The sequence below is a fragment of the Canis lupus genome, chromosome 21 (genome assembly GCF_003254725.2).
Source record: "Canis lupus dingo isolate Sandy chromosome 21, ASM325472v2, whole genome shotgun sequence".
In the NCBI taxonomy this organism is placed as follows: domain Eukaryota; kingdom Metazoa; phylum Chordata; class Mammalia; order Carnivora; family Canidae; genus Canis; species Canis lupus.
This window is the reverse complement of record NC_064263.1, coordinates 42,804,916-43,048,708: the sequence shown is the minus strand read 5'-3', so window position 1 is coordinate 43,048,708 and position 243,793 is coordinate 42,804,916. Positions and strand designations below refer to the sequence as shown.

At 38.0% G+C, this 243,793-nt stretch overlaps 2 protein-coding genes, 1 long non-coding RNA gene and 1 pseudogene across 6 annotated transcripts; all 4 read right to left on the bottom strand.

Annotated features, from left to right (window-relative positions):
- Nucleotides 1-680: 680 nt before the first annotated feature.
- PRMT3 (protein arginine methyltransferase 3) lies at nucleotides 681-124,585 on the bottom strand. Of its 3 annotated transcripts, XM_025459763.2 has the most exons (16): nucleotides 124,466-124,585; nucleotides 124,132-124,291; nucleotides 122,859-122,941; nucleotides 121,463-121,512; nucleotides 120,363-120,465; nucleotides 113,129-113,288; nucleotides 111,436-111,580; nucleotides 107,220-107,285; nucleotides 98,600-98,721; nucleotides 82,686-82,785; nucleotides 58,709-58,787; nucleotides 45,965-46,152; nucleotides 43,624-43,710; nucleotides 16,601-16,651; nucleotides 16,317-16,404; nucleotides 681-2,961 (listed from the first exon to the last, which is right to left on the bottom strand). In XM_025459763.2, the coding sequence occupies exons 1-16, from the start codon at nucleotides 124,491-124,493 to the stop codon at nucleotides 2,852-2,854; spliced, it is 1,620 nt and encodes a 539-aa protein (XP_025315548.1). In that variant the 5' UTR covers nucleotides 124,494-124,585; the 3' UTR covers nucleotides 681-2,851. The 3 variants fall into 3 exon arrangements, with proteins under 3 accessions (XP_025315548.1, XP_025315549.1, XP_025315550.1); XM_025459764.3 differs by lacking the exon at nucleotides 124,132-124,291 and having other exon boundaries at nucleotides 124,466-124,562; XM_025459765.3 differs by lacking the exons at nucleotides 121,463-121,512; nucleotides 124,132-124,291 and having other exon boundaries at nucleotides 124,466-124,508.
- A 2,580-nt stretch (nucleotides 124,586-127,165) lies between these two features.
- HTATIP2 (HIV-1 Tat interactive protein 2) lies at nucleotides 127,166-143,540 on the bottom strand. Of its 2 annotated transcripts, none has more exons than XM_025459762.3 (6): nucleotides 143,474-143,540; nucleotides 142,812-143,007; nucleotides 139,691-139,798; nucleotides 130,749-130,886; nucleotides 128,671-128,732; nucleotides 127,166-127,977 (listed from the first exon to the last, which is right to left on the bottom strand). In XM_025459762.3, the coding sequence occupies exons 2-6, from the start codon at nucleotides 143,004-143,006 to the stop codon at nucleotides 127,752-127,754; spliced, it is 729 nt and encodes a 242-aa protein (XP_025315547.1). In that variant the 5' UTR covers nucleotide 143,007; nucleotides 143,474-143,540; the 3' UTR covers nucleotides 127,166-127,751. The 2 variants fall into 2 exon arrangements, with proteins under 2 accessions (XP_025315547.1, XP_025315546.1); XM_025459761.3 differs by lacking the exon at nucleotides 143,474-143,540 and adding an exon at nucleotides 143,251-143,393.
- On the bottom strand, nucleotides 141,766-142,804 carry LOC125753253 (uncharacterized). The gene is made up of 2 exons (XR_007404614.1): nucleotides 142,411-142,804; nucleotides 141,766-142,233 (listed from the first exon to the last, which is right to left on the bottom strand). It is a non-coding gene; the product is annotated as an uncharacterized LOC125753253 (long non-coding RNA).
- Nucleotides 143,541-198,454: 54,914 nt separating the features above from the next.
- On the bottom strand, nucleotides 198,455-198,548 carry LOC112668009 (U6 spliceosomal RNA; annotated as a pseudogene).
- Between the last annotated feature and the right edge of the window lie 45,245 nt (nucleotides 198,549-243,793).

The following is a 243,793-nucleotide window of genomic DNA, read 5'->3' as shown; positions in this document are numbered from 1 at the left end:
TGCTTGACCTCAGCTATCTCACTGAACTTGCCTTTCATCACAGATTCAAATTCTTGACAGTACTGTATATTTAATATGTCTTTGAGATACTCTTCACAGAAAAATCTGAAACCCTAGATGTTTTGGATCTATGCTATAGCCAAGCAGCTTAAATGACCATTTCTGGCATGACTGGAAGTAGCTTAAGTGATGTATCATCTTGTTTTAATCTTTCCTATTCAAAGTTCTTAGCAGTACTATAAGCACACTTGCTCCACTTGAGAGCTGATTGATGGTATTACTATGAGCTGATTTCTAGTCGGTAACTTCACAGAATACAGTTTAGATATTCCACTTTAAAAAGAGAGAAGGGTAGAATAATGAAAAACACAGGTGGACCACATTGGTTAGTCTAGATTAAGTGGTAAGAAAGCAAATAACTCTGTAGGACCAGAATTACTTGCCCTCCCTCTCAAACAGGGATTATTTCAAAGTGAAATGACAGCTCCCTCATTTATTTCACAGTGTTCTAGCAGCTGAGGTTCCTTGTTGGACCACTTTGTCCCACGCGGTATCCCCTCAAGAGTTGTTGAAACACTCCTTCAAAAATGCTCTGTTTGGAAAATACTGTTCTAGTGAATAGAGAGGACTGTTTGGATAAATCCCACACATTACAAAAGAACAATTATCACAAAGAAAAATAGGAGGAAAAATGTATTCTTTTAATGGAAATGAAATAAAATCCTTGGAACAGAGTAGTTTGCTCTCCATATATGTGTATATGCCACAGCATGAAAGGATAGTGTATTTATCATTGTCAAGGGCTAGGAAGTTTTTAATTATTTGTAGCAGTTTAACAGCTGAAATTCTAATTGAAGAGCTAACATTTGGACTCTCCTATTCTCATAAAATGTTTAGGCACACACATTAGGATGTTTTAGCCTAGGAAGGCAAATGGAAAAGAACAGAGATCTACCAACTATAGTTGGGTTATTTATAACCAGGAGAAAATCAAAGGAGCCATTGGGTGAAAATCCTATACAAATCAAACAAGAGTTTTCAAAAATATCAGTTTGGGAAATACTTTTTTAAATAGTAAAAAATATTTGGTATGCACTTACATGAAATAAAAACAAAACAAAATAGATGGTTTTTGGTTACTTTAAATAGTCATGAAATCTTTTTATGGAAATCTTCCTTATTCTTATCGCCTTACCATACTCGAATTTGTACATGAAATCATTCCAGACAAAATTTAAAGTACTTTGAGGTATATTATCAGCACCACACATTTCTAGTAATATTCTAAATTCAAATACAAGCTGGTTGGTTTTAACTCCGTGAAAACAAATCATGCTTATAGAAGAAGACTTAAGAGACTATGGTCTAAAACACATCATTTGAAGGGGTTAATTTTCCCATTGCTACAAGTCCAGTTCTGTAAGACCAAAAGACAATTTTTGAATAGTTTTTGCTATATTAATTTCCTTGAAATCTCCCCACACATTCATGTACTTAAGGGTAGTATTTGATGAGGGAACAATTCCCAAAAAATCTAATGTAGATACCACATATTCCATGAAAGGGATCCTTGACTGCATGATGACGATACCATCACCTTACTAAGTGTCTTCTAGGTGTCTGGCACCGGTTGAAGTAGTTGAAATGTATTAACTCATAAACTGGCACATTCATAGAGGGAGAGAGAGGTTAAGGAACAGGACTAAGGCCAGACAGCAAGTATGAGCTGTCACCAGAGCCTGCACCTAGAAACGGACTCCAGAGCTTGTACTGCTCAACACTATGCTATGTATGTCTTGTGTATGTCTTATTTTGAAAAAGAACTAGCTGTTGAACTGAAAACTATATGACCCAGCTGTCCTTAAATCCTTATTTTCTTAAAGATGATTCCTTTAAGACTTGTTTTAAATGCTTCTGATTTTATAAAAGACTTTATATGTTAAAAATACCATTTTATAATGCTAATGGTTGTACACATTTTATTGAATATTTTCTATTCTGCATTTCAAATTGAGTCAACAACTATAAATAACACAACTATAAGTATATTATCAGTTACATGTTTAACTCTGCACATAAATTTGGTGTGAAAAAGATGTCATATTAGTAAATAAGTACTTATTTTTCCCTTTAAAAACTTGTATGAAACCTAGGATAAATGTATTGAAGTTAGATTTCCTGGATAGTACTAGAAAACTATATAGCAAAAGAATATTCGCAAAGAGGAAAGAAGCTACAAAATGAAACATTCAGAACTAGAGCATGATCAACTAAGCTGTCTTTCAAATATTATTTGTGTGATGCTCTTTTCCATATTTTAGTCTCTCCCACTTGCTCTTTAATTATATTGATATTCTAGCAAATAATACAATGAAAAACTACTCTTCAGGGTAGAAATCTGCAATAAAATGTATAATAGCTTGTGTATAGTTACTAATTGAATAAAACATTATCCAAGTAACTGATCAGTTACTGGTGTTTAAAATTTATAGTAAGAAACATTAAAAATAACAGAAGACTATCTCTGTTTCATATTTAGGCCTATTTAAATGGTTTCCAATATAGCTAACCTCAATGTAGGGGTTACATTTAGTAAAATCTTGCTGACTAGACTTCGAAGACTGATTATGTAGGTGGTCCACTAGGATCAGTTGGTTCCCTTTCTAAACTGAATTTTATCAGATTCCTACCATGTGTCTCTGAGGAGGCACATTAGAGGAGGCTCCTATTGAGGAGGCTCATTCGAAGGATCCAGCATCCATATGTTCACCAAAAAACTCTCTTTCCACCCCCTATCCATATCCCACCCTCACAGTAAGAACCGAAAGTTAGTTGTGCTTTTGTAGCTTTTTCACTGGAGACCGTAAGTTTGAGTTGAATTATTCAATGTGAGAGTCACAATGAGAGAACGTGGATCTTTCTTATTCTTGTGGACTGTGATCTTTCCTTTCAAGGCTTCACCTATAGAAGAAAGGCAAAAGATGTGTTTAAAAACTCAAGGAATATAGTCTAGCAGAAATGTAATAATGTACCCTTAATATTTTTCTTTTTTTGATGTGAGATGTTTCACTAACTCAAAAAAATTAATAGGATTAATTTTTAGGGCAATTTTATGTCATTTTTGAACAAAGTAGATTAAAAAATGAACAATTTTAACTTATAATTGAATATTTAAAGCAAAAATAACAATGTATTGGAGAACAATACATGTACAACACCATGTGGGGAAGTGAAATTTTTTATTATAACAATAGCTCAAAGAAACAGAGGGGGTAAATGGAAGTAAATTACTGAAAGAGTCTTAAAAGTATAAATGAAATGGTATACTATTGTTTAATGGTAATCTGTGGCAAAGCTAAAAATACATGCTGGAACTCTAGAGCAACAGTTATAAAAACAAATCCAACACATGTAGTTAATTAGCCAAGGGTGGAGATATATCAATCCAAAAAAAAAAAAAAAAAAAAAAAAAGGTAAGAGGAGGAATAAATGATAGACGGGATACAGCAAAAACAAAACAGCAAATGATAGAATTAAATTTAGTATCACGATAATAACATTAACTGTAATATGTTTAATATTCTTTGAATATAAAGACAGGGCCAAAGTAAAAGGAAGGAGAAATATTCTATATAATGTAATTTTGTACTAATAATAGAGAGTCTGAAATGGCAGTATTAATTTCAGGCAAAGGTCAGTTCAGGAAAAAAATATATAATCAGAGGTAAAGAGACACATTCCAAAATGACCATTCAATTAGTAAAGAGACATAATGACTTTTATGTATGTATGACTGTGTGATTACAGAGTTTCAAAACGCATGATGCAAATCTGAGAGAACCATAGGAAGTCACAGACAATCTGCAATTACCACTGGAAATTTCACCTAACAACTACATACAAAACCAGAAAGAATATGGAAGACTTAACACACTATTAACCAATTGGACCTGGTTGACATCTACAGAACCAAGACAGATTACATCTACATATGCTGGGTCATAAAACAAATTTTAATATATTTATTTATTTTTAAAAATTTATTTAGTTAAGGTGGTTTTTTTTTTTAAAGATTTTATTTATTTATTCATGATAGACAGAGAGAGAGAGAGAGAGAGAGAGAGAGAGGCAGAGACACAGGCAGAGGGAGAAGCAGGCTCCATGCCGGGAGCCCGATGCGGGACTTGATCCCGGGACTCCAGGATCGCGCCCTGGGCCAAAAAGGCAGGCGCTAAACCACTGAGCCACCCAGGGATCCCCCAATTTTAATATATTTAAACATTAAGAAATCATATAGATTATGTTCTCTGACCAAAACTGAATAAAATTAAAAGTTAAAGATACTTGAATAATCCCCATTTAGGAATTAAACAAAGACTTCTAAATTATTCCATAAATCAAAATAAAAATCACAAAGTTAGGCAGCATTTTGATCTGAATAATAATGAATCACGACATATAAAAATATGTGGCCTATAATTCAAACAGTGCTTAGAGGAAAAGTTTATAACTTTAAATGCTTACATTAGAAAACAAAGAAAACAGGCACAGAGGTCTTAACTGGTGAAGTCTATCAAATGTTTAAGGAAAAATAATACCAAATATAAATTCTTAAAAAAATAAAGGAAGGAATACTCCCCAACACATCTTTTCTGGACAGCACTACCCTGATACCAAAACAAGATAAATTCATTAAAAGAAAACTGCAGATGAATATCCCTCATAAACAAAGATTCAAAAATCCTTTGACTAAAGGGAAAAAAATATTACCGTCTCATAAAATACAGAAAAAACATCTGACAAAATTAATTTATAGCAACTTTCAGCAAGCTAGCAATAGAAGGAATCTTCTTCAAGCTGATAAAGGGAATCTATGAGAGACTCTAGATTACAGTCTTCAAAAAGAAAGAAAAATGATTTATTTATTTATTTTAGAGAGAAAGAGAGCGAGCGAGCATGTGGGAGGAAGGGCAAAGGGAGGGGGAGAAAGAGAATCTCCAGCAGACTCCCCACTGGGCTTGATTCCAGGATCCTGAGATCATAACCTGAGCCAAAACCAAGAGACTGCTGCTTAAACGACTGAGCCACCCAGCACCCCACAGATAACATTCTTAATGTTACAAGATTGAATGTGTTCTTCCTAAGATTGGGACTGAGGGAAGGATGATCATTCTGACCAACTCTAATTCATATTCCACCAGATGTACTAGTCAGGCATGAATGTGTGGGGAAGGAAGAAAAAAGGATATAGCTTGGGGGGAAGGGGCAGGTAAAAAGAAGCAAAACAGTCTTTATTTGCAGACCACATGGTCTTACACACAGAAAATTCTAATATGCAAAAAAAGCAACCAGAACTGTAGGACGGTTTGCAATCTTAGGATCTAAAGTTAATATAAAAATTTCATTTCTATATACTAGCAATATGGAATTAGAAATTGAAATAAAAGCCCACGAGCTTTTACAACAGCATCAAAAAAAGCATGTAACATTTGAGATACATGTAACATATGTATAATATTTAGTCACATAAAACTACAAAACAGTGCTAAAGATAATCAAAGTGCAGTAGACCCCTGAATGACACAGACTTGAACTGCATGGGTCCACTTACACGTGGATTTTTTACATGTACTACTGTAAATGCATTTTCTCTTATGTTTTTAACATTTTCTCTAGCTTGCTTTATTGTAAGAATACACTATATAATAGATATATATACAAAATAAGTATTAACCAACTGCTTGTGGGAGGTTTTGGTCAACAGGAGGCTATCAGTAGTTCAGACTTTGGGGAGTCCGAAATTACATGTAGATTTTTGACTGTGTGGGAGGTTGGCCATGTTGTTCAATGGTCAACTGTAAATGGGGAGATACATTCTGCTTGTGGATGAAAGGCACAAACAATACTGTTAAGATGAAAGTTCTCCCCAAGGTAATCTACAGATTCAAAACAGTTCCAATCAAAATCTTAGCAAGCTTTTTTTTTTTGCAGAAATTAACAATTTGATTTTAAAATTTATATGGAAATTTAATTCATCTAGAATAATGAAAACAATTTTGAAAAAGAACAAAGTCTGAGGACTTATATCACCTTATAAAGACAGTGTCTAACTGGCATAAGGACAGATACACGGATCAATGGAACAAACAGGTCAGAAATAGACCTATACATATATGGTCAATTAGTTTTTGACTAAGGAGCCAAATAATTAAATTGGAAAAGGATAGACTTTTCAAGAAATGATGAAGAAACAGCCTAATGTACATTTGGGAACAAATGAACTATTACTCTTAAAATTAACAGGAAACACATTATTGACCTATATGTACAAGGCAAAACTATAACATTTTTAGAAAGAACATATATGAAAAATTTCATGATATTAGGGTAGCAAAGATTTATTTTTTTTAATTTTTATTTTTTTTAAGATTTATTTTTTTATAAGTGCTGACAAGGATGTGGAGCAGCTGAACTCACCATGGTGGTAGGAACATTGAATAATGCAGTAATTTTGAAAAAATTTGCTTGTTTCTTATAAAGTTAAATATATACTTACCATAAGACCTAATAATTTTACTCCTAAGTATCTAGGAGAAATGAAAATGTATGTCCAAACAGAGACATGTTTTTATATGAATGTTTGTAGCAACTTCATTCATAATGGCCCCTATTTGGAAACAACCCAAAGTCTAGCAGCAAGTGAATGCTTTAAGTAAACTGTGGTATGCTCATATAAATATTATTTAAGAATAAAAAGAACTACTGATACACAGATGAACCTCAAAAATATGTTAAGCAAAGAAGCCAGAGTACAATTCTATATGATAACTTTGATATAAAATTTTAAAAGAATACTAATACCTTAGTATTAGTAATGTGAATATACTGATAGAAAGCAGATCAATGGTTGTCTTGGTCTGGGGACTGGAGCTGGAAATGACTAACCACTTAGGGGATCAAGGAGGAAACTTTTTACAATGATGTAAATATTCTTTATCTTGATTAGGATCGTGCATACATTTGTCAAAACTCATCAAAATATACAATGAAGATATGTGAATTTTTATTGTATGCATATTACAGAAGAAAACTGTTTAATAAATGTGGTAGCTTAGGAATAAACTAACTCATAAATAAATGAAATATAGTAGAGAAACCGGAAGATCTATTATGGTGATTTAATACACGGTAAGGGGGGCATTTTAAGTCATTAAGGAAAGAATTCAATAGAATAGTAATACAATTTTTTTTTTTCAGTATGAAACTAAAGTCAGAAACCAAAAGGTAAGGTTTTAAGGCTTGATTGTACAAAAATGAAAGCAAAATTCTACAAAGCAAGATAATCTAAAGAAAGAAAAGTAACTTGGGGCGCCTTTTTGTTATTTAGATAAACCACCACCAGAATCTGACGGCTTTGATTGAATTTTAGTGATTATCAGTGGTAATGAGTATTACTTCCAAAGTTTAACCATCTAAAAAAAAATCCTGTGTGCATATATGTTAGTGATTTTGTTGATGTATATGAGGTATTGCTGCAAATGTTTCTTTTTAGTGCATGTCCTCTAATAGTGGCTGCTGTTTGATTTAGGTGCCTTGGAGTTATTAAAAATGTAAATTGGCTTGTTTGTAAATGTTCTATTCAATCCTTGGTATAAGGATCAAAATGGAAATGTTCTATGTAGCTTATGAGGCAGGTCATCAAATTCTTCAAGTTTAAAGGATACCAAAAAAAAAAAAAAAAAGAGTTTAAAGGATACAATTTAAGACTTTTTTTTTTTTTTTCAATTTAAGACTTCTATGTAGACATCAACTTAGAAATATGGCACAAGTCAAGATGAACTAGTAATGGATTTTTGTTAAATTTCATTGAAGAAAAAAATTTAAGCATCAATATTAAATAAAACATCTGAATAATTCAAGTCATAATAGTAATTACCTTATAAGCTAATATGGTAATTTTCATGTCTTAAAAAAAGAAATATAAGCAAAGTAATTAGTTCTATAAAAATCTTAATTTCAAAATGAGGGTGCAAACAACACTTATTTAAGTTAAATTAAATAGCAGAAAGGGTCACAGTAATAAATACATAATTCACACTGCTGAACTCTTGTCAATTGTTTAGGCCTGACAAAAGTGCCAAGGCAGTGGCGGTAATACCAGAATGGATCGCAGTAATTAATCAGTGTCAAATAGATATAAAATGACTGATGCCGTTAAGCATGTATACTGTGGTGAGAGCTGCAAAGGACACTCTCTGTGGAGCTGAGCTGTATCACCTTGTTTTTATCGTCAGCAGACGGCCATTAGTACCACAAAGCAGTACTGCAGTTCAATCAAGAACAAAATTGATTTCATTTCAATTCTGTTCTAGTGGCTTTTTAAAATTAATTTCTTCCAGAGCAATGAAATTTCATTTTCCCAGAAGGGGGAAAAATTTAAAAATCATTATTATCACTATTACAGCTTAGAGTTAAAGAATGAAAGAGAAAAGAGAAATGGATTTTCCATCATATAGAAGCTTACTAGATACATATAGAGAAAGAGAAATAAATAGCCTGATTTTAGTCACATTTTTAAAGCCAAATTACATGAAAAAGATCTGGATTTTTAAAGTAAACACGGCCATCCACATATGTTTGTACAATAAAATTGTACATTAAAAGAGAGGGGAAAAACACACTGAATTTAAAATTTAAAGGAGGTTAACTACTTTAAAAATATTCACTTTGGGAGGGTGGTTTGTTACTCCCAGAATGCTGGAAGTGCTCAAATGTTGACAGCATTTCTTCTGAAATATTTTTTGATCTAGGTTGTGAATAAAATAAAATAAAAAAACCAAACACCAAAACAAAACAAACTCAGGCTCATTATTTTATAGTTCCATTTTGCTTTTGGCCAAATGTACAATTCTTAGACTGAGAAATTCCCTATTCACAATGTCTTTCTTACTTTCTAAATATCAAGTCTATGCAGAAGTGTAGAAAAAGAGATTTACCATTATTGAAGATATTCACACGCATGCCCCTATATCCCACACTCTAGGCAGCATAATGAAAGGCATATTTATAATATCTTATTTAAAAAATCTTATCAGATTACTTTCTGGAACCAAGATGGGTTTATATACACAGTAAATTATTCTGATTAGACACTCTTGGCTTTAATTTTATCTAATAATTTTAGATTCTGATAAGTCAAAAACTACTTTTAGTTTTAATTAAACCCAATTACAGAGAACTCTTCAACCATGCCAAGATAAATTTGAATACCAATCTATTCAAGTTCAATAGCATGACAAAATTTTTGAGAACACTGGAGTTGACAAAATGGGACAACCAAATAAAACAGCTAGTAAATGCCTATGGCATGATGTCACCCAAGGTGGTAAGAGGAAATTAGATTTCAATGACAATGCATATTACTATACTTATTTGTATATTCAACAAAATATTTACAATATGGCAAATATTATATCAAAAAGGAGTGAGAAAGACAAGTCATCATTTCTTAGAAGCCTTTATCACAGTATACTGAGATGTGATAACACAGATGTATGCATGAACTGACTGAGGAGAACAAAGACAGCAATTAATTTTCTAAGGTGAGGAAAGATTACAGAAATCAGCTGGACAATAAAGAGAAAATTGAAATTTATCAAGTGAAAGAGGTCAAAAAAGTTTTCTAAGTAGACTATCTTAGACAAACCAAGGAATAAGAAAAGATAGGAGAGTTAGCTAAAAAATGAGTAGTCTGTATAAGTCCATATGAACTGGAGCGTATGATGGGGTTATTATGTGTGGGGTATAACAGAGTGGGAATGGAAATGATGAAAAATGGTCACATTGTAAAGGGCCATCGTAAGGAATTTGGATTTTATCCTGGAAATATGGACAGTCCCAGGAGGGTTTTTTGTTTTTTTAATTAACTTTAGTAAGGCATAATTTACAAAGAGTAAAATGTGCACACTTTTATGTGCAGTTCCAATGAGTTTTACCATTATCTAACCTTTGTAAATTTCTGCCTACCATTAAGTCTCAAAGATTATCTCTTATGTTACCTTTTTCTAGAAGTTTTGCAGTTTTACACTTTTATATTTAGGTTTATGACCCATTTAGAGTGGTTTTTGTATAGCGTATAAGGTAAGCATTGAGATTATTTTCTGTACAAAATTTAGATGTTCTAAGCACCATTTCTTGAAAAGATTATCATTTTCCCACTGAATTACACTGCCCCTTTGAAAAATATAATTAATTAACTATACAAAAGTGGGTCTATTTCTGGATTCTCTATTTGTTATATTAATAATATTTGTTATATTAATCTCTATGTCTATCTATGGCATAATATTTTACTATCTAAAGTTTAGAAACCACCTAGTGTAAGGATTCCAAAATGACTCTTGGGAAAATTCTAGGTCTTTCTCATTGGCATACAAATTTTTGAATCAGCTTGTCAATTTCTATCTTGCTAAATACTCATTGGTTCTGTAGTTTTTGTGTAGATTCCTTAGAATTTTCTCTGTACACAATCATGTTATCTGTAAATAATGAGTTTTATTTCTTCCTTTACAATGACTTTTACTTTTTCCATTTCTTATCACACTGGCTAACACTTCCAATATATGAGAATAGGAGTGGTGAACGCAAACATTCTTGCCTTGTGCCAAACAGAAGGAAAGTATTATTTTGCTCCATTCATTATGATGCTAGCTGTGGACTTTGTGCGGATGCTTTTTTTTAAAACAATATTTTATTTACTTATTCATGAGAGACACAGGCAGAGTTCTCAGAAGCAGGCTCCCTGTGGGGAGCCCAATGCAGGACTTGAACCCAGGACCCTGGGATCATGCCCTGAGAAAAAGGCAGAGCTTAATCACTGAGCCATCCAGGCATCCCTGTGTGATGCCTTCTATCAGGTTCAAGAAATTCTCTTTTATTTCTAGTATGCTATCAGTATTTATCGTGATTAGATATTGAATTTTGTTCAATGCTTTTTTTTCTTTGCATCCATTGATGTGACCACGTGGTTTTTCTTCTTTAGATTGTTAACATGGTTGATTGCATTAAACGATTCTAAAATATTTTAAAATTTTAAACTACTGAATCAGTCTTGGATTCCTGAACTAAACCCTACTTGGTCATAGTATGTTGTTTTTTTTCAAATATTGCTAGATTCAATTTGCTAGTCTTTTGTTGAGAATTTGTGGCTTAATTTAAACTTTTAAAAATCTGTTCCTCTGGTGTTTACAATGTATATATTTAATTTATCATAAGTTACCATTAAAAATTGCTTCATGATGTGGTTTATGTATACAATGGAATATTACTCAGCTATTAGAAATGACAAATACCCACCATTTGCTTCAACGTGGATGGAACTGGAGGGTATTATGCTGAGTGAAGTAAGTCAGTCGGAGAAGGACAAACATTATATGTTCTCATTCATTTGGGGAATATAAATAATAGTGAAAGGGAAAATAAGGGAAGGGAGAAGAAATGTGTGGGAAATATCAGAAAGGGAGACAGAACATAAAGACTGCTAACTCTGGGAAACGAACTAGGGGTGGTAGAAGGGGAGGAGGGCGGGGGGTGGGAGTGAATGGGTGACGGGCACTGGGTGTTATTCTGTATGATAGTAAATTGAACACCAATAAAAAAATAAATTAAAAAAAAAAAAAAGAAATTCAAAAAAAAAAAAATTGCTTCATGTACAGTGTAGGAACTTAATGTATTTCCATCTTCTCATTAATTTTGATCACTGCCATATATTTTATGTTTCCATATGTTTTGAAATACCAAAAAAGCATTATTTTTTGCTTTAAATAGTCGATTATCTTTTACAAAATAAAAAAAATGGGAAAACGTCTTTTTCATGAACTCATTTACTATTTCTTTTTTTAAAATCTTTTATTTATTTATTTATTTTTATTTATTCATTTATGATAGAGAGAGAGAGAGACACACACACACACAGGAGGGAGAAGCAGGCTCCATGCCGGGAGCCTGATGTGGGACTCGATCTTGGGGCTCCAGGATCACGCCCTGGGCCAAAGGCAGGTGCTAAACTGCTGAGCCACCCAGGGATTCCCTCATTTACTATCTCTGACATTTCCCATTCCTTTGTTTAGATTCAAGTTTCCACTTGGTGATATTTTCCTTTCACTCAAGGAACTTACCTTACTATATCTTATATTGATGGTCTGTTGGAGATGAATTCTTGCAGTGTTTTTCTTCTGGCAAAGTTTTATTTAGCCTTGATTTTTGAAATATATTTATTCTAAATATAGAATCTGGGTTGATGGTTTCTTTTAGTGCTTTGAAAATGTCATTTGATTATCATCTGGTTTACACAGTTTCTGAAGAATATTCTGAAGTTATTCTTTGTTCCTCAGTTTCATTTTTCTCTGGTTAAGACTTTTTTTTATTATTATTATCACTATTTATTGGCAATGTGTTTGTAATATGTCATGGTGTTATGTTCTTTGTATTGATCTTACCTAGGGTTCACGGAGTTTCTTCAATCTATGGGTTATAGTTTTTATCAAATATAAGAAAAATTTGGCCATTATTGTATTTTCACATATAGTTTTTCTGCCCCTGCTTCTTCTTTTTTTTTTTTTTTTTTTGCCCCTGCTTCTTTCAGGGACTTCTTTTATCACATTTAGAGTGCTTCATATTTTCCCTCAGGTAACTGAGAATATGTTCATTTCTTTAAAACATCTTTTTTCTTTCTGTTTCATTTTGGAAACATTTTATGCTGCATCTTCAAGAACACTGATCTTTTCTTCTGCTAATTACACTGAACAATATTTTCACTTCATATATTATAAATTTCCATCTCTAGAAGTTACATTTGGATTTTAAATATCTTCTCGTATTCTCATTATGTTCATATAAAAGCAGTTATAGTATGTTTTAGCATGCTTGTGTGCTAATTAATCTCATTTCTGGGTCTGTTTCTATCAACTGACATTTTCTATCTTGCTAAATACTCATTGGTTCTGTAGTTTTTGTGAAGATTCCTTAGAATTTTCTCTGTACACAATCATGTTATCTGTAAATAATGACAGTTTTATTTCTTCCTTTACAATGACTTTTACTTTTTCCATTTGTTCAATGTCTTTTGTTCTCCTTTGTTGTCACTAAAGTTACTTGGGTATGGTTTTGTTTTGTTTTCTTTAAGGCTTGTTTTTAAGCTTTGTTAAGGAGCACGCAGGTTAGCCTTTACTCTTGGGATAGTTTATTCCCACTATGAAGCTAAGGTCCTTCTGGATTCTCTTCAGTCCCCCACTCTAGCAGGCTGAAACTCAAAACATCCCACAGCCCCAGGTAAAAACTCTGAGAACTATTTGTTCACAGCAGCCCAAAATGCTTTGCTTGACCTCAGGCATTTCATCCCACAACATCTATATATCTTAGTACTCATCTAAAACTCAAAGGGACATTGTGTATAGATTTCTGGAGCGCTTTTTCTGATTAGCATGTCTTTAGTTACTCTGCCCCCCAACTTCTGGCTTCTATTCATAGTACTACCATCAGAAGCTTATTAGCAGGGTTAAAAAAAAAGTGTTATATTTCCTTATGTAATCTCTTTTTAGAGTATCATAGCTGAGAATGACCACATTTTCCTTACTTTGAAATTTTCCTTTCAAGTCTTTCCTGGTTATATTTTAGGGGATTCCAAATTTTGTGATGTACTTGTCTTACTATTAAAATACAAGTACATATACAATATCAGGGAAAGAAATATAGAATGTAGATGGTATCGGAAAGCAATGTTAAAAATCACACACCTCCTTCATAGTATTCTAAAAAAGCTGAATCAGTTAGTCTAAGGATTGCTAGGTAACAAACAGGATTTCAAAATTTCACTATATATAGAATAATATTTTGTTGTAATTAGGTAGTATAAAATTCAAATGCTACCTTAAATCTCCCTCAAGATTAAAACATGAATGAAAGAGCACTACCTTTACAATTCTTCCATTGGGATGCCTGGGTGGCTCAGTGGTTGAGCGTCTACCTTCGGCTCAGGGCGTCATCCCGGAGTCCTGGGATCCCATATAGGGCTCCTTGCACGGAGCCTGCTTCTCCCTCTACCTATGTCTGTGCCTCTCCCTGTGTCTCTCATGAGTATATAAATAAAATCTTAATAAATAAATAAAATTCTACCATTAAGACTGTTAAATGATTATAGTAAGAAGAAAGCAACATTTCAAGTTTCTAAATATCAATCCAAATACCAAAGCTATACAAAAAACAACTAAACAAACAAAAATGAAAATGTAGTAAAATTTCATTTGTGCTTGCTGCACTTCAGTTTTGCTATGCTCAAGCTTTTTGGAGAAAGAGAAAATGACACCATCAAGGTTTTATTTCCACAGCATTGCAATCTTAAAGTGAAAATGTGACAACAAGGTGCGGCTTTACTCTAGAGTTTTTAATTTGCATCTACTAAATTCCATTTATGCATCAACAGTGAAATCAAACTATAACTGAATTTTATGAAATATTTTAAACATATAGAGAATATAATAACCCCCTGGACCCACCACTCAGTTTTGTCAAATCTTAACATTTTCCCACAGTTCCTTCAATTTCTAAAAGGAATAATTCAGATATATAGCACCAAATCCACTTGAAAGCCTTTCCTGCTACTAGTTCTATCCTTTCGCAAGGGTAGCCACTATACTAAATTCTGTAGTTATAACTTTTAAGTATTGCTTACTTTTAAGTATTGGTGGGTGTATATGTAATTGTTTCATGTCTTTAAACTCCATATAAACAGTGTACTGTAGGAATCATATTGCCATTTTTTTTTTTTGCTTAATGTTGCTTCTGATATTCACAAATATATGATTTATCTGTTACAGAGATTTTACTGTATTCAACTACCATATTCATCTATCTTCTGTTCATGGACATTCAGGTTGCCTCCAACTTTTCACTTCTACAAACCATACTGTTGTTAAGATTGTTGTACACAGGCTGCAGGGGAGATTGTCCAGAATATATGTCCAGGAAAATAACTGTGTGGTTTTAGTGATATATATATACATATATTCATAGTAGCAAACTGTTCCCTAAAGTTGTACCAATAATGACTATCAGGAGAAGAGTATGAAAATTCCATGTGGCTACATGATTACAGGCATAAGTGCCTTGATAAATTTTGTTTTTTCTTGTACTGATGGCTAAGAAACAGTCTCTTACAGAATTTTAATTGGTCTCTCTCCCTGAGTTACTTTTGATGTTGAGAATCTTTTTATTGAAGTTTGTGTATATTCAGGTTTCATACAGTCTAAAGGTTTCAGTGAAGGTGAAGCAAGACAACTTCTACATAATAAGTTATCTAAATAAAAAGATTCCATAATCAAATTCTAACTTCTGGAGCTAACTGTGTGTGTACATAAGAACTGTAGGTGCTGGGAACCCTGGGTGATGTAGCGGTTTAGCGCCTGCCTTTGGCCCAGGGCGCGATCCTGGAGACCCGGGATCAAATCCCACGTCGGGCTCCCGGTGCATGGAGCCTGCTTCTCCCTCTGCCTGTGTCTCTGCCTCTCTCTCTCTCTCTGTGACTATTATAAATAAATAAAAATTAAAAAAAAAATTAAAAAAAAAGAACTGTAGGTGCTCATCAGAGTGAGCAATCACAGAGGAATGCAGAGTTGGGCCAGTCCTTGAGCACCGTGTAGGATGTGAGCAGTGGAGACAGTGCAGAGTACTCTATACACATACACTGAGCACCAGAATTACTTAATTTACTCTTCACCTCTATGAGTGATATTTCTCCTCAGTTATGTTTGCAACTTAGTATATACTAGTTACTGTTTAAAGTAAAGTTTTTGGATTATTTTGTGTTACTCAAAATAAAAGCTATATACTATGGCACATTTTAATGGGCAGGGATTCTTTTTTTTTTTTTTTTTAAAGGTTTTATTTATCTATTTATGAGAGACCAAGAGAGAGAGAGGCAGAGGGAGACGCAGGCTCCCTACAAGGAGCCTGATGCAGTACTCAATCCCGGACCCTGGGATCACATCCTGAGCCGAAGGCAGAAGCAAACCACTGAGCCACCCAGGGGTCCCAACAGGCAGGAATTCTAAATCTAATCTAAATAAGAGTTTTCTTTAAATCACTACTTTAATAAAATGATATTCCATCTAAAATTTATGTAGCTCTAAGAACATCTTATCTTAGCTCCTGTTATACTGCTTCAAATACACTGGGCACACAAAAAGTCACTGTAGAATGAAGGAATATTGTTTACTTCAAAATGAGTAAGACATTTCTCCCCCTTTACTTTTCTTTCTCACCTGCTTTAACCGAAAATGGCTTTTCCAATAGAAATATTGTTTGTTTCCAGTGTGTTCTGGCACTCTGGGGGCCCGTGGAGAACACGACCTGCATCGGTAGAGTTCAAAAGTATCTGATGAAGTACAAGATTTTTAATATCATGCTACATTAATCTACTACATCAAATACAAGCTCCAATTGCTTACAACAGCAAAATGCTTATGATTAAACACCTTGGGGCACAAAAATAAAATACAATGTATTTCACATAATTAATTCTTATGAGAAAACTCATGATACTTACCCTGCTGTGACAATTCTTCTCAAAATATATATCAAAGTAGCCAGCAATTGCCTAAGAAAAAAAAAAGGAATATAATTATTAAACTAATTCTATGATATAACAATAAATTATTCAGTTTTTCAAGACATGGCAAAGTACAATGAATATTTTTGTGATGAGATCAATGGAATTTTTAAATGTCATATATTTTTTTCCTGAAGATAAAATAAAAATATTTAATAGTACTTAAATAAAACTTATGTTTAAACATATAACCAAAGGAGAACCTCTGAAATAACACAGGTTACTGTGATAATACAAAAAGGTCTCTAAAATATGAATATTCACATGAATAAATTTTTCATTTCTTTTTAAGATTTAAATTATACCATTCTTTTTTCTTTTACTAATTGAACTAATTTAATCTATTTTTAAAACTGGCATTAAGGGATCCCTGGGTGGCTCAACGGTTTAGTGCCTGCCTTCAGCCCAGAGCATGATCCTGGGGTCCTGGGATCGGGTCCCATATCGGGCTCCCTGCATGGAGCCTGCTCCTCCCTCTGCCTGTGTCTCTGCCTTTCTCTCTCTCTGTGTCTCTCATGAATAAATAAATAAAATCTTTAAAAAAAAATAAAAAAATAAAACTGGCATTAAAAAAAGCTTATAAAGTGTTAAAAACAGGACACCGATTATTGAAAAATCACTATAAAGCTAATTTGTGTACTCTGCTGCTTTTGTTGAGAATATGAAGTTTTATTGATCTGTAAGGTTAATATGGATTAGGCCCAAAACAAGTTCAATACTGAACACCGAGGTTCATTTATATTTTAGGTACCAAGAGAGAATCGAAATACTGTGTATAATTCTGTCAAATAGACAAATATAAAGCAACACAGTACTCAGATACAGATTATTATAGGAAACCATATAGTTAATCAGAACATTTCTAAAATATGACTTTTTTTCAGTTGATTTCCTGGTATTCCTCTGCAGACTAATTCAACTGTTTTCTTAGAGTTCTCCCTGAGTGCCAGTCTTCTTCACCCCTGTAACCTTAGTGTTCTAAGCAGTGCCTGGCCCACAGTACGTAAGTATTTGCTGAGAAAATGTACTTATTCTATACAATTCTATCACAGTATCCACCATACTATCTTATAATTAGTTGCCCTACCAGATTGCAAGGTTTTTTTAAGAGCAGGTTCTCAATAAATGTTAGTTAAAATTTTCAGTCTTCAGTTTCCTAAATTCAGCTAGTCTTATTATGTGGTCAGGATACTTTATGAAATCGGTGAATAATTAACTTAGAGGAGAAAAACCCTAACTCTTTGTATGAATCCGCAGTGTCTCAGCCTGACCCCTGAACTATACAGGTTAGATCCAAATCAATGTAACAAAGGCTGAGAGAATGAAACTAAAATCTGAATTACTGGCACAGCTCTCAAAAACCTAAACCAACAAGTATAGATCTCAAGAACAAAACAGAGATTTGAAAAACCTGTACAAGTCAGACTAATCATTAAACAGCATATGTGCATGAGAGACCCAAAACACTATAGCAAATATCAGAGAATGAAACTGAGATGTGAACCATGTCTGCCCAGACACCCATGACAGAACTTTATGTTTTGGCTTTAACCGCCCACACCAAACATCAACAACATTCTCCAGATTATAATAATACAACTGAGAGTACATACAAAATAACATGCACAACACCCAGAACACAGTCCAAAATTATTCAACATACAAAGAACCAGGAAAACATTGCTAGCTTTCAAGAGAATAATCCACAGATGACAACTCTAAGATAACCTGGAAGCTGGTACTATGAGACAAAGACTTTAAAACAGGAATTATAACTATGCTGTTATGAAGTTATAGAAAATACACTGAAATTAAGTGAAAGATAGGAATTCTTGTAGAGAAATAGAAACCACAACAAAAAAACTAATGGAAATTTTAGATTAAAAAATACAACAACTGAAACAAAAAACTGCGGGCTGAAGTGCAGAATGGATATGACAGAGAGAAAAAAAATCAGTGAATGTGAAAATAGAGCAATAGAAAGTGTCTAATTTGAAAAACCAGGGGAAAAACACAAGTAAAATGCAAAAGCCTCAAGGACCTGTGCATCTAACATATATGTAACTGGAGGTCCAGATAGAAAAGGAAAAAATACTGAAGCAGGAAAAACTTTTCAAAATTCTATATCCAGCAAAAATATCCTTCAGAAATGATGGCAAAATAAAGACATTTTCAAATAAAGGAAAGCTAAAAGAATTCATTGCCAAAAGACTATTTAGAAGAAATGTTAAGGGCAGTTCTTCAGGCTGATGAGCAATAATACTAAGAGGAAACCTGAAACATCAAAATATTAAAACAACAGAAATGATTAATAGTTTGGTAAACACAAAAGATCATCTTTTCCCTTTGAATTCCTTTAAAATACTTATGATTAAGGCAAAAATTATAACATCATTTGGTCGGGTTTTCCATGTATGCACATGTAATCACAAAGATCAGTGCAGGGGGTTGGAGAGTGGTTAGGAGGAGGAAGAGTAAAATCCCAACATATACAAGTGTTTATAAAGTTGGGAAGTGGAGAAGACTTTCTAAGCATCACACACAACAGAAAGTTAATATTAGAGAGTTAATAATTTTAGTATCAAAACCACAATGAGATAATTGTTAGACTCAAAGAGGCAAGAAATAAGTGTTGACGAGGATGTGAAGAAAAAGGAACATTTGGGCTCTACTGATGGGAATGTAAATTGGTGTAGCCACTGTGGAAAAGGAAAACAGTATGGAAGTTCCTCAAAAAGTTAAAAATAGAAATACTATGTGGTCCAGTAATTCCATTACTGGGTATTTACCCAAGAAAACAAAACCACTAATTTGAAAAGATATTTGCACCTGTGTTTATTGTAGCATTATTTACAATAGCCAAGATATGGAAGAAACCTAAGTACCCATTGATAGATGAATGGATAAAGAAGATGTGGTTATACACACACACAATAAATATTAGTCATAAAAAAGAATGAAATCTTGCCATTCACAACAACACGGATGGATCTAGAGGGTATTACGCTAAGTGAAATAAGTTAGAGAAACACAAATACCACATGACTTCACTTACATGTGGAGTCTAAAAAACAAAGAAACAGAGACAAACAAGAAACCCAAGACTCTTAAATAGAGAATAAACTGGCAGTTGTCTCAAGGGAGGTGGGAAGGTATGGATAAAACAGATAATGGGATTAAATGGTACAAACTTCCAGTCATAAAATAAGTAAGTCACGGAGATGAAAAGTATGACATAGAGAATATAGTCAATAATATTGTAATAATGCTGTATGCTGACAGATGGTAACTACATTTATCATAGTAAGCACTGAGTGATGTATAGAATCATTATGTTGTACATCCAAAACTAATATGACATTGTACATTAATTATACTTCAATAAAAAAATAATATAATTCTAGTATCAAAAGATGAAGAAATCTGAGGGTATTTGCTATATATATATATATATATATATATATATATATATATATATATGACAAAACATTTGTATTTTTAAAAAGTCACACAGAAAATAGTACACGGGCTATGATTCTATCCACATACAGAAAATTCAGGGGTGCCTCGGTGGCTCAGTTGGTTAAGCGTCTGCCTTTGGCTTAGGTCATGATCCTAGGGTTCTGTGGCTGAGCCCCACATTGGGGTCCCTGCTCAGTGAGGAGCCTGCTTCTCCCTCTCCTCCCTGTTCCTGCTCTGTGTCACTATCTCAATCTCTGTCTCTGAAATAAATAATCTTAAAAAAAAAAAAAAGGAAAATTCAAAAACAGCACAACTAACTTACAGTGTTATAAGTCAGGATAGTAGTTACCCTTCAATAGTGGCAGAAACTGGAAAGGGTTACATGGAGGGCTACTGGACTCCTAGTAATATTCTCTTTCTTCACCTGAGTGATATATACATGGTAGGTATTCGCTTTGTACAATTTTATAAAATTACACTTAAGATCTGTGCAATTTTCTGTTGTATATGTTTACTGACTCAATCAAAATATTTATATAATACATATACTCACTGACCCAGTAATTCTAAACTTTCAAAAAAATATTTCATGAAAATTTATCAAGTATATTTGTAAAAATTAGCCATATATATACACATAAATATAAAATGGGCACTTATATGTTATGCAAATGTGAATATATACGTACATATCTGAAAAGATATTCACCGAGCTACTGAAAGTGGATGATAGATCTAGAATGTTCATATTCTTTACCCTTACTTATAATTTATATTTCCCATAAATATGAACAGCTTCTGTGATAATAAATTATTTTTAATACTTGAACTAAATGAGCTATAGTATTACATGGAGAGGCATTCAATTCAACTATTATCTTTGTATCAGTTCCCTTAGCAACACCCAAAAATCACTTATCTCTGTACCCCCAAGGGCAAGGGCGGTATCTAATATGTAATAGGAACTAAATGAATTTGAAAAAAAAATGCCAAGTTTTCCCAATTATAATATAATAATATTACTATAACAATTGACATTATCAGAAAATATGATCTAAGTCTGAAGCGTATAAACTACACAAAGTAAAACATCATATATTTAACTCTAGTAAAAGAGACTGGCAATATTATTAGGTAGTATAGGTGTAATTATAATAGAGTACATGTCTTAATGAAGAGGGGAGGCTGATGCATGAGTTTACAACAAAATTAAAAAATCAAAATATTTGAGAATACAAAGGTATTTTGGAATTGTCTTCCAATCCCCAAATTGAACTATTTATGATATTTAGTTAAAAATCAAAGAAGAAACTCATTTTCTCCCAAGCCCTCAAAAATACAGTGAAAAAAAATACTGTTCAGTTTGGGTCAATAAGAAAACAGTTTGTAAGCCTCAAGATGAATAAATAAAAATGAAAGATATAATTCACTTTGGTTTTAAGAATTTGGCAGCGACATATGACAAAGATAAATCTGAAGACACATCTACTTTATAGTTCGCTCTGAAATGCATCATAGTTTCTTCAACTCAAACAGATTTACCTCCCTAATTAGGTCTGGTGGAGGGTAATATCAAAATCAGTTCTATAGCACACATGAAGCAGAAGCATGAGACATTGAGAAGAAATTCACCTGCAGTAAAAAATTATGTGCAGATAATCTATTCATCAGGCAATTAGGATTCATATAACTGGGGCGCCTGGGTGGTGCAGTAGGTTAAGTGACCAACTCTTGGTTCTGGCGGGGGTTGTGAACTCAGGGTTGTGAGATCAAGCCCCACATGGGGCTCTGTGCTCAGTGTGGAGTCTGCCTGAGATTCTCTCTCCCTTTCCCTCTGCCCCTCCTGCTCATGTTCTCTCTCTAAAATAAATAAATAAATCTTTAAAAAAAAAAAACCAACTTGCCCACTCCTAAACCCGAAAAGAATCACATAACTGAGCAAGTAGAAAACTCTTGCTCTGAAAAAAACCAAAGGGAATTTCTAGTTTTTAAATGGGTATTAATCCTCAAACAGAATGCTACTGAAAGGGAAAGGGATAGAGTTCCACCCACCCCTGCCCTGTGTATATAAGTGGTCCTTAATAATTAAGATACTAGGAAAAAAGAGGAAAAAACTTTAAACTTGAAACATAGTCTATAAAACCCAACTGAACTACAGTTAGTGTTTTTATTTCTGCAAAGCCATTATAACCAATTATATGTCAGCTGATTTGGGGACAAAGCTATTTATTCTGAACATAAACATGCCACTATTTTTTCAATTAGTTTCACCATCTTGTTACCAATACTTTGACAGCCTATCTCTAGGTCTTTCAAATGTTAATTTCAATGAACTTACTCTCTCTGAGAAGTCATTCAAATGTAAGAATAAATAACAATCACAGGAAATTGAAAATAATGACTAATAGGCAATGGTAATAAATAATTGGAGCACAGCTTGACGTGTGCTTGAAAAAGATCAGATAGGTTAGAAGGCTGGAGCACAGAATAAATTTCTCTTTTGTTCCACGTGTGTATCTTGTCAGGGGCAAAGGGAACTGCTGAGGGGAAAATAAGCATTAAAATAAAATATCTGTAGGAGCTGGGTTAATATGCAAAGGCAAGGGCACAGTTAAATAAATAAAATTTCACTGACTTACACCACTGTCAGAAAAAATTTAGTTAAAAAGTCCTTAGACTGAGAAAAGAGAGAATCTGTGGTGATTAAGAACGCTTATAATAGAAGAAAAGCGAATAAAAGGAAAATACACGCACATTTAGCAAACTTCTGGGACAGTTTGATCACATTTGTAATTTGGTAGGAAACCTCCACAATTACTTTGAAGTATATATAGGAAAATAATTCAGGCATGTAGCTTTGTTGTGCATCTTAAATATTCCTAAACATCAGAATACAGTCTTTCAAAATGAGCTGTTTCTTCTTTGTGGATTGCACAAAAAGGAAGAAAAGACCTCACAGTATGTGAAAACTGAATATTTAAAAATCTGTTTTAAGCCACATTTTGCTTGTTTATCCCAGACACACAAAGGTAGATGCAGTTCATTACACGCTTATTTGAAGAACAATGACTTGGAATAAAAATAATTTTCTCATGTATTTTGGAGTGATGAGTATTTCTTTAAAGAAAATGCATCATGTGTGTATGTAACAGGATGGCAGCCAATGAAATAAGATCAGACTAGACCTTATGAGAAAGAAGGAAATTAAAAATTATCATTATCACTATCACCTGCAGGGAGTAATTTATCATTTCTGTTCTTCATTGGTATCATGTTCCAACAGCGTGTGGTTACAGCAGATACAATTAGGCAGCTGGCCACAGAAGTAGGAGGATAATGTGCTTTTGATGGAGTTTACCCAAGCATGGAGATAGAGTGTTTGTAATCCATGCAGCAGAATCACTATGACAAAAATACAATTCATTTTTTTGTTGGAGTATTTCTTTCAAAATCTTTTTTTTCTCTTTCAAAATCTTAATACAGAATTCAAAAGCCAACTGATGATGAGTCTGAAGCAAGTAAAGAAAGCATAAGAAGAAAATGCATAAAAACGATTACTATAGCTTAATTCATTGTGTATAAACAAGATGATACAAACATAAGCCATGCAAGCTGCTGCATAGACTATGAACTTTGCTAGTAATAACTGGTATTTAAACTAAGAAGATATAATCAATAAATATGAAAATTATGTAAGATTTTCTCCCAATAATTAACTATACCTTAAATTATAGACTCTTTTTTTCTTCAATTAATTTTCTTTTATCACAAGAGAAAATTTGCATCTTTCCTTTCTTTTATGATTCCTCTAGGGAACAATACACATTAAGTGCCATATACTCCTCGAGGGATATTGTCAAATTGGGTAGTGTTCAGAAATAGACCAAGCAATATGGGAAGCAGCAAAACAGACAACAGATCTAAAAATATTTTTTTTAAAGGTTCTTGTACTGAAAAATTCAATATAATTAATTTTTGACCTATTTAAAATATTCCCAGATTATAACTAAAATTTCTTGAAATTTACTTAGTCTGGGTGCCTTATAATTTCAAAATTGCTTATTAAAGTGATTTTAGGGAGGAGAAGGGGCCATGTCTTCAGAGCTTACAACAGAAGTACTTTAATTCTGACATTTCATAAAATGATAGCTTATATGCCCTAACTGCTCCACATTTCTTAACTATGAACATGAGATACTGTCTCACACACTCAATATTCATTGATATTTACTAATAGTGTCACTTCTAAAAATCTTTTAAAGTATAATGTATATGCAGAAAAGAGCGCTTAAGTGTACATGATAAATTCTGAATCAGAATATAGCTATGAAAAAAAAAGAAAAAAAGAAAAAAAAAAGAAAATAGCTATGAAACCCACACTCAGATCAAGAAATAGAACATTCCAGCACCTTAATAATCTGCTCTGTGCACCTAGCCAATCCTAGGCACCTCCACCCCTGCAGGGTAACTACTATTCTGATTTTCCCCAACTTTATTGAGATATAATTGACATATAACAATTATAAATTTAAGATATGCAATGTGTTCATTTGATCAACTTATATATTGCAAACTGATTACCACCACAGCATTAGTGAATAGCTTCATCGTGTCAAATACTTACCATTTCTTTTTTGTGGTGAGAATACTTAAGATCTACACTCTTAACAACACAGTATTATTAACCATAAGTAAGCATCATGAGGTACACTGGATCCCTAGAACTTACTCAGTTTGTATCCTCTGATCAACATCTCCCCATTTCTCCCACCCTCTGACACGCACTAATAACCATTTTACGCTGTTCTGGGAGTTTGGCTTTTTTAGATTGAACATATAAGTGACAGTATGCAGTATTTATCTTTGACTTATTTTACTTAGCATACTCCCCTTGAGGTCTATCCATGTTGTTGAAAATGTCAAGATTTCCTTCTTTTTAAGGCTGAATAATCCACTGTGTATGTATCTTCTTTATCCACTCATTACTGATAGCCACTTACGTCGCTCCCATATTTTGGCTGCTATGAATAACACTGCAAAGAATATAGCAGGGCAGTTGTCTCCTTGAGATCCTGTTTTCCTTTCCTTTACATATACTCAGAAGTGGGATTGTTGGATATGTTAGTTCTATTTTTAGTTTTTTGAGGAACCTCCACACTGTTTTTCACAGTGGCTGCACCAATTTACATTCCGACCAACAGTGCACAGGGTCCCTTTTCTCCACATCCTCAACAGAGCTTATGTCACTACTATCCTGATTTCTAAGATCAGAGATTCATTTTCCCTATCATATACTTCAACATAAATGGAATCATGTAATATTTTGTGGACTGGCTACTTTCCTTGTTATTGTTTTTTAGATTCAGGTATACTGTAGGGCTTAAACTGTTATATGGCAGTAAGGCATATTTGACCAAAGAGTTTATTTATTCAGTCTATGACTGACAGGACACTAGTAGTTTTAAGTCGAGGCTTATATGACTAGTGCCATGAACATTTTTTTTTTTTAGATTTATTTATTTTAGAGAGAGGGAGACTGAGCATGAGTGGGGGGAGGGGCAGAGGGAGAAAAGCATACTGCCCACTGAGTGGATCCTGACCAGGGGATCAATCCCAGGACCCTGAGGTCATAACCTGAGCCAAAATCAGGAGTCAGACAGACATTCAACTGACTGAGCCACACAGGCACCCCTCAACATTCTTTTATGACCGTGTCTTTTGGTGAACAATATGTATTAATTGTTGCTGGGTATATGCCCAGCAGTGAGAACTACTGGTATGGGCATGTTTACCACTTCTGTTAATCTTTACTTTTTCCTGTATTCTGGCCTTCCATAGGGGACATTTTCTGTTTGCCTGAATATCTGTTAGTAGCTCCTTCAGTATAGGTTTACTGGAACAAACTGTCTTCTTCTGTTTTTATTTGTTCATCTGAAATATTTTTATTTCAGCTTCCTTCTTAAAAGATATTTCAGTTGGGTAAAATTCAGCGTTGGCAGTTATTTTTAGTACATTGAGAATGTCATCATTGTATTATCTTTTCAATTCTACTGTCTCTGTTGCGAAATAATTTACCAGTCTATTTATACCTTCTTGCAGGTAATTCCAGTGCTCCAGTCATAGCCACCCCCTGACTGCTCTTAAGATTTTCTTCTTGATTTCTGTAGTTTTAATAGGATGTTCTAGGTGATTTCGTCTCCCTCTTTTTGAGATAAAATTCACATACCATTTTCCTATTTAAATAGACTGCATAATTTTTTAAAAAGATTTTATTTATTTATTCACGAGAGACAGAGAGAGAGAGAGAGAGGGGCAGAGACACAGGCAGAGGGGAGAAGTAGGCTTTCTGCAGGAGTCCAATGTGGGCCTCGATCCCAGACCCCGGGATCACGCCCTGAGTCAAAGGCAGATGCTCTACCACTGAGCCACCCAGGTGTCCCCGTGTAATTTAATTTTTAAAAGAATATTCAGGGATCCCTGGGTGGCGCAGCGGTTTGGCGCCTGCCTTTGGCCCAGGGCGTGATCCTGGAGACCCAGGATCGAATCCCACGTCAGGCTCCCGGTGCACGGAGCCTGCTTCTCCCTCTGCCTATGTCTCTGCCTCTCTCTCTCTCTCCCTGTGTGACTATCATAAATAAATAAAAGTTTAAAAAAAAAAAAAAGAATATTCAGAGTTACACAACCATCACCACCACAATCTAATTTTAGAACATTTTTGTTACCCCAAAAAGAAATTTTGTATCCATTCCCCCTTTAATCCCAGACCTGTCTAGAGATTTGCCTAGTTTGAACATTTCATATAAATGGAGCCCTATAAATGCAACTCTTTTGTGATTAGCTACTTGTACTTAGCATAACCTTTTCAAGGTTCTTCCATGTTATAGCACATACCAGTATGTATTTTGTTTTATGGCCAGATATTGCTTCACTGTATGGATCTACATTTTGCTTATTCATTCACCAGGTGATGGACATCTGGTTTGTTTCCACTTCTTAGCTATTATGAGTAATGCTGGTATGAGCATTCATGTATGGACATATGTCCAAAACATATGTTTTGGTTTCTCTTGGGTATATACCTAGAAGTGGGTATTTAAAACTAATCTTATTGATTAACTCAAAATGGATTGAAGACCCACACGTGAGACCTGAAACCATAAAATTCTTACAAGAAAACATAGTCAGCAATTTCTTTGATTCAGCCATAGAAACATTTTTTGTTGAGATGTCTCCTCTGGCGAGGAAAACAAAAGCAAAATTAAACTACAAAATAAAAAGCTTTGCACAATGAAGGAAACCATCAGCAAAACAAAAAGACAACCTGCTTAATGGGAGAAGATATTCACAAATGATATATCTGACCAAGGCTTAATATCCAAAATATATAAAGAGCTTACGCAACTCCAAAAAACCCACAAATAATCTGATTAAAAATGTGCAGAAGACCTGAATACACATTTTTCCAAAGATGACATACAGATGGCCAACTAAAGATATGCATCACTAATCATCAGGGAAAAGCAAATTAAATCCATAACCAGATATCACTTTACACCTATCAGAATGGCTACAATAAAAACCACAAGGAACAACAAGTGTTGGTGAGGATGTGTAGAAAAAGGAATCCCCATGCACTGTTGGTGAGAATGTAACTGGTGCAGCCACTGTGGAAAACAGTATGGAGGTTAAAATTAAGAAAAGAATTACCATATTATCCAGTAATTCCACTACTGGATATTTACCCAAGAGTATGAAAACACTAATTTGAAAACATGCACCCCTATGTTCACTGTAGCATTATCTACAACAGCCAAGATAAGGAAGCAACCAAGGTGTCCATCTACAGATGAATGAATAAAAAAGATATGGAAAAAAAAAAAGATATGGGGTACATATACATATGTATATATAAAAATATACAATGGAATACTGCTCAGCCATAAAAAAGAATGAAATATTGTCATTTGCAACAGTATGGATGGACACAGAGGGGACAATATTAAGTAAAACAGTCAGAGAAAGACAAATAACATATGACTTCACTCACATGTGGAATTTAAGAAACAAAACAAAGAAAAAAAGAGACTAACAAAGCCAGACTCCTAAATCCAGAGAATAAACTGGTGGTTGTCAGAAGGGAGGTGACTGGGGGGATGGGAAATAAAAGGGATTAAGAGCACACTTATCTTGATGATCATTGAGTAATGTATAGAATTCCTGAATCATTATATTGTACACCTGAAATTAATGTAACACTACATTAATTATATTTGAATAAAAACAAAATTGGAGAAAAAAGAATCTTATTCAGGTATGTTGTGCTTCTTGAATTGTAGCTCATTGTCTTTTGTCTGTTGTGGAAAATCCTTAGCTGTTATCTCTTCAAATACTGTTTGAAATATTCTCACCTCCTTTCCTTTGGTACTCTATTTCTTATATCCTCTGTATCTCTTGCCCTTCCCCAGCCTTCATCCTTCTATCTCTCAGTGCTTCCTTTTGGATATTTCCTCCTGACCGAAAATCTAGTTCAATAAACTTCTCTATACCACTGTGCTAAGATCTGCTGCTAAACTCAATTTTAGTTTAGTTTCAGAATATGTTGAACTCTTTTTAAATCTGCTAGAATTTTTTTAATGTTTTCAAATGCTTGAAATTTATAATTTCTTTTGTCCTTCAACTTAGTATGCATAGTTACTTTATTTTTTAATTTTTTGCTCAACATGGAGCTTGACATCACAACCCTGAGATCATCGAGGGTTGAATGCTCTAAAGACTGAGCCAGCCAGGTGCCCTGCAATAGTTATTTTTAGAGTCCATATCTGACATATCAAATACCTGAAGCACCTGAAGCTCTGTTTTGTTTTTTTTTTTTTTATAAATTTTTATTTATTTATGATAGTCACCAGAGAGAGAGAGAGAGAGAGAGAGAGAGGGACACAGGCAGAGGGAGAAGCAGGCTCCATGCACGGAGAGCCCGACGTGGGAGTCGATCCAGGGTCTCCAGGATCACGCCCCCGGCCAAAGGCAGGCGCCAAACTGCTGCGCCACCCGGGGATCCCTGAAGCTCTGTTTTTATTGCTTACTATTTCAGCTGGTTACTGATTTATGCTGTCTTGTGTCCTTGTGTGACTGATTACCTTTGATTATGCTCTGAACATTGTATTTGAAAAACTATAGAAATTATTTAAGACCGATGATGATAATTTCCTAGAAAGAATCTTTGTGCAAGGAATCTGGGGATGCTAGCAAACACTAAGATCATCTTACTCTAATAATGAGGTCTGAGAATGTCCTGGGCTACCCAGATAAGTTGAAGCTAGCCTGCAGTCCATGCAAAGGTTAATTTATCTTTAATTTTACCCTATTCTTGGATTTAGTCTTTCATGGTCGCAATGCAAAGCACTGGGGAATCACAAAGGCCCTATTTTTGTATTCCTATCCGCGTGAGGCTATCAAAGGGCTACACAAGTCTTTTAGCTGTTACTTCTGAATTGGTAAATGCCTATTGGGCAAAAGCAGTCCCAAATGTCAAGTCTCCTTTCCTTGGATTTTCTTCTTTTCTGAGTTTTGCTTGGTAATGCTTTACTAACTTATCTGATACTTCAAACAGACAGTATTTTATATTTTCTTTAGCTTTTGTAGTTGTTCTCAGCAAAAGGATCACTCCATTGTACATAATCCACCATTACAGAAGGCAGATTCATTACTGCATTTTTTCTTCCTACTTAAGGCTCCCTGTCTGTAAAACCCCCATTCCCTAAACTAGCTTTTCACTTACTAAGTGTCCGTTTAAATGTTACTTCCTCTGTGCAGTCTTCCCTAATCCACAGAGTAGATGCTTCCACACTTTCCCACTAATAACACTTTCCATGCCCATAGTGTTTTTTGTTTAATTACAGACCCCCAACAGGCCCTTAAGGGCAGTCTCACTACGTCTGTGCTCTCCTCCGTATCCTCACTGCCCAGAACAACACCTGGACGGTCCACCTCAACAGTGAAGACCACTGTGCAGTTACAAAGGCATGAAAGAGCCTGGGAAGTGCAGGGACCAGAGGAAATTAATAAAGCTTCATTAATTGAGAGAACCAATAAACAAACAATGAAGTGACAAAATATGCTCAACTCCTTTCAGGCTTTGGGAAAAGAAAATTATGCTTTATTTCTAACTTCCGATTTTTTTAATTCAAAACTGATATCAGATGTGGATTACTTTAGAAAAACATTCCCTTAAGTCTGTACCAACAACAATTACTTGCTCTCCATTCATCTAATGCATACAGTATTAGCAAGGCTTTCTGGAAGAATCCATGCCTAAGGTAAAATTTTAAATATATGTAGGATTATTGAGTAAAAGTAGGTAAGAGTGTGCCAGGCCAAAGGTATCTTTTATATGCCTCTATTATTAGATTCTCTTGTAAAATACCATATTACAACAGCCTATGTATATGCTGGCCTCTCCTACTAACCTAAGATCTTGGGGGTCAGAGATTATATTGTGTTGTACTCTCAGGGCCTAACGCAGAAGCCAGAACTAGCATCCTAGTATCAGTACTAATACACATAGTACTAGTATTCAATACATGTTGCCTAAATGAAAAGCTATCTTGAAAAGTATTTGTGTGTGTGCTTGCCACAAAAAATTCGCAGCCCACTGCTTCTCTAGATTTCTATCTTCTACCTGCTTCCTCACATATCATCAGTTTCTCACTGTTTTATATTAATGCTTATTGTATCCTTATATTCCATTTTTCATGCTGCTTTTCAATGTTCCCTAAAAACTATCCACCTAAATGTTCCATGGCCCATTCCTAGTTCCTGAAATGGCAGAAAATATTATCAATAGTAAGTAAACATTATAAATTTTAAGAACAAAATAGCAGATACACTGAATTTAAAAATCAATGCAGAACAAAAAAAATACTAGTTTTGTGTTGGCTGAAGAGGTTTAAAACCGAAAACTATTAAATCCCATTTTTGTGACTTAGGTGATCAAGGTCTACCAAATGCTACTTGTCTTTATGAGCCTTTGGGAGTATAGATTAAGTGAAGGAATGCTGAAAGAAACTGGCAGACGGGAAAAAGAGGGCAGGTACAAGATGCAGTGCACTTTACTTTCCAGAAACGAACAGGATTATTTTCTCTTTTGAAAAGTGAGGTGGGGTGCCTGGGTGGCTCAGTCAGTTGAGCATCTGACTTGTTTTTAGCGCAGGGCAGGACCTCTGGGTCCTGGGATCCAGCAACGATTTGGGCTCTGCAGTGGGTGGGGAGTCTGCTTGAGGATTCTCTCCCTCTCCCTCCCTGCTCCTTGTGCACTCACTCTCAAATCAATCAATCGATCTGAAAACAAAAGTGAGGTAAAAACATGGTTTCTATCTCATCTGAGCTCTACTAAAAAAGTATCTGACATTTGAAGAACTAAAAGCCTGGTAGCATTCATTTACATTTGTCCTTTAAAGGCTGTAATTTTTCAAAGAAGGTTATTACACCAGTTGTCAAAAGTTTTGGCTTTGTAGTTGCAATTTAAGTGTTTTTTTGACTGCTATCTCTGCACACTGCGGGGTAAGATAAATGACTGACATTTCTGGGGTGAAGCCCAGTGCAAGGCCTGATATCAAGACCTGAGCTGAGATCAAGAGTCAGATACTCAGCCACCCATGCATCCCTAAAGCTGAAGCTATTAACCACAGTGTTATATTAACACTATTTAAACTTTTCACTTTGATTTTAATCATTTTTAGAAAACTCCCTACTATTTCTGGATTGGCCCTTTTATCATTTAGTCTCCTAGAAAAAAGAAAGATGGACTGATTTTGGTAACTAATAAGTTTTGAGCCATCTGATTGATATATGTAACAAAAATTTATTTTTCCAGTTATTGACTCATCTTCCTTTTTTTTTTTTTTTGACTCATCTTCCAATAAAGACTGACCCTTCCTGTGAATACATACATATACATCACATGGCTGGAAACATCAGGTAGAATTTCTGAATGCCAATACTCACGATGCTTCTGCCAGAATGTAAGTCAAAGGAAATCTGAACTGAGAAGATTACTTTCTTATAGGTCATTACTCTGGGGATAACTGCCTGACTCAGAGAGGAAAATTCCTGGTCAAACTCATTTATTATCACAACCTAATAATGCTAATTGGCAGCCTCTGAGAGAAGTCTAGAGAGAACTCCCCTGACATGTCTAATCAAGAGTTCACTATTATTGATTATTTGATAAATAAACCATTTTTAAGCTTATTGCTGTGCTTGAGATAAGTATTTCAGTCCTGCTTGCGTGTGATTATTTTTCTCAAATTTATTCTGACCTTTGGCACTGATGATTTCAAGCATGACTCTATTCCTATCTAGAATTATGAATATAATATAGCATAAGAACCTCAACAATTCACTCAAATTGTATTTTAGAACAATATGATTTTCAAATCCTTTTATAACTCAACAGGAGGCTTTAAGATCACTCTTAATGAACTTTTAAAAATGCAGATTCTGAGGCATTATTTACAGCACGGCTTTCTTTCTTTTTTAAAAGGATTTTATTTATTTATTCATGAGAGACACAGAGAGGCAGAGACACAGGCAGAGGGAGAAGCAGGCTCCATGCAAGAAGCCCGATGTAGGACTCGATCCCGGGACTCTGGGACCATGCCCTGGGCCAAAGGCAGACACTCAACCACTGAGCCACTCAGGTGCCCCTACAGCATGGTTTTCAAAGAAGGATTAAGGAATCTTTATTCATTCTGAGGACAAATTATTTTAATCAACTTCAGAGTTTCTCATTTTGTGGACTTCTCCATTCTCTCTGAGCAGGTTTAAAATTGCAGGTGATTCCTTCCATTACCATACTCAATGAATATATACTTCAAAGTTAACAGGAAGTGGGAAACATGTCTTTTTAAAAATTAAATTATTTTTTAAAGCTTTTATTTATTCATGAGACACACACACACAGAGGTAGAGACACAGGCAGAGGGAGAAGCAGGCTCCATGCAGGGAGCCTGAAGTGGGACTCGATCCCAGGACCCCAGGATCACGCCCTGAGCTGAAGGCAGGTGCTAAACCACTGAGCCATCCAGGTATCCCCTAAAAATTAAATTCTTAATGGTATGTTTCCAAGGAGAGAGTACAAAAAGTAGATAGGAAGGGGGTGACTGAGTGGTTCAGTCAGTTAACCGTTTGCCTTCAGCTCAGGTCGTGATCTCCAGGTCTTGGGATCCAGCCCCGCATCAAGCTCCCTGCTCAGCAGGAAGTCTGCCTCTTTCTCTCCTCTTTGCCCCTGCCCACTGTTTGTTCTCTCTCTCTCAAATAAATAAATAAAATCTTAAAAAAAAAAAAAAAAAAAAAAAGATAGGAAGGCAACTAAACACAGAAAATGAGTTGAAAAAATCCCAATTTTAAAAAGGCTAAAATCTTCTGGGGTTTAGCTCAGAAGGCTAGATTCTGTGGTTGGGAAAAATGAAAGATTTGGGGAGGGTCAAGTGAAAGTATCCAAGATTTTGTAGGGAATGCATAGGGTATACCTGGACTTTAATCAAATCTAAACAATATCAGAATTAGGATCCCTCTGAATATGAGACAAAAAGCTTCCTTTCACAGCAGTCACATGTTATATAAAGAATTAGTCACATAATGGGAATATCAGGTAATCAAAATTACTCCGGAAAAATCCCTCAATAAAGTTTTACATTAGAGACTAACATATAAACCATCCCTCAATAAGTTCAATGCAACCAGTTCTGGCAATGGCACAAATCATCATTTCTTTGGCCCGGCTCCAGATGAAGTAGATGGCTTGTAGCAAAGAGCCACGTTGTACTAAAAATATATACTTTTATTTATTTTTTAAAAAGATCCATTTATTTACTTATTTGAGTGAGAGTGAGCAAGCATGCATGCGTGATGGGGGAGGGAGAGAACTAGTGTGTGTGTGTGGGAAAATCCTCAAGCAGACTCCCCGCTGAGCACGGAGCCCAACTTGGGGCTAGATCACAGGACCCTGAGATCATGATCAGAGCCAAAATCAAGAACTGGCTGCTCACCAAGTGAGCCACCCAGGTGCCTCATGGTATGTTTTTAAACTTTCTAGATTTTTTTTTTCTGTTCATGAAGAATTCATCCATGTTGTAGTATACAGTGAAGATCATCTTTTTTCATTGATGTATACTCCAAAATATGCCATATTTATCCATCTACTGCTGATAAATGTTCAGCTTGTTTCTAGTTTGAGATTATAATGAAGTATGCTGCAGTGGACACTTGTGTGCATGTCTTTTGGCAAACATGAACACACCTCTGTTGTGTAAAGACCTAAAAGTGAAATGGTTAAGCCACAGAATAAGCATATGTTCAGCTCTGGTAGCTATAGCAGGTAGGTGAGTTGTATGGAAAAAACTTAGCACAATACATTTGCCTCATCACTCTTACACATTTCTTAAAATGTTGTCATTAGCATTATTGTTTTTTAAAAAAAATCAATGTACGAAAAATTTCAAGCATATACACAATTACAAGACCTCTGAGTACCTATCACCTGTATTCAACAGTTACCACTTTTATTTCATCTATTCATCCTCTACTCCCTTTTTTGCTGAACTGTTTGGTAGCAAATACCTGATATGTCATTTCTCTCCTATGTACTTTAGTTTACATCTCTTAAAAAAAAAAAAGACATTTTCTTATATAACTAGAATGCCTTTATCACTTGTAACCATCAAGTGAATTTAAATATTTGTCTCCCTCATTTATGCTTTGTGAACAGAAGTACTGTTTTGGCTTGTTATTATATTCCCAATGCCTTGCAGCTCTTAGCACATACTACTACTCAAAAACAGTTTCTGGAGATAATTGAAGAGATTTAAGTATTCACACTACCCTCTAAGCCTAACTACAAAGGTTCAGGTTTCAGAGAAGAGTACAGAGTTATGGACTGTACTCTAGATCACATGGTCATTTTATAGATAAGGAGAAACCTAAAACTGTAGAGGTGGAATCACATAATTAGAAATGTCCTCCCTCAACACATAAAATTTACTTAATGAAGCCTATTAAAATATATACCAGATGTACCACTAAAATCTATGGTGCAAGTTCAAAACAAATCTTACGATTTCTAAGCAGCACAGATGTGTTTTAATAATTAGTTTCTTTAGCCGATTAGCTTTGCAAGGTCAAAATTAGGTTAATTTACACCTAAAAGTACTAAGAACTGATTTAGTACTCAAGAAATGAGTTTGGAATTATCAGGTTTCTATTGTCAGAGATTTTTCAAATGCCTTGAAAGAAGATTTAAGTACACAATTACAAAGAAATAGGCTCATTTGAAGTTTTTTTGTAAGCCATTAGAAAAATTTAAAGCTTAATTAAAAAGTAAAATAAAAACAAAGACTACTATGAATAAGGAATCATTAAAGTTTGAATTTTAAACATTTTAAAGTTTCATTTAATAACACTTCCATTACCCTTAAAAATGTAAACCAAAGACTTGCTTTTTACTCCATCAAAAGCTAAACATCAGCACCTCTTAAATATATCTTTCTATAATTTACCAAGTATGTCATTAAAATGAGAAAAAAATGAGAATTGGGAGGTAACATACAATTTAGTTTTAGTTCATGGACTAAATTTGTTTTCCTAACTTTAAAAAATCCTCAATATGTAAGCCCAGACTTTCCAGATTGTCTTTTTAAAAACAACGTATGCAGGGACTTCTGTTTCTAGTTAGGATGTAGAGGTTTGCAAAAGATACTATGATACAACAAGAAAAACAACAAAAAATCCCTAAACAATCATATTTTTCATTAAAACCATCGAACAACCTTGGAGGCAAAGAAGTCTAGATGAACTATTTCCAGCCAGCCCTCCCCACTTGAGCAGAGAAACAGTGGCTTTCATACATGAGGCCATTTACCCAATGCTGAGGCCCGGGGTGGGAAAAAGAGCAAAAATGCCATAGGCACAGAAACCTAGTTGGATCTAGAACTTGGCCAATTTTTATGCACAGGTCTGAGCCGGTATGATGTACTAGAATCTGGAGAAACGTGACAGGCAGAGCTAGCAAACCTAAAAGGTGGATGAAGCTGGCGGTTGTGCGGCAAAGCAGGCAGAGGTTTTCTTGCAATGCTTAGGTCCCAAAGCCAAAATCTTCTACAACTACACTGTTCACGGTCACCATTAACATGACATTTCTATTCAACTCTCTCTGCTATTCCAGAAACTTGCCCAGGAAGATGAAGTTATTTGTTTTAGGCACCTAAGAAATCTATTTATAAAACAGACCTTTCAACTAATCCTGAGAATAAATACCCTCTTCTTAAGAGAGATGACTCACTCAACTAGACTGTTTACTCTTCTAGATTGACTTTGAAACTCACACTCTCATTGTATCTACCAATTCTCAACTAGATCATGACCCATGCCAAATCTGCATCATAACCCTTCCTTCCCCTGCAAACCTCCTGCTCTGCACTGAAAGATCCACGAAGATCAGATTTCCTAACCTCAAAATATCCTGACTTTTTCCTTCTCCCTAAACTTAGCTACATTTTGATGTCTTCTCAGGAAACTAAAGAAAGGGAGGGGCCTGATCCGTGTCAAAGACACTGGAAATTAACTGCAGTGGTACCCAGCCCTGACCAAGCTCAATTCCAGATTAAATAAAAGGGATCAGCCCTTCAATCCTAGTTGCCAGAGGTAAGTGGAAGCCCTTCTAGGGGAAAATATTACTTATTTTAGTTTGTATTAGCTTTTCATATAATGGCTAGCACAAAATATAAAATTATGAAATATGAGAACAGGAAAATGTGACTCAAAATCAAAAGAAAAAAAGCAACAGGGACGCCTGGCTGGCTCAGTCAGGGGAGTGCACAACTCTTGGGTCTTGGAGTTGTGATTTGAACCCCACACTGGGTATAGAGATTACTTAAATAAATAAAACTTAAAAAAAAAAAAAAAAGGTAACAGAAGTAGAATCACAGTTGGCTTAGGGAAGTAGCAACAGACCTTAAAAGAACAATTAAAAACATGTTAAGAAATTTAGATAAAAATATTGACCAATTTGGTTAAAATAAAAAAGAATGATAGCTCAAAAAATGAAAATAGAAATTCTGTAACTGAAAAACATGTTATTTAACATGAAAGTATTAAGGGGCTATCTTAACAGTAAAAGGAAGACAGATGAAGAAAAGACCAGTGAATTAAAAAATAGGTAAATAGAAATTATCCCAAAGTGAACTTTTTAAATGGCTACTATACTTCAGTCTTTTCCTTCAACTTTTTCATCCTTGGAAACAGGTTTCCTTATTTGTTTTCTTTTTAAAACAATTTTTAAAGATTTTATTTATTTATTCATGAGAGACACAAAGAGAGAGAGAGAGAGAAAGAGAGAGAGAGGCAGAGACACAGGCAGAGGGAGAAGCAGGCTCCATGCAGGGAGCCCGATGTGGGACTTGATCCCAGGACTCTAGGATCATGCCCTGGGCCGAAGGCAGGTGCTAAGCTGCTAAGCCACCTAGGGATCCCAGGTTTCCCCATTTAAAATAAAATCTTTCTGAGGGGCAAACTGTTTTTTTCTTCCTCAGAGGATCTTGGCTATAAAATTTAATTACCAACTACAATTTTCCTCCAGAAAATACCTCTTTTGTGCTCCTGTTCCCACACCTCTGTATGTGTATCTATAGTCATAATTTTATATTCATACTGAAATCTTCTTAGCACCTGTCTCCTCTCACTTGAGTGCCTTTTCAGGACAGAGAATGGGTTTTTTGTGTCATGTGTGTGCACATTTGTGCACAGATTTCAGACAAATGCCTGGGACATAGTCAGTATTTAATATTTGTTTAACAAACTGAAGTATCTATTGATACAAATTCTTATATTAATGATTTTAAAAGTTATGAGAAAAAATTAAATACCTCTCAATGCCACTGTACTCATATTAATGTATTTTGATAAAATCCAAAAGATTTTATTGTAAAAAGTTTTTAAATACAAATATAAAGAAAAAAATGAAAAAAATCTGTTTTTTATTTACTCCATTGGCTCATATTTAATTTAGCAACTGTAATAAAATGAAAATCTCTGGGAAAAATAACACTCTTTGTTAAATGAGGTTTAAAAATATATTAAGGAAAGTTTATACAAACTGAACATTGTTGTACCAGTCATTGTTTCAGCACATGCTAACAGAGATGTAGAATAAAAGAAAAAATGATGAAATTAATATATAAAAATGATTGCTCTAAGAGTTAATGTATCAAATAAAATTCTTTACCTGTCACAGACTTTTTTGAGTATATAATCTGATAAAATCATCTTAAATATTTTCACAGTAAACAACTCATTTCTTATATAAAAGTATGAAAAGTCATTTAAAGTATATGTAGGGTTATGAAAAAGGATGCCTGACTGTATCATTAAGCATGACAGATGACAATATAAATGCTGCTGGAACATGGAGGGGGAATATTACACAATTTCATAAAGAACATTAAAAATAAACTAAAACTCACAAAATAAAATGTATTAGATCTAAATTATATGGCTTTAAACCACCTGCTTTTGAACTCTTATAAACTCTCCATATAATAATAGACTGTATTGCTCATTTACTGCAAGGTTAGGCAGGCTGTTATGATAGGTGCCAACTAAACTTCATATCCCATCATAAAAACAAAGGCAATTTGACCTAAACTGTCAATATATCATGACACATAAAAAATGCTCAGAAAATAACTATGTATGTGCTACTAGTATTCACTGGAAAATAATCCTTTAACCAAGATCTAAGACACTTATGTGTGATTATCGTATCATGTTTAACACAAAAAAGTTTGTTAATGCAAAACACTACATTAAAAATTCTATCAAATTTCTTCTGTGGTGTGTGTATGTGCCGTGTTGGTAGTGAAGATTGCAAAGAAAAGATGTTTTCTAATAACGGTTCTAAGAAACTTGAGAAAGCCAACTAAAAACACTATCAGTCTACAGCACACATGCTTTTGAAATTAAATGCAAAGGGGGTGTCCTTAGCATCTTGTTACTTTGAAAAATCCAATTTCCTCTAATATTTTAATTAGGCTACAAATTAGGCTAGAATCTCATTAGAAATAAATTGTTATGCATATATTTAAAATGGGCTTAACTACTCAGAGAAATCATCCATCTTACTTTTTGGCTGTGTGTTCAAGTTCAAGGAAAAAAGTATTTAATATATTTGAAGGTCTGCACTCAGCAGGACAAAAGTAGATATTTTTCTTTATCTAAAAAAGCCATACCTCTTCCTCCCCAAAGTAACTTTTCCATCTCTTTGGCAGGCATTGTATTTTTTTCTTTTTTCTTTTTTTTAGTATTTTCACTAATTCTTCTTACAACATAAAGGAGAAACAAAGTTCCAATTAGGCACTCATCCTTTTTAATACCTTTGTTGTGGATTATTCCCAAGTAACCAGGCGAATAATCTATCTATTCAAAAGTAGCCTTAGAGACTAGGCTTGCATAATAGCTCCAGATGGTTGGTAGGAGAAAATAGTTTAAGAAGTTGGCACCATCTCAAAGAGCAAAAGATAGTTGGAGTAGATACGGATGGGTAGTTGGGACTCACAGATAATGAAAATGTAATAAAGGCATTATAGACCACAGAACCTTATGTCAGTCTCCTGTTAGGTAAGCATGCCGGGAAGGAAAGTTCCTAAGACATGTAGGTGCTTGACCAAATAATAAATTTGCTCTGAACATGTGAAGAAAAAAAAATTGGAGATCTTTTTCTCTGCAGCAAAGAGGATGGGATATGCGACATGTTATCACATAAATCTGTCAGCCCTATCTCAGAGGAAGAGTGCATTTTGATTAACTCTCTTTCTCTCTCCCTACCAACAACTGCTACACTATGGGCCAAGAATCCCATTTTTTAGATCTATTTCAAATGTAACATGCTACCTCCTTTCTTCCACACCTGGAATATCTCATTTGTAAGCTTCTTTTATCTTCCTTTAATAGTGCGTACAATCCCACTAAAGGGATTTTTAGGGGGTCAGGATATTTCACAAGTAAGACATAGTATTTTATTTTTCTTTACCCATAAAATGGGAAGATTAGCACTTTCTTCAAATAGTTAAGAAGAGTAAATGAAATGACTTTAAAGTGATTAGTACATTATGTGACTTCCAAGTGTTCAATGACTGAGACATTATCGCCAAGACAATTTATATTGGCAAATTATTTTACAGAATAATCTCAGAAGGGTTAACATTGAATAAGTACTAAAATCTGTATGTTTGGTACCAGGCACACATTCAATAAATATGGTCTGAGACTATATATTCCTCTCAAAGGTAAGTTACAGAAGTATGTTTATCAGCAGTGATCAGACACTGCAAGTCCACTTCAACCTTCTGTCACTTTCTTCCTAAACCCCGGAACTATTTCATTTTCAGACTTTTATAATTAAAATCATTCAGGCAAGTTGGGAATAAAAATACAAATTTAAAAGGCTCTTTACAGATATCAAGTAATATAACAGTTTCTTTTTGATTCATTTTTATTATGGAACTCTGACTATACAGGAACAAATGAAGCAAGTACCTATTTGATACGTTCTTTAATACAAAAATCCTGATTACATTCTTTGTGTTAAACAGACTTTATCACTTTTTTTGGTGTTTTATTTCTTTTTTTTTTTTTTTAAGATTTTTATTTATTTTTTCATGATAGAGAGAGGCAGAGATATAGGCAGAGGGAGAAGCAGGCTCCATGCACGGAGCCCGATGTGGGACTCGATCCCAGGACTCCAGGATCACACTCTAGCAGACACCCAACCGCTGAGCCAACCAGGCGTCCCTATTTTATTTTTTTAAATATACAGAATAAAACCAAAATCATTAAAGGATAAGTATAATGTCTTTCAACATAAAGCTTTTTATACTCTATGGCAAATAACAGGAATAGAAAATAATTCTATATATGCATTATGAAACTCTGTGGCCTAACACAATAGCTGAAATTACTTCCTAAGACTTTTTTTTTTAAAGATTTTATTTATTTACTCATGAGAGACACAGAGAGAAAGAGAGGCAGAGACACAGGCAGAGGGAGAAGCAGGCTCCATGCAAGGAGCCCGATGTGGGACTCGTTCCCAGGACTCCAGGATCACACCCTAGGCCAAAGGCAAGCTCTAAACTGCTAAGCCAACCAGAGATCCCCTTCCTAAGACTTTTTAATTGCTAGGGCCAACATGATCTATGTGCAGCCAAATAGAAGTGATGAATGAAGATCTATAAGGAAGAACTGAACAGCATGACCTGGGAAGGAAGGATAGGAACAGGATGGTAGTGAAGAGTTCTGTTCATCTGGGGTTATCAGTGGTGCCTACCACTTACTTAAGAGGACCAAGGGCATTAGGATTTCCAGGGCCTGCAGTGGTACAGGCAGCTTTGTAGGAGGCTAGTTCTAGGATGTGGTTTAAGAATGTTTTGTAGAAGTTCAAAATATAGTCTATTCCTTTAGTTCTCCCAATGTGTCTGGAATTATGTTATTTAATTCTTTAGTAAATCACCTTTTGCTTTTAACAAGCTGATTTGGGCTTTGCTGTCTGAAACTAAGAACCCTGACCAATAACCCAAAAAATAAAGAACATTTCAAAAAAACTCAGTAAACCCATTTGTCTACCTAAAGTTAAAAAAATATGCATAATTAAAAACAAAGAGCTTTTGAGGTCTTCACTACAGTTTTATATTGGCTTTACTCTGATTCATGTGAAAGACAATGAACGAAGATTTGAAATAATAATTAATAATACTGGTAATATGGTAATTTCTGTCTAAGAATTCCCTTATAGATCGATCAACTGTCATTAATCAAGAGGTCTTTTTTTTTTTTTTAACTCTCAAGGATTACTAACATCAAACACAGAATAAATCTAAGAGTTAAAGTCTTTAGCCTATAATTTCAATTGACCAAATCATTTCAATTACTAAAAAGTACAACTCGAAAATCTGGGAGAAATGAATGGGAAGAATGAAATTTTGTTTTTGATCAGTTAAACAAATATAATGTCTTGGATATCAAATAACAACTGGGTCAAAATAAATGGAAACTTTTTTTAAATGGAAACAATTTTTAAGAAGTCATAAAATCTTTTGTATGTCAATCTTTTAAAAAATCAGGTTCAAGAGTCAAAGTTAACATGACTGGGGATCCCTGGATGGCTCAGCGGTTGAGCGCCTGCCTTCAGCCCGGGGCGTGATCCTGGGGTCCTGGGATCAAGTCCCACATCGGGCTCCCTGCATGGAGCTTGCTTCTCCCTCTGCCTCTCTCTCTTTCTCTCGCTCTCTGTGTCTCTTATGAATAAATGAATAAAATCTTTAAAAAAAATTAACATGACTATAATCTGTTTCACACAGTTCTTGACTATATAGTTTTCAGTAAAATTTTAGTATTTTAAGGTATAATTAATATTTCAAAAACTATATAGTTAATTTTTAAAATATATCAGTACCACCTATGTAACTTCATACTTTAAGGTCCACATTTTTTTAACATTCTGAGTCTTCTATGTTAGTATTAACATACATTTAGAAATTATTTAAGAAAACATTTAAATACATTTTATTTTTTATTTTTTTAAAGATTCGATTTACTTATTCATGAGAGACAGAGAGAGAGAGAGAGAGAGAGAAGCAGAGGCACAGGCAAAGGGAGAAGCAGGCTCCATGCAGGGAGCCTGATGTGGGACTTGATCCCAGGACCCCAGGATCACACCCTGGGCGGAAGGCAGGCGCTAAACCGCTCAGCCACCCGGAGATCCCCAAATACATTTTAATAACCTAACATTTCTGGCTACTTTGTAGGTGCATCCACATATTTTAACTAATTAATGTGTGTAATACAAGACAGAAATTATTACCATTTTTCTTAAAGAGCTGATTAGCCTGAAGTACAGATTACCTAGGCAACTTGAGCAAATAATTTCAGACTAGAGAGTGGCAGAACCAAATGTGAATCCAGATTTGTTGAACTTTTCTAATACCCATACTTTTCCTATTACATCGGGATGCTTCTTTAAAGAAAGGTAAATGATCAGTTTCTTTACTATGTTTTACACAGGAATATAAAATATTACACCAAGTAGACATATTTTACTTCCACCTACACTGAGTGAGTGTAGAGTTATTAGGAGGGGCAGGACATGAACTTCTCTGTGAAGATAAAGATGAGTGCTCTCAATTGGTTACATGAGAGGCAATAAGGAAGACTCTATAAAGAAAAATCATTTTGCAAATATGGTATCTTAATACTTTCTCCTCCGAACTAAACTAACTTTTTTGAAGTCTACTGACCTGTCAAAACCGATCTGTTCAATAGTCTAACAAAGGCAAAGATAGACTGTCACAGGCAATCGTCTTTTTCATTTATCACAAGTCTGGTAATTAATTCATTAGCCTGCCAATCAACTGCACTGCTAGTGAGATTTGTGAAAGGTGAATGAAACAGCTTACCGTGCACATGGATGTCTTTGTAATTTGCAGGGTAAAATCTGAAGAAAACTCCAAAGCTGAGACAGATGTTGTATGGCAATCTATTTGCTACCCATTAAAAAAGAGTGAAGGAAGAATTTAGTAAAAATAGCAAAAACAGAACCCAAAGCAAACAGATAAATATTACTTCTTTTTTATGCAAAAAGAATTACTGTTTAATCATTCAAACCCCACTTCTGGGGTTGTTTCCAAATTTAAAGGCTACTAATATTATCATTTAGTTGATTTCTGTTTAAACCAAATTAGTAGTTTTTTACTTAGGCTTCTTGTAAGAATATTATATATCAAATCATGGCTCTGATGTGCTAAAGTTCTAAGATACATTAAGATACTTTTTTTTTTTTTTAATTTTTTTTATTTATTTATGATAGTCACAGAGAGAGAGAGAGAGAGGCAGAGACACAGGCAGAGGGAGAAGCAGGCTCCATGCACCAGGGAGCCCGACGTGGGATTCGATCCCGGGTCTCCAGGATCGCGCCCTGGGCCAAAGGCAGGCGCCAAACCGCTGCGCCACCCAGGGATCCCATTAAGATACTTTCAAATAAAATTCTTGTTTTCCAACTAAAATTATATTGTATACCACTGGTGGTACATATTTGTTATAAATTATGCAAGGATAAGAGTCAACATTTTTTTTTTTAAGAGTCAAAATTTTTGTAGGAAATTCCAACTTGAAAACATAAACTAATGAAAAGGGTAAGGTATTTTAGAATTCCTTTCTGTAATTGCATTCAAAGTAAGTTTGTTAGATATTAGGAAAAATCCTAACAGTTAAAATCAAAGAGCCAAACCAATGAAAAAGATTCAACTCAGGAAGACAATGGCCAAAGAGCTTTATTTTCCTGTTCTATCCTGGTTCACATCCTCCTTAACTTCACTATGGAGAGCAGATGGATACCAACCATGGCAGTTGGAACAGGACCAGAAAGAAGGCCATGAAGGCCTGACTTGCCATGAGTAGATTATGATACAGCATACACAATCCATAGGACTATATACCAGGGGCATTATCCTCTTTTAAATAGCTTGAGAAAAATTTAAAGAAGTTACAATGTGGTTGCCTTTTATTTGTAGAGGATTGTGGAACATGGAACAAAATATATTTACCTAAACAAACAAATAAATAATTGATTAATGTTTAAAAAAACCAGAAGGTTATGTGTACTTTTTAAACACCTTTGTTTTCAGTCTAAAATTTTCTATTTCAACTATTTATTCATAGCAGTTTTTAACATTAAACGAAGAGAGCACCAGAGAGAAAAATTAGCCCCTCCCTCCCTCTTTTTTGTACAGCCTTGAGGCTGAGGTTATAACTGTACACTCCTACCCAGAATCAAAAGAATACAAATAAATCTCTTACTATCAGTGTACCAGAGCACTCTATATAGTCCTATAATCATTAACCAGGCTATAGTTTTTTTCTTAAAGGCTGATGCAATTTTAATCAGCTTGCTCTTGTTGAGAAACATTTATGTTTATTATTCTATGCCAACTTTAAATATTTTATCTTTTAAGAACATTAACAAATATTTTATTGAATATTTTATGTAGAGGATAATTATTGATGCTATGAAAGTAACAGGATGACTATAAAAATGAGACAATGTTCTGAACCTAAAACTGAACAAACTATATTTATCTAATTGAAACAAATTAAGACATTTTTAAGAAAGGCAATGACTTTTCACTGCAAAGTTATTTAACCTATCCCATGTAAATCTGACACAACAAAATTCACAATAAAACTAGACTGACGTGGTGAACAGTAAGATTTTAAAATATAAAAGGAATTAATTTAGAAATCTGAAAAGAGTAGGGCTTTAGTTGCATAGGCAAATTCACTGTAATTACTTAATCTAAAAAGGCAGAAGAAACTTGAATGTGAGACTTTAAACTGTGCAGAATATATGATATGACTGAATAATCTGGCTATAAATGGCTATAAATGAGAAACTAGAATAAGGCCAGGTAAGTGGTGATGAAGCAGGATTTTTTTTTTTGCCTTCAAACCTCTCAGTATAAGGAACTTTGATATACAAAGAGAAGTGATTCCAAAAAAAAAAAAAAAAAAAGAAGTGATTCCAAAGGATGATATAGTCAACTGGTAAATATTGTAACCTTAAGGTACATTAGATTGGTTAATATAGGAAGACTAATCACTGTTTTGAAGGCAATATAATCAATAATATCAATATATTAATATTAATATATAATATCAATATATTAATTTCAAATACTGAATTCATACATGAAAACTAACAAAAAATGGCAATTCTGTGAAAATAAAAGTAAAAACCCCTACCTTAATACTACAAGCATCTGAAATCAGAGTCTTCGGATCTAAAACTTCCACAACAGCTTCTGGAATAACTGCTTTCTTCATACAAGACATGTTGAAGCCATAGACATTATCCCAAAACGCAATTCGATCAGCATGTTTATTCATATCACTTACTGCCACAAGGCTGATAGTACAAATATCAGGGTAGACTGTAACAGATAAAATACCCAACAATTTACCATTATCTCCCTTTGTGGCAAAATATATTTCTTTAAAGGCTAAATATAAATACCAGAGTCATCAGTATCAATTACTAGCTAAATATAAGTACCAATATCATTGGTAAGAATTACTAGCAGTGAAAGATTAACAGAGGTGTAGATGAGGGAAAATAACCTAGCTCCTATGTTTTAAATAGCCTCTTAAAAAAAAAATTTCTGTTACAGTAATGGCAAGATTCAAATAAGGATTTCAATGATAGGTTTGAATTACAATAATTAAAACAAGATGGCACAATTAAAAAACCTGAAATGAACATATTTATTCGTATTAAACTTAAAAATGTTGACATTAAAAAGATAGATAAATCTTTGTACATTATTCTGTAACATGTAGAAAGAGACAAATCACTTAAAAAGGTATGTGACATGTAAAAACATCATGATGGAATTTTATGGTTCCTTATTTATTAAAAAGGAAATGCTTATCATAGCATCAAGTATGTACTAGGTAAGTTCTTCTGATGTATAGACTGTGGATTCATGTCCATGTCCCTATTCTCAGGAAACTTATATTTAGACAATTCTGACAAATAAATGGGCAATTATTTGTGATACAATATATACTAAGAAAAGGGGAGGTAAAAGGTACTGGGGGAGCTCACAGCAAAAATAGCTAATTCATATGTGGCTATAGCAGGGGTGTTGGGGTATTTTATAAGAACTGAAGACGACATAAATTAGGAGTGGGGAGGGAGTGTTCTAGGCAGAGCAAGCAGTGTGCTTATAGGGTCACAGTTGTATACACTTTAATTTGAGAGAAAGAGATATAAGACTAGAAAGGTAAGAAGGGAGCAGAGAAACCTTGGCTGGGTAAATCATGTTAGTAAACTGGATTTTATTCTAATAATGACAAGGCTGTGAACAATTTCACATAGGGTTACAACTCAATCAGATTTTGGTTTGGAAAAGCCAGATGGAGTAAAAGTGAAGAATGAATGGGAAGATGCAAGATTAAGACAAAGACAAAATAAGATATAGTTGTAATAACCTAGGCGACCTGAAGTAGAACAACGGCTGTGGGAATGGAAAGGGGGAGATATACATACAGCTGACCCTTGAGCAACACAGGTTTGAACTGCGCGGGTTCACTTATACATGGAATTTTTTTGGATAAATACAGTACTGTAAATGTATTTTCTCTTTCTTATGATTTTATTAATAACATTTTCTTTTCTCTAGCTTACTTTATTGTAAGACTACAGTATATAATACATACAACATACAAAACGTGTTAATCGATTGTTGAGGTTACTGGTAAGGCTTCCAGTCAACAGTAGGCTATTAGTAGTTAAGTTTTTGGGGAGTCAAAAGTTATAGACTTTTGACCACACAGGAGGTGGGGCAGTTGATGTCCCTAACTCCCACATTGTTCAAGGGATATTTAAGGAGGAAAAACTCAGAGGACTGGCTGGCTGTGGAGGTGATGAAGAGGAAAGAGTCAAGGACAACAGTTTTAGCAGCTGAGAAGATTGTGGTACTAACCATTACATTAGGGAATAAATAAGGGCAGATTAAAGAGGAACGTAAGAATTCAGTGCTTATAGGACAAATGCGTAAAAATATCCAATAAGCAGCTGAATAGATGGGACTGAAATTTAAGATATGATCTGGGTTCAAGATATAAACTTGGGACCATGATCATATGAATGGAAATGTAAGTTACTGGAGCTCATCAAATCATCTAGGGAGAGTACATGATGAGTACCAGGATTTAAGGGATGTATAGAAGAAAAGAAGGCTGATAATAAATGGCTGAGAAGCTGGGGCCACCAAAGCAAGAATACCAACAGAGTAAGTGTTAAGAGAGGCGAGAGGAAAAGAGTGATTCAGGAAGAAACAACTCTAATAATAAGGGTACAAAGTCTGTATAGCACCAAAATAAAAAAATATTGATTTTTTTTCTCTGACAAATAACAAAATTAACTTTGTCCCTCAAATAAGATTCAGGGGATTCATGAATTAAAATATAAGTCACATTTTCTTATATCACTAAACTGAAAGTAAGTATATATGTACCAAAGAAATGCACAAAAGATTAACTAGCCTTCAGACTTAAACTGTAGAAAATAAGCCTCCCTTTCCCCCAAACTTTATTTCTATCCACAGCCTTAGGAATTTATTATTCAATGACAGCAGCACTAAATGATCTTCCAAATAAAAAATAAAGCCCATGATAAAATCTATTGGCATCAAAGCTATTGCTCCTTTCAAGCCTGACGTGTGAGATACCCAGAAAAAGTACTTGGTGCTATGTCACTGATAAGAAGTTTCTCAAGTCCTCCCAAAGGGGGTAGGTGAGGCAGATGTGATAGCTGCACCATGCTAGAGTTGGCTGCCATGTACCATGAGTCACTTCTACTCTCCTCCTCTTCCACAGCCATGGTGAGCCTCTTGACTGTATTTTAATTCCTATTATCAATTCTTCAAAGCATTTATTTTGTTGACTATGCTGATCCAGCAAGAGTATCAGCTATAGGAAAGCATGTTTAGTTTCTTGAACCAAATCCTTAGATGAGAAATACTGAAGAAGAAACAGAATTCTAAAGCAACTTTAGATATCTGGCAACTTCTTTAGATATCCTTTGTTGGACTTAATATGACAATCATTCAAGTTTCCCACATTTTCCCCTGGAACTTCATCCTTAAAAAGGAATATAGTAAGGGTACAGATCAGGGATCAGCACACCTTTTCTATAAAGTAACTATTTCAGGTTTTGTGGGCCATATGGTCTTTGTTGAAACTACTTATCTTTGCCCCTGTAACTGTGAAAGCAGCTACAGACAATAAGTAAATAAATGAGCTTGGCTATGTTCCAATAAAACTTTATCTACAAAAACAGGCAGCAGGCCAGATATGGATACCCTTGATAGAGATGTGGGAGAAACGGATGAGGGAGGTCATTATCAGAGCCACCATATTGTACTACTTCAGGGAGTGCCAGTCACACTGTAGTCTATGGGAAACTGAATATCCTTCAGAGTTACAATGTGCACAGACATACAAATCACTTAACATAGCTCAGAGTTCTTCTATTTCAATTATGAAAAATCTTAGTGAAAAATTAAAAAAAAATAATTATTCTCTATATCAGGGGCTGGCAAACAAGGTCCATGGGTCAAATTCAGTCCCCTGCCTGTTTCTGTAAACAGTTTAACTGGAACACTGCCACCCTCACTTACTTACCTATGGTCTAGGGCTGCACTGTGTTCCAGTGGCAAAGTTGAGTAGTTCGGACAGAGACCGGATGGCTTATAAAACTGAAAATACTATTGTCCGGCATTTTGTAGAAAAAGTTTTCTGATCTCTGGCTCTGTATTCAAGCACTATGATATACTAGTACTACTACTAAGAAATAAGGATGATTTTTCTTTTTTTTTTCTTTTTAAAGATTTTATTTATTTATTCATGACAGAGAGAGAGAGAGAGAGAGAGGCAGAGACACAGGCAGAGGGAGAAGCAGGCTTCATGCCGGGAGCCCGACGTGGAACTCGATCCCGGGACTCCAGGATCACACCCTGGGCCAAAGGCAGGCGCCAAACCGCTGAGCCACCCAGGGATCCCCTGGGATAATTTTTCATAACGAAAAGCTACTACTAAAATAAACTTTAAAAAGTTTAAAAATATTTTTGTAATAAGCAACTGGAAGAAGTATGATTTTACTTTTTCTAGCGTTGAGGTATATTTTTCAAGGTAATTATATTTCACAAAGATACAGAAAATGTTTTTTGTTAACATTTAAAAACGAAATTAATTCTATCTTTGTTAGAGCTATGAATATTCATAAAGGACCTGTAATCAGTGTTATAGGTCAGTTTAGTTCCATATCCACCTCCTCACAGCTGGCTAAAATTTTGGGCCACCTGCCAGAATCTTGACTAACCCTTTACCTTCACATTGTGACACATTTGTCATTTGGTTTTTGCCAGATAGAAGCAAAACTGAGTAATTATTCCTTCTTGTAGGTGAAATTAACAAAGCGCTGATTGGACAAAGCACCCTCTTAACAGACCATTTATAAATTCATGGCTTTGACATCTGTGTCCTTCTCGATTCACTGCCCAGAATTCATTTGTCACTAGAACAGCTCACATGGTGAATAGATAAAGATGGGAAATCCTTTATCCCTTAGAAATGCCTCGCAAACTTTTGGACACTAAAGGGTAAGACTGAGATGCATAAAGAAACAATTCCTTGTAAGCAATGGCATCACTGCATGTATATAAATAACCAGAGAATAAAAAGGTTTTAGAACAAAAGGAGATGATAAGTCAAAATAAACTATTCTACTCACTCACAATATACATCAATGATATGGAGAAAGATTTTAGTAAACTAACAGTCAATGACAAAATGATTGATATATATATATATAAAGGGAAGTATACTATCAAGTTACAAAGTCAGTAAATATCTAAAGTTGGATAAGCTTAAAAATCAATTTCCAACTTATATAATAAGAATATCTTAACAAAATTAATTCTGATTTGGAAATTGGAAACACTGTCCTATCATTAGCTTATAAATAAATAGTGACTAGACCCAGCTTAGCTAGGCTAAAATATAGCTACAGTTTTTACTGAGAAATTATGTATTGAAAAAAAGTAGAAAATGATACTACTGCAAGATCACCGAACCAAACAAAAATAACAAATGTGAAAAATGCAGATCTGAAAATGAGGAAGTAGACAGTGAATTATAGAAATACTAAAGGAAACCTTCAAGCACTATGAACCATGATCAGTGGCTGATTATACGAAGATAAATTATGTGAAAGTCAAGTCTTCATAGCACAATGTTTAAATTCATTTCAAAATTTTTATACGGTATAAACCTAATACTAATCTCATTTTACTAGCTATAGCTCATTATACTGTAAATCTACAGTTTATCAGATGTAACTCAGGAGGGGGATTAACCTTTATTGAGCAACTACTTCATTTCGAGCATCTCATTTAGATTTTTGTTTGATTCTATTAAGCTAGATTATAATCCTCATTTTACAGATAAGAAAACTGACATTAGTAGCGGTAAAGTAACTTGCTCACGTTACCAGTCTTAATCAGCTAAGTGGGTAACTATAACTGTATCTGACAAAGGGATTCAACAAAAAGTCTAATTGCAAAATCTATATGCTTTCCATTATGCATGAAGCTACATTTTATGGTTTTCAAATGGAAGAAAGGGAAAGAGGAACTCCATTTTCCTAAGGTAAATGAGCACTTGTTCAAGGAGAAAGAGGAAGGAGAAAAGGGTTGAGAAAGATTGGAGATTAATAACACTTCAGGGCAAAGTGAGGAAAATGGAAACATTCAGCTTTACTTATTCCAGCTGAGTTATGGAAGTACATGGTGCGAAAAGAAACACTAAAAAGGAAAGCAACCAAGTAGAAATGAAGGAGCAGTGAGTAAGCTGTACAATTCAGGTTTCCACATAGAGAAGGAAATAGCTAGGAAGGTACAGAAACAAATAGGGACGTTACAACAGAGGCTATTTCTTAGTAGCAGAGATCAGGTTTCCAATGCAAAACTGTGGAGAGACAGATCTATTGGTGAAGAATGTATCCTATATATCGCCCACTCTATTTTGCTGCCCCCTTCTGAACTACTTGTAGAAATTCTCTGTTACAAGGCAGGGCTTGCTTCCCTCTACAGAAGTTGAAAATGACAGAAGCTTGCTTCCCCTCTCTCGCTTGTAGGTTAGGCATGCACACATGACCTAGGTTCACCAATGATAAGCACCTAAAATTCTGGCTACTTCTCAGAGGCAGCAATGTTTACTGTTTGTTAAGATCAGCAATGTGACATGTCAGTGCCCTGTATTAGGATAGTGGTATTACATCTAAACCAGTCCTGTAAAAAACAAAACAAAACAAAACAAAACAAAACAACAGTCCTGTAACATAATTCTGAACATTATTCCTGGCTGTATACCTCCAGCCTGGTTTTCTAGCTCTCACAAGAACTTAATCTATCCTATCTATCCTTTTAATAATCTACCCTATCTGTCCTTTTAATAAAGTTCTACTCTGTTAAATAGCCAAGGTAGATTTCTATTTTTTTTCCAACAGTAACTTTGGGTGATACAAAGGAAAATGTATATTTTATTTTATTTTATTTTATTTTATTTTTTTTTTTGGAAAATGTATATTTTAAATAAATTCTTAAAAAAACCCAACCCAAATAAATGAATAAATAAATAAACAAGTTCTTAAAATAAGGCTTTCCCCCTACATTTTGGTTCAAAAGGATCAGATATGGGGCCTGAACATCCATATTTTTAACAAAAGGCCCGTTTGAGATCAGAAAACAAGGAGTTAGGAACTGACTGCCTTCGTAACTATGCGTTGTATGGATGCAGTCTCCAGAATCACTCCTCCCCAGGCCGAAGGCAGCGCTAAACCACTGAGCCACCCGGGCTGCCCGGCAGTATGGTATTGATGAAGAGAGACTTACAGATCAAATGAGCAGAATACAAAAACACATCCACACATACATGGCCAATTAATTTTCAACAATGATGCCAAGCAATTTATGGGAAAGGAAATCATTTCAACAAAGAGTGCTAGAAAATAGTAGTATCGGGATCCCTGGGTGGCTCAGTGGTTTAGCGCCTGACTTCAGCCCAGGGCGTGATCCTGGAGACCCGGGATCGAGTCCCACATCGGGCTCCCTGCATGGAGCCTGCTTCTCCCTCTGCCTCTCATGAATGAATAAATAAAATCTTAAAAAAAAAAAAAAAGAAAGAAAAGAAAATAATAGTATCTATGTTTACCTCACGCTATACACATAAATTTGAAATGAACCACAGATCTAAATGTCAAAGTTATGACTTCAAGAAAAACACAGGAGTATTCTGTGCAACCTTGAGTAGGACAAAGAGTCCTCAAATTGGACATTTTTCTTAATAGAACAGAGACTGAGCACATTTTTATGAGTCACTGGTATTCCTTTTCTGTGAGATTCCGTTCAATTCCTTGCCCAATTTTCTACTGGGTTTGTGGTCTTTTTACTTGTAGGATCCACTTATGTGTTAAGGAGATTAGATTTATGTCAGTGACAGAAACTAAATTTTTCAGTCAGTACTTCTTATATGACTTTGCATATGGCATATGCTGCCATTTAGAAATTTATTTAAATATAGTAAAATTTATCAATCTTTCAATTCAATTGTATCAATCAATAAAGGCATCTGAATCCAAGTTCTTATTTAGACAGCCGCACTCCTCAAGTTTATAAGGAAATACACCTATGTCTCCTTTCAGTTTTTTTATCCTTTTTGTTGTTGGTTGTTGCATTTAACCTTGCCTCATTTAATATTTATGGTGTGTGGATTTTTTACCTTATAGTTTATTGTGTTTTCTTTTTTTTAACACAGAGGGCTATATACCATACACATAATTTACTGTCTCAACATAATTTACTACAATAAATTATTTCCTTAATTATATTAGATGCCATGTATTATTTGGCTTGTAACAGGATTCTCAATTCTGTTCAATTTATCTGTCCATTCAAGAACACCATTTTAATTATTGAGGCTCAATATGTGTTTTAATATTTGGTAGTACTAGTCTTCCTGTCCCTGGCTCTCTCACCCTGGTACCCTTCTATCTCAATTTTCCTTGCCATTACAACTAAAATTTTAAAATTCTAATTAAAAAAAAAACCCAACCAAACTGTTGGTTAGAATTATACAATTTTGTAAAATTTATCCCATAAAAATATCAAATACACAAAAAACAAAAAAACATAATTAACTCTCATGTACTTGTCATCTATTGTCAACAAATGTCAATGTTTTTGGATTACACTAAATTTTAAATTAATTTTGGGAAAACTGATTTCCTTATCGCACTGTTTCTTTTTATAAGAACATGGTCTATCTTTCCTTTTATTTCATCTTCCTTCTGTCTTTTAGCAGCAAAGCTGTTTGCATATAAGTTTTGCTTATTTCTAATTGTTATTTTATAGCTCAATAATGTACTGAATTCTTTTATTATTTATCACTTTTCAGTTGATTCACTTGAGGTGCCTAGATTTGAATCATAGAATCTACCAATAGAATTCGTTTTATCTCCTTTTTAATTTATCTTCTACGTTCTTTCTCTTTTTTAATAGCACTGACCAGTACCTCTGGTAAAATATTAAATAATGGTATAATAGTGGTCATCCAAATCTTGTTTTGCCTACAGAGGAAATGTTTTTAGTATTTCTCCATTAAACGTGATACAAACTTCCAGTTGAGATAAATATACTTTATTATATAAGTTAGTGTCTATTTGTATCTTCTCATTGAAAAAAATCAAGAATGTAAACTGTATTTTGTCAAAAACTTTTGAGCATCCATATGAAGATGAGCATGATTTTATGCCTTAGCTCTAAGCCCTACTCATATGATTATTGATTATATAACATTTTGCTCCAATTCCCTCTTGTCTGGTGTCAATACTATGACTGCTACTTTCATTTTGGGGGATGTACTTAACTATCTTTTTTTATCCTTTTAATATTTCCAAATAATTTTGTTTTAGATGTGCCTCTATAGAGTATACAGAATTAGGGTTTTTTTTTGGTGATCCAAACTCAAATTCTTTTTTTCTCTGAGTAGGTGAGTTTAACCTATTCACATTTGTGGATACTACAAACTTTTTGGTCATACTCTACCATTTTATGTTATCTTTTCTGTATCTGTAGTTTTTGTTTTGTGTTTAAGTATTTCACTACATGGTCATTTTGACTTTTTCTAAGTATTAGTTCTATATTTAGGAAGTTTTGTGTTTTTGTTTTAGTAGCTAACTTTGTAATTACATTATAGAATACCTTTAGTTCTCTATTTTCAACACTATTTATTAATCTCCTATCATGTCTAATGATAAAATTAGTATATTTATTTATTCCTCCCCTTCCCTTTTCTCGTATTTTTTTTAAATTCAAATATGTATTGATAATATGTGCAGCAAACATTGAGGTGGTCACAGAGTTAGTACACAGCTTTAATATATTTTTTGGAAAAGTTAGAAATCAAACCCTGTCATAGTTCAATGGCCTTGAAGGTAGGAAATGGCACTTCACTTTTTTAAAATGTCACTGTTATTAAGGTTTAATTTATATGCAATAATAAAATTCACCCTTTTTGGCCTTTTCAGTGTATAATTCTATGTGATTTGACAAACACATATGCCATGTAATCACCACCACAATCAAGATATAGACAGAATTTATCACCACAAGCCTCACCACTAAATTTTAGTCAAAAATATTATTTTAATATTAACTTTGTAGTGCTAAATGTGCTTATAATTCTATTACTTGACTTGTCAGCTTTAAATGAGATTCCATGTATTCCTGCTATTAAAGATAATGCAACTCAAGTATATACACTTCTTCTCATTTGCCTTCTGCATTTTCTTTCCAAGTTTTGTAAGATGTATTATTTGACATTGTTAGGGTGTAAAGTATTTACATTCTATGTAGTCATCCTAAAACATAATTTGTTTTTGTCTTAATTTTAGTTATAAAAATATGTATAGGTCACAGAACATCATTCTTTTATGATGTTCTATTCCCTCCAATTTTTAACTTAAATTCCAGCTAGTTAACATACAATGCAATATTAGTTTTAGGTATAGAAATTTGTGATTATCACTTACTTACAACATCCCAGTGGTCATCACAAGTGCCCCTCCTTATACCCACTACTTATTTAACCCATTTGCCCACCCACAGCAAATCCTTTTCTTAGTTTTCCTCTTCATCTATAGGCTAGCTGAATGTAAAACAATATAATTACTGAACACAACTAGTGCTTAGAAAATCTAAGCTAAACATAGTAGAAGCAATCTTTAGTATATACATTTTCAGTAACTTTATAAAACTATTTTTATTAGTAGTAATAGGAGTAAATGAATACCTCCAAAATACTGCAAATATGCTTGGTGAAAACAGGGAGAACAAATATTTTGGCTATGTTTTATGAAGGACTTCCTCCATACCATTGTACATATAGTGAGACATAAATTGAACCTAAATTCACATAAAAATATCAACTGTGGTTCTTTCATGCTTCTATATGAATCTTCAATATTTTCCCTCTCTCATATTTCAGTCATTCTTTCTAAAATCTTTGCACTACTAACTACTTAAATCTTTGTCTCAGAAAAACAAAGAAAACTTTGCAACAGAAAAAACGAGCCTCTAGATGACTGATTAATATTCAATGATTAGCACTGCTTAGGCAGTTAAATGCTGACCTCTCCTCAATACACCTCCAGATTACCTCAGTGCTAGTACTAGCTTTGTAAAAATATGAAAAGAACTAGACTTAGGAGTTTCCACTTCATCCCTGGTGAGGCGAAATACTCTGCTACTCTTCCATCAACTGTAACCTCATTATGTTCATGCTGTAAGTTCTTTTTTTTTAAAGAAGATTTTATTTATTTATTCATGAGAAACACAGAGATGTGTGAGAGAGAGGCAGAGACACAGGCAGAGGGAGAAGCAGGCTCCATGCAGGGAGCCCCATGTGGGACTTGATCCCGGGATTCCAGGATCATACCCTGGGCCAAAGGCAGGGGCTAAACCGCTGAGCCACCCAGGGATCCCCCATGCTTTAAGTTCTTGATGAATTTCATCGAGAATTCAATTTAAATGTATTAAGTTGCTGTCAGTCCTTCAGTAAGATCAACGAATAGCATTCAGGGAGGTATGGAAACAGTTACCTGAATCTTCCTTAGAACTTCAAGGCAAGAATCAGACTCAATAAAGTGCACTTTAGTAGGGAAACAAAAAAAAGGAGTACAGAAAAGAAAACAAATACTGGAATTGGCAGATCTCAGTTAAAAAAAAAAACAAAACAGTCAAGGCTTGATCACTTAATATGTGTCCTCTAGGACGCCTTTGTTTCTCAAATTTAAAGGGCTGTTGTGAGGATTACAGACGTAATAATGTAAATAAAAGTATAGTATTTGGCAGCTAGTAGACAATCAACAAATGGTAGATAATATTAGTTTCAGTCATTAAGTAGAACAGTCATTTAAAAAAAACACTGCAATTATAGAAAAATATAGCCAACTTCTACAGGGTAAAGTATATTTATCTAAATTCTAGCCAGGTTCATGTCAGAGATCAGGAACACATCGTGAGATGCTTGCAAAAAATGTAGTGATAAAACAAATGAGTTATTTTGCAAAAGAAAGGCAAACCATTTAAAAGCTATTACAGAGGAATTCTATTATACTGGAGAATTTTCTGTGCTTTATGTTTTGGCCTCACTGATTTTTACCGTACCATAATTGCCAAAGTGATTTCACAGAATATGGATGGGCAGGAGGCACAACTGTGATCAAGTGCTTTATATCAGTAGTTCAAAATGTCTCATTTTCACCTACTTTTTTTACATAACAATTTTATTTTAAAGATTTTATTTATCTGTTTGAGACAGGGAGAGAGAGAACATGAGCGGAGGGGAGGAGCAGACAGAGAGGGAGAAGCCAACTCCCCACTGAGCAGGGAGCCCACTGTGGGCTGGATCCCAGGACCTGAGCTGAAGGCACTCAACTGCTCAATCGACTGAGCCACCCAGGCCCCCCCTTTACATAACAATTTTATCAACTCTACTCTGACTACAGAAACTATTTATTGATCTTGAAGCTTTGAGAAAGTGAAAGTGCAGGGAGAGGTGAATGAAGGGAGACAGATGCTATTCAATTCAGTTTTAATGATTTGATTCAATAATCTTACATGATGCTCTATGTTCCAGGAGCAGTAGAGCTTGTTGAAGAGTCAAAGATGGACAAAACATAATCCCTGCCCTGAAACTGTTTGTAGCAGATGGGTTATAAAAACACCATCTTACTCCGATATACAGAATTAACATGAGAAAGCTTTTTTATTTTTGGTGTATTTCATTTTATTGGTATCCAATAAAAATACTGATAATCCAGTATAAAAATACTGATTGGGTATGCTGCACTTTATAAACTTAGTAGAAATCAGTCACTTTTTAAAGGCTCTTATTAAATCACAGAGATGACAGATTTATATATGTAGTGAAGTCATGGAAAATTTTCCAGTGAAGTAGGTCATTTCCAACCTAGTATGAGATAACTCTACTGAACAATTAAAAAAAAAAAAAAAGGAAAAAGAAAAAAAAAATAGAGAGCTAAATGTCATAAGGATTAAAAATCAAAAGGAGTTTGTTAGATTTTGATTTCAACATCAAATAGCTTCCAAAGCTAGTACTACCATTAGTATTTTTATACAAAGCATTCTTGAAAATACCATTAACTTGGAGTCTGGCATATCTTCTATAATGTTCTACTATCAACAATATAGTAAACAACTGTCTTCAAGCTTCATCTAATGGAAACATCTTTCATTTCTATTGGGAACTTTCTCAGTCATGCATAGTTTATTTGAAATCCAAAGGTTCACTTGGTTCTGCCAGACTAAAATTACATTATTAAAACTAGAATTTTATACTCACCCGATCCTCCTTTTGCCAAGTACTTGTTCTTTGCATAAAGGACAGAATCTAACATAGATTCAAAAAGAAGAAAATAGCCCTGCATAAAAAAAAACATAAAAAAGTATTTTAGAAATATAGAATCAATATCCTCATAAGTACACCAATGTAAATATCTGGGCTACTCTTTTTATAAAAGGTGTGGTTTTTTTTGTCTCTGCCATATAATTTTCTGCAAAGTCTGAAATTACTCTTTGCATTAAATTTTCCAAGTACCCTTAAAAAATCAGGCCAGGGTATAAAATGGACCCAGAAAGTTTATTACAGTCAAATGTACTAAACCTTCTTAATCTGTACTTCCACTTTCTAGACAATTGTTTCTTCCTTATTAAAAGGAAAACTGGAGACAGAAATTGCTAATGTATCCTATAACTCCCTGGAATATTGCAATATTAATCTAGACATTGGTTCTCAACCAGATTTTGCCCCCTGGAGGACATCTGGCTATATCTAATGTCATTTTTGACTGTCACAACTCAGGGGGGAGGGGGAAGGAAGGGTGCTATCCGCATCTAGTAAGGTAAAGCCAAGAGATGCTGATAAACATCCTACAAATGCACAGAAAGCTCCAAAAAAGAACTGTCCAGCCCCCAATGTTGATAGGGCTAAGGTTAAGAAACCTTAGACTAGAACATTTCTCAAAGAGCTTCCTGCCCAATGACTTTCTTTTTTGTTAAAACAAAACTAAACAAAACAAGGAAAGGAGGGAATCTTTAAGAAACACCGGATGCTTTACCCTTGTCTTGAGATTCATAACGCACATTAGCACATTAATAGTTCTGGCAAGTGTTATGGTAGAGAGGACTATGGTAAAGAGGACTAGTGAATAAATCTTAACTATATGCCACCCACTTTTTGACTATAAACCTCCTTCCCCCCCTATTTTATACCTATCAATGTCTTGCACAACTAGTGTTCTATGTTCATGAAATACACCCCTGGAGTACTCCAGATTTTAGAGACCAGTAATGAATCCTCTACCAAGAAAAGATAATCATAGCACAGGTGAAAAGAAAATTTACCACTACCGCTATCGTGAGTGAGAGCTCAATGACAGCTTGAGTCAATCTTTTTCCTTCTAGAGCCTACCCCTCAACTACCCAGAGCAGCAGGAAAAGTCAAGTACTCAGCACAGTGCTTAGCACATAAAACACTTTCTTAAAGCTTAGAGTGAACCAACACGAATTCTGCCCTAATGACTGCATTCTAAATAAAAACTGTTCTCATTTACTCATTTGTTCTGTGTACAATAAACTGTTTTTACAGGATAAATAGAATACTCTATAACCACATGAACAAAGACTTTTTAAAGGGGTCTCTAGGAGAAGAAAAACCTACAAACCTGGGATGCATAATTTTCAAGAAAGATTAACAGATTTATTTTTTTTTAATTTTTTTTATTTTTGATTTTTTAAATTTATTTATGATAGTCACACACACACACACACACAGAGAGAGAGAGAGAGAGAGAGAGAGAGAGAGAGGCAGAGACATAGGCAGAGGGAGAAGCAGGCTCCATGCACCGGGAGCCCGATGTGGGATTCGATCCCGGGTCTCCAGGATCGCGCCCTGGGCCAAAGGCAGGCGCCAAACCGCTGCGCCACCCAGGGATCCCAACAGTAGATTTAAATGTATAGACAATTACAGCTCACAAGCTTCAATCACTTTAAAAAACCTAATTAAACTACCACTAGCAAGTCTACACTGATGTTTACCCATTCCCAGCAACACAGCAATTCAGTGAGAAGAAAATACTTGTCTACAAAAGAAAGATTTAGCAACAAAGCCCTTTTATTAATTTGTTTATAGTAGGAAAATTAAGGATTTGGTGGAAACTGTTCTTCTGGTTAGAGTATCTTAGTAGTATGTGTACTCTTACAAGTTTGTTCACTATTAATATCATCTGTATATTGAAACAACAAGGAACTTTGGAAGTCAGTAAGAAATCTTTAGCAATCTGACCTAATTCATTTAGATCTCTGCACACTACTACTTATAAATAAGCATTCATCTGTTGATTAAAGTGTATTTTAATTGATCCCAAGCAATTATTAAAAGAGAAATCTTTTTTTTTTTTTAAGATTTTTATTTATTTATTCATGAGAGACAGAGAGAGAGGCAGAGACATAGAGGGAGAAGCAGGCTCCTCACAGGGAGCCTGATGTGGGACTCGATCCCTGGACCTGGGATCAAGCCCTGAGTGGAAGGCAGATGCTCACTCGCTGAGCTACCCAGGCGTCCCAAAAGAGAAGTCTTCTATCTTTTCTCAGACTAGCCAAAACTATGTATATGTGTGCACACACAAAGAAAAAAAGATCAGCTGGTAAAACATGTTAATAGATTGGGGAAAAAACAGTCCCTATTTGCAAGATTACCGCATGTTAAAACATTAAAATAAAGTTAAATTAATTCATATTTTGATACACACTAAGAATTCATTATAGTCCAGTCTTCTTTGGAAGGAGGCAAAAAAAAAATTAGTTTGTCACTGACTTGGCACTGTGTCAACAGTTTCTAATATTAACTTTCACAGCAGTTGGCAAAAAATCTAAGTGTCTTACTTCCATGTACTACAAATAAACTAAAAGCCTTTCCATCAGTAATTAAAAGTAGCTCCTTCTTGGGCGGGCCGGGTGGCTCAGCAGTTTGGCACCGCTTTTGGTCTGGGGCATGATCCTGGAGACCTGGGATGGAGTCTCACCCATGTCAGGGTTCCCTGCAAGGAGCCTGCTTCTTCCTCTGCCTGTGTCTCTGCCTCTCTCTGTCTCTCATGAATAAATAAAATCTGTAAAAAAATTTTTTTAAAAGTAGCTCCTTCTAACAACATGCTTATTTACTGTATTTATGATAGTTATTATTAGCCACCCAGAGATTAAATTGCTACATATTTTATTTTTATTTTTTATTTTTTAAAATTTTATTTTATTTTTATTTATTTATGATAGTCACACACAGAGAGAGAGAGAGAGAGAGGCAGAGATATAGGCAGAGGGAGAAGCAGGCTCCATGCACCGGGAGCCCGATGTGGGATTTGATCCCAGGTCTCCAGGATCACGCCCTGGGCCAAAGGCAGGCACTAAACAGCTGCGCCACCCGGGGTTCCCTGCAACATATTTTAAACTGGTGCTATGGTCAGTACTAATAGTATAGTGATGAAAAAGGTGCACTCCTGTATTTAAGTCTCAGAGGAGTGCCTTTCTTTTTAAAGATTTTATTTATTTGAGAGAAAGCATGAACATGGGGGGGGGGGAGGAGTGGAGAGTGGGGAGGAGCAGAGTATGAGGAAGAAGCAGGAACTTATTAAGAAATTTCTGAATGAATACAAGAATAAGAGTTACTAATATCACACATCATCATATTTGTTAAAATCAAACAGCACCTGCCTTTTGTTATTTTTTTGGGACAAAATAAAGCTGGTTATTTTAAGAACCTCTCCCCCTCTTATTTAAAATAGGCTCCATGGAGCCCAATGTGGGTCCTGAACTCACAACCATGAGAAGAAGATCTGCCCAGATGAGATCCAGAGTTGGACACTTACCCTACTGAACCACCCAGATGCCCCTAAAACTTATTTTTAAATGCTGTTTTGTTTTTTAAAAAGTAGTGATAATTGTTGAGTTTTATTGTATTAAGTATCTTTACAAGGATTAACTTTTATTTCTTCTCTAAAGCACTTTGTTATTTCCATTTAACTGATAAGGAAATTAAGGTTTACAAACGTTAATTTCTTTAAAATTTATTTATGACAGTCACACACACACACACACACACAGAGAGAGAGAGAGAGAGAGAGAGAGGCAGAGACACAGGCAGAGGGAGAAGCAGGCTCCATGCACCGGGAGCCTGACGTGGGGTTCAATCCCAGGTCTCCAGGATCGCGCCCTGGGCCAAAGGCAGGCGCCAAACCACTGTGCCACCCAGAGATCCCTACAAAAGTTAAATAGCTTAAAACCATAGGATTTAAAAAAACAGCTCATAATCACAAAAATAGTTGAATGACTTAGAATCTGAACCTTGGTCTTATGTATAACTACAGTCATGTTCTGAATAACTATACTATGTTGCTTCTTAAATTGATTTACCTAATTGAAAATAAGATTTAGTATTTGTATTATACCACCTTTGGAATTAAGGACTCAAATGTTCTGAAATGAAAAATTTCTCATAAAGCATATTAAACAAGATTAGAATTTATAATAGGCATATGATTCATAATATTTCAGAGTGATAGCTTAGTTTCCAACTGGCTCTTAGCCACCATCCATTATGAAAATTATCAGTTTAGAAAAAAAATGCAAATATTAGAATATATGTAGAATCAATATATGACATCTGTGAGATAAATTAATACATCTAGCTTAAAATATGAGCAGATGAAGAGATTCACATATGTATTGCTGTTGTCCTTTCTCTCAACTTTCCACTTTGCTAAACTTCATTTTACTATAGGCTCCCTAAGAGATAGAATAGCCTTTCATTTCCTGGGAACTGTCCTTGGTTCTGAACCAAGTCATTTATTACTGATATCAGAAGGCGATGCTCCAAATGCCCAGCTCATCTGCAGTGTAATTCAGACTGTAATTTCACAGGCTGCTGCCTCACCTGTAGGGGTGCCATCTGGAAGAGAATTATACCCAATATTTTCTCCCATGATGCTCATGGGGCACTCTTCTTTCCAAAGTGACATTTACTTTTTAAAATTAAAATTTTCATTTATACTTCAAAAATTAATTACTACAAAAGAACACATTGGATCAAATCAGGGACAGAGACATTAACATTACTCATTGAAATGGGAACCTTATTTTTAAAATGTCTTCTCATATCTTCTTGGACTAAATTAATGATAAAAGATTAATGATAAATGATACCTTCAGTATAAGGTTTTCCCTATTTTTTATTTTTATTTATTTTTAATTTTTAAAATTTTTTTTTTAAATTTATGATAGTCATACAGAGAGAGAGAGAAAGAGAGAGAGGCAGAGACACAGGCAGAGGGAGAAGCAGGCTCCATGCACCGGGAGCCCGATGTGGGATTCGATCCTGGGTCTCCAGGATCACGCCCTGGGCCAAAGGTAGGCGCCAAACCGCTGCACCACCCAGGGATTCCTATTTTTTTTTAGTATGAATAAGTGAGTTACTGATATACTCTCAGGCAGAATTAATGAGTCAAAAAAGAGGCAGAAGAGAGTTACAAATAAAAAGAGTGACAAATACTCGATAATTGAATTTATATAAAGATAAAAATAAAAGATTACTTCTAACAAATAAGCAAGGCTACAAAATCTAAACCCAATTTTTAGTATATTTCTGAAGCATAAGTATTTCATGATAGTTTTTTCCAATACTACTCTCAATTCTGTAAAATTTACTGTAGATATAACTGATCAGGACTACTAGTTAGTAGTTAGTTGTTAGTTGAAAACAATACGTTTTAAGAAAAAAATACAAATAAATGTAGATTTGTTTACTAATACCCTTTAAGAGTGAATCTATGAATTAAGATCTTCACAATCTTCCTTGTAGAAATCATACTCAACGAATTCCATGTAATTTCCAGTTTTGGTTATTTTAAAAAAGAATCTAAAGGTATCTTGCCAAGTGGAGAATCTCTGAATTCTTTAATCCTCTGCTTCCCACTTCTAGTCTGTCACGAATGTTTTACTCACTACTTTATTCAACAAGTATCTTTTTTATGATCTTGTTCAACAGTCTATGTTAATATTAACTGATAATATATAAAGAAGCAGGGAAACAAACACAATAAGCTCTTGGTAAACATATAACTATTAGGAGCAAAAGAGGAGCAGCACACCAAAGGTAATTTATCAGCTTTAAGTGTTTAGTCATTGAATCCTGCACATTATAAAGAAAGAATGCAGAACATCATCAATTCGATGAATTAAATGCAGACTGGTTAAGGAAGTATCTATTGTATATATCTATTGTATATCTGTGTGACAAAACATATTTTCAATGATGACATCTTCTAAGGAAAATCTTCCTTGATGTCTCATACTAGGTCAGGGGTCCTTTATAATATGACCTTATTTAGAAGTTATTATCAATGCATATAAATAAGAACTTTAAAGCAGGGTTTCTCAACCATGGCACTACTGATATTTGGGCCAGATAGTATTTTATTGTAGAGGCAATCCTGTTCATTGTATGATGTTCAGCACTACCCCTGGCTTCTACCTACCAAAGGCCACCAGCACTCTTTCTCATCCCTAATTCATCCCTAACTGCCTGCTGTAGAAACCTAAAATGTTTCCAGACATTTCCCAATGCCCAAATATCCCTAAGGTGGGCGAAACTGGATGCCCTTCGCCACTGAAAACCACTGCTCTAGAGATATCAAAAAAGTACTTAGATAAGCATTTTCTCCTAATCTACAGTGCTCTTCGCTAAAAATGTACAAAACTTTAGTTTTTACAGGATATCATGTAACCTCTATTTTACCATTATATTTATTATAGCCGTATACGCTGAAAACCTGAACTGTATAGTTTTCTCAATGATTCCCCAGTCTATCCCTTGACTCTTTCAACTTAAAATGTGCCAGTACTAATGAATGTGATAATGAAGTTACTGAGATTTTAAAAACTGTAAAATCCTTTTGGGTAAGGTACTTTCTTACTGACAGTTCTACAATGACTGAGACATATTACAATTACATACTTGGTAAGGTGCTTGAGATATCAAGCAACAAGAATACCTGTATACTTTGCATTTATTTACTATAGACTGGGTAAGAAAAAAATACATGTAAATGTACACACACAAAGACATCTTTTCAATGTTTCACATTTTTGGCTAAGATAAATTTCTTTAAAGCAGGATTTCTGGATTAAAGGACATGCACATTTAAGATTTTGATCCGTTATCATTAAACTGCCTTAGAACGACTGACAATTTTTATTCCCACAACTGTCTAAGGAAATTAAAATTCAGAACCTCTGCTCATCTAAAAACATAAAAAGAATTAAAAAGTCAGAGTCTGGGGATCCCTGGGTGGCGCAGCGGTTTGGCGCCTGCCTTTGGCCCAGGGCACGATCCTGGAGACCCGGGATCGAATCCCACATCGGGCTCCCGGTGCATGGAGCCTGCTTCTCCCTCTGCCTGTGTCTCTGCGCCTCTCTCTCTCTCTCTGTGACTATCATAAATAAATAAAAATTAAAAAAAAAAATAAAAAATAAAAAAAATAAAAAATAAAAAGTCAGAGTCTGAAAAGATATCAAACACACACCTATCTTTACCTCCCAGAAAGAATAGTCATTAAGAAAACACAGGCAATCCAAAGGAAAATGGACAAAGAATTATACAGAATTACTTCACAAATCAGGAAATCCAAAGAGCCAATAATCACATATAGAGATGGTGAACTTCACTAGTAATTCAAACACAAATAGAAAGTACTACTGACTAGTGGAGTGGCTAGTCATACAATGTCCAGCGCTGACAAGTCTATGGAACAATAAAGAAAAATTTTACTACTTTGGAGAAGTTTGGCATTATCTAGTAAAGCACAAGAGCAGCACACCTTGTTATCTGGCAATTCTAATTCTAAATACAGATGTAGAAAAGCATGCTTAAGTGTAACAGTATACATGTACCTGTATATGACAGCACTATTATTTGTCATGGTAAAAGAACTAGAAATGATCCAGTGTCCACCAAGTACAGAATAATCAACACAACAGAATATACAGAAATGAACAGAATCTACACAATAGAATATACAGAAATGAAGATGAACAAATTATCCACACTGGCAATATTGATGAATGTTATAAACATGACTTAGTGAAGTATGCAAAAAGTTATTTCTTTACACAAAAAGATACTTAGGTTTTGATTACATTTATATAAATATCAAAAACTGGAAAATACAAACTATACTGGTTTGGAATGTAAATTTAAGTGGCAAAAACATACAGAAAGCATGTGAATGATTACTACAGAGGTCAGAAGAGTGGTAACCTCTCTGTGGTCAGAAAGAAGTTCTAATAGAATAAAAAGATGTTAAGAGATATTTGAAAAGATATATAAGAAAGACATTTGAAGGCGAAGGTAGTATATACAGATATCTGAGAAAGTTGAAAAGATACTTGACAGCTGCTTTCTATATTTTGATACAGGTGTTCATTATATAACTATTTCTTACACTGTGTCTATAAGTTTATGCAATCTTCTGTGCATGTTATATTTCATAACTTATTAAAGGAAGATTTACATTAATTATTATGTAACATGCAATAGTCTAGGGGAAGGCAAAAGGAACACACACTCCAATCTGTTTATAAATGTTTAGAACATGTCTGGAATAGTACAGAATTAATTAGAAAAATGGTAAAGTAAAGGACCAAAAATAGTATCAGGGACAAAGAACAATAATGATAAAGAAGCCAAACTATCAGTAACATGTAACAATTCTAATGTGCATGCACCTAACAACCACATAAAACTATCTGAAGCAAAAACTGACAGAATGAAATGAGAAACAACTCCCGAACTATAGGTAGAAACTGCATTATTCTTCTTTTAATAGTTAATAGAACAGGTAGACTTAAAGTAATAAACACTTAAAAGATCTGAGTCATATTATCAACCAATTTGACTCAATTGACAATTATGTGACAGCAATTCAACAATAGCAGAATATACATTCATTTATATGATGAATGTGGAACATTTCAACAGAACAGAACCATATTCTGGACCATGAAACAAATGTGAACAAATTTAATGTAGTGACAACATATACAGTATGTCCTATGATATCAATCAAATTAAACCATAAATCAGTAACAGAAAGATACCAAAAAAAATTCCAAATGCTTAGAAATTAAACACACTTCTAAATAATTCACTCATCAAAGCAGAGATTACAGAGTAATATTTGGAGTTCAACGAAAAATTTGTGGGATGCACCTACAGTAGTCCTAACAGGAATTAAAAGAGATGAAAAAAGCAAGACGCAGAATACACAAAATATGCGCTTACCCTACATTAAATACAAGGGAGGGGCTTGTCATCTACGTTGTTCACTGCTTATCCTGCCTAGAATAGCATCAGGAACACAGCAGCCACACTATATTTGTTAAATAAATGAATGAATGTTGTAAGGGTTAGAGATACATAACTTATAATGTTTCAGAGGAAGGATACACTAGAAATGGGTAACAGATTTTGTTGGAAATTCAGTGTAGGGTAAGGTAAAGACAAGATGAAATTTGCAATCCTGTGTATTATTATATAGTCAAAAAGCAATTAATAAAACTTTACGTGTATATAATAAATATTTGTTAGAACAGCTCCTATTTCATTATTATTTCACTTGATCATTACCTTCCATGTAAGAAGAATGAAAATAATAGTAGTAGCTACCATATATTAAGCAACTATTATGTGCTTGCTACTCCTGCAAAACTATTTCCTCTTCTTTTAAGATTTTATTTATTTCTTCATGAAAGACACAGATAGAGAGAGAGGCAGAGACATAGGCAGAGGAGAAGCTGGCTCCATGAAGGAAGCCTGATGTGGGACTCGATCCCGGGGCCCCAGGATCACACGCCCTGAGCCAAAGGCAGATGCTCAACCACTGAGCCACTCAGGTGTCCCCTTCCTTCTTATATCTTACAACAAGTTCTCACTTTTTTTAGAAAATTATTTTTTTAAGATATTATTTATTTATTCATGAGAGACAGAGACAGAGAGAGAGAGAGAGAGGGGCAGAGACACAGGCAGAGGGAGAAGCAGGCTCCATGCCGGGCGCCCAATGCAGGACTGGATCCTGGGACTCCAGGATCGCGCCCTGGGCCAAAGGCAGGCGCTAAACTGCAGAGCTACCCAGGGATCCCCAAGTTCTCACTTTTTAATGCCATGGACTTTTGGAGAACTTAACAGCACAGGAGAGAATTCCTTCTGCAAATTCTTCTAAAGTCTGAAAAACTTCTATCAGTTTAAAAGTCTATCCTCCACTAGATGGCACTCTCACTTAATGAACAGAAGACTGACAGTCAAATTGGTTCTTTTCTTCAAACTGCAACAAACGGTCCAATAAGGAAGCCTATCAAAGCTCAGTTGGCTGAGTGTCTGATTCTTTGTTTCATCTCAGGTCAAGATCTCAGGGCTGTGAGATGGAGCCCCACAGCAGGCTTCAGACTCACTGGGGAGTCTGTTTGAGATTCCTTCCCTCTCCCTCTTCCTTTGCTCCTCCCTCTGCTTATGCACCCCCGCCCCTCAATAAATACATAAATCTTAAAAAAAAAAAAAAAAAAGGCAACTGAATCATCTCAAGATCTTTCCAAATGTATATACAGGTCTTACTCCAGAGTTACAGAACAGGTTCCAAGGATAAGGGCATGAAATGCAATATTAATTTTTTACTTTTTAAAAAGACTTTATCCAACATGTGGCTCAAACTCACAACCCTGAGATTGAGTTGCATGCTCTACAAACTAAGCCAGCCAAGTTCTCAATGAATATTAATTTTTAAAACCGTGTTCCCAATCTCCAGTTGAAAAAAATCATTAATTGTAATTAGTCTACTTTAAAAATTACAACTAAAGCATTAGCTAGCACTTTTGTTTAAGAGAATTATATTAGAGTACATACACACACACATATATCAATGTATAAAGTATGCTAACCGTTGTGTAACATAAGAGTGAAAATATAAATACATATATATCTAATATTTTTAGATAAAAGCTTAAAAAAAGGTGATCTATTCAACTAAGGAACAAAAGAAATGGAATCACATCATTTCTTCAAAATTATAACACAAAATTAAACAAATAAAAAAGCAATATCCCTTTAAGAACAAGGAAATAAATCTGATTGAATGTCAAATTGGTTACCTAACCAGTGAAAAGAATTACTCCAAAAATGAATTTCAAACACAGTATTTAGACTGTGCATTTCCCATGAGATATATTCTAGAACAATAAAAACTACAAAGAAATCTTCAACTGCATTTAGAAGCCTTATTGTTAGTAGTAAAGGTGGTATAAAATTTGGGAAACTACCTTAAGGAACTACATGATAAAGCAAATAAGTAATTAGCATTATCTTAGGATAATGCTATAAAGAAATACAAATATAAAATTAAAAACTTTAAGTAAAAATTCCATAATCTTAATTTGGAAAAATCAGTATAAGCTCATAATTTTTCATATTAAAAAATAGCTACATTTGTCCACTAAAAAAAAAAATACATACAAGCAATGACATTCCAATGACAATTCATTACTCTGAAAATGGCAATAGAAAATATTGAGATTTTATTCTATTTTTCCTATTCAAACTATAGTTCATAACCAAATATTTGATGAGAGAAAGTATTTCTGGAATAATTTCAGCTAATGAATAGAGAATAAATGGTACATGTAGAATATCACAATTTTGCAACTTTTAATGAAATAATGAATCCAAGAAATTATTTTCAATGGCTTCTAAAACCTTCGGGTAGGTTTTTTTGTTTTTTTTTTTTTTAAGATTTTATTTATTTGAGAGACAGCAAGATCAGGAGGGAGTTGGGGGAGGGAGAGGGAGAAGCAGATTCCCCACTGACCAGGGAACTCAATGTGGGCCTCGATCCCAGGGCCCTGGGATCATGACCTGAGCCAAAAGCAGATGCTTAACCAAACTGAGCCACTCAGGTGCCCCTAAAACCATTGAGTAGGTTTACAATAAATAGATTAGGCTGACAACTCCAGAAGCCACTGATCAACCTTAACATAAAAGAAAGACAACCAGACACCCGAGTCCGTTGATTCAATGCAACAGAAAATAACCACCACTGCCCCCCATGAAGTATTCTGAGGGGAAAAACAACTTTAATTTGTTAAACCTCTATTTGTGGACCCTAGACTTCTGGTTTACAAAAAGTATAGGGGATAGAAAAACAAGTTAAATGACACCATGAGAATGCCATCATTAAAATCTAGAATGTAGAAAATTCTACAGGACAACTGACCCAGTTCCTTCAAAGAATGGTACAAAGAAAAAAAAAAAAGGAGGTGAACCTACAGACGATAGATTTTAGACTAGATAGCAAAGCATGATCCATAACAACAAAAATTGATAAATTGGACTTGATTAAAACTAAAAACTTTCACCTTGTGAAAGACCTTGTTAAGGGGACTGGCTATAGCTTGGAAAAAATATCTGCAAACCACATATCCAATACAGAACTAGTAAAAAAGAACTATCAAACTCAGCAGTAAATAAACCAATTAGAAACTGAGCAAAGAACACAGACATTTTACCGAAGATACAGAAGGAAAATATACATATGAAAAGATATTTAACATCATTATCCATTAGGAAAATGCAAATTAAAATCACAATGAGATATCACTGCACACTTATCAGGATAGAATCAATAAAAAATAGTGACAATATACAACGGTGGCAAGAATGTAGATGGATGTTGCCAGTGGAACAGTTACACACGGCTGTAAGAATATAAAATACTACAGCCCCTCTGGAAAGAGTATGCCAGTTCCTTATGGAACTAAACATGCAATTACCATATGACTAACTACGGGGCTATGTATATCTGAGAGAAATGAAAACTGATGTTTACACAAAATTATACACACAAATGTTCATATAGCTTTATTTGTAATAGCTCCAAACTGGATATTCTTCAAAAGTGAAATGGTTAAAATAACTTTGGTATATCCATCCCATGGAATACTACTGAGAAATAAGGGAGAGACTATTAATATGTACAATAATTTGGATGAATCTCCAGGGAAAGTGAAAAAAGTCAATCCAAAAAGGTCACACACTGTACAATTCCATCTCATTCTTGAAATGACAAAATTATACAAATTGAAAAAAGATTAGCGGTTGCCAGAAGTCAAGGCTGGGGACTAAAAGAGAGAGTGTGTGGCCATAGAAGGATAAAAGGAGGGCTCCTTGTACTGATGAAACTGTTGTATATCCCATGGTACCAGTATCAACATCCTGGTTGCACTTTTTTGCACCATAGTTTTTAAAGATATTATCATTGAGAGAAACTGTTAAGAGTACAAGGCATCTCTGTATTATTTCTTACCACTGCACGTGATATAATCTAAAATAATCTCAAAATAAAGCTTAAAAAATTTATGAAACAAATTAATCAAATGCAACATGCAGACATAACTCAGATCCTGATTCAAAGAAATCAAATGTAAAAAATATATATATAAAATTCATGAAGCAATCAGGGTAGTGTGAATAGACTGATTGTTAGGATTTTTTTTTATACCATGGAATTGCAGCTATATCAGTAATTCTGTTAGTCTCAACGACATAACGAATAAAGGTATAATAAATATACAAACATTTTTAAAGGTTCTTATCAGTTAAATATAGCCAAAAAATACAACAGTGCAATGATAAACAAAAATGGTAAAATATTGATAATTGTTGAAGCTAGGTGATAGGTGCAAAAAGTTCACTGAAACATTCATTCTAAATTTTTTACATTAGAAATTTTCCCTAATAAAATGTTTTTAAAAATTAAGAACAATAAATAATAGTGGTCTGCATCTATAAATGTCACAGCTACACAGCAAAATCAAATGCCAAATTATTTGGGGGTAAAACCCAAGCACCAAAGAATTTTCCACAGATAGAGTTCCTTAGAAAATATACAGCGGAATATCAAATAGTACTAAGCACTCAAATAAACAAGCACCAAGCACTAGGAATGAAGGCCAGTAGGAACAACAGTCAGCAAAAGCAGACCTGCAAAACTTTGAATATTGTTTATGATTCAGGAGATTAAAAGAAGCTTAAAAAAATAAAAAATAAAAAATAAAAAAATAAAAAATAAAAAATAAAAGAAGCTTGAAGATAATAGTAGCAAGCAAGCAAAATTCTGAAAGAACAAAAGGAATTCCTAGAAGTAGGAAAAAAAAAAAAACATTTGAAATAAAACTCAGTAGATGGGTTAGTTTAACAGATAATTCGAAAAAGCTTCAGAAAAAATTAGTGAATTGGTAAACTGAACTGAAGAAATTACCCAGAATACAGCCCCAAAAGTGAAAACAATAGAAAATATGAAGGAGTGTAAGAGGCATAGAAAATAGGGAAGCCTAATAAATATGTAATGGCAATTCTGTAAGATTTATTAAACAAGATACAAAAACTCAAAAGAATTCTGATAAACTTAATACATTAAATATTAAGAATGTCAATTCATCAAATCACACCAAAAAATAATGCAATGACAAGCCATGTACTGCTAACAAACATAACTGATAGATTATGTATTCATCAGGACAAGCTACATTATCCTACATTAACAAACAGTATCCAAATCATGACTGAAAACAAAAAAAGATTTATTTTGCACGTTATCATCTGACAAGAATCATTGCTTATTAATATTACTCTGGAGTCAGTCTGACAGAGGGTTCATATTATTACAAGCTTCCACAGTAACTGATGCATAGAAAGGGGTATGGCAGGCTGTGGAATGGACGTTCAACATTCTGTCTGGATGTGACTTTCACCAGCCAAAGTCACAGGACCATATCTGACTTCAAGGGGGACAGAGTTAAATTCTATTAATGTGCCCAGAAACCAGAGATGTAGAAAATATAAGAAGAGCCCTAACAAGGCTGGCAAACAAATAAATAAGGAAGAATAAATAAGGAAGTCTCTCAGAAAAATAAAAAGATAAAAATCCCCAACAGGAAGATAACCAAAAGAAATTAACTGAAATTTCACAGAATGCCAAAATGAGCCATAAGCACACTGAATGTCAGAACTGTTAGTTCTTAAACACTGTTAAGTATTTGAATTATGTGCTGCCTCTCAAACTGTTAGACAATTGCACTCTAGAATTTCCTTCTCTGGTTATGTAGCAATATGGAAACAAACTAGCAATTAAAAAGTCACAATATTTATTATTTTTTATCTTGGGAACATGCTTATAATGGGTTGTAACTGTTGTCTATATAAAAGAATGTGATTTCTTTCCGTCTTTGGAATCTCTTAATGATTGCGTATGCACACATCATATTCTGGCTTACTGCTTATCTAATAATAAAACCGTGTTCTTTCTCTTCTAAAAAACAGTAGTCACAATAGAACTGAACAAGGAAAGAGAAAATAACGTCAAAACTGGTGTCCATTAAGAAAAAAATACAAAACGTAGTCTCTTCAAAGTTTACTGTTCTGCAATGAGGGTTCCTTAGAAGACCTCATCAGCTCATGTGGAGAGCCAGAACGCAGTGCCTTTGTTTTATTAATGGTAGATTATCTCTCAAATATGATAATACTTGTTTTTTCTTTTAATAACAGCATGAAGGATAATAATTCAGGAAAAAATAATACTCAGGACAATTTTCAAAAACCACTTGAATGTGGGCTTCAGCTAAATCAGTACTTAGAAATACTAGTCTCAAATGCCAAATACGAGGGAAAAAAAAAAGCTGGACAATGATCTAAGCTTCAATTTCAAGAAGCTAGAAAAAGAGCAGCAAATCAAACTGAAATAATAGAGATTGAAATGGAAATCAATACAATAAAACCACAGAAAAATCAGACAAAGGCATAATTTGGGTTCTTTGAAAAGAGCATAAGTGACAAACCTTTAGCAAAACTGATCAAGACAAATTACATGTCATTTCCTAATAATAGGGACTAGATTAAGCCCTGGGTTTGTTTCTGGTCACTTACTTTTATTGGATAGAAACACAAATTAATAGAAGTAAGGCTAAAGACTGAATTCCTGAGAAGGTCAGCTAGCCTCACATTCATTCAACTGCAAGTTACTTTAAATTGGGTATTCCCAAATAAATATTCTAGTATTTAAAACTGTATAAATGAGAAGGAATAGAAAATGGAACAGACCAAACTGATATATCACTACTACTAAAAAATTTACTCAAATTACAAAATCTAATAAAAAAAGGTCAAAAAAAATTCTTTCATAAGAACCAATCAACATTTACTCTAACTCCTGCCCCAAAATCTTTGCTTCACCTAACTAAACAATGACTTCATAGTTCTGCCATCTAAATTCTGTCAATTTGGAGACTCTATTAAAGAAAATATAACATGTGAAAGATCTGTACCCCAAGAGAAGAAACCCTCAGAGGACAATTATCTTCATCAAGTCCATTTAAATCAGTCTCTTTTTTTTAAAATTTTTTTTAAATTTATTTATGATAGAGAGAGAGAGAGAGAGAGAGAGAGAGAGAGAGAGAGAGGCAGAGACACAGGCAGAGGGAGAAGCAGGCTCCATGCACCGGGAGCCCGACGCGGGACTCGATCCCGGGTCTCCAGGATCGCGCCCTGGGCCAAAGGCAGGCGCTAAACCACTGCACCACCCAGGGATCCCTTAAAATCAGTTTCAAAAAGCAGTGTAAGTAATGGCTTCTTAAACCTGTCCCTTAAAGAATCTCTGAAAGCAAGAGAATGAATTGTAACTCCCAAGGGAATAGGAAGGATTTACTAAAATTAGCCCTGTGAGGGCTCAAAAAGCTATGAAGGCTAATGTTTTATCTTCAAAATTTGTGAGAATTTTGCATTCCACTTAAAAAAAAAAAAAACACAAATAATGCCTTTTCCCTCCCAAATCTTCACACCATATCTAATCTGTTATTTCTCAAACATATGATTGGCAGGTTCTCAAATCCAGGTTGAGGTATATAGGGTAAGTTTTTTCTTTATTACAAATTGGTGGCATATATCTACTCAATTTTTGTGAATCAAATATCTGTTCATGAACAATTTTTAACAGAATCACTTCACATTAATTATTCTAGTAATTACAATTGTGTCAACTCAGTTACATAGGATAATCTAATGGTATTTATATTAAATGCCCAATGTCTGAAAATGCAAACTATAAATTTTAGGAGATTTCACTTTTAGGTAGAAGTAAACAGCATTACTGAAAAATTTACAAATTGCTACAGAATTTTATTTTCTTTTAAAGAATTTCTTTTATTATTTATTTGAGAGAGAGAGAGCGCGCGCACACGTGCGTGCACAAGAAGGCAGAGCGGCAGGCAGAGGGAGAGCTGATGTGGGGATCAATCCTAGCACTCAGGGATTATGACCCTAGCTGAAGGTAGCTACTTAACCGACTGAGCCACCCAGGTGCCCCTAAATTGCTACAGAATTTTAGAGTTTGAAATTAAAATTAAGTATTTCATGTTCTCTGACTAGCTTAAGTGAAAAAAATTTTAAGGGCAATTGATTTATATTCCGGAATAACTTATCCTCAGAATAATATACTTACTGAAAAAAAGATTTATTAAAAAAGCAATTCATATAGGACATAATAGAAGCACATTAAAACGGAATATGGCAAAGGGCCAAGAAGCAAATAGTATAAGCAAATCAATCATACATAATACACTGAATCTCCTGGCAAAGGCAATCTCCAGAAATTTAATGAAAAAGATATTAAACACCTAAAATATTAGATTTTAAAAGTAAAAGTTTACCCATAATACATAATTGTTTTAATATAAACAACTTTGCTTAAAGCACTAAATATTTTCACTCAGATTTGGTTTTAAGCATAGAAAATAGAGTATAATTTGAATAATGTATATTACTAAATTTTTAAATATATCTACCACTATAAAATAGCCTGAGACCCACTTTAAGGATTTCTCAAAGGGTTACATATTCCCTATTGATAACATGATCCTACTATTACAAAATATTCTCTTTGTGAGTGTATGAAATAAAATGGCCTCAGAGTGTGATCTGAACTCTAATTTAAAAAAATATTATTATTAAATAAAGGAGAGGTTGGAGAGTAGTTAAGAGCTCAGATAATTAAAATGTAAATACTAAATATTATAAAACTGAAATAATTATACATATAAAACTGAAATATTAGAAAATAATTATACAAATAATCATACATTATTCCTAATTTTTATTCTCTTACTTTTCATTTTCTTCTTAAATCAGATGTCAGCATATCTGTGAAAAAAATACTTACAAACCACAATGTTTGTTTCATTGTTCAAGTACTTTAACTGTTAATATTTATAGCACTCAAAAATATTATTGTAAAATGTGTATTTTATACTTTTCCTAAAAATATTACGTTATCAGTATTGCCTAAAAATTGTATACAAGGCAGCAAGCAACAGAATTTTGCTTGAAACATAATATATTTTAATTCACTTAACATTAATACTAAAAATATCCCCAACCCTAATAACCCACATCTATCGCTGATTTTTTTTAAAGATTTATTTATTTATTCATGAGAGACACAGAGAGAGGCAGAAACACAGGCAGAGGGAGAAGCAGGCTCTCTACAGGGAGCCTGATGTGGGACCCAATTCCAGACTCTGGATCACGCCCTGAGCCAAAGGCAGACACTCAACCGCTGAGCCACCCAGGCGTCTGTCCCTCAACTGATTTTCATACTTCTTTGTGATTATAGTAGGGTCAATAAGTAAATGCTAGTCATGGAAACAAAAGATCTTGTGCTTTAACAAAGGGCTCATAAACAAAGGAGGAAGTACTAAGAATGCTCTTCACCCAATGTTAAGTCTTCACTTCACATATATTATCATTTTCAAGTTTTACTTATTGAATAACCTAATCAGGCAGCTCATTCATTAGTTATAAAGTACTTAAAATATCATACAACTTTCAAAACTTACTGCTAACTATCGAGATTTTATTATGTGCAGAAACTGCTTCAAGAAATTTAGATCTATTTAATGAATACTCACAAAACCCCTATGAAGTAGGTATTACTATTATCTTCACTTTATAAAGGAAAATTGAAGCACAGATAAGTTCAGTAACATGTCCAAAGGAACAAACCTAAGCAGCAAAACAGGGACAAGATAAAGCAGTCTGACTCCAGAGCAGTACACTTAGCCCTATCTTATGCTACCTCCCGGCCTTCGTGTGCTCTGCAGAAAATTATAAATCAGATCACATTTGTGGCCAGTGAATTTCTACGTGGGAGAGTTCTCTTATGGTGTATATTTGTTCATCACTTACTAATACTAAGCATTAGTAACAAACAGGAAAGCCTCATGGGGGTGGTGTCTGAGAGGAGTCTTAAAGAACTACTAGAGTATGCCAGATTTGGAAGATTAAACACATTAAGAGAAATAAGACAATTTGCTAACACATATTTTACTCTTGCTAATCATGAGTATCTTCTATTAAGGGGCTGTTTCTGCCAGAAATACACTAACAAAAACATGATTATAGAAATAGAAATAAAAAGACATTAAAACCATGATCTTTGTCATTTACAGAACATTTTTAACAGTTTTTTTTTTTTTTTTTTTAAGGATCTTATTTATTTATTTGAGAGAGCGAAAGAGCACAAGGGAGAGAACCTGAAGCCGACTTCACAGTGAGCAGCACAGAGCCCAATTTGGGCTCAATTCCATGCCCATGAGATCATGACCTGAGCAGAAACTAAAAGTTGGACACTCAACTGACTGAGCCACCTAGGTGCCCCTTAACAGCTCATTTTATGTAGCTCTGTCACATATTTTTGTTTTTTTTTTTTAAACTGATACTGATTTTTTTAATACTGATTTTAATTTTCATTAAATTTTTTTAAATACAAGAAATCCTGCAGTGAAAAGACATCTTTTTCTCTAATGGAACAATGAAAGAATAAAAAATGCAAGAAAAAATGTCAAGAGGCATAGAGTTAGGGAGGAAGTAGGTCTTATATTTTCGTATCTTGAACCACTGAACATTTGAGATTATTTAGGAAATGTTTTTAAATAAACTATACATACTAAATTTGTAAAATTTATTTTGCTTAAAAATTTCAGAGTAATAAATAAAAAAATATATGAGTTTTTAAAAAAACTCTTACATTTGGGTCATTAGCATATTTCTTGTCCAAGAGGAAAAGCAAAAACACACCTGTACAACTGAAAATTTGTGTTGTTAAAAACAGATCAGTAAAGGTCACCTATCCTTCTGGCAGTTGGCTGAAATGCCATGGCTCCACTGTCAGACCAAACGAAAGGTGACAAAAACATTTCTATATCCACCAGTTTATTTATTTTTTTTAATATCCACCAGTTTAAAATGTGACCTATGACAGGCTTTGTGGTCAGTTTATGAATTGTCAATAAGCCAAATCACAAGCCATATTTTTTAAATGATATCTTGAAGTGCTATTTATCAACAATAAAGAGTATTAAATATGAACAAAAGATATCCCATTATTGTAGGTGTGGGTAAAATATTATTTATTTAATATTGGTTAATTTAATCACTTGTTTAATACCAGTTATTTATTTAACTGATAACAATTTTATCAAATAGAAATTCCATTCAATAAAAATGAAAATGTAAAATTAAAGTGAAGCCTAAATCTGAAAACTCTTAACTCTTAAGAGGCAAATGATGGCTTATTAAATAATATGCTAACAGCAATGATTTGGCTTCTTTTTTTATTTTTTTTTTAAAAGATTTTATTTATTTACTCATCAGACACACACACACATACACAGAGAGGGAGGGAGGGAGCGAAGGGAGGGAGAGAGAGGCAGAGACACAGGCAGAGGGAGAAGCAGGCTCCATGCAGGGAGCCCCACGCAGGACTCGATCCTGGGACTCCAGGATCACGTCCTGGGCCAAAGGCAGTCGCTAAACCGCTGAAACACCCAGGGATCGGATCCCCTGATTTGGTTTTTAAAATAACATTCTTAATTAAGAATATCCTCCAAGATAAAGGCAAAGTTCATGAATAGCTGTAGACAAAAAAAAATGTATCTAGATTAACATGGAATACTTAGTGGACTACAGGAGAAGAAAACACATGTACATCTCTGCAACATATGATGCCTACATTGCTACAGTGCATTACAAGTCCATTAAACATCTGAGTCCAAGTTTTATGCAGGGTATATTTTTTGTCCTTCCTTGTTGAAAATACTTTTCAAAAAAGGGTGAAAAATTATATGCTATGGCTTAAAACTGTTTCTTTCTAGACTTTTGTATATTACCACCATAGGTTAAAAAAAAAAAAAAGGGGGATCCCTGGGTGGCGCAGCGGTTTAGCGCCTGCCTTTGGCCCAGGGCGTGATCCTGGAGACCCGGGATCGAATCCCACGTGGGGCTCCCGGTGCATGGAGCCTGCTTCTCCCTCTGCCTATGTCTCTGCCTCTCTCTCTCTCTCTCTCTCTCTCTCTCTGTGTGTGTGTGACTATCATAAATAAATAAAAATTTAAAAAAAATAAAAAAAGACAGGATTCTATGCAATATATTTTAGTTTTAAAAAATGCTGGTTCATAGAAATGTGGGCTTAAAATGGATTTCAAATATTCAGTCATTTACCACTTGCCCATCATTTCAGCCAAAGTAGGAATATCTGAAAAATGTTGGATATATTTTAGAAAGCATACCTGCTCCTGTTTAATGAGGTTTTTGGAATCTTCCAGCTACTCAGCTCAGAAATCCTAGACGTACCCAATTTAGGAGAAGACTTATAGGATATAGAAGGTACTATAATTGATATTGCCAATTTCCAAAGTTGACTCAAAACATTCCAGCACAAGCTTACTTAAAAAGCTTAATGCAAATTTCATTAGAGAAATAAGGCTATCCAAAGTTGACTGCCTAAGAGTAACTGCCATAAATTATAGTGTCTTACAATGTCTCCATCTAATGCATTTAACACAATCTGCTAGAATTCAATTCCAAGGATGCCTATAAGGAAAGGGAGACAGTAAGATAATGCAAGATCTTAAGTTATACCTTTCTGAAGAGGAGTAAGGAAAATTCTTAGTTAACACTTCCTGAATATACTGATTTATTCTCCCTAGTGGAGGTCTTCTGAAAGCACCTTGGTTCCAAACCACTGCCTTTCATTCCAGGTTCTAGTGACTCAGGATTGTTTGTGTTACAATGCCTTCCTAATAAAGGCAGAGATCACATCTGACCAATGTGATCCAAAATGAAAGGTATCCTTTACATCAATTGCATCTAGAAGAACAGAAACCATAGGTCATGAAAACAGAGAAAAATTAATGCAGGAAGTTGGTTACAGAAAGGGTAAAAGATATGGTAAGTGATCAAGAAGGGACTGAGACAACTGGACATTAGCAGATGCCAGGAAGGAGCTACCATTCTTAGCTAGAGAGACAAAATGAAGAAGCATTGCTACAAGAGTCCAGGGCCAGAGTCACACAGTGGACACTGGAATCATGACATACTTGTCCAGTGCGAATTGGAGTCACACAAAAAAATAGCCTCTGCCAGCAATACAACTAGAGGCAAACAGAAACAAAGAAATGCCTGGCTTCTCCCTTTCTTAAATCTCCCATTAGTGTTCCCCATTGGGTTTCCCAAACCCCATGGAAGACAGCTATCCCTGGAGCATAGAAAAAAGCAGCCTGCAGACTTAGCCCTCCTTCTGTACAGAAGCAAGCAGGAGAAGAGTATAATATGCACCCGAGGGCTAGTAAGCCCAAGACCAGCACAGCTTTTCAATAATGCTCATACTGTAAATGTGACGATCTCATAAATTCACTCATCCAGCTAATTTTTTGTTATATCAACTGGCTCTAAGATTTCAATTGAATATTAGTACTTCTAGATCATTTTTCAGATTTTAAAATGAATATTCTAGAATATCAGTATCTAGAAGTATAATTCTGCTAGGCAGGGCAAGAACTACCCAACTAATTATAACCAGATATGCAAAAACATTCAACTGAGGTGATAGAAAGTTTAGTAAAGTCTGTCTTAGTTTGCTTATATCTTGATTTGGAGTAATTTAAGAGATGCATTTTTCCAAAAAAGTAAAATGGTCCTTGGAGAAATAAGGATGTCAAGCCAACATTAGGTGACACTATTTTAAATTATTGTTGAGTAAAAGTCTCAAATGTGCTTTCTCCAAAGCACCGTTTGTAGTCTCTAAAAAGACGCTGGATTTTTAATTATATATAACTAAATCTACACCTTTTCACCCAATTCATAAAAGAAATCAGAGTACTGACACAAATTCTTTGGTAGAAAAAAAATGACATTGTGATTAAAAATTACTAAAAGCCAATCCTACCATAAAAATATCAATATACTCTTTGATGTACAAGAGAGTAACTGCTAACAGTGACCATCACCAACTCTAGATTGAAACCTAATATATTAAATCTGAACATTTCAAAAGCTCCTTAAAATCCCTGCTATTTTGCTAGAATTATTGCTATTGTTTATTCAAAATTTATAGATAATTATAAAGCAAATGCATTTTTTTCTAAAAATTTTTGATAAATTCATTTAGTGAAAACATGTATATCAAATACAGGTTTTTTTTTAAAGGCTTAAAACTCTCCAAATAGTTAAGAAATCTTTATCTAGAAATACTAACTTGTCTTCATCAAATTGGCACATCAACAAGTCAAATCAGTTGTCAAATATCATTAGTTTCACTTTATATACATTTAAAAATAAATATCCTGTGCCCTGACTTAGGATTTCAAAAGCAAATTCTAAAGTTATATAACATATCTCAATTTTATTATTCTAATCATGCTAATAAGTTCTATTTTATGTGACAAAGGACACTGACTACATGGCTTAACATAAGAAAGATAGGACAGTCAATATGATAGCAATAGTGGCAACATTGTGTTAATTTTGACGAAATAGTCCTAGTAAAAGTTCTTAGTAATCCTCAGAGGCTTTTCAGCAAACACATTTAGGTCTCTACAAATTTAGAAAGTAGAAACCTAAACCATAATTCTTTATTATGATTTTAAAAGTACAAAGCAGCTAATCAGCCAGAAAATAAATGCCATATCAGAATAAACTACCATAAAAAGATTGTAGCTGTTTTTAATACAATGCTGTCGCTCTGCCTTTTTTCAAACATAATTAAAATGCAGAAAAGTATTACTTTATTCATTGCTTTCTTTTTTTAAAACCAAAACAAATCTTTTTTTCTGCAAATACTTACCATCCACTCAGATATAATAACATCCACTTTTTCTACAGGAAGGCAAACTTCTTCAATTTTTCCTTTAATTAGTGTAATAGTATCTTCAAGTTTATTTAGTCTGAAAATTACCATAAGGAATCAAATTAGTATGTTAAGTAGACTCAGAAAACCAGTCAAATCACATATTCTTGGTAACTGTTACTATTTTGTACGTTCGAAGTTTGATTATTCCCTGAGCACAAGAATTACTTTTTGATCACTGCATGAATGTCCAAGAATGTTTCTGATCAATATGGCAATACCCTGAACAAATATGGAAAACTTCAACCTGAAATGAAATCTGAATTTTATCAGGAATACATGTCAATAAAGTTACTTTTTGTTTTTCTTTAAGGGAGCGGTGGAGAGAGACATATAGACAACAGTACATTTTAAAGCCAAGTAGTATGTCACAGTGGAGAGAGAACTAGAAGCCAGAAGCTCTTTATTTGAACTCGAGATCCTCTTGTAATTGTCAGCTAACTGATCTTCATCAAATTATATGATAATCTTCTGTGTGCTCATGTGTAAAAGAGAATAATACCTGCCCTATCTACTTCACAGTCTATTATGAGAATCAAGTATTTGTGAAAGCAGTACATACATCCTCAGGATATATTTCCTCAAAATATATGCTGCATGCATGAAACCTATCTACTACAATCTTAAATTATTTAAACTTATCCACTAACACTCATTAGGTGTTTTTATGTGCTTGACCTAAGACCAGCACATATTTTTCACCCTTCGTTTGCAATTTGAAATAAACAACGGAGTTAAGGAGATGATTTTAAAAAGCTAAAAGCAACCTGCTAAGTTTATACCTAGTTAAATAAATATATTCTCAATCCTCAGAGGATGTACATTTGAACTATAAAGGATTTTTTTCTGCTAAGGAGGATGCCTTTCCCCAAATTCACTGAAGTCTTATTTACATAAAATTAAATGCATTCATTTAAAGGTAATTTTTTTCGATTTTTACAAAATAGAGATATTTGAGCAATCGCTATCATCTTCAATATTCATAATATTTCTATTCCCTTGAAAATATTCGTTAGAACTCCTTCCCAGAAAATGCTCCTGTTCACAGGCAAATACTGATTTTCTTTCTTTCACACTACATATTAGATTTATATTTTGTAGAGTTTCATATAAATGGAATCACAGCAAATGTGTTTTTGTGTGCGGTTTCTTTCAATAAGCATACTTTTTATAGATTCATACATACTTTTGTATCACTAATGCATTCCTTATTTCACTGTGCAAATAAAATAACTTTGTTTATCCACAAACCTGTGGATGGAATTCTAGATTATTTCCAGCTTTGAGTTATAATGAAAAACGCTACCATAAACATTTATGTACAAGTAAAATTGCTCTGTCAAATGAAAGCATCTAACTTTTAAAGAAACTATCAATCTGTTCTACAAAGTACATATACAATTTTACATTGTACCAGCAATGTATATGTACATTTTTGTTGCTTCACATCCTTGTCAATACTTAGTATTGTTAAATTTTTAGATTTTAACTGTGTGACATCTCATCACTGTGATAAACTGCATTTTCTGATGATCATTTTCCCTACATGCTTATCAGCTATATCCCTACACTGTTCAAATTTTTTGCCCATTTAAAAAATCAATTCAGTTGTATTCTTATTATTGAATTTTAAGAGTTCTTCACATATCCTGATAAAAATCTTCCGAGATTTACGTGTAGTAAATGATTTTTACTACACAGTGGCTTTTTAATTTTTTACTGGTGTATTCTGAAGAGCTAGTTTTCAATTTTGATAATGACCAATTAATCATTTTTTCTTTTGTGGTTCATTTTTGGCTTACACCAAGTCTTTTCATCACCTGTATTCTCTTTTAAAATTTGTTTCCACTTGAGTTAATTTTTCCATATAGTATCATACTCATTTTTCCATAACAATATCTATTGACATTATGGAAAAACTCTTACAAGGGATAGTTTTAACTTTCTTGAAGAAAAAGAATCACTAACCCATAGGGTTACTTTGGTATCTTTGTCAAAAATCAGTTAACCATATATATGTGTTAAGTTTATTTCTGGACCTTCAATTCTGCCCCAATGTTTAAATATGCATCCTTACGCTAATACAACATTTTCTTGATTACTATAGCTTTAAATTAAGTAATAAAACCTGACAGTGGGGGATCCCTGGGTGGCGCAGCGGTTTGGCACCTGCCTTTGGCCCAGGGCGCGATCCTGGAGACCCGGGATCGAATCCCACGTCGGGCTCCCGGTGCATGGAGCCTGCTTCTCCCACTGCCTATGACTCTGCCTCTCTCTCTGTGTGTGACTATCATAAATATATAAAAATTTAAAAACAACAACAAAAGAAACCTGACAGTGTAAATCCTTCAACTTTATTCTTCTTTAAAAAAATTATTTTGGCTATTCTAGGTCATTTTTGTTTCCATATGAATTTTAGCATCAGCTCTTGGTAATGTACCACACTTTTCAGTGTTGCTATCTTAGACATATTTTATTAAATTTACCCCTAAATGTTTGATGATTTGGATTATACTGTATTAATCCCTTTAACACCATGAAATATCCTCCTTTATTCCTGATGAAGTTTTATGTTTCCTTTGTATGATATTTACAATTCACTTCAACTTTTTAAATGATTTATGTTTTGTTTTTATAACATCTTCCTCCATTCTTTTACTTCTAACCTATGGTATTTTTTATATTTACACTAGATTTTTTTGAAGATATAGATGAGTCTTACTTTTTATCTAGCCTGATAATCTCTTTTAATTGAATCTTTAGAACAAGGACTAAAAACTTACAGCCTTCTAGCCCATGCCCATTTTTGTACAGTTCACAGGCTTAGGCATTGTTTTTTTGTTTTGTTTTGTTTTGTTTTTATAATTTTTATTTATTTATGATAGTCATACAGAGAGAGAGAGAGAGGCAGAGACATAGGCAGAGGGAGAAGCAGGCTCCATGCACCGGGAGCCCGACGTGGGATTCGATCCCGGGTATCCAGGATCGCGCCCTGGGCCAAAGGCAGGCGCTAAACCGCTGCGCCACCCAGGGATCCCGGCTTAGGCATTGTTAAGAAGGAAGAAGTATGAGTAGCACCAAGTGACAGAGACCACAGGTGTCACACAAAGCTTAAAATATTTATCTGGCCATTTAGCACTACATAAACATAGCTAAGACAAGGAATATAGTGAGAAGACCTAGAACAAATAAATGAGGTCACAGAAAGAGAAGAAATAAAAATACAGAACAGAAAAAATACTTCAATAATGGATGAGAATTTTCTAGAACTGATAAGAAGCATTAAGCCACGGATGAATCTAAAGAATCTAAGACTAATTTCTTTTAAATTTATACATTACAGTACAACTTCAATAAATCAAAAACAAAGACAAAATATTCAACAAAGACAGGTTACCTCCAATAAAAATAACACTTACTCTGACAGGTAACTTCTTAATAGCAACAACAGAAGCCAGAAGGCAATGAAATGATAATACCAATGAACTAGAGCAGAAGTGAGCAAATTTTTTATTAAATTGCCAAACATGTATTTTAGACTCCAGGCCATAAGGTTTTTCTTTTTTAATTTAATTTTGGTTTTTCTTTTTTTAAAGATTTTATTTATTTATTCATGAGAAAAGCAGAGAGAGACAGAGACGTAGGCAGAGGGAGAAGCAGACTTCCATGCAGGAAGCCCAATGTGGTTGGTACTAGATCCCAGGACCCCAGGATCATGCCCTGAGCCAAAGGCAGATGCTCAACCACTGAGAGCTATCTACGTGTCCTGCCATATGGTTTCTGCTGCAACTATCCAAGCATTATTGTTGGATAAAAGCAGCAATAGACAATACGTAAACAAAAGGGCATGGCTGTGTCCTAACATTATTTATAAAACAGGTGGTTAATCCATGGCTGAGGTTTATGGACTTCCACACTGGAGCATTATCATACCAACCTACAATCGCCATGCAGAGAAAAATGCTGCAAAGTACATTTTTGAACAAACCAACACCATTTTGTTTGACTATAGCCATAAACGCACAATGAATAAAATGTTAAAAGAATTAGTTCAGGAAGAAGGAAAATGATCTGAGATAGTGAACTATGAAAGAATAAGAAAAGAGGATGGACATATGGATGACTTAATACAAAGGATCATGAACCACAGATTTCACCCAGGGTCAAGCTTTACAAACAATTTCAAAAATACAGGCAATTAAGCGGTCCTAATTAGAGGGAAGTCTGGGACATTAAAGGGAGATTCTTTGGTCTTTCCTCCTTTATGTTAGGCATGTATTCTTTTCACCCACAGTAGGTATCATCCCTAAGTAAGGAGCCCCTCTCCACATACTAGATTATTCTCTACTTATGAGTCTCTTGATTGCCAAGGTCTTTGAAATTATTTTTTAAAAGAATTTATTTACTTATTAACAGAGAGAGAGCCAGAGAGCACAAGCAGGGGGAATGGCAGAGGGAGGGAGAAGCAGGCTCTCTGAGGCGCTTGATCCCAGGCTCCTGTGATCATAACCCAATCCAAAGGCAGCCACTTAACTGACTGAGCCACCCAGGCGCCCCTATCTTTGAAATTATTAATGAAACTTAATATTGGGTAACACCTCTGTGCAATCAGGTTTCTGTGAGTCTGACTGGAAAATGTTAGCTCACGATGGTGCTGTTAAGAGAACTCTCATATAGATCCATGAATCACAAAAGCTTAGGACACTTTTTAAGCCAGACTAAAAAAAAGGAGTTTCTAATCCTCAGATGGTTACCTAGGTATATATGGTATGAAATGGGAAAACTTAAGAGAAACTGGCCACTAGCTTGACAGAGATAGGTAGGCAGAGGGGAAGATAGTGAAAAATTCTATTCTCTGGCTGTTATTAGCATGTCTGATAAATGCCAGTCCTTTCAGAGAGGAGATAATGGCAAGAGAAAAAAACTAAGAATAGTTTTTCATCTTACTCGAAGGCCCCCTTGCGCTTATATGGCTACTTGGGGAAATGAAGTATCCATTAAAAAAGTAATAAACTTTGACTATGTATTATCCTTAAGATCATGCAGGTAGGACAAGGTCCAGAGGCCTCCTGAGTGCTGAGAGTATTTTGTGAAAGAAATAAAGCCTTTCACAAGACATACTAGAAAAGCCTAGTGAATCATAATTGGCATGAACAATCCGGAGGATGCATCACTTATTTTACATACAACAGAGTAGAAAGGATGACTTGGGTTGAAGATAGAGTCCTACGTGGTGGTGAACAGATGCTTCTAGGTGGTACAACTAAACTGCTTAGTAAGTAAAAGCTGGGCTACAGTATACCCATGAGGGTAACTGCTCTGCCCTCTTCCCAATGCACAGATGGTCCTCTGAAGCAGAAGGAATGCTGTGAGTGCAAGTAAATTTAGACTGGCTTTATAATAATTATATAATTGAATGTTAATGACAGAGATGATGAAATAGATGAACTCAATGACTCCTCATTCTTGAGCATTTTCTGCAACCTTGTAATATGTCATCAAGAGACAATATCTGATTAATTACTAAGAATAGGACTGTGTGATATCCTTGATATACAAAAGATAGGAGGGGTCAACAAAAGTAGGAGTAAACAAAAACCAGCTCATTGAGGAGGACAGTTTAGATGGCTTTGGATAAACAGTGTGAAAAAGAGGAATTAGATGAGTTGTCTACTAAGGGGTTAGTAACAAGCTTTGTAGAGGATGGTTCATATCCTAATAGGGTCATTAAGGTCTTTACAGGCTTATTCTTAGCAGAAATTATTGCAGAAAATGGTATAAGAAAGATACCTGAGAAGTGTAAGGCAATGAGATACTGACCAAGGTCAGAAGGTAGACCAAGGAAGAAGTTAAAACAGCTGACTCATGATTCATGCACAATCTTTACTGAAGGATATTCAACCCCTGGGTGAATTTTCCATTAAAATGCATTATCTGGAATGTTAGAAATATTAACAATACATTTTGATATAATTTTCAGCGTCCAAGTGTTTCATGTTCCTTATAGAAATATTTTGTATTTTATTTGCATATTAATTTGTTTCAGCACCTTGATAATTTTACTATTATAGGACTTATAGTTTATTTCCGAAGTCCATATTTATAAACAGATTTTAGTGAATAAGAACAGTTTTCTTTCTTCATTTATGATTCTTATAGCTTTCTTTTTATTGCCTTGCGGTACTGAGATCTCCTTTACAGTGTTAAACAGAAACGGTGACAGCAGGTATCTCTGTCCTGTTCCTGAACTTAACACAAATGCTTTCAATGCTTCATCAAAGTATGAGCTATAGGGCTTGTGGTTTTTTTTGTAGAAAATATATAACATGTTTGGACATTTCTTTTTAGCTCTGGTTTGCTAAAAATTTTAATACATTGATATACTGAATGAATATGGAATTTTATCAAACCATTTTTTCTGCATCTATTGAGATGATCTCAAAAGACTGTTCTGGTTGATGTTCTCATACTTAACCAACCTTGTATTCTTGGGATAAACTTTACTTTCCAATATATTGCTCAATTAGTTTTCTAATATTTTGATTAAGATTTTTGCATATATGTTCATGAATGACTAACCTGTAATTTTCTGTTCTACTGCTTTAGTAGAATTTTGGTATAAAGGTTATACTGCCCTCATATATGGGTGTTTGATTCTTGACAAAGATAAATAACACTGCAGAGAGGAAAGAATGGCCTCTGTAATGAACAAGACTGGGACAAACAGGTCATTTAAACATGCTACAAAAAAGCCTTAAACAAGAATGTTGCTACATGAAAATTGAGAATTTCAGTACATCAAAAGACACTACAAAGGAAAAGGCATGTAAGAGTGAGAAGACATTTGCATTACAAAAAAACCTATAAAAATATAAAGATAGTCTACAAATAAGTAAGAAGATCCAACTCAACAAAAATCTGAGGAAAGATATAAACAGATAGTTCACAGAAAAGGAAACTAAAATGTCCAACAATCACCCAAAACGGTATTTAGTGTCATTAACAATCATAGAAATGCAAATTTAAATTACAATGAGGTGCTATAAGACCAACTGGAAAAAAATAAACACCAAAAAACTCCAGTTATACATACCATGAATGAACACTAAAAATGTCAAGCAAAACAAGCTAGACAAAAGAATGTATATCGTTTCATTTATTTAAAAATCAAAGTTGAGTAAACTAAACTATCTTAAATGGATGGTGATGTAAGTCGTTAAAGTATTAAGCAAACAAAAGAAGTGGTTACCATCAAAATAAGGATGGTAGCTCCTCAATCAGGCAGAGGCAGCATCCTACTGTGAGAGGATAAATGGAGGTGGTGGGATTCTAAAGCGTGCTAATGTTCTCTTTCTTGTTATTTATGCACATTTGCATTTAAAACATTATTTACATTTATGTACTTTTAATACTTATATTTCACACACAAGTTAAAAAAAAGGATGCTTACATTATACTTGGGTTTTTTCAAAGAAGTACTTAATAAAATTCTGATGAAACTGCTACAGTTGCTTACTATATACTGAAATAGTTAAGGCTCTAACAGTTACAAACACTTCAAAGGCAAAAAGTGAGCTTCTTAAAAGAGCAAAATGTTCCCATTGCCTAGAAATATCTTCAGAATGCTAATGCTGAAACAAGATGTGTTCTGTAAAAAGGCCATCTGCTCAGGCTGTTTATTGTCTGCTACAAGTCATAATCCTACTTGCATCAGTAATTACTTGTTCAAATATAAACATAACAGGAAAGATTAAGATTTCAGGCAATACACACAAAAAAAAGACAAAGGCCATAATTCCTAGTAATTCTGTATTAAACAGCTCAACACAGATATCATTCACATAGATAACCTCTTTCTTGAGACTGCTCATCTTAATCACCATCTGATTTCCCATTCATGAAAAAAACCTACGTATTTTACTTACTTTTCTCAAGTGGCTACTCACTAAACCTTTTTTTTAGCATAAAAGCATGCCAAATAAATTCTATCTCTAGAATCACCTGCTCAAAAACAAGCATAGCTTTAATCTGTAGAAATATGACACTGTAATAAAAAGGGTATTTTAAGTGAGTCTCTATAAATCCAATAAGCACCGAAATCATCTTATTTTTCTGAGTAAAAATTTTGCTAGAAATAAGATGAGAAAGTACTGGTCGTTTTATCTTAAAAATAGAAATTTAACTTTCATTTCATGATACAGGAACATCAGCATGATTAATTATCTTGTACTAGGCATACAGAGATGAAAGACACAGTCCATACACTTAAGAACATGGGTCTAAGGGAGACAGAACAGCAAACAGCATAGGGTATCACAGGAGCTTATATAAAAAGCCTTTAAGTAAGTGAGGGACATTTGAGTTTAGGAAAAGACACAGCACTCACTATATATACATATACACAGACACACACAAACATACATATACACATATATATACACACACACAAATATATGAATAAGGAAGGGTCATCTCTGTGGGCACAAACTGCCTCTCTATGTATGTATGGAGGAAAATGGTAAATCTGAAGAACTATAAATGGTTCACTATGATTAAAGCAACAAGAAGCATATAGTGACAAAGTTGAGAGGTAGGGTAATACTAAAGAGTCTAGATTTTACTTAAAGGCATTAAAGAGTCATTTCAGGACTTTTAGAATGGGAAACAAAGGATCAAATGTGTAATATACTTCTGCCCAATGTGACTTAGATTAAAGACCTGGTCTAGGTCCAAGAAGAACCTGGTCTAGTAGGGAGATAGACATGCAAGCAGCATCATGGAAGTTCATGCAATGAATACCTATAATCAAGTAAGTGACATCTTAAAGTTTGTGACAAAAATATAAAGTTCATCTAGAAGAATTCATGAGTGCTAGGAAAGGGCAGGGAGGGAATATAAGTATGTGTAAGGTGTAATATTACTTTGCTTTCATTTCACTGTGGCATCCAAGCACAAATACTTCTCTTGTTCCCAAAGCACACTGAAAAGACAATAAAGCAATGCAAAACATAATAATAAATTGATAAGTGGATCAAGATTTTAGAAGCAAAGACTCTGATATCTTAGTGGGAGAAAAAGGAGGATTAAATTATTTTGGTAAACCTTCTTTGGTAAAAGGAGGATCCAGTGCTTGGTGCACACGAGAGAAGATTAGAGTGGAGGTAGAAGCCATTCTTCACAATACAGACCCTTGGAGTTAAGAGGTATACAAGGTGGAAGTGACAGACACTGAAAAATCAACAGAAGAAAGGGAGGTCTCCCTCCACTCCCTTCAGAGACAAAACACATACCAGTTACCTTTATTAAAAAATCCAGTCCTCCATTCATGAATGCAAACAAAAAAACAAAGACAAGGACTCTTAACAATTTGAGACAAAGGGTAGATGTAAGTACACCCCATGAAAAATAACTATTGCCAGGCAGATCATTTCAAATGCAGGCCCCAGACATGGAGCCAAAATAAGGCTTGTATTCCTTGAATACAATGAACTGCCTCCCTCCCAAATGTATCATTTGTGTTTACAAGTGTGTAGCTGTGGAATTACTAACATTAAGAACATTTACTGTTTAAAATTAGCAATAACTCAGCTTCTAATACAATGAAAAGAATTGTCTGGATTCAAGCAGAGAAAATAGGCTTTCAAGTTTGATGTTGATTTACCTTTGACTGTTTAATGTCCTGGGTCTTGAAAAGTCACTAATTTATATATTCATTCATTAAATAAGTTTTAAATTGAATACCTACTATGTGCCGTGTTACCTTCCCAGGTGGTTGGGACACATCAATGAACAAAAAAGAGAAAAATCCCTGCCTAACCTTGAGGAGCTGAAATTCTGGAAAATTTACTTTTCTATGTATTACATCTCCTGACCTAAGTTTTAAAAGCCTTAGGCAAAATGCTGACTGTGATCTCTCACACTAGGATCACAGGTACTCTTTAGTTTCTTCTTTATCCTCGGTTCCAAACACAAAACACATCCTTTTCCCCTTTCTTTTTTAAAGGGGAGGAGAACTGAGTAGGGAAATCAGTCTGACTGCCCTGGGGACGCAAAGGGAGGCAGCTGCTGGGAGGCAAAGGCAAAGTTCATATAACCAAGCCAGTTACATGCAGCTATATGAATTCAGGTGAGAAATGTAAGAATGTGAATTAAGACATGTCAATGACAGATGAGGGATGGATTTGAGAAACATTAAGGATTCTCCATTAACAGGATTCTAAGAGGAATGTTGGTAAAAAAGAAGTAAAGGTCAAGTATGAATCCCAGGTTTCCTATTTTTACCTGTGAGAAAAGTGTCAACATAATCAACGTAGGTCTGTTCTCTCAGGTCTTACTTATTTCTGTAACCATGGCAATAATTCTTGACCAAACTCTAACAAAATTCCTGAACATTCACTTAGTTAAAGGGTAATGATGCTACTCTATGTGCCCCAAGCCATGGACCAAGCTAAACCAGGATGACAGCATGTTTAAAGTAAACATGAATATTCCTGATGTGCACCTGGTGTCCGACATGCATTTATACCAGAAGAGTCACAGAGCAAGTGCCTATGCAACCAGCTCTCTTTGAGAACTCTAAAACTCAAGCAAACTTCCTTGTAGAGACATCAAACATGTGTCTTTGAGGTTTGCAGCTAGAGAGAAAAGTACATCCTGTGTGACTCTTTCAAAGAAAGGATTACTTGGGAGCCTCTACATGACGTCTTCACTAATGAATATCTTTTTTTTTGCTGTCCCTGAACTGCCTTTTGCTGTAGTAAATCTTAGCTGTGAATACAACTTTATATTGAGTTACAGTTTTCCCAGTGAACCACGGGACTAATGGGTAGTCCTGAGACCCTCAAAACAGGATCTCTGAGTGGACAGGAAATTAAGGGTTTGGTGGGGTGGGAGAAGAAATGAATTTAATTTCCTTGTATAGTGCCTTGATCATCTTCATTACCTTCTGTAGAATTCTATGGTTTTTGTGCAGGAAGTAGGCTTTGTTGTTGTTGCTATTGTTTTTTAGCATTTTAGTCTCATTGCCAGTTCAAAGTTCTCTTCAGCTTTAACTCACTCCTCTATGTTATTTCTATTAAATTTACAAACAAAATATGAACAAACATCCTTACTTCAAGAATTTATCCTGGTATATTTTGTGATCTTGTTCCAAATCTGATAGATGGGTTACCACTATCTTTGAAATCATTATGTTAAATTCATTCTTCTTCAAAGACCCTTACTAAGCACTGCCATGAAATCAGACATTTTGCTAGGTGTTCTGAATAAAAAGATTAAGATATAGCTCCTGTCCTAGAATCGAGAGGACACTTAAATAAACATGACAACAGACCAAATATTCTCTAGGCTTTTCTTAATGTTTCATTTCTAACAGTATTCTAGATACAGGCAATATAAAAGATTGCATCTTTAATGTCATAGGGAGACTGCAAGTATTACATTATAGCTGTATGATGGATCAATCTTCTCAGAAAGCTCCTCTGCAATAACATGCAGAAGTCTGAATAATGAACTACTCCATGGCTGAGTCAATGAGAAGCCAAAGGCAACCAGAGCAACGATAAAAATATTACCAGAAGCTATCCCTGCTTCCTGAGGATGAACACAGTATACAATCGTCTGGCAATTCAATAGCTTTGCTATCCTTAGGTAAGTTTATGTTTCTAAAACAATCATTCTCTGCAGAGTTTGAAGTACAAAGTATGACAGCATGAGTAAGAAACAATTTCTCATTCCTTCCATATTTCACTTTGAGACCTATTTGCCCCTGCTAATGTAACATCTTTGAAAACCTATATTCTATGTTATTCATGTCTGCAACCTCAAAACTACAAGCCTGACCTTCTTAAGCTCAAGTATATATATATATATATGATATATATTACATATATAGGCCCTAATATATATGCCAGTTTACATTAAAACAATATTTACACCATTCTAAGCTCATTTCTTTAGAAATATCAGATTGCTTTTTTAAATAAAGAAGTACTAATTATTTTATATTTTGAACATAATTCAAGGACTGTCAACTAAACATACTTAAAAGTAATGAAAAAATGCATTTAAAAAGCATCCCTCTTTTTGAATTTAAACTACTTTTTTATAGATGTAAACTTAAGAGTTTTAGAGAAATTCTACTGTGTACAGATTTCTGACAAAACAGCCTCAGAAGAGCTAAAGACAACTCACAGTCTGCTAAGTGGAAGAGCTGTTTTCATTGACTGATGATAATTCTAGAAAGCTCCAATATACAATAATAGACAAGTATAAGAGAAGTTGAGAGAGGGAGCCGGAGTGGCTCAGTCAGTTGAGCATCTGACTCTTGGTTTCAGCTCAGGTCATGATCTCGGGGTCATGAGATTGAGGTCAGGCTCTATGCTCATCCTGCAGTCTGTCTGAGATTCTCTTGCCCTCTCCCGCTGCCCCTCACCCCCATTGAATGTATAAGCTCTCTCTCTAAAAAAAAAAAAAGAAAGAATAAAATCTTAAGAAAAAAAAGAAGTTGGGAGGAGATTTCAAGGGAAGAGAGTGAGTACAGAATAAGAGAGTATAGAGTATATATGGTATAAGAATATAGAATCTGAACAATTGAAAAAAATGCAGAAAAGAGAGTCGTCATATTTGGGGGGATTGCTACAATAAATGATTTTAGAAACAACCAACAACAACAAAAATATTATCTGAGGCACTGGTGCCAAGCTAAACATACCACTAACTAATAATATTCCAATTACTACTAAAATTTAGTAAGCAGTTACAGATCAGCTACTTTGCAAAGCACCATAAATGGATTCAATCCTTATAACAATCTTATGAGATAGTTATCACCATCAACCTCATTTTATAAAGGAAGAAATCAGAGATTAAAGAAGTAATTTGCCCATTATTAAATGGCTAACTAATCAAAAAGCCAAAACCAGAAATCAAGTCATATGATTCCAGATGCTGAGAGAAATATGCTACCCTGCCTCCTCCACTGGTAGAATGAGCCAGTAAATTGTGGGAATATTAACAGTAAACTGTTTCCTGCATATCCTTTTAGAGAGACATTCACAAATAGGAGAACAGAAGTTCTTTTACCCAGAAGTATAAATTTCAAATTTTCAAATGAAGACAAGGGAAAGATGCTTATAGACACTATGGAAATAACTATCTTTTTCACAACTATCTTTCACAACAAAGCTAAAAGGTTTGATTTTCAAACTCTATAGATTCTAAGTAAAGCAAACTACTGCATACAACTAACACATAACCTGTAGTAGTTAAATGGAGATACAGCATAGTAAATTAGCTGTGAGGATGAACTATGGAATCAGATTGCCTAGGATCTAATCCTGGCTCCACTATAAGTAAGGAGACTCACTTTTTAATCTCCATGCCATAATTTCTTAATCTCTAGAAGAGTATTCATATACTGTAATTATATGAACCTCAAAGGAAATTCAGTGAGTATTAAATTAACGTTAGCAGTTTGTATTATTAAAATGAAGTACCTAAAACTAAGTGCTAAGTCATTTTCAATAAATGCCCTTATGTAAAAGTTCCATATACTGCAACACTAAATTTTATATACAATGAATGTGAATATAATCATTGTATTAAGATATTTCTAAAAAGTCACTAGGAATTCTATGTGAAATAAAATGAAACAAAACAATACAAAATGAAATGTGTATTATCACTATCCTTTTCCTTTTCTTCCATAAAGGAAATAAAATGAGAGTACATCTAGTCTCATTTTGTAGAAACTAAAAATTCAAATTAATATGTAAATGTAGGGCAGCCCCGGTGGCGCAGCGGTTTAGCACTGCCCGCAGCCTGGGGTTTGATCCTGGGGACCCTGGATCGAGTCCCACGTCGGGCTCCCTGCATGGAGCCTGCTTCTCCCTCTGCCTATGCCTCTGCCCCTCTCTCTCTCTGTGTCTCTAGGAATAAATAAATAAAAATCTTAAAAAAAAATAGTAAATGTACATGGTCTTTTAAAAGGTCAAAGCTTCAAACAGAAATATGTTATCATAATCTTTCTATCGACAATTTTTTTAGATATTTCTTCTGAAACAATCTCTTCTTTAGAACACTGGTCCTTGGGATGCCTGGGTGGCTCAGCGGTTAAGTGTCTGCCTTCAGCCCAGGGCGTGATCCTGGAATCCCAGGATTGAGTCCCACATCGGGCTCCCTGCATGGAGCCTGCTTCTCCTCCCTCTTGCCTGTGTCTCTGCCTCTCTCTCTCTCTCTCTGTGTCTCTCATGAGTAAATCAAATCTTTAAAAACAAAAAAAAAAGAACACTGGTCCTCATATTTGTTTGGATGGCAATGCACAAGCAAGTGAGGGTGACTTTATGGACCCCCCAAAATGATGATGATGTCCTTAATGGTATAAGAACTAGGAAAAACTTTACTAGATTATAGAGTTGTCCATATATATGCAACACATATGCATTTTCTCCAGTATGAAAAAAAATAACAACAAAGCCAGATCTATGAAAAATCTAAGCAAGACCAATATAATTTCTTCATTAATATTAATTTGGTACTTGTTAATAATAGTAGCTAACTTTTGAATACTTGTTATGTGCCAAGCAATATGCCAAAGAGATTTACATGTGTTATCTTTCTTATAATTTATCTTGCTCATAATCATATGAGGTATTCATTATTATTTTATTTTGATAGTGAAACAACAGGTTTCAAATAGGTTAGATATAATTTAATTGAAGTTCAAATAACTGGTAAATGGGAGTAAGGATTCAAACTAATCCTGACTCAAACCTTGTATTCTGAACCACAATACTACACTTCTACATTATGCAATAATATCTAAAAGTTTAAACATCTTACATAATTGTATTTAAATTTTATACTAATAAGAAAGAATTACTATTAATCAATTTTAAGTAGCAATGGGAGGATTATTTAAGAACTGTTATTGGGGATTTAAGGTATGTATCGTGATTATAGTTTATAATATTGTATTTACATACTTGAAAGTTGTTGAGAGAGTAAGTCTTAAATATTTTCAAAACAAAAAGAAATGGTAATTACATGATGCAATGGAGGTGCAAAGGAGACTACCTTCTCAATACATCTGTTTTTTTAACACACCAGGTAGTGATAAAAAAAGAAAAAACAACATTCTCTCTTGGGGAGAGAATGGCTGAGAAGCTCCTATTATTTACTCTGGAAATTACTTCTAAGTGTAAGGTGCTTTGTTCAGTACACAGTTAAAGAAATCTAGTTCTGTACACTATAGTTCAAATAAAGGCCTTCTTACTGTGACATAAGCCAAATGTAAAGTCAATCATTGATCGATTAACCTAACTTAACTCCTGAAAGAGAGGAGATATTTTTAGATAATAAAATTGTTTTAGGGGATAAACTAAATCTAGTCTGCCTTGTTTTTAGTCATTCTGGAATTTACTTATTTTATTTTGAAGAAGGCACAAAGGTTAGTGCTGTAAAAAAGAAAAAAATATAACCCTTAGTTTTTGGTCTAATTGCTATTTGCTAAAGGAATCATTACTGAAATAAATATTCAGTTTGGCTGAGTCCTCTAACAATATTACCTTATATGTCAATGGTTTCTAGTTTTGTATAATTAGCATTGGATAGGAAATCATATAAAAATAATTTTCATCATGACAACTGTGAAAAGACTGTTCATAGCTCAAACATGTCTAGCTCAATCTAACCTAAAATCTTATTATTCTGGAATGAATTTTTTAAAAGACAAATGTCTTGACTCTGTTAGATAGCTTTTAAAGTTAAGAAGGAAAAAAAAAAGTTAAGAAATAGAATGTTGACCATTCTATTTAAAAGTAACCTTAAATCAAGCCTTAAAATACATTTACCTTATGATATCCATTGCCTGGTAAAGTATTTCAGACTGATCAACTCCAAGAACCTTCTTTGCCCCAGCTTTAGCTGCAAACATAGAGAGAATTCCAGTTCCACAACCAACATCCAAAACTACCTGGTGTGATTAAAAAAAAAAAAAAAAAAACAGATGTTATTGAGAAGGTCTAGTATTTTAAGTTCTATTCATGTATTATGAAACTACTGACAAGGAATAGACTACAAAATTTTAATATTTTATGGATCAACTTTGGTAGTAATTTCTATTCAAAGAAACAAACTGAATGAGTTGTTTTTTTTTTTTTTTCTTTTTGGACATATGCTCTATCTATCCCCAACATGGGCTTGTTGAACTCATGATCCCCAAGATCAAGAGTCTCCTGCTCAACTGTTCTCCTTCTCTACAGCCAGGCACCAAGTTGTTTTACATTCTCAATAGTATATTTGACCATATTCTACTACAATCAGATGCAACAATGTAAATGAAGAGATGTTTTACATGAAATAAGCAATTTCTAATATTGTTTTTAATTTTCCTATTTAATGTATGCTCTAATTTAGGCTTAGTAATTCTAAATTTTAGCAGAAATAAACTTTCAAAGTTTGAAAGGCAGGAATTAAGCAGTATAACCTGATACAATACAACTAAAAAAATGCTTATAAAGGAATTCTAGAGGTAGGATATTACCAAATTCCCTCCATTTCCAAAATAAAATATTCAACTCATTTAAACCATACCGGCATAAAAACAACAAATTGGCTTCTAGAATTTAGGAACTTCAAAATAGAAGTTTAAAAAAAATCATACTCAAAAAAAAAAAAATCATACTCATTACCATTGGTGAAGTAACAAGAATCAAAGTTTAACATGATACTGGGGACAGGTAAAAAGCAATTATTTCTAAATCAAGAACTGCATGCTATCTCTAGGATTCAGTATAGTGAAACCTGCTCTATTCACAGTGAAAAACAAAAACAAATTGCTCAGGACACACATTAAGCCAATAAATACTCAGAGGTACACTATTCTGTGAAATTACTGAAAACTGTAGTGCCTTAAGTATTTCATTATTGATGGTCTAAAATCCTATGTACTTATTCCAAAATATGAAATGATTTTATTTTTCTCCTGTAAATAGTCACAGAGTTAAGTGCAGGCATTGATCACAGTGATGGGATATGGCAACAACAAGGCCAAGTCTCTGGCTTAACGAAGCTTACCATCTTGTGGAGAAGATAGCCAGTGAATAAAACAAATATAAAATAATGTCAGGTAGTTGTGCTTTAAGGAAAAATCAAGCACCAGAGTAGAGGTTAGAGCAGGGAAGAGGGGATACAGCTTTTTAGAATTTTAATTAGGTCTGTGAATATATGTTTCTGACACATGTGAGCACATAACTGCAGGAAGTAAAGGAGCATGCGATACAGAGATCTGGACAAGTGTCTTCTGGCCACAGAGAATATTAAAGGAAAGGCACAAAATTCCAGGCAAAGCAAGACCAATGTGGCTAAGCTGGGTGAGAAAAAGTTGCTTGGATGGGAGGTCAGGGTTTAAGCAGGGGCCATATCACACAGAACTTTTGGATTTTATTCTGAGTAATCGGAAGTTACCATAAGAAAAACAGAACTAAAATTAAGAATTTATTAAACTGTCCAAGAATTATTTTATTCTTCAATTAGGTAATATAGTCACATAGTTTAAACAGCAAGAACTGCATTTCTTATTTCTCCTTCAAGAAACTTTTGCAAATATAATGCAATACATTTTTTTCCTTGCCCTGTTTACACAAATGGAAGCATACCCACTGTACTCCCTACACATTTCTTTTTGTACTTAATAATGTAATGCAAAGCTCTTTCCATCAGTTTACAGAACTTCTTTCTCTCATATAGTTGGTCAAGGATTCCACATAATGGCTATACCATAATGTATGGATCCAGTTCTCTATTGATAGACATTTAGATAGTTTCTGAAATTTTACCATGATAATCAAAGCTATAGATAACCTTATACCCAACCCCATTCACACAGGAATAAATCTAAAGAATATATTCCTAAAAGTGAAAACACCGTGTCAGAGAGAATATACATATTTGTAATCATGCTAGCTTTAACAAAATAAATGATCTTCCGTAGTACAATCCAACCAGCAATATTTAAGTGCTGATGTCCTTACAGGTGAGACTAGCGTGTGGAACATACAGTCACACTTTTGGCTTTTTGCCAATCTTGCAAGTACAAAATAATGATATATTGGTTTATTTTTTTTTTTTTTAAGATTTATTTATTTATTCATGATAGAGAGAGAGAGAGGCAGAGACACAGGCAGAGGGAGAAGCAGGCTCCATGCCGGGAGCCCAACGTGGGACTCGATCCCGGGACTCCAGGATGGCGCCCTGGGCCAAAGGCAGGCGCCAAACCGCTGAGCCACCCAGGGATCCCCGATATATTGGTTTAATTAATACATGCATTTCCATTATCATGAGGTTTCGCATCATTCCTTATGCTATAGAGCCACCCGTAGTTCTTTTATCAACTGTCTTAGACCCTAATTTTCCAGTTGTCTTTTTCTTATCAAATTTCTAAATCAAACTTCTCTTATCAGACAACAGTTCTCCATAAATTAAGGAGATTAGACCTCTATAACTTGGAATGTTTCATCATAGTTTTGTCTTTTGATTCTGCTTACAGTTATTTTTGTTATGCAGAAATTTTTTACTTCAGTAAAATTCATCAATCATGTCTTCTATGGTTTCCTTCTTGGTTCTGACCATAATTCTCTCCCCATCTTCTTCCCTCTTTCATCCTTATACAATTCCTCTCAGTATATTTGTGGTTTCATTTATATATATTATATATAATGTTATTTATATATATAATATAATGTTATAATATAAATAATATACATACATATTTTTTTTATCATAGTATACACTAAGAAGTATGCTTTTAACTTTACTTCTGTTCAGATGGCCAACCAATTATTCCAACACACTATTAAATAGTCTGTATTTCTCCTGCTAATTTGATATGTGATTGTTATGATCTGAATATTTGTGTTCCTCCAAAACTAATATGTTGAAATCCTAACCAAAGGTGATGGTATTAGAAACGAGGGTCTTTGGGAGGTAACTGGTCCATAAGGGCAAAGCCTTCATGAATGAAATTAGGACGCTTATAAAAGAGGCCCCAGACAGAGCCCTCTCTGGAGGAAGAAGGGATGTCCATGAACCACAAAGCAGGCCTTCACCAGAACTAGCCATTGCCATGATCTTGGACTTCCCAGACTCTATATAACTGTGAGAAATAGATTTCTGTTGTTTCATGGTATTTTTGTTATAGCAACCCAAATAGACTAAGACAGGGAGGGACCTTGAGCATTAAGTAAAATGTCTGTGTATATTCTGGTCTATTTTGGATTTTTATTTTGCTTTGTTGATTTATATAATCATGTGCCAGTAACTATTCTAATTACAGAAGCCTTATAAAACATTTTAGTATCTAAAAAGGTGGTCCACCCTCACTGTAAAATTTTTTTCACAATGTTTCTGGAAAATTTTGTGTATTTGTTTTTTTTATTAGAACAAGAGAATAAACGTGTCTAGGTTTTTTTAAAAAAAAAAAGTCTGAGTAGCTTTATGGGGATTGAGCTAAAATTATAAGTTAATTTAGGGAAAATGGACAATTTTAAGTTTTCCTATTCAAAAACACAGTCTTTCCATTTGTTTAAATTATCTATCATGTTCTTCAGATTTAAAAAGAACTTTTCACATTAGTCCTGCACCTTATTTAAGTTTGTTCATATATGTTTTATCTTGTTTTGTTTACTATTATAAGTACAGTCCTTCATTCCATTATATCTTGAAAATACAATTTACAGGAACTACTACAGAAGAGAGAAAATCTAAACAGCCAATTTGAAGAAATAAAGTTTTCAAAAGGCTACTATTCTGTATCTCCTATCCTGTGCATCTCCAAGAAGGATAAGGCTCATATGCTTTCATAGGGAAAATCTGGTTCTGCACATGTGCCCCATCCGAGTGAGTCAGTAGATTTTAACATAACTACTTTTACATACAAAAAACTTAAAGATTTTAAGATGGAAACTACACATCATTCCAAACAAAACTGAAACTTTTTTAAAGTTACAAACAAAATGTATTAACCATAAGAGCAAGAAAATACTATAATAAATAGTATATATGCTTAGAGTACATTAGTTTGAAATGTTATGTGGCATCAAAGAAAAATGGAAAAATATATAACACAATTGTAAGTGATTAAGTTCCAAGAAACTTTCACTGAAATAACTGCAGAATTTAAAAATAAAAGGTCAGTGTGAAATTTAGAAGTTTAGTATTTACTATCATATCATAGTATGATACTATAGTATTTGGCAATGGTGACTGGTTAAATCAACAAGCACACACTGTTTATGTAAAGACAGACTGGTGGTACTAACACCATCCATGGTAAATAACCCTTTTTGACCCAGGAAGTCCACTGTTAGGAATTTATCTTATCATTGTACTCCCACATGTATTTTTTAAAAATTTAAATATTTTATATTTTTATATGCAGTTTCTAGTATTAAAAGTTAAAACTTATGGACATTCTTACATTGGACATATGAGCCATTGAAAGAATGATAATAAGGAATCATCTCTAAGAAAGGTTGCTGAGTGGGGATGCCTGGGTGGCTCAACGGTTGAGCATCTGCCTCCAGCTCAGGGCATGATACTACAGTCTGGGGATCGAGTCCCACATCAGATTCCCTGAGAGGAGCCTGCTTCTCCCTCTGCCTGTGTCTCTGCCTCTGTCTCTCTATGTCTCTCATGAATAAATAAATGAAATCTTAAAAAAAAAAACAAAAAAAGGTTGCTGAGTGAAGAAAGCTAAAGTACAGAAGTATATATGTCATAGATTCCAATTAAGGTATGTGTTCTTTTATAACACTACATATACATACACATATAAACATAATTTATATATATATGCATATATAATAGTATATATATATGCATATATATATATATATATAAATCTTACTTAATCCTGCAAATGATGAAAGTGAAAGAACTTAAGAGAGGGAAGGTTAACAGGTCTAGGATCATACAGCTGGTAATCTGTAAAGCTAGCATGCAAATGTAAGTCAATCTGCTTCTAAAGCATGTATTAAAAAATATTTTAAATCACACATTATTTATTCTACCTAGCTCAAAATTAGGTAATAAACTAAAACTTGATAGAATCAAAGGAAGGTAGAAATGATGATTTAAAAACTAACATTATTTTATAAAATGGTGAAGGAATTTGATATTTTCTAAAAAAAAAAAAAAAAAGAGGAAACATGTATCAATTTAATTTTAGATAATAATCAAAAGCATAGTGAAGGCACCTAACTGTGAATTTCTTCAATGGACTACAAATAGAAATTAATTATGAGGGGTGATAACACGATTTGCCACCCAAAGTTAAATTAAATCTGAGAAACCATATGGCCTCCACAGGAGGTTTGTGAATTCACACAATATTAAGATAAGAATAAAGGAAAAGAAGGCAAGGAGGAAAGAATGGAGGGAGAAGAGATGGAAGAAAGAAACACATTTTTAATAATTAGCATCTTTCTGAAAAAGAAATCTCTACTATGAGCCTACATAGCATGATATAGAAGTAGTGTTATATGAAGTTTGTCAACCTAATGGAGATAAAAGCAAAAAAGAACAATGGTAATAAGACTTAGGAAAACAAGTTATTTCATACACTTTTAAAAATAATTAGATTTAAATAAATTTATGAACATATTCTATCACAGCACACAAAAAGCATATGGCCCACATTTGAAAAATAATGTGAATTAAAATATAACTAATGGATCTCACTCTAATTATTCATTCTATTTTAAAATAATGGTGTTTCAAGTGCAGTGGCACAGGGTTAAGGACAGTAACCTAGGAGTATAAACCCTCAGGTTTGGTTTTGTTTTAGTTGCCTGTTTTAGGGCAAGTCAATTAATCTACTGGTCTCAAATATCTACATGTGCAAAAGTAAATAAATACTTGCGCTGCCTTGTTACAGGTATATTATATACAGTGACAATGTGTTTGAAAGCAATTTGATATAAATTATCAAATGCTATTTAAATATATGGTAGTGGGCAGCCCTGGTGGTGCAGCGGTTTAGTGCCACCTGCAGCCCAGGGCGTGATCCTGGAGACCCTGGATCGAGTCCCACATCAGGCTCTCTGTATAATACCTGCTTCTCCCTCTACCTGTGTCTCTGCCTCTCTCTTTCTCTCTCTCTCTCTGTCTCTATGAATAAAGAAAATCTTAAAAAAACAAACAAAAATATATATATGGTAGTATATTTTCTAAATCTGTACCCATAGTATATAAAGAAAAGTATTCCAAATCATTTAAAAATATGAAAGCTCTAGATTATTTAATATTGTTAATTACAGAAATTAAACCCTGAAAGTGTTTTAAGGAATTAAAAAGATAGGTATAATATTGTACATTGCAGTATATTTTTGAGAAGCCATAAATGCCAAGCAAAACTAATTACGTACTGATTAATGAAAGCATTTTAGAGAAAGTGCTAAGGAAAAATACTCCCAAATTATTAATAAGCTGTTTTCTGAGTTTGGCATATTTAATATCTTCAGTAAGAGCAGTAAGTAAAACACAACTAACTGAAACTTTATATATTTCCCATGGGCATGTATTTTGTCTGAAAATGTACATTATATATATACATATATATATATAATTTTTCTATAACACTGTTACAAATAAAAACCTTAAAACAGAAAGTAACTGTGTATGTCTAGGAATCCACGAAGATGCATTCCATATACATAAAAATATTTAGAATTACTTAATTCCTCAATAATTAAGCTTCTAATGAAAATACTTGTGCCTTTTCGGTGTATTTTTAGATAAGACAAATCTATTCAATAGCATACTGAAAAAAACTTTTAACTTACTTTCACTTAACAAATCCTTATGGCAGTCATATCAAAAAGTATTAAGAAAAGATGGCTCAAAGAGAGGCTTTGCAATTTTAAAAAACTCATAAAATTTTCAAAACAGAAGGGGTTGAAATATTTTCATATTACAGATGAGGCCCAAAGAGATCCATCCACTTGTCTAAAATTATATATCTGGTTCCTGAGAAGCCAGGCAGGACTAATGATGCCCAGACCAGTACATGCTTAATTTCTCCACAACATATTACTGAAAAAATCAAATAAAAATCTGAGCACAGTCTAACTAGAAGTATAAAGCAAAATTTTTAATAGTAACATATTTGCTTCACTGGGAACAAAGCAGTTTTTAGACTTTAATAAATTGCTCCAGCACTTGGTAAATCTAAAAACCAACTATAAAAAAATTCTTAGTCTCTGCTGTAAATATAAAAAGCATACAAAAAACCTAAGTACAAAGAACTGATAAAAACTAAGATTTTTTAAAATAAAATCACCTATTTGTCTATAGGGGGATCAGTAAATACAAAAAAACCACATACCATCATAAACCTTTCATGTTAGGTAATGCTCTAGCCAAGATATCAGAGTACCATATAAATCTCAACTGTCTAACTCAGCTAAGTCACATTTTAGTGAAACACAGCTCTTGGGAAACAGATATGGAAAATGAAAAACAAATCTATATTATATTCCAAATAATACACAAATCAGGAAAAGAAATTTTTTTAAATATAAAGGTTGTTATTCATTGCTACAATATCATGTAAAGCTTATGAAATAACCTCAGAGAATAAAATGAAGGTGAAAGGGAAATTTTAAAAACCTGGTATGTTGTCAATATAGATGTTCTTGAAGTGGAAAGGGTGAGGAAAAATTCCCAAACAAAGGTACGTGGCAGAGGTGATAATATTTTTGACTAAATTAGTGGACTAATTTCCAATAAGAAAGGAAAAACAGAAAATCTGAATTTCTAAGTAAACATGCCAATGTAGAAAGGGAAGGAAGAAGTGAAGAAGGAAAAATGAAAACAATTCATGAGGGAGGAAAGACAAATGACACATATTACGCGCACACACACGTACACAGTATGAAATTTCACATTTGAAATAACCTGAAATGGTACTAACTATAAAATATAAACTGTCTCAAAATAGGTAAATGAGGTCTTAAAAGGAAGCATATAAAATAAGTTCTACCTTACAATATTTGACCCTACTTATTAATAATAACTTCTTAAAATTATTTATTTTTAGCTAATTAATACAAACTAGAGTAATCATTAAAACTATGCCTTGGTATGGGACTTATCTGATACATCTGAAATTCATAGGAATCACAGTAAATAAAAAATATGGTTTAAGCAAATAATCTGAATAAGCAAAGTTTAACTAAACCTATGTCACTGTAATTTATGAATTTCAATTTAAAAAATCTGTACACCAAGTGACAGCACCAATCAGCATTTCTGTTATCAGGATCCTGCACTACAGAGAAGCATCATAAAAGTCTTCCATGAAATAAAGCCAGAGTAAACTAAATCAACTGCTATCACAATGATACCCAAGAGAGGACTTCTACTGTCCAAGATCCGTATGAAATGAACAATTCTGTAGCCTATGCTACTCACCTTGTCTTTGAAGATATGTGGATTTTGGTATATAAAATCTCGGTAACTTTCTGTTCGCACTTTGTCCTAGAGTAGAGAAAGAAAAACACTGTTTACATGGTAGACTGAAAATATAAAAATTTCTAGGAAGATATTTGTTATTTTATCGCATATTGCTAGTTTCCATAGCTACTGTTTTCATGAAAAGCCAAGCTTAATTTTTTTTCCTAAAAGAAAACAATAAAAAATGGAAATGCCACAAACACACAAGGATAATCACTGAAAGTCAGATAAGGGATGTACATATTTTTGTCTTGATGTTTTTGTCTTGATGTGTTATCACTTTATGACTTCAACTGGTTAAAAAAAAAAAAAAAGACTTCAACTGGTAATTAAAGCTAATAGAAGCTGAACATAATGTTTTGTTCCTTTAATAGGGCCTGGGATCAGGAGCCTGACTCCCTGTAGTGGAGGGAATCTATGTTAAATGTTAAAATATTATATTAAAATATGGGAGAAAAATAACCAAAACAGATAAATGCTTACAATTGCATATAAAAAAATGAAACCAAAGGGAATATGGCTTTTCTAAGAATGACACTTATCAGCGCCCATTTGATTTATAATCCTGTTTTGTTTCTAGAAATGTCTGTAGTAGGAAATGATGCTTAAAACCCTGTAACCCAAAGGTAAATCATTTGAGCCATGCAGCTCACATTGATGAGACTTCTGCACTCTGGAGTCTCACACGACCTGTGACCAAGACAGGCACCGGATGATAACATTTATTTTATTTCATGAATAGGGCCGATTCCCTTTTAAATTATTTCAGTTGAGATAGACACAGACAGCAAATTAAGCAGTAAGGGCCTCTGCTGCCAAGTAAATAAAATGAGCACAATAAAAATAGATTAGGAATTCCAGTTTTGGGTTTCACACTAGGTAAAAAGAAATGTTACAGCAAATGCTACAATATAAAAATTTATGGAATCCATACCCTTCAAAAAAATTTTTTAGGCCAGTATTGGGATTTTGGAAAAAAATAAAAAATAAAAGTCTTAAATTAAAAGCCAAGTTGTTTTACTTAGTTACAGGATATAAGAATGGAGAATTACAGAATTCCATGTTTTTTGATGGAATTATTTTAAACTGGTTTACAAAAAACTTCTTTTTAAATATTTTATTTATTTAATTATGAGAGACACAGAGAGAAAGGCAGAGACATAGGCAGAGGAAGAAGCAGGCTTCCTGCAGGGGAGCCTGATGTGGGACTTGATCCCAGTTCCCCAGGATCATGACCCTGAGCCAAAGGCAGACACTCGACCACTGAGCCACCCAGGTGCCCCTAAAAACAGTATTTTAAATCAGGTTTATTAAACCTTTCCCTGCAATTACTTTAAGAATTACTGGAAGAATCTAATGTTTAAATAGATTTACTAATATTAACTTACCAATCTTAAAAGTCTTTTAAAAAATACCATTCCATACATTTGTCATTTTTACACTCTTCTTATACTACAACCAGTGATTTCTGCTGGCTGAACATCAGTCTAGGAGGCAGGCGCTCAGAAAGCTCTCGCCAATCACACTGCCTCACCACTGCTCCAACTTGATCACGAGCACCCAACTCCAGTCCTAACTAAATTCATGCACCACTGCTCCCTTAACTACAGTCCTTCATCCAAGCTCTTTCTACAGACCCATCTGCTTTCATTCACACGTTCACTCTGATGCAATAAAATCCAAAGTGTACCAGAGTGCCTTGGACACAGCAGAGGTTCAATTTAATAACTGAAATTTTGAAAAACCACTAAACGTGAAAATGCAAGCAAATGAAAGACTAGCACTCATAACTACTTCTAAAAATGTATTCTAAAACACTAATGTTTCAATACAATAAACAAAAATTTTAAAAATTATTTTCTTTCATCGCCCTATTTAAGAAACACAAAAGAATAAAATTAAAGCTCCAATACTAAGAAGCAAAATAATTGTTTAAGACTAGTAAAGTGTCATGGAATTATTCCTACAAATATAAAAAAAATTAAGAAAGAGACTATAGAAAAGTATATACCATAAATTTTACAAATATAAATAACAGTATGTTCTAAATGTGTAGGCTTATGTAGCTGGAAGGAATGTAGGCGTCAGCTGGAGATACAATGAGAAGAATGCAGTAAAGAAAAATTATCTAATAGTACCATGATCTGTGATAAATGTTCACCAGGATAAACAATATTTTTCTTGGAAAAAAAAAAGAGAATAATGCGTCTCAGATTTACAACATTAGTCAACAATGACTGTTCCTCAGAAAGATAAGGTGGGCAAAGGATTTTGAAAGTTCGTGTAATCCATCCTTCCATCAACTGTATGCTGAAATTCAAAACTGAGATCTTCATCTCAACTCTAGAACGGGAGATCACAAAATACTTTTATTTATAATTATGATCACAACATATGCCACAATAGTGTCATTGAAATATGAGACTAAGCAACCAAAATTCCAAATAACTCTTCCTATAAAAGCAAGGCCATCCTAAGCGTTAAAGTAAATCCTATACAGTTTCTCAATTTTAAATTATTTATAAAGATCAAGTGAGATTCTAGTAGTAGCACAACCTTAAACAGATTATGTGAGCTAAGAATTGTTTTAAGAAACAAATTACTGCTTGATATACAGAACATTTTCTACTCATCCACATTTTATAATTTAGCAAAATATAAAATTGATAAATAGTTCTTTTTGCATGGAATAGGTCCTTATTTCCTCTAAAAACTTAATCAAGTCATCCCCGATGAGAGGTAATTACATTGTGTAACAGCTAATGGGAAGTGAGGCATGGAAAATTATACTAATAGGGATTCTTAAATGATTCTCTAAAAGGGAAAAGGTAGCACTGGAAACTTCAAGTTGGAACTTCTTAAATCCGTATGTACGTCAAAAGGACTTAAAGATACAAGATCAGGTGTGAAGATCTTCTAGTAATGGATATACGGCTACAAATTTCCAAGACAGAATTTGGAAACAAGTAGTCAAACCGGGTTTCCTTGATGATTGTACCTAGGACACTTTTATGTGCTATCTATTTGGAGTCTCAATAAACTTATCTGTCTGAAAACCCACACAATTTCCACACCAAAGGCATTAAAGCTTGGTGGCATTTAGATTAATGAGGTGATTTAAAATAACAAACATGGGCTTAAGTTAATTCCTTAAAAAAAAATTCTAGACACAATAAAATTAATTTTAACAAAGAAAAGAGAGTAAGTCAATTTCCTTTAAACAAACTCCCTCTGGACTTAAGAGAACTGTTATTTATAATGCTATACCATTCCCAAGTGACAACAAAAAGCACAACCGTGACATGTCATTAGTAGAGAAATGACATGACATTGATGCATTTGTGTCAGGGGAACATGGTCTTAGGGCTTTCCAAAATAAAACAATCTGGTGAGGAAGAATTTAGGAATGAATTTTTTGTTGGTTTATTTTAAGAAAAGGCTGTAGCATTGAAAATTCACAGAGATGAACATCTAACATTTAAATAAATTTTTTACATTCCACCACTTGTTTTACTATAGATATTTTTAGTTTTACCAAATTAAAAAATTACATCTTACTATTTTACAATCTGTAATACATAATCAAATGTATAATTACCAGGCAAAGCTAGAAATCTACTTCTATTTTATATGGACATTATAAAAATTAAAACAATCAAATTTAAAAACCTTATTTGACCAATTTAGGAAATTCTTCTACATATTAATGATTTCAAGTGTAAAAAAAGTTATGCCATGACAACTGTGAGATTTAGAATTAAACTTTGTACCAAAGAATTATTTGCCCAAATTGAAGTCATACTGCTATTTAAAACACTAAAATTAATCATCCCCTTTGTACATTAAAAGGCAAACGTATAATTTGTTCCTATTTAATAGCTGCTTTTGAGAAGACCTAAACCAGCAGTTTTTTCCAATGTTCTATTTCAAGTAAAAGTAAAGACTGTATAATAAAGATTAATAATGATCTTAAACAGAATTTACAGTTGACTGTGATGCTCCTGTAGTCTTTTCCACCCAAGATGTGCTATTAAGCACCAAAGATTTAAAAAGCAATTCTAAAAAAACAACAACAACAAAAAAAAACAGTTTTCCTACAGCATATATATTAAAAACTTGTTTTATTCTATTTTTCCTTTAGTATGGATTTGGTGGGTTTGTGCTCTTTTCTAACCTTTAGCATTTCTTCATGTATCCCATAATGCCCGTATGAGCTGAAATAAACACCATCCTCATCTTCCTGGAGGTCTGCAATGGCAGTAGTAGATGACGAGCAGGTTCTGACATCTGCGTTCATCACAAAATCCTGAGCAAATTGTCTGTAATCAATTTGAAATACACCCTTGAGACAGGTTTATTGGACCATGAAAAAAGGAAAGGCTAGAGGTTGAGGGAGAGGAAAGTGGAGGGAGTGGAGAATGCAGTGTGATGAGCCTTCTAACTCACATTCTATCTTAAGCAACTGAAAGCTCCCCCTGCTGGATCTTAAGCAAAAGCATATTCAAACCGAGATGTCAACATTTCTTCTGCAAATCACAAAAACACTGCCAGCTGAAGATTATAGCCATTTGTATCTTTCAACTGAACAAAAGCACATTCTCTTTATTCAATATCTCTACTGTTCTAAAACCTTATTTTAGCAACGGAATCAATGTGGTATATTTCAACACTATTAATATTCTTTCAAACCATATCATCTCAGGGGAAGTGTTCTATGGGCAGAAAGGTGACTCAAATTGAGAATTACTAGGTATGCCACCACCACCCACTGCAGCTCTAAAACTCAATTCCCTCTCTGATCACAATGTATTAAGAATCTATAACGTGGGATCCCTGGGTGGCGCAGCGGTTTGGCACCTGCCTTTGGCCCAGGGCGCGATCCTGGAGACCCGGGATCGAATCCCACATCAGGCTCCTGGTGCATGGAGCCTGCTTCTCCCTCTGCCTGTGTCTCTGCCTCTCTCTCTCTCTCTCTCTGTGACTATCATAAATAAATAAATTTAAAAAATTAAAAAAAAAAAAAAGAATCTATAATGTATATGGGGGAGAAACACAAAGAGGTAGATAGTAGAGTTGTTGTTGGTTAATAAATTAACCAGAATAAAATTTCAAAAATGGGGAGAGGGAACCACAATCAAGCTATCCAATGTTCCCTGCTGGACATCCCGGCAAACCATCAAGTGGGTACTAGGGAAATGGCAATTGACTTACAAATCCAACAGCTAAAGCTATACTTGGTAAAAACGCAGAATCTCAGGCCCTATGTCAGACCTCTGAATCAGAACGTACAGTTTAACAAATTCCCAGGTGGTTCATATGCACATTAAATTCTGTGAAGTACTAAGCCAGTAGAAGGCTAATTTACTCACTGGAGAAAACCATCCTATGTATCTGGTTTTCTAACTGAATACTACATAATTATACTTTGATTCTTTAAAAACAAAAATTTCAACACTGTATTGTCCTCCAACCTAAAAAAATATTAATTACTCTCCTTTAAAAGCCTAGGAGAAAAAAAGTAAATGGAGAAATTTATTAGATACAAAGCATTTCAAAGGAAAGCAATATCAAAGAACAAAAGCACTCAAGAGGCCAACACTCCCAGAATAATAACCATTAGTACAAAAGTAATTATAAAGAAGTATGTGAGAAGAGGTAAAACCACAAAATTTTATGTTAATCAACTATATCTATAACATATAAAAATGCTAATATTAATTAATATCATTAATTTAAAATAAATTTAAAATTAAATACCTACATTGTGCTTTCCAGTATATGAAATGTTTTACCATATTCCACCTTATTCTTAGTGGTATTACTTTTAGTATCTAAATAAATAATTTTCTGTAAGATTGATAAATTACTTCATTTTTTGCAGATCCTCACGTGCTCTAGCTAATGCAGCTTCAGCAGACAGTGCCCTGGCTTCCATATGTTTCAATTTTTCAACAACGGATGTGTTTTCATTGAGGCCATTGGGATATGAGAATGGGACTGACACTGGTTCATAAAGATCTTCTACATCTAAAGAAATAAATGGACATTATTATCAGGACATCTTCTGACAATGAAGCAAATATAAACATGTTATCAATAAATACAAAGTGCCTATTATGCAGCCAACTGAGAAATATTTGTAAAAGTATTTCTAATTAAATATTTAATATTCAAACTGTTTCCATTTAAATTTAAAAAGCATGTTGTTACTCTAAGTTTTTCATTAGGGGGCTAAATTAACCATATATAAATGCATTAATTATACTGAACTAAAACTAGGAAGGAACAAAAAAAAATGGAAAAAATCCTTGAATGTATTGACTACCAGGTTTCTTTTACACACATTACATTTCATTTCACCCTCAAAACAAACCTAACATGTAACATTTATTCCTATTTTAAGGCATGGGAAATATAAATTTCAGAGGAATTAAGTGACTACAGCCCAAAGTCATTTGGCTGTTTAATGAAAAAAACTACGATTCAAACCCATGCCTGCCCTCCTAGCTCATATTATTGCCAGTTCACCAGGTCCCTTCTCAGACACAGGTATGACATTTAGATATTCATTAAGGACAGTGTGTGCATAAGGAATTCTACACATTCAGTAACTTTTTCATCCTAAGTAAGGGATACTGCAATCTATACATCAATGTCTATTGCTGATATTACTGACATCCTAATTCCTAGTATTAAAAATTCTTGATTTGACTTTAATTTCACTATGTATGAACTCATTAACTTCCACTGTAAAACTAATACTTCTGCTAACAGAAATTAATATATGGAGTTAGTGAGTGAGGTCAAAATCCCAGTGTCTATCATTCAGTCCAATTAACTCTCTGATCAACTTAAAGCAATAAAAACAATGCATTTATATTTTCTCTTCAGTACAGCACTTGGAGAAATATGGCTTTTTTTCTTATTCAGTTTTTAGTTGTGACACTTCTAGAGTTGAGACAAAATAACTAAGGCTTAATAAATGCATGGGAATATTGTAACTTAGAGACTATAGCCTAAATCGAACTTATAAAAGCAGTAGTACAATATGCCACTAATCTCTAATCAGTCTGAAGAAGACTGAGTCACTGTTTTAAAAAACTATACATTCATTTATTATTTAATTCACCAAAAATTAATGAGAGCAACAAGATACGTTAAGGACGGTACACCATATCTTCTACTCCTTACTATATAACTCTGTGTATCTTGTTTTCAAACTTCGTCAAACTGTAAGCCAACTTGTTAAGTTACAGATTAGAAATGAACAAAGGAATTGATTTCTTTGCTTTAAAAGGTTTGTTTTGCTCTTTGCTGCAATAAAAGAACAGAAACTTTCAGCACTAATAATATGGAGACAATCAGATATATTAAATGTTGAATGTTGAAAAGAAGAAAGGGTTCAGTCAACATTAAGACCCATAACTATAATTTATTAAAGTCTAATTAATAGTTCTAAGCCACATTCAGAAAGATGAATCTCCACATCTACATTCTGTCTCAGGAGGTTCGAATCTCCTAGATACTTCATTTCAGCAGCTAAGAACTACCACAAAGGACGGTCAATTTATCAAGAAGACCTAACGATTATAAATGACTATAAACCTTACAAAAGCAAAAACTGATAGAATTAAAAGGCAAAAATAGACAAATCTTCAGTCATAGAAATGTAAATACATCGCTGTCAATGATGAATTAGAAAAGTTAAAAAACATGTAAAAGATCAGAACTAAAATATTCAGCACCCTGAACTCTATCTAGAATACTGCACCCAAGAACTGTATCTGACACTTCTGTAACAGTGATTTTGTAGTCTGCTCATCAACGTCGGTTTTTCAGATGTTTTTTTTCATTACCAGAATACAGTTTTACATTTTTGACAAGAACAGCAGAAAAATGATGTTGTATCCTGAGTGCATTTTACTAAGGTGTCAATAGGATTTATTATTGGTGATGTTAACCTTGATCAGTTGGCTGTGGTAGTGTCTACTGGAGAAGTTAACATCTCCTCTGTATTTAAATTTCTTGGGCAGATACTGTGAACTATGCAAGTCCTATTCCACCTTAAATTTTTGCCCACTAATCTTAGCATCCATTGGTGGGTCTTTTCTGCAAGTTATTACTGTGTTGTTCGCCTAATGGTGATTTTCTATTTTTCTCTTCCCTTCTACATTTACTAGTGAAAATCTTATTCTAAGTTTAAGTTGGGAGATCCCTGGGTGGCGTAGTGGTTTGGCGCCTGCCTTTGGTCCAGGGTGCGATCCTAGAGACCCAGGATCGAATCCCACGTCGGGCTCCTGGTGCATGGAGCCTGCTTCTCCCTCTGCCTGTGTCTCTGCCTCTCTCTCTCTCTGTGTGTGTGACTATCATAAATAAATTTAAAAAGAAAAAAAAAAAAGTTTAAGTTGCTCCTTCTTCATGTATTTCTTTGGTTGATTAGGTCAGTTCGGATCCAAGCTATTTATTCCGTCCTATGGGTTAAAACCCAATACTGCCACTTTCTGTATTGATCAAATTAGCCCAGCTTCAGCCATTAGCAGTCCTTCAGGTTGGCTCCTGAATTCTTGTGTAAGTCCCCACCTCCCCCCATCTTTTAAGTACTTCCCTGCTTTGGGGCACAAGCTGTTCCAAACTCATGTTGTATCATCCTGCCCAATCCATGGAATCAATCACTTCTCTAAAGAGCCTTGGTTCCTTTTATTGGATAATGGTGTTAAAATCTGGGCAGTAGGCATGCTCATTGCTACTGGAGTTTTTCTAGGCTGTCTCAACAGAGCTAGGAAATACATGTGTATATACCAACCCAAATAGACACACATGCCTCTATTTCTGTATCTATCTCTATGTACATTAAAAACTGTGAATTCATGCTGGTACCTCTGATACCAATCTATCACCATAGGACTCATTTCATCCTACCCTTTTTCCTTATCTGAAACCTCCTTCTCTAACAGTGAGAAACACAGCTCTTATTATTCATAATATATTTACTTGTCCATGCTATTACAAAAAAAGAAGTCCCAGGATTGCTAATCCATACCCTGCAAATAACAACTTTACTGACATCACAGCATTTATGTAGTCTTTCTACTTGGGAGCCTCAGCACAATATCCAGTCAAGACTTTCAGTTACTTCCACAGCTCTTTCCTTCCCCATCCCCTTTGGCAGTTACATTATTCCTTTGTAATATGGTTAGGTTCATTTGTTAGTGTTTGGATCCCATTTTGGACCATCACTACCCTCATACATCCTGGTTGCTTTGCTGGTTTCTTCGTTACATGAAGGCTATGAGAAATACTACTACAGTCCTAAAAGTCGGGGCTATACAAAAGGTACTCTCAGAGAAATGTCGTTCCCTTGTTATCCCTGTTACCTCAACCCCATTGTGCCCTTCTCTCCCTCCCTGTCCCACTAAACCCCATACTTAACTACTCTCTTTAGTTTCCAGTTTATCCTACCTGTATTTCTTTTGTACAAATGAGCACACACATGCATTTTCTCAAATCCCTTTTTTTCTTACATATACAGAATATCTTACTGTAGATACTCTTTTGAGTTTTGCCTTCTCCTATTTAACAATATGTCTTGGACATCACTCTATCGGTTCAGAGATCTTTGGGTCTTTTTTTAGTAGATGGTGTGGATATACAATAGTTTATTCAACTACTCTCCTAAATGTATGGGCACTTAAGTTGTTGTAAATATTTAAAAATCACAATACTATACTTAATAATTTTGTATATATGTATTTTCAGAATATTGGAAGTATACCTAAAAACAGATTCTTATCAGTGAAACCACTGTTAAAAAGTAAATGTGTGTACAGTTTGGTTAGGTGTTGCCAAAATTGCATACTACCAGCAATGTATGACAGTGCTTACCTCCTCAGCTTTATCAACAAAACATGTCATATTTTAAAAGTATTTACCAATCTGATAGCTAAGAAATGGCATCTCACTGTTGGGCTACTTTTGAACCTTTGGTGAACTGTCTAATCATGTATTTTGCCCCCTACTGTTCTATCAAGTGTTTGATCCTTTGTCCCTTAATGTAGAAGAGTTTGTGATGGAGACAGACCGGAGACAGACCGCACAAGTGGGGGGGGCGGGGGGGGCAGCAGGCAGAAGAGGGAGAAGCAGGCTCCCCAATGGGCAGAGTCCAATACAGGGCTCAATCCCAGGACCTTGGGATCATGACCTAAGCCAAACGCAGATGCTTAACGTGCTTAACGACTGAGCCACCCAGGTGCCCCTACATTGTACTCAAAAAGAAAAAAAAAAAAAAAACCACACATTTTATTTACTTCGATTTCATTTGTTTTTCCCTAACATCCCCTTTTCTGATCCAAGATCTTATCCAGGATACTATAATTCATTCAGTTGTCATGTCTCCTTTTTTTTTTCAGTTGTCATGTCTCCTTAAGCCTCTCTTAGCCATGACAGTTTCTTACATGTTCCTTGTTTTTGAGGACCTTGGCAGTTTTGAAGAGTATTGGTCAGGTAGTTTATAGAATGACCTTTACTTTGTGTGTCTCATGGTTTTTCATAGTTCAACTGAGGTTATCAGTTTTGGGGAAGAAGACTAGAGTTTTCTCTGGTGCCACTCACATCATATTATATAAAGAGTTCATAGCATCAACATGATTTATCACTGATGTGATATCTGGCCCCCGCCCCCCATACTGTACTTTAATTGCCTATTTTCTTAGTCACCGCCTTTATTATTATTTATATTTATTTATTATTATTCAATCATCTTTAAATGCTCAGAGCCTCATACTTAGAAGATGCTCAATAAATATTTACTGAAAGGCAGTGGAGATGCAATGGTCAGTAATCAAGCTTAGAGCTGGGAGACCGACAAGCTTCTCTTCCACTTCTCTCCACCAATGGCTAGGAACACAGGCTATTTGAGAGAAGCAGGCAGTAGATGGTGTGGAAAGCAAGGGCATGCCCAGTTCAAGTTCTCCTTCTTTTACTAAGCTGCTTTAAGTGGTCCAGATCAAAGTCATGGCTTCTTCATCCAAACTCGTAGGCCTTATTTATTTACTAATAAAAATAAATTCTCCTTTATTAAGCACTTACTCTGACAGGTACTATGCTAATATGCATTACCTTTGTGACAACTTTCTAAGGTAATGTCATTATCACCTTTTTACAAATTAAGGCTAAAAGAAATCAACTTTATATACCATTGGAGAGTTAGTCAATGCAGATCTGTAACCACCGTGACCAGCACACAACACTCAGTATATGTTGATCTGAATAATCTGTTCCTCTTCTGAACTGTACTACCTTTTCTACTTCTCATGAAACTTACAACACTTGACCTTATAACACAAGACAGATATTTAAAAACAAAACACTTACTATTAAGACTGTGGGCTTCCTATGAGAAAGATTCATTCTTCATGTTTAGAAACATTTAACATTACTATGTTCATGTGAGTATTCGATAAACGATTTTGAATATAGGAAGTCATGAAGAGCACTTAGTAGGCACTTTGTCATTTATCAAAGAGATCACTGTGGTCACTCCAGGGAGAAATGAGATTAGAGAGTATTTGTAAAAATAGGAAAGAATCAACCTGGGACTCACCAAATTTGGGAACTAGAAAGAATCATAGAAATCTGGCCCAGGTTCTTCATTTTATAGATGAAAACTTAACAGAAAGCTCTGTCCAGGGTCACATAGTTCCTAAATCCTACACTGAGGAGCTTACTACGCCAGCACACCGCCACATAACTTAATGATGGTCCTTCTCATGGAAATGAATAGTTTTCCACAGTTCTCATACTCATCAGAGAACGGTTCAACTCCACACGGTCAAACTTCTGTATGTGAAGGTACATGTCTGTTTAGAATGGTCCCACTAATCTGAACAAACCCTCTACCTCGCCTGACACAAGAAACATGGAAGAAAATATAAATAAGGGGGAAAAAGCAAAAAACACTAACCCTGGTAAGTAAGAACAATAAAGTATCTATAAGAAGCCAAAAGAATTTTCACAAGTTCCCTGTACAATAAGGAATGAGCCAGGGTGCCCAGGTGGCTCAATCAGTTAAGTGCTCTACTTGACTCCTGATTTTGGTTCAGGTCATGATCTCGTGGGTCCTGTGACTGAGCCCCCACCACAAGCTTCACACTCAGGGGCAAGTTCGCTTGTGATTCTCTCCCTCTACTCCACTCGCATGTGCACACAACTCTCTCCCTCAATAAATAAATAAATCTAAAGAGTCAACTAGAGAATGAGCAAATGCACACAGCAAATAACCAAATAAGAAAGCTATAATCAAAAAAGGAAAAATGAATGAATGAATGAATGAATGAATGAATGAATAAATAAATAATAAGGAAAGTGGCCCTGCCACATGGAAGGCTATAGAGTTAGTGTGAACACATGGAAATTTAAGTGGAATCTGTTCTGCATCAAAACAAAATCTCAGGGATGCTGGGTAGGTCAGCAGTTGCGTGGCTGCCTTCAGCTCAGGGCATGATCCTGGGTCCTGGGAACCAGTCCCACGTTGGACTCCCAGCGAGGAGCCTGCTTCTCCCTCTGCCTATATCTCTGCCTTTATCTCTGTGTCTCTCATGAATAAACAAAATCTTTAAAAAAAAAAAAATCTCAGTAAATTTGATGCCTTAAGAAAAGTCAATTATCTGATCTAAATACATCAAACAAAAGCAGCAAGTATTATTAAATCTACTTTAAATTTTTTGAAGCAGAAAAAATAAAGAATCAGATTTCAAAGTTTTGATTAATTTAAATTTAAAATTTAGCTAATTTTAGCTAAATTAACTAAATTAAAATTTTAGTCAATTTTAGTAGACTAAAATTTAGTCCACAAGTAAAAATTATTTTCTCAAGTGTCCCTATGTTTCAGAACATCTTGTATACAATATTTAAACAAACTCCTATTTCTAAATTTCTCTCTCAGATGGTCAGTGTGACTATGAGTTCTTAACTTCCCTATTGAAACCAGCTACCTGGTGAGGTCTTTAGAGAATTAAGGAGATGATATATTTGCTTAGAACATTTAACTACCATTTGCCATTACAAATGACCCTAAGTAAAAGTAGACTCAGTATTTCATCTTACCAAATTGAAGTAATAAGTCATCTTCTAATACTGGCTTCAAATACTCTTCTTTCTCCCAAGGCACTGGGTTGTAGATGGAATTCATATACTCAACTGTAGGATTCTGGATGTAAAATTAATTGCATTTTTTTATTGTATATAATCACAACGTCCCTCCCCCCCCACCCCCAACAAAAGATAGGAAAGTTGAGGAATCATGTCTACCTTACATAAAATCTCTATTTAAGGAGTCTGTGTTCGCTTGTCACTTCGTTAACCTATTGTATGATTGCTTAGGTTAAGCAATATGGTTTTTTTTTTTTTAATATTTTATTTATTTATGACAGATACAGAGAGAGAGAGAGAGGCAGAGACACAGGCAGAGGGAGAAGCAGGCTCCATGCACCGGGAGCCCGATGTGGGATTCGATCCCGGGTCTCCAGGATCATGCCCTGGGCCAAAGGCAGGCACCAAACCGCTGCGCCACCCAGGGATCCCAGCAATATGGTTTCAATGCACTTTTTTATTGTTTGGATTTGGGGGACATGGGAACATAAACAATCATTTGAATAAAAGAGAGAAAAGGATTAAGTATTTGAAAAATAGAACAAAGACAACCACAGTACTTGAAATCACACTAGAAATTATTTCTGATGTAGGGCAATACTGTGCATCAGTATTATCAGGCCCTGAATTACTTTTTCACATAAATCAATTCACCTCTTGGACAAAGTTAAAAATAATACCTTACTAAGCATGTGTATTCACTTCCTTGGTGCTCTATGTTGTACTAGTGTCTAATGTTTATGATTCCCTCAACATGATGATTATATAGCAGTTCTTTGTATTCTTCTAAAGTCAATTCATCAATAGTCACAGCAGTATTTCTTTAGTTTCCAAACAAAATTATGATTTTTTAAAAAGATTTATTTATTCATGAGAGACACGGAGAGAGAGGCAGAGACACAGGCAGAGAGAGAAGCAGGCTCCATGCAGGGAGCCTGATGTGGGACTTCATCTTGGGACTCCAGGATCACGCCCTGGGCCAAAGGCAGACGCTCAACTGCTGAGCCACCCAAGGATCCCACCAAACAAAATTATAAAATAAGCTATCAACTTACCTTAAGTCTAATAAAATTTATTAGTTTAATGTATCCATAAAATTCAAGTCCTAAAGAGAAAAAAAAGATATTCACCTGTTTTAATATGAGTTTTGTTTCACTGACCTATTATTCTATAGAGGTTTCTCTGGTTAGATAATAAAATATTTCTATCCTCTAAACTACAACTTATAATATTTTGAATTTCTTATTAAGAACTAGAAATAGTAACTTTAATACTTCCAAATACTTTGACAAAAGCACATGGATGACAATTTTTACTGTCTGTCTTGCATTTCTAAAAAGTAGGAAATTAATTTTTAGAATTGAAATCCTCATTTGTTAAGAAAAATACAAGTCAGGAAAATTCAGTTGTAGATTTTACCAAGTATTTGGCAGGTGATATTAGAGCCCAAAGTCTCTAAATTCCCTATTTTTTAGGGTGCCTATCAAATTATAGTTTTGGCTAGACACGGAGTATACAAAGTATTTATATTAAGCTAAATGATGTAAATCAAAAAACAATGAGGCTTGCTTTCTTTCCATAGGTGAAGCAGCATTTAAAACGTGGAAAAGCAACAGAATATCCAACCAACTGGGTATTATTTGTCATGACAAATGTTATGAGAAACACAACAGCATTTAAAATGTTTTATATGCATAAGAGCATACAAAAACCTCTATTTGTTAAATGAAAAAAATTTTAAAATTACATTTAAAAGTGTGATTTCAATTCAGTTTAAGAATGTATATAAAAAAAACCCCAAAAAGTCATTCATGTCTTACAAAAGCAGCTGCAGTTAAACTTATGAATTATAAACATATTTTATCACATAATGTCTTTTCTAATTGATAGCAAATATAAAGACTGAAAAAACAAATTCTGTATTACGTTAGTTTCAGTGGAATACTGTAGCTCTTCTGCATCCATTTAAGGAAGCAGACTTGAATTATAAGGGAAGTATGCTCGAATGCAAGTTTCAAAAGAATCATCTAGATATTTTGTTCACCACCTTAACTTCAGCACTCCTTTTTCTAGACTCTTACCAAACTCAACCTTGTATGCCCTGAAGTTCATGTTATGCTTTGACCTAGTAAGTTGCCTCTTTTCCACAACGATCCCACCTTCTTTCCCGGACTCCGACTCTATCCTTGCTCTCCTTAATTCTAATATGATAAAAATGCAATCACGTGCCAAAGTTGTTTTTCCTTTTTAGCTGTAAAGTCAATATAAGCTTAAGTACAGCAAATCTTATCTAGAAGAGTGACTTAAAATTAGTTCTCTTCCAATGGCCAATTTCATAGGATAGGTTGGTACATTTTTCACTCTATTGAACTTGTGTAGGAAAGGTCTTGAAGAATACAAAGTGTGAACTTAAATCTTGCAACTAAACTCTTTATTCCAAACAATACTCACCATGTTTATGGACCATGTTATCAATATGAAATTGATGCTCAGACTTACAGTGTGAAAACGTTTCTTCGGCAGATATAAATAACCTGAAAAAACAAACAACAGCTTCATGAATTAGTCCCCTCCAAAGTCTAAATACTGATTTCATGTTTAATATACCCTTCTTCCCCCATTCTGCTGATTTCTGGTTTTATATCCAGTTAAGAAAAAAAGACACATACTTGTAAATGAGAGGGATCAGGCATTTCTAAAGGGAATTAGTACCTGAGTCTCATTTCAGACCCTCAACAAACTACATTGTAAGTGTCACAGTTCATTTATGTGTGAAATCACAGCACCGAGTTTATCAAAAGGCTTCTAAGGAAGAGAACTCCCTTTGATATACTGTTATTCTCAAGATACTAAAATTCCCTACAGAAGGCTCTTTTCTCTGTGTCAGCGCTGCTTCCAGAGGCTTTGAACTGAGACAGCTCACGCTGCTTTTAGAAATAAAGCATGGGGATCCCTGGGTGGTGTGAGGGCCGAGCCTCTGATCCGAGGCCTGCAACCCGAAGGGCACTTGGGATACGGAGGGGTCGCACCCCGCCTGCGCGCTGCACACACGCCCCAGCTGGTGGGCGACCGAGGGTTGACCTAGTGACTCAGGTCACGACCTCAGCCTATCGCAAAGCAGCACATCCCTGAGGCTCAGTAAATACCGTTTTATGACACCCTGAGTGTCCTGGACGTTCCGGAGCCACGCCCGCGGCGCCACCTGTGCTCCCACCTGCGGGACTACGCCAGCCACCAAGCCCCGCGCCCGGCTTACGGGAAGCCGCAAAGTGTTTATTCCCCTCGCACTGGCCGATGCCAAGCAGGCCTCGTTCCTGCCCGCCGGTCCGGAAAGCCAGAGCTCACGAGGATGACGGCCACGCAGGGCTTTACGTGGAAAGAGCGTGTGTGCGGACGGAAGGCAGACCCCAGCTCCGTGACCTCGAGTCAGGGATGGCGCGCGCTCGGCTTCCCTGCGCGGGGAAGAGCATCCTTTCCCTCCCGCGGGCGGGGCTGCAGGCGGCCCGGGGCTGCCCTCCTTGCTGCCCTCCTGCCAGGGGTGCAGCTCCATAAAGCTGGGGCGCCCCGGCGGGTCTCCAGGGCGGCCACTCGCAAGGCCGAGCTCGACGCCGACTCCCAGCGCCCTGCTGCGGCCCCGCGGGACCGGGGAGCACAACGGCCGGGGGCTCAGTCCAAGGGCCTCTCGGTTCACACCGCGGGGACACCGGGGCCGAGGCGGACGCACCTGTGGCAGAACAGGCAGGGCGTCTGCTGCTGGTCGTGCGGGAGCGCCGCCTCCGCCCCGGCCCCGTCCTCGTCCTCGTCGTCGTCCTCCCAGGCGGCCTCGTCCCCGCTGTCCGACAGCTCCGGCAGCTCGTCCTCCGCCGCCGCGGCGCCCCGGCCGCCTAGACACGCGCACCGTCAGCCCTGCCCCGGGCCGCGCCGCCCCCGCCCTCCCGCCGCCCGGGCCCCGCCGCCCCCTCCCCCCCCTCCCCCCCCCTCCCCCCCGGGACGCTCCCGGTGCGGCGCCGCGGCCTCCGCGCTGGGCGGCCAGGGTGCCGAGGGCCCGGGATACCCACCCGCGGCGCCCGACGCTAACGAGCACATGGCGGCGGGGAAGCCCGCGTACGGGGGCGGGGAAGGGGGCGGGGGCGGGGGCGAGCGCGAACGCGAGCGCGCGGCGGGCAGGGAACGCGGCCGGACTCCCCGGCGCCCGGAGACGCCAGGGCGCGCGCGCGGGCAGGGGACCGCTTCCGGCCTCGGGCCGCCGCCGCCGTCGGTCACGTGCGGCGGGTGGGCGGGGCGAGGGCGAGTGGGCGGGGCGGTGGGCGGGCGGGGGGCTGCTTCCGGCCTCGGGCCGCCGCCGTCGGTCACGTGCGGCGGGTGGGCGGGGCGAGGGCGAGTGGGCGGGGCGCGCGTGCGGGCAGGGGGCCGCTTCCGGCCTCAAGGCCGCGGCTGTCGGTCACGTGCGGCGTGTGGGCGGGGCGGAGGCGCGAGCCCCGCCCCCTCGCCCGCCTCCCGCCCCGCCCCCGCCCCCGCCCCCGCCCGCTGGGTTGCAGGAGCGCGCGCCGTTCCCCGCCGAAACCCGGCGGCGGCGTCGCGGGCCTTGCGGTGCCTCTGTCCTCCCCGCGCGGCGGCAGGTGTGAGCGGGAGGTCCCCGCGTGCGGCCCGGAGCCCCGAGGCGCAGAGACGCCGCCGCCAGGGTTCTTCCGCGGGCGCCGCGCCCTTTGTGTCCGTCGCTCGAGGACCGGGCGGCGCCCTCTGGCGGCGGCGGCGGCGGCGGCGCGGCGCGGGCCGGGGCTCGGGTTCCGGGGCTCCCTGACCCCCGGGGCGCGGGGGGGGGCCTGCAGGAGCCGGTGGGGGCGCCCTCGAGCGCACGGAGGTCGAGGCCTGGAGGACGCAGGACGCAGGAAGCTCGGGTCCAGCTGCTGCCTCCGGGCCCCGCCCCGCCGCTCGTCGCTGAGCCTGGAGCAGCGCGGTCCGCCGCCGCGGCGTGGATCCTGCAGAGTGCGGACGAGGACCGAGCAGCCACGAGCGGGGGGGATGGAGGGGCGGGGCCGTAGAACGCTTAGACGTGGCGTGGACTCCCTCCTGGGCAGGCCGCCGGCCTCCTGCCTCCTTCCCCTCCTACCCCCGGGCCCGGAGCGCTTAGGCGGGAGAGGGCAGCAGTCAGCGCCCAGCGCCCAGGCCCTCCGCCTTGGCCCCGCAGGCCCCTCGTGACCCCCGCCCCGCCACCCCGGCACCCCGGCACCCCAGCCCTTCCCCTCGGGTCACCCTCCTGCCGCTGACCTAGAGCTCAGCCTTTTCACACCTCAGCGCTTCTGCTAAGAGTAATCTACAAAAACCACCATTTCTCAAGTTTCTGGTCATTCTAGCAGCCTTCCTTTAGTTTTTTTGTTAGCGTGCACCTTTTGCTTCTATTTCATTTTACCTTACAGGTTCTGTTTGACCCTCAGCGCCGTGCCGTGGGGGTACGGGCCTGGCCTCCCATTTCTCGGGCACAGGGCAGATGGCCCAACTCCTAGCAGGTGCTCAGTGACCAGTTGCCGAGCGAAAGTGCCGCCTCGTATTGCTAACCTGCCCTGGATATACTCTTACCTGTAGGCTCCCAGAGGACAGAATCTACCAAGTACTAGTTTTGAGGATTTATCCTCGGATTGTCAGAACAGCCGCTGGCTCTGCTAGGTCAGCCTTCTGCACCGCTGTATCCCCACTCGCTATGCGCCCAGAGCACACAGCGAGCACGCAGCATGCTCAATTAACTAATTCAAGGCCTCGGGTTACCTGGGCCCATTCACCTGTTTGCTTTATCCTTCCAACATCACCTCCCTCTGCAGCATGGGCCACCTTCTCTGTGTGTAGAACACCTGGAGGGAAATCTGCAAAGTCCCTTGGGAACCCCCAATGTTAACAGGAAAAAAAAAAAATAACACACAGTCTAGATGGGTGATTGAGCCAGAATCTTGTCCCTTGAAGTTTGTGACTCCCCCACGATGCTGGGCTTGGGAGGGAGCAGCTTTGCTCTCTACTCCAAAGCCGAACACACACAGATCCTCCCCCTAACATCCCCTGTTCACTACTGAACGGGACCTGACACAAGGTTTTGTGGGTAAGGAAGTAACAGAGAGGACAACTTAAAATTGGCCACTGGGGGCAGCTGCTTTTAGAGCCCACAGGCCTCAGGATGTCCTCAGGGGGTCCCCTGACTTCATGCCTCCTTGGAACCCGCGCTTGTTATCACCCAAACATGCAGGCTCTTTAGAGTCCAGACCCAAAGGAACTCTGCCTGGCAGGAGGAAGATGTTCCTTTCCTACCCCTTCCTAAAATAGGTCTCTTTCCCGGGTGACTGACAATGGGAACGTTCAATCCCTTTTACAGATATACACCCTCAATTAAAGGGGATGGCCTGTATCCTCTAGGTGTCCACTGAAGCCTGAAATGTCCCTGGCGTACTGTAGACCCTGTACAAACCACCTGAATCATTCAAATATGTTTCCCTCAGCACAGAAGTTAAGACAGGTTTCATCACTATCCTTTGTTCCTGGATGGAAAGTTAACACTGTGTACTGCTCTTGACTTTGACCCTTCCTTCTGCATCTTTCTTTCCTCTTCCATAGTTTTTAAAGTGTGGCACCTTGACATACACTTCTACTGGCTATGTGAACATTTTGTGGTTAATCACTTCTGGGATACTAGACCCTATAAAAGAAAACAAGTATTTGGATTTTATTCATCTGTAGCATGTACTAATTGTATAATGTATAATTCATGGGAGAGCTCAGTTATATAACTTTTATTATATATTTTGAACAAGTAGTAAGGCACAATGTTAAACTTACACAAATACAGCAGTCAGCACCAGGTAACGCAAAGACACGAAGGACAGTTTTATAACAGACCTCATCTGCAGAATATAGAAGGTTTGTGCTGCTGCTCTGACTGCAGACAAGCCTTTCAAAGCAGGCCTCCCCACCAGGCCTCTGGTTCTCCCCAAAGTACCAGAACCACTAGAACCACTAGAGGAAGCTTTAAAAAAAAAAAAAAAAAAAAAACAAACAAACAAAAAAAACCAAAAAAAAAAAAAAAAAACCAACAGATTCCTGTACTCATACCTTGAAGATTCTGCTTCAGAAGTTTGAGGGAGAGCCTACAAATCTCTACTTTGGAAAACTCCCTGGGTGACGTACATAGATGTAAGACCAGGCTCTGAACTGCTGATGCAGTTCACAATAGTTTTTGATTGGATCTGGGCAGCTGAGATTAGTGAAACCACAGTTAAAACACAATAACTTTTTTTAGACCCTGAAAGTACCAATTAGGCAGTGGGTGTTGAGTTTTACACAGGAAGCATTTCTCCGGCATGGTCATGGTTTGAGACAGCTGTCAGCTTTCCCCAGGTCATGGATGGCCTTATTATCCAGCAGTTCTTTCTTCTTGCCGCTTGGGCTCACTGCGTTGTTCAGCATTGCCCTAACCACAGTCATCACTGGCACAGAGTGCCCACTGGCCCAAGATTCTGGTAGGGAGCCAAAGAATTTCCTAACCAACCATTCACTTGGGCGTGATTCTTGCCTATCACACAGTAGAACTCTAAAGAGAGAAAGAAAAGCAGAGCAAGAGATGGTTTATTGTCTTCAGACCATACACAGTGTTTTGAACTGTAAGTACTCACCCGGCCAAATTCATGGTAAAGCCCTAATCCCCAGTGTGGGTGTATTTGAACACAGTGCATTTACAGGGATCATTAAGATTAAATTAGGTCCTAAGGGTGGGACCTTGATCTGATAGGACTGGTATCCTTACAGAAGAGGGAGAGATATCAGATACCTCTCCACATGCACACAGAAGAAAGACCATGTCCGGACACAGAAGGCCATCTACAAACCAGGAAGAGAGGCCTCAGCAGACACTAACTCTGATGGCACTTCTAGCCTCCAGAATTGTGAGAAAGGAAATTTCTGTTGCTGATACCTCTCAGTCTGTTATGGCAGCCTGAACAGATTAATACAATGGGTGAATGGTTTCATTTGGTGAATGAAGAGGATTTTTTTTTTCAAGGCAGCAAAAGCCACCCAGAAAATTCCAGACTACCCTGAACCTGGCACCAACAAACTGTCTACTCTTTCCTACAAAGCCAGAAAGTATGTTCTTCAGAGAAGCAATCCACCTCCAGCCAACTTCTTTCATATCTTAGATATCTTAATTGTCAGCCTCTTCAAATAGAAAACTAACTTCTAGGGAACAACGAACAGTGGTGTGCTGTTAGGCAGTATGAAGACTTACCCAGGCCTGAACACAGAGTAACGATCAAATTGTAACTCTTCAACCCTAGCTTCCACTTCTCCCTGGTAATAAAAACCACATTTTAGTATTTAATCAAGAAGACCAATTTACTGTAATGCTTAAGAGGGAATAACTTGGGGTTTTGAAGATAATCTGCTTCTGTGGGTCTCAATAATTTTAAGTATCCTTATCTAGAATTTGAGATTCTGGGAAGTTAAGGAACAGATCGTTTATCCTGATAGGCAGTAGAGAGTTAAAGAAGATGTCCTGAATGAGAGGATGGCTACATAGTCCAGCCTCTCATGTGACTGATTTTAAAACAGATCTAGTGAGTAAGTAACATGTTAGGAGTGCGACCATAAATGAATAACCTCCCCTTAGTCTGGAATTAGTGTTGCAAGTTGATGAACATCAACTTTTTGTTGGTAGTTCCAAGGGGTCAGAAGACCCACAGATGTCTTCCTAACAAATTCCCATCAAATTTCAAGAAACAGTGAGATTACATCCATATGATGGTTTTAAACTAAATTTGTTAAACCATGAATCTTCATCCAGGCATCTCTAAGAACAGAAATGCCCGAGGAGCTCAGGCCATAGGGGCCTTGTAAATTCAGTGGCATGCTCCCCTCTTTCTTGGCCTGTTCATACTATTCATTTGGCATTTCACCTGATGTATCACATAATCTTGGGTAGCTTTTTAAAAAACCTTCTAAAAATTAATTATTTTCTAGAGAGCTGTGCCATCTTCACCACAATCTAAGTTTAGAATTTTCTTTACCCCCCTCCCCGCCCCGTCCTAGCCAAAAACCAATTAGCACTCACTCCCATTCCCCTCCCCCAAGCCCTAGCCAACCATTAATCTCTCTGTCTCTATAGATTTGCCTATCCTGGGTATTTCATATAAATGGAATCATACAAGTTGTGGCCTTTTGTGACCGGCCTCTCTCTCTTTTAAAAGAGCATGTTTTCAAGGTTCACCCACATTATAGCATGTATCATGCCTTTTTACAGTTGAATAATATGCTTTTCTATGCATATACCAGATTTTATTCATCTATTCATCAGCTGATGGGTATTTGGGTTGTTTCCACTCTGGCAATTATGGATAATGCTGCTATGAATATTTCATATGCAAGTGTTTATTTGGACAAATCTCTTAGCTTTTACAAAGATATGTTTTGTCTCTATTAGCAGGTTCATAGAAGAATTAACATAGCAGGCTAGACTCTTAGAAAGGCCTGCTTGCAAAGTTGACCTCTGGATTGTGTCTGGGAACTTGGATTTCAGGACCATCCCATCATTACCTAACAGATAGGGTAGCTTACAGTGCCTAAACTATCTGTACAATGGGCTTATGCTGAACACCTGCTTTCCTTTTGGAAGTTTGTAATTTTTCCAGGCTCAGGGTGACAACGTGATTGACCCCATCAAAACTCTGAACTCCAGGGCTCAGGGGAATTTCTCTCATTTTCTCAACACTCATTGCTGAAGAAATTAAGCATGTGTGACTCTACTGAGAGAAGACTCTGGGAAGCTCTTATCTATTTCTTCTGGACTTCATTCCATGCACCCCCTCCCTTTACTGACTTTGCTTTATAGCCTTTCGTTGTAATAAATCACTGCTGTTAATATAACTATGTGCGGAGTATTGTGAAACCTATCAAATTACCACACTTGGGGCTAGGCTTGGGGAATCCCCAAACAAGCAGCTTAGAGATACCTTGAGGGCAAGAGCCATACCCAATAATAAACAATCATCTACTCTGGAAAAGTTTAAGAATCATTGCCTCAAAGTCTCTTCTAATACTGATTCCATGCTGCTATTCAAGATCAGAGCTGTCACAACTCATTTCATGATTACTAGATAAAGAACAGGGGGAAAGAAGTTGGAAATTATCTTTCAAATCACTCCTGTTTACTAAATATATCCCTGCAAATCAGTCCCTGCCCTATAAAAAATGCATAATATAATGCACTTAATGCATTTATTTCTGTATTATTTAGCATTTTACATTATTTAGTATTGCCAATTAGCCAGGGTGCTCTAAAGTATTTGAAAGATAGAAATGTGCACCAACCTTAACCTGCAGATATAAAAAATTGCTTGACTTATCAGCTCCTTTAGAGGACAGCAAGTTAAAATGTTTGCACCCTCCAGCTTTTGCCAGCTCCGCAGACTTGAAGACATAATCTCGATCGACACGAACAAATCCTTCCTGAGGGGGAGAAGGATGTGAGTTATTTCCAGAAAGCTGTGAGTTCATCTTAAAGATTACTACTCAGGCTGGGTGGCAGGCTAGGAAGCCTGAGGGGGAATGGAGATCTAAATAAAATGCATCCAAGCATAGACCCTGGGAAAGGTTCCAAGTGTGATCCTCAGGATAGACAGACCAGCTTTGGCAGCAAGGCCAGTAAAAAAACAAGGACGGGGAAAAAAAAAACAAGGAGACTGACTTTGAGATATAGACACCAAACAAATCTGCAAGGAGAGAAAGGAACAAGAAGACCAGGCTGAGAAACGGCCTTAAATTACACATTTCTATGTCTTTTTATGACCTTTCAATTCTTGACTTTCTCTGTGTCAGCTCTAATGGGCAGGGGTCTCAGGGTATAGCCAAGAACTCTAACCCAGCACTATCAGAACAAAGTCTATTTAATTTCTAATTTTTGTTTATGTTTTACAACATACCTCACATATCAGTAAAGAATGTATCCTCACTTTTTTTTTTTTTAATGGCAGATATATAATCAAGAATGTGTGGGGACCCCTGGTCTAGACTCAGTCCAGTGAGGGTAGTTAGTAGTAGGGTCTTTCTTCTTAATTCATATCTCAGCATCAATGTATGCCCAGGACATGATAAGTACTCTAAAAATATTTAAATGAATGAATTAAAAGTCCAATGAAAGCAGAAAAAAGGCAAATCCAATTAGAGAGAGGGAGGAAAACAAAGAGCCAAATGGCAATAAATAGGAGGAATGGGGAGGATGGTGCAAACAACAGAACGTAAACTCATCTCCAGGACCTAATATGGGGGAACACATGTGTGTACCGGGACAAGAGAATGCTACTAAGCAACAGCTTCTCAGGACCACCACAAATGCTGGCATCCTCCAACTCCAGAGCGCTGGGATGAGTCTTAAAGCCTAGTGAAGCTGAACTTCATAAATACCCACAACTATGTGATGAGGTTTTCTATGACGGTTCCAAATCTGAAGACTTTACCACCCTAATGATTTTTAAAAGTTTGTAAAAAGATTTTATTTATTTATTCATGAGAGAGGCAGAGACACAGGCAGAGGGAGAAGCAGGTTCCCTGCGGGGGGCGGAGCCCAATGCTGAACTTGATCCCAGGACTCTGGGATCACAACTTGAGCCAAAGGTAAGATATTCAACCACTAAGCCACCCAGGCGTCCCCCTAATGATTTGTCCTAGGGTACTTATTGATCCTAAATGCTTTATTTCATAAGAAGATGTGTGTCTTGTACCTCAGGAATCATCACATCCAACTCCTTCATTAGGGAGATGTGAAAACAAGGACCAGTGATCTGGTGACCTTCCGGCTAAGAAGAGAAAGCTGGGAGCAAAATGCATATTCTTGACTCCGAGCAGTGCTCTCTATTGGACCCCTCTTCCTTCTTATCTCACAATGCCTCTAGCTAACGAGAAGGACTCATTCATAACTGGGGTGGCCCCATAAAGATGTCCACGTGCTGATCCCCATACCTATGAATATGTCAGGTTACACAGCACAGGGGAATTTAGGCTGCAGGTAGAATTAAGGTTGCTAATCAGAGGACTTTAAAATACGATTATTCTGTATTATCCAACTAGGCCCAACGTAATCACAAGAGTCCTTAAAGGTGGAAAAGGGAAGGAGAAAGGGGAAGAGCTATGTACACAGAGTGACAGGACTCAGTCCCTTGTTGCTGGCCCTGAAATGAAGAAGAGGAGCATGAACCAAGGAATGCAGGCGGCCTCTGGATTCCCCCCAGAGCCTCCAGAAGGAAAGAGAGCCCTGTCAATACCTTGATTTTACCTCAGCGAAATCCATTTCCAATGTCTAACTTCTAGAACTGTAAGATGATACATTCATGCTGTTTTAAGCCACTAAATTTGGGACCATTTGTTACAAAGGCAATATGAAACTAAGAGTTTTCAGTTTTAAAACAATGGGCCCCTAGCAACCTTCTTCAAACTTGCATGGAAGATCATAAAAGAAAACATATTCTAAATACAGAGCTTGATGAATTTTCATCAACTGAACAGCCTCTGCAAACAACTCCCAGATCAAGAACTAGAATGTCACCCTTACCCCAAAAGCCTCTCCTGTCCTCCTCTGTCATCAGTGCCATTTTTTAACCACACCTACTACCTGCAGGGCAGGGTTAGTTTCCCGCAAACTTCACGCTTTACCCACACATCACCACCATCTCCTTCCCCGTTGTACACCTGCACGTTCGATCCTCACAGCAGACCCGCCTACACCGTGATTCAGCTCACGATGCTGCTTTTACACCAGTGAGAGGCAACCCACATTTACTACTCAGCTCATCCTGAGAGAGGGATGGGATTCTCCTCAGAGCCATCTTCCGAATTGAGATTTTACATGTGCTGAAAGTGTGCCAAGAAAAACAGTCCAAAGGGACACAGAAAAATCCTAAAGCCCTCGGCTTCTCTTCCCCATCTATTTCTTCCCCTTGCTCCAACTCCCCAAACTCTGATTTCAAGAACAGGTTCATTATTCACAATGAAGTCACAGAGTTGACTAGTGAAATAAATTCCTTTTCGTCTTTGCTGCTGTTGAAGCACTACTTCTTAGAAGCGGTATCATAGTTGTCTCTGTTAAAATGCGTATTCTTTCATCAGCTTCTTTAAAAATAAAGGAAAGATTCAGCCAATCACAAGTCCCTGGACCGACGCTGTCTCTCTCGCTTAATCCAGGGCCAGTAAAGGGATAATTTGATTAAACGGAGACCCTAATTTATTTGGCTTTAGTTCTGGATCAATCTCTCCTTAATAGAGTCCTGCCATCTCCAATTGTTTGATGAAAATTAAAGTGACATAAATGCCATGGGACTTTTTCAATCTGATTAGTCAGCTAAAGCACATCAATACCACCCTAGCCATCAGACTCTGGCGTCCTTCCTTTCACCGGCCTGGCTAACAACTGACAGCCACTCGGTGAAGGACGAGCACCCACGCTGCTGCGGAGACCCCCACACTTAGCCCGTCATCCCTGCTCAATGGGTTCCGTTGACAAGGTGCCCACACCTTTCTCCACCGCTGTTCTCTGGACAAAGCTAAATATTGTTTTATTAGCAATCAATGGCTGTTAATCCAAAATGATTTCGCAAATCCTCTGAGCCCCCAAGCTGATTATAAATACGCATTTTTCCAAGCCCATAAATTTTGAATTTCACTTCCCCCACCCCGAGGCATGGCCTTTTGGCTGGTGAATGAAACTCAAAAGCAAAGGGGTCAACGGCTTTCAGGGACTTAGAAACCAAACTTAAACACGGACCCCGGTGACAGACTTGGACATACCAGCACACACGAATTTTCTCTGCTGTGAGGAAGATGCCATTTAGAGATGGAAGGAAGCTATCTTTAAAATCTTAACATCCTTTCTTGTTCTCTAACGGTGCAAATAAAAAAAAAAAAAACAATAGAAGAAACAAGCAAAAACAAGCTACTTCATACAACACAATTTTTCAGAAAAACCATATTTAGTTTCCCTAACCATATGGCGAGGGAAAAGACATCTCTTCTGAGAGCATTATGTTCATTCTGTTGCAGTGTCTGTATGATTCTATAGTCAGTGTGTCTTACTTTAAGCTAGGAATCAGAGTTCCTTCTAGAAAAAGGAATTGATTAAATAAGTTCCCGCTATAAATTTCCTTTGCCAGCACCTGCTCAAAAGATTAAGCACAATATAATGCGACTCAGCAGAGAGATCTTCACAGGCTCCATAAATATCAAGGAAATAAATTCTCTAATTACTCTTTAAATCTTATTAAAATCCAAAGCTACTAAGTATTTCTTCTAATCTTCTTTACACATGCCTGAAAACTAGGGACATGCTGGCTTAAGAACCTCTCCTAACGAGGTATTTTAGCCCTGATGGGCATGACCAGAGAGCACGTCACGATGACTCAACATCCGGGGGACCTTTCTCCAAGGAGGGGCGATCTGTCACCCTGTAAAGAGGCCCACTTGGCAATATTTCTGCTTCAGCTTCTGTCTCCTTTATTCCTGTTTCAATCCAACCCTGTAAGTTAGACTAGAAGACAAATGCAGACAAACAACAAATGGTACGTGAGACCCTGCTTGCTTGTGTTTCTGGAGAGCATCTCTATATGTTTGACATACAGCAGTGGAACCCAGATCTTGGTTAGAGAAAAGTCCGGATAGAAAAATAAAACAGATAACTGAGATTTCTTAGTCCATCTCTACATTCTTACAAAATGTTTCCATTTGGGGCATTCTTTTCTCTGTGTGATGGAAGTCAAAGAAATCTACAGGCCGGGATCCCTGGGTGGCGCAGCGGTTTGGCGCCTGCCTTTGGCCCAGGGCGCGATCCTGGAGACCCGGGATCGAATCCCACGTCGGGCTCCCGGTGCATGGAGCCTGCTTCTCCCTCTGTCTATGTCTCTGCCTCTCTCTCTCTCTCTCTATCATAAATAAATAAAAATTAAAAAAAAAAAAAAGAATTCTACAGGCCAAAAGGGACGCAGTGGTCACTTGTTTCTCAGTAGTGAGAAGAAGGCAGCACCGGCCCATGGGAGCTACCTAGCACCTCCCAAGTCCCTGGATACAGCTATTTGGTATCCAAACAGAGCCTCAAACCATTCAGGGCCCTATGACTTCACAAGCCTCATCCTAGACATCGAATCAAACAGTACAGATTACAACAGGAGACAGCAAGCTTTCCCTGTGAAGGATGAGAGAGCAGATACTTTCAGATTTGCGGGCTTCTTGTACAGTTACACAGCTCTGCCATCATGGGACAACAGCAGCCACAGGCAACACAAAGTAGTGAGAACAGCTGTGGTTCCTTACTTATTTATGGATACTGAAACCTGAATTTCTTATATTTTCACATGTTGTGACATATTATTCTCCTTTTGACATTTTCTAGCCATTCAAAAATATAAAAACATTCTTAGCTCAATGGGCTACCCCAAAATAGGTGGGCTGTATGTGGCCCACGGCCTATGGTCTGCAAGCCCCTGGATTAGAAGAATGTTTCATTAGAATCAGAAGCCAGGGATCCCTGGGTGGCGCAGCGATTTAGCGCCTGCCTTTGCCCAGGGCGCGATCCTGGCGACCCGGGATCGAATCCCACGTCGGGCTCCCAGTGCACGGAGCCTGCTTCTCCCTCTGCCTGTGTCTCTGCCTCTCTCTCTCTCTCTCTCTCTGTGACTATCATAAATAAATAAAAATTAAAAAAAAAAAAAAAAGAATCAGAAGCCAGGAGACCCTAACAATGCCCAATGGCTGCTTTGAACACATGAACAACATTGTCCATTCAACAGAATCCAAGAAGCTGGACTGTGAGGAAGCTCGTGGAGAGATGAAACTGTATTGCACCGCCTCAAACTCACTAACCACGTCTGTCTCTGAATACAAATAAGGGGGAAGCACTAGAGTCTCAGTGACATCAGTGAGTTTCTGCTCCACACCCCAGGCCAATGTAGATCTGGTTTTCAAAGGGCACTTCACCCTTCACTAACACACAGGTTTCTTACCCATACAAGTGAAGGCCATCTGGGACTCCGGTACCTAGCAGAGCAGCTGGAGAGGAAGACTAACACATCCTAATGCCTCCTGAAAAAGCAGGTCCAACAAGAGGAGGGTTGGCTGCATCTGAATCTCCCAAGGAGCTTGCTAAAAATAGTTGCCAAGCTTCAGCCTTAGAGATTCTGACCCAGTAGATCTGGACTAGGGCCAAGTAAGGAAGCCGCAGCACTGATTGGCCAACTGGGGCCTGTAAGCGTGAAAAAGGAGATCAGCATCTAACAGGGCTAAACGAAATGGTTTTCCAAACAGCTGGAAAAGCTAACAGATAGTTTCAGGGACAATCTGAGTAGACTGAATTTTACGGGTTATAATGTTTTCTCCAGAACTCATATAAAGTCGTGACCTCATATGAAGTAGTACCTCATAATGTAACTTTATTTGGAAATGGGGTCACTGCTGATCTTATTAGTTAAGGTGAAGTCATACTGAGTAGGGCGGTTCTGCACCTACTTGGACTAGTGTCGTTATAAAAAGGAGACATTTGGATGTAACCACATGCACACAGGAAAAATGCTAACTTAAAAGACACAGAGAGAAGGTGGTTATCTATGAGTCAAGGAGAAAAGCCTGGAACAGTTCTTTCCCTCACAGCCCTCACGGGGAACAAGACCTGCCAACACCTTATCTCAGACTTCTAGCTCCTAGAGCTGTGAGACACTCAACTTCCGTTGTTTAAGCCAAATTCACACACTGAAGATCAAAGGGAAATAAGATGGCTACCCAGAGGGTGTGGATGAGACAGAAACCCTGAATTTCTTGAAGTTTTTCTCTACTGAAAAATGATGTTGCTGAGGAAAAACATGGGACGTTCCAGTTATGAAACAGCTACAGAATGACACCAGGCTTGTACAACCTTGCGGTATCCATCAGATGAGGTCTTTTTTCTATAGAGAGGGCTGCCAACCAGAATACCAGGTAGGGTGAGCTTGGAAATTCACAATACCCCATTGAACAACTATCAGTACCTTAGTACCCAGCCACTTGTGAACTGTCATCTCTTTTAAATTGCCTAAAGTTATCACAACCTCCAAACTTTACATTGCATCCAATTTAAATTAGTATCAACTTATTAGTTGGCTTTGGCTCCTTAGTTTTTTTCTCTTATTTACACATAAATACTTTTGTCTTTTCAGACTGATTTTGGAGAACAAAAGGTATTGAATAGCCCAAAGGGTGGGGAACCAGCTCCATTAAAAAAATATTCTGGATAGGGAAGACACCCGATTCCTCTGATTAAAATTCTGTGCATTGGAATACTACTCAGCCATCCAAAAAAATGAAATCTTGCCATTTGCAATGACATGGATGGAACTAGAGGATATTATGCTAAGCCAAATAAGACAATCAGAGACAGACAATTATCATACGATCTCACTCATATGTGGAATTTAAGAAACAAAACAGGATCATAGGAAAAGGAAGGGAAAAATAAAACAAGACAAAATCAGAGAGGGAGACAAACCATAAGAGACTCTTAATCATAAGAAACTGAGGGTTGCTGGAGGGGAGGGGATTAGGGTGGGTGGGGTAACTGGTGATGGGCATTAAGGAGGGCTTGTGATGTAATGAGCACTGGGTGTTTTATGCAACTGATGAATCCCTGAACTCTACCTCTGAAACTAATAATATACTCTATGTTAATTGAATTTAAATTTTTAAAAATTGCTTTACACAATTTGAATGCAACAAAGCAATTTAGACTTTTTTCTTGGAGTGCCCTATAATGAGATTTGCCTTATTGCACAAAAAGGAACTGCTCTAGGCCTAATGCAGTGGTTTTTATTTTGCTGAGTCACTGCCAGAATCAGGCTGGCACTTGAGACAGTTCAACCTGCAGTGTACTAAACAATAGTTTTGCAATGTTTTTTAGAGGGCACGCTGCTTGTGACTGTCCCTGGGATAGAAATGACTGTACTAGCTGCTGAGCAGGAAAATGACCCTTTCTAGGAGATACAATATGCCAATTCCTGGGAGAGTCAGACTTCTCTATAATCCATGCTTCCCAGCACAGAGCTCAAAACCCAGCTGGGTTCCAAAGTGGACATAACAGAACTGCAGAACTCTGGTAAAGAAATACATCCCTACCAAAAGCATAAATAGAATTATTCTTTGGATCACCAGCAGGGCCAGAGAACTACATCTGAGCTATACTCCTTAGTTGGTATAAACCAGTAGTTCTTAACCATGTGCCCTCCTAATCTTTCTGATACATGGGCCTGTTTATAAATCTATGATAAGGTTCCATGGCAGCATCATAGACCTGCATATTTAACAGACACATTTAGGGGCTTCTGGGTGGCATCTGACTCTTGATTTCAGCTCAGGTCATGATCTCAGGAATGTGAGATCAAGCCCCACCTCGGGCTCCTCACTGGGCATGGAACCTGCTTGGGATTCTCTCCCTCTATCCCTTCCATCTCCCCTCACCCCCAACTTTGTCTCTTGTACCCTCTTTTAAAAAAAGGCATTTTTAGCTCCAACAATCCTCTACCAGAGAAATAAACTACAGTCAAGATATAAATTAAGATGTATTAACACTTGCTGAGGATCTATGTAGTAAGCGATGACTTTTACCCAGATAGTAAACTATGACTTCTGGACAGAGGCCAATGCAATTTAGAATACCATTAAAAAGCAAATAAAAATGTGGATTAGAACAGTTGTGCGTCAGTCAAAGCTGAATCACCCCTGGGGTTGAATCATCACTGAAGGCTGACTCATCACTAAAGGCTAGCTAAATCGTGCTCTTCTGACGTTCTATATCGTAAGTTTAAAACTTGGCATGAAAATAGGTTGAAGCAAATCATTTATGTGAGAGAGAACGCTTTAAGTTTAAGACATTTATAATAATAATAATAAAAAAAGCGTATTGCTAACAGCATGAGCCAGTTCCTTTTACTCAGACATCGTGGTTTGCCTTAGTCAGGGGATGTAGTGACAGCAATATTTGCAAAAGGCAAGACCTTGAAAATATTTATGATGTCTCCAGGACGAAGGCCTGAACTCACGGACTAGTTGGAAAGAAAGAAGAATGTATCAGTACCATTCAAAGTATAGCAAAGGCTAGGGAGGCATATGAAATCTGAAGTGATCAGAACTTATTTACATTTAAGAACTACAAATGTAAAGAAAAAGAAAGGTAAGCAAGAAAGCAAGCAAGAAAGGAATCTTTGACACGACCAGTCAGTGAAAGGCTAAGGAGTTGATTTCTTCCTTACCGCCCCAGCTTTTTTTCTGGTGGTACCCAGGCAACAAAATCCAACATCATGACCTTGAAAGGCAGAAGCGTAGTCATCCAACTTTTCAAAGTCCACCACTTCTTGATTCTAGACAACAAGGACACAGCTGTATATAACTTGATGTTATTAGAAAAGAGAGAAAAAAAAATACCCCTCTAAATGTAAAGAATAAATTAGAGAACATTACTGAAGAGGCTGCTCCACTTACCGTCAAATTTTGCAAGCTCTTTGCTCTGGCATCTCTTTCTCCTGCCAGTCTCCTATCTTTTCCATGTTAGTCTATTTAGTGGGGCAGATTCCTAGGGCATGGGAATTGCGATTCCACATTGTGCTTCTTCTACTTAGTAAGAAACCTCTGAGAGAGTTAGAGCCGCACTGGTGCAGAGTGGCAGAAAATTGGGGCATTAGATATTAAGCACGGAAATGCTTAATAATTTACTCAATTTAATAAGGCACTGAATGGTTTTTAAAACCCATGATCAAGTGACTGTTACAGATACTGTTTACCAAATAGATACTTTGCTGGGAGACAGATCAAGCTTAGCAATATAATTAAACAGAAATTAAATTAAGGAAAATGCATCATCATAAAAAAATTTTGCAAGCTCATTTTTTTCCCACTAAAATGCAAATAATCTGAATTCAAAATCAACAATGCACTTGGAGGTCCACGGTACACATGCTTGAATTATAAGTGATTCAGATCTTTAAGGTCAGGTTCAATTATAATTTTCTATCTGGAAAAATAAAAGACCTATCTATACTATCAGGGATACCAATCAAGTTTAATATTGGGGCAAGGAATGGTGTTTGGAATCTCAGACCTAGGTTCAACTCCTGAGCCTGCTACTTACTAAGCATGTAATTCTGGTCAAGTTCTTGGCCAAGTCATATGTCTCAGTTTTTTTAGCCATAAAATGTGAATGATAATCTTTCCTTCAGTTCATGAACCACCTGTGTTAGAATCAGCCAGTGATCTTTGATGAAAAGGCATATTCCTAGGTGTCGCACCAATACTTCTGAAGCAGAAAATGCATTTTTAATAAGCGTCTTCTGTAAGTCTCATGCTGACCCCAATTTAAGAACCTCCACGGAGGGGTGCCTTCCTGGGTGGCTCAGTCGGTTAAGTGTCCTCATCTCTTGGTTTTGGCTGAGGTCATGTTCTCAGGATTGTGAGATCGAGCCCAGTTCAGCGGGGAGTCTACTTCTCCCTTTCCTTCTGTCCCTCCCCGCCCCCCTCTTGTACACTCTCTCTCTCTCAAATAAGTAAATAGAACTTAAAACAAAACAAACAAAAAAACCCTCTATGTAACCTCGTAAGTTTACTGTGGAACTTTAAGATAGATTGAGAAGTTCCCATCATCCAGGAGTTCAAATAAAATGTAGTTTTCCTTCGCTATCACCAGTTCTTTGAAAAGCATTTCCCTGGCACTGTGAGGAAACAGCACTTTCAAACAGCATTTTCTTCATGCTGAAGAAAAAATACGTTCCCATTAAGTGCATAACCAAAAGACGTGCCACCGAAACTGGATTATCAAAGCACACAGTTCAATTTCAGTTTCTAATTACCAAAGGTATTTGACACACTCCATGAAGCCAGACGATAAACACCACATATTAACTAAGTCTGAGCAAAGAGGGCCATTTTAAAACGGGAAAGTCCTGATGGACATAAGGTAAATGCAAAAATCACCTGACCATGGACCTATAGGGGTGAAGAACATTTATTTGTGAGACCACTTGTTTCTAGGAATATTCCACCTGTGAAGCCTATGGGACCGGCTTCTATAATTGTGGGGTCTCAGGATTACATTATAGTTCCATTTACTGCAGTTCACAACACCCTTTAAATGGGTAAAGGGGGCAGCCCGGGGGGGCTCAGCGGTTTAGTGCCCACCTTCAGCCCAGGGTGTGACCATGGAGACCCAGGATCGAGTCCCATGTCAGGCTCCCTGCATGGAGCCTGCTTCTCCCGCTGCCTGTGTGTCTCTGCCTGTCTCTGTGTGTCTCTTATTAATAAATAAAATATTTTTTTTTAAATGGGGAAAGGAATCTTCACAAAGTGCAGATTTCAAATATTTAGGGGAGATCTAGTATATCATTTGGTTAACCATGGAAGTGTAAGTGACAGTGAAGACAATGTTCCGCTTACATCCACTAAGGCTGCAGCCCTGGGAAGTTAGGCTGGGCAATTCTTGCAACAGAATAACCTCACCTGTATTGCCATAGACCTTGCCTGGTCAAGAAAACAAGCAAAGTGGTTGAGAAAATGGCCCATGGTTACAGGACTGTCCCTAGAACCCAGCTTGAACGGCCCCAAAGCTTGCTTTTTACCGTCTTCCTAGGCCCCATCACCAGCCAGACCGGCCTTCTAAGGGTCTAGATTGGGAGAAAGGTGTGCCAGTGGTCACACCGTGAGGGCGGAGGCCAACTTGCCCAGCCCGGGCTGCAGCTTCCTGGTCGGGACGAAGGCCAACCTGACTAACCCGGGCTGCAGCTTCCTGGTCGGGGCGAAGGCCAACCTGCCAAGCCGGGGCTGGAGCTTCCAGGTCGGGCAGAGACCAACCTGCCCAGCCCGGGCTGCAGCTTCCAGGTCCGTGGAGGCCAACCTGCCCAGCCCGGGCTGCAGCTTCCAGATCGGGACGAAGGCCAACCTGCCTAACCCGGGCTGCAGCATCCTGGTCGGGACTAAGGCCAACCTGCCTAACCTGGGCTGCAGCTTCCAGGTCGGGGTGGAGGCCAACCTGCCTAACCCGGGCTGCAGCTTCCAGGTCGGGGTGGAGGCCAACAACCTGCCCAGCCCGGGCTGCAGCTTCCAGGTCGGGACGAAGGCCAACCTGCCTAACCCGGGCTGCAGCTTCCTGGTCGGGGTGGAGGCCAACAACCTGCCCAGCCCAGCTGCAGCTTCCAGGTCTGGCAGAGGCCAACCTGCCCAGCCCGGGCTGCAGCTTCCAGGCCGGGTTCTCACACCCCCTTCCCGGCCAGACTGCGATCACCTCTCCTCCGCCACGGGCCAGGCACCTTCAGCTGTAAGGCCTGAAAATACATTGAGCCAGAATCATCGCCAAGTGTATTTTTGAGTCCCAGCTCAAATACCCACCACATTTTTATAAGCTTCCTCATCGAAGGTGAGCCTTCTCCGGCCAATGAGCGTGACTTTGGAAAACAGGTTCTGTTCCAAGATTTCTCTTAAGAGCACTCTGCCGGTTTCCCCGCTGGCGCCCAGGATGAAGACGGACTTATTCTGCATCCTGAAGTCTTCTCGAAGCTTCGGCAGCGCCGGGGTCCCGGCCATGCTACGGAAGTGACATGAGGGGGGCTGGTGGGGGGTGCGGAAGGGGTGCCCGCGGCGCGCCCTGGGGAACCGGAGTGTGCTCGGCAGGGAACCTGCTTCCCCGGGGAAGGTGCTGAAGCACCTGCAGGGCGGGGCGCCGAGCCCACCTCCACCTCCCGGCGGCCCCAGCGGGAGCTGCGCCCAGGTGCACGGCACCCACAGCCTCGCCCCGGCCGCACGCCCGGGCCCTGCGCGGAGGGGTTACCTGCAGCCGCCCCCCGGGCCCGCGTCCTCACGCCGCAGCAGGAGCAGCGCGGCCACCAGGGCCGCCGCCGCCGCCGCCGCCGCCGCCACCGCGCCCAGCGCCGCGAGCCCGGACGTCAGGGCCTCGCCCCTCCCCCGCGGCTCCCGGCCCCCGGGCCCCATCGGCCGCGCCCCTCCCGGAGCGACCCGGGGCTCGGGGGTCGGGCGGCTGAGCCTGCGCGTACCCGCTTGCGGCTTCCGGGGACTTCGCGGAGCCGCCGCCTCGCCCCGCCCGGCGGGGGGCGGGGCCGGGAGCGCGGGGGCGGGGCCTGGAGCATGAGGGGCGGGACCGGGAGCCTGGGGCCGGGACCTGAAGCCTGGGGGCGGGGCCGGGGCGGAGCCTGGAGCATGAGGGGCGGAGCCTGGTGCCTGAGGGCGGGGCCGGGAGCCTGGGGCTAGGACCTGGAGCCTGGGGGCGGGGCCGGGAGCCTGGGGCGGGGCCTTGAGCATGAGGGGCGGGGCCTGGAGCCTGGGGGCGGGGCCGGGAGCCTGGGGCGGGGCCTGGAGAGGAGCGGGGCCTGGAGCCTGGGGGCGGGGCCGGGAGCCTGGGGGCGGAACCTGAAGCCTGGGGGCGGGGCCGGGGCGGAGCCTGGAGCATGAGGGGCGGAGCCTGGTGCCTGAGGGCGGGGCCGGGAGCCTGGGGCTAGGACCTGGAGCCTGGGGGCGGGACCGGGAGCCTGGGGCGGGGCCTTGAGCATGAGGGGCGGGGCCTGGAGCCTGGGGGCGGGGCCGGGAGCCTGGGGCTAGGACCTGGAGCCTGGGGGCGGGACCGGGAGCCTGGGGCGGGGCCTTGAGCATGAGGGGCGGGGCCTGGAGCCTGGGGGCGGGGCCGGGAGCCTGGGGCGGGGCCTTGAGCATGAGGGGCGGAGCCTGGAGCCTGGGGCCAGGACCTGAAGCCTGGGGGCGGGGCCGGGATCCCGGTCTGGGGCGGGGCCTGGAGAGGAGCGGGGCCTGGCAGTGCTGGGAGACTGGGGAGCGGGACCGATAGTCTGAGGGGCGGGCCCTGGAGTATGGGGCGGAGCCTGGAGCCTGGGGTTGGGGCCGGGGCCTGGGGCGGGGTCTTGAGCGAGAGGGGCGGGGCCTGGCAGTGGGGCTGGGAGGCTGGGGGCGGAGCCTGGAGCCTGGGGGCGGGGCCAGGAGCGTGGGGCGGGGCCTTGAACATGAGAGGCGGGGCTAGGGGCGGGGCCTGGCAGTGGGGCTGGGAGCCTGGGGGCGGGGCCGAGAGTCTGAGGGGCGGGCCCTGGAGTATGGGGCGGGGCCTGGAGCCTGGGGGCGGGGCCGCCAGCAGGTGCGCAGCGCGGGCCAGGGTGGGTCGCTAGGAGAGCGCTGCCTAAAGGTCATTGCTCCCCGCCACCCTCTGCCTGCCTTCGTGTCCCCGCCAAGGCTAGGCTCACCCTCACCCATGGCCTCAGCCAATAGGCTTGACCTCCGCTGGTCTCTCTAAAACGTGTCCTTTCAGTTGCGTGTGCTGGACATCTCTATCTCAAGTTCACCACGTTCAAAACCTTAACCTTTCCCATCCAAGCACCCCCAACAGAAATGAAACAAACCTACTTCTTGCCTCTCTTGAGTGGTCTCGCTGTGCCCATGGGTTGTCACACTCCTCACTCCACTCTCTCCTCTCTCAAGTCAGAAGTTTGGGCTGTGCCCTTTGACTCCTTTTTCCTGGCTTTTCCGCAGCGCGGTTCATCACCAAGTCCTGTCATCCTATCTGCCTTTCAGATTTCTCTTGAATGATTCTTGCACTCACTACTGCTCACCAGTATAACTGGTTTCCCTGCCCAGGTCCCAGAGGGTGAGCCAGGGTGATCTTCCACACCTGATCCTGTGGTTCACTCTCCCAAGCCCAGATCAATGGTGTTTAGAAGGTAACAATCCATACTGGGCGTGCCCCTGATCTTGGAAGTTCTGAACAGGAGTCAGAATCACAATAGAAATCTGAACAGAGATAGATTGTGCTGAAAACATTGGTTATTTGGAGCTGTCCTGTATTCAAACTCTATCCCTAATTTGGGGAATTCCAAGATAAGTGAGAGACAGGACCCCCACCTCCTACTCTAGAAGCCAAGTGAAATGTTTGTTCCTTCACCCAACTTCTTGGGAATTGTTATATGCAGGTGAGACCTGGGCTCAGCTCATCAGACACTGCTGTCCAGATTTTTTTACTTTTGGATGAGTAATAGGGTGGAAGCCTGAGATAGGGTTGGGCTGGGTGGGGCAAAGGCATACCATAAGGGCATCCCCGATCTGTCAGCCAACTGATGGTGTGATCATTTCTGTATGACCTCCTTAATTCCTGCCTGTTTTCAGAACCTATTCTTTATAGTTTCTGTTATTCTTCCAAAAATTTCGTTTTCTGTTTAACCAGAGCTACTTTCTCTTGCTTACAATAAAAGCCTTGAATGATACAGGGTGATTCATTCCCTGCAGTGGGGAATGAATGCCTAGACCCTTCCCTTTGAGTCCCTAAATCTCTTCTACTAAAATGCAACTTAATATCTTGCCAGCTTAATATCTTGCCAGCTGTCTCAAGAATTCATTCATCAAATCTCTTGCAGAGATTAACTTTCCTGTAGTGCCCTTTCTTCCTTTTTTCTTAGTTATAATTGCTACACAATTTAGTTATAATTGCGACACAATAAGACGCACAGGTCCTAACATTTCAGTTCCATGATTTTAGACAATTGTGTATACACATAGGTAACTTACCTAAAACAAGATACAGAACATTTCTGTCATCCTGCAATCATACCTTCATTCCTCATTCTAGGCAATCCCTCTCCAACCCGGAAGCAACCATTTCTGATCTCTATTAATACAGATTAGGTTTGTCTGTGACAGAACTTCATTAAATAAAATCATACAGCACATACTCTTTCATGCCTCAAGTTTTTCTGCTCAACACAATGCTTTAAAGACTCATCAGTATTATTTGTAGGGCTACATTATGACCTTCACGAACCCTAGTGACTTCATGGACCCCCTCCTTTTTTTTTTGAAAGATTTTATTTATTTATTCATGAGAGACACACACAGAGAGGCAGAGACATAGGCAGAGGGAGGAGAAATAGACTCCCTCCAGGGAGCCCGATGCAGGACTCGATCCCCAGACTCAGGATCATGCCCTGAGCCGAAGGCAGATGCTCAACTGCTGAGCCACCCAAGCATCCCATGGGCCCCTTTATTAATTAAAAAAAAAAGACTTTATATCATATAACCGTGTTACTATAACAGCAAATATATTTGTAATATATATTAGTAACACGTTTTTTTCTTCAGCCTAAAAGTTCTTTTTTTTTTCCTCCTGATTTTAAAGAAATTAGAGTATTGTCATGGGCCTGGGCACTATGCCTGCTGTGCCCAATGGGTAAGCCAGCCCTGGTTGTTTCAGGTATCAGTACTTTGTTCCTCTGTATTGCTGAGGGCATTCCATTGTATGAGTATCCTACAACATGTTTCATCATTCTCCTGTTGATGGACACTTGGTTTGTTTCTTGGTTTTGGCTATTATGAATAAGGCTCCTGTGAAAATTTCTGTACAGTCTTTTTGTGGATACATGTTTTCATTACTCTTAGGTAAATATCTAGGAGAGGAATGACCAAAAAGCTCACTTGGGTGAACGTACCATTTTATTTTCCTGCGTAGTCATTTGGCGAACATTTAATGATCAAATGGCTCCTCGTCTTTCTTTTAGCAATAAAATCCTAAGTTATATCTGACCACATGGCTGTCCATTTAGATTCTATATTTCCCTGTATCACTTGCAAGTCAGTGTGACCGTGTGACAATGTTTTAGTCAATGAGCGACAAGCAGAAATATGTGCTCATTTGAATCATGTTTTATTTTATCTATTTTTGCCTTTATTTTTTAAAGATTTATTTATTAATTTGAGAGAAAAAGAGCATAAGTAGGCAAAAGGAAAGAGAGAGAAAGAAGCCTCAAGCAGACTCCCTGCTGAATGCCAAGCCAATCACAAGTCTCGATCCCATGACTCTGAGATCATGACCTAAGCTGAAATTAAAAGTTGGAGGCCTGGGATGCCTGGGTGGCTCAGCCAGGTAAGTGTCTGCCTTTGGCTCAGGTCATGATCTCTGGGCCCTGGGATTGAGCCCCACATCAGGCTCCCTGCTCAGCGGGGAGTCTGCTTCTTCCTCTCTGTCTGCCCCTGCTTGTGTTTTTTTTCTCTCTCTCTCTCTCAAATAAATAAAATCTTAAAAAAAAAAAAAAAAGTTGGAGGCCTAACCGCCTGAGCAACCCAGGCACCCCTTGAGTCATATTATAATAAGGAAGTTACCTGCTTTCCCTTCACTTTCCCTTTCCTCCTATCATTAGGGCAGAATGTGATTGTGATACACTCTAAGCCAGTGAGCCAGCTAGTGAGCCAGTTATGATTATGGGAACAAAAATACCCTAGAAGATAGCAGAGCAAGAAGTTAGAACCTGAGTCCCTGGATGACTCCCTAGAACAGATACTTACTCTGAACTGCCTGCAATCCTGTGGGCACTGGGAGAGAAATAAACTTCAATCATGTTGGAGCCACCTTAATTTTGTTCCAGCAGCTTAGCCAGCATTTGCCTAATATGAAAGCCTTTTAGTCAATCTTGTCAGTGGATACTTACTGATTTTTTAATGTGAGCTAAATACTGTGCTAGGCACAATAGATTTTTCAAAGATGAATCAGATGCCAGATAAATTTACTCTCGTCTGAAAAGGCAAGTTATGAATACTTGAGGAGCTCAATAAAAGTACATGTTAATATTATTAAGCATCCTCAGGACCTTCATAGGGTTTTGCACATGCTAAATGCCAAGTGAGTATACAGGCAAGAGATGGAAACTCAGAGAAAGACAAGCCCATGACTTTCCTTCTCTGACAGTTGGCAAGCATCAAGGCCTTGAGATAATGTGACATGTTCTAGGCTACCAGGGCAACAGGGCCACAGGAGTCCATGGCAGATGGGAAGAGAAAAGCATAAGGGAGGGGGGTAAAGGGAACATAGAAATGTCCTGGGCCAGAAGACCTAACTGCCAAGTCCAGGTTTACTTAAACAAAGTTTGTTCATTTATCTTGGCATCCATTTTGTTATCTGTAAAATGGGAACTGTTTTATTATGTTCATTTTGCTCCAAGGAGCAGAGACTCACCCATGCTAACTTGAATAAAGATGGTGACTATGGGGACGTCTAGGTGGCTCATGGTTTGAGCGTCTGCCTTAGGCTCACAGCGTGATCCCAGAGTTCCGGGATCGAGTCCCGCATCAGGCTCCCTGAGGGGGGCCTGCTTCTCCCTCTGCCTGTGTCTCTTCCCCATTCTCTGTGTCACTCATGAATAAATAAATAAAATCTTTTTTAAAATGGTGAATATTATAAGTATACACATATTGTGTAAGGGAGATAGAATCTTATAAAAACATGAAAATACCATCTACTATAGGATCAGGCCTCAGGGAGACAGAACTGGAAGGTAGTTCTGTGTTTAGGTCAAATGGAGATTCTTTAGGATGGGGGACCCATGCATCTTCACTTTACAGCTGTATTTTTAGTTATACCTTAATTAAGAGTCATTCTGTTTGATGCAACTGAAACACCAACTTAAGATGTTTGGAGCGAAAAAGAAAATAAAGTGGCTTACACAACTGAAAAACTAGTGTATGTGACAGTCTCAGCCATAACCTAAAGTCAGGTCTCAGCCAAAAAGGGCAGGACTTGGTCCCTTTGGCTCCCTTGACTCTGGTCTCCTTCACGTTCATATTCTCTCAGACTCCACAAGATAACCTGAAGGCTGTGAGCAGCTCCAGCCCTTACCCTCTTTTAGCCAGGGTCAAAGATAGGAAAGATAATGGCACTCCAAGTAGCCAGTCTAGGGTAAGTGCACTAAATGGACGGAGTTAAAAAGATCAAAGGTGGGAGAAGGGATAAGTCGCCAAAACTTAGAGAGGACTATCTCACAGGAGCTGTGATCTTCAGTGGAGGAGACCCTAACTGAGAAGTCAGGGGAATAATACTCCAACCTTCCTCTTCTCCCTCCCTGTGGTCTCCTGTTGGTACTCGTAACTGAATGGATTCTACTAAAAGTCAGGGGGAACTTACTGTGCAGATCAGGTTTCTTCAGGGCATAGAGCAGGGGGCAGAAATGAGGAGCATGGATCATTCAAGATATCAAGTTCATCCTCCCAGATTCAAGTCTAGCAGAAAAGGGCACAATTGGAAGCAAAGGTCCCCAGCTGTGTCTCCTGATTCTGATTACTTCGTGACATCACTGGCCAATGGAATGAAGCCTGGATGGGGCCAACTCCTCCCACACATCTGAGAGGAGGTGAAGAGGTAAAGCCCCCAGAGGAAAGTAGACATCATCCGAAGTGCCATACCTCTCCATGTGTTATCCCATTTGTCCATAAATATCTACACTGGATCTTTCTTTCTTTCTTTCTTTCTTTCTTTCTTTCTTTCTTTCTTTCTTTCTTTCTTTCTTTCTTTCTTTCTTTCTTCTAAGGAGAGCTATAAATAAATGTAGCATGACTGAGACATCCAGTTGGTCATAGAGAGTTTGGATTTGGTGGAGGTATGTTTTTGGAAGAAATTTTGCAATATTCCCATCACAGAACAAATGCAACCAAGAATTGCATTCAACGATCTAGGCAGCTGATTTAGTACATCTATTATGTTCTTGGCAGTAATTATTTTCCCTTTTGAAAGTTGTGGGGGGGGAGAGCTGCTGGCATATGTGCCCACGTTTCCTTCCCTGCCTCCATGAGAAACTGAGTCACGTATCTGCTAAATATTTGATCTAAGACCATAGACTTAAACTTTGGTGTCAGGACAAGAACCTAGTTATCCAGATCAATGACAAAACCTTTAGTGGTACTACTGCAATTCTAGGATCTTTCTCATGAAAGCATAGTTCTTGTTTTTAACCAATTGTTCTATATTTGTTGTGTTACTCAGGTTCCCTGGCATTTTGGATTGTAGTCTGTCAGTGATCTATGTTGAGGGTATGTGATAGGTGGGAGTGTGGCTGAAGTGGAGGGATGAAAGCATGCAGCAGGGGTGGGGCAGAGGCCACTGGAGAGGCAGGTGGGGTCTAGACTATACAGGACCTCATAAGATAAATTAGTATTTATTTTTGAAAGCTTACTGAACTTAAAAAAAAAACAAAAATTAAAAACATTTTTAAAAAGCTTACTAAACTTGATTTCTTTCCAGTGTGTTTTCAATAGTTTTCTTCAATTTAAGGTAGTTGGCATTTACTTTAATTACTATTAGTACATTTATTAATACTCATTACTATCAATACATTTAATACAGTAAGAATGGGAAAATTTTAAAAATTTATTAAATATCTTTTAAATATTAAGAACAAGTGAGTGTGTAGTACATGTGGGATATGATGAATTCACGAAGATAGTATTTAAATGAGTAATATTTGAAAAGCACTGGTGTGCTGGGCATTTTTCATTTGTCCCCTCAGATCTACTTTTCACTGCTGCATCCTTTTCTGTGACACCAGACCTACCTCTAAGGCATGCACCATCTGACCTCCCTTATCCTCTGACTTCTGGTGGAATTTGGCCAGTGGAAAGCATGGGCAGGAGATGGAAAGGAAAGAAGTGTGAAATTAGGGTCTTTATCCTCCCAAATCTCTTCTTAAGGGTTGCTGTGGGTTGGCTCTCTACCAGAGGGCATAACTCCTGCCTGCCCACCCTCCTTGCAGGCACAGGTACTCTCCCAGGTTTTGCTAACCACTTCCTGATGTCACATATTCAGACCCAGGCAAAACCTCCCTGTTGGTGCTGGCATTGGGACACAGCGCCAACCCTTGTTTGGTTTTTCTTAACCTTGTCTACACCCTTGTAAACTTTCTCTTATTAAACTCTCCTCAGTTATACCATTTGAGTACACTATCATCTACTGCCAAAACTATGACTAAGGCACCAGTTATGGTGGAAATCCTGAACTTTGAAGTCAGACAGAAGTAAATCTGAATCCTGGACAGCCTGTCAATAGCTATGTGGCCTTACTCAAGTCCAAGTGGGCAAGCACAGTATCTACCAACCCAAGAAGAGTCTACCCTATGAGGTAAGGCACCACATCTATCTTACCACTATAGCCCCAGCTCTTGGGGCAATGTTTAGCACTTAGTAGGTGCTCGAGAAAACTTCTGGCGTACATAGATTTTACTATACTTATATAGGTGACTTAGGAGAGAAAGAGGTCAACTTGTCTAATACTCTTCTATTACAGATGATGCCCAAGGACCAGGCATGACTTATGTAAGCAGTAAGCTTCAGGTGTACTCTTTAATAGTGACAACACAGGGAAGGGTAAAAAGAGGAGAAAATATGACAAGGAACAAAAATATGGACAAAGAGGCCCTGCCCACACCACCCCATGTCCTTGTAGAGCTGGTCTCCTTCCCTGCATCACACTGCCTCAAAAGACGATTCCCCTCTGAGGGGGAATTCAGTTGGGATAGCATATCTGCTTACCAGTAAATAGGAAGCAACATGGAAGCATTAAGGATCTGAGGGTCCCATACAGAAGGCCATGAAGGAGCATCAGCCTGGAGCAGAGGATTTATTTGAGACATAGGGTTGGATGAGTGAAAAGCCACAGATGTCTCAAGATCTAAAAGTCAAGAAGCGAAGAGATGGCGCACTAGGGTTCTAAGGCTGCCATAACAAATTACCACAAACCGGGTGGCCTGCAACAACAGAAATTTACTCTCTCCCAAATCTGGAGGCCAGAAGTCATTCAAGGTATTAGTAGGGCCATGTTCAGGCTGGAGGATCTAGGGGACAATTGTTCCTTGCTTTCTCCAGCCTCTGGTGGCTCCAGGCATTCTGTGGCTGTGGCTCCAGTATTCTCACTCTGTACATGGCTTTCTCCTGTGTCTGTGTCTTTTCTGTCTTACAAGGATACTTGTCACTGGAATTATGATTACAGCCTGCCCAGATAATCCAAGATGATCTCATCTGGAGATCTTTAACTTAATTATATGTGTAAAGGTCCTTTTTCCAAACAAAGTGACACTGTGAAGGTCCTTTTTCCAAACAAGGTGACATTCACAGGGATTAGGATGTGGACATATCTTTTTGGGGGGCCACCATTCAACCCACTACAGGTGTAAACAGAAAAATGTTAGTCAAATTTAAGCAAGAGTTGCTCAATGAGCTCCACATTTAGTGGTTGAAGATGAAGATGGGTATGTAGACAAGGGATAAAGACAGAAGAGGGCTTGTGGTTGAAGTCCTCCCCAGAGTAACCCATGGGATGAAGGTGTGGACCGAGAATCACTGCAGGAAAGAGGAAGAAATAATGCATATGCGAGGCTTTCTAAAATAACTAATCCTTGGTTATTTAAAGTTCTGTGCAACATAGAAAGAGCATAGGATTTTAAGTTATAAGCCCCTGCTTATACACTGACTAGCTGTACATTTGGTCAAATCTTTACTTATAGTCTCCTCATCTATTAATGGGGGGGGGCATGGCAAAACCAGCTTACTGCACAGGTTTAGGGCAAAGTTCCAGTTAGGTGGAACATGGGAAGGCAATATAGGCTAGTAGTTAAGTGTACATGCCATGGCATCAGCGTACCTGGTTTAAAGTCCCGGCTCTGTCACCAGTTAGCTAAGTGACTTTCAGCAAGTTCCTTAGACTTCATATTCTCTGGTTTTTCCATCTGCAAAGTGTGAATGAGAATATTATCTAACTCATGGAGGTCTTAAATGAGATGATCCAAATAGAGCACTTAGTAAATAGCATATAGCAGGCACTGAATAAATGTCTTATTACAAGGAAGAACTTTGTAAACCTAGTTAAAAAAAAAAAAAAAACCTAAGTGCTATGACAGTGACTTACCATTCTGACTACACTGAAGCACCTCTTAAAGCTTCAGAAAAATGAAGATGAAGATGACTGGGCCTTGCCCTAGACCTACTGAATCAAGAGCCATGGTTTTTAAAGCTTCTCAGGTCACTCTCCTACACAGAGAAATACACCACAGCAGAAAATGTTATTAGGATCCACTTCATAATATCCACAAGGAGAAAAAACAGTCTTTACTTTAAGGAGACCACATAAGTGACCTGAAGCATCCTGAGCTTAACTCCTTCTATTAAAAAAGTGTAGTACTTATTATATGTTAAGTACCTTTACTCACTTTATATGTATTGGCTTATTTAATACCCACAAGATCCTTATGGAGCAGGAATTTTTGGTATTATGGATAAGGAAACTGAGGCACGGAAATGTTAAGCAGGAAACCAGAAGTCACAGTTAGAAAGTGGTAGATAGCACCAGCACTGGAACAACAGTCTTCTGGCTCAAACAATGACACCAAGTGGATTCTCTCAAAGCTGTAGTGTCTCTCAAGCATGTAACCTCTCTAAATCTCAGTTTCCCTATTTGCAAAATGAGAATTATAACATGACTTACTTCACAGGGGACTTGTGAAAATTAAGTGAGATGCTGTTTGCAGGTTACTCAGCAATGTATTTAGAACCTACTAGGCACCAAATGAAAGTCAGCCATTCTTATTCCTAATTTTAATATATTTTCACTAATTATGTGGTTACATGGAACTATAATGCAGGTTCCAGCTCAAGTCTAAGAATCTTGTATCTTCCAGCTGTGGGGGCAGGATATCTGGTTCAAGGCAGGGTGGGATCTGTCACTTGCATTTACCTCCTGAGCCAGTTTGTTCCCAGCACTCACATGGGAGGGGCCTATGGTGCTCCTTGACTTGAAGAGCTAAAGGTTCTTTCATTAGCAAAGAAGCACAAACCCTGAAGACCCTGAAGGACAAGCTCCTTTAAGTAAAAAGAAAGAAAGAAAGAAAGAAAGAAAGAAAGAAAGAAAGAAGGAAGGAAGGAAGGAAGGAAGGAAGGAAGGAAGGAAGGAAGGAAAGAAAGAAAGAAAGAAAGAAAGAAAGAAAGAAAGAAAGAAAGAAAGAAAGAAAGAAAGAAAGAGAGAAAGAGAGAAAGAGAGAAAGAGAAAGAAAAAGAAAAAAAGAATGGAGGACAGGTGTCTTTGTCCAAAGAGAGATTCCTGCAGCTTCAACTTCTCAGGGAATCCAGAGCCTCGGCCTAAGGAAGAGGGAGTGACAGAGAGGCCAGTGAGTGCAATCTTGCCAGATAACACCCATGACACACATTCCCATAAATGCCTTTTACTGGCCTCGTGAATCTCTAGGAAGAGGAGCCGAAGGAAAGTCAAAGTGATGGAGTAGGTCACAGCTTAGGGGGACTAGGGAAGCCCAGGTCACATAGTATTTTACACTTCCTGACACAGGGACTGGTTAGGGCAGCGTGCAGAGAGAGAAAACAAAAGTGTGACCTGTAAGGGAGTGTGTGCACTGTGTAGGAATCAAATGCAGATGCACTTTCGGGCCTCTCAGCTCCCACCAGCATCAGCACCCTTGATTAATTTCCATCACGAAGCACCAGGGGATGCCAGAGAAGGTGGAACCTTGTTTCCCCGGGACCATCACACGCCCCCCCCCACCCGCCCCTGCAGTGTTGGAAAATCCTCTCTGATCTTTATGTAGTATGAGGCTTACTATTAGCTCTTTTATTTTTTTTTTTCAATGAAATGACCATGTGCATGAATTTATGGGCTCATACTTTTGGGTGTGAGGTGGGTAGTTCACAAATGAAAAAACTAAGATAATTAAGCAATGTTGGAGAATGCAGAAGTAAAGGAGATTGTTAGCGATGAGTTAATTCATTTGTCAAACACCCATCAGCCGCTGTGTGCCTGCTGGCTACATGCTGTCTGTGCCACGATCAGTGAACACACGATTTTCCACTGAACTCATTAGTAAGTCACAAGTCAAATTGTTCATAATGCTATTTGGAAGTCTCCTTATCCTCTTCCTCTATTCACCATGAACGTCTACTGAGGAAGTCTGTGGAAGGGATAAGCACAAGCACAAGGCCTTGGAGTAAGACAGCTGGGTTCGATTCCTGGTTCTGCCACTTTCTGGCAACTAACCTCCCTGTGCCCCACTTTCCTCCCTTGTAAACCGGGGTGGCTACAGTACCTACCTCGTTGTGTGTTGTGAAGATTCACTGAGATCATTCACACAAAGTGCTTGGAACTGTGTCATATTTAAGAGCTCAGTGTCTATTCATTCTTGTTCAGATGCTACCCATCCTTGGGAGTCCAGCTGAAATCATAGACAGAGAGACTGGGTCCTACGGCATTGTTTCATATAATCATGCAGGCCAATAACTTCTCTTTTGGTTCAATCACTTGCAACTGAAAGAATCCTGACTGATACGGCAGCTATGTTTATTAATTTTTAAGTTTGTGTCAGTTACTGTGCAAAGGACCTTCCATATCTTTTCTGTTTTATCTTTTAATCTTCATAATAGCTCAATGAGGTAGAGATGAGATAGGTACTGATTCTCCTTGTATAGATGAGAAAACCAGAGTAAAAATCATTAAGCAGCCCATCTAAGGTCACACAACTTATAAATGGAAGAATCAAGATCTGAAACCATTTCTGGTCCTACTCATACTACAAAACAGGTATTCCCAGAAATGATAAAAATATGCACTAGTGTAACATGTTAAGGAAGTATGACCTCACTCATTTGAAGCTCCATGTAACAGACACACTTGGACATCACTAGAACCTTCACTGACTTTTCCTTTCCTTGAGTATTGGTCAAGGTCACTATCAGAGCCCCCAACTTTATCCCTCGATTACCTACTATGCTCTCCTATTTACTGTCTTATTAGAATGAACTGTCCATTATGCTAGGACGTTATGTTGTTCACTGTTACATCCCCAACACCTAGGATGATGCCTGACACAACATAGAAACCAAAGAAACATTTTTTTGGGGGGGGGGGTGAGTGAATGAACAAATGTGGATTAGCTTCCCTTGACCACAATGGAAAACTTTGGAGACCAGATTACTTGAGAACATTATGCATTTGACAACATTGGTCAGAAATCCCTTTTTGTTTCTTTCTCCCATATCATCACATCGTAGGAGCTAAATGCACACACACACACACACACACACACACACACACACACATTTCCTGATAGATATTTCAACTTTGTCTTTAAAAGGAGCTCCTCTAAAATGGAATATTCCTCAGCCATTAGAAAGGATGAATACAGGGATCCCTGGGTGGCCCAGTGGTTTCACGCCTGCCTGCCTTTGGCCCAGGGTGCGATCCTGGAGTCCCGAGATCGGGTCCTGCATCGGGCTCCGGGCATGGAGCCTGCTTCTCTCTCTGCCTCTGTCTCTCTCTGTGTCTATCATAAATAAATAAAAATAAATCTTAAAAAAAAAAAGAATGAATGAATACCTACTATTTGCTTTGATGGAACTGGAGGGTCTTATGCTGAGTGAAGTAAAGTCAATTGGAGAAGGACAATCATCATATGGTTGCACTCATATGGGGAATATAAAAAATAGTGAAAGGGATTTTAAGGGAAAGGAGGGAAAATGAGTGGAAAAAATTAGAGAGGGTAACAAAACATGAGAGACTCCTAACTCTGGGAAATGAACAAGGGGTAATGGAAGGGGAGGTGGGTGGGGGGATGGGGTGACTGGGTGACAGGCACTGATGAGATGAGCACTGGGTGTTATACTAGATGTTGGCAAATCGAACTTCAATTAAAATAAATAAAATAAATAAAAATAGTCCAAAAAAAAAAAAAAGAAAGGAGCTCCTCTCCTTCAGATTCCACAGCAGAGTGCTTGATTAGTACACTGCTATTGAATGTGAATGGTCCCAACTCTGTTCTAGGCTCCATCCCAAAGAACAAAGCATTTACATTCTTGTCACTGTTGTGATGGAACTGGCCACAGCATAGAGCCTAAAAGATCTGGGGTCTCATCCAAGCCTTGCCACTAATCCTTTAGCCTCACTGAACCTCCATTTGCTCGGGTGTAAGATAGGAATGAACTCTCAGCTTTTTGTGGGGATCAAATTATATGCTTATGAAAAGTCTGAAAAACCAAGAAAGATATACAAAGGAAGACATAAATGTAATACATACATACCATTTCTAAGTAAAAGAGGCTTGAAAAAATCTCATTTTGATGACGGAATTTCTTTCTTTCTTTCTTTCTTTCTTTCTTTCTTTCTTTCTTTCTTTCTTTCTTTTTTAAGATTTATTTATTTATTTATTTATTTATTTATTTATTCATGAGAGACTGAGAGAGAAAGGCAAAGACACAGGCAGAGGGAGAAGCAGGTTCCATGCAAGGAGCCCGATGTGGAACTCGATCCTGGGACTTCAGGATCACATCCTGGGCCAAAGGCAGGCGCTAAACTGCTGAGCCAACCAGGGATCCCCGATGACTGAATTTCTTGATTGGCTTGTGAGGGTAACATAGGATTTGGCCAAATGAAAATTGGAAATAATTTAGCCACATATGATTTGGAAGAAAACAATTTGGCTGAAATTAAGTTGGTTCCTAGGACAATTTAGTCAAAACAATGGTTCGGTGAGCAAATTAATTTTTCTCATTTATTAATTTTACATAAATTAGGGTTTTTTTTGGTTTACTTTGGGGAGAGAGGGCTTTGTGTTTTGTTTTGTTTTTAACATCTTTTTTTGTCATTTTGAAGACTTTCTATTTCTTTTCCCATTAAGTCATTTTAAGTATGCTTTTGAGTTGGGGTTTTCATCAGTTTGGCTCTTTGTCAAATGTGTTTCCTCTCAGGAGATCCATTTAATATCGATTAGTTATTTATAATGGGAATTCATAATAGAGTAATTATAAAAATGAATTGTCAGAACACAGTCGACTTAGCTTGATAACTATTGCAGTTTCTCTGTCAAACATCTGAGCTCTTATAAACTGGCTGGTTTGGGGTATTTTTTACCACTTTTCTGCAATTTACTGTTAAGAGAGCAACGAAGGGGAGAAAATGTTGAGTGCAAAGGAAGAAGCATTCAGGATTCCAGTGTGGACAAAGACACCATTATTTACAAAGAGCCTTCGAAAACCTCAATTTGAATGTAAAACTAGCAGGCAACCTCAACTGTTGAAGTGGCAAAGGAAAGACTGGGTGGGAGAAAGGCAGTGAGGGGATTTTACTCATCTAGATGTTGTAAACTCAGAGGAAAGCACAAGAGGGCAGTGCAGTGCTAAGTATCTCCACGCTGACTTTGCAATGACTTGCAGACAAACACCCCATCAGGGAAGGAAAAAAAGTCAAACTCCTAAAAACAGAGAGTGGGATGGCATTTGTCAGGGGCTGGGAGGTAGGGGAAGTGGGGGGAAGTTGGTAAAAGGGTACAAACTTTCTGTAGAATGGATGCCTTGAGACACCGGATTCCTGAGAGGATTAAAGGACAATGCACGGGAAGCGCTGGGGACAAAATAGCTGCGGCATAATGGATTACTCTTATTGCCAAATTCTATTTTCACAACGCTTCCCATTTCTGAACAAGACAAGTGATACACAATCTGATTACAACAGCAGACAGTTCATTTTCCTCCTCATCCTGAGTGAAAAGTGTAATTAGTTTAGGCCTGCCACATTCATTCTCATGTGGCAAAACCATTTAATGACTATGGAGATCAGTATAATATAACTCATTTGAATATAGAAATTAGAGTTCTTGCAGAGACACAGCAGATTAAAGTATCCTATTATAGGTTAAAATGTTAAAGTTTACGAGGGGCACCTGGCTGGCTCAGTCGGTGGAGTGTGTGGGGTTGTGAGTTTGAGCCCCACCTTGGGTGTAGAGATTACTTAAAGATAAAACCTTGACAACAACAACAACAAAGAAAAATTTATGAGTGCAGCTCGGCAAGCCAAGACTTCATAATCCCATTTTTCTCGTCAAATCCCAATATCTGATCTAGTAACAGTAGTAATGATAATAATGTAGTCCTTATTTTTCCAACATAAAAGCTTTAATTGGTGAACAGAATTCACCTGGGCATACAACAGCCACCCTGTCATAATGACAAGCACAGTAAATCACTGTACTATGGATAAATCAGTCAGCAAATAAATGTTGGCTGGTGAGAGCTTAAAGAAAAGGGTACCAAGGACCAGAAGGGGTCACTGAAGCTCCCAGTCCCTACAGATTGTTGCATGGGAGTCTGACATTTAATAGCAGTAACTATTCTGCAGGTTCAGAAAGATTCCTACCATCACTACTGGCCTGGACACATTCGGGTTGAATTAAAGAATTCATTTGGGAATGGAAAAGTAGAAAGATTTGAGTTAATTTCAAATTGTCCAAAAACAAAAAGATGAGTGTAAAGTCAGCTGCTAGTATTTTGGGTTTTTGTTCATTTGAAACAGTCTCTATATACATATTTTTAAAATCTTACTTTTTAACTAAAATGTAGCATCCTGCCTTATATCCTTTTTGGTACAAATCTGGCTTCAAGTAAATGACTGGAATAAATGCAAACATAGTAATTCAATTTTAAGATAAACATGTGCTTGTTATGTTAAAATAATTTTAGATGCTTATTAAGATAAAACATCCAAAAAATAAGCATTTATTTGAAGATAGTTTTGGCAATAGTCTGGTTGTGTTAATCCAACAAAAAATAACCCCCACACATTCATGTTATACTGGAGATGATTCACCACCCTCCTCTGTAACTTCAAAAGCATCTGCTTTAATTCGCTCTACTTATTACAAAATCATCATTCAGTGTTCTAATATCCTACAAAATGGCCATGAAAATTACAATTTTAAATGTATTGTGCTTTTATAATGAAATGTGCACTGAAACTATCTGAGTTGCAAGGACTAGATGTATACAGGAGTATTTGATGAAAACCAAAAAATATATTCTTTGTAGGAAAACCAGCGATTTAAATCAAGAGAGTAATAGTCAGCAACTTGGATAACTATGGTTAGTGGCCACATGAATGACTTCATCTGCCCTTGCATGGCCCTTTCCCTTGGAATTGCGTGGAGGAGATCACACACTTCCGACAGGGCCAACATGAATTCATGTGGTTGGCATTACTCTTGCCCTCGGATAAGAGGGACTGCCAGAGAACATTAGCTCATTCTGCGGTCATGGTTCAAAAGTGAACCTAATTGTTAGTCAAACATGCTAATTGTCAGAAACAGATGCTTTAATACGGGTAGGTCATTCTTGACAATGTAATCAAAGCTCTTGGAATGATGATCTGCCCTTGAAATATGGATCCCAGAATTTCAGGATTTAAGAGTTGGAGGAGTTTTTAAGTCAGTTAGCTCTTCCTGCAGCCTCTGTTGGGATTAAGGTTGGAGACTCTTCTGACCTTGTAAAACTCCCCAAGATCCTATTCCTATCTTACTAATTGATTCTATGCGCTTACTAACACAAATGTTTAAGTCCTTTCCTGGAGTCCAGAGTGAATCTGATATGCTTTGAGAATGAATATTGAATTTGGAATCAAAAGATCTGAACTTGACACTTTCTCTTTGACCTTCGGCAAGTCCTTTATCTTTTCTGGGGTTCAGTTTCCTCATCTGTAAAATAAAACTAATAATCCTTGCCTACCTCAAAAGAGATTGTGAGAATCAAATGAGCCAAGGGGTGTGAAAACATGCAATAATTATAAAGCTGCAGACATTTAGGAAGTTTATAAAGAAATAAAGATTTAGAGTTTGGATCTTAAATAATTATGCTACTAGGAATTTTGGTTATGATTATTCTCAGTCTACACTAGACATACCACTCACTAGGGATATGACACCTTGGACTAAATTCTACAGAATTTCCACATCCATCCTTTGCTCTTAGGCTTTTTAAGCAGTTTGTGAACTGCCAGTCATTACACAAATTAAGCTGTTACCAAAATGACTAGTACTAGTATTCTAAGAGCCACTGAGCCACCTGTTTCAGAAAAGCCTGAGGCTAAGTTGTCTAATAAGGCTTGGGCAGAGGAATTTCATCTTGGAACCTATAAAGCATATCCTTTATGAATAAATCTAGCTTCCAATGAATGTGACCATCCAGAGAATCACACAATCCTACCATGCTACTAAACATCCCCAAAGCCAAAGGCCCATAGTAACAAGCAAAGTAGCAGGGAAAGTACCTGCTATTTGCATAGGGCTTTCCAGTTTTCTACACATTTCCATATGCTACAAATCAAATGTGTATACGACTCTCATTATGGGAGCTCTGTCAGTAATTTGAGAAGTGGCAACAAAAAGGAAGGAGGGAAATAGCATGAGTTAAGCCACTTAAATATCTTAAAGCAAAACTGTAAAACAGATTAAATACACAGATGTATACCAAATTGAGCTATGATACTAATATCAGTCAAAATAAAAAGCTGCTTGTATACAAGGGAGTAAAGATTTGTGTCCACTCAGAATTTATCCCCCCTTCCCAGCCCCCAATTTCCTAACTTTCCCTTAGGGAAATGTTACTCATTTTCTAGGATCTATGTACTTTTGGTAGTATTGACCTCATCCTTTGGTCTTGGGGTTGGCCCTGATTGCTCTTTGCCAATCTTCATAATCCTGACCTCTGTCATTATTCAGGAGTACTCCAATCACAAGAAAACTTAGAACTTTTGCTTGATGGCTATGTGAAGGATTTTTTATTCCATAAAAATAAAGAAAGTCCAGAAAGTCCATAGCCCAGCCTACTGCTGGCAGCAATTGTAAAACTAAGAATGAAACCAACCTAATAATAAATACACCTACACAGAAGAGCAGAGGTGTATACAGAAAAGAGATGGAGCCTTAACCATCTCAGGGCTAAATATTCAGTTATGAAAGCCAATACCTTCTCTCTGTATTTAAGCTACTTTGAAATTTCTGTTGCTGCTGCACAAATCATCTGAAATGTTATATTTAATAAAGTACTTTTGCATCATATATTGCATAATTGCACCTTCACAATGACTCAGTGGAGTGGGTTTTAGCGTCATCTCCATTTTACAGAAGAGGGAAGAAGTCTCAGGTTTGTGACCTGCCTCTAGTCCATCCACACCATGTAGGTGTTAGAGCTGGAAACGGAACCAGGTGTGCTAGTCTAAAACAATTGCTTTCTAGTCTACCAGGCCACATTGAAATGCCAAGTTAAGGGCAGATTTTTGAACTTTTATGACTTAGGCAACATATAAGATTTTGTAATTATAATATTACTAACACACAGTAGGCACATATAAAATCTAGAATCTCAGTTTTGATTCTTAGCAGTGTTGGATTCCTTAAGTTTCTAATTTTTTTGCCATATGGGGCCTACCCTGTGGTCTGAGTATGCTGTAATTTTTATTGAGTGTAATGCATGCAGCACTTGCTGTGTACTGTACAACAAAGCAGAAATACTGATCTTAAATTATGTGAAAGTCGAATTATAAACATCTCATGATTAGTGTTCCTGGCACTGATGCTAAGAGCATCCCATGGAATCTTCAGATTGCTCAAACTCAAAGCATTTGTCAAAGTCAAAGCATTATTCTTTGAAGACAAGATAAGACCCTCTATTAACCTACTGTTTGTTTTTCAGTGTTTGGCTAAAAAGCCCATTCTCCAATGTCATGGACATAGAGTATCATTATAACAGAAAGGCTCAATTGATATTCATTCCTTCATTCAGCAAAAATTTATTAAGGACAAACTATGTGTGAGAAACTACTGGAACTCAGTTACACATTTGAATAAACCAGTTTATTTTACCCTGTGGGTTTACCTGTCCTTTTGTTATAATTCAGTCAGCCAATAATTAGCAATCTTCTAGGTCAGGCATCTTCTAGGGAATGTGAAGGATTCAAGATGTGGTCTTTGTCTTTGAGAAACTTACAATAGAGTTGGAGAAAAAAAGGGAAATACTGAAACATAAAACTATGGAAGAAAAACTAAATTATATGTCTGTGGCAATGAATCTGTTCCAACTGGTAGCCACATAATATCAGACCGGGCCCAATTTTCAGAAAAGACTGCAGGAAGGTAGTAGAATACAAAATCAGTATCAATATGGGCAAAAGTTCTATTTTCCTTAGTAGAGGGTCACTATGCCTCAAGAAGACCTAACTTCATGCATCTGGCTCTAAATTATGCTCAATCTAAGCAAAGATTCCAGCTTTTTAAACTGCTTTCATCATCTGATAATAGCAATAAAACTAAAACCTTCTTCATGGGTGGTTGTGATTAGCCAATCATATGTATGAGATAAAAATATTTCCATACTAGTTAAGATGATTTCAGCTGTAAGCAACAGAAAACCATTTTAATTTTGGCTTAAATAATACAAGCAACGTAGGGGTGCCTGTTAAGCTTCCAACTCTTGATTTCAGCTCAGGTCATATCACAGGGTTGTGAGATCAAGCCCCATGGCAGGCTCTGTGCTCAGCTCCCCTCCCTTCTGCTCCCCCCCCTACTTGTGCTCCCTTTCTCTAAAAAAAATAAATAAAATCTTAAAAATAATACAAGGAATGTATTCTTTCTTAACTCTATATATAGGTGGATTGAGCTTTAGGCACAGCTTGAATAGGGCTCTACCATTGTTTCTGAGTTTCTCTAATTTTTCCTTCTTTGTGTAATGGCTTCATCTTTAGGCTGGCTTCCTGTGTTTTTCAGAGTATAATCCTGAGAGCACCCTTATCGGAATCTCCTATTGTAGTAGAATCTTGGGATATAGGGTAGGGAGAGGATGTCCAGGATGTTTATATTTGAACAATATTTCAAGTAACTCTTAGGCACACAGAAGATTGGGAACCTTTGGATAGCCCTGAAGGAGGAAGGTTAAAAAGACATAGTCTATTCCAGATTTTCCTATCACAGTTTACAAGGACCATAGGGCTTTAGCTAACTACTTGGAAAAGCACAAGTCCATTTATTCTTATTCTAAAGGTACTCAGAGAGAAACCGAGGTCTGAGACTCTGTAAACATGATATTTAGCTCAGGTTGCTTGCCTGTATCCTTCCCTTTGGACATTTAACGCATATATCATTTACTTCATGTGGGAATCTATAGAGAGAGAGGCAGATGGAAAGTGAACTTACAGACAGTGTCACTGGTATTTTTTATTGCAGCAATGAAAACAGACTCTGGCTATATTAGGGAGAAAAGGAAAGAAGTCCATTAGGTAAACACTAGGTGCTCACAGAACTGACCTTCATCGTGGTGATGGTACCATGGGTATATGCATACATCTAAACTCATCAAATTATATATATTAAATATGTGCAGTTTTTTGTGTATGAATTATATCTCAATAAAGGCATTTTAAAAAGGTAGTGGGACTAATTGCTGGGCAGCCAAATAATGGCAATTGTTCACTACAGGGGTTTCTGCACTAAAGCATTTACAAAGAAAACTGAGCCTGCTATCTGGAAAAGACTCCCCTGGGTTTGAAAGGCAGCATGATTTGGGCAGCCAGACAACACCACTAACGAGCACCAGGAAGGGACCAAATGAAGTTCCAAATTCTCCTTCATCCCATTTATGTGACATGCAGGGCACCTCTGCAGTTCAGGAAAGGTCCAGTGGGGAGGGCTGTTTCTCCTTCCCTATAGTATTTATTTCTGGGATTCACATTTCTTTCCAGTGACACTTAAATTCAGAACTTGGGAGTTTTCATAGGATCCTAGAAACTCCAACCTGTAAAAACCATTAGATTATCAAATAGCACATTGATTTGAAAATAGTTTTGCTTCAGACGCCCTTCTTCAAAGCCTGGTATGTAAAGTAGATAAAAGTATGGCTGCTGTGGTTGGAGTGGGGTGCAGTCCTGAGCCACCTAGGTAGCTTCCCCCACTTCATCCACACACTCCCTACCCACCCCCTACCCCCACCCCCGCCAGACAAGCCCCTCCAGGCACCTGTGCCACACTATGTTGATCATCTCTCGCTGTGATAAAACTGCATAATAAACCACTCCCTAAACTCCAGGGTTTGTAACAAAGGGCATTTATTTTATCTTACACTTCTGCAGAATGCATGGTTTCTTGCATGGATTGAGTGAAGAAAGGGTAAGTAATTGTTTAAGAGTTTAAGGGAAGTTTAAGCTGCCTTAGGATATGTTGCAAATCCTTCCATTGATGATACCTTCCTTTGGATCCCCTTCCTCCGCTCCTATTTCAATCAAATTCTACTGGGCACTTGAGAAACAGAATTCAACATATGGTATGAACTCTTGTCACTAATTTACACTAAAGTATGAATGACTTTTGGTCTGTTCTCCTTATAACTAGTAGGACTTCTAAGCACAGAGAGCACAGATGTCCAGGTGAATGAAGGTAGTAGGGCCCTTTTGGGCAGAAGGGCAGGACACAGAGTTGCTGAGGGCCCCCTTAGCCGACTTTGCAAAGATCTATATGGAATACTTTTTTAAAAACATATTTCCCCAACACAGAGCTGTATATTCAATTCAGTCCATGATCAGTAAATACTTCATTAATTTGTTCATTTGATGAATATTCATGCACCTTCTGTGTCCACTAGTTTTAAAAAGGAACAGCATGGCCCGGCCCCGAATGAGATGTGAGACAAGCAGGTTAAAAGAGTCAAGAGAATAACGACCAAAATAAGCTGCTGAAAACAACCCGACAGACGCAAGTCAGAAGACAGGTGATGGAGAGCAGCACCCAGAGGAGGTGACCTAATTCCAAAAACAGGCAGAGACTAGGCTGTTGCTCTACTTACTGAGAAAAGGGGTAAAAAGTATGTAAAATTTTACCCCTGTGCACACAATCACCTAAAAATAAAAACCGCTTCAGCAGAGGGAAAGTAGTTAAAAACTGGCTGTTTGCAGAAAAGGAAAATGACCATTTCCTATCCTGTGCGAAGTGGGCAGCCTGAAAACGGTCTCCCCAAAGCCAGCTGAGCGTGTGTGTGGAGGGCTGGACCGGCCGGCAGTGGCAGGTAGTTTCCTGTCCCTCTACTGAGCCTTTGGCCCAGAGCAATTTTCCAGTGGGAAATTGCCTTTGGTGGGTGATTCCTATTTGTCACTAGCATGGGCTCCCCCAAGAAGTCTTTTTCAGCTGTTTTGCAAGAGATCAGTTGGAACAGATTCCCAGGGAAGGTGACAAGGCCGTCCTATTTCTGCTTGCTAGGGCAGACTCCCCGAAAGTTCCATCCCTTGAAATGTTTGCATCCCAGGCAGCTGCACAGGACCTGCTTTTCAGATAGAGTCCTGGGACAGTCACTTCTCCCAGGGGGATTTGCCCTTTAAGCTGCAGAGCGACAGGCATCAAATGATACCCATCCTGACGCGGGGGAGCCGGGGGAGAATTTTTGCGTTTCACAGCTGAACCAAACTTCACAATGCGCAGGGGGGAAGGATTGGTAAAAGGTTGAGCTAGAGCGACGGTCTTCAAATTGGAATACTAATGATGACCTTTAATGAAGCCTGACAGTACAATCTGTTTCTCATTGTTGCTTAAGTGCCAGCTCCCGAGCACACCCTGGGTTTCAAGGAAGGGACAGACTGGGATAAATGGAGCCTGCTGGTGAGCAGGCCTGAGCACAGCTGATCTTTCAGCCGGGATTAAATTAATTAAAGTGATTCTCTCAGCCAAAGAATTAGTCTTTTTATCTGTCATTATTGTATTGTTTATTAATCTCCAATGGGGGCTAATTGGTATCTGAGCTTTTGGGGACAAGGGATCTTGGAGTGATAGGGATGAAATTGTTCTCGTTTGGAATGGGGAGAACAGGAAGGGTTGTCTTAGTTCTAGATGTGGAATGAGCTTGTTAATTTAAGACCTTCATCAAAAGACTACAACAGCCCAAGGCAAGAACAGTAAGGCAAAATGAACCTATATGGAGAAAGGTTTAGCTGTGTTGGCTTTGCCCCAGATTAGTAATCAATGGAATAGTCACTAAGAAACCTACTGCAACCGTGGCACTGTGCCAGGGAATTAGAGGGACCCATTCATATGCCATGGCTCCTTAAATAGGGTGCACTTTAGTTAATGAGATGCCTGAGTCTCATGCCCCAGAGGAATCTGGGAAAAAAAAACTTTAATACCCATCTAGTTCAAACTCCCAATTTGACAGATAGCAAGGAAATTGCAGTCAGTAGTGACGAAGTTCCTCAAAGCTGGGGTATTTCTTTTTTTTTTTAATTTTTATTTATTTATGATAGTCACAGAGAGAGAGAGAGAGAGAGAGAGAGAGGCAGAGACACAGGCAGAGGGAGAAGCAGGCTCCATGCACTGGGAGCCCGATGTGGGATTCGATCCTGGGTCTCCAGGATCGCGCCCTGGGCCAAAGGCAGGCGCCAAACCGCTGCGCCACCCAGGGATCCCAAAGCTGGGGTATTTCTTAAAGTGGGGAAAAACGTATCAGGCCAGGTTTGAACATTCAGATGTCAGCTGGGTCCAAAGAGAATATGGTTCGTCCTCCTTCTCTGCTTTCTGTTCTAATCTCAGGGCTGGGATGAACTTGGAGGGACGACCCCAGAGGATATCTTGGGCCTGGGAAGATACGGGAGGGGTATATGCATCTTGAGACATCATAGCCAGGAAAAGAGAGAAACAAACGTCTGTTTGTATTAGTAAAGGCTAAGTTTGCAAGTGATAGAAGCTCTATTGTCCTTTGCCTCATGGCTGCTGCAGGGAGGTATATTCTGGGGGAATTGCTGTTCTGAAGGCTGCACGGCTTCAGCAGTTCTCTCCTAGTATTTTGAGCTCTGGCATCAAGGGGTTGCAAAAGAAGCCAATCCATTTCACAACATTATTGTGCCAGCTTGCAATCTCTCTCTGGCAATGACAACCTTTAAAACCATGGTAGGCTGCTAGACTGTTAGTATTCTGTTAGGGACAGCAGTTGAAGGCCCAAAGCCAAAAATCCTGTTCATGATCCCTGAAGTAGACACTGCCCTTGTGGTTTGTGTCTTTTAGCTACAATATTGCTACTCTATTCCCACTCTGATCACTAGGCGCCGCAGTGGCCTCTGCAAGCAAAATAATAATATTATTTTCTATTTGGTATTCTCCTTCCTTTCTTTGTACTAACCAGAGCGCTGGTAAAGGGTTCAGCTTTTTCAACTCAAGCAGACACAACCATCTTGAATTACTGGCCACAGCAGGCAGCGTATCTCAGTAATGACCCTGGTGCTCACTTGGTATATGTTGGAAACTCACAAGGGCTCAGCTCTGTGCTGGGCACCTCTAACCACGCCAGTGGAGCTCACCTGGAAAAGGGGGGGATATTTCAGAAGCTTAACACTTTTTTTTTTTTTTTTTTGGAAGCTTAACACTCTAAGGGGCACTTCCACTGCTGCTGCTGTCACTGAAGAGGAGGGGGGACCTGCTGCTTCCTTGCCGGCTCTCATTCAGAGGAGAAAAGTTAAAAGACTTGTATCCCACCGGACCCCTCCTTCTAGGTCCTCTGGTGACAAAGCATGGGCTTTTCTTAAAGCCTTTCCTCTCTGCCCCTATTTGTAGTTCTAGGTTTTAAGTTGCCCTAGAGCTTTGTGCAGTGGCAGTATCGTAGCCTATGAAGTTTATCCGAGGCATGATTATTCTTAATCAAGGCTGCCCTAGAGCCCAAGACAGGATATCTAGGAGGGGAAAGAGAAGCAATCTAGGAGGTTCACTGTGGGTTGTCCCTCAAACACTAGGTTCCCTGCACAGTCCCCTGCTCCACCTCCCTCCCAGAATCCTCTGATAGTTGCTTTATGCATTCTGTCCAGGGTCTTAGCTGTAGTCAGTGGGAGCAGTGGAGTGAAGTATGCTTGTTCCATATTGATCAAAACCAGAACTCTTCTGTGTCTTTTCAACATGTCTCCCTTATTCTTTGAACACACTCTTGCTTTCTGATTCAACAAGATACTCTGGGCTCATCTTATATCTTCCTTGCACCAGCCCTTGAATTAGTCATTTCTTAAAAGGAGCTCTGGTTCCTTTTAGTAGAGAACAGTATGGAGAAGCCAAGACCTGGGCACTAGATTGTTACTGCTTTTGGGTTTTGATTCTTCCAGGCATTTTCCTGCTCCCAGGTTCTCTCGGTGGTCAGACCTTAAAAGAAGCAGCCATGGAACCACAGATAATAGTACTACCTGGCTATTTAAATGTTACGTCAAAATAAGTAAAATTAGAAATTCAATACTCTAGTTGCACTAAACACATTTTAAGTGCTCAGGAGCTACATGTGGACAGTGACAACCAGATAGAATATTGCTGATAAGGAACATTTCTGTCATTGTAAGGCTGATCTAGGTAATTTCAGCAAAAACCATCTGCCTTACCTATACTGATTGTGAAAATAAAGCATAATGTCTATGTCAATGTTTTCATAATATCTAATTATTAGATTAAATACACAACATCACCAAGGGCTGCCTGAGTGGCTCAGTGGTTGAGCATCTGCCTTTGGCTCAGGTCGTGATCCCGGGGTCCTGGGATCATGTCCCACATCAGGTTCCTCACAGGGAGCCTGCTTCTCTCTCTGCCTATGTCTCTGTCTCTCTCTCTGTGCCTCTCATGAATAAATAAATAAAATCTTAAGTTGCTTTTGAGGCTAGCAGTTTATCCATTTAAGTCTTGTTTAGCACTCAAAGAAGACCAGGGATTATAACTGAGCATCTTCTTGAGAATTCAGTCCAACCACTTTCTTATACCAGACACAAAAATAAACTTGAAATGGATTAAAGACCTAAATGTGAGACATGAAACCATGAAGCTCCTAGCAGAAAACACAGTAATTTCTTTGACATTAGCAACATTCTTCCAGATATGTCTCCTCAGGCAAGGGAAATAAATGCAAAAATAAACTATTGGGACTATGTCAAATTAAAGGTTTTGCACAACAAAGCAAACCACCAGCAATACAAAAAGGCAATGTACTGAAGAGGAGAAAATATTCACAAATGATACACCTGATAATGGGTTAATATCCAAAATATATAATGAACCTGTACAACTCATCACCAAAAGACCCAAATAATCTGATTAAAAATGGGTGGAGGACCTGAATAGATATTTGTCAAAATAAGACATACAAATGGCAAAGAGACACATGGAAAGATGGTCAACATCACTAGCCATCAGGGAAATGCAAATCAAAACCACAATAAACTATCACCTTACACATGTCAGAATGGCTAAAATCAAAAAGACAGGATATAATGTGTTGGTGAGGATGTGGAGAAAAAGGAGCCCTCATGCACTGTTAGTGGGAATGTAAATTGGTACAGTCACTGTGGAAAATAATATATAGGTTCTTCAAAAAACTAAAATATAAATACGACACGATCCAGTAATTTCATTACTGGGTGTTTACTCAAAGAAAATGAAAACACTAATTTGAACACCTATATGCATCCCTATGTTTATTGCAGCATTATTTATAACAGCCAAGATACGGAAGCAGCCCAAGTGTCCAATGATGGGTGGATGGATAAATAAGATGTGATGTATAGATACATGTATTGGAATATTACTCAGCCATAAAAGGAGGAGACCTTGCCACTGGTGACTATATGGACCTAGAGGGCATTATACTAGATGAAATAAGTCAGACAAAGACAAATGCCATATAATTTCATTTGTATGCAGAATTTAAAAAACAAAACAAATGAACAAACAAGCAAACAAGCAGAAACAGACCCATAAATACAGAGAACAACCTGGTGGTTGCCGGAGGGAACAGGGATGAGAGGATGGACCAAATGGGTGAAAGGGAGTGGGAGGTACAGGCTTCTAGTTATGGAATGAATAAATCACAGGGATAAAATGTACAGCATAGAAAATATAGCTAATGATGTTGTAATGGAGTTGTCTGGTGACAGATGGTAGCTACGCTTGTGAGCAGAGCATAAGGTATGGACTTGTTGAATCACTATGTTGTACACTGGAAACTAATGTAACACTGTGTGTCAACTATGCATTAATAACAAATAATAAAAAAAGGGATCAGTCCAAGATGTATTAGCACTTAAAATGAGACTTTCTTTATTTTCATTCCCCTTGTGCGTATTTTTTTCTACCGTGCCAGTAACTAAGCACAATGCTAACTATGGAAAGCAAGACTTAGCAGTACAGAGTATGATGTTCCTCCTCTCTGAGCACCATAGGATGGGGACTTTGATGTCTTGACGAAAACTGTTGAAGAAACTGACACAGGTCTCACTTTTTCAGCATTCTTACTAAAGTGTCGTAAGTCCAGGCCAGCTGACAGTGATTGGAGAAAAAGAGAAGAAAAAATGATCTAAAAACTGTGTCATAGAATAAAATATGAGATAAATATACCAGATATATATATAAAATCATTATTAAATGAGATAATGCACATACAGAGCTTAGTATAAGACTTGGCACAAATAGCAAGTTCTCATTACATTTTAGCTGTTCTTTTAATTCCTTTTTTTTTAAAATAGAAGTTTAGTTTCTTTTTTAAGATTTATTTATTTGTTTTAGAGAGAGAGAGAGCATGAGCAGGGGGAGGAGCAAAGGAAGAGGGTAAGAATCTCAAGCAGACTCCATGTGGGGCGTGGAGCCCCACGCAGGACTCAATCCCAAGGCCCTGAGATCATGACCTGAGCCCAAATTAAGAGCTGGGCACTCAACCAACCTAGCCACCCATGCATTCCTGGAAGTTTAGCTTCTGAGTGCAAGTGTATTTCTCTTCTTTCTCTCATGCTGATGGATAGTAATTCCACAATTATATGGAGCTCTTTTGGTAAGCTTTCTGCACATATTATCTCATTTCAGCCTCAAACAACTCAGTGAGGTAGGTACCATTATTATACCAAGCTCCAGTTATATTAAATAACTTGCCCAGGATAACATAGCTTGCAAGTGGTAGAGGAGAGATTTTGTGCCTGTAGTCTGGCCAAGAGCCAGGACTCCTAATCTCTGTGTAAGAAACTCAAAATGAGTTGCAAAATCCTTTCACATCAATTTATTTTGTGAAAAGGTTCAGAAAATATCGATCCCAAACTATAAAGCCTTGCACATCATAAGACACCCCTTGCACTCTAGTACCTAGTGAAAAGAGAGGTTGAGGACGTAGATTCAGAAACAATATTGTTGGTCAATGATGATGATGATGATAACAAACTCAAATAGTACTTATTTTGTATCAGACACTGTTCCAAGCACTTTGTATATACTAACTCATTCAATTTTCACAATAACACTATAAGATACATACTATTATTATAAATATTTTTTCAGAAGAGGAAATGAAGCAAGGAGGTTTAGTGACTTACCCAAAGCTCCACACAACCAGTAAGTTTTGAATCTAAGATTTGAAATCAGGTTGTCTCCAGACACCACACTCCTGCCCATCATATTATATTGTCCCAAATGTTGCTATCACATAGCTGGTGATGTCTGTTACTGAAGAAATCATCCAACCACAGCTACCACTGCCATGACAAACTTAAAAGTTCCTCAAAATTGAGACTACAAAGTCTGTGGCCTTGTCTGAAGAAAAGCGTACAAACAGAAAATTTAAAAGAGCAAATCCAGTTGCTGTGGGTATTCTGTTCCCATAGGCTACTGGAATTCTTATTCTCTACCACTCCCTCCCACATTTGCTTATTATTTCTTTATCATTCACATAAACACACACACACAGCTCCTTTAGAAAAACTCAACTATTATGTTTGTCTTTCTGAATTATTCTGACTCTTCGCACTTGAGACCTGTAGCTCCTTGAGTTGCAATATGCCTGAAACAAAAGAGGAGATCAGTTGAAAAACATGAGTGGATTTTCTTAGAAAATTGCATGCTTCCATCACAGGGCTGTTGTGAGGATCAAAGTGGGAATGTGCGTGATCTCGCTTTGAAAATTCTGAAGGCCTTCAGAAATGTAAGGGATCGTTATTGTCACCATACTAAAAACAAAACCGCAAGCTCTCGTCCCAAAACAATTCCCCAAACACAGCATCAATGGGAAGGCAGAGTTGTGGTTCACAGTCTTTCTTTTTATTGTGTTGGACTTTAGAGTTTTTGTGGTTTTTTTCATAGCCATTAATATTTGTTTCCCTGGAGTTGCACAAGGCTTGCACAAGCTCATGGAGACTGTGCAGTAAGACTCGTTTATGAATTGGCCAACAGATGACACATCTTTTTTCAAGGAAATTTGCATTTGTCATTGCAATAATTGAATTCACTGCTCAACACATGAATAAATTCCTCAAAGAAGTCTTTGTGTTGTGCTTGGGATTAAGAGTACTTCTTTTTGTCAAAGCAAGGCAAATTCTGCCTGAAATGAGTTTCTTTTTGCAGCACAAAAAAAGTAAGTTGGTGAAAAGATGTTAAGACGATCCTTTGCATATGATGACCTCAGTTGAACCAACTTGCCCTATGACCCGAGTAAAGTCAGAACATTTTTCTGGACCTTAATTTTCCTAGCTACAGAATGGGGAGGGTGGCCTAGGATTTTGTGATCCCTTCAGACTCTAATATTTTATGATCCTGTGAATCTGAGGTGCCCAAAAGAGTCAGTGTGGCGCACCTAGCTCTAACAATGGAAAAACCTTAATGCTCCAGAAGGAAATGTGAGACTTTGTCCTACCTTCATTACAATCAAAAATATGTACCACTAACTTTATAGTTCACGGAGTGTTTTCACATATATTATTTCATTTGATCCCTACCATAAATCTTCGAAGCAGCGATTTTTATTCCATTTTACAGATGACGAAATTGAAACTCAGACTGAGCTGTTAAAAGTCTCTTCCAAAATTCCACACTTAATAAATGGTGAGTCCAGGACTCAAAATGTAGGTCTGGAGTAGTATAATTTCACCTCCATGATGCCTGACAACTTATTATAGGAGGAGATTTTTATTCCTTCCTTATGGATTGCAGATGTTAGTATTGAAAGTTATGCCAGTGACGCATATATTCTTGCATGAAATGATGATAAGAAACTGGCTGAGCAAGAAAGTTGAAATCTTATTGAACCTATTTCATAAGCATCGTAAAGGCAAAAGTCTCACAAGCAAACTAAATGCTGGATCTCAAGGTTCACTCACTCCTTCATTCATTCATGAATTCAGCACAGATTTTGTAAGCACTTCCTATTGCAAGGCATGGTGCTAGGAGACATAGTACTCAATGAGGCAATGTATAAAATGTATAACATAACAGGAAAAACAGACAAATAGGAATTATTATGAATCTTATGCTAGGAAATATTTAGGGTGCTTTAGGAGCATCGAGAGCAAGCATGTGACTATCTGCAGCCTTCCCAAAGGACATGGTGTTCAAAATGAGAACTGAAGGAAGAGCAGACCACGGCTAACAAAACAAGAGGGAGATGTTCTATGTAGAAATAAGAGCATGTGCAAAGGCAATCCTTGCTTTTACTTTTAAAAAGTTACTGCCTCTCTTAAAAATATGTTTCTAATAAGAGTTTTAAAGTACAAAAATGAGTGTGTTGTGTCAAAGGAAATGATATAAAGGTCTATAAAGAATAAGTTAATATTCTAGCTCCATCCTCATCCCATTTCTACTCAACCAGTGGGAATTGTTCTTGTGTGAACACTCCACCTCCTCCCCATAATGCTGTTAGGATGTAGCTAATTTGTTTCAAAACGCTTGAACCCAGAAAATGGGATATTAGTGTGTGTTAGTCGGTTTAAGTCACAAGCCAAGAAAAGTCAGTTGCCCTAATTCAGATGTGGCCACTATAACTGCATCAGTAATCTTCATTTCTGATCAACACAAAGACATTTTGTTGATTAGTAGAGTCAATGTCAGAAGTGGGTTTTTCAGAGGTGAAATTAGAAGCTTGTTAGCATGACAGACGTTTAAGACGGGTTCATATTGGTGAAATTGGTGATATTCGATTATATAGGACTTATCTAAACTCTTTAAGAGACACTCCACTTTTTTCATGGATAGGGTTTAAAAGTCAAGCAAAGTCTGTAGGCTGCTCCCTTAGGGATGGTGTCTAAGACTTAATCCTAGAGAGTACTGGTTCAGTTTGTTTGGGAGGATTTCTGATGGCCTGATATAGACCATAAGGAGAATAGAATGCTGCCCCTGCCAAATTGTCACATCTGGTTCTGGGAACCTGTCATGCAAGACAGTGAGTAAAACAACTAAAGGATGAGCTGGATTGAGCTTCCAGAACTAGCGATGTGACCTGTGTGTGCTTGGTTGTTATAAATGTTCATATATGTGGTAGGATTGAGTCTCAGACTTGCTAACTAAACCTGCCTAAAAATTTCTTTTTTATTTTTTTAATTATTTTTTTAATTTTTATTTATTTATGATAGTCACAGAGAGAGAGAGAGAGAGAAAAAGAGAGAGAGAGAGAGGCAGAGACATAGGCAGAGGGAGAAGCAGGCTCCATGCACCAGGAGCCCCACGTGGGACTCGATCCCGGGTCTCCAGGATCGCGCCCTGGGCCAAAGGCAGGCTCTAAACCGCTGCGCCACCCAGGGATCCCAAAATTTCTTTTTTAAAAGATATTTTATTTATGTATTTGAGAGAGGGCATGCTTGCTTGAGTGCGGAGGGACTAAGGGGGAGGAACAGGGGGAGGAGCAAGAATCTGAAGCAGATTCTGCACTGTGTACAGAGCCCAGCTGTGGGGCTCCATCCCACGACCAGGAGATCCTGACCTGAGCCAAAACCAAGAGTTGGATTCTTAACCAACTGAGACACCCAAGTGCCCCAAACCTACCTAACATTTTTAAGAGGTTAATATTTACTACTGTGACGCTAGTCATATTTAGTGCATGACTAATTTGGCTTAGAGAAGTTCATAGTACACACAAATAGATTCACATGCGTGCATGTGCACGCGCACACACTTGTAAAATGTTGTAAAGTAAAAATGTATCATACCAGATTCATTTCTCTCTCTCTTTTTTCATTTAATAAATACACGAGATCCATCTAGGTTAAGAGATAAAGATATAATGTAATTTAAGGACTAAAAAATATTCTATAGAGCAGATATACTCATTTATTTTTTCATTTATCAGATACCACTATTAATGAATACTTTGTTTTATTTTTGTTTCTATCATCATAAAAATTGCTAAAATAAGCACCTGTGAACTTAGAAACTTATTTTAATGTTTTTATTTCTATGGAATATATATATTTTTTTGGAATATATTTTTTTAAGCAGGATTGCTACAGCTAGTGAAAGTTTAATACATTAAAATGAAATACATTTTAATATATATTGCCAGATTACTTTCTGAAAAGCTTGTAGGAATAGACAAATTCCCACATTCCATTGATTTATGGGAATAGCAGTTTTCTAGCATCCTCTCCAATTCACAATGGTATTGCTCTTTCTATGTTTTGCCAATTTGATGAGTCAAAATGTTACCATATTTGCCACCTCCCTGATTGCTGAGATTAAGTCTTTTGTTTTATGTTTCAGAATTTTTGGATTTCCTCTTATGCGAATTTTCTGTTTATATTATTCACCCAATTCTAATGTTTGCCTTTTAAGATTTATGGGAGCATAAAGTATAGTAAAAATATTGTTTTGTTTGCCTTGCATTTCATATATTTTTCTAGGCTACCACTGCTTTTTAATTTTGTCATGGTATATTTGTCACATTAAAAAACATCTTGCTACCATCATGGCTTCAGGGTTTCCTGTGAACAGGAAGGTTTCCTTCATAATAGGTTTCTACATATATTTTTCCAAGTTTTCTAAAATGTTAATTTTATTTTAAAACATTGAAATATTTAATCCATCTGTAATTTTTCAATAAGGTATGAGTTAAGGGGTCTTTCTCTTCCAGGAAGGTAGTCAATACCATTTATAAAATGAAACATCTATTCTTCCTGAAATAGAATGCCACATCTCAAATCTTTTCTTTTTTAAGTAAGCAACATACCCAGCATGTGTTGGAGCCCAACACGGGGCTTGAACTCATGACCCTGAGCTCAAGACCTGAGCAAAGATCCAGAGTCAGATGCTCAACTGACTGAGCCACCCAAGTGTACCACCCATCTCATATCTTAAGTTCTTAAATGCACTAGATCTTTTTTAAAAATATATTTTCCATTTGGCTCTGATGCTTTTTTTTTCCTTTCATTTTTCTACGCTCTTGCCAATCTTACACTGTGAGAACAGTAGACTTAGGGTAAGTCCTACTTTCCTTGGCTGGTTGTTATTTATTAAGAAAAATGAGTGAGTCATGTGAAACAGCAAGTTATTTAAATTTTAAAAGTTTATTATTCAAATGAGAAAGGAAATGGAAAATAGTCAATAAGTCAGGTATACCTAACTAAGTGACTTTGGAAATATCCTTTATTTCCCTCACCATTAGTTTGCTCGTCTGTAAACTTGGCATTTATAACTGCCACTTACTCCACAGGTTTTTTGTGAGTAGGTAAGGAAGTTAGACGTCAAAAATAATTTGTAAATTCTAAATGGTGTTACAAGTGTCAGTTATTGTCCACATATGCTGCAATATGTAGGATAATTTCTTCAGGGACTATGTTTGGATCTGTAAGCATGACGACATCTTATAAAGTGTCATGAGTCTGCTCTCATTTCCCCGGGTCAGAACAGAGGCATGATCTACAAGGCATTAAAATCACATGCGTTTTCAAAGCCCTGGCCAACTAATTGGGAGGAACTATAGAAAACAAATGGCAATGATGAACAATGCAGGGTGGAAAAGCTGCCTCCCCAAATCCCCAGGTTAAATAGACTTAAGAATACCGTGTTGTGGCCTTGCCTGGGGAGGATTCTAAGAGGATCATTCCCTCATGGCAGCCCGGGTAAAGGGTGAAAGGTTAACAGGCCAATCCCAGGACAAGGTGTTGGCCCAAATTAGGTGTTTAGAACATTTGCTGAAGGACTTAAGTCTGCTGAGTTCTTTATTTCCAACAGCAAAAGTATTTAGAGAACAAAAAAAGACTTTTGTAAGGAAGAATTCAAGAAATCTAGTTGGGTCCTCCCTTCTCCGGGGGAACTGAAAATGTTAAAAACCACCCCCCTATTTCAAGGAGATGATTACAAATTAAAAAAAAAAAAAACAATAAAGCTTGTTTTGTGTTCTGAGAATGAACATCAGTTGGTATGGCTCCCTGTTCAACAACTTTCATTTGGAATTACTCTTCCACCAAGACCAAGTAGAACCACCAAGAAGTACCCACGATCGCCTGATACTCTGGCCTCTAAATACTTTCAATATCCTTCCTGCATTTTAGGACAACGAATTCTACAGTGAAATCCAGTTTGGGAGCAAGGGCAGGAAGAAAGAGACAATTTAAGAGCTGGAGGAAAGGAGTGTAATTGGACACCTGCCCCCATCCCAAAACCCCACACACTCCAAAGGCCGGAAAAATTTTCTACAGCCATCCTGCAAAGTATTTAAGCACTGGCTTTGGCTATGTTGTTATTCAAAGATGGAATTCTATAGCAATGAGATCATGTGCCTGCAAAATGACATTTTTGAAGGGAGAGAAAAGTATTTCTTCAGGCATTTGTACCACATACTCTGAAAAGGCGCCTGGCCAATTTCATCCAGCACCGGAACTCTCATATCACCTCTCTGAACTCTGAAGATGTTGGCACAGATAAAACACAAAGAATCACATTAGCAAATTCATGAAACTGGCACCAATCGAATAAGAGTTTACCTCGATTTTGCAACGACAGGCCAGAAAAATGTAAAAAACAAAGTTTTTGTACATGACACTCGCTCCAAACTATATAAATTACAAAATTTAGAAAATTCAGTGTAAAGGGACGCCTGGGTGGCTCAGCAGTTGAGCATCTGGCTTTGGCTCAGGGTGTGATCCCAGAGTCCTGGGATTGAGTCCTGCATCAGGCTCCCTGCATGGAGCCTGCTTCTCCATCTGCCTATGACTCTGCCTCTCTCTCGGTGTCTCTCATGAATAAAAAAATAAAATCTTAAAATAAAAAGAAAATTTAGTGTATAGATCCAAATAAAAGGTAAATGGCAGAGGGGTGGTGGTGGTAGCGATTATTTAGTTTACAGAAGGAACGGTGAATAGAATTCTTTCAGACTGCAAGATGCCTTAATGGATTTAAATATGGTATATAGGGAACAAAAATGTGAATTATGCCCTTCTGTGTAAGACAAAATAAAATGCCTCAAAGGCAAACGACAAGCCTGAAAACCCAACCCTTAGCAACACGAAATCCTTCTCATCTCTGGCCTCTTGTAACCAAGTACACATTTTCAAAAGATGGCTGGTGGAGGTAGAAGATGGAACAAAGCCACCTTTCCTGGAGAGCCATCCCAGATGCTTTCTCCCTTTGTTGCTGCCTACAGTGACCTGCACAGAACACTTCCCTCCCGGGATCCTGCCTTCCTACCCCCAGGGTGGTTTTTGGTCTTTGTTTCCCGGAACCTAGTTGGTCAAGGGCCCGGTACATACTAGTTTTGAAGTACAGAGCTGAAGGGACTCCCCTTTTAGGAAAGTTCCATCTCTGCTGTTTTTCTGCTAGGCCCCATTTACTCATGTTCCATATTTTGCCTCTGAACAAGCCACAGAAGCTATGTTCCCACTTCAAGCAGGAAGCGAGAAAGTTAATCATTCTCTGAGTTTTGTCCTAAGCCCCAAACACCTGGTAACACCTAAGAAGAGGTCAGATCCCAAACATGTACCAAGACTCTAGCTTCAAACAAACCTTAGCTGACACTGACACCAACACCCCTACCTTCAGCAATTTATGAAATAACACCTCACCTTTGATGGGACGCTACCCTAAATCCCCAAAAGGACACATACCCTAGACCCTTTTCCAATATAAATCCCTAACCCCAAACAATAATGAGACTCATTCTTCTCTCCTTTCCCAGTCTCCCACACACCTCGTGCTATTCCCTATCACTCATGCTGTTCAATACACTGCTTCCACTTTCTCTGGCTTGTATTTGATTTCTATCCTGTGTGAAGCCAAGGACCCTGTTGGCTGGTTCTGGGAGACCCTCCCCTGGGTCCTCGGACTGCCCTGCCTGCATCAGTTTGATTAAATTTTGTTAAACAAAGTAAACAAGGAGGAGGAGGCCCTCATTAGCCCTAAAATCTTCAGGAGGCCTGGGAAAGTGTGGGTGCAGGGGCTGCACTTATTCAACAAATATTGGTTAAAGACCTATGACCTGCCAGACACCGCGCTAGGTTCCGGAATAAAGACGAGTAAAGCACGGTTTCTGCCTTCAGGCAGTTTATAATCCACTAGATTACAGTGAAGCCAACACCAGTTACAGTGGAGATAATGGAGCAATGCAAAGAAGGGGAAGTGCAGCCAGAGAAAGGAGGTTCGAATCCTTCCTCTGTCATTCACAAGCTGGTTAACTTGTTAACCAATTAGTATTAGCGTAGCCTCTACTTATGTCAGGTGATCTCCGTGTCAAAGCCTGACTAATACCCACTTTAACAAGTACCTGTAAGCACCCATAAGAGAAAGGATGCTACAACCTCTAGCAATCTCTGGCGCCCCGCAGGCACTTCGCTAGGTTCATTTTTCTCTTTGCCTTCACGAAAAGTAAGGATAGAATATAAAATTATCTCCATGCTGTGATGACAGCTATGTAATAATCATGCATGCTTTTGGGCCAACATTGAGAGAGACCATAAAAAAATAAGAAGAACTGTGCATAGGGGGATTAGAGGTAATTTTTCTTCCTTTTCTTCTCTCCCCGCCCCCGTTAGGGTTTTTATTAAGTCCCACTGAACCCTGGAAAGTAAAAAAGAGTTACGATTTTTAAAAGTATAACTTAATGTAGGATGAGGAGAATAAGAGATATCCCTTATGATAACAGGCATGTAAATTTACTATTTTCCCAGAAGAGTTTGGAGAAAATCAAATCATAACAGGTAAAGGTCTTTCTTCACTAAGAGAAAATGAGAGAAATCTTAAAGACATCTAAAAATCTCCCAGCCTGATTTCGCTCTTTACACAAACCCTCCTTTTCTTTTGCTGGCAATTCAAAAGCCCTCAGGCCAAAGAGAACCCTTGCAAAGGAGAGGTTCCCAGTTTTGCCCAGTCAAGAGCGTACCTGTGGTTAAGGACCTCACCATCTGCCCTTTGGGGGTGTTCTCAGGTTTACCCCGTCCTCAGGACTAGGAAGATCACAAACATGGGAGTGGGGCAGGGGAGTGTGAGACCACAGGGAAGTGGGGGGAACACTCCAGCTGTCAAATCCTAAACTTTCAAAACGCAGTGCCAGCTAAAGAAAATTTCTGAGGTTGGGCTCTCACTCATCAGCCTTTGGCCCCTGGATAAAATGCCTGGAGCCAGAGTGATCTTTTTAAGTTGTAGATCAGGTCATGGCCCTGCTTAAAGGCTTCCTGTGGTTCCTGGAGGCCACAAAATATGGAGGTTGGGGACAAGGCTCCCACATACTCCTGCAGCTGTGCTTGCCCCATATCTCAAGTCCAGCCATGCTGAATCTTCTATGGAAGCCCAAGTACATTCCTTCTTGGCCTTACACTACACATCTTATCGACCTCTCCCTCCTATCATCTCCATCAAGCAAACTCTGACTCATTCTTCAAGACAAAAAGTAATGTTGCACTAGACTATTGGTTCTCTTTTTTTTTTTTTTTAAGATTTTATTTATTTATTTGAGAGAGAGAGAGAGAGAGAGAGTGGGCAAGCTGGGGGAGTGGCAGAGGGAGACGGAGAAGCAGACTCCCCGCTGAGCAAGGAGTCCAACATGGGGCTCTATCCCAGGACCCCGGGATCACGACCTGAGCTGAGGGCAGACACTTAAGCAACTGAGCCACTCAGGCGCCCCAGACCATTGGTTCTTAAACTTTTGGTCTCGGGATCCCTGTACACTCTTAAAAATTATTGAGACTCCCAAAGGTTCTTGTTTGTAAGGGTTACATCTCTTGATAGGTGCAGCATTAAAAGTTAAAACTGAAAAGTTTTAAAATGTTTATTCATTAAAAAAATATAACACATCCATGGCAAATCATCTTCAATCTCCTATATAATAAAGACTATAAAGAAGTTCATGAAGACGAAGATGCTAAAGAAAATGAGGGTACCCTAAACATATCTTGTTTCTGCACTGACCTCAGTTGACAGTGAGCATCTATGTGGTTTCATAAATGTGTCCACAGTGTCCACAGGCAGAAACTGGCAGTTGGTAGTGTTTTATCCATATTAAAAAAATCATTTTCCTCTTCTGAATGTAAAACTAACCAAATTTGAATGCTAAAACGTTTACAAAAAATAAAAAATAAAGAAAAATAAAACACTTACAAATGGAAATGTGGCAATAAATAATTTTAAAACTGAAGTTTCGGGTTTATTTTTGTATCTCACAAGGTTGTTCCATGATGGTGATATTTGGCTTGAGCCAAATATTGATGTTACACTAGACCTTTTAGTATTTTATATTTGGTTTACCCCATATATTGCTCATCTTTGCTCATAACTGAACTTTCTATAAACATGTATGTTCTTCTGGGCTTGCTTTATTCACTCAACATTATATCTGAGAGTCGTTTGCTTTGCTGTATCGTATTTTATGTATATGCTTCAATTTATCCATTCTGTCAGTAGACATTGGAGTTGTTTTATTTTTTACTATTGTTAATAAAGCTTTTCTGAATATTAAAAATGTAAATAAGAACAACATAAATAGCAAGTTTTTATGAAAAGCAACTCTTTTTCAAAACAAAGCATATTTGGTAAAGAGAGTGACTGAGTTTCACATTTTTGCAAATCCCAATAGTGCCTGGCTTTAGTAGAAGACAGCTGAATTCTTCTATCTACCTCTACACTCAATCTGTTGGGACCTGTTATTTTGGTTGAAGTATATGAAGCATATCTGGCCTCACAGATATTAAAATGAGATTTTAATAACCATTTCTGGACAACTGAACTTTATTCTTTAACATATTTAAACTAAACAACTAGTGATTTCTTTTTATTTATTTATTTACTTATTTATTTATTCCTGAGAGACACAGAGAGAGAGGCAGAGACATAGGCAGAGGGAGAAAGAAGCAGGGTCCCTGAGGGGAGCCCGATGTGGGACTCAATTCCAGGACCCTGGGATCATGACCTGAGCCAAAGGCAGACCTCAACCGCTGAGCCACCCAGGCGTCCCAACAACTAGTGATTTCTTAAAGGTTAGTTGCAACATGGAATTCAAAACTATTTTAATGGATTTTCATACTCTGCTACGGTAAAACTCATTGGTCTATCTGGCACTCTGTTTGGATTTTTTTTTTTTTTTATCCATGCCTGATTTTGTATCATGCACTGGTCGTGTGGAAAATATTGGTTCATACTAGTTATGCAAATCTTCCAAATGTTCACACATTTCATTATATGACATTAAAATACCACTTCCATTAATATCACCACTATTCTCACTGAAAAAGTCTTTATATTGGGATGTGTCAAATTCACAATGTGGGGATACAGCTTTCTAAAGGTCTAATTTTGGCTTAAAATCTCAAATTTTACCATTAGCAACAGATACTGTGAGTTGTTTTTCTTGAAATTACAGGCCCATCTCATTCCTTTGCAAGAAACCGTCTGTCAAATACCCAAGTCTGAATAAACATAGTTTGTTGCTCTTTCAAGTGAAAATGACATTTCATGCAAAAGTTGCTAGTTCAGCTCAGAACTTGAGCAACAACCACACAGTGCTTGTAACCATTATGTTTTTGGTATGAAATGTGCTCCACGTACACTTCCCAGGCCATCTCACAGAATATTAAAAGGACATGTATTCAAGGGTCAGGATTTGATAGAATTAATGATTTTTACTCTTCATTCTTAAGAGAGGCTGGAATTTTTTGGTTTTCCCGTGAGTGGTGCTAAAGAACACACAGATTGTTCTAGCCATGCTGTGTGTTGCTTTGTGCTAAGCCTCCAGTTTTACCACCACTGTTTTTGCACCATCGGGGCAAATGTCAACCTGGGAAAAAAGCTGAACAGCATCTTAGCATAAAGTAAAAATAGTTTTGACCTCACAGACTCACTTCGAATGACTGTGCTAGACTGTGGGTAACATGAGGGCAACACCTGTGTCTGGTGGTTCACCGGAGCCAGCTCATACTGGCTTGCAAGAGCTGATGGTCAATTTTTTTGGAGAATTTTTGCAAGAGGCTTGATGTCACATAAGCTATCTGCCATGATCCATGGTACACGCGTTTACCCCACGGAAATCAGTGGACTTACATATCAGGGTCTTTTTTGTCTTCCAGAGAGCTGATTGTCAAAGGTCTATCAGGGCATCACTGTCTAGGTTCCTATTTCTTTGTGAATCAGGGTAAGCGGTGAAGGATGTTGAGCAAAACTCCCTCTCACTGCTCCCCGGCAGTTTCTCAGGCCCTTCCTCCTATGGGGAAAGAAGAAAGCCCCTACCGGAGGCCGCTCTCATGTCAGTGTGTATGCCTAAACACCCAATGGCCGGATTTATTAACTTCATATCTTTAGCAAAGAGTTCATGTCAGACCTACCACAGGCCTAAAGATGGCTCCTGCTGGGCCCCCAGGACGAGGACAAATGTTGGGGCTAAGAGTGCCAGCGCAGCATGAATGGGTCTAAATTAGGCCGGGCCTAATAACCCGTTTACTAACACCTGTATTAGTCCTCTATCACTGGGGGTGAACTGCTGTCGGACAAGCCATAATCCCATAAGCTTTTCATTTGCATATCCCTCATTAGCTGATTAAAACCTGAAGAAGGCAGGTTTCTGCAGCTGGTGGGCCCATTCCTTCACACTGGCTGCCTGGGTGGTTTGGGTAATGAAGTCATGTGGGTGGATGTGAGGTTTATATGTATGGAAGGGATTAAGAGCATTAGGATTTGTGTGAGCTGATGTTGCCATATTCTCTCTACTGGAACCCAGTAATTGGATGGGAGGAGAAATGGCAGACCCATTAGTTTTGTCTGTTTACTCAGGAGCAGGGTGCTAGAGATTCAATTTTGCTTTCTTTGGCTCCCTCGCCTTTGTGCGGCGGGCCTGCTTTGTCTCCTCCGGCCCTGAGCACCTCCCAACCCAGCCCGGCTAAGGCGATTCAGCCACAAAGGACAGACGTGGTGGTGCCCAGGGGCCCGAGGACGAGAAAATGCAGCCCGGACTCAAGTACTACTTGAAGGCAGTCCCATCCTGCTAGTCCAATCCTGGGATACAGAGCAAGAGATAATTGAAATTTATCAACACTTCTGGGGCCCTTTTTTGATTATTTTATTAGTTCTCCTCGTTTGGGATTAACAATCCTCAGCATCAAACGCACCGCAGGCTCTTACTTGGGAAATGAATGGTTAGACATTTCGGGAGTCTTAACAAAGCAATTGTTGTATTTGCCGGGTTTGCATAATTTTAATAGACGAAAAATAACACCAAGAAAAAATCCATTTCCTGTGCTGTTTGTACAGCTGGAGACAGAGCTCCTTGTACTTGATGATGTAAGAGATGCGCCATTGTGTCGCCCCTAACCCCAACAATGCGGTCCCACTAATGTCGTTAACAAAACCGGACCGGGCAATTCTGAAAACTTTGAAGCTCAACATTGTCTCCAAAGTGTATGGGGCGCCACAGACAGAACCATGTTTATTCATCAGCAGTGCCGGGGTTTGCAAAGCCAGGAGATGACTTGCACCAGCAAAGAGTGAAGAAGGGAAATGTGGGCGGATCACAAGGCCAGAGTTTGAAGCCAGGGAATCTAGGAGGGAAATGTGGATGAGGAATTTCATTTGTCTTCCGCAGAAATATCGGAGAATATAAGAGAATATTTCAACTTACTTAGATTCTATGAAGGGTTATTTTATATTTTTAGTTTTCTTCATTAAAAGCTACAGCCAAAAAATAAAAAAAATAGCTACAGCCTCTACACAGAGCCCCCCCACCCCACTCCGCCCCCAAATCCTGATGTGAAACTTGCAGTGCAAATACTTTTATCAATTGCTGAAATACCCCATTTCAATTGGGTTTATGCTATTATATGCCTTTACTGAAGGGACACATTAAAATATCCACCAAATGCAAGTCTGAGTGTCTGAGGTGGGTCCCTAACAGGGTTTTTAGTGATAAACTGTTCAGCAAGAGTAAGGGATTCAAATGAGACCCCCATAAGCAACAGAGAATCAGCAATACCAGTCATTATAAAAAGTTTCCCATAGTAAAATCAAACCTTTAAAAACAAGACAGACAGAAAAACAAATAGGTGACTAAAAACACATAATCATCTTATGGGCACGTTTTTTGTGTGTTTTACCAATCTGCAAAACAAGACTCTCCATTTCTATCTCCCTCTGCCTTTATTATTTTAATTATTCTGTCCATTCCTGGTAACATTGTTAGTAAAAGCAGTTGGATGTTCTGGGCTACACGCTCAATTCGAGTTTAAGTTAGAGTTAGCAACACACTCACTCTGGGGCGTCTGGGTGACTCAGTCAGTTAAGCATCTTCCTTTGGCTCAGGTCATGATCTCAGGGTCCTGGGACTGAGCCTTGAGCCCTGTGTCAGCTCTCTGCTCAGCCAGGACTCTGCTTCTCCCTCTTTCCCTACCCCCAACTCATGTTCTCTCTTTTTCTTGTTTGCTCTCTCTATGTCAAATATATAAATGAAATCTCCAAAAAAGAAGAAGGAGGAGGAGAAGGAAGAGGAGGAGGAGGAAAAGGAGGAAGAAAGAAGGAGGAAGGAAGGAGGAAGGGGAGGAGTAGGAGAAGAAGGAGGAGAAGCGCACTCACTCAACAAAGCATGCTACAATCAGGATTACCAGTGTGTCTTCAAGGAAATGTAGTTAGAAAGAGAGTTAAAGAGAAGAGGAAAAAGTTTTAACCTGGCTCAGATGATCCTTGATGCCAGAGATTCATCGAATCTCAAGGAAGAATGAATTTTAAAGGTCCTCAAATCCAACCATGCAACCAACACTAAATCCCCTCTTAGCAAAAATTCAATATACCCCCTTACTTGTTCCAAGCACTTGTGTCCTATTATGTCCTTGCATTTTTGTAATTTTGTAATCCTGACCTACAAATTAATCTTCAAGCCACTTTGCGTCCCACTAAAGCTTATCTTGCATAATATATGTTTCATGGGGAAAATTTTAACATTTTTTGAGCTTCTATTTACCATACAGCATGCCAACATGCACTCTCCTGTGAAGTGGGAACAATCATCTCACTTGTAAATAGTGAAACTGAGGTCAGCGAGGCTAAACAGCCTACCCAAGGACACACACCCTCTAAGCAGATCAACTTCCCGTTATGTAATGAACCACTTCAAACTTCATGTTTTAAAACAACAGCCATTTTATTATTTCTCATGATTCTGTGGTTTGGCTGGGAGGTTATGCTGCTCTGGGCCGGGGTGGCTGGGGCTAGATGGTCTAGGATGGCCTCACTTACAGGTCTGGGCCTCAACTGGAATGACGAGGATATCTGGTCTTCTCTCCACATCACCCTTAAGGAGGCTAATGCTAATTTGTTCAGATGGTGGCAGCCTCTCAAGACAGTGAGAACAGAAGCTCCAAGCTCCTAGACCTCCTGAGGTCTAGACCCAGAACTCAGTTACCTCCCTGTATTCTGTTGATCAAAGCAAGTCACAAAGCCAGTCCAGGCTCAATGGGGGGTGGGGGTGGGGGAATAGATTCTACCTCTTGAGGGGAAGAGCTGTAAGGGATTGTTGGCCATTTGCAATCAAACACAGGGTCTGCGATCTGTGCTCTTAACCCTAGAGCCAGAGAGTCTATGTCTACGTCTTGGCTTTGCTAGGTGTTAGCCTGATGCCTTGGGAAACGTAACTGATCTCTTCCTGTCTGTTTCCTCCTCTGTAAAATGAGGATAATAATAATAGGACTCTCCTAGAAGGGTAGTTACAAGCATTACGTGAGTGGATGTATATATATATATATATACATATATATATATGTATATATATATAAAGTGCTTAGAATACTGCCTAATACAGAGTCTGTACAAATATTGTTGATGATAATTGTTGTTGTTAATAATCCGCATGTTGTACAGCCTATCTCAATATTTGCTTATGTTCAGTATGTGCTAAGAGCTGGGGACACAAAACAAAGGAGTTGAGTGGGAGAGATTTACTATTTATTTCCCATTTAATATTCATTTCCCACATTGGGTGCTTTACAGAAAGTTTTTCATTTAATCCTGGTAAGAATCTGGTCATTTAAGTGTTACTCTCTCTGGTGTGATGGGTAAACTAAGGTGAATAAGACATGATCTCTTTTCTTAAAAAGCTGAGATTCTAGAGTGAAAATCACTATCAAAAAATGACATTTGCTTGGTTATTTCACAAGACACTGCTGTGCATTACTAACTCCCTGGGGCTCAACAACATTTTGTCACCCCCAGTAAGTAGCTGAAGACACTGGTGTACAGAGAAGTTAAGCCTCAGAGAGGTCCACAGCTAGCACAGAGAGGAGCCTGCACGAGGACTGGTGTTTCTGGCACTCCATTATAAGCTCTTCCACGACATCCCAATGTCTCACTTACTTAGATAAGTAATTGTCATGTGGGGGAAGAAAAAGATGCCCAGAAATTGCTAAGAAAAATTTGGCTAGTTGAAGGGAGAACAACCAAATGAAGCATAGGATGGCTGCCTCTGGTGCCTTCCACTCCCTGGCATAACACGTGCAGTTGTTTGCTGAGATCATGTTTGGAGATGGTACACCTACTGAGCAGATATGACAACATTAATGTGCGCACAAAAGGTGGAAAAAGTTGAGTGCACTCACCACGCATGAAACCCTCCGGATGGGGTCCTGGGGGTTTCTCGGATCCCGGACGAGCCCCCAAATGTTGTCCCCAAGATAGTGAATCCGAGAAACCACCGAGGAGCCGACACTGATGCAAACACACGAGGGTTTATTTACAAGCTCGAGCTTGGGTCCTAGTATACCCGACACAGCAGAGCAGGGACTTGGACCATGACAACATTAATGGATCATAGCCTTTTCAGGACTAGTCATGGAGCCCAGTTCATAAAGGGAAACAGTTCCATGGCCAGCTTGGTCTGTAATCAGCTCGCAGATGCAAAGCAAATCAAAGACTAGGTTAGTCATAACTAGAACAGCTTTCGAAAAACTGGGGATCGTCCATTTAATTGAGGGTTGCCATAGCTTCTAGTCCAGGACTGGCTGGCACACGTGGGCTCCTTTGCACATTGGAGGGGACCAACACATGCCATCAGAAAGAGCAGGGTTGGAGTCAGACAGACCTGGATTTTGATCTTGGTGGCGTGGCCATGCACCAGGCAAGTCCTTCACCCTGTGAATCTTGATTTCCTCATCAGCAGTAAGAGCACCTGTAGATGGCTGATGTGTGGCGTGTGCGAAGTCCTGCACATAAAGTGCTGAGCATGGTGCCTGGCACATGGTAAACTCTTCTTATTGGTAAAGGAAGAATTGATAATATCAGAATGAGGAACCTAGGCATCACCAATCCTGCCCTGCAATCTCCTTTCCTTCCGAGGGAGCTAACCACATAAGGAACAAAAGCAGATGGAAATCAAAGTGCCCGTTTGGCCTTACCTGCTGGCACACCCTTGTTCTGAGTTCTAGAAAAGCTCTGGTGGAGCACATAGTTTCAGAGGGTGAGAATGAGAGACTTTGCACTCTCCTCTCCTCCCAATCTCAGACTCATCTACCTTCTGGGGGGGTTAAAAGAAAAGGAAGTCAAAAGAAGAGAAAGAAAAAGTTGCCCAGGTTTGGAAAAAAGAGAGGGGGAAACAAAGAAGAGAGAAAGAAAGAGAAAGAAGCAGCAGAGGGAGGATGAGGGGGCAGGGAGAAGAAGAAAAATGGAAGACAGTGAGTGGAGGTAGGCATTGAGGACAAGGTTTGAGACTCACCTACCCTATGGCACCCAGCACACTATAACTATAATCAGCGGTTGCCATTGTTGCATTCCTGTGCTCTAGTGTCCCCACTACCAGGGGAAAAGAAATTAAATTGTAAGGACTAAGGTTCCTTTCAGCTCTGAATTAATTATAGCAATATTTCAGAAAAACTGTAGATAAATAAAAACCTATATAAATCAAAATTCATTTTCTAGGGATACATTGAGAGCTATCATGACAAAAATATCCTACATGGGCATATAATTTAGTATCTCTGAATCTTAGTCTCCCCATCTTTAAATAAGAATTAATGTTAACTGTCTCTCAAATTTGGGAGAATTAATGAGCTAATGCAGAATAAAGTTTTATAGGTGACCAAGATTCAGACATGGCACTTCATTGTTATTATCAAATATATGGTATAAGAATTTATCATCAATTCATACCTTCATTATGCTATTCAATGTACTCCTATTTTTCATCTTTAGGTTTATCATTCCTTACCCACCACCACCCCATGTCCAAGTGGAGCACTACAGTAGAAGTAGCAACTAACTTAGATTCAGTAAGAACTAGAATTGGACCTGGGCTCTGCAGTTTTAAGGTTTTGTGATTTGGAACAAATCATCTACTTTCTCTGAATTGCTTTCTCACCTAGATGATAATTGTGTGGCAAAACTTCTAGTTGCCAACCCCAGGATCCATACTCTTCCTTTTTATCTGAGTGTATTGCTGCCTGATTAGAAGACTACATTTCCCAGCTTCCTCTGCAGCTATCTGTGTTCACATGACTGAATTTGGGCCATTGATATCTAATTAGAAGTGTTCCAGGCCCTTTAATTTTTCCTATTTCTTAGAACAAAGGCGTGATGGCTGGAACTCAACAACTTCTTGGCCCCTGAGGGTGATTGAACAGAGCTAGAAGAGCCTAAATCCTGAGACAGTGTGCCACCCATGACTACCTCTAAATATCCTTATGACTAATTAAAAATAATCTACCTGTTTAAGCTAATTTTATTTTGAGTTTTCTGTCAACTGTGGCCAAACATACATAAGATAATGAATGTTAAAGTGCTTGGCACATTGTAGGCCCTTGATAATTTTAGTTTCCTTCTCTTATCTTTCCATCAAGTTCATTCCTCTTACAAAAGCTAGAAAGCCTTTCTTAAATTCAAATATTAAACAACAAATTCCACAGATATGCTCATTTCAAAGTCTTTGATGGGGTCATGATGAAGGTCAGATGAAATACTTTTGTAAAAGTACTTTGTACATTGTAAAACTCCATCTAAACAGGAGGCATGGAGACCCTTCTCACTATGGCAGCATCCCCTCCAACCAGCCTTGTTCCTGCTCTCTTCTCCTGTCCATCCTAACCTCTCATTTCAGACATCTCATATTCTAGTTATACCAAACTGAACATCTCATGCATAAGTCTCAACTTTTTCTACTTATGGCAGAGAAGAATAAGCACAAACCCCAGGAATATCTGGGGACAAATCCTGAAGACACCTTATAGAAAAGCCCAGAATTTCTTGGAAGCGTTAGATTTTATCTCAAAAAATTAGTTTGAATTTTTGTTCTCCTTTACTATATACTCATGTTTATGTTAATAAAACCATACAATTTAAATTACTTACCCTTGAATAACCTGTGGTTTTGAGAACTCAGATCCAGATCTGAGAAGGAAGGCCTCATTTGTCATATCTCTGTGTTTTCTGTGCTATTTCTTCTGCCAGAAATGTTTTTCCTTGAACTTTCTCCTTCATAACCTCCTCAGTAAACATGTTCTTGATTCCTTCAAGCAGACTGAGTCACTCTCTGGCATGCTGTACATCCCTCCAGTATAATACTTTAAAGATTATGTCTAAACTGGTTTGGGGGTGGGGTGTTGGGAGTGGGACAGCTGTATTTCTCATTAGTTTATAACATTCTCCAGGGAAATGACTGCAATTTGGCACCATCATCATCATTACAACCATCATACACCCATACCCAATGTGGCCTAGCACTATGCCTAGCATCTGTAATAGATGCTTGTTCAAGAGTAGATGCAATGAAGAAATTGGTGAATGTTCAACAAATAAGTCCAAAGAAGAGGCATCTTTGTGGACGTTTGACTTCAAATTTCAACCCCATGCACTATCTAGTTTGGCTTAGATCAAAGCCAGCTGTGACCTCCTCCATGTATATGGCTTAGTACACTTCTAAAACGGACCCTGAACCCTTCCACATGTACAATGGAAAGATAAAGGCAACCATCTCCAACTCAAGTCAGCCCAGTCAGGAAAATCCACTGCCAATGTCCCAGTGGTCTCCGAAATGTCAATACTATGAAGGTTGACGCTAAGCTCCACACACCCCCACATTATCAAATGCCCGTTTGCTTCATGTTTTGTCTGGTCTGTCAGCACCATTTACTGCTGAGCAGGTCCCTTATCTTTATTGATCACTTAATTTATCTTTTCTTAACTTCCCTTGCACCGTCTGGTGCCGTGTGTCCGTCTGTTGAGGCTGTCATGACTGGTTTGCTCTTGAAATAATAGGGGCAGCAGGTGGTGTGACTAAGTCGACCCTTCGCAGAATGGGGGACCATTCCCAGTCCCTGTCTCAACCTGCCAGTGCGTCTACACCCTCCCAGCTGTTCCACATTAAAGCAGTCAACTGTGACTTTACAGTCCGAGTTTTACACAACTGTTTTACAAACCGGGAAGAAGGTCTTTTGTCACAAGTCCTTTGTCAGGCAGTAGAATGGGGGGAGAGAAAGCCAGTTCTGAGACTTGGTGCATTTTAATGACTATGCAGATAGATGCATACTCCTTTGCTTTGGTTAAAGGGGTGTGGGTTGGGGGTGGGAGGCTGGCCGGGAGGAGAGAGCAAACTGACTCCTTGCTCTTGGGACAATTTAGTAAGAGGAGCAACTGCTCTTTCAACACGAGTTTCAACTTCAAACACTACTCCATGAAAACCTTCGTTCCTCTTGTAAAGTGAAAATAAGGGCAATTAGAGCCCTATGTCCCAGGGTCAGTACTCTGGGGGCAAGTGTTTGCAATTGAGAAAACAGCAAGAAAATTATGCCTTTGGGACATGAAAGCCAAGTGCCTTTATGACTTGGGCTTGTAATCACATGTGAGAAGCAATGAGACAAACTGAAAAGAGCACAGAATTTTGAGTCAGACAGATCCCAGCTCCAGAATTCAGTGACTTTAACATATATCACTGTTGACAATATGTCATATTCAAATTCCTACTTCTTAATACAGAAATCTTTGATATGACATTTATCTCTATTAACCAGACGTTGATTAATCCTAACCTTTAAATAATGAAAATCCATGTCTCACTCTTTCTCTCTCTTTGCACACAAGTGCACGTGTACACACATACACTCACACACACACACATACACACACACCTTCACTTTGATTATAAGCTAAAAGGCAAGGGAAAGAGAATCTAAACTTACCACTGCAGGAAGAATATATTAGGTTAAGAGTCAGGAAATCTTTCATTCTCTCTTGTTAACACTGACAAGCTGGTTGAGTTTATGCATGGATAGCACTTAAGCTCTGTGAGTTTAGTTAGGAAACTAACAAATGTAGTTTATGTCTAAGATGAGTGAATCAAGAAAATGGATGGTAATGGGAAAGCGATAAAGAGAGTAGAAACATTGTCTTTCTTTCTCTTTATTTATCTAAGTTTGTAGAACCAGAATTTCTATTTTCTTCTGGATGTTAGAACAACAGTTAGCCCTTCTTTCTAATGACTACTCCCTAAGGTGGAAGAGGGCTTGAGTCTGATTCCTTGCAGCCACTTCTCTCTGTTGGGTGGTATCCAGCATTAAAAGTTGCTGTTTTCACAAGGCCTGTCCTTTTCTCTTTTTGGTTGACAGGTCACAGGTACTATACTCTTCTTCCAGCCCTCACCTCTGAATCCTTGTGGTGAGCAAACCTGGGTTAGAACCCAGGTCCCATCATCTAAAGCAGAGATATGCAAATGTGACCTGCTGACCAAAATGTTTATGACCAATCCATGATAAGAAATGCAGACACTGTCTAAGCATTTAGAAATCTATAAATTTAGCCTAAGCATGAAGCAAGTCCATTTTTTCACATTAAAAACTAAATATCGATGTTGCCAAGAGGAAAATCTACAGCATTAAATGTTTATACTGGAAACCAAGTAAATTCTTTAATCAATAATCTAAGATTCCATTTATGTAATTTAAAAGAAGAGGTCAAATTAAAACCAAAGCAAGCAAAGGGAAGGACATAGTAAAGGGCAGGAATCAATAAAATTTAAAAAAATAGAGACAAATCAATAAAGTTAAAAGTTATCCTTTGAAAAGATCAATAAAATTGATAAACTTTCTAGCCATGTGGATCAAGAAAAAACAAAGAAGGAAGACATTAATTACCAATATTAATGTAAAAGAGAACATCAAAATAGACCCTACAGAAACTAAGAGGATAATAAGATAATATTATAAACATTTTTATGCCAATGAATTGATAGCTTAGAAGAAGAAATAAACAAAAATCCTTGAAAGATATAAATTACTCAAGAAGAAATAGTCTTAATTGTCCTTTATTACTTTCTGAAAATTCAGGCACAAAACTATCCAGCTTATAGCAAACCCTACATTATATTCTTGGTGTCTCCCACAGCTCTACAATGTCTTAATTATGGAAGGCACTTAGTTATCTATTTAGTAAGTGCCATTTAAAAATTTTTAATTAATTATTTATCTATTTTTCTTAAGTAGACATCATGACTCAGATGGGGCTTGAACTCACAACCTTGAGATCAAGAGTCACATGCTCTACTGACTGATCCAGCCAGGCACCCATCTTTTACTGATTAAAGCTACTGAATTTGTTATCCAAACTTTGCCATAAACAAGACTTCAGGCCTTCATGGGTTCACTGGCAAATTCTACCAAATATTTAAGGAAGAAATGTACCAATTTCATGCAAACACTTACATAAAACAGAAGAGGAGAAAACATTTCCTGAGTCATGTTATGAGGCCAGCATTATCCTGAAAGCAAACCCAGAAAAAGACATTATAGGAAAAGAATCTCATACTAATACAGAAATCCTTAACAAAATTTTGTCAAATTGAATCCATCAATATATAAAAGATTATACATCATGATCAAATAGAGTTTATCCCCAAAATGCAAAGTGATTCAATATCTGAAAGTTAACCAATCATGTCAGCAAATTAAAAACTAAATGCTCTGTACTCATATCAATAGATGCAAAAAAAAAAAAAAAGTATTTGACAAAATCCAACAACCGTTAATGATACGATAACATTTTCAGCAAACTAGGAATAGAAAAGCACTTCCTTAATCTTATAAAAGTTATCCATGAAAACCTATAGCTAACATATTTTGTGGTAAGAAATGGAATGTTCTTCTCACTAAAATCAAGGAAGCAAGGATATTTGTTCTTACTACTCTTATTTGACTTTATACTGGAGATTGTAATCAGTGCAAAGATGCAAAAAAAGAAATAAAACAATGGAAAGGAAGAAATACAACTCTTTATTTGCAGACAACATGATCATCTCAGTAGAAAAGTAGAAAATCCACATAATCTATTTTTAATGGTATTAGAAGTAATGCGAGTTTAGCAATATTGCAATATGCAAGTCAATATGCAAAAATCAATATATAAAATGCAGGGAACAATCAGAAATTAGATTTTTAATGCCATTTGTAATAGCATCAAAAAACATGAAAAAAATAAATCTAACCAAATATGTACAAGATTTATGTGCTGTTGAGAGAAATTAAATACCTACATAAGTAGATATACCATAAAACACTGTTGAGAGAAAAACACTGTTGAGAGAAATTAAACACTGTTGAGAGAAATTAAATACCTACATAAGTAGATATACCATATTCATGGATTATAAGACTCAATATTGGGAAGATGTTAACTCCCCTCAAATCGATCTATATATTTAATTCAATCTCAATAAAAATCACAGTAGGAAAACCTTATACCTAAAATAGCCAAAACAACTTTGAAAAAGTAGAATATCAACTGATTTCAAGGAACCCTCATGCACTGTTTGTAGGAATGTAAATTGGTATAGCCACTGTAAAAAAGAGTATTTTTAAATATTAAGAATAGAAATATCATATGACCATAGATATAATAGACCATAGACCATAATTCCACTATTGGATATTTACACAAAGAAAATGAAAACACTAATTTGAAAAGATAAATGCACCTATTTATTTATTTAAAAGATTTTATTTATTCATGAGAGACACAGAGATAGAGAGAGAGAGAGGCAGAGACACAGGCAGAGGGAGAAGCAGGCTCCCTGCAGGGAGCCTGACGTGGGACTCTATCCCAGGTCTCCAGGATTAGGCCCTGGGCTGAAGGTGGGGCTAAACTGCTAAGCCACCCAGGCTGCCCCACTCCTATATTTATTGCAGCATTATTTACAATAGCCAAGATATGGAAGCAACCTAAGTGTCCATCAACAGACAAATGGAAAAGGAAAGCATGGTATATATAAACAATGGCAATGGAATATTATGCAACCATAAAGAGGATGAGACCGAGCCATTTGAAACACCATGGATGGACCTAAAGAGTATTATGCTAAGTGAAATAAGACTGAGAAAGACAAAAACCAAATGATTCCATTCATAAGTGGGATCTAAAAACAATTAAACAAACGAATAAAGAAACAAAAAAAGGCAGAATCAGACCTATAAATACAGAGAACAATCTGATGGTCACCAGAGGTAAAGAGAAGTGGGAGAGTGGGCAAAATAGGGGAAGGATGAGGAAGATATAGCCTTCGTGTAAGGGAATAAATAAGTCACAGGAATACAAGGCACAGTAGAAGGAATACAGTCAATGATATTCTAATAGGGTGTGATGGGACAGATGGTAGCTACATTTAAGATGAATATAACATATGAACTTCTTAAATCTGAAAACTAATGTAACACTGTATGTCAATTATACTTTAAAAAACTTATTATAATGCTACAGTAATAAAGACAGTGAGATAGCCAAGCAAATATAGACATACAGATCAATAAAACAGAATAGAGGGGACGCCTGGATGGCTCAGTGGTTGAGTGGCTGCCTTTAGCTCAGGGTGTGGTCCCAGGTCTGAGGATTGAGTCCCACATCAGACTTCCTGCATGGAGCCTGCTTCTCCCTCTGCCTGTGTCTCTCCCCGCCCCCCCATGTCTCTCATGAATAAATAAATGAAATCTTTAAAAAACAAAACAACAACAAAACAGAATAGAGGATCTACATATTTGCCACAGATATAGTCAACTGATTTTTGATAAATCTATCCAGATAATTCAGTGGACAAAGTGCAGTACTTTAAGTAAATGGTACTGGAAAAATGGAGCTTTTATATGCCAATAAAATTAAATAAAATCTCAATTTTTATTCACCATATAAACAAAATTTAACCCAAAATGGTCATAGACCCAAATGTAAAGCCTAAGACTACAAAATTCCTAGAATAAACATGGGAAAATATCTTTATGATTCTGTATTAAGCAAATATTTCTTAAATTTAAGATGCAAAAACCATGAATCACAACAGAAGAAATTGGTTGAATAGACTTAAAAAAAATTTAAGGTTCTATTCTCTAAAAGACATTACTAAGAAAAATTTTAAAAATCAAGGCACAGAGAGAAAATATTTGCAAAAAAATTGATAAAGGACTTACATTCAGAATGTCTAAAGAACTCTTTAAAACTCAATAATAAGAAAAAACAATAATTAGCAAAAAATTTGAACATTCACATCGGCAAAGAAGAGATTTGGATGACTAATAAGCACATGTAAACATATTAACATCATCAGTTACCAAGGAAATGCAAATTAAAACAACAAAGAGATGCTACTTATTGGAATGGCTAAAAGAAAACAATGCTGACAATAGGAAGTGCAAGTGAGGATATGGAGCAAATGGAACTCTCATACATTGCTGGTGAATACATGCAACAGTGCAGTCACTTTGGAAAGCAACTGGACAGCTCATATACAGTTAAAAATGTGCGTATCACATGACCCAGCAATTCCATTCCTAGCTATTACCCAAACGGAAGGAAACCATTCATTCATATAAAACCTATAAGTGACTGTTGCTGCCAACTTCATTCATAGTCATTAAAAGTTAGAAATAACCCATATGTTTATCAACTGGTGAATAGATAACAAAGTTTGTTAAATCCAACCACTCAACAATGAAAAATACTACTCAGCAATGAGAATAAATGAATTACTGATACATGTAACAACCTGATGAATCTCAAAAGCAACATGCTGAGTCAAAGAAATCAGACACAAAGGGCTACATGCTGTATAGGTCCATGTATATGACATTCTATTACTTGTTTCATCATTGTTTCTGTAGATTTTTCTCTATCTCTTTCCTGTCTCTGCCACTTTTGGTCTTTCCTTTCCACTCAGAAAGTCCCCTTTAATATTTACATAACTTTAAAAAAAATAGGAAATGCTTTGCAAATTTCTGTGTCATCCAAGCTAATCTTTCCTGTATCATTCCAATTTTAATATATGTGCTATCAAAACAAGCATTACATGGTATTTTTTAAAAGGTAAAACTATAAGCAACAGGGTCAGAGTTGCCAGGGCCTAGCAGAAGGTAACACTTTGGGAATAATTGGACTATTTTATATCTTGAGTGGTTGGTGGTTATGTGATTGCACATATCACACAATTCATCTAAAAAGGGTGAATTTTAAAAAGAATGTGGGATGCCTGGGTAGCTCAGTGGTTGAGCATCTGCCTCCAGCTCAGGGTGTGATCCCGGGATCCTGGGATCAAGTCCTGCATCAGGCTCCCTATAGGGAGCCTGCTTCTCCCTCTGTCCGTGTCTTTGCCTCTCTCTGTGTGTCTCTCATGAATAAATAAATAAAATCTTTTAAAAATTAAAATTAAAATGTTTGAATGTACACACAATTGTACAATTGCATCCTTTGTAACTGTTAAAATGACATTGTAGAAAAAAAGTATTTTTTTTTTTTTAAAGAGGGAATGGTAGAGGACAGAGGAAGAGGGAGAGAGAGAATCTTAAGCAGCCTCCATACCCAGTATGGAGCCTGACACCAGGCTTGATATCACAACCCTGAGATCACAACCTGAGCTGAAATCAAGTTGGATGCTTAACTGACTGAGACACCCAGGTGCCCTTATTTGAGAATATTTTCAAAAAATGATGTAACATACCTAAATAGGGTTTATTTTTAAATTTCAAAAATGCTTCAACATAATCTGTTAACATACATTCCTGATTTTTAAAAATCTCAATAACAAAAAAAAGCAATAATGTAACTTACTATGCTAATAAAACATAACATTATGAGGAATTATCTGAAATGCTCAGCCAAGAGTCTTCTAAATAATAAAATACCAGAAGAAGAAATAAAATAAAAAATCAGAAGAGAAAGTTATAATTATTTATAGATTATATAATTAGCCATATGGAAAACTCAAGAAAATAAAGTTGAGAAAATCCTGTTACATGTGACAGCACAGATGAACATTGAGAACATTATGCTAAGTGAAATAAGCTGGTTATGAAAAGATAAAAACTGTGTTCTCCCATTTAACGAAGCATCTAAAGTAGTCAAACCAATAAAAAGAGAAATTACTGGGACACCTGGGTGGCTCAGCAGTTGAATATCTGCCTTCAGCTCAGGGCATGATCCCGGGGTCCCAGAATCGAGTCCCACATTGAGCCCCTGCAGGGAAGCTGCTTCTCCCTCTGCCTGTGTCTCTGCCTTTCTCTCTGTGTCTCTCATGAATAAATAAAAAAAATCTTTAAAAAAGAGAAATTACAAGCAAGTAGCTGGGAAGGGGGAAATGGAATTCTTACTCAATGGATGTAGAGTTTTAGCTTTGCAAAGTGAGAAAATACTATAAATCTTCTTGCACAACAATATGCATATATTGTTATGAAACAAGCGTAAATATACTGCTGTACTATACATTTAAAATGCTTAAAATTGTATATTTTATCTTATGTGGCTTTTAAAAAAGATTTTATTTTTATTTTATTTTATTTCAGAACCTATTTAAACTAACTATAATTTTCTAGGTATGTCTAGCAACATTTTTCTAGATATGTATCCTTAGTCAAGGGAAAGAAAAACAAAAATAAACTATTGGGACCATATCAAAATAAAAAGCTTCTGTACAATGAAGGAAATGACCAACAAAACTAAAAGGCAGGGATCCCTGAGTGGCGCAGCGGTTTAGCGTCTGCCTTTGGCCCAGGGCGCGATCCTGGAGACCTGGGATCAAATCTCACGTCGGGCTCCCGGTGCATGGAGCCTGCTTCTCCCTCTGCCTATGTCTCTGCCTCTCTCTCTCTCTCTTTCTCTCTGACTATCATAAACAAATAAAAATTAAAAAAACATTGAAAAAAAACTAAAAGGCAATTATGGAATGGGAGACGATATTTGCAAATGACATACTCTTTCTTTTAAAAAGATTTTACTTATTTATTCATGAGAGACACAGAGAGAGAGACACAGACACAGGCAGAGAGAGAAGCAGGCTCCCCACAGGGAGCCTAATGTGGGACTCAATCTCAGTACCTGGGATCATGACTTGAGCCAAAGGCAGACGCTCAACCACTGAACCACCCAGGCTTCCTGCAAATGATATATTCAATAAAGGATTAGTATACACAATATATAAAGAGTTTATACAAAACAACACCTAAACGAACAGACATTTTTCCAAAGACATCTGGATGGCCAACAGACACATGGAAAGTGGCTCAACATCACTCATCATATCACTTCAAACCTGTCAGAATGGCTAAAATCAACAACACAAGAAACACATGTTGGTGAGGATGTGGAGAAAAAGGAACCCTCTTGCACTGCTGGTGGGAATGCAAACTGGTGCAGCCACTGGGGAAAACAGTATGGAGATTCCTCAAAAAGTTAAGCACAGAACTATCCTATGATCTAGTAATTGTGCTATGGGGTATTTATCCAAAAAATACAAAAGCATTAATTCAGAGGCATACACGCACTTCTACGTTTATTGCAGCATAGCCAAATTATGGAAGAGCCCAAGTGTCCATCGATAGATTAATGGATAAAGAAGATGTAGTTACACACACACACACACACACACACACACACACCACGGAATATTACTCAGCCATAAAAAAGAATAAACTCAAGTCATATGCAATGACATGAATGGAACTAGAGAGTACAATGCTAAGTGAAATAACTCAGTCAGAGAAAGATCAAATACCATGTGATTTTACTCATTTGTGTAATTTAAGAAACAACAAATGAGCAGAAAGGAACAAACTCCTAACTATAGAGAACAAACTGATGGTTACTAAGGGGAGGATGGCACAGGGATGGGTTAAATAGGTGATGAGGATTAAGGAGGGCATTTGTGATGAGCACCAGATGTTGTATGTAAATGATGAATCACTAAATTCTACACCTGAGACTAATATAACACTCTATGTTAACTATATGGAAATCAAAACAAAATTAAAAAATTAAATAACTATAAAACTTTACTGAAGAACATAAATAAAAACTTGAATAAATGGTGAGACCCATTCATTTGGGGAATATAAAAAATAGTGAAAGGGAATAAAGGGGAAAGGAGGAAAGATGAATGGGAAATATCAGAAAGGGAGACAGAACATGAGAGACTCCTAACTCTGGGAAACGAACAAGGGGTAGTAGAAAGGGAGGTGGGCGGGGGGTGGGGGTGACTGGGTGACAGGCACTGAGGGGGGCACTTGATGGGATGAGCACTGGGTGTTATTCTGTATGTTGGCAAATTGAACACCAATAAAAATAAATTAAAAAAAAATAAAAGAATACCACAAAAAAATAAATAAATAAATAGTGAGACCTGGCATGTCCTTCTGAGATAAGGCTGATTACTATAAAGATGCAAATTCTTCTCAGACTAATCTATAAATTTAATGAAATTTCAATAAAAGTTCCAATTAGATATTTTAAAACTCAAATATAATTTTAAGACATCCAGAACATGAAGGTCTGAGAATAGTCTAGAACATATTTTAGAAGTATTATAAACAGTGCACAGGATACAGAGGTTGTTGTTCTACATGTTAGGTATTAGAACATATTATAAAACTATAGTAATTTTAACAATGTGGCACTGTGCATTTTCATTTTCAGAAAAGACAGGAAATTTTTTGACACGGAATGAAAGTTCAGGAACTTACTTAAGCATATAACAAACTTGATATATGATTCAAGATGCTGAGGAAAAGATCTAAGGTCCATTATCAATAATTTGAGCTGAGACAACTCGCTTATCTTTTGGGGAAAAAGTTAAATCCTTATTCTTTATGACATATCCAAATAAATTCCAAATGCTCCATGTATTTAAGTGTATAAAACAAATATTCAACTACTCATAGAATGGAAGAGGACTTCACAAGGTTGAATTCTGATACAGCTCTATAAGGAAAGGTTGACAAGTTAATATAAAATTAAAACTACGATGAAGAAAACATTAGGAACTTAATGAAAAGAAGCAAATGACAAGAGAAAACACATTTACATTACAATAGATCACCAAAAGGGAAAAAAAACCCTTCTTACAAATAAATGAAATGAACATTTACATAAGGAGAAATTCATAATATAATTCATAGAAATAGAAAATACACATCAGAAAAGATATTCAACTTCACTAGTAACTAAATAAATGCAACTTAAAATCAGAATTTGGGAGCCCCTGGGTGGCTTAATTGGTTAAGTGGTTAAGTATCCAACTCTTGGTTTTGGTTCAGGTCATCATCTCAGGGCCATAAGATGGAGCCCAATAATGGGCTCTGTGGTTAGCATGGAGTCTGCTTGAGAGTCTCTCCTCATCCCTCTGTGCCCCTCCCACTCATGCTCTCTCTCTAAAATTAGTACATCTTTAAAAAAAATCTTACAAAAAATAAAATTGGAATTTGTTTAAATCTTAAAAGCATTATCCACAGTATTCACCTTTGTTATGTTGACGGTAGATATGAATTCATACAACTTTAACAGGAAATCTGATAACACCCACTAAAACATCAGAAATATTTATATCTTTTGACTCAGAAATTTCCATCCAAAAAACTTACCTTAAAGAAAACATTGTTTGGGGATCCCTGGGTGGCTCAGTGGTTTGGCACCTGCCTTCAGCCCAGGGTGTGATCCTGGGGTCCTGGGATCGAGTCCCACATCGGGCTCCCTGCATGGAGCTTGCTTCTCCCTCTGCCTCTCTGTCTCTCATGAATAAATAAATAAAACCTTAAAAAAATAAAGAAAACATTGTTCAAGTGTGCAATCTGCAAGGATGTTCAATAGAGCATCATTTATAATTACAAAAACTTGGAAGCAGCTGAAATATTACATTGGTTTTAAAAATGTTTGAATGTACACACAATTTCATCCTTAGCAACCATTAAAATGACAGTGTAGGAAAGTATTTAATACCATAGAAAGCTGTTTATTTATTTATTTATTTATTTATTTATTTATTTATTTATTATTTTTTAGAAAGCTGTTTAAGGAGAAAAGTAGATGTACTATGTTACCATTTGGAAAAATTAACAAAAAATACAAAGAATGGAAATATACAAGTCAAAATGTTAATAGTGACTTTTTTATATCTGTATTATCTAAATTCTCAAACGTGAAAATTTTCATTTAAAAATGATCTAACTGCATTGCTTACCTTGCCTATGTTGTTCTTATGTTACAGAGTAAATCTAATTATCTTCATGCATATGTGATTTTGTATGTCAAGCTTGGGCTATTTTTCTCATAGTGTATTCCAATTATTTATCTAAATATCTATATCCAGTAGACCATGATGGCCTGCAGACTTATTTATTTTCAGTATGTAATACAATATTCCTTATATGTGATGAATAAATACTTAAATTTGAAAAAAAATGATGCTTCACCAAATAAGAGATGAGGGTGACAAATAAACATGTCAAGATGCTCACTTTCAATAGTTATTTAAAGAAATGCAAATTAAAACTAGAATGATATACCGTTTCATAGCTACTAGAATAACTGAAGATTTCTAAAATGACAAAACAGAGTTCTAGTACGATATATGAGAGATCTATGAGAGCTCATTGCTGTCTCATATGTCACTGGTAGGAATGCAAAATGGGAAGCCACTTCAGAAAACTTTGGCAGTTTCTTATAGGGTTAAATACACAATGCCCGTAAGATACAGGTATTTATTCAAGAGATGTGAAAATACGTGTCTGCACAAAGACATGTATGCAAATGTTTATAGCAATTTTATCCATTGTCGACCAAAACTAGAGGTTAGCTCAGATGTCCATCCACTTGTGCATAAATAAGTTGTACTATGCCCCACACAATGGAACATTGCTCAACAATGAAAAGGAATAAATAATAGATACATGCAACAATATGGCTGAATCTCAAAAGCATGTTAAATGATGGAAGATAGACGTATGTTGGCTACATCATATATGGTTCTATCCATATGTCACTTTGGAAAAGTGAAAATCATAGTATCAGAAATCAGGTCACTGGTTGCCAAGGACTAGAAATAGTGAAAAGGATTTAACTTCAAGAGCACTTTCTGGGATGATGAAATATTCTAGATCTTGTTTGGCCACATAATTGTACATCTTTATTCTTACCAGATGTGTGGCTACAAAAGGGTGAATTCTGCTGTGTGTAAATTATACTTTAATAAACTTGACTTATAAAAACTTGACATACACAAGGTGCACTCGACGTGTGCATATAGGCATTAAATGTGAGGAATTGCTACTTTACTCATTTTTTAATTTTGTTATGATTTAGGAGAGGCAAAAAGTCATGAGTGTAATAGCAATTCTGTATACCAATTGCGTGTAGGCACCCTTTCCATGAACTATATATACAGCTTTGTAATTCTTTTCTTTTACATATGTTGTTTAATTATATTAATAGAAACGTAATTTTATACCTAATAAACATTTCAATTTGTGTTTTACATGTCTTTGCTTGCTTCGTTTCATTTGCCTAGTACTTCATTGTTACTGCATTTGATATATTTATAGGTCTGTTATAGATTGAGAATAAAACAGAAAAACTGGTTCTTCACAGACACTTCTAGAAGCACCATTCTGGAAGCAGGTGTAGAGCCCCATCTGTGTCTGTGTGTGTTGATTCTCTTGCAACTGGCTTGGATCGCTGTCCATCCTGTAGACTCAATCTCCTCTTCATAAGCAGGTAATAATTCTAGAAATTCCACTGCGTCTCAAGCACAAGATTATTTTCCAGTCCAGCTCCACTGGCAATCTCTGACTAATTCTCAACTCTTTCTGAAATTAGTGTTTGTGGGAAGAAGTGGGAATGACTGGACACATCAAACTTTAACATGAAGATCCTTCCAGTGTTGAAACCCTCAGATTTTACCAAGGATTTGTTTAAAACAAACAAAAATAATGCTCAGGGTGTTTGCCAGAGTCAATACACAGAGAAATCTCCTTACCCTAGTCCTTTTCACCAATCCTAGACACTTCCTTCAATCTAGCCAAGAGTTATAGATACTTATTCTTTATTGGGTCCCTGCTCATGTAATAAGTTTATAATAGGGAAGATGAAGAAGGCAAAATCTGTGTCCTCTAAGAATGTAAATTTATGATAAGAATTGTTCTTCAAAACGGTGATTTCAAAGCCAGTAAGATCAATAATTATCAGGAAACATTCAGTTGGGTTTTCTTCCTTAGGCAACAAGCAATTAGATAATTGTTTATTATTTCCCTCCTAATGAAGTCAAGGATGACTTACTAGGTTTCTGGGGGAAAAATTTTTTTTTTAAACAAAAATAAAAAAACTTCACAAACAACTAAAACCAGGTAGTGGGGAATTCTATTCCCCATGAAAATCTTAATGTAAAAATTTGAAAATAGCCTTTAAGAAAAGTTCAAAATAATATTCAAAGTATTTGGGCAACATGAATAATGATCAACATGTTTTCATAAGGACAGCATAAAAAATTTTAACCAAAACCAAAATCTGGGTTTCAGATTTACCATGGAATACAAGCTTCATTAAAGATGATCCTATTTCCAATATCTCTTATACCCCCTGCAATAGTAACAAAACAATGTGAGCAAGCAACTGAAATGCCTGCCATCACACTCTGAAAGTTGGGCTTTTTCTAAACATCTTCATTTAAAAGTTCTCCAGTTGGTGTTATTTACTGTGGTCAGGCGATCAAATAGCAGGGTCTCTCACCTCGGGGACCCAGGGTGTAAATTAGAGAGAAAGCACAAGTGAACGGAGTTTGGTGGTCACTTGAGACCCTGATGGACATTTGTCTACCTCACAAAAGCCTCCGTACAATTGGGCTCAATTTGTCACAACTGACAGTTTCTGCTCTAAAGAGGCCCAGATCTGGAGTGGCACAGATGTTATAGTTTTTCTCATTCCTCCATTTGGAACATGGATGAAACTCACCCAGCAGAGCTAATCCTTCCAAGAAATCTGCACAACCCCATACAGGCACTTTTTCTATCTCTTTTCTTCCCATCTTCCCTGTGTTCAGATCAGTTTCCTTAGGGAGAGAGAAGCCCCTCCTGCCACTGCCACATCTGAGCAGCAGGAGACCAACAGGACACAATCAGCTCAGGAACCATTAGAAGGGGCTAAAAAATGCAAGCTGAGGAAACATCCCCACAGAAGTCTCTGAGCCGCTGGGAGGCAGACCCCAGCCTATCCATTGCTGTATCCCCTACCACAGTGCCCAACGTGGTTGATCTCAGAATAGGCCCTCCATAAATGTGACTTGGAATTGACAGAGGAGCTTGACATGTCACCTTATATGTCAATGAACCCATCTCATTCAAGTCCCCCTTACCCTAGTTTCAAAGAAAACCCAATTTGTAATCAGATATCTACATCAGGGCCATAAGAAGGTACAAGTGCAATTGTTTCTTGTGGCAAAACTCATCAAACTCCTGTGCTTTTTGTTCCCAGAAAAATGACCAAAGAAAACAAAAATTGTTGTGTAGGCACCTTGCAGTGAGTACAGTTTCCATATAATTGTCTTAAGAGTAATTGAATCTGTCCTTTAACAACTCACAAATTATCTCCTGACAACTTGAAATAATAGACCTTTTTGTTAAAAGGAGAAAGCTTGTGGAGACCAAAGGTTAAACAGGTCTTTTCATCATGATAAATCACTGGTTAATGAGGTCACTATTGTTGGGTATTATGACCATTCCCTTTAATGCCATTACCTCCTGGTTGTAAAGCTGACACTACTAATGGTCTGCTTTCTTTGAACTTCTCCACAATATTGACTGGCTTCTCAGAGCAGATGTTCCTCAGATGAGATGGCAAGACGGACTACAATTCTTAGTCATGGAAAGAGTTTCAACCAAGCTTATGGAATCCAGACGGTCCAGGCATTTGCAGAAGGGCAGTAAGATGTAGCAGAAAAAAAAAAAAAAAAAAAAAGGACACAGCTTTAACTTGGTGATAATAACATCAATTTGCCATGAGGACCCGAGGCGATGTAATGTGAACAACTAGTACCAAGAGCTTAATGGTCATTAATTAGAAGTAAGGTGATAGGAGCAATGAATATTTGTATTACTCCTTACACATCACAGTAGCATACACCATCTCCCTTATCCTTATGAAAACCCTGTACGTTGCATACGCTATTATCACTTTTAGATAAAGAGGCTGAAACTATCTTCCTAGGTCCTGCAGATACCAAATGATAAGGAAACACCGACTTCACACTTCTTGCTCTCCCATAGGGCCATTGCCACCAGGAGAAGAAACTAACCCGTTGTGCGCCAGACAATGTAGTATTAACATCCACTTCCGAGAGTTCCTTTCCAAATGCCAGTTCCACAATAGAGTAGTTCCTCCTTTGCATTTGATGACTGAACAGAAACACAACCATCTAATTTTCACAATTGAAAGATTTTAGGGATTAATGACATAGGGAACAGAGGCACACAGGCAGGCAACATAGCCACACTTGCAGCCAGGTGACAATGAATGCATCATCAATGTCAAATTTGCAGCAGCGTTCTCAGAGCAGAATGGCCTCCACACTTTTTTGCACTTTTGCACTTTTTGCACTTTTTGAATAGCAAAGTCTCCCTTCCTCTTTGTTGTTGTTGTTGTGTGGTTTTGTTTTGCTTTGTTTACCTGGGTCAAAAAATGAATTAGTAATCCAGATATCTTGTCAAAATGAAGTCAAATACGTGTGATAGCTTCCAAAGACACACGTGATTAGTATTATGTAGGCAAGATGTACAGGTATTTCGGCATCAATTATACATCCTATTCAACACCTACTGTCCACCGCCTTGTGAGAGAAAACAACGGAGCAATGCAATTGCCGCCACCCAAGTGCTAGTAGGCACTCAATAAACAGGAGTGGAGTTAAACTGAAAAATATTTGTATGAATTTATACCATTTTTGTTTCATAAAAACTCGAACCATTGAAATAATTTAAATGTTTTACTCTTTGAGTTGCTAAGAAAGAACTTTTTTTCCCAGGGGAATGAATATGGAATCACCAATGCTTGCTGCTTTTTCTCCTCTAGAAAGTAATTACATTACATCCACCACTTTAGCTGACCTTTATTTCTTCAACCTTGAGTCCAGCCAAAACAGTGTGGGTTTGTGTTGCTTTTGAGAGGACACTGAAGATTCAGAGAGGAAAAAAAGTGATTAAAAAGAAAGAAGAGGGATGCCTGGGTGGCTCAGTGGTTAAGTGTCTGCCTTTGGCCCAGGGCATGATCCTGGAGTCCTGAGATCGAGTCCTGCATTGGGCTCCCGGCATGGAGCCTCCTTCTCCTCTCTCTGCCTGTGTCTCTGCCTCTCTCTCTGTGTGTCTCTCATGAATAAATAAATAAAATCTTTAAAAAAGAAAAAAAAAGAATTAAAAAACAAAAGAAAAAGAAAAAGAAAGAAGAGGCAACAGAACCATCTGCATCTAGCATACTGGACTCTCCCTAAAGACAAGAACTATATTTTATTCACTTTTCTACCCAGCAGATAGAAGAAATTCAATACATGTCTGGTGAATTAATTAACACATAAAGACACAAATGCATGAATGAAAACTTCACATACACACTATAGATAATAGCTTAATTACTTTAGACTTTCTTCTCTAAAGTGGGCTCACTTCAAGTGCTTAATATCCATGGGTCAGTAAGGTGGGGAATCATCTTGTCTATTTTGACAGATAAAGAAACAGATCCACAGAGTAGGGAACAAATGACACAAGAGTGAAATATTCACTTCAACAAGATTTTGTTCTATTTTTTTAAATTGTGAAAGGGAGACCGTTCAAAGTAAAATCGATCAAGTTAATGCAAGAGGCAGTTTCGGTTGTGTGTATTCCCGCAAAGAGGAAAGGGGATTCTGTTCTTGGAAAAAGAGTCAAAATCTTCCCTTTTGCACAACAAAGAATGGAACGTGGTATTGAAACATTAAGTTAATCTCCCAAATGCTTTGTCTCTGCACCACCAAAGACACTGAAATAGGGGAAAACTCTGGATGTCTGGACTCCTATATCAAAGCCCTAATAATTAGCTCTTTTTCACTTTTTTTTTTCCACAACCCTGGAACCACAGGGGGGATTAGGCAAATGTTAATTAGTAGGGCTTAATGTCCAAACCAAAGCTCAGACCAGGCCTTTTCAGCATTCAGATGAAATCCGAAAAAAAGTCAGGAACACTTTGCAATGCTTTGAAATATATGAATATTAAGTCCTGTATTGGTAAAATGGATATTCTGCTTGATTTCATTTTTTCACCACATTTAGGTATCACAGAGAGTCTAAACTGGAGATTACATCCCAGTAATCTTACTTTCACGGTTTGTAGAGCCTCAGTCTCTAATTAAACAAGTGATTCCAAGAAGCTTGGGATGAGTCAGTAGACAGTGATATGCTGGCAGGATGACGATTTACATTTCATTTGAACTCAACAACATTCTTGCATGGTGTTAGATCTGGCTGGTATAGTTATTCCTCTTTTAGATGAAGAAATTGAGGCTCAGAGGTAAAATGAGACTAGGACATACAACTACTAAAGAAAGACCCTCGCCTCTCTGCTTCAATGATTATGCAACTTTTCCAGTCCACAGCTCCATTTGGTGGTCAGCAGAATGGGATTTCCAATGTCTGCTGCCCCTTAAAATACCTCCATCTACTCTGTGTGACAGTATGGAGGGGCCAGATAGCTTCAACTGTAACTCCAAGGATGATCAGCTCATGGGGTATCAAGAATGCACTACCCACGAGTGGTCAGCTAATGCTATCTCAGAAAAGATATACTCCAGGAAAGGCCAAGTCATTCTTTTTTTTTTTTTTTAGGTCAAGTCATTCTTGATTGATAATTCATACATTGCTACTTGGTATAGGGGGAATCAAACAGGGGGATATTATCAGTGGAATACATATCCTGTTAAATAGTGTCATAAATGTTAGGAAACAGGTTCTCATTGGCACAGTGAGAGGCATTCAAGTTTCAGGGATGGGCTAAAATAGATTAGGGTCCCTCCCCATCCTTCTGTGTACAAAGTATAAGAATCTACTGAGGTTATATCCTGAATCCGTAAGGAATGGTAATCATGGCTTGCCTTCTCCTCACATGATCTATGCTCCCGGGGGCCTCACACACTCAGAGAGGTATTCACACCTGCAGCAGCATCGAGATCCAAGATCCCCATGACACTATTTTCATGTCACGATCTTAAGCACTACTTCTTGCTGCTTAATCCTTTTTCTGAATCTGGTCCCCCCAACTTGCCATCAATTTGTTGAACTACTTTGTTCTTTAAAGCATGTTCCTCTTTGGATTAAGTTTTCCAGAGATCATTTCCTGTGGCTTACAGCCAAGAGCCTAGAATGATTTACCAAACTAAGGCCTTATTTACCAATAAGGGCATCCCTGATGCCCCAGGAACAGAGCAAAATGGAAGAGATCCAAATACCCTGAGAAGCTTGCCTTTGAGGAGGTGTAGAAGACAGGTTTATAATCCATCAGACTTGGTGGCTCACCGCTGTGGTCACCTAGTGCTTACCTTTGGCCATAACATTGCCTCTGTCAACAGGATAAATTCTGATCTTCAAATTCACGGTATTCCCAGCATTTAGCATAGGGCTTGGCAGGGAGGTGGGTTCAATATGTGTTTGCTGAAGAAGTGAATGAGTAAATGAAAGAATATAACACAATGTGTCACTGGGGGGTCAGTCTTCCCTGATATTTCCATGCTGATCTGATCAGAAAAGGCAGGATTGATGCTTTATTCTATCTCTTTATTTATCAGTTTTTAAACTAATGAGTTGGTTCTTCCAAAGATCACAGATGAAGTTTTATTTTTGGAATTTTTTTAAAGGATTTATTTATTTACTCATGAGAAAGATGGAGAGAGAGGCAGAGACATAGAAAGATGGAGAAGCAGGGAACCCTGGGTGGCGCAGCGGTTTAGTGCCTGCCTTGGCCCAGGGCGCGATCCTGGAGACCTGGGATTGAATCCCACGTCGGGCTCCGGTGCATGGAGCCTGCTTCTCCCTCTGCCTATGTCTCTGCCTCTCTCTCTCTGTGTGACTATCATAAATAAATAAAAAATTAAAAAAAAAAAAAAAGAAAGATGGAGAAGCAGGCTCCTCCCAGGGAGCCTGATGTGGGACTCAATCCCCTGACCCGGGATCATGATGTGAGCCTAAGGCAGACGCTCAATCGCTGAGCTACCCAGACATCCCTGTTTTGGAACCTTTTGATTAACATTTTGAATTATGAATTTAATTATATTTAATGTGTTCAACCCATTGCTGTTATTAGTCTTACTGATCCTCAAATCATGTCAGCGTTGGCCAGTAGAACTCTTCAAGACTCTTAGCCTAATTAAGCAACTGCAGACAATTTAAGAATGCATTTGATTGTCAAGGTAAGTTGAGTTTGAGAGTCAGATCAGCAATTGTTTAAAACTTCTTTTTGGTCTTCTGTATTTTTCAACATTAAAGATGCTCTTTTTTCATTTTAAGAAAGTCATAAAAACTGCTCTGTGTTTAGGCTGGTGAATGGTACTCGTAAGTGTCTATATCTGTGTCTACTTTGGCCTAGAGATGAAGGAGGTGCAGACCAGAGCGCCCTCCTCCTGGTGTTTCCAGTTGGAAGTCTGGCTGATGCTGGGTCCCTGGGTTTTTGTGTCACCTGGCCTGCTGCACTCAGGACAGGAAGGGAGAGGGACAGTCTCACCGGCCAGGAGTTTCAGCGTTGTTGTCCTCCTCAGCAGCTGAGACAAAGGAGCAATTTTTTATGCTAATCGGCGTACATGAAATGAGCACTTTTTACAAATTTGACCCTCGCCTAGTAGAGGGTCTTTCCAACACAGTCCTTTGCAGGCCATGGCAACCTGCAAATATTGGGCAGTTCCAAAGCTATATCCATGAAATGACACAAATGACAATCACACAGACACAATGAGACCCTAAGGGAGTGCCACTGAGGTTGAAGGATGGTTAAATTAATTAAACAAGGAGACCATTAGACTCTGGTAGACTCTAATGCTGTGGCAACCTATGCAAGCAAACCAGAACCTAACTCTAAGCCTATAGACGCCTCAGGGTTGTGGCATCAAAACCTAAGGATAACTAATCAGAAACAGTCAACTAGGCTTTGAACTATAGCCAATCAAACAATTTCCTTGCTTTGCTTGCGCCTCCTCCCTGAAAGTCCTTCCTTGGCTCCTGTTGGTGGAGCACTCCTTTTTTAAAATTTAGTTATTATTTTTTATTATTTTTTATTTTTTGGTGAAGCACTCCTAACCACTTCTGGTTTGATGTAGCCCAACTGGAATCACTGTTTTCTCAGATAAACTCTTAACATTTTTATTATGCCTCAGTTTATCTTTGAACAGGAAGGAAAGATCACATCCCTTTCGATAAGGGGGAAATCAGGAAAATCTGGATGGGGGTGGGGGTGGGGGGGACAGTTGACTCAGAACATGAAGCAAATGCGTAAGATTGTGACAGATGATGTAAATAAGGCAGATGAACAAAGGCCACCACAGTGGTAGGGGAGCAACACGGGCAAGGGCAAAGCAGGGAATCTGGTGAGCCCACAGCCTGCTCGGCAGAAGCGTGAGCGCCTGGAAGGCTGGGAGGGGATCTAGGAATTGGTGACACATTGTGAAGGACAGAGAGTACCCACCAGAGTCTGGGTGAGTATTTTGCCTTTTCAAAGGACTTGCCTTATGCTGGAAGCCTTCCCCACATAGTTGTCTCGTGTAGCTCTGGTTAACGTGGGCTCTCTGCCTCTGATTTTGGAGACAACTCCCCTCTACTCCAATATGGATCATTCTCTCCTCAGAAAGGTGAGTGTATTAGTTTCATTCCCACAAAGACAGGGCCTGCTCACAAATGCATAGAGCCCCGAGATGTTGAAGAAGCAACTGAAGAGATCGCCAGGCCAGGTGGGTTTTATCAAGTCCTCCAGCACCTGCACGCAGTTTGGACCAAGGCCCCACCAGCTGGGTGCCTCTACTGAAGAATGTGGCTGTACAGGCTCTGCTCACGTATGGGGTTTCCAAGTGAAAGAAGTAAAATTTGTAAAAAAAAATGCTCATTTCAAGAACGCTGATTAGCATAAAATTGTTCCTTTGTCTCAGCTGCTGAGAAGGACAACAACGCTGAAACTCCTGGCCGGTGAGACTGTCCTTCTCCCTTCCTGTCCTGAGTGCAGCAGGCCAGGTGACACAAAGACCCCAGGGACTCAGCATCAGCCAGACTTCCAACTGGAAACACCAGGAGGAGGGCGCTCTGGTCTGCACCTCCTTCATCTCTAGGTGAAAGTAGAAAACAGGGCCTGGACACCTGGACAAAACAGAAAATACTCCTCCCCAGAGTGCAGCTTCTGCTCTCATTTAGGAGTTGAAGGTTAAGACATCAGATGCTTCATTTACTCATTTTTTCTTTCATTATTTATGCATTGGCTTCTGTGCCCTAGACACTTGCTGAGTGCTGATTTGTCCAGGCTCTTGAGAAAGAGATGGGAAATCACGAATCAAGTCAATGGTTTTTCCAAGAAGAACTTGGAAAAATCCACCAGCCCCATGATGCCAACACCTAAGTACACATATGTGATTCCAAAATGCACAATTTTCCCACATTTTAGTATCACTCAAATAGGGGTAAGTCCTATAACTAGTCACACCTGAAAATAATACATGGCAGGAATTTTTCTTTCTTGGTGGTATATAAAATAATGATGTGTATAGCAATTGAGAGTGTCTTGGATTAGGGGGAAAAAAACCTCACAGTGAAAGTTAATGACAAAACATTTGAAATGGATACACAAAGAAAAAAAAACCTGATGTTGGCAAACTCTGCCCATCTTAAAAGAATCTCTCTCCCCATCTTAACCCACCAAAGAAATATTTTCCAGAAGACAGAATTTCTTTTTGTCCATCTGAATATGAGACTGTATTTAAAATTCCCTAAGAGCACCTGGATCTAGCAAAACAGCAGGGAAACAGAATCAACTTTGGGCAGACAGACTTGGTACTGAGTTGTATTTCTGATACCTACTATTTGTTTTCCGTTTAGAAGCCCTCTTTCCTGATCTGTTAAAGGTAGATGACAACGTTTCCTTCCCAGAAGTTGTGGGGTTAAGTGAGATAAAGCATGGTACATAGGAGATGCTCAATAAATGCTACTTTTCTTTTTATATAGGATCATTTTTTATACTGGACATACGGCTCAAAAAAAAAACAAAAACAAAAAACACCTCATTCAATCTGCAAACGATGCCCATCAGGTAAGAAACTGGTAACTTGAACAAGGTCACACACCTGGTCAAAGAGACTTGGCCGAGTTTCCAAACAGCCTAGTGCCCTATTTTCCAGGCAGCAGCCAACTCCATCAAAACCCTCATCACAGGCCCCAAGCCCCACACACTCTGGTTCCTGAAGAGCCACAACCTATTCAAAAGACGAAGCTCAGAATAAACAAATCCAAAGAATGACATTAAAATGGCTAGGCTATTTATAAGACATTGATTGATTCTAGTGAACATCTGTGGGAGTTATTGTGTCAAAGATGCTGGGGTCATAATTAGCTCTGATATGATCCCATGCCTGTGACCCTCTTCCTCTGACATCCTCTGGGGGCCACCAGTCCTGGCCCGACACAGCTGCTCTGCAACCCCAGTTTGCAGCTATATTGACACAGCCATTTTCATGGTAGGCCTGTTGTAAATTTGTTGCTACATGGTGCGTCTGCCCCAAATTGCACGGTGTACGTAAATTTTTGTGTGTGTGGCGGGCCTGGCACGGGGGTTGGGGGGGTACCGGGGCTGAATGGAGCGTGTGATGGGGCAACCCGCAGGAGACCTAACCCTGATAAATTGTTTACTTGTTAGTGATGGGGCTCAAGAGTGGGCCGGGGGCTGCAGGCTCAGCGGGACAGACGTAGAAGGTGGACCCACGCCAATTACCAGCCATTGTGGCGTCCCACCCCATGATTGACACCAATGTCTCCCCTCTCACCATGGGTCCTTTTACTATCCTGGACCCAACACAAGCCCCACTGTGCTAATACCATGGTGTCTTCAATTTCCTCTGCTGCCAGCAAAAATTAACCTAGGCCTCCGGTCTGTAGAAAACCTGAGGCCTTTATTTTATCATGCATTTTCCCCCAGTTTTTCAAGGATGAGTTAAAAAATAGAGGTTGCTAAGGCCAGTTGGGCAACAAAGGAAGCAAAGGGACAAACATTATCTTTGGATGACTGACTTCAAAGTTAATGATCTTCCCCACTGAATCGCGCCCTCCTCTCCTCAATGAGGTCTATGCCATCAGATAAAGAAGCGCTTCTTTAATCCACTAACACTTCTTTGTCCCTTTGTGGCAAAATGATCATTTCATCAGTTTCGGGTACTCTCTGCCCGGAGAGTTTTTAGCCTGAGTGATTCAGAGCAGGAGAGACAGAGAAGGGTATTTCTCTACTTCATTTTTCCTCAAGTGACGGCTGAATAACTATGCAAAAAAATTAAGGCATAATGACCCAGCAACAGTGACAAAACCTAATTAGTCACGGAGGCCACTGGGTAATGAGCCGCAAAACCCGGCTCTTGAGTGTGTAATAACTGTATTTTTCTCCATTTCTTCCCCTTTAGTCACAGCCTTGTGTGGCATTTTTAACAAACTAAAATGGCACCAGATGCAACAGGGTTCAGACATTTTAACTTGAATTAAGAAACCATATGTTCCGATAAGTCATGGTCTCTTCTTTCCCACAGACTAGGTCCTCCATCTGTGAGGTAACACTCCGGTGGCGAGGGAACGATGGCCATTGGGATGATAACCCCACGAAGATGACTGGGTCTTGGGGTTGGGAGTGGGGCCTCCAGAACCCTCTCTAGACAGAGGTTCTGGCTCCTGCAGGCGGCCTGCACATTCCAGACGTGGGGCAGACACAGCCCGGAGCACAGTTAGACTGAGAAGCTTAAGTAGGAAGAGAAGGTGGGAAGGAGCAGAGGTGGGAAGGACCCTGTGTCCAAACAGCAGAGCCCGGAAGGCTGAGCATTGCCTACAACCATTTATGACAACATTATCCACTTTCGAGTGGTTTAAGGCAAACATAAACCACGTCTGAGACTCCTAAGAACCCTGGGGTGTAGGACAGGCCTTATCACCTCCATCTTTTTGAGGTGAGGCAACCAAGGATCAGTGACATTCGCAAATGGCCTTAACATCCGGTTAGAAATGAAGACCTCAAGATAGGAAGCCACATCCATAGTCATTATCCCAGTATGTTTCCTATGTTTGCTGTCATTATTGTATTATTGTATTGTATTGTACAATACATTATTGTATTGTATTATTGTCATAATAATTTCCTCTTAAAATCAGAAAATGTTTAAAGGGTAGAAAGTTCACATATCTCAGAGTGTGGCATGATATCTCTCTTTGCCCCACCCCCCATGCCCCTAGATCCAAAGTCACCTAGATAAAATGTCATTAATACATAATCTTAATTTTGAGCAGGGCATCATCCAGGGTGTGCCCCTGGCCCCACTCTGGGTTTAGTACAGGAGCCTTCCAATCCCAGTCCAGCGAGACACTGCTCCACAGTGTCAATATGTGTTTCTCCTTGGCTTTCTGCAAATGTCATCTTATTTCTGGCTGTCACCAACTATGGCACTGCAATTGGGCTTATGAAACAGCAGGTATTATGATCTTTGTTCTCTGAGAGACAGGAAGGCTGACTTTTCTTTTGTCACTCTCCATATCTAGCGGACCAAGAAAAAGTCTCCCGAGAATGAAGCCAACTCCTCCTAGACGTCAGGAAGGACCTCATTTCCTCCGGAACCTCTGACCAGGGAGTCACATGAGAGCATCTTGAATGCGGAATCCCATGTGGAATATGGGGTATAGAATTAACCAGAGAGTGCAGACACAGGTTTGAACAAAGACCACTACTTCTTTGGGGTATTTTAAAACAGCATGCATTAAAAAAGAAAATCCAGCATCAGTTTTCTCCCTATAACAGGAAGAACACATAAAATGAACAAAACAAACACAAACAAAACAAAACAAAAATTCCAGGACTGGCTATACCAGTCATGGATTTATAAAATATAAATTATACTTTTAACTCCCCATATAATTCTGACACAGCAAGGCCTGGTGTCTGGGACTGTGTAATGTGACAACTCTTGGTCTCTTTAATCTGGGACCAGCTGTATAATTCGCTAGGCCCAGGGCAAGATAAAAATGTGGGGTCCCCTGTTCAAATATTCTGAATTTCAAGTTGGCTAGAGCAGGGCATTCAACCAAGTGCAGGGCCCTTTCGAGCACAGGGTCCTGTGTGACTGCACGGGGCACACACCCTTTAAGCCGGCCCCGCAGAGAGCTGATGCGTAGGGATCATGTAGGAAAGGCATACATTCGACCACTGTGAACAGAGAAGGCCGCCCAGCATTATTCCAACTTCTCACTCATAACTGCTCAAAGTTGACTCTTTCTTCTCTAAACTTTGAACTTGAGAAAGTCTACTTTGGCATCTCAGAAGTACTGTATGGAAAACGGGGAGTCTCACCATGCAGACAATGCCATTTCTTCTTGACTCTTCTCCAAACTTTCATCTATTCTCGTCCCGGCAAGCTTGGCTGCTCTGTTCATTGGGCCTTTTCCTGCACTCAAGTCAAGTCATTATCCTCTTTTTATATACTGCACTTCGTGCCCTTGTGAACCTGTTGAAAAATACTGAAAGAGAGTTGAAAAGTACCACTGGCTCCTAAAAATAGTGCTGACTAGGAGGCAGAAAGGGGGAACTCCGGTTTTATTCAGTGCTAAAGATAACACCACCAGAATGATAGACTCCTCCGAATTGTTTGTCCCCACTGGCCATTGTCCCCTGAGCACTGAATGAGCCTCTTAGCAGCTCATGAGGGCCTGTCACAGGTAGGCACCCAACAGGGATAATTCCCAGCCTATGCTTGACTGCCCCTTTATAGACACTCACTCATGGTTCTGAAAGGGCTCAGACACTGTTGAATAAACTCCTACTCGCTTCCATAAACTTTTTCTCCCACTGAATTTTCCGGGGATGTGAGCAGCTTCCCAGCCTCGCCGGAGGATGCTTCTGAATGCACTCCTGTTCTGAATCAAAGCCTGACAGCCAAGCCTCTTTCCAAAACCAGAGAAAAAAACGGGGCCGTCCATCCCCAGCACGAATCTGTGCTTTCTTCTGCAGGTGAAGGCCAACTCCTGGCGCCTCAGGCCTTCTTCCTCTTCTTCTTATGGGTTTATTTATTTGGGTTGGAGGAGACTCTTTTTTGCTCTCTGGGGGGAAAAAGCCTCTGTTTGTTGTCTGAGCCCTGTCTCTTTTGGTTTTGAAAAAGAAGGGCATCCCTACAGGGCATAGAGACCCGGAGGCATGTTTGTCTTCAGAATGTCCTAGAACAGCATGAGCTTTAGAGCTGTATGAAGCTGGATCTGAGTCCAAGCTCTACCTCCTACTAACACGTGGGGCCTTGGGCACGTCACTTGCCTTTCTGAGCCACAGTTTTCTCAACTATAACACACAGCTAATAATCGGCTATCTCACAGGCTCTTTTCTTTCAAAGGCTAAAACAGATCATGTATGTATTTAGTAAGATGCTCAGTAGGAAACAGAGGTCAATAGAAAGATAGATTTTATTATGATATTATTCCTCTGTTTTTCTTATGGTGTTCTTCAGATTTACCAGACTCTTGGGAGCCCTTTTAAGCCAGACACTGGATTCTGAAGGACATTCACCCACCTGCCGTTCAGAGCCCTCTAAATTGACTTCTAATTAAAGGAGATAATACTTCTTTCTTAATACTTATAACCCAACTCCTTAAAGTGTCCTAGATAGATGCATGTTGTTATATTTCTGTCTTAAAGTCACTAAGGAAACAGGCAGGAGAATACTTGGAAAGGAAATCATATGAGACTTTTATTTTTATTCTTTTGATTCTGTAGTCCTTGCTCATCTTCTATTTCATTGGGTGAAATAAACAAAGTGAATGCTTTGCCCTCCTCTTCCAAAAAGATAGAGAGATTCTTTTAGTCAGAAAGAGGAAGATGAGCCCAAGAGTAATGGAAGCATCCTCGTCCTTCCCTTCCCCCAGCATTTCCCTAGAACATCACTGATAGACAATATGCAAACTTCAAGGAGATCCATCTCTGAGATCTCAGTGTTTAAATACTAAGCACTTCCTTGATTAAACCAGAGGGGGTTTAATCTACATGCTGATTGGTGTGTGGATCTTCAAAAATCAGTAGGGTTGGGAGCGAGAGAGGGGGCTGCCCCACTGGGCCCATTAGCATTCTTTTTCTAATAAGAATAAACACATTTGTGCAGGATTCTCCCTGGGGCAAAGTACTACCTGGATTTCTGGGAAGTCAAACCAGCATGAAACTTGGTCCTTGTCCTCCCAGGGGTCACAGCCCTGCTTCTCGGTTGTCTTCTCTCACAACGCTATAATGTTAACATCCCCTTTATTTTGAAATATAGGTATTATCATACATGATAAAATCTACCTACATATATAATTTTTAAAAAATAATGATGCCCTATCAGTAATATAAAGGAGAAATAAAAATAAAATAATTTGTAATAAAACAACATATATTTTAATATGTGAATACTAAAGGTATGTTATGCTACTGCCTAAGAGAGGTTAGAAGTTTTCATCTACATATAGAATCATCATAGATGTAATTGGTATAAAAGCTGACTGTAATGTAATAGCTGCATTTGTTGGAGACTCCAATACCATAAGCAACACTGCCATCAGTAGATGTAATTTTCCGAAATGTTGAAAAGTTCTTGGCCAAAGACCAGGCTAAACAAAGCATAATCATCTTTTTCTTCCCCTTGTTAAACAATGGTCATTGTACTCCTGGAAAATTCTCCACATGTTAAAACTGTGCAGAGATCGCTACATGTCTATATTTAAAGCAGAGTTAGGTTTGAACCTTATGGATAATTATAAACAAGTGTTTAACTTTCGATGTCTACCGGAACATAGAAGAGTCTTGTGGGTTATGGGGTAATTTTTCATTGCCTGGAACTGTTTGTGCATTGCCCCTGCACAGGAAATAACGGTAATTCTCTTCAATCAATGTGATGATGATCAATCTCCACATGCATAAGTTTCCAAAATGCCTCCTAGGGACAGAGCCACACCCACTGAAAACTGTTAGCTTAGAGTTCAGTTGAGGGGGGAAGTTCACACCCCAAAAAACGATCAGTAGTATAAGTAAGCATCTGTTAAGTGTCAAATTAGTCATTCAGAATAGACATCAGGTACCATTCAAAGGAGGGCAAGAAATCCATGGGTTCAAGTCATCAGGAAATCCTTTACAACCAAGCATGGTTTCAGAAAAAGTATAGATTTTGAAGTCAGTCGCCCTGGGTTCAGAATCCCAACTTTGACATTTACTCCCTGGGCGAATATGAGTTGGTAATTTAATTTCTCCTGTAATTTAACTTCTTCTCCTACTGTAATAACTACAATAATTTAACTGTAGAATGAGAGTAATAATACCTCCTTTGAAATATACGGAGAAAGAATTAAATAAGATTGTATATATATGTAAAGTATCCAGGAGACTACCTAGTTCATGGCTGATGCCAAAAAAATATTAGCTGTCATTGGTATAAAGAAAGAGTCACTTCAGCTGTTGTCTGAAGGATGGTAGGAGTGAGGGAAAGGCAAGGTAGGCACAGCATGAGAAAGGCCTGGAATTTGTAGGATGGGTTTTGCAGCAAAGTAAATACTTTAGTCAGGCTGGCAAAGACAGTGAGAGTGGGAGGCAAGATTGGCAAGGTGGACACAATTAAGAGTGTGAAGCCTTGAATGCTTGGCTAAAGAGGTTGTCATTTGTTCTTGTTGGCTGAGAGAGCCAGTAAATGTGGACCAGGCTGAGACACAACTGGGGTGACAGCCAATAGCAGACAAGCCCAGCAAGAGCCACAGCCCCTCTGCTCTAAACAGGCCTATTCTGTACCACATACTCTACATGAACTGACATGAACTAAGGTGGATTTGGACTTGAGGGCAGCCTGTCCGTGACCATGGACCATGGACCATGACTTATGCTGTAAAAGTCTGCTAGTGAAATTGAGTTGAGCTCATCAGATTCTTCTTGAATCTTCCCAGTCCCTGAAGACTGGGAATTTGAAAAGAAAACAGGAGCAGAGAAATCTCAAAGCACACCTGAGGCCGGGGTATCCACCCGGACCATTGGCAGACTGAAGTCAGAAGGAAGCCAGGTGACAGACAGCTAGGAGACTGGCTCAGATATAAACAGAAGAGGCAACGTCATTACGAGAAGCCACATGGCCCGTAAGAGAGATGCAGAGAACAGATACCTGTGCTACAGGTAGTTTTCCGGTTCTAATTTCAGTTTAGGTGCATCCTTACAAAAATTCCCCTTTCCTTAAGATTAGTCCAGTGGGTTTATGATCCTACATGCCCAAACTTCTCTAAGCACAGTAGTATTTATTTCTTCTGGAGGTTCCTGGAAAAATTGATTCCAATCCCTTTAAAAGTCTTATGCACATTAATACCTCAACTTTGGATGCAGTCCAGTTGTAGAGGGATATGCCAGGGTATAATCTATGACACCATAGAAAGAAAAAGAATGGATTCTGACCAAAGAACATGATAGTAAGCCTTAAGTTTAACTTCCGCTTTTGCAACAAAAATTTACTAAAATTATCAAAGAAAATCAACTGTTATGAGGAAAAATCCATTTTCTCAGTGGAAACTAGGGAGTGGGGCTGTTCATGTGTCAACAACTTTAAGGAATTTCTTCAGATTCCTCCATATTTCTGGAGGGACCAATGATACGCCATGTGGGAAAAAAAAGACTGTCAGAGTTGTAAAGGAAGAGACCTCCTCTATGGAGCCCAGATAACAATCCCGAGCATGCAGCATTTCTTGCAGAAGTCAAAAAAGGGACAAGTTTTGAGTTTTTTTAAAGCTATAAAAGAGCAGAGTGCTATAATCCAAAAGGGATCAGGATCCTTCCATAAGAGACCATACCTGACATGGATGGATGGTCTCTTGAAACACACAGAAGAGTCTGTTAAAGGTAGTTCTTGTAAGTAAGAGAAAAAAATGTGATGAGGTTCATTTAGACAACTCCATCCAAGGAAGAAACAACTCACACACAAAAGTAAATATCCCTGCTTTGTTTGGCACCTCTGGTGGCTGTGTCCTTCTGCTCCATGAGGTGATCAGTGAAGACAGAGATTATGGGTTGCCCTTCATAGCCATTCTCCTCCTCTTCCTAGGTAGTGAAATGTTTAGTAGGGTTTATTGCTGCTTAGAATAAAAATAGAATTTCTAGCCTTCCTTCAGTTAGGATTCAGTCATGTGATTAAGTTCTGGCCAATGGGATATAAGTAGAAGTATCACACGGCAGCTTCCATAAACCACCTTTAGTGTCTTTTATCACCTTTCCTCCCTTTTGCTACTGGGAATGTAGGTGTGATGGCTACAACTCTACAGTGGGCCATGGAAATAAGGAATACACCTTTATAGTGACAAAGCTACAAGGAGCCTGTGTCCCTGAAGCCTTTCCAGTCTTAGACTGGTTATATCCAGATTTTTACATAAGACAGAAACAAATTTCTGTCTCATTTAAAATACTGTTATTTCATGTGTTTGACTCCGACAAACCTAATTCTAACTGATTCAAAGAGTAAAACTATGTAAGTCAGGACTGTGAGCTTTCTCCTTCATCTGAGCTTAAAGAGCTATTATAAAGGTTACACATAATTAATCAGGGAAATTTCAGTACTGGACACAACTTTCCACGATAAAGGTGAGCAAAAGAAGAGAGCTCCTTGCATTCACAGGAATATTCAGCAGTTCAAAAGAAAGAATCAGGGGATCCCTGGGTGGCTCAGTGGTTTAGCATCTGCCTCCGGCTCAGGTCGTGATCCTGGAGTTCCAGGATCGAGTCCCGTGTCGGGCTCTCTGCATGGAGCCTGCTTCTCCCTCTGCCTGTGTCTCTGCCTCTCTCTCTGTGTCTCTTAAGAATAAGTAAATAAAATCTTAAAAAAAAGAAAGAAAGAGCCAGTAAAAAGGAATGAGAAAATATGGAGGACCAAGAAACAAAGGAGAACTACAGGAACGACTCCAACCTGTACTGTCAATAAGCTCTAGAAGCTCTTGCATCTATAAGACAGGACAAAATCCACAAAAAAAGAAAAAGAATCTACATGGAGGAAAGTTCTCTTAAATGAAAGTATCACTAATGGATTTTAGAACATGTGGAAGGCAATAAACCACAGGTTTGGAACTGCAGAAACCTGGGTGTGCCTGTGTTGTACATCCTAAGCTTTTAATTCTTCAGGTTTCCACAGGCATCCCACTCTTCCCAGCATCTGACTTCACCTATTTCATGAAGAATATTAAATCTATTAGGTGTGAAATCTCTCCAGCTTTTCTCTACACACCTACACCCAATTCCTATCTACCTGTACTCTCACCTAAAAACCCTCAAATCTGAGAGGAAAGTGAGCAGGAACCTTCCTGCTTCAGGGCCAGTCTTTCATCTCTACCCCCTTCTCTGATTTCTCTAAGATTACAACCTTGCTCTTCCTCTGTCTTCTACCTCATTACCCTTTCATTCTTTGCCAAGTCCTTCTGTGCAGACTGTGGTAAGGTTCAAATCATCCATCTTTTTCATAATCCTGCAATTCTTCTTTTTCTTTTTTTTTTAAGTAATCTCTCCACCCAATGTGGGGTTTGAACTCATGACCCTGAGATCATGTGACTCTTGATTATGTGAATCTACTGACTGAGCCAGCCAGATGTCCCCCAAATCCTGCAATTTTTCATCCTCTACTAGTATCATCTATCACCTCCTAGCCCAGACATGGTCCCCAAAGGAATAGGTGACACTGCTTCTATTTTCTCACTTCCTAAGCACTGTTCCCTAAATAAGTTGTTAAATAAATTGGTTTTCCCTGTTATGAAATATGTTAATTATAGAAAATTTGAAAAATGTAGAATGATACATTAAATAAAAATCATCCATTGATTTGTGACTCAACAATTACTGTGGCTATTTTGGAGATTTTTCTATGCATCCAGTCTTTATATAGTAGAATATTAAATCAGATCCTTCCTGTAATTACAGTTTTGTAGGCCTTTTCTCACTTTATGTAATACTTTGTAATTTTTCCATGCCATCTAATTTTCTACAAAAATATATTCACTTAAAGACTTGTACAAACATGTTCATAGCAGCACTATTCACCACAGCCTAAAAAAGATAAATAACTCAAATATTCATCAACTGATGAAAGGATAAACAAAATGTGTTCTAGCCATACAATGGAATATTCTTCATCCATAAAAGGGAATGACATACTGATGATATATGACACAACACGGATAAATCTTGAAAACATTACATTAAGTGAAAGAAACCAGGCACAAATAGCTCCACATATTATATGATTCTAAATACATGAAATGCCCAGAATAGGAAATCCAAGACAGAAAGTAGGTTTCTGGTTGCCAGGGGCTGGAGGGAATAGGGATGGGGAGTAATGTTTAATGGAGTAGAGAGTTTTCTTTTGGGATAATGAAAATATTCTGGAACTGGATGATGGTAATGATGGCACAACATTGTGAATGTAATAAATTCCATTGAATTATACATCTCAAAATGGCCTTAAAATAGTCCATTTTTGGATGCCTGGATGGCTCAGTGGTTGAGCATCTGCCTTCGGCTTAGGGCATGATCCTGGAGTCCCAGGATCGAGTCCCACATCAGGCTCCCCTCGAGGAGCCTGCTTCTCCCTCTGCCTGTGTCTCTGCCTCTCTCTGTGTCTCCCATGAACAAATAAATAAATGAATAAATCTTTAAAAAAAATAAAATAGTCCATTTTAAGGTAATATGTATTTTACCAAAATTTTAAAAATGATACTCGATGGCTACAAATGATTACCTTGCATGGCCACACCATAATTTATTTAACGATTCTTTTATTGTAAACTATTTAAGTTTTGCTTTTAACTCAATATTACACTAAAGTTATTCTATCATTAATCTGACTCAGAATGTTATAAATGACAGCTGGCTGGATATGCATTTTTAAAATTAGGTTACAGAAGTGTTAATCTACTCCTAGTATTCCAGGCATTTTAATCAGAAATAAGTCCTCAGTTTATCAAGTATCTTTTTGACCTTCAGTGACTTAGATTATCATACTTTTTTCTTGTTTGGCCGTAATATATTTTACTTATGTATTTTCTTATAGCAGACTATTCTTGCATTCCTGTTATACAGCTTACTGGGCCAAAAGGTGCAGTTGAATTCTGTGTACTAGCATTTTCAAAAAAATTATTCCACCCATATTCATAAATGAGGAGGTCCACAGCAGTGTTTCCACGCTGGTGTCTTAGAGTATCTGCAGAACATCAAACACATTTGGAAAACATTTGGGGAAATGCCTTCAACAGGGTCTGTTTATAGCAGAGAGCCTCAGAACCTTTAATATGCAAACATGCATTGTGAATCTCCCAGGGAAAGATATGAGAATTTCCCACATTTATCTGACTACAGGACACATTTTTCAGCTTGTACGTATTACTAGAACTGTGTTCCATAATGTGGAAGTGTGTTGCATGCAATACCGTTGGGAAATTCCAGCTGTATTTTTCTTGAGGGCTAAATTTGAGCATATTAATACTTTGTTTACTTCATAAAGTTGGGCACCGCTTTATCTTTTCCTGTGCTTTGAAACATATGTATTCTCACTCTGTCTCTCTCTCAATCTGACTTTACAAAGGCTTGTCTTTTTTATTGATTTTATCCAAGAACAGTTACTGCTTGATAACTGTAAATTCAGTCTCTGTCTTCTCTGATCCGGTGACTTGTGTTTTCATCTGCATTATTTCCTCCTATATCATCTAGTAGCCTACCCGGAAAATAGAAACCACAACAGTTTATGCAAACAGAGAGAATGTATCATAAGGAATCTGTAAAATAAGGATGCAAAGACTCACAGGGCAGGGGGTGGCCTCTGGGATGGCACAGTGCCGGGAAGTACAAACACAGCTGCCAGGCCCGGAGAGCAGAGGTGGACTTCGAGGTTTTAGAAGCTGGCACCCTAGAGGACGCAGCTCTGGGAAATTAGGGCCTAGTCTCTGAGGAGGGGCTGCTCAGAGGATCTTGGAGGGGGTATGATGATGTGGGCTCTGGGAGTAAGGATGGAAGCAGGAAACCGGCCACAACACAGCTGCCCGGTGTAGGACCTCGGTGAGGTGACAGGGAGAGAAGCAGCGAGCAACAGGGGACGCACATCACTCCCTCCTCCTCCTCCAGCTTTCCAATCTCCCCCCAAGTCCTCCTTATAGGCGCCCACTAGCAAAAGGGGAATGTGGTTTCCAAAATCCAGGTCCAGCATCACAAAGCAGGGCATAGAAGGATGAGCGTGGAGCAGAGACGGGACCTTAATGGCCAGTGCCCCTTCCTTTGCTCCCCTGTCTGAAAGCTGTCTCCTCTCCTCCTCTTCCTTCCTTGCATATTTTGTTATTAAGATATAGTTCACACGCCATATAATTCACTGCCCTCTTTTCCCACCCACCTTCCCTCTGGCAACCGCCAGTGCATTGCATTCTCTGTATTTAAGAGTCTATTTTCTTTGGTCTCTCTTTGGCTTATTCATTTGGTTTCTTTCTCAAATTCCACATATAACTGAAATCATATGGTATTTGTCTTTCTCTGACTGGCTGACTTCACTTAGCACTATCCCCTCTGGGTCCATCCATGTTGCAAATAGCAAGATCTCATTCTTTTTTTATGGCTTAGTAATATTCCATTATCTATCTATCTATCTATCTATCTATCTATCTATCTATCTATATATCCATATCTATCTACCTACCTACCTACCTAACTCACATCTTCTTTATCTGTTCATCTATTGATGGATACTCGGGTTGCTTCCATGTCAGAGACAAATATCTCCTAAAGGAAAGGGAGATGGAAAGACAGCTATCTGATCAATTCCCAGTTTCTATGAAGCTTAGTTGTACTTTCTATATTTTGTTACTGTGAGATTTCCTTGCCTCCTTTTTATAAACTTCCTTTAACTTTCATTAGTTTTGGTGGCCTTCTGTTTCTTGGATGAGCTCTGATTAAAATGGGGCCCAGAATAGATGCATATTTATCTGTAGCAGAATGGATTTTCCAAAGAGGGAATGGCAATATCTCCTATACCATACACTCTTCTGGAACCTTGCTATTCTCAGTTAAAGGCTGAAATCTATGTCCTCTCCCACTCAGTATGGGTGGGTCTTGGTGACTGCTTCAACCAGTACTATGCTATGGAAGTGACACTACGTGAATTCCAAGGTTAGGTCGTAAAAATGTCTTGTCTTCTTGAAACCCAATTCCACACTGTAAAGAAGCTGAAGCAATTAGCAGAGAGGCCCATGGAGAGGAAAGCTGAAGGCCCCAGGCCACAGCCCCAGCTGCACTCCCCCCTGACAATCAGCATCAACTGACCAGCCAAGTGAAAGAGTCATTTTGAAAGTGGATCTTCCAGTCCTGAGTGAAGTTGCTCCAGCTGATACTTGAAGCATAGACGGAGCTGTTCCTACTAAGACTTGCCCTAATTGAAGATTCTTGAGAAAATAAATGATCATTGTTAAGCCAAAAAGTATGGGGCTTTTTCCTCCCCTTACGAATAGATAAGTGACACAAATAACACATTAGACCATAGTTATTCATTATTACATAGTTACTCCTTAGCAGGGACCTAACAAACTGGACATGGAGAAAGAGGCTGTAGGATGAGAAGGCAGAGAACAAACAAAGAGACAAAAAGCCGCGTTATGGTTGTCCAGAGAGTGCATTTTGACACCTAAAAGGCAGTTTAACAAATAAATGGATGGAAAGGGGATAAAGATTAGAAAAGAGGAGGACTGTGGTTTACTTCCCTACGTTCATCAGCAGACATCCATGAGTGGCTTGGAGGAGATGAAGGAGGTGGTGATGGGAAGTACGAGACACTGGCTTGAACTATAAACCCCTACAGAGTATGCCCCCTGCCTTTTTCATACATTACTGTATCCACAGAGAATGGCACAATGTCACTGACATAGAGGTGTTCAATAAATGTTTTAAATTAAATTTACAAAAAGGAAATTTCTTAGTGCCCTAGTCATAATACTTGCTTGTAAAGAACAGAGATCTCACCAAATTAATTTAAGTCTAGGTGAGTTCAGTGTGAGGATAAAGGGGGGATAAATTGCTATAATCAAATTGCAGACATACAGCAGGGTCTCATGAAAACAGAAAAAAATATCCGCTGTTTCCCCATTATCTGGAGCCATGCGGATCTCTCACCTTGGCTTCTCTGTCCATATCTCATCTACTCTTCTATAAATTACTTTCCTCTGTCAAGCCTTTAGTTTCTATTCTTCCCAAATACCACTTGCATGAGGTTTTGAATAGTCATATAGGCTCCCTGACACGCCTACAGCTCCAACGACCAACAATGAAGACTGGCTCAATCTCTGCCTAAATTTCAACTCCCAGGAGAGAGACTCTAAACAGGTAATCTTGGGCCAGGTGTCTAAGCAGTTGTGACCAGACTGGATTTATGCAGTTCTTTGGGCTTCCTCTTCTAAACTGTGAGTGAGCCAGATTTCCTAAGGTGGGGTATTGTTGGAGGGGAAACGGTGATGCTGTGACATGGATAAGCACAGAATTAAGGGGATTGCTTTTCACCCTTCAAAGCTTTGGGCCACAGTCCATAGTCCTATGAAAATGGGTTTAGTATCTAAAACCAAAATATCCATAGAAATACCATCAGTAAGCTTCTATTAATTGGCATCACCTCTACACTACCCATTGTCACTCCCAGACTATTAGGGCCTACAGTCAGACAATGATCAAGATTGAAGTCTCTCTCTGATGGAGAAGTGCAATTAGCAATCCCCTTTCTGAACTTTCCAGGACTCCAACCTTCTAACAACATGCATAGAAGGACATAGGAACCAGTGTGTTAATTTGGATTACTCTGCCTTGTTGAAGAAGAAAAGAGAAGAGTAGCTTTCTGCAGCATACTCATCTAAGGCTCATGGTCTGGAAGGGGCTTCAGACTCTGCACGGGTCCCCTAGTGGCCTGAAGGGAGCAAAGCTACCTCTCATGCCCCATCTTATTCTTGAAGACTAGCTCACAACAAAGAAAATCTGGTTAATTATTTTTTACTATTTGAGCCACAAGTGAAAGAACACATAAGTTACAAAGTTAGATCCAGAAAAAGAATGACCTAAAAATAATATATTTTAATCGTCGCTTACATATATTGTTCTGATGAAGGGTGATCAACAGTCAAGTTGAATAGTTTTTAAAGATCGTACTTCTTTCATTCTGGTATTCTGTTGTGTGTTTTAATTAGTGTGATGATAAAAACCTCAAAAGCCATAATGTGGACTAAATTTACAAAATGATTTATTAGTGAAAGCTCCTGAATGCCAAATTTATATCAGATAGTTTTCAAAAATGTCTATAGCTAATGTATCATTTTTTTCTTAAAAAACAAAACCAAAAAAAAAAAAAAAAAAAACCACCAGAAACTCCGGTTCTTGCATCAAAATACTTTTAAAAAAATCTTTTTTAAATCTTTAAAGATCCAGGCTGTTGGTTAACTGAGAGAGTGCCTGGGTTGATTGACAGTATCTGTCAGAGGCAATGAACTCCACTTCAACGTTGCCTTTATGCTGGTGTGTCAAGTTGTTCAACTGTGACCCTTCCATCTGTTCCAGCTAATCTGAAAGTCATTTAGACCCGCTTCCCCATTCATTTGAAACACAGCACATTCTCCTGTTAACACACATATGCAAAGTTGTCTGCTGTCAGCAACCTATGGGTTTTTTTGAAAAGTCTCACTTACAACATCTGTATAAACATTTACACAACAGAAAATCCATTTATTGACTATTACTGCCTCCCTAACTTAATTTTTTCAGACATTTCTAAGTATAGGGTCATTCGGAACAGACATTTAGGAGTTTACTTCCTCAATTTACTTTTTAAGCAGGAATGATCACTTGCCTTTGACATGTCAAAAAAAATCTTTCTGTGTTATATCTTAAGACTTCTTAAGAATTCATAGTCTTATTTGAAACGGAAAATGCTTGCATATTCTCTGTTTTTAAACAAGTTTGGAAGGATGTAGTGAAGTTCATCTACTGAATAGGAATCTCTGGGGTGGGGCTCTGGGAATCTGTATATTCAAAAAGTCCTCCAAGTGATTTTGAGAATCAACAGGTCTGGTTAGAATCAACACTTTACTAAGATGCCTTATACTGCATGATTCTGCTTTCTTATTTGTATGACTCATGATCCTATTAAATAAAGTACTTAATGGAAGGTAAAAAAAAAAAAAAAACAAAGAAAACAGAAAAGCTTATTGATTTACATGGATGTTTCTTCGCATTATTTGTAAATTGGAACTGCATTTAGATGCGACACAACAGGAATACTCATGTTATGCTAAATGAATTGAGACTTCCTTTGGTCCAGAACTTTAAATTTGCTTTGCTTTGCTTTAAACTGGCTTCTCTGTCCAGATCTCTACTGTATTTTTCAGGTCTGGCCTCTACCGTGACATTGAATCTCTATGTGACCTTGAATAAGTTAGCCCTGAGATGCAGTTTGTATGCAGTTAAAGATAATCTCTGAAGTCCCTTCCAGCTCTGGCATTCTCTAGGCATCTTAAACAAGTTCTATAAATCCTTTTCCTTTCTGACAAAATCACCTCCAGCCCAGAATATTCATTATCTCCAACCATACGCAATGGGAGCCCACAAAGATACAAGCTGATTAGGGTATTTTTGGAAAGTACTTCTGAGGTATAATTGCTTAAAGAACCACTGTTGATGAAATAGTCCTAAGATTTATTTTTTATTATTTTTTATTTTTTAAATAAGATTCATTTGTTTACTTTGAGGGGGGAGGGACAGAGAGAGAGAGAAAAAGAGGGAATGGGAGAGAAGCAGACTCCCCTGCGGAGCACAGGGCCCCAACATGGGACTCAATCTCAGGACCCTGAGATCACGACCTGAGCCGAAATCAAGAGTCAGATACTTAACTGACTAAGCCACCTACACGCCCCTTTCTAAATTTTAAAAAATAAGATTTTTTTATTTTTAAAGAGAGAGAGGGCACCTGGGTGGCTCAGTCAGGCCATGATTCTGGGGACCTAGGATTGACTCCCACATCAGGCTTCCTGCAGGGAGCCTGCTTCTCCCTCTGCCTATGTCTCTGTCTCTCTCTGTGCCTTTCATGAAGAAATATATAAAATCTTTAAAAGAGAGAGAGAGAGAAAGAGAATGAGAATGTTCCTAGAATTTAAATTTATACCTCTAGCTCTAATAGTTTTTTTTTAATTGATCTACACACAAAATATTCCATTGTCTCCTCTGAGGTTGTAGTTCCAATTTTCAAAGGTCATTTTTATTACATTCATTGTCTTTGTCCATTTCACCATCTCTTGTTTATTTTTGTATTTTCTTAAAGATTTATTTATTTATTCATGATAGACAGAGAGAGAGAGAGAGAGAGAGGCAGAGACACAGGAGGAGGGAGAAGCAGGCTCCATGCCGGGAGCCCGACGCGAGACTCGACCCCAAGACACCAGGATCGCGCCCTGGGCCAAAAGCAGGCGCTAAACCGCTGAGCCACCCAGGGATCCCTCTTGTTTATTTTTTTATTTTCAAATTCTGTTATTGAGATCTATTGACAAATATCATTATATTGGTTTCAGGTGTACAACATACTGCATATATCATGAAATGGCCATAATAAGTCTAGTTGACTCCATCACTACACATAGATATTGACAAATTTTTGTTTTATGATGAGAACTTTCAAAATTTACTCTCCTGTTCATTTTTGTATCTGATCCTCTTGCTGTAGTTAAAGATCATGTAAGCCTTCTGATGAGTTACATGATCTTGAACAAATCACTTAATCTTCTCCAGCTTTAGGTTTTTCATTTGTAAAACTGAAATCACATCTGCTTGAGTAGAAAAGGAAATAAGTTTCAAGAACAAAAGGAGGTGAGGCATGACTTTTAGTTGTAGAGATGCCATTACTACTGTCTTTGTCATAATTATTAACACTGCTGCTGCTCACAAGTTTGTCCTTTTCTGTATCACTTTCATAAATAAAATACCCATCTAATAAATTACTGTTTGGGACACCTATGAAGAAAAATGAAAGGGTATTGTAGACATGTGTATCAATAGCTTCAAAAACAACTTTTGGCACAATAATTTTACTTTTTTTTTTTTTTTAGATAGAGTATCTGCACATAAGCTGGAGGGGAGAGAGGTAGAGGGAGAAGGAGGAAGAGAATCTCAAGCAAAACCCTAGCATGGAGCTCCACATGGGGCTCGATATCATGACCTAAGCTGAAATCAAGAGTCAGACTCTCAACCAACTGAGGCACCTAGGCAACCCACAATAATTTTTCCTCTAAGAATGTATCAAAATACACATCCTATATGTTGTAGAAGGGTGTCCATCAAAGCACTGTTTGTAACAGTCTATATTAAAACCAATCCAATGCCCATGAGAATCCAATGCCACAGTTATTTTCTAGTCATCACTGAAATACTTTGTAGCCAATCAAAAATGGTGTTTTGGCAAAGTATTTAATGACTTAGAAAATGCTCATATACTACACAGGAGCAAAAATAAGGTAAGATGCAGACTTGCATTACAGTACGATTTTAGTGTTATGGCAAAACACATTGTCTAAACAGATCTCAAAGAAAAGATATATTGATGTATTTACAGCATTTGTCAAAATTGGGAGCATAGATAACTTACATTTTCTACTTGTCTTTGTTTTCTAAGCTTTCTTTTTTAAAATGCATTATTTTTGCAAAACTAGAGTACATCCTCCCCTCCCAAGTTTCAAATTATGTATTCAATCACCCATCAAACACCTATTGAGTATCTCCTGTGTGTCTTTGCCTTCTGTTGGACATTATGGAGACAAGAAAGTATATAGCGTGGTCATAGGCTTTAAGGAGCTTATAGTCTAGAAGGAGAAATTGTTTCTTATACAGAGAAAGGCAGTAATGAGAAATGGGTCTTTAGAATAGCACAAGTGAATTGCTATAGAAATGAAGAGAAGTTTCTCTGCAGATATAACAGATAAACTTTAATAAGTCCTGCAAGGACTGTTATTGAGGTAATAAGCAGGTCACAGGAATATTTTGATCTGATTAGAGTCTCACAGACTATATCTTCCCAAGGAAACGGAATATTTTAGTTTAGTTTTTAACTACTCTAATGCTCTTGTCAAATTAAGTCCCAGCCCATTTTGCCTAAATAATAGATAAAATTTAATTCATCAGCTATCCATTGTTTGTTGGTGAGATACCCAGGAAAGAATGTGAAAAATCTTCAAATAGCATGAGGCCACCAAAACCATATGAGGGCATCTGGAGTCATCTAGTTACTCTTACTGAGTCCCCTAAACTCAGGAGTACAACTCCAAATAGAAAGGAGCTAATGTGAGGAGAAAAAGAACATTTTTTTATCCAGTCCAGTATCCTCTACCTAAGGGGGACAATAAATAAAATATAGTTGGAGCCTGTAACATTGGATCTATAATAGAAATACAAATAAAATTGTTCAGAGCTGTCTACCTTCTATCTTCCACAGCATCATCTTCTTATGATTAGACTGGGGCTAGAATATTCCATTTGGATGAGCATGTCTAAGTTTAAAGCATAAGGGTGATGAACTTCAGTTCCTTACAGAGGCCAAGCAGGTCATGTAGATATGTGGACTGGACAGACACAAGACACTAATGTGGAGATGCCCCAATAAATTGGAGAGTATGTGTCTCACCTAAAGGTATACAATTGAATATAAAAGGCACCATGCCGGCCCAATAATTTTACATCTGTAGGCTAGATTTATCTCCTTATCCTGCAGCTAGTTTGTCCCCTGCATAGAAGGGCCCATGGAGAAGCACATCCATTAGCCCATTATTCATGGTTCTAGATAGGGGCTATTGTTTTCCCACCAATTCCAGTTTCAGTTTTTGGAAATGATTCCTCCTCAGTGAGGAGCCTGGAATAAAGAGAAGCTGAGAGAGAGCCCCATGTTACCAGAGAGTCAGACAGGGCATAAGCCTTCATCAAGGAATATAAATAATGAGGGAAATCACACCAAACCATCAAAGGACTGAGCAGGAGTCATTGGTCTCTTTCTGGTGTCTCCAGATCATGAGACAAATTGCTCCATGCCACTGGCTCTGACTTGGGACAACTGTGCCCCCAGGGGCCATTGGGCAATGTCTAGAGACATTTTTGATGGTCACAACCTTGGATGAGGGCTGGGCGTGGCATGTGACTGGCATCTAGTCAGTAGAGACCAGGGATGCTGCTAAACATCACACAGTGCACAGGACAGTCCCCTACAACAACAACAAAAAATGTTAGCAGTGTGGAATATAAAGTGAGGGGCCTCTTTAAAGTGAGTGGTCAGGAAAGATATCTGAGGAGGTTACATTTGGGGTGAAATCTGATCCAGAAGAATAATCTTCCCCAGAAAGATCTGGGGGCAGAGTAGACAAGCAAGGGAAGCAGTAGGAGCAAAGATGCTAGGTGGGAACAAGCTCAGTATAGTTGAGGACAGAAATCCAACTGTTTCCCCTTGCCTTGTTTGCCATGGAATTTGCTGGACATAAAAATTAACTGAAACACAAATTTTAAATTCTTAATAGTATCTTAGCAATCATTTTATAAATGGAGAAACTGAGGCTCAGAGCATCAAAGTAAGGTCACAGAACAAATCAGTGGCAGAGAACATAGATCTGACTTCCATTTTTGCATCCTTCCGGGGCATGGTGGTTTCAACCATCCCCGATTTTGTTTTCTCTCCTCTTTCTACATAACATTTCTCTAAATAAAACTTAATATGCAAGTACTTTATGTATTCTTTTAAAAATGTGCTATCTTATAAAAGTGTACTGAAGTCTCTAATCATCACCATGATGCCCTAAAAGAGATATGAGTATCCCTGTTTTTACAGATGGTAACTTGGAGATTCAGAGAAGTGAGCATCTAGTCCAAGAGGACAGAGTTCATGAGCAGAAACAAGATGTAACCCAAATCTGGCTGGCTTTGAGTTCCTCTCCTGTGCAATAGGACATCTTGCAAATGTCAGCCAAGTGGTTAGCCAGGGAAGATCTTCTGGAACTGTGGGCAGAAGAAAGGGGACTCACAGCTGACCATCAGGAGCACTCCATGATGCCATGTAGAAAGAAACTGTTTTTCAAAGGTTAAGTAGCCAGGGCCTCATGGGGTGTGATCCCCATCCCTCAGGTTTATTGAGGTATAGCTGACAAAATTGAATATATCAAATATATACAACATGATTTAATATACGTATACATTGTGAAATGATTTCCACAACCAAGTTATTTAACACATCCATGACCTCTCATAGTACTGTGTGTGTGTGTGTGTGTGTGTGTGTGTGTGTGTCTGTGTGGTGGGAACATTTAAGATTACCCTCTGAGCAATACACTATTACTTACTGTGGTCACCATGTTGTATGTTGGATTCCCAGAACTTACACATCTTATAACTGGAAGTTTATATCCTCGGACTAACATCTCTCCACTTCCCCTACCATCCAGCCCTTGGCAACTACCATTCCATCCTCTGGTTTTGAGTTCAATTTTTTAGATTCTTCACATAACTGAGGCCAGACAACATTTCTCTTTCTCTATTTGGCTTATTTCACTCAGCACACTGTCCTCCAGTTTCATCCGTATTCCCCAAATGGCAGGATTTCCTTCCTTTTATGACTGAATAATATTCCATTGTGTATATATCACATTTTCTTTATGCATGTATCTGTTGACACTTAGGTTATTTCCATATTTAGCTATTGTGAATGATGCTGTAATGAATATGGAAATGCAGATACCTCTTCGTGAAACTGATTTCATCTCCTCTGGATATATAACCAGGAATGAAACTGCTAGATCACATGGTAATTCTATTTTTAACTTCTTATATTTCTCCACACTGTTTTCCATAATTGCTATACCAACTTGTCTCCCGACCAACAGTGTACAAGAGTTCCTTTTCTCCATATCTTCATTAATACTTGATAGATATCTCTTGTCTTCTTGATAATAGTCGACCTAACCAGTATGAAATGATATCTCATTGTGGTTTTGATTTGCATTTTCCTGATAATTAGTGATGTTGAGGATTTATTTTTAAAGATTTTACTTATTTATTCATGAGAGACACAGAGAGAAAGAGAGGCAGAGACACAAGCAGAGGGAGAAGCAGGCTCCATGCAGGGAGCCTGATGTGGGACTCGATCCCAGGTCTCCAGGGTCATGCCCTGGGCCAAAGGCAGGGGCTAAACCGCTGAGCCACCTAGGGATCCTGATATTGAGGATCTTTTCATGAACCTGTTAGCCATCTGTATTTCTTCTTTTAGAAAAATGTCTGTTCAAGCCCTTTGCCTACTTTTTAATTGAGTTGTTTGTTTTTGGCTATTGAATTATATGAGTTTGTTATATATTTTATATGTTAACCTCTTATCAGATATATAGTTTACAAATATTTTCTCCTAGTTTGTAGGTTGCCTTCTATTTTGTCGATTAGTTCTTTTGCTATACAGAAGCTTTTTGATTTAATGTAGTCCCATTTGTTTATTTTTGCTTTTGTTGCCTGTGCTTTTGGTGTCATATCCAAAAAAATCATTGTTAAGATTGATGTCAAGGAGCTTTCCCCCTATGTTTTCTTCTAGGAGTTTTATTGTTTCAGGTATTACATTTAAGTCTTTAATTCTTCTCAAGTTAATTCTTGTGTATGGTGTAAGATAAGGGTCCAATTTCATTCATTTGCATGTGGATCTCTGGGAATGCAAGGATAGTTTAACATATGCAAGCCAACAAATGTGATACATCATATTAACAGAATGGAGGATAAAAACCATATGATTATCTCAATTGATGCAGAAAAAGCATTTGACAAAATTCAACATCCCTTCATAATAAAACTCTCAACAAATTAAGTATAGAAGAAACATACCTCCATATAATAAAGGCCGTATATACAAGTTCACAGCTAATATCATTTTCAATAGCAAAAAGCTGAAACCTTTTCTTCTAAGATCAGGAACAAGACAAGGGTGCGCACTTTTATCAATTCTATTCAACGTTGTACTAGCAGTCCTAGCCAGAGCAATTAGGCAAGAAAAAGAGGTAAAAGGCATAATATTTGGAAAGGAAGTTAAATTGTCTTCGTTTGCAGATGAAGTGATCTAACATTTGGAAAATCCTAAAGATCCCACTAAAAATTTGTTAGAACTAACAAACAAATTAGGTAAAGTTACAGAACACAAACTCAACATATAAAATCAGCTGTATTTCTAGACACTAACAACAAACTAACTGAAAAAGAGATTAAGAAAAAATATCCCACTAATGGCTATATCAAAAACAATAAAATAGGGCAGCCCGGGTGGCTCAGTGGTTTAGCGCTACCTTCAGCCCAGGGTGTGATCCTGGAGACCCAGGATTGAGTCCCACGTCGGGCTCCCTGCATGGAGCCTGCTTCTCCCTCTGCCTGTGTCTCTGCCTCTCTCTCTCTGTCTCTCATGAATAAATAAATAAAATCTTAAAAAAAAAAACCCACCACAACAATAAAATAGTTAGGAATTAATTGAGCCAGAGTTCACAAAAGATATATACATTGAAAACAGTGTAAAGACTTTGATGAAAGAAATTGAAGAAGACACAAATAAGTGAAAAGGCTCTGTATTCCCAGATTAGAATAATTAATATTATTCAAATGTCCACACTACTCAAAGTGATCTACAGATCCAATATAATCCCTATCAAAACTCCCACAGCATTTTTCACAGAAATAGAAAAAAACTACCCTAAAATTCATATGGACCCAGAAAGACCTCAAAAGCCAAAGCAATCTTGAGAAAGAAAAACAAAGATGGAGTCATCACACTTCCTAATTCCAAACTATATTAAAAAGCTATAGTAATCCACACATCATGGTACTGGCACAAAACTGGACACACAGACCAATGGAACAGAACAGAGAGCCCAGAAATAAACCCACACCTATATGGTCAACTAATATTTGACAAGGGTTCCAAGAACACTCATTGGTGAAAGTATGGTCCCTAATAAATGACTGGGGAAACTGAGGTGTGATCTTAAGGGCCAGGGAAGGACTCATCACATCCATCTCAAACTCACCACACCCGTGTACGCACTCATACTTTGAATTCCTTAGCTTGAACCAGAGTCAGGTATTCTAGAACAAAAGAGTCAGCTTTAAATCTATGTCTCTGAGAGACTTAACCATAGAGGTTTTTCATTCTAATGCTGAAGAACAAGATAGACGGGTACACTTCTGCCAGCAGACAGGGTTTGATGAGCTAAGGAAAGAGAGAGTATGGAGCTGCTAATGCTGACATGGACACCGGGATGCCTGGGGGGCTCAGCAGTTGTGCATCTGCCTTTGGCTCAGGGCATGATCCTGGGATCCAGGATCGAGTCCCGCATTGGGCTCCTTGTGGGGAGCCTGCTTCTCCCTCCGCCTGTGTCTCTGCCCTTCTGTCTCTCATGAATGAATAAATAAAATCTAAAAAAAAAAAGCTGGCATGGACATCAAATTCATCCCACTTCACCTCCCTGCCCCAGAGCCAGCACAGTAAAGGCTCTATCAACACTGGCTGAGCTGAGTGGAATTGCATTGGATTTACTCACCAAAAGATAATTACACGTCAGAGAGTTACTGGGACAGGCCTGACTTATGCCTGTTGTCCCGGCATAATTATTCATAGCAGCCCCTTTACGCTCACACTGTCCCAAGTAGGATAATACATCATATGCTCAGGAGGCTCTAGGGCCTGTGTCACACAGGAGCAGGGCAGCCCAGGGAATGTGAAGGGTGGCATCTGACTCAGTCTCAGCCTCTCTCCACCTAGACTCTGCCTATGGGGCAGTGAGCCAGCCAGAAAAACAGAACAGCAGTCAGCCAGGCGGAAGAAAGTTCTACTCATTATTTCCCACCATGTCCCTAATATAGCCATTGGGGACATTTATTGCTTTTCTCTTTCATTCCCACACCTTCTGGGAATGCTCCTTGACTGTGCTTAGGAAACCCCACTCCCATCACTATGAAGCCATGGGGACTCAGGCATGAACATGTGACCCAGGCTGGTCAATCATAGCATTTCAAATCCTCCATCACAGTGTTTGGTTCAAGAATAGGACTGGAAAAAAAAAAAAAAAAAAAAGAATAGGACTGAAACCCAAGCCTGGCCAATTACAGTTCAACGCTGGATTGCTCACATTGGAAAAAAAAATTATCAGCTACAGGATGCCAGATAACCCCAAAAAAGCAGAAGCTGGTCTGACTGCTGAGAAGTTAAGTGAGAGCCTGGTGTCACTGGCAACAAAATTTCCATCGCCAGAGGAAATCCTGCCCAAGAATGGGGTCAACACAGGTGAAAGGCGGAACAGAGCACAGGAGAGAAAGAGATGAACTGTTAAGACAGTTTTTTAATTCCAGCATCCAGTGGGGCCCAAAGCTAGCATTACCCTAAGTTTCTTTCTTTCTTTTTTTTTAATTTAAAGATTTTATTTATTCATTCATGAGAGACACAGAGAGAGGCAGAAACACAGGCAGAGGGAGAAGCAGGAAGCCCAGTGTGGGACTCGATCCCAGGACTCCAGGATCATTCCCTGAGCCACCCAGGCATCCTGCCCTAAGTTTCTTAGGAGTGGTAAACTAGTAATTTCTTCCCCACCCCCCTTAATCCAATATAAACTGGATTTCTATCTCATGGAAAACAACGACAATCCTGGCTAATATCAATGCACCTTTATGACTTAAGAAACTTGAGAACAGATGCCAAGCAAGAGGAGTCACAGATTCCCAGCCTTGAGACATGATCGTAGCAGTTCATTCTGAGCTGAGCAATGGGCTCACTCCTGACCAGAGCTGCCCACGCTGCTTGAACTCTTCCTGTGATGCGAAACTCGCTTCCTGAAGCGCCCTCATCCGTGGCTGGCGGACTCAAGACACTCCACCTGAGCTGAAATCTTTCCCCCTGCACCTTCTACAAACAGCTTCTGAGTCAGTCCACTGCAGCCACCGAACACGCCTGCTTGCTTTTCCTTATGCAATGCTTCGGATATCTGAAGACAGATCTCTTGTTCCCCAGAGACAGCCACTCCCACAAGCCATGGTTCCAGAGCCTCCATCAGGTGTTTGGACTCCTTGGAGGTCTCAGAGAATGCACTCCCACCCTATAATCATAACCATTATCGTAAGAGCCAAGATAGATTAAGCATGTATTATTAGCCAGGCATTGTGCTCAATTTTTGCCACAAGCTTTATCTCAGTTAATGCTCACAACCACCCTAGAAAATGGAACCTAGGAGAACTGAATTCAGACTACACTCACCACGACACAACACGGCTTTTATGACCTGTGGCAAGGGGCCTTATGTTGCACATAGGAACTTGGGTAATGACTCTGCATCGTATTGCATGTGTACAGATAGCTATGTAATGCCAATACAGTATCTATGGGAAAACACCTAATACTGCTTTAAAGCCACCAAATTCGTGGCAATTTGTTATAGTGGCCACAGGAAGCTCACACAACTGCTAAGTAGTTTTGGATACTAATTGATTAAACCAATGATTAAACTGTATCACCCAATATTTGGCTGTAATATTAAAAAAATGTAAAAAAAAAAAAAGCCCCAAAACACACCCTCTGCATGTAACCTCTAACATGTAGACCAAACACAGGATTCATCTATGTCATTGTCAGAGCGGGACTCTGGTTTCACAATAGCTATTACCAGACAAAGGGCTCCGTGGTTCAGTAAGGAAGTTTGGGAAATTGTGAGTTGAAAATATTTTTTAAAGCTTTTCTACCACAGGACTTCTCAGAACCTTTAACACGCTAATGGACACTGTGAGTGTCCAAGTAGGATGTGGTCTTTATCAAGCTTAGTTGATTATAATCATTCCAACCCTCAGGAACACACTTCTGAGGACGAGTGTTGAAAAGACCACAGTTAGAAGGAAAATGTGTAGCCCGACCACCTCATGGCCCTGATTATAACACTGAAGTCCAGGGCAGTTGCTTTGCCAAAGTCCTACTGCAGGTAGAGGCACCTGCAGAGCTCTAACCCAGGCCGCCTAACGTCCTGCCCAGTATTCCTCCTACAAAACATGCTGAACGTCTGAAAAGGAAGTGCTAAATGTTATCTTTAAAATAAAGGGAGGAGGGTTCTCCAAAGACGACTCTATTGAAAGGGACATTTTCTGCAATGAGTTAGCAGCTTATAGAATGCAGCAATGAGATATGAGGAAAGGTGGATTTTTTCCTGTCTTTTGTTATTGGCATTGACCCTGAAGGCCCTTAGTCCTCCCCAGAAGCTTAAGGGGCTTAGATCAAGGGCAGATTTTGAAATTGAATTTATTCAGATTAAGCAAAACCACCAGTGAGAGGATTTACTCCCCACAAGCTGTTGCCAAGTTGGGGCTGGTGGGGCCAGGCCCATTTTCCTGAGCCACAGTCGACTCATTCCCAGGTTGCTGGCAGCCAGTTTCCTGGGACATTAAACATTCAGTTTCCTCGGGCTCCTGGGTCCTTCTCCGTTTCTCTGATATTTTCAAGCAGGGTTCTGGTAGGCTGCAGATTTTCTAACAATTGTACAAGGAGCTGATCCCAGGGAACACAGCCAGAGACTCAGAGTCTAGAACAATACTCCTTCCTTATCGGTTAGCATCTGACAAATCACAGTGAGCTCGTTCCTGGCGGGGACGTTTTGCCATAACACTCAGTCCCGGACACAGGGGAGCAGTCAGGAGCCCTGGGTTATAAGAAGCTGTTTGGGGGTTTTCTTTTAATGTCTCACACCTCTAGTTTGCCAGATGCTCCTTTTACTCCCCAAATCTGAGAAATTGTCACTGATTTTGAGACATGGATGTGGCTGGGCTAACAGCTGCAAGGCTACCTCTCGAAGTGGGGGTTCTACTCCCAGGACTCAGCATGATCCCCCCCTCTGTGTGCTCTGCCCTGGACACTGAGTTTCTCTCAGCATTGGGGAGGCCTCAAGTCTCAACTTCTCTTTTGTGTCTGTGTTGTTAAAAATAGCTTTTATGGGGTTTTTTCCTTCTAAAAAGTAATATATGTATTTTTAGAAATGTGAACATACAGGAAAAACATAAAGAAGAAAATAAAAATCCCCTATAGTCTCATCACTAAGAGATAGAGGGCATTAACATTTTAGGCTTCAAGTCCTTTTTTTTTATTTTTTTAAGATTTTATTTATTTATTCATGAGAGACACAGAGAGAATTTCACTTCTCTATATGCTCTACATCCTCAGCAGGACTTGGATTTGATTGTGATTTTTGAGAGTTTTTTAATTTTTTAAAATTTTATTTATTTATTCATGAGAGAGACAGAGAAAGAGGCAGAGACACAGGCAGAGGGAGAAGCAGGCTCCCTGCAGGGAGCCCAGTACGGGACTCGATCCCAGGACCCCAGGATCACGCCCTGAGCCGAAAGGAGACCGTCAACCACTGAGCCCCCCAGGCGTCCATTAAACTTCTTGACAGGGTGTTGGTGAGTACAAATGTTGAGGTTAGTCCCTCTAATCCCCGAAAGATGGAAGGCAGCCTGTACGGTTCAGGGCTGCATCAAGTACAAAGAGAACTGACAACAGTGTATTGAGCTACTATTTCCAGAAAAATCTTTGTCAATCTGGATAGGGTCTGAGAACCCCACGGAACAGGTGAGAAAACTGAGTGCTGGAGGGTAACCGCCTTCCCCATAACACCCGGCATCCCACAGGGAACGTGGGGACCAAGAAAACCATCTTCTGCTTCTCAATTTAGTGCTTTCTCCCCTCACTGTAACAGTTGTCTCACTATCGAAGGAATTATAGTAATAAAATTCAATTTGAGTAAGAACATTTGGCTACGCCGAAAACTCAAAGCATGAGGAATTTTTATGTAGTAATTATTTGGCATTATGGACAAAGGGTCACATAAATAAAAATTTCCAAACTACTAACAGCCAGCTTTTTAGGCACAGAGACTTTGAGCTTAATTTTAACCAATTTCAATGGAAATTATTCTCAATATGCCATTTTAAAGACAGGCACATTTAATAACA

Excerpts from the sequence above, each read along its gene's own strand:
- PRMT3 (XM_025459763.2), bottom strand. The coding sequence starts at position 124,493 with ATGTGCTCGTTAGCGTCGGGCGCCGCGG. Across the intron at positions 121,513-122,858 it reads TAACATGGTCCATAAACATG|GACTTGAATTTTATGGATAC; the intron begins GTGAGTATTGTT and ends TTTTCTCTTTAG. Across the intron at positions 58,788-82,685 it reads TTATTATATCTGAGTGGATG|GGCTATTTTCTTCTTTTTGA; the intron begins GTAAGTATTTGC and ends TTTTTTATGCAG.
- HTATIP2 (XM_025459762.3), bottom strand. The coding sequence starts at position 143,006 with ATGGCCGGGACCCCGGCGCTGCCGAAGCTTCGAGAAGACTTCAGGATG. Across the intron at positions 130,887-139,690 it reads CCAGAAAAAAAGCTGGGGCG|GAAGGATTTGTTCGTGTCGA; the intron begins GTAAGGAAGAAA and ends TCTCCCCCTCAG. Across the intron at positions 128,733-130,748 it reads TTTTATATCTGCAGGTTAAG|GGAGAAGTGGAAGCTAGGGT; the intron begins GTTGGTGCACAT and ends TTTTATTACCAG.